General features: G+C 47.5%; 3 protein-coding genes across 3 annotated transcripts; 2 read left to right on the top strand and 1 right to left on the bottom strand.

The window, feature by feature from the left end:
- Positions 1-4286: 4286 nt before the first annotated feature.
- LOC139251228 (zinc finger protein 229-like) lies at positions 4287-76260 on the bottom strand. The gene is made up of 2 exons (XM_070873189.1): positions 75161-76260; positions 4287-4581 (listed from the first exon to the last, which is right to left on the bottom strand). Exons 1-2 carry the CDS (start codon positions 76090-76092, stop codon positions 4287-4289), a joined length of 1227 nt encoding a protein of 408 aa, XP_070729290.1. The 5' UTR covers positions 76093-76260.
- A 56090-nt stretch (positions 76261-132350) lies between these two features.
- LOC139251238 (telomerase protein component 1-like) lies at positions 132351-204282 on the top strand. Its single transcript, XM_070873210.1, has 30 exons — positions 132351-132420; positions 137279-137720; positions 138042-138206; positions 140219-140353; positions 151883-152044; positions 152676-152828; positions 153647-153724; positions 161160-161290; positions 162753-162910; positions 164631-164740; positions 167276-167366; positions 168987-169170; positions 170165-170384; positions 173198-173350; positions 173995-174081; positions 174575-174702; positions 180168-180236; positions 180746-180898; positions 181793-181969; positions 182443-182563; positions 183324-183445; positions 189933-190046; positions 191891-192008; positions 193472-193666; positions 196122-196303; positions 196723-196873; positions 197241-197420; positions 200416-200508; positions 201212-201344; positions 204044-204282. The coding sequence occupies exons 2-30, from the start codon at positions 137310-137312 to the stop codon at positions 204205-204207; spliced, it is 4338 nt and encodes a 1445-aa protein (XP_070729311.1). The 5' UTR covers positions 132351-132420; positions 137279-137309; the 3' UTR covers positions 204208-204282.
- On the top strand, positions 204131-266484 carry LOC139251237 (telomerase protein component 1-like). Its single transcript, XM_070873209.1, has 25 exons — positions 204131-204203; positions 208011-208099; positions 209569-209683; positions 211042-211318; positions 212835-212952; positions 224616-224740; positions 228939-229038; positions 230317-230472; positions 231041-231253; positions 233140-233293; positions 234381-234596; positions 234821-234981; positions 235464-235571; positions 237732-237839; positions 238288-238438; positions 247834-247913; positions 248571-248703; positions 253076-253212; positions 256241-256362; positions 256494-256640; positions 257467-257590; positions 258582-258714; positions 263008-263135; positions 265453-265557; positions 265656-266484. The coding sequence occupies exons 2-25, from the start codon at positions 208028-208030 to the stop codon at positions 265788-265790; spliced, it is 3318 nt and encodes a 1105-aa protein (XP_070729310.1). The 5' UTR covers positions 204131-204203; positions 208011-208027; the 3' UTR covers positions 265791-266484.
- The last annotated feature ends 18647 nt before the right edge of the window (positions 266485-285131 follow it).

Here is a 285131-nt window from a genome sequence, read left to right as displayed (position 1 = left end):
ACGACCGATACAAAATATTTATTCAAATTCTCTGCCATTTCCCTGTTTCCCATTATTAATTCCCCAATCTCATCTTCTAAGGGACCAACTTAGCTACTCTCTTCCTTTTTATATACCTTGCTAGTTTACTCTCAATCTATTCCCTTTTTTTTCCATCGTCCGTTTTCGTTGCTATTTTCTAAAAAGTTCCCAATCTTCTGGCCTTTCATTAATCTTCGCAACATTATATGCCTTTGTTTTCAATTTGATACCATCCTTTACTTCTTAGTTAGCCACGGATGGTTCATCCTTCTTAGAGTCTTTCTTTCTCATTGGAATATATCTTTGCTGAGTTATGAAATATCTCCTTAAATGTCTGCCACTCCTTATCTGTCTTACCCTTCCTTTGTAATTGCCTTTATTTTTCAGGGCACTATTTTGAGACCCAAGTTTCTTACCCTCAAACCGAATTTGGAATTTTACCATGTTATGATCACTCTTCCCAAGAGGATCCTTTACTATGAGATCATGAATTAATCCCAATCTCATTACACATTACCAATTCTAAAATAGTCTGCTCCCTGGTTGGTTCCACAACTGTTGTATCAGGCTAGAATGGGTTGAATGGCCTCCTTTAGTTCTTATGTAACAGGTTTTGTTCTACAGTACAGGTTAGAACAGTATTGTTCTAAGAAAACATCCCGAATACACTCTATGAACTCTTCCTCAAGGCTACCTTTTCCAATTTGATATGTTTAATCAATATAAAGATTAAAGTCATCTATGCTTATTGCAGTACCTTGCTTATAAGCCTCCATTATTTCTTGATTTATATGCTGTCCTTCAGTGTAGCTATTGTTAGTGGGCCCATAGACTACTCCCACCAACTTCTTTCCCTTATTATTTCTTATCTCCACCCAAACTGATTCTACATCTTGATCTTCTGAGAATCAGAACCATCTGACCTCTCAAGTGGGCTTAAAAGATTGCATGACGTTATTTCAAAGAAAATAAATCTCTCCGGTGTCCTGGCTAACATTTATCCCTCAACCAACATCACTAAAACAGAGGCCGTGAAAGGCACATTATAAATACAAAGGAGAAAAGGAACAGGACATCAATTAGTCTCCTCTTGGAGAAATCAAGGAATCGACTCACTGTATGTAGGAAACAAAGCTGATTTATTTGATCGTTGTTTGACAGAGGGTGCAGAAAAGATTTACAAGAATGATTCCAGGGATGAGGGACTTCAGTTACATGGATAGACTGGTGAAGCTGGGGTTGTTCTTCTTAGATCAGAGAAGGTTGAGAGGAGATTTGATAGAGGTGCTATAAAATCATGAGGGGTCTGGACAGAGTAGAGAGAAAATATTCCCATTGGCAGAAGGGTTGAGAACCAGAGGACACAGATTCAAGGTGATTGGCAAAAGAACCAAATGCGACATGGGAAAAAACTTTTTTTTAAAGCAGCGAGTGGTTAAGATCTGGAATGCACTGCGTTAAAGGGTGGTGGAGGCAGATTCAATCGTGACTTTCAAAAAGGGAATTGGATAAGTACCGGAAATAAAACATTTGCAGGGCCACGGGGAAAGGGTGGGGAGTGGGACTTGCAGAGAGCCGGCACGGGCTCGACGGTCCGAAAGGCTTCCTTCTGTGCTGTAACCATTCTATGATTCTATGATATCCAGAAAATAAAACTCCAGCCCAGTTATAGGGATTAATTATGCCAGGGACAACAAACCCCAACTGTCCGAGTGAACATGGTTGAGTCCTGGATGTGATTAACGGCAACAGTAACAGCAGAATCCAACCTCTGCAGTCACTTGTGAACTCGATGTGTCAGCGAAATTGATGGGATTGAAGGCCGATAAATCCCCAGGGCCTGATGGACTGCATCCCAGAGTACTTAAGGAGGTGGCCTTGGAAATAGCGGATGCATTGACAGTCATTTTCCAACATTCCATTGACTCTGGATCAGTTCCTATCGAGTGGAGGGTAGCCAATGTAACCCCACTTTTTAAAAAAGGAGGGAGAGAAAACAGGGAATTATAGACCGGTCAGCCTGACCTCAGTAGTGGGTAAAATGATGGAATCAATTATTAAGGATGTCATAGCAGCGCATTTGGAAAGAGGTGACATGATAGGTCCAAGTCAGCATGGATTTGTGAAAGGGAAATCATGCTTGACAAATCTTCTGGAATTTTTTGAGGATGTTTCCAGTAGAGTGGACAAGGGAGAACCAGTTGATGTGGTATATTTGGACTTTCAGAAGGCTTTCGACAAGGTTCCACACAAGAGATTAATGTGCAAAGTTAAAGCACATGGGATTGGGGGTAGTGTGCTGACATGGGTTGAGAAATGGTTGTCAGACAAGAAGCAAAGAGTAGGAGTAAATGGGTACTTTTCAGAATGGCAGGCGGTGACTAGTGGGGTACCGCAAGGTTCTGTGCTGGGGCCCCAGCTGTTTACACTGTATATTAATGATTTAGACGAGGGGATGAAATGTAGTATCTCCAAATTTGCAGATGATACTAAGTTAGGTGGCACTGTGAGCTGCGAGGAGGATGCTATGAGGCTGCAGAGTGACTTGGATAGGTTAGGTGAGTGGGCAAATGCATGGCAGATGAAGTATAATGTGGATAAATGTGAGGTTGTCCACTTTGGTGGTAAAAACAGAGAGACAGACTATTATCTGAATGGTGACAGATTAGGAAAAAGGGAGGTGCAACGAGACCTGGGTGTCATGGTACATCAGTCATTGAAGGTTGGCATGCAGGTACAGCAGGCGGTTAAGAAAGCAAATGGCATGTTGGCCTTCATAGCGAGGGGATTTGAGTACAGGGGCAGGGAGGTGTTGCTACAGTTGGACAGGGCCTTGGTGAGGCCAAACCTGGAGTATTGTGTACAGTTTTGGTCTCCTAACCTGAGGAAGGACATTCTTGCTATTGAGGGAGTGCAGCGAAGGTTCACCAGACTGATTCCCGGGATGGCGGGACTGACCTATCAAGAAAGACTGGATCAACTGGGCTTGTATTCACTGGAGTTCAGAAGAATGAGAGGGGACCTCATAGAAACGTTTAAAATTCTAATGGGTTTGTGGATATCTGAACGGAATATATGGAATTAAGGACAGTAAAGTAAACGGGATATATGAAAATGTATAAGCCATGGAAGAATAGCTGGGAGAATGTCAGATTGCAAATAGTGCAACATCAGCATAGCTAACAGTCTTTCTCAAGGTTTCAAGTCACTAATCCTGCCAATAACATCTAATTGTAACATGAATAGTCACACCACTAGATTGGAACATTTAGAGGCAATGCTTGAGCTTTCAAGAAAAACATCTCATAGATTGACTAATGAGTGGCTGAGTTAGACTGTCAATCCATTTGTATTTTGTTATCTGATTTCAAAACTGTATAACTGTTAACGCTTTACGATGTAACTTCACCTATCCGTAGGGAGTGTGTACGCTCTATCCAGAGAATATATCTTCTGTCTGATAGGTCTTACTGGCCGGTAATATAGACTGCTTTGTTCAAAGCACAAGAGGTATTCGACTCAGTAATTTTACTGAACCAGATTGAGGTAAAAGAATCCAGGAATTTACAGGTTTAGACAGGTTAGATGCAGGAAGAATGTTCACAATGTTGGGGAAGTCCAGAACCAGGCGTCACAGTCTAAGGATAAGGGGTAAGCCATTTAGGACTGAGATGAGGAGAAACTTCTTCACCCAGAGAGTGGTGAACCTGTGGAATTCTCTACCACAGAAAGTTGTTGAGGCCAATTCACGAAATATATTCAAAAAGGAGTTAGATGTAGTCCTTACTACTAAGGGGATCAAGCGGTATGGCGAGAAAGCAGGAATGGGGTACTGAAGTTACATGTTCAGCCATGAACTCATTGAATGGCGGTGCAGGCGAGAAGGGCCGAATGACCTACTCTTGCACCTATTTTCTCTGTTTCTATGTCAGCAGGGTAGATAAACTAGTGAAGCCCTTCCCACACTCGGAGCAGATGAATGGCCTCTCCCCAGTGTGAATGCGTTGGTGTGTCAGCAGGTTGGATGAAAGAGTGAAGCCCTTCTCACACTCGGAGCAGATGAACGGCCTCTCCCCAGTGTGAGTGCGTTGGTGTTTCATCAGATAATTTCTGCTTTTATAGCTCTTTTCACAGTCAGAACTCTTACTGGTGTGAACAAGTTGGTGTTCAGTGAGGTGGGATGAACGAGTGAATGCCTTCCCACACACAGAACAGGTAAAAGGTCTCTCCCCGGTATGAATACGCTGGTGAGCATGAAGCTCGAATTAATTAGTGAATCCCTCTCCACACGTAGAGCAGATGAATGGCCTCTCTCCTGTGTGAGCTCGCTGGTGACTCAGATGATGAGATGATTTAGCAAACCGTTTCCCACATACGGGACAGATGAATGGTCTCTCCCCAGTGTGAACTCGCTTGTGTTCAATGAGGTGTGAAGATGCAGTGAATTTCTTCCCACACACGGGGCAGGTGAACGGCCTCTCCCCAGTGTGAACTTGGTGGTGTTCAGTGAGGTGGGATGAACGAGTGAATCCCTTCCCACACGCGGGGCAGGTGAACGGCCTCTCCCCGGTGTGACTGCGTCAATGAGTTTCCAGCGCAGACGGGCAATTGAATCCCTCCCACAGTCTCCACATTTCCACGGATTCTCCATGGTGCAGGTGTCCTTGTGTCTGTCCAGGTGTCCTCGTCCACACACAGAACACATGTACGGTTTCTCCCCGCTGTGAATGGTGTGATGTTTTTTCAGGCTGTGTAACTGGTTGAAGCTCTTTCCACAATCAGTGCACTGGAACACTCTCACTCGGGTGTGTGTGTCTCGGTGCTTTTCCAGTCACACTGATGTTTGAAATCTTTTCCCACAGACAGAGCAGACAAACGTTTCTCCTTTCACATTCAAAGGCCGATGATAGTCAAGTGAAGCGAGTGACTTTGTCAGGTCTTGATATAATTGGTTCGAGTTTCCTGTCTGTAAATCCTCCTCTTCTAATATCCTGTCAAAGGTGTTTACGAAAGTCAGCACTGGAAGTGCAGGATAGAAATTGACAATCCTACTTTGTATGGAACATTCTTTCCTCGCTTGTCCCCCAAAGCTGTAAATTCCCATCCCACACACTCTCCCTCCACCCTGTGCTGAAATCCAAACTTATCGCACCACCTCCATCATTTCTTTCTTCCATCTGCAATTTTCTCACTCCCTCTTCTCTGGTTGGCTTCAGTTCTACATCCAGTCTGTGCAGACTGAGCATAAATGAGGAATGATTTTCTCTCCTGGTCACTGGGACCCTAAAGCCCCACCCGCCCTCTGCTCCTGTACCAAGATGGCCGCGCAGGCGCCCTGATCCTGTCGAAGAATTTGGCTAGTTACCCCGAGCAGTCGGGTCTATCACCGCGGGTCAAACATGGGGCCTGCGGGCTCATATTCGGGACCTGGGACCTACACCAGGTGTTTATGAAGCTGCCCAAGCCCACCCAGGGGTCTAATTCCTCCACTGAGCACACAAGTTCCTACCGACTCGTGGAACGTCTCTTCCGCCTCAGACCACCTCCACCACTGGCACTGCGCCTGCTCAGAGCACAGCCCGGTCCCGTGTCTGGGCTCCTGGTGTCATTGATAGAGCACTTTACCCCTGCGCGGGGGATTCTGGCTACAGAAGTAAACGTCGCAACATTTGGTAGTGAAATGGATTGATTCAGGACAGACAGCAGGGATTATTGCAGGAAATAACAGTGCAGTGAGAAAGGAAATGCAGTGGATGTTGTGTCGATGGATTGTCAAAAGGTGTTTGATAAGGTGCCGGACAGGAGGCTTGTTGATCAAATTAAGGCTCACAGTATTAAAGGGAGTGGGGCCGCGCGGAGAGGAAGTTGGGTAAAGGGCAGAAAACAGAGAGTAGTGGTAAATGGATGTTCTTCAGACTGGAGGGATGTAAACAGTGGTGTCCTCCAGGGTCAGTGTTGGGACCATTGCTCTTAATATAGAGAGAGGATCTGGGCTCGGGAATAAGCACAAGAATTAGAAGCAGGAGTAGGCCATTTGGCCCCTCGAGCCTGCTCCGCCATTCAAAAGATCATATTGATTCATCAATTGATCCACCGCTACGAAAAACAATAAGAATAAAACCGGACGGACCACCTGGCATCGACCTCCGCACCGGCTACGGACCTGACAACGGCCCACCCAGCCCAGTCTTTCTCATCAACATCTGGGGACTTGTGCCAACATTGGAAGAGATGTCCCAGACTAGTCAAGCAACAGCCTGACATAGTCATACTCACAGAATCATACCTTTCAGCCAATGTCCCAGACTCCTCCATCACCATCCCTGAGTATGTCCTGTCCCACCGGTGGTGGCACAGTAGGAAACAGTCAGGAGGGTGTGGCCCTGAGAGTCCTCAACATAGATTCCGGACCCCATGAAGTCTCCTGGCTTCAGGTCAAGCATAGGCAAGGAAACCTCCTGCTGATTCCCACCTACCGCCCTCCCTCAGCTAATGATACAGTACTCCTCCATGTTGAACACCACTTGGAAGAAGCACAGAGTAGCAAGGTGCACAGAATGTACTCTGGGTGGGGGACTTCAATGTCCATCAGTACTGGCTCGGTAGCACCACTACTGACCGAGCCAGCCGAGTCCTGAAGGACATAGCTACGAGACTGGGCCTGCAGTAGGTGGTGAGAGAACCAACACGAGGGGAAAAACCTACTTGCCCCCATCCCTTCGGAAAGGGCACGAGTGGGAGCAGTGGCAAGCCTATAATGGGCGTGAGTCAGCCGAGCAGCGGGACTTCGGAAAGGGCGCGAGAGTGGGAGCAGCGGTAAGCCTACAAAGGGCGTGAGTCAGCCGAGCAGACAGCCGAAACAGCACCAAGTGACCTGGGAGGATAAGAAGTAAAAAGATTCAAAATGTGATGTCACAGCAAAGCAGGGAAATGATTGGTTGGTCAGTTTTTCTCTCTTTTCTTGGGCATTGGTTTAAATTAAGAGCTGGGATTAAAAATCTAAACTTTCAAAACGTGAAAACTTAATTAATTAAATACATTAGAGATGGCAGGGCAGGCGATGTGTTACTGCTGCTGCATGTGGGAGCTGGTTGACCCCATTGAGGTCCACGATGACCACATTTGCAGTAAGTGTTGGCTGCTCGAGGAACTTCGGCTCTGCGTTGATGAGCTGGAGTCCGAGTTGCAGACACTGCGACACATCAGGGAGGGGGAGAGTTACCTGGACCCTGTGTTCCAGGAGGCAGTCACACCCCTTAGATTAATTAATTCAAATTTGGTCATGGTTAGGGACAGGAGGGTGTGACTACGAGCGAATGCCTTGGTACAATAGGCCATTCAAGTGGGGGGAGTAAAAAGAAATGCTGCAGTGGTAGGAAACAGTATAGTTTCGGAGATAGATACTGTTTTCTGCAGCTGTGAATGTGTGAAAATGTATAAGCAATAGAGACAGTGAAGTGAACAAAGGAATAATGGAAAATAACTAAAAGAATGTCGGACTGCAAATATTACAACATCAGCAGAATTAACAGACTTGCTCAAGGTCTAAGTTACTAGTCACGCCAGTAAAATTGTAACATTTACAAGCAATGTGTGAGAAAGCTCTTTGTGGAAAAACAGTTGCTGTAACCACTTGCCCGTATTTAATTGGGCAAGAAAGGCCAGGTATCAGCTAATGAGTGGACAAAGGGAAGGAGGGATCACAAAGGATAGGGTGAACTGAATGTCTCTCAATTGTATCACGTACTGAAAGTGTATAACCGTTGCGACCCTACATTGTAACGTGGCTTGTCCGAGGGAAGTGGGCGCACTCTGAGGGAAAGCATCCCTTCGTTCTGATAAGTCCCGGTCGGTGAAACAATTAATAAAGACTGCTTTGTTATAAGCTGCTTTGGTGTTCGCCTCAGTGTATTCGCTGAAACAGATTGAAGGAAAAAGAATCCAGAATCTACATTTGGTGTCAGAAGTGGGATCTCAACAGACGACTGCTAAAAACTTGCAAATTAAGAGCCAGACTAGCCTTGGACGAGACGGGAGGAAAATGGCCACTGGAGTGAGTATACTTTAAATACCACTCCAGTTTCCTTCGATTTCAAAAGTCTGAGGAAAGTTTGGTCACCCGCTGGTTCTCAGGTAGCGTTCTGAACGAGATCCAGGACAATCTGGTGAATACCTTCTAAACTTAGAATAGGGAAGGTTAGGGAAATCGCGCGGCAACGCAGAAGGATAGGGAAATCTGGAACCTAGAACAAATTAAGTAAGGCTTAGGATAGGTAAATCTGGAACCTAGACCAAATTAAGTAAGGCTTATCGCGCAGCGACGCGAACAGGAAAACCGCGCGGCGACGCGGAGGGATAGACAATTGCGTGGCGACGCGGAGGTTAGGGAATTACGTAAAATTTAGCCGTGGGACTGTGTAAATTTAAAATTGTACTTATTCCAGGTACGGCGTCGATCTTGTATATCACTTGGTCCGCCTAGGCTCTGGATAAGATAACCTAAACCACCGCAGGGCGACGCGGGGACAATCGGGACTAATCAGGACCTTGATCCTACGCGGGGCGACGCGAGGATGGGTAATTTAGATAAAACTACGAATTCCCTGAAAGATCATGGATCCAAAAATAGAGCCGGCCAAAACAATTAATAGGAAAGAAGAGAGACTTTTGTGAACGTCTGTTTTAAATGAGAAGTGCTTGTGTAATTTTGATTGCAGAATGAAAGCCTGTTTGGGAAACCGGGGAGTTGTGGTTTGTTTTAGCTCCACCCACTTTTTCAAACAGAGTGAAAGTTTTTTTAACCCTTCGTAGTGTCCTATATGTGGGAAGTTTAAGAGTGTGAACCTTATTGAATTACATTTTAAGTTAGGAATGCAGGTGTGGATATATTCGGATGATAAGTTACGGAGCTAGGAAATGCACAAAGGATAGGTTTGTTGAGTAAAAGATAAAAAAATACATGGTCCCGGTGGTTAAAAAAAAATAATTTATTTGACACGCTCACTTACTTGTCGAAAGAAAACATGCAATGATTGATTACATTGGGTTGAAAGACATAAATTTAGTCTCGGAATTAGATAAAGAATGCCTTTTTTTTTTAAAAAAAGTTTCTAAGCTCAAAAAAAAAGTTTTAAATAAAGATTGAAATTACAAAGTTTGAATTGGGATTTTGAGATAATCAGAGAAGGCACAGCAAAATACTGAGGTGGATTCAAAAAAAAATTTATTATATTAAATCTGATCTCAAAGAAAATAGGAGATATAAAACTAAAAGATTTGGAAACAATCTAGAACTACCTTCAGGGATCAGGTCAAACTCCTGGGCGAGTGGCGAGCTATCTGCGAAGGTGTAAAAGGGACTTTTGAAAAATGCTAAAAACAGCAAGCTTTAGCAGTTTCGAAGAGACATGGTAACGACCTTGAACTGGTACAATTGAGATAACGAAAAGCAGCTCTCTCAGCCTACGTGCCAATCTTCCCTCTAGTTATGGAAAAGACGGAAAAAAAAGACGCAACCTTGAAAGAAAACAAATACAAAACCTAATTTGAAGAAAGGAGATCTTTAAAAAAAAAAGACGTAACTTACTAAATAGATGCTGAAAGGGAAAAAAAGTGTTCCGAGATGGAAAAGGACATAACTTACTAAATACTAGCTGATATTTGCCGTGAAAAAGATATTGGCTTAATTGAAAAATTTTTGGAAGAGGTAAAAGACACTCTCCATTGACAATGATTTTAAATTATGAGAAAGTTCCACTGCAGTTTGAAAAGATGCATCACTTCGGTCAAGTTGGCAGGAAAACGCCACTAAATTAGGATTCTCATTGACAGAAGGAGGACATGTTAAAACCGTAGACGTCTTAAAAAAAATGCGCGCACGAGAAACGTACTAAGAGATCCACTGGGACCTCTGAGAAAGGTATTGATAGACTACGTAGTCAAATGGTTGGCTTTGCATTGACCGAGGCTGATGACGAAATTGAATTAAACAAATGCTATTAAAAATGTGTGGTCTCGTTTTAAATCAATTTAAAAAAAAATCTTTGGCAAGTACTTGAATTAGGAGTTAAAAAAATTGGAGTTTAATCTAAAATACTGCCATTCCTGATGAGAAGACTTTTATTATGACGGCTTTACTAATGATTTCTGCTGTTTAACGGATTCCTAATTTCTAAGCAAGTTTTGAAGGCACAAAGACTTTTTTTTCCAGATGATTACGTGAAGTCACGTAATTACATCAGCTCGTCTTACAAACCCGTAAAGGAATTAACCCTTTCCATTGACAGCCGTTTTATACTGAACATTATTAATTTGGATTTCTTAATAGAATAAAGACTCACCTGACAGATAAAGGAAATGGTGGGATAGTCAGAATAAAGTAGAACTAGCTTATGTAATAATACTTGCCTGATACAATAAAGAAATAGATACTCAAACAAAACAAATTCAAGAGTTAAAAGGCTAAGATAAATAAGCTGAAAGAGATTTAAAAAAACAGGACTAGACAGATACAGATAGTACAGTGCACAGCCATAGCACCATCACCTGTGGCAAAAGAGCCAATGTACCCCACTTAGGGAATCCATAAACCCAACCTAACCCTGACCTCCAATTTCATGGAGTGACCTCGACATGCATGGATAAAAGATGAGTCAGACTAAAACCTTGCAAAGGATAAGTTAGCCTCGGAAAAACCAAAGCTAACCATCCAAGATGTCATTAAAGCACAGGAGGACGCTCCTGAAAAAGATAAACTGTTGTGGAAAGATTATGGATGTACTTATGACAATGTCTCTAAACTCTGGACCACTCCCGCGGAACAGACTTGCATGTCTGACAAGTTGGCCCTAGGGGTTATTGAATGTATGCACTTTGCTACTCATTGTGGAGCAAGGACAACAAGTGACACGCTTTTGGCCATTTGGTGGCACCCTAGACTCCAGGCGCTGGCCCAGAACATTGTAGTCGCTGCCTTGTTTGCCAACAGCATAATCCAGGGAAGGGAGTCCCCTGTGATTGGGGTAAGACGCCCCTACCAGAAAGTCCCTTTGAGACCTTGCAGTTGGACTGCATTGAGTTGCAAAGAGTTCAGTGCTACAAATATGTGTTAGTAATAGTAGATGTGTTTAGCAAATGGATCGAAGCTTACCCTACCCTGGACAATAAAGCTCAAACTGTTGTTAAAGTGTTAATGAGGGAAATTGTTCCTAGATATGGTATCCCAGCTCGACTGAGTTCTGATAATGGCCCTCACTTTATTGGCCAAGTTAACAAAGAATTCTGTTCCCAGAAGCGCATTAACCAGCAGCTGCATTGTGCCTACCGACCCCAAGCTGCGGGATTAGTTGAACGTGCTAATCAAACTCTTAAAACCAAGCTTGCAAAACTGGTAGCATCAACCGGACTCAATTGGCTTAAACTCCTTCCCATAGCCCTATTCCAGATCCGAACTACTCCCACCGGCAAGGCTAGACTGACCCCTGCGGAGGTCATTTATGGTAGGCCCCTTAGGACCCCATGGAATCAGAATGTCCCCTCCACTGTCCAATTCCACCACATGACTGAGGAAATGACCACCTATGTTCTTTCCCTGACTCAGGCTCTGCGAATAGCCCACAACCAGGTTCGAGATGCTCACCTCGACCTCCCAGTCTTACCTGAATCGTTTCTCGTGGCACCAGGGAAGTATGTCCTGATTAAGAAATGGATTCGAAAGGGATTGGAGCCTCGATGGGAGGGGCCTTTTCAGGTGTTGCTTACCACCCCCACCGCCACCAAGGTTAAGGGGAGGAGCACCTGGGTTCACCTGCACCACTGTAAACTTGTCACCCCATAACGAACCTATTTTACTGGTTGTCCTAACCCCTGTTTCTGTTCCAGACTTCCTCTTCTCCATAGCTGAATAAGGTCCTTCCTAGGAGCGTCCCGACTAACCAAGTGGGTCCCGAGGAGAACAGTTTGAACTCCTACCCGTAGTGATAGACAACGAGCTACACCAACGGTGAACTGAGAAGAGAGGCGAGAAAACCGAACTCTTTGAATCAGCAAAATATTCGGACTATTTATCCTTGTCCATAGAGACACTACAAGAAACATTTTGTTCCCGAGTAATTGTTAACCTAGAGCGATAAGATGAAACTGTGTCTGTGTGCCACAGTCTGTATAGTGACGTTGGTGTACGACAGGTGCAGCGCATGGGAGGGGAGACTGAAGCGAGAGCTCCATGTAAACACCTTTTTGTATATGTCTTATTCCTTTACGCCCCGTTCCACTGACCCTAACTGACACTGTCAAGTGGCTTCTGAGCCAGACTAGCATGAGAGGAGGGGGGCCAATGCAACTACGAAAGATGAAAGGCGGGTCAAGAGAGGGATCACGGAGGGCAGGAGGAGCCTCATACCGTTACCGTGTGGACAACCACGGGGACGTCACCAAGTGGGAGAGTGCTGGGTACCCCATTAGTCAAACGTTCCAGGGATAGTACCAACCACCCTATGACCGTAAAAAGGAACCCCCATTCTTAGTCCTGACCAATACCTCGGGGATCGGGAGGCCAACCGGGAACATATATTTAACCCAAAATATCATAGGGTACAGCGATTGCCCACACAGCCTCAACATCACAACAGGTGTACGAGTCACTATCCTCTCTCACCTTCCGAATAAAACAGGTGGAGGTCTGTGGGCCCAGTCTTGGGACCCCAACACAATATATCAGAAGGCAGCGTATAACGGCACGTATTTTGTGTGTGGGCATAGGGCATATCCCTGCTTGCCTAGGCGATGGACAGGGTCCTGCTATCTGGGATATATTGTGCCATTTGTGCGGCAAACACGTACCCTGGCGGAAGTACATGCCTCCAGCCGACACAGGCGAGCCCTCACCCCCGTCGAGAGTTTCTTTGGGATCATGATGTTCCCATTCGGGATAGGACGCACCATGGATGAAGTACAGAACCTAGAGAGGGTATTGGAACAGATAGCTAACTATACTGCTGAAGCTCTGGAGGACATCACGGCCAAAATGGTAGCCATACGGACCGTGGCATTACAAAACCGAATGGCCCTCGATTATCTGTTAGCTGAGAAAGGGGGAACATGTGCCCTGATAGGATCTGAATGTTGCACTTACATCCCCGATAATTCAGAAAACATAACCAATCTCGCTGATCACATAAGAAGGGAGGTAAAGAAGTTATCCACCCCTGCAGGAGGAGTAGGCTGGTTTGATTGGCTGTTAGGTGGATCCTGGGGATCGTATCTAATGCATGGAGCGATTATTCTCATCGTAGTAATAATTACCTGTTGCTTGATTATTGGTTGCTTTAACCTTTGTTGTAAAGTCATAATGGCAAGGTTAGCAAACCCTCTTGTGGCCAGGGGCTCCCGGGTTATGATCCAGCAAACTAAAGACCTACTCGACAAGGAGCATCAGGAAAGAGAGTGCGAACGGCTGAATGCGATACTCCTGGAATAGTCACCAGGGTTATCATGGAATGATAAAAGGGGGGAATGTGAAGGTTTGAAAATGGGAAGCAATAGAGACAGTGAAGTGAACAAAGGAATAATGGAAAATAACTAAAAGAATGTCAGACTGCAAATATTACATCAGCACAATTAACAGACTTGCTCAAGGTCTAAGTTACTAGTCACGCCAGTAAAATTGTAACATTTACAAGCAATGTGTGAGAAAGCTCTTTGTGCAATGTGTGAGAAAGCTCTTTGTAAAAAACAGTTGCTGTAACCACTTGCCTGTATTTAATTGGGCAAAGAAGGCCAGGTATCGGCTAATGAGTGGACAAAGGGAAGGAGGGATCACAAAGGATAGGGTGAACTGAATGTCTCTCAATTGTATCACGTACTGAAAGTGTATAACCGTTGCGACCCTACATTGTAACGTGGCTTGTCCGAGGGAAGTGGGCGCACTCTGAGGGAGAGCGTTCCTTCATTCTGATAAGTCCCGGCCGGTGAAACAATTAATAAAGACTGCTTTGTTATAAACTGCTTTGGTGTTCGCCTCAGTGTATTCGCTGAAACAGATTGAAGGAAAAAGAATCCAGAATCTACACAGCCATGTGCCTGAGTCCCGAAGACTGTGTTGCCTGCCTGGTGCTAGGGTTAAGGACCTGTCCTCTGGGCTGGAGAGGAACTTGGAGTGGGAGGGGGAAGATCCAGTTGCCGTGGTCCATGTAGGTATCAATGACATAGGTAGAACAAAGAAAGAGGTTCTGCTGAGGGATTTTGAGCAGCTAGGGGCTAAATTAAAAAGCTGAACCACTAAGACAATAATCTCTGGATTACTACTTGAGCCACGAGCAAATGTGCATAGGGTAAATAAGATCAGAGGGATGAACACGTGGCTCAAAGACTGGTGTGGGAGAAATGGGTTTTGATTCATGGGGCACTGGCACCAGTACTGGGACAAGAGGGAGCTGTTCCGTTGGGACGGGCTTCACTTGAAGGAGGCTTGTGCTAGTGTCCTGGTGAAGTGAATAACTAGGGCTGTAAAGAGGCCTTTAAACTAAATAATGGGGTGGGGGGGGGGGGGGGGGGGGTGTAGGTTCAGATGAGCGGCAATTTAAAAAGTCAAAGAGCAAGGAGAAGGCAATAGAGCAGGGTAGTGGTGGGGGAAATGATAACCAGAGTGTAACAGGAAGGGACAGAATGTATAAAATTAAGAGTGTAACAGAAAGTAGGGTCAAAGCAGGGAAAAATGGTAAAAAGACAAAATTAAAAGCTCATTATCTGAATGCACGCAGCATTCGTAACAAGATAGATGAGTTGATGGCACAAATAGATACAAATGGGTATGATCTGATAGCCAATACAGAGACGTGGTTGCAAGGTGACCAAGGCTGGGAACTAAATATTCAGGGGTATTTAACAATTCAGAAGGATAGACAGAAAGGAAAAGGTGGGTAGCTCTGTTAACAAACGATGAGATCAGTGCAGTAGTGAGAAATTATATTGGCTCAGAAGCTCAAGATGTAGAATCAGTTTGAGTGAAGATAAGAAATAATAAGGGGAAGAAGTCACTGGTGGGCGTAATCTATAGGCCCCCTAACAGTAGCTACGGAGTATAAATCAAGAAACAATGGAGGCTTGTAAGAAAGGTATGGCAATAATCATGGGCGATTTTAATCTTCATATTGATTGGACAAATCAAATTGGCCAAGGTAGCCTTGAGGAAGAGTTTATAGAGTTTCTAGGATGGTCTCCTTGAACAGTATGTTGCGGAACCAACCAGGGAGCAGGCTATCTTAGATCTGGTGGTGTAATGAGACAGGATTAATAAATGATCTCAAAGTAAAGGATCCTCTCGGAAAAACTGAACATAACATGGTTGAATTTCAAATTCAGTTGGAGGGTGAGAAAGTCAGATCTCAAACCAGTGTCCTGATTCTAAATAAAAACGACTACAAAGATATGAAAACAGAACTAGGGATGTTTGCTGATGACTGAACAGTGTTCAGTTGCATTCAAAACTCCTCCGATAATGGAGCAGTCCATGCCCGCAAACAGCAAGACCTGGACAACATTCAGGCTTGGGCTGATAAGTGGCAAGTAACATTCACACCACAAGTGCCAGGCAATGGCTATCTCCAACAAGCAAGAGTCTAACCACCGTCCCTTAACATTCAATGGCATTACTATAGCCGAATCCCCTACCATCAACATCCTGGGGGTTACCATTGACCAGAAACTTAACTGGACCAGCCACATAAACACTGTGGCAACAAGAGCAGGTCAGAGGCTGTGTATTCTACGGCGAGTGTCTCACCTCCTGACTCCCCAAAGCCTTTCCACCAAGGCACAAGCCAGGAGTGTGATGGAATACTCCCCACTTGCCTGGATGAGTGCAGCTCCAATAACACTCAAGAAGCTCGACACCATCCAGGACAAAGCAGTCCGCTTGATTGCCATCCCATCCACCACCTTCAACATCCACTCCCTCCACCACCAGCACAACGTGGCTGCAGTGTGTACCATCTACAAGATGCACTGCAACAACTGGCCAAGGCTTCTTCAGCAGCACCTCCCAAACCCGCGACCTGTATCATCTAGAAGCACAAGGGCAGCAAGCGCATGGGAACACCATCATCTCCACGTTCCCCTCCAAGTCATACACCATCCTGACTTGAAAGCATATCACCATTCCTTTATTGTCGCTAGCTCAAATTCCTGGAACTCCCTCCCTAACAGCACTGTGGCACTACCATCACCACACGGACTGCAGCAGTTCATGAAGGTGGTTTACCACCATCTTCTGAAGGGCAATTAGGGATGGGCAATAAATGGTGGCCCTGCTAGCGACGCCCACATCCCTTGAACGTATAAAAAAAAGTTGGCTTAAGTCGACTGGGAAAATAGATTCAAGTGCAAGACGGTTGAGAAGCAGTGAAAGACAATAAAGGAGATATTTCATAACTCAACAAAAATATATTTCAGTGAGAAGGAAAAACTTTAAGCGAGAGGAGAACCATCCGTGGCTAACTGAGGAAGTAAAGGATGGTATCAATTTGAAAACAAAGGCATACAAAGTGGCCAAGATTAGTGGGAGGCCACAGCAGTGGCAAATTAAAAAAAAACAGCAAATGATGACTAAAGAAATAATAAAGAGAGGGAAGATAGATTATGAGAGTAAACTAGCAAGCAATAAAAAAAAAGATAGTAAGCTTCTACAGGTATGTAAAAAGGATAGGGTAGCTAAAGTAAACGTTGGTCCTTAGAGGATGAGACTGGGGAATTAATAATGGAGAACAGGGAAATGGCAGAGACTTTGAACAATTATTTTGTATCAGTCCAAGGGGCTATAGCGAGGGAGGAACTTAAAGCAATCACTATGACAAAAAAAAGGGCTGTGTCAAATAATGGGATGAAAGGTGGAAAAGTCCCCTGGACCTGATGGCTTGCAACCTCGGGTCTTAATACACAGTAATGCCCCCTCTTCACTGTCCCATCAAATACTCCCAGGGCCGGCATAGCACAGGTTGGATACAGAGTAAAGCTCCATCTATACTGACCCATCAAACAATGCCACAGCAGGTACAGCACAGGTTAGATACAGAGTAAAAATCCCTCTACACTCCCACTATCAAACACTCCCAGGGGAGGTACATTATCTGTTAGATACAGAGTAAAGCTCCCTCTGCACCGGCCAACAAACACTCCAAGGGCAGGTAAAGCATGGGTTAGGCAGAGGGTAAAGCTCCCTCTATACTCTCCTATCAAACAATGCCAGGGCAGGTACAGCACAGGTCAGATACAGAGTAAAGCTCCCTCTGCACTGCCCCATCAAACACTCCCAGACCAGGTACAGCACGGGTCAGAAACAGAGTAAAGCCCCGTCTATACTATCCCTTCAAGCAATCCCAGAGCAGGTACAACACGGATTAGATACAGAGTAAACCTCCCTCTACACTGTCCCATCAAAAACTCAAAGGGTAGGTATAGAACATAAGAAATAGAGCCATTTGGCCTCTCGAGCCTGCTCCACCATTCAATAAGATTATGCCTGATCTGATCCTGGCCTGAACTTCACTTCCCTACCCGCTTCCCATAACCCTGGACTCCCTTATCATTCAAAAATCTGTCTATCCCCACCTGAAATATATTCAATGACCCAGCCTCCACAGCTCTCTGAGGTAGAGAATTCCAAAGATTCACGACCCTCAGATAAGAAATTCCTCCTCATTTCAGTTTTAAACAGGTGACCTCTTATTCTGAAAATATGCCACCAAGTTCTAGATTCCCCAACGAGGAGAAACATCCTCTCTGCATCTACCCTGTCAAGCCCCCTTAGAATCTTATACATTTCAATAAGATCATCTCGAAGTCTTCTAAACTCCAATGTGTATAAGCCCAACCTACTTCATCTTCCTTCATATGACAACCCCTTCATCTCAGCAATCAACCTCGGGAACCTTCTCTGAACTACCTCTAGTGCAAGTATAGCCATACAGAATGACCCCTCCTTAAATAAGGAGACCAAAACTGTACGCAGTACTCCAGGAGTGGTCTTACCAATGCCCTGTACCGTTGTAGAAGGACTTTCTTACTTTTATACTCCATCCCCCTTGCAATAAAGGACAACATTCCATTTGCCTTCCTAATTACTTGCTGTACCTGCATACTAACTTTTTGTGTTTAATGTACAAGGACCCCCAGATCCCTCTGTACCACCACATTTTGCAATCTCTCCCCATTTAAAATAATAATTTGCTTTTTTATTTTTCTGACCAAAGTGGATAACCTCACATTTTACGCATTATACTCCATCTGCTCATTTTTTGCCCACTCACTTAGCCCATCTATATCCCTTTGTAGATTCTTTGCGTCTTGCTCACAACTTGCTCGGTTAGCACAGGTTAGATACACAGTAAATTTCCATCTACATTATCCCATCAAACGCTCCCAGGGCAGGTACAGCACGGGTTAGATACAGAGTAAAGCTCCCTCTGCACTGTCTGAAAAACAATGCCAGGGCAGGTACAGCAAAATTGGATACAGAATAAAGCTCCCTCTACACTGTCCCATCAAAGGACCGGTATAGCACGGGTCAAATACAGAGTTTAGTTCCCTCTAAACAGCCCCAAACACTCCCAGAACAGGTATAGCACGGATCAGAAACAAGTAAAGGTCCCTCTACACTGTCCCATCCAACTCTCGGTACAGCACAGGTTAGGCAGAGAGTAAAGCTCCCTTTACACTGTCCCATCAAATATTCCAAGAGCAGGTACAGCATGGATTAAATACACTGTAAAGTTCCCTCTACAGTCTCATCAAACACCCCCAGGGCAGGTACTGCATGGGTTAGATACAGAGTAAAGCTCCCTCTAAACTGTCACATCACACACACCCAGGGCAGGTACAGCACGGATTAGATACATTGTAAAGTTCCCTCTATACCGTCCCATCAAATACTTGCAGGACAGGTACAGCACGGGTTAGATGCAGAGTAAAGCACCCTCTAAACTGTCCCATCAAACACTCCCAGGGCAGGTACAGCATGGGTTAGATGCAGAGTAAATCTCCCTTATTGCAACAGTGACTACAATCCAAAAGTATTTCATTGGCTGTAAAGCGCTTTGAGAGGTCCGGTGGTCGTGAAAGGCGACAAATAAATCCAAGTCTTTCTCCCTCTACACTGTCCCATCAGACACTGCCAGCCCATAATGAGCACAGCATCAGGCACTGCAGTGATGTCATAAAGCAGGGCCATTCAGCCCAGCTGGTCCTCTCCTTGTCCCTTTAAAGGTGGAAAGCTGCGACATCCTGTCTCAACACACATCCCTCTGTTCATACTGAGAATCCCCGGGGAAGGGCCAGGGCCCAGAGTGTGGAACACAACCAAGGGGGAAAGAGAAAGAGAGTGGGTGCAGTGTGGGAGATGAGGGAGGAGGCTGCTCATTCCCAGGGGCAGATCAGACAAAGTGCTTTGAGTGGTGGGTCCAGCAATTAAGCTGAAAACAAACCAAAGGGAACAAATAAAGATCCAATCCAAGGGAACAAGCAACGGGTCATTGGGCAGACATCACAACCGGCCCAAAATTATTCAATGGGCGAGCATCGATTGCTTATTGTGGGAAGTTCCACACTTCAATTGGATTGGCTAACTAACAGAAAACAGAGAGTCGAGTTGAATGGTTCATTCTCGGGTTGGCAATCAGTAACTAGTGATCAGTGCTGCGACCCCAACTATTTGCAATCTATATTAACAACTTGGAAGAAGGGATCGAGTGCAACGTAGCCAAGTTTGCTGACGATACAAAGATGGGAGGAAAAGCAATGTGTGAGGACACAAAAAATATGCAAAAGGACATAGACAGGATAAGTGAGTGGGCAAAAATTTGGCAGATAGAGTATAATGTTGGAAAGTGTGAAGTCATGCACTTTGGCAGAAAAAAAATCAAAGAGCAAGTTATTATTCAAATGAAGAAAGATTGCGAAGTGCTGCAGTACAGAGGGACCTGGGGATACTTGTACATGCAACATAAAAGGTTAGTATGCAGGTACAGCAAGTGATCAGGAATCTTGGCCTTTATTGCAAAGGGGATGGAGTATAAAAGCAGGAAAGTCTTGCCGCAGCTATACAAAGTATTGGTGAGGTCACACCTGGAATACTGCATGCAGTTTTGGTTTCCATATTTACGAAAGGATATACTGGTTTGGAGGCAATTCAGAGAAGGTTCACTAGGTTGATTCCGGAAATGAGGGGTTGACTTATGAGGAAAGGTTGAGTAGGTTGGGCCTCTACTCATTAGAATTCAGAAGAATAAGAGGTGATCTTATCGAAACGTATAAGATTATGAGGGGGCTTGACAAGGTGGATGCAGAATGGATGTTTCCACCGATAGGGGAGACTAGAACTAGACGGCATAAACTTAGAATAAGGGGCCGCCCATTTAAAACTGAGATGAGGAGAAATTTCTTCTCTCAGACGGTTGTAAATCTGTGGAATTCGCTGTCTCAGAGTGCTGTGGAAGCTGGGTAATTGAATAGATTTAAGACAGAGTTAGAAAGTTTCTTAACTGATAAGGGAATAAGGGGTTAAGGGGAGTGAACAGGGAAGTGCACCTGAGTTCATGATCAGATCAGCCGTGATCGTATTAAATGGCGGGGCAGGCTCGAGGGGCCGTATGGCCTACTCCTGCTCCTATTTCTTATGTTTTTATGATTTTACTGTTATGCCCCCTCGTCCTAGACACCCACCGCAGCAGAATAAATTTCTCTCAATGTACCCTAGCAATTGATTTCAAAACCACACTAAATTCCCACAGACTAGGTGGAGTATGGGTTAGATACAGAGTAAAGTTCCCTCTACACTGCCGCAGGGCAAATTTCGGTGTTCGTCCCGACCGCACTGAGCAGCTTATCAATTCAAATTCAGCAGCAGTACGATCTGCCACTTCACTGAAAATTTTCCACCCACAGCTCCTGATCAGTTTCAGGATAAAGCTTCCTCCAAACTGTCACATCAAACACTCCCAGGGCACAGACAGTACTGTATCAGAGGAACTGTACCCAGTGAGAGTCAGTGTCAGAGGAAACTATACCCCAGTGAGAATCAGTGCCAGAGGAAACTGTACCCCAGTGAGAGTTATTACAATTCGAAATATCTTCAGTTATCAGCAACAAATTGCATTTATATCGCGCCTTAAACATAGTAAAATGTCCCAAGGCACTTCACATAGAAAATAGGTGCAGGAGTAGGACATTCGGCCCTTCTAGCCAAACCACCATTCAATAAGATCATGGCTGATCATTCCCTCCGTACCCCTTTCCTGCTTTCTCTCCGTACCCCTTGATCTCTTTAGCCGTAAGGGCCACATCTAACTCCCTCTTGAATATATCCAATGAACTGGCATCAACAACTCTCTGCAGTAGGAAATTCCACAGGTTGACAACTCTCTGAGTGAAGAAGTTTCTCCTCATCTCAGTCCTAAATGGCTTACCCCTTATCCTTAGACTGTGTCTCCTGGTTCTGGACTTCCTCAACATCGGGAACATTCTTCCAGCAGCTAACCTGTCCAGTCGCGTCAGAATTTTATGTTTCTATGACATCCCCTCTCATTCTTCTAAACTCCAGTGAATACAGGCTCAGTCGATCCAGCATCTCCTCATATATCAGTCCTGCTATCCCGGGAATCAGTCTAGTGAATGTTCGCTGCACTCCCTCAATAGCAAGAACGTCCTTCCTCAGATTAGGAGACCAAAACTAAACACAATATTCCTCACCAAGGCCCTGTACAACTGCAGTAAGACCCCCCCCGCTCCTATACTCAAATCCCCTAGCTATGAAGGCCAACATACCATTTGCCTTCTTCACTGCCTGCTGTACCTGCATGCCAACTTTCAATGACTGATGTACCATGACACCCAGGTCTCGTTGCACCTCCCCTTTTCCTAATCTGCCGCCATTCTAATAATATTCTGCCTTCATGTTTTTGCCCCCAAAGTGGATAACCTCACATTTATCCACATTATACTGCATCTGCCCACTCACCTAACCTTTCCAAGTCACCCTGCAGCCTCTTAGTGTCCTCCTCACAGCTCACACCGCCACCCAGCTTAGTGTCATCCGCAAACTTGGAGATATTACACTCAATTCCTTCCTCTAAATCCATAATGCATATTGTAAATAGCTGGGGTCCGAGCACTGAGGCACCCCACTAGTCACTGCCTGCCATTCTGAAAAGGACCCGTTTATCCCGACTCTCTGCTTCCTGTCTGCCAACCAGTTCTCTATCCACGTCAGTACATTACCCCCACTACCATGTGCTTTAATTTTGCACACCAATCTTTTGAGTTGGACCTTGTCAAAAGCCTTTTGAAAGTCCAAATGCACATCTGCTTGTTCTCCCTCGTCCACTCTACTAGTTACATCCTCAAAAAATTCTAGAAGATTTGTCAAGCAGGATTTGCCTTTCATAAATCCATGTTGACTTGGACCGATCCTGTCACTGCTTTCCAAATGCGCTGCTATTTCATCTTTAATAATTGATTCCAACATTTTCCCCACTACTGATGTCAGGCTAACCGGTCTATAATTACCTCTCCCTCCTTTTTTAAAAAGTGGGGTTACATTAGCTACCCTCCAGTCCATAGGAACTGATCCAGAGTCGATAGACTGTTGGAAAATGATCACCAATGCATCCACTGTTTCTAGGGCCACTTCCTTAAGTACTCGGGGATGCAGAATATCAGGCCCCAGGGATTTATCGGCCTTCAATCCCATCAATTTCCCTAACACAATTTCATGCCTAATAAGGATTTCCTTCAGTCCCTCCTTCTCACCAGACCCTCGGTCCCCTAGTATTTTCAGAAGGTTATGTGTGTCATCCTTCGTGAAGACAGAACCGAAGTATTTGTTCAACTGATCTGCCATTTCTTGGTTCCCCATTATAAATTCACTTGAATCTGACTGCAAGGGACCTACGTTTGTCTTTACTAATCTTTTTCTCTTCACATATCTATAGCCGCTTTTGCAATCAGTTTTTATGTTCCCTGCAAACTTCCTCTCATACTCTATTTTCCCTCTCCTAATTAAACCCTTTGTCCTCCTCTGCTGAATTCTAAATTTCTCCCAGACCTCAGGTTTGCTGCTTTTTCTGGCCAATTTATATGCCTCTTCCTTGGATCTAACACTATCCTTAATTTCCCTTGTTAGCCACGGTTGAGCCACCTTCCCCGTTTTATTTTTAGTTTTTTAGTCCAGACAGGGCCGTACAATTGTTGAAGTTCATCCATGTGATCTTTAAATGTTTGCCATTGCCTATCCATCGTCAACTTTAAGTATCATTTGCGAATCTATTCTAGCTAATTCACATCTCATACCATCGAAGTTACCTTTCCTTAAGTTCAGTACCCTAGTCTCTGAATTAACTGTGTCTTTCTCCATCTTCATAAAGAATTCTACCATATTATGGTCACTCTTCCCCAAGGGGCCTCGCACAACAAGATTGCTAATTCGTCCTTTCTCATTACACAGGACCGTTATCAAACAAAATTTGACACCCAGTCACGTAAGGAAATACTGGCACAAGTGACTAAAAGCTTGTTCAAAAGGGTAAGTATTGAGAAGCATTTTAAAAGGTGGAGAGGTTTAGAGGGGGAATTCCAGACCTTATTGCCTCGGCAGCTGAAGGTATGGCCACCAATATTGGAGAGATGAAAATTGGGGCTGCTCAAGAGACCAGAATTGGAGGAAAGCAAAGATCTCTGAGGGTTGTAGGGCTGGAGGAGGTTACAGCAATAGGGAGGGGCAAGGTCCTGGGCGTATTTCAAAAAAAGGATGAGAATTCTGAAATCGAGGCATTGATGGACTTGGAGCCAATGTAGTTCAGCGAGCTCAGGGGTGATGGGTGAATGGAAATTGGTACAAGATGGGATGAGACGGCCGAGGAAAGATTGAATAGAATAGGCCTATATACTCTGGAGTTGAGAAGAACTGAAGGTGATATCATTGATACATATAAAATTCTTAGAGGAATTGACAAGGGCTGGATAGTCTAGAACTAGGAGTCCTAGTATTAGAATAAGAGATCAGCCATATAAGACTGAGATGAGAAGATATTTCTTCACTCAGAGTTGTGGATCTTTGAAATTCTCTATCGAATAGAGGTCTTACTGAATGGCGGAGCAGACGGGAGGGGTCCTATGCCCTACTCCTGCTGCTACTTCTTGTGTTCTTGAGTAAGGATACGGGCAGGAGTGTTTTTGATGAGCTTAAGCTGGCGGAGAGTGCGTGGTGTGAGGCCGATGAGGAGAGCATTGCAATAATCCAATGTAGTGGTAACAGAGGCATGGATGAGGGTTTGAGCAGATGAGCTGAGGAAGGGGCAGAGACCGGCGATGTTATGGAGGTGGAAGTAAACGTACTTGGTGACTGAGGGAATATGGGTTCGGAAGCTCATCTCGGGGTTAAGTACGACGCCAATCAATAAATTGCAACTCTCCGTATCTGTGTTTCAGTATATTAGAATACTACATATCTCTAGTGATCAATTAATTGGAAATGCTTCAATATTAGTCATTATCAATATATTTAATTATAATTCTAAATGTTCATGAATGAATACTTGATAGGTCATGCTGGTCTTTCAGATTGGTCTGTGCATCGTGATCAGTGAATTGACGACGTGCTTCCGGTTCAATCTTTCCATTGGCTTTCTCACCAGATGGGAAATATTTGAACATTGAGATCTGATGGTGTCAGTGTGAGTTCAGTCCCACCTAATGTACAGAGATGGGTCCATCTGCTGGGCTCTGCCTCAAACTGGAGTTATCTCTTAGATCAAAGCCCTTTACTCTAAAACACAGACAAGATTCACTGTAACTGTGTTCAGAGACAGAAACTGATCTCACTTCACATCCCATTACTCGGCCCTCATGCTGGATAATTGTGCTTGGTGGGCAGACTCTCCCAGTCTCATTTCCTGTCTTACCTTGTAACCTGTGTGTACTGTCTACAGGACCGGTGTGTATCTGAGTAAATGGCACTTTCTCTTACCTTTCTCCCCAGTCGATCTATTGAAGCACTTTCAATCGGAAGGGGCTCACTGGTTGGTGCTTTCTCAATCCTGTGCTGGTTCACCTGCTGTTGTTCCTCAGTCCACAATCCCTGTTTCCTTCCAGCTGTGGAACTTTCTCAATCACTCCACTATTCGCTGAGAGATCTAATTAGGACAAGGCAGAAAATGAGAAGAATATTAATGTTGTGAAGTGGAATGTAGTGTAAAGTGTTTTGCCAACGATTCAGCAAAGTATATGTCCAGTATTTCTGTTTGATTTTATCCTTTTCCTCAAATCTCTGTCCCGCCCATCTGGACTTACAGAAAATCACCAGAATTCTTCCCACACTGTCTGATCTCACTGGGCCCCCGGGTTACACACTGTCTGATCTCACTGGGCCCCCGGGTTACACACTGTCTGATCTCACTGGGCCCCCGGGTTACACACTGTCTGATCTCACTGGGCCCCCGGGTTACACACTGTCTGAACTCACTGGGCCCCCGGGTTACACACTGTCTGATCTCACTGGGCCCCCGGGTTACACACTGTCTGATCTCACTGGGCCCCCGGGTTACACACTGTCTGATCTCACTGGGCCCCCGGGGTTACACACTGTCTGATCTCACTGGGCCCCCGGGTTACACACTGTCTGATCTCACTGGGTCCCCGGGTTACACACTGTCTGATCTCACTGGGCCCCCGGGTTACACACTGTCTGATCTCACCGGGCCCCCGGGTTACACACTGTCTGATCTCACTGGGTCCCCGGGTTACACACTGTCTGAGCTCACTGGAAGTTTCAGTCTATCTCCCGCATGTCCCCAAACCCTGAGCTCCGGGGCTGTGTATTCAGTTCGGTGTTTTCCCTCACAGACTCACAGACTCACCGCCCGCTGGCCGAGCGCTCTGCGCCAACCCCAGCCACACACCATCAGTCCGGTTCCCTGCGGCCCCGGTTCCCCACATTATCCAACCACTGGTTACAGCAAACTGCGCGGCATCCGAGGACTGGGGGTGGGGAGGGCGGCACCGAGCATGCGCACTGCCACCACAGAGCGCCCCAGCTGCATAAATTAATGACCCTGCGAGAGTCGAGACCGTCTATTGGCTGCACGAAGCAGATTGCCAGCCACTCACACCAATAGAAGCCGGCAGCGCCACGGAGTCCCGCCCACAGTGTTGAAGAGGCGCTGGGCAGCTCGGGGGTCACGTGGCTCCTGATTTTAAAAATTGCGGCCGTTCAACCGTTCACCGGGGACGTTACTGCCCCGCTCACATCGCCTGTTATGTCACAGGTGGCGTCGGTGCTGAGGGGCGGGACTGCTCGCAGTGCGCTTGCGCCAGACTCCCAGCTCATACAATCCCTCAGTCCTGCAGTATTAATAATAACTTTTCTTTATAGAGTGCCTTTAATGTTGTAAAACGTCCCAAGGCGCTTCACAGCAGTGTTACAGGACACAACACATACATTTGTCACCGAGCCACAAAAGAAGAAATTGCGGCAGATGACCAAAAGCTGGGTCAAAGAGGTAGGTTTTAAGGAGGGTCTGAAAGTAGGAAAGAGGCGGAGAGGCTTAGGGAGGGAGTTCCAGAGCTCGGGGCCCAGGCAGCTGAAGGGCCGGACACCAATGGTGGAGCGATTATAATCAGGGATGGTCAAAAGGGCAGAATTTGAGGAGTGCAGACATTTTGTGGGCTGCAACAGATTCCAGAGATCGGGAGGGGCGAGGCCCTGGAGTGATTTGTAAAAAGTGACTTGTGATTATTAACAGCAACAACTTTTAACAGGATTTTAATAGGATTGTGGCCGGAGTCAGAGTTTCGCAGTGCAACATACAGGAACATGTCTTCCAGGTATGTATTTGTATCCTGGGATCACGTGGACCTGGACCATCAATGAACATCTAATATTCTCATTGATAATAATGGGAGCTCCGGTTGTACGAGTTCCCATTGCTATCAACAGCAACAAGTTTTATTAACATCGCGCTTTTAACGTGGTATCATGTCCCAAGGTGCTTCACAGCAATGTTATAAGACAAAAAATAAATTTGGCACCGAACCACATAAGGACAAATTACAGCAGATGACCCAAAGCTTGCTCTAAGAGGGAGGTTTTATGGAGAGTCTTAAAAGAAGAAAGAAATATCCAGAGGCTGAGAGGTTTAGGGAGGGAGTTCCAGAGCTTGGGGCCCAGGCAGCTGAAGGCACGGCCACTGATGGTTGAACAGATCTCATCAGGAATGCTCGAGGGCAGATTTTGAGGAACGCAGACATCATGTGGCATTGTGAGGCTGAAAGAGTTTAGAGATAGGGAGGGGCGAGGCCATGGAGGGATTTTTAAACAAGGATGGGAATTTTGAAATCGAGGCGTTGCTTAACTGGGAGCCAATGTAGGTCAGTGAGCAAAGAGGTGATGAGTGATCAGAGACTTGATGCGAGGTAGAACACGGGCAGTCAAGTTGTGGATTACCTCTAGTTTAGGTAGGGTAGAATGTGGGAGGCCATTCAGGAGTGCGTTGGAGTAGTCAAGGTAAGTAGAGGTAATAAAGGCATGGATGAGGGTTTCAGCAGCAGATGAGCTGAGGCAGGTGCAGGCAATGTTACGGAGGTGGAAATAGACGGATTTAGATATGCCAAGGATATTTGGCCAGAAGCTAATTTCAAGGTCAAACGTGATGCCTATGTTGCTTACAGTCTGGTTTAGCCTCAGATAAATGCTAGGGAAAGGAATGGAGTCAGTGGCTGAGGAACGCAGTTTGTGGCGTGGATCATAGACAATGGCTTCGGTCTTCCCAATATTTAATTGAAGAACGTTTCTGCACATCCAGTACTGGATGTCGGACAAGCAGTCTGACAATTTAGAGACCGTGGAGGGGTCGAGAGAAGTGGTCGAGAGGTAGAGCTGGGTGTCGTCAGCGTACATGTGGAGCCTGACTCCGTGTTTTTGGATGACATCACCAAGGGGCAGCATGTAGATGAGAGATAGGGGGGGACCAAGGATAGATCCTTGGGGAACACCAGAGGTACTGATGTGGGGGCGGGAAGAGAAGCCATTGCAGGAGATTTTCTGCTTATGATTAGATGGATAGGAATGGAACCAGTCGAGTGGAGCCCCACCCAGCTGGACATTGGTGGAGAGGCCAACTGTGTCAAAGGTTGCAGACAGGTCGAGGATGGATAGTGCACCTTTGTCACAGTTACAAAGACTGTCATTTGTGATTTTGATGAGAGCAGTTTCAGTACTGTGGCAAGAGCGGAAATCAGATTGAAGGGATTCAAACGAGGAGTTCTGGGAGAGATGGTCAAGAATTTGGGAGGAGGCAACACAGTCAAGGACTTTGGAGAGGAAAGGGAGTTAGAGATGGGGCGGTAGCTAACAATCACAGTGGAGTCAAGAGTTTTATTTTGAGGAGAGGGGTGATGACAGCAGACTTGTATGAGAGGGGGACAGTTCTTCTTAGGCAGTCCCTCGAAGTCGAGGATGACTTGCTTCCACATTAATAAGTTCTCAGGTGACTGAAGTCCAATGCGGGACGTACAGTCTCTGTTACAGGTGGGGCAGATGTTGGTTGAAGGGACAGGTGGGTGAAATGCTTTGGTTGCTGTGCACTCCTGCTGTTTGCGCTTGTCTTCTGCGTGCTCCGGGTGAAGAGACTCGAGGTGTTTGGTGCCTTCCCGGATGCTTCTCCTCCACTTTGAGCAGCCTTGGGCCAGGGATTCCCAGTTGTCAGTGAGGATATTGCACTTTTTCAAGGAAGTTTTGAGGATGTCCTTGCAGTGTTTCCTCTACCCACTTGGGGCTCGCTTGCCGTGTCGGAGCTCCGAATAGAGCGCTTGTTTTGGAGTGTAATATCGGGCATGTGGACAATGTGGCCCATCCATCAGAGCTGACTGAACGTGCTCAATGCCTCGATGCTGGGGATGATGTCTTGAGTGAGAACAGTGACGTTGGTGCGCCTTTCCTGCCAATGGATTTGCAGGATCTTGCGGAGGCAACGTTGGTGGTACTTCTCCAATGCTTTGAGGTGCCTGCTGTATATGGTCCATGTCTCTGAAGCATGTAGGAATGCGGATGTCACTACTGCTCTGTAGACCATGAAGGAGACAGTACCCGAGGAGAGATAACTGTCAACAATGTCAGCTATCATGGGAGCCAGAAAAGGAACTTGTGTGGTCAGCAGTTTCGTGGGAATAGGGTCAAGGAAGCAGGAAGTGGGTCGCATGGACAAGTGGAGCATGGAGAGGTCAAGAGGGGAGATCAGAGAGAAACTAGAGAAAGATGCGAGTTTAGAACTAGGGCAAGGGTGCACTTCAGAGGAACATTGCCCCCGTGGGCAAGGGGAAGGAAGGGAACTGGAAGAGGCAAATGATCGGATGGTCTCAATCTTTGAGACAAGGAAGTCCATGAGCTCCTCACACTTGTTGTTGGAGGTAAGTGTGATGGAGACAGGGGAGAGGGGTTTAAGGAGATGGTTAGCAGTAGAGAATAGTAGTCGAAGGTTATCTTTGCATTCCAGAATGATCCTGGAACAGTGAGCAGTTTTTGCAGACAGGAGCAGGACCTGAGAATGCTTCATGTGGTCAAGCCAGATCTGGAGGTGAATGACTAACCCACTTGTCCGTTCAAGTCTGTGCCCCTTGGACATGAGGGAGTGAAGATAAGGGCTGTACCAGGGGGAACGGCTAGGGTGAGAGAGAGTAATAATGGGGACTAGGGCATCAAAGGTGGCAGTGAGGGTGTGGGTGAGCAGATCGGTGGCTGCAGAAATGTCATGGTGAAAGGAGGACCAAAGGTTGGACAGTTGGAGTTGATAAGTGCAGTTGTCAGAGAGTTTGAAGAAAGTGTTTTCCAGGGGAGGATGCAGAAGGAAGTAGATTTGGGTGGGGGGACGGGGCATGTGGGTGGAGAGCGATACAAGGAAATGGTCAGAGATGGCCTTATCTGTAATTGGAACGGTAGGAATATCGAGGCCACGAGAGATGGCAAGGTCAAGGGGGAGGCCGTGAGTATGGGTTGAGGAGTTCACATGGAGGGAGAGATTAAGGGAGGACAGGAGGGTAGTGAACTTGGAGGAGAGAGAACTTGATGAATTGAGATGGAGGTTGAAATCACCGAGGATGAGAAGTCACTCGGTGCTGAGGGAGGAGAGCATTGAGAATATTATCAGTGATAACGTTTTAATCATACTTGGGAGGGTGGTAGAGGATGAGAATTTTAAATGAGGTGAGAGGGGTGGAATAAGGTGAGATGTTCAAAGGAGTTGAAAGTGCCAGAGGAGTAATTTGGTGATGAGAGCCACACCGCCACCACAGCGGTCTGGGCGGGGCAAGTGGTGGAAGGTGTAGCCGGGAGGGGAGGCTTCATTTAAAGGTAATGTGCCATCATCCCTCAGCCAGGTTTCAGTTAGGACCATGATGTCGATGCAATCATCCACGATAAGCTCATGGATGGCAAGGGTCTTGTCCGCAAGTGAACGGACAAAGTGCAAGGAGATGCAGAGAGGATCGGTGATGGCTGATCCACTGCCAGCATCCACAGGGTCAGGGATTGGGACTGGTGAGTTGGGTGGGAAGGAGATTGGCAAGGTTAGCATCCCCCCCCCAGCCCCCCAGGCAAGCTGGGTGACAAGGTGGGTGAGAGGAGGATGGGACAGTTGGGTTGCTGGTCGAGAGGAGACAGCGACGAGTGCCACGGTGGGCTCTTTGGCGGATGCCAAGAGAGTCACAGAGGGAAGCTGCAGGCTTGTCTCAAAGGGAGTTGAGCTTGGGACGGTGGCAGGAGAGTGGGGAGATCGGAGAGTAATGAAGGGTTGGGGGAGGGATTTGGGAGGGCAGAGTATCCGAGAGAGGAGAGATGAAAGGCGGCAGGACGACAGGAGAGATGGTCAGGGAGGGATAGAGAGAAAAGAAAATGCGGGAGAAGGATGTGGAAATAGAAGGTAATGGCTCGGGTCCGAAGCGGCAGCAAATAGACACGGGAGAAAAAACTCAGTTTACACAGTGAATACTGCAATACGAATTCTACAAGAGTACAATCAGTATAATCAAGATCAATTATATTGAAACAAAATTGATTAATATATAGATTAATTATATGTAAACTTAAAATCAGAATTTGAGTAATTGAAAAGTTAAATCAGTCTCTGGCTGTCTCATTAAATCATTAAATGAATTCTCGGGTAGATCAAAAGGCACAATGAGAAGTAATAATTCCAAAGACCATTGATCCAACTTCTGTCCTGTGATTGTATGAACTGATGCTCTCCACACTCTGTCCTGTGATTGTATGAACTGATGCTCTCCACTCTCTGTCCTGTGATTGTATGAACTGATGCTCTCCACTCTCTTTCCTGTGATTGTATGAACTGGTGCTCTCCACTCTCTTTCCTGTGATTGTATGAACTGGTGCTCTCCACTCTCTGTCCTGTGATTGTATGAACTGGTGCTCTCCACTCTCTGTCCTGTGATTGTATGAACTGATGCTCTCCACTCTCTGTCCCGTGAAAGTTTCAACTCATAATTTCTATATAGTTTGTTTAAAATACAGAGGGAAGCTTCCTCTAGATTGTCCCATCAAACATGTCCTTTTCTGCTCACTTTATTACGTACACCAACACAAAGTTTGCCGGGTACAGTTTGATCCTGATCACTGCAAATCCCTTCAGCCTTTCCACTCTGCTCTCTCCAGATGTAATTAGTTACAAGACAGCATGAAACAAATAGGAACCTCGGATTTTAGTTTTGAAATGAAGATTTGAGTTGCTTTGGGTGGATTCTCTGCAGCAGGAGAGGTGGTTGCGGGCTGGTGTAGCGGAGCGCGGTAATGGTCCGACACATGGACGGGGAGGCTTCATAAACAATTGGTGTACGCCGCAAACCGGGAATAATAACCTGAACTACCGGCGCTTGCAGCTTCGGGGCTTTACCGCCCTCTCTCCGGCCGCGCTGGACTCCAGCCACCACCTCGCTCGGCTCAACCTCACTCTCACTCTCTCCCTTTAAATCTAATCTCCAAATCACCCCATCAGCAACAGCTGCCTTCTATTCCCCTTTCGTTGCGGTCAGATATATAGATATAAATTAATGGTGATGTAGATCAATAATTCCCTTTTATCGGCAGTAATTCAGTCACGATTGTGGGCCGGGCGTTGAGATGCCAACTTCAGGGGAGGAGAGGGAGGGGAACCAGTGAGTGTAGAACTGAACCCAGAGAGAGTTGGTGGTGAAAACTGGGAGCGGAGGACATTTTATCTTGAGACATGTGATGTGTTTGAATTTTAGGACAGGGAGGATGGAGAGTGTATGGGATGGGAGTTTACAGCTTTGGAGGAACAAGAGAGGAAAGAATGTTCCATAGAATCAAGAATTGTTTGTTCTGAATTTCTGTCCTGTTCTTGAACTAATGATTTTTGTCAACTCCTTTTGCAGGGTATTAGAAGGGGAGGATTTGCAGACGGGAACTGAAACCAAACATCACATCAAGAGCTGTCGGAATTACTCGATTTCTCAGGACCTAAATATCATCAGCCTTTGAATGTGGAAGGAGAAATGTTTGTTTGTTCTGTCTGTGGGAAAAGATTTCCAACATCAGTGTGACTGGAAAAGCACCGAGACACACACACACCCGAGTGAGAGTGTTCCAGTGCACTGACTCTGGAAAGAGCTTGAACCAGCTACACAGCCTGAAAAAACATTGCACCATTCACAGCAGGGAGACACTGTACATGTGTTGTGTGTGTGAACGAGGCTTCAACTAATCATCCAACTTGGAGAGACAGAAGGACACCCGCACCGCAGAGAAACTGTGGGAATGTGGAGACTGTGGGAAGGGATTCAATTACCATCTGAGCTTCAAATTCATTGGCGCATTCACACTGGGGAGAGGCTGTTAACCTGCTCAGCGTGTGGGAAGGGATTCATTAGTTCATCCAGCCTGATAAACCCCACATCCCTCACTGTAACACTGTGATATACCCCACACCCCTCAATTTAATACTCTGCTGTACCCCACACCCCTCTATTTAACACTGATATACCCCACATCCCTCACTGTAACACTGAAAAGGCAGAATTTGAGGAGTGCAGACATCTTGTGGGCTGAAACAGATCCCAGAGATCGGGAGGGGCGAGGCCATGGAGTGGTTTGTAAAAAGTGATTTGTGATTATTAACAACAACAATTTTTAACCGTGAGTCTTGTTTATTTTGTTTATTTGTACTTGGGACGTGCTGACAACGGAAGAATGAGCATAATCTGATAGAATGTTACATTAAGTTTGAAAGTGATTTAGTTAAATCCAAAACTGGGATCTTCAATTTAAACAAACAATCTTTTTTTCGGTACAAGGGACGAGTTGGTTAAGGTAGATTGAGAAACTACATTAAAAGGCATGACGGTAGATAAGCAATGGTGAGCATTAAAGAATTAATACATAATTTACAACAAACATTCATTCCTTTTAAGAAACACAAACCCCACAGGAAAGGTGGTCCAACCGTGGCTAACAAGAGAAGTTAAAGATATTTTTAGATCAAAGGAACAGGTTTATAATGTTGCCAAAAGAGCAGTAAGTCTGGGGATTGGGAGCATTTTAGAATTAAGCAAGGAAGGACCGAGAAGCTGATAAGGGAAAATAGAAAATGAGCGTTAACGAGCCAGAGACATAAAAACAGAACTGTAAAAGCTTCTATACGTATGTTGAAAAGGAAAAGATTAGCAAAAGTAAATGTGGGTCCCCTACAGGCTGAGACTGCAGAAATTATAATGGGGAATAAAGAAATGGCAGAGAAATTAAACACATACTTTGGGGGGGAAATTGCACTTAGAGGCTTCCTTTGGGTGAAAGCCTCCGACCGGAATTATTTTAACAAAATGACCTGGTGGTCCCGGAGGAACATAGGGTTGTGGTCGGAGTCCTAGTTTCGCAGTGCAACATACAGGAACATGTCTTCCAGGTATGTATTTGTATCCTGGGATCACGTGAACCTGGACCACCAATGAACATCTAATATTCTCATTGATAATAATGGGAGCTCTGGTTGTACGAATTCCCATTGCTATCAACAGCAACAACTTTTATCAATATGGTGCTTTTAACGTGGTATAATGTCCCAAGGTGCTTCACAGCAATGTTATAAGACAAAAAATAAATTTGGCACCGAACCACATAAGGACAAATTACAGCAGATGACCAAAAGCTTGGTCAAAGAGGGAGGTTTTATGGAGAGTCTTCAACAAAATAAGAAATATCCAGAGGCTGAGAGGTTTAGGGAGGGAGTTCCAGAGCTTAGGGCCCAGGCAGCTGAAGGCACGGCCACTGATGGTTGAACAGATCTCATCAGGAATGCTCGAGGGCAGATTTTGAGGAACGCAGACATCATGTGGCATTGTGAGGCTGAAAGAATTTAGAGATGGGAGGGGCGAGGTCATGGAGGGATTTTTAAACAAGGATGGGAATTTTGAAATCGAGGCGTTACTTAACTGGGAGCCAATGTAGGTCAGTGAGCTAAGAGGTGATGAGTGATCAGAGACTTGAGGCGAGTTAGGACACGGGCAGTCAAGTTGTGGATTACCTCAAGTTTACATAGGGTAGAATGTGGGAGGCCATTCAGGAGTGCGTTGGAGTAGTCAAGGTAAGTAGAGGTAATAAAGGCATGGATGAGGGTTTCAGCAGCAGATGAGCTGAGGCAGGGGCAGGTGCGGGCAATGTTACGGAGGTGGAAATAGACGGATTTAGATATGCCAAGAATATTTGGCCAGAAGCTAATTTCTAGGTCAAACGTGATGCCTAGGTTGCTTACAGTCTGGTTTAGCCTCAGATAAATGCTAGGGAAAGGAATGGAGTCAGTGGCTGAGGAACACAGTTTGTGGCGTGGATCATAGACAATGGCTTCGGTCTTCCCAATATTTAATTGAAGAACGTTTCTGCTCATCCAGTACTGGATGTCGGACAAGCAGTCTGACAATTTAGAGACCATGGAGGGGTCGAGAGAAGTGGTCGAGAGGTAGAGCTGGGTGTCGTCAGCGTACATGTGGAGCCTGACTCCGTGTTTTTGGATGACGTCAACAAGGGGCAGCATGTAGATGAGAGATAGGAGGGGACCAAGGATAGATCCTTGGGGAACACCAGAGGTACTGATGTGGGGGCGGGAAGAGAAGCCATTGCAGGAGATTTTCTGCTAATGATTAGATGGATAGGAATGGAACCAGTCGAGTGGAGCCCCACCCAGCTGGACATTGGTGGAGAGGCGTTGGAGGAGGATGGAGTGGCCAAATGTGTCAAAGGCTGCAGACAGGTCGAGGAGGGATAGTGCACCTTTGTCACAGTTACAAAGACTGTCATTTGTGACTTTGATGAGAGCAGTTTCAGTACTGTGGCAAGGGTGGAAATCAGATTGAAGGGATTCAAACGAGGAGTTCTGGGAGAGATGGTCATGAATTTGGGAGGAGGCAACACAGTCAAGGACTTTGGAGAGGAAAGGGAGTTAGAGATGGGGCGGTAGCTAACAATCACAGTGGAGTCAAGAGTTTTATTTTGAGGAGAGGGGTGATGACAGCAGACTTGAATGAGAGGGGGACAGTTCTTCTTAGGCAGTCCCTCGAAGTCGAGGATGACTTGCTTCCACATTAATAAGTTCTCAGATGACTGAAGCCCAATGCGGGACCTACAGTCGCTGTTACAGGTGAGGCAGATGTTGGTTGAAGGGACGGGTGGGTGGAGTGCTTGGGTTGCTGTGCACGCCTTCTGCTGTTTGCGCTTGTCTTCTGCGTGCTCCGGATGAAGAGACCTGAGGTGTTTGGTGCCTTCCCGGATACTTCTACACTTTGAGCAGTCTTGGGCCAGGGATTCCCAGTTGTCAGTGGGGATGTTGCACTTTTTCAAGGAAGTTTTGAGGGTGTCCTTGCAGTGTTTCCTCTACCCACTTGGGGCTCGCTTGCTGGGTCGGAGCTCCGAGTAGAGTGCTTGTTTTGGAGTCTAATATCGGGCATGTGGACAATGTGGCCCATCCATCAGAGCTGATTGAGCGTGCTCAATGCCTCGATGTTGGGGATGATGTCCTGAGTGAGAACACTGACGTTGGTGTGCCTTTCCTGCCAATGGATTTACAGGATCTTGCGGCGGCAACGTTGGTGGTACTTCTCCAATGCTTTGAGGTGCCTGCTGTATATGGTCCATGTCTCTGAAGCATATAGGAATGCAGATATCACTACTGCTCTGTAGACCATGAAGGAGATAGTATCCGAGGAGAGAGAACTGTCAACGATGTCAGCTATCATGGGAGCCAGAAAAGGAAGTTGTGTGGTCAGCAGTTTCGTGGGAATAGGGTCAAGGGAGCAGGAAATGGGTCGCATGGACAAGTGGAGCGTGGAGAGGTCAAGAGGGGAGATCAGAGAGAAACTAGAGAAAGATGCAAGTTTAGAACTAGGGCAAGGGTGCACTTCAGAGGAACATTGCCCCCGTGGGCAAGGGGAAGGAAGGGAACTGGAAGAGGCAGATGATCAGATGGTCTCAATCTTTGAGACAAGGAAGTCCATGAGCTCCTCACACTTGTTGTTGGATGTGAGTGTGAAGGAGACAGGGGAGAGGGGTTTAAGGAGATGGTTAGCAGTAGAGAATAGTAGCCAAAGGTTATCTTTGCATTCCAGAATGATCCTGGAACAGTGAGCAGTTTTTGCAGACAGGAGCAGGACCCGAGAATGCTTCATGTGGTCAAGCCAGATCTGGAGGTGAATGACTAACCCACTTGTCCGTTCAAGTCTGTGCCCCTTGGACATGAGGGAGTGAAGATAAGGGCTGTACCAGGGGGAACAGCTAGGGTGATAGAGAGTAATAATGGGGACTAGGGCATCAAAGGTGGTAGTGAGGGTGTGGGTGAGCAGATCGGTGGCTGCAGAAATGTCATGGTGAAAGGAGGACCAAAGGCTGGACAGTTGGAGTTGATAAGTGCAGTTGTCAGAGAGTTTGAAGAAAGTGTTTTCCAGGGGAGGATGCAGAAGGAAGTAGATTTGGGTGGGGGGACGGGGCATGTGGGTGGAGAGCGATACAAGGAAATGGTCAGAGATTGCCTTATCTGTAATTGGAACGGTAGGATGGCAAGGTCAAGGGGGAGGCCGTGAGTATGGGTTGAGGAGTTCACATGGAGGGAGAGATTAAGGTAGGACAGGAGGGTAGTGAACTCGGAGGAGAGAGAGCTTGATAAATTGAGATGGAGGTTGAAATCACCGAGGATGAGAAGTCACTCGGTGCTGAGGGAGGAGAGCAGTGAGGTTATATCAGTGATAACGTTTTAATCATACTTGGGAGGGTGGTAGAGAATGAGAATTTTAAATGAGGTGAGAGGGGTGGAATAAGGTGAGATGTTCAAAGGAGTTGAAAGTGCCAGAGGAGTAATTTGGTGATGAGAGCCACACCGCCACCACAGCAGTCTGGGCGGGGCAAGTGGTGGAAGGTATAGCCGGGAGAGGAGGCTTCATTTAAAGGTAATGTGCCATCATCCCTCAGCCAGGTTTCAGTTAGGACCATGATGTCGATGCAATCATCCACGATAAGCTCATGGGTGGCAAGGGTCTTGTCCGCAAGGGAACAGACAAAGTGCAAGGAGATGCAGAGAGGATCGGTGATGGCTGATCCACTGCCAGCATCCACAGGGTCAGGGATTGGACGGGTGAGTTGGGCGGGAAGGAGATTGGCAAGATTAGCGCCCCCCCCCACCCCCGCCCCCCAGGCAAGCTGGGTGGCAAGGTTGGTGAGAGGAGGATGGGACAGTTGGGGTTGCTGCTCGTGAGGAGACAGCGACGAGTGCCACGTTGGGCTCTTTGGCGAATGCCAAGAGAGGCACAGAGGGAAGCTGCAGGCTTGTCTCAAAGGGAGTCGAGCCTGGGACGGTGGCAGGAGAGTGGGGAGGTCGGAGAGTAATGAAGGGTTGGGGGAGGGATTTGGCAGGGCAGAGTTTCCGAGAGAGGAGAGATGAAAGACGACATGACGACAGGAGAGGCTGGTCAGGGAGGGAGAGAGAAAAAAGAAAATGCGGGAGAAGGAAGTGGAAATAGAAGGAAATGGCTCGGGTCCGAAGTGGCAGCAAATAGACACAGGGGAAAACTCAGTTTACACAGTGAATAGGGAATACTGCAATAGTGATTCTACAAGAGTACAATCAGTATAATCAAGATCAATTATATTGAAACAAAATTGATTAACATATCGATTAATTATAAGTAAACTTAAAATCAGATTTTGAGTAATTGAAAAGTTAAATCAGTCTCTAGCTGTCTCATTAAATCAGTAAATCAATTCTCGGGTAGATCAAAAGGCACAATGAGAAGTAATCATTCCAAAGACCATTCATCCAACTTCTGTCCTGTGATTGTATGAACTGATGCTCTCCACACTCTGTCTTGTGATTGTATGAACTGGTGCTCTCCACTCTCTGTCCTGTGATTGTATGAACTGATGCTCTCCACTCTCTGTCCTGTGATTGTATGAACTGGAGCTCTCCACTCTCTGTCCCGTGATTGTATGAACTGATGCTCTCCACTCTCTGTCCTGTGATTGTATGAACTGGTGTTCTCCACTCTCTGTCCTGTGATTGTATGAACTGGTGCTCTCCACTCTCTGTCCTGTGAAAGTTTCAACTCATAATTTCTAAATAGTTTGTTTAAAATACAGAGGGAAGCTCCCTCTACATTGTCCCATCAAACATGTCCTTTTCTGCTCACTTTATTACTTGCACCGACACAAAGTTTGCCGGGTACAGTTTGATCATGATCACTGCAAATCCCTTCAGCCTTTCCACTCTGCTCTCTCCAGATGTAATTAGTTACAAGACAGCATGAAACAAACAGGAACTTCGGATTTTAGTTTTGAAATGAAGATTTGAGTTGCTGTGGGTGGATTCTCTGTAGCAGTGGAGCAGAGCGCGGTAATGGTCCGACGGGGAGGCTTCATAAACAATTGGTGTACGCCGCAAACCGGGAATAATAACCTGAACTACCGGCGCTTGCAATTTGGGGCTTTACCGCCCTCTCTCCGGCCCGCTGGACTCCAGCCACCACCTCGCTCGGCTCAACCTCACTCTCACTCTCTCCCTTTAAATCTAATCTCCAAATCACCCCGTCAGCAGCGGCTGCCTTCTATTCCCGCTTCGCTGCGGTCGGATATATAGATATAAATTAATGGTGATGTAGATTAATAATTCCCTTTTATCGGCAATAATTCAGTCACGATTGTGGGCGTTGAGATGCCGACTTCAGGGGAGGAGAGGGAGGGGAACCAGTGAGTGCAGAACTGAACCCAGAGAGAGTTGGTGGTGAAAACTGGGAGCGGGGGACATTTTATCTTGAGACGTGTGATGTGTTTGAATTTCAGGACAGGGAGTATGGAGAGTGTATGGGACGGGGATTTACAGCTTTGGAGGAACAAAAGAGGAAAGAATGTTCCATAGAATCAAGAATTGTTTGTTCTGAATTTCTGTCCTGTACTTGAAGTAATGATTTTTGTCAACTGCTTTTGCAGCATATTAGAAGGGGAGGATTTGCAGACTGGAAATTCAAACCAAACATCACATCAAGAGCTGCTGGAGTTACTCGATTCCTCAGGACCTGAATATCATCAGCCTTTGAATGTGGAAGGAGAAATGTTTGTTTGTTCTGCCTGTGGGAAAAGATTTCCAACATCAGTGTGACTGGAAAAGCACCGAGACACACACACACCCGAGTGAGAGTGTTCCAGTGCACTGACTCTGGAAAGAGCTTTAACCAGCTACACAGCCTGAAAAAACATTGCACCACTCACAGCGGGGAGACACTGTACATGTGTTGTGTGTGTGAACGAGGCTTCAACTAATCGTCCAACTTGGAGAGACACAAGGACACCCGCACCGCAGAGAAACTGTGGGAATGTGGAGACTGTGGGAAGGGATTCAATTACCATCTGAGCTTCAAATTCATTGGCGCATTCACACTGGGGAGAGACCATTCATCTGCTCCCTGTGTGTGTGTGGGGGGGATTCACTCCGTCATTCCACCTGCTGATACACCAGCGAGTTTATACTGGGGAGAGACTTTTAACCTGCTCAGCGTGTGGGAAGGGATTCACTAGTTCATCCAGCCTGATAAACCCCACATCCCTCACTGTAACACTGTGATATACCCCACAGCCCTCAATTTAATACTCTGATATACCCCACACCCCTCAATTTAACACTGATACACCCCATGCCCCTCAATTTAACACTCTGATATACCCCACACCCCTCACACTAACACTCTGATATCCTCCGCCATTTCCGCTACCTCCAGCATCATCCCACCACCAATCACATCTTCCCGTCCCCTCTCAGCATTCTGAAGGGGCTGCTCCCTCTGCGACACCCTGGTCCATTCCACAGTCACCTCCAGCACACTCTTCCCGTTCTCACAACACCTTTCCGCAAACACAGGAGATGCAACACCTGCCCTTTTACCTCTCCCTTCCCATTATCCAAAGCCCTAAATACTCCTTCCAGGTGAAACAACGATTTACTTGTATTCTTTCAATTTAGTATACTGTATTCGCTGCTCACAAAATGGGTCTCCTCTATATTGGGGAGACCAAGGGTAGATTAGGTGATCGCTTTGTGGCACACCTCCGTTCAGTTTGCAAGTATGACCCTGAGCTTCCGGTCGCCTGTCACTTTAATTCTCCTCTCCACTCCCATTCTGGCCTATTTGTCCTCGGACTCCTACACTGTTCCAATGAAGCTCAATGCAAGCTCGAGGAACAGTACCTCATCTTTCGTTTGGGCACTTTACAGCCTTCTAGACTCAACATTGAGTTTGATCATTTCAGAGTGTAGCTGCTGCCAATCTTTGGCTCCCCTTACCCCCTCCCCCTCCCCCTTCCACCACCACCACCACCGCACCCCCCCCCCCCCCCACTCCCCTCACCAGAGCCCATTTCTTTCTTTTTTTCTCTTTGTCTCTACTGGCAGCTGGTCATTATCCCGCCATTCACACCCTATCCTGACCAATGTTTTTTTTTTAACTCCTAGCATTACCATTTGCATTTGGGCCATTGTACCTTTTGTCTCTCTAATCTCTCCTGTCTTCCAACCTGTCACAGACCTTCCCTTTTGTTCTTTCTTCTCCTCCCCCTTTCAGTGCTTGTTAAGAATCCTTTCTTTCCGAACAATCTTCAGTTCTGTTGAAGGCTATCGACCCGAAACGCTAGCTCCACTTTCTTTCCACAGATGCTGCCTGACCCGCTGAGATTTTCAGTATTTTCATTATACTCAATACCCATCACTGTAACACTCTCTTAAAACCCACAACCCTCACTGTAACACTCTGATCTACCCAACCCCCTTCACTGTAACACACTGATGTACCCCACACCCATTACTTTAATAATGATAAACCCCACACCTCTCACTTTAACACTCTGATATACCCCACACCCTTCACAGTGGCACACTGATACACCACACACCCCTCTCTCTGTAACACTGATATACCCACACCTCTCACAGTAACACATGGATATGCCCTATAACCCTCAATGTAAAACACTAGTATACCCAACACTGCTCAGTATAAAATGCTGATATACCCAACACCTATCATTGTAATACATTGATATACTCCACACCCCTCAACGTTACACTCTGATATGCTACATACCCCTCACTGTCACATACTGATTAGCTCACACCCCACACTGTAACTCTCTGATATTCCAGACACCACTCTAAAATTTTGGTATACACCACATCCCTCACTATATAACACACTGATGTACACCAATCTCTCACTGTAACACACTGATGTACCCCACACCCATCACTTTAACATTAATATACCCCACGCCCCTCACTGTAACACTCTGATATGCCCTGTACCCCTCACTGTAACAGTGATATAGCCCACACCCCTTAATGTAACACTGATACACCACACACTCCTAACCATAAAAATAATATACCCCACACACATCACTGTAACATTCTGATATAACCAACACCACTCTCTGTAACTCTCTGATATACCCTGAACCCAACACTGCAACATTTTTTTGTACCCCACGCCCTCCACTGTAACACACTGATATACCCCACAGCCATCACTTTCACAATGATATACCCCATATCCCTCACTGGAACACTCTGATATACATGGCACCCCTCACTGTAACACATTGATATAATAATAACTTTTATATAGCACTTTTAATGTAGCAAATCATCCCAAGGCGCTTCACAACAGTTTTACAGACTAACAGATAAATTTGACACCGAGCTACAGAAGAAATTAAGGCTGATGACCAAAAGCTTGTTTAAAGAGGTAGGTTTTAAGGACCTTCTTAAAGGAGGAAAGAAAGGTAGAGAGCCATAAAGGTTTAGGGAGGGAGTTCCAGAGCTTAGGCAGCTGAAGGCCTAGCCACCGATGGTTGAACAGTTATAATGAGGGATGTTCAAGGCCAGAGTTTGAGGAATGCAGACATCTTGTGGGGTTGTGAGGTTGAAAATGATTAGAGATAGGGAGGGGCAAGTCCATGGAGTGATTTTGGAAACAAGAATGTAAATTTTGAAATTGAGGTGTTGTTTAACTGGGAGCCAATGTAGGTCAGAAAGCACAGGAGTGATGGGTGATCTTGACTTAATGCGGGTTAGTACATGGGCTGCTGAGTTTTGGATGACTTCAAGTTCACGTAGTGTGGAATGTGGTAGACTGGCCAGGAGAGAGTTGGAGTAGTCAAGTCTAGAGGTAACAAAGGCATGAATGAGGGTTTCAGCAGCACAAGAGCTGAGGCAGGGGCGGAGGTGGGTAATGTTACGGAGGTGGAAAAAGGCGGTTTTAGTTATGCCACGGATATGTGGTTGGAAACTCATTTCAGGGTCAAATATGATAGCTACGTTGCGAGCAATCTTGTTCTCCCTCAGATTGATGCTAGGGAGAGGGATGGAGTCAGTGGTTAGGGAACTCAGTTTGTGGCGGGGACCAAAGATAATGACTTTGGTCTTCCCAATATTTAATTGGAGAAAATTTTTGCTCATCCAGTACTTGATGTCGGACAAGCAATCTGACAATTTAGATACCAAGCATGGGTCAAGACAAATTGTGGAGAGGTAGAACTGGGTGTCGTCTGTGTACATGTGGAAACTGACTCCGTGTTTTTGGATGATATCACCAAGGGGCAGTATATAGATGAGAAATAAGAGGTGACCAAGGATAGATTCTTGGTGGACATGAGAGGCAACGATGCAGGAGTGGGAAAAGAAGCCATTGCAAGAGATTTTCTGGCTACGATTAGATAGGTAAGAGTGGAACCAGGCGAGTGCAGCCCCACCTAGCTGGACATTGGTGGAGGGGCATTGGATGAGGATGTAGTGGTCAACTGTGTCAAAGGCTGCACACAGGTCCAGAAGGACGAGGAGGGATAGTTTACCTTTGTCACATTCACAAAGGATGTAATATGTGACTTTGATGAGAGCAATTTCGGTAATGTGGCAGGGGCAAAAGCCAGATTGAAGGGATTCAAACATTGAATTCATGGAAAGATGATCATGGATTTGGGAGGCAACACGTTCAATACCTTGGACAGGAAAGGGAGGTTGGAGATCGGGCGACAGCTCAAAAGCAAAGTAGGGTCAAGGATTGTTTTTTTGAGGAGAGGGGTGATGACATCCGATTTGAAAAATAAGGGAACAGTGCCTTAGGACAGAGAACCGTTAACAATGTTGGCTAACATGAGAGCCAAAAAAGGAAGTTGCGTGGTCAGCAGTTTAGTGAGAATAATGGGAACCACAAGATCCTACAAATTCCATCAGTGTCCTCATCCAGGCTAACTGACGACACTCAATCAGCTTCGCTGGGCAGGTTCGCATGCCAGACATGAGACATCCAAAGCAAGTGCTCTATGCGGAGCTCCTTCATGGCAAACGAACCAAAGGTGGGCAGTGGAAACGTTACAAGGACACCCTCAAAGCCTCCCGGATAAAGTGCGACATCACCACTGACACCTGGGAGTCCCTGGCCAAAGACCACTCTAAGTGGAGAAAGTGCAACTGGGAGGACATTGAGCACTTTGAGTCTGAATGCCGAGAGCATGCAGAAATCAAGCGCAGGCAGCAGAAAGAGCATGCGGCAAACCAGTCCCACCCATCCCTTCCCTCAATGACTATCTGTCCCACATGTGGCAGAGTCTGTGGCTCTCGTATTGGACTGTTCAGCCACCAAAGAACTCACTTCAGGAGTGGAAGCAAGTCTTCCTCGATTCCGAGGGACTGCCTATGATGATGGTGATGGGAACAGGGTCAAGAGAGCAGGAAGTGGGTCTCATGGATAAGATGAGTTTGGGGAGATTAAGAGGGGCGATCAAAGAGATACTGGAAAAATACATGAGTTTAGGGCTAGGGCAGGTGGGAGCGTCACATGAAGTTTGGCCCTTTGGGCTAGGTGAAGGAAGGGAACTCGCAGAGGCAGCTGATCGGATGGTCTCAATCTTTGATACAGAGAAGTCCAAGTTGCACTTGTTGGAGGTGAGTGTGGTGGAGACGGGGTTTGGAGGGTTTGGGGAGCTGGATGCCATCTGGACTGGCAGAGTCTGGGATACACGGGGATCGACAATTAGGTGGAGTTTGGCTTTTGGAGAATCTCAGGATCAAGTGGAGCGTTAAGGAGTGATGGGCAAAGTAGGCACTTAACAACAATTAATAAATGAAGCCCTTTCACGTTTAAAGAACTAGGCAATTTTTGGTATAAGTTATTCAGTAAGGTTCTTGAACTTTGAAGTGAAGTGTCATAGGATTATTAAGCATGTAGTATATGTAATAGTACTTAAACATACACTTTAAGGGTACAAGTTACAGCCATACCTGATGATGGTTGTTTGGATATTCTAAAGTGTTACAGTTCTGAGCTCAGTGTTACAGCTTTTGTTTAAATGTCTAATATTCATTACAAACAGTTCGTTTTTATACATTGCTCATTCCCTCTACCTGGAAATTCACATTTCTCTATTACATAATTATTTAATAGTTAAAATTCAACTCAATATAAGGAGAATTCATTGACTTACCCTTTATCAATCATAGTTTTCCTTACTAAACAAGCTTTTCCCCCCATTCAGCTAACAAGTATTATAATCTTAGCTTGTTATCTTATCGATAGTTTCACTCTTGATCAATATAATTGAAATCCTACCAAGTAAAACCTTGAATTATGAGTCTTGTTTTGTTTCTGTATCATTGATGTCAATTAAAATGATAATGTTTTCCTTTTAGAACAAAATCATCCCAAACTTTCTCAAACGATTAAAGTTATCTCAGATTTATGAATCTGTATAAAATGGCATGTCTTTAATTACATATCTTATGTAATCCTGCAGAGTCAGCCCTGACCCATCAGCCCAGTGGTACCTTAGTGATTTATACATCCCTATTTAACAGTCAAAGGCTAAAGATTAACATTACTACATTATAAAATTGGAAGTTGGCATGCAGGTACAACAGGTGGTGAAGAAGGCAAATGGTATGTTGGCCTTCATAGCTAGGGGATTTGAGTATAGGAGCAGGGAGGTCTTACTGCAGTTGTACAGGGCCTTGGTGAGGCCTCACCTGGAATATTGTGTACAGTTTTGGTCTCCTAATCTGAGGAAGGACGTTCTTGCTATTGAGGGAGTGCAGCGAAGGTTCACCAAACTGATTCCAGGAATGGCTGGACTGTCATATGAGGAGAGACTGGATCAACTGGGCCTTTATTCACTGGAGTTTAGAAGGATGAGAGGGGATCTCATAGAAACATATAAGATTCTGACGGGACTGGACAGGTTAGATGCGGGAAGAATGTTCCCGATGTTGAGGAAGTCCAGAACCAGGGGACACAGTCTTAGGATAAGGGGTAGGCCATTTAGGACTGAGATGAGGAGAAACTTCTTCACTCAGAGAGTTGTCAACCTGTGGAATTTCCTACTGCAGAGAGTTGTTGATGCCAGTTCATTGGATATATTCAAGATGGAGTTAGATATGGCCCTTACGGCTAAAGGGATCAAGGGATATGGAGAGAGAGCAGGAAAGGGGTACCGAGGGAATGATCAGCCATGGTCTTATTGAATGGTGGTGCAGGCTCGAAGGGCCGAATGGCCTACTCCTGCACCTATTTTCTATGTTTCTATATAGAGAAACCAATACAGTATAACATTATCAGATGTCAGGACAGTCTGAATGAACCTTTCCTCATAGAACCCCCTCTGTTGCCGTCAGAATATTTAAGGCCATTACTAAACAACATCTCATCATTATCATATCTCTATCTCGACATTTACGCAGATCTCTACCCTTTGGTTTTACACATGTTCTCCCACATAGAGCCACATTAACCATTCAGTGATGTTGTCAGCATGACTGACCAGGTTTTGGACCCATTCCTCAGGGCATAATCTTCATGCATATCGCATGCTGGTTGTTTCATCGACCACCCATCAGTTCTGCTCACACACCGATATCGTAAGATCACCCAGTACACGATATTCGATACAAGACATTCCTGCCCTTTCTGGCGATCTAGCAACGGATCGGGGTCTGGAGGTTTTTGATTAGAATCTCCCCCTGAATGTCCTGATCTTTCGGGTAGCAGCCAAGCTATCAAATAATTTCTTCTCACTGTTCAGTACAAGCAAGGGCACAACCATCTCCAACAGAATGCTATCAAGTAACCATTTTAGCTAAACTTTCCTGACTTTTAATACATTGGGCGTTGATACCAGGCTGATAAAATTTGGCCCGTAGTATGCATGTGATGTACGTTAAGAAGGGACAGTATAGGATATGTACAAAGAGGCTGCTTTCTTTAGTTGAGGAATCTGAAAAGAACGGCTATAGATTAAAGAATAAATGTAAGAAATTTACATCTGATGGTAGGAGAAACAGCTTTACATGGAGAGTTGTGAGGCTGTGGCATTAATGGAGGCAGACATTGTGTCAATATTCAAGTTTAAATTGAAAAGATCGATAAAGAAATGTAGATTGAAGGAATGTTGACACAGAGCCGATAACGTGTTTGAAACTATTTGTTACGCTGGAGGGTAAACGCCGACTATGACTGGTTGGGTCGAATGGAGTTTTCCCCTGTTCTAACATTCCAACATTGTGATGACCAGTTGAGATTTTAAGTCAATATCTATAAACAAAGATGTCTAATGTCACATTGACGAGTCAAGTTCCTATTGTCTCTATCATTAGACACTGACTAGAAGACAGGGCTCCATTCTATTGGTCCAGGAGCCAATGGGGGCGGAGTCTGATGGGGAGACCCGCGCCTGTAACATTCACCGAGAATGCAGAATTACAAATTACCTCGATTGTTTCTACACTAAAGGAAAACGTAACTATTAATTAAACAGGGGCGGCTCATTCCAGTATCTGCGGTGTGAGGCAGTTAACGCAGCCCACTGCTAAAGCTCAGTCATGATTGTTCTTAGTATTTACAGTACAGAAACAGGCTCATTCCGGTGTTTATGCTCCACATGAGCCTCCCCCCAGCTTTCTTCATTTAACCCCATCAACATAGCCTTCTATTCCTTTCTTCGCCATGTGCTTAACTAGCTTCCCCTTCATTGCATCTATACTATTCGCTTCAACTGCTCCCTGTCGTAGCTAGTTCCATATTTTCACCACTCTCTGGGTAAATAAGTTTCTCCTGAATTCCCTATTGGAATTGTTAGTGACTATCTCATATTCAAGGCCCCTAATTCTGGTTTCTCCCGCTAGTGGAAACATCTCTATTTTTCTCCTTCAAACCTTTTCATAATCTGAAAGACCTCTATAAAGTCACCCCACAGCCTTTTCTTTTCTAGAGAAAAGAGCACAAGTCTGGTCAAACTTTCCTGACAGGTATAACCTCTCAATTCTGGTAAATCGTTTTTGCAACTTCTCCAGCGCCTGTATATACTTTTTATAATATGCACAGTACTCCAAGTGTGGTCTACCCACGGTTCGATGCAAGTTTAACATAATTTCTCTGTTTTCCATTCTATCCCTGTAGACAAGAACCCCCAGTGCTTGGTTTGCTTTATATGGCCTTATTAACCCGCACCATTTGTGAATCGTGTTATTGTTGATAACGGAGCTTTTGACGAGTCATAGAAAACGATCTCTTATCAATTAGTTAAAAACAAAAATTTGAATTTGCATGAAATCTCCTTCAATCTTGAGCGGGATGTGCGCTGTTTTAGTTGGAATCGATTTTGTTCACCCGGGGAAAGCAGCAGATATCAAACACACGGTACAGAGTGGAATAAATGTTTCCTGATACCTGTTCATTATCACAACAGCAAACCATTTTCCTCCTAACAGAAAGACGGCCTTCTAAACTGGAACACGGACTGTAATTTAGCTCTAGTTAGGACAGGATACATTGGTTTCATTATTTTTTAACCAGTATCAGAATCAATGTCCAAGGAGATTTCACCACCTTCTTCAGCTCCTCTCTGAATTTAGTTTGTGTAGCTGCATAAATGCAGGTATTTGTACAGGAACTCAAATACATGAGCATAAACCCGGTTTCTGTGGCGATGTATGCAGGAGCTGTATAATCACCTCGGTAATGCGCGGTGTTTGTCAGTTTGGTAGATAAAAAACTAACGATAGATGTCAGCCACAAAACTATAAAACTGCCCGATACACTGAACAATAAAATGATGGATTTCCTACGGTTCTCCATCTCGGGATCGCTCTGATTCTCACTGCTGTGACCCCGGAGTCCCCTGCGAGCTCTACTGGCCACCAAAATACGTCTGACTGTCAAACAATTAAACAGTAATATCAGAGCAAAAGCAAGCCAAGCAATGAAAATGCTTTCCAACCAATAGTACGCGGCACCTGCAGGCGATGTAAAAAATTCTACTTTGGGGCGGCAACCCGAGGGAACATTGTGAATGGTTCGATCAGATTCATAGGCAAAGCAAAACGGGAGGCTCTGTAAACAGATCAGGACAGAGAGCGTTGTTATAACCGCAGCCGCAGTTCTCACTGTGCAATATTTTGTTTTAAACTTCTCACAACATATAGCTACAAATCGGTCACATGTGAAGGAGACGGTAAACCACACAGACACATACAGGGTGATACATTGAAAGTACTTAAAAAACTTACAAACGGGCGTGTAGTACAAGAATGAATGTGAAAAGTTATATGTAAAAATGTGATACACAATTACATTGACGAGCATGACCAGTAGATCTGCTGTTGCCATGGCCACCATGTATACAGAGATACATTTGGAAAGGCCGCAGTTTCCTCTGCAGAGAATCACCATTGTCATTAGGTTGGCTGTAAGAAAGACAGAGAAGAGGTAAGTAACAGGGATACTCGCATAAATCTCACAGCATATTGTGGGGAAATGTTCCTAGTTAGGGTTATTCACACTGATAGTTTTTTTTATATAGGTGGGTGTTGACGATATTTTGTGCAAAATAATGAAATCAATCTACACTCAATATAGAGGGACCGAGAATCTGCCGTTCTCCCACCAGATCTGAGTCAGATTTTGTCGGGGCTGTGGCGGAGGGTCAGTCGAATCAATTGGGGAAATTGTAATGGAGTGCGATCCCCACCACCACCGCTACAAACACTCAGGCAATGATGGCTCAACGGCTGGGGCGCGGTAGGAGGCCCGATTTGAATCTGGACGATATTGTAACGTCAGCGACATGAGATCAGCCGTCCATCATACATTTCCCTCAACTGTCCTTTCAATCGCCGTCACCGCTGGCACTAGACCGAGGCTCCGTTCACTCGAACTGTGCGGTCCAGGCCAAGCCGGAGTACCTTGCAGAGATGGTACAGTTACAGATACAAGACCCTTTAAAGCGAAACCTTGGATGGTTCTGTAACGTGTTCATATTTGGGAGACAATATAGAAGCGGATTCCCTTACATACATCCAAACACATATTTCATTGCAGTGTGGAGCACTTAAATCTTCCCGCTATGAGGCTGGTGTCGTGTGAGGCAACGAGCCAATTTGAAAAGTTACTACAGCAGGGAGCAATAAATGCAATTTTCCATTTAATTCTGTCGGTTTAATTGGCCAGAGGGATCTCGGGAGCGGCATCAGATGACAGCTGTATTAAATATAATTTACAAACAATTACTGGAAATAAATGACTTCAAATAATACAATCAGCTGAAAGACAAACATTAAGTTTAGGTCGAAACTTTTTCTGTTTATAATCGCTCGAGGGAGCTGCTCGCTAACATAAGAATAGAAGAACATAAGAATTAGGAACAGGAGTATGCCATCGAGCCCCTCGAGCCTGCTCCACCATTCAACAAGATCATGGCTGATCTGGCCGTGGACTCAGCTCCACTTACACGCCCGCTCCCGATAACCCTTAATTCCCTTATTGGTTAAAAAAATCTATCTATCCGTGATTTGAATACTTTCAATGAGCTAGCCTCAATTACTTCCTTGGGCAGAGAATTCCACAGATTCACAACCCTCTGGGAGAAGAAATTCCTTCTCAACTCGGTTTTAAATTAGCTCCCTGTATTTTGAGGCTGTGCCCCCTAGTTCTAGTCTCCCCGACCAGTGGAAACAACCTCTCTGCCTCTATCTTGTCTATCCCTTTCATGATTTTAAATGTTTCTATAAGATCACCCCTCATCTTTCTGAACTCCAACGAGTAAAGACCCAGTCTACTCAATCTATCATCATCAGGTAACCCTCTCATCTCCGGAATCAGCCTAGTGAATCATCTCTGTACCCCCTCCAAAGCTAGTATATCCTTCCTTAAGTAAGGTGACAAAACTGCATGCAGTACACCAGGTGCGGCCTCACCAATGCCCTGTACAGTTGCAGCAGGACCTCCCTGCTTTTGTACTCCATCCCTCTCGCAATGAAGGCCAACATTCCATTTGCCTTCCTGATTACCTGCTGCACCTGCAAACTAACTTTTTGGGATTCATGCACAAGGACCCCTAGGTCCCTCTGCACCTCAGCATGTTGTAATTTCTCCCCATTCAAATAATATTCCCTTTTACTGTTTTTTTTCCAAGGTGGATGACCTCACATTTTCCGACATTGCATTCCATCTGCCAAACCTTAGCCCATTCGCTTAATCTATCTAAATCTCTTTGGAGCCTCTCTGTGTCCCCTACCCAACCCGCTTTCCCACTAATCTTTGTGTCATCTGCAAATTTTGTTACAATACTCTCTGTCCCCTCTTCCAGGTCATCTATGTATATTGTAAACAGTCGTGGTCCCAGCACCGATCCCTGTGGCACACCAGTAGTCACCGATTTCCAACCCGAAAAGGATCCATTTATCCAGACTCTCTGCTTTCTGTTCGCCAGCCAATTCTCTATCCATGCTAATACATTTCCTCTGACTCCACGTACCTTTATCTTCTGCAGTAACCTTTTGTGTGGCACTTTATCGAATGTCTTTTGGAAATCTAAATACACCACATCCATCGGTACACCTCTATCCACCATGCTCATTATATCCTCAAAGAATTCTAGTAAATTAGTTAAACATGATTTCCCCTTCATGAATCCATGCTGCGTCTGCTTGATTGCACTATTCCTATCTAGATGTCCCGCTATTTCTTCCTTAATGATAGCTTCAAGCATTTTCCCCACTACAGATGTTAAACTAACCGGCCTATAGTTACCTGCCTTTTGTCTGCCCCCTTTTTTTAAACAGAGGCGTTACATTAGCTGCTTTCCAATCCGCTGCTACCTCCCCAGACTCCAGAGAATTTTGGTAGATTATAACGAATGCATCTGCTATAACTTCCGCCATCTCTTTTAATACCCTGGGATGAATTTCATCCAGACCAGGGGACTTGTCTACCTTGAGTCCCATTAGCCTGTCCAGCACTACCCCCCTAGTGATAGTGATTATCTCAAGGTCCTCCCTTCCCACATTCCCATGACCAGCAATTTTTGGCATGGTTTTTGTGTCTTCCACTGTGAAGACCGAAGCAAAATAATTGTTTAAGGTCTCAGCCATTTCCACATTTCCCATTATTAAATCCCCCTTCTCATCTTCTAAGGGACCAACATTTACTTTAGTCACTCTTTTCCATTTTATATATCGGTAAAAGCTTTTAGTATCTATTTTTATGTTTTGCGCAAGTTTACTTTCATAATCTATCTTTGCTTTCTTTATTGCTTTCTTAGTCATTCTTTGCTGTCGTTTAAAATGTTCCCAATCTTCCAGTTTCCCACTAACCTTGGCCACTGTATACGCATTGGTTTTTAATTTGATACTCTCCTTTATTTCCTTGGTTATCCATGGCTGGTTATCGCTTCTCTTACCGGCCTTCATTTTCACTGGAATATATTTTTGTTGAGCACTATGAAAGAGCTCCTTAAAAGTCCTCCACTGTTCCTCAATTGTGCCACCGTTTAGTCTGCGTTTCCAGTCTACTTTAGCCAACTCTGCCCTCATCCCACTGTAGTCCCCTTTGTTTAAGCATAGTACGCTCGTTTGAGACACTACTTCCTCATCCTCCAACTGTATTACAAATTCAACCATACTGTGATCACTCATTCCGAGAGGATCTTTTACTCGGAGATCGTTTATTATTCCTGTCTCATTACACAAGACCAGATCTAAGATAGTTTGTTCCCTTGTAGGTTCTGTAACATACTGTTCTAAGAAACAATCCCGTATGCATTCTATGAATTCCTCCTCAAGGTTACCCTGTGCGATTTGATTTGACCAATCGATATGTAGGTTAAAATCCCCCATGATTACTGCCATTCCTTTTTCACATGCCTCCATTATTCCCTTGATTATTGCCCGCCCCACCGTGAAGTTATTATTTGGGGGCCTATAAACTACGCCCACCAGTGACTTTTTCCCCTTACTATCTCTAATCTCCACCCACAATGATTCAACATTTTGTTCATTAGAGCCATTAACGTCTCACACAACTGCCCTGATATCATCCTTTATTAACAGAGCTACCCCAAATCCTTTCCCTTCTTGTCTATATTTCCAAATTGTCAGATACCCCTGTATGTTTAATTCACAGTCTTGGCCCCCTTGCAACCATGTTTCTGTAATGGCCACCAAATCATACCCATTTGCAATGATTTGTGCCGTCAACTCATTTACTTTATTTCGAATGCTGCGTGCGTTTAGGTAGAGTGTTTTAATACGAGTTTTTAAACCATGATTTTTAGTTATCACCCATCCTGCAGCCCCTTTATATTCATACATATTGTCCCTTCCTATCACTTTGTGGTTTACACTTACCCCAGTGCTACTCTGCTCTGTTGCCTCCTGCCTTTTGCATTCTTTCTTGGGGTCCTGTTCATCTGAGCTCTCACCCACTCTAACTAGCTCAGAGCCCTCTCCTGGGTTCCTAATACTCCTTGCATTGAGGCACCGAGCTTTCATGCTTGCCTTTTTATTACACTATAACAGAGCGGGAGCTGGTGGAGCCGCGAAAGTTCTTGGCAGCCGAGGGGAGGGGAGCAGCTCCCTGAGCGGCAATTATTGTTCAGAATATCTCTCACAGTCAACTGTTGGTTGGAGCTGGCTGCAGTACAAGGGATTATCAGCCTAATGGAGGCAGAGAACAAAGGCACAAATGAGATGGTTACCATGAACACTAAGTAACACATTCTGTTGTGATCTATGCACTGTTGGAGGGGCCGGGGAAACAGCCTCACCCTCCCTCAGTACAGAGAGGAAAGCTGAGCGCCTGGCACCCAGGATCTAGCGACCAGAAAAGTGACTGGTACGATTCCCGCTGATATTCACCGACTTATCCCGGTGGATATATATCTCTGCAAGGATATTCTCGAAATTGGTTACATAATCATTAATAGAGAGACAATTGACAGCTATTATACAACAAGATACATTGACTTACCGGGAACGCCAAATGCTGCGAGGAAAGGGTAGTAAATGTTCCTTATCTGCAGAATTGTTGGCTGTACCATTTTTGGAAGAAGATCTGTCTGCTGCCCAGCTTTACGATTCCGACTGTAGTTCATGTGAGCCCTTTATAGGACAATCAGTTCCCCTGTGAGAAAATCAGGTTACACAATAATTGGAGTTAGTTACAGTCACTTAACAAACAAGGCTAGAGATTCCGCAGCAGCGCGGCCGGGAGTCAATGGGGAAATTTAATAGCTCTGTCCATGAAACCCCGTCCATCAAAATCACTAAACAGAAAGTAATCCCAGATGGAATTCGCTCTGAAGCGAACATCCCTCCCAGAATCTGAGTTAGGATCTTGGGGCTTCGGATTCATTTGGGTAAATGTTTACATAATTAAAGGTGCTTTGTAATATGATCATGATGTGGCGCTAAATTACTGGTGGTGACCCTACTCTAACATTATTAGTGGTGTTTCTACACTAACATTACTGGTGGTGACCCTACTCTAATATTACTGGTGGTGACACTACTCTACCATTAATGGTGGTAACCCTACTCTAACATTACTGGTGGTGACCCTACTCTAACATCACTAATGGTGACCCTACTCTAACATTACTGGTGGCGACCCTGGTGGTGACCCTACTCTAACATTAATGGTGGTGACCCTAATCTAACATTACTGGTGGTGACCCTATTCTAACATTACTGGAGGTGACTCTACTCAAATACTAATGGTGGTGACCCTACTCAAACATTACTGGTAGTGACCCTACTCAAACATTAATGGTGGTGACCCTAATCTAACATTACTGGTGGTGACTCGACTCTAACATTACTTGTAGTGTTCTACATAAGAACATAAGAACATAATAGGAGCAGGAATAGGTCATAGTCCTCGACCTGCTCCGCCATTTAATATGATCATGGTTGATCCGATCATGAACTCAGGTCCACTTCCCCACCCGCTCCCCATAACCCCTTATTCCCTTATCGTTTAAGAAACTGTCTATTTCTGTCTTAAATGTATTCAATGTCCCAACTTCCACAACTCACTGAGGCAGCAAATTTCACAGATTTACAACGCTTTGAGAGAAGACATTTCTCCTTATCTCAGTTTTAAAAGGGCGGCCCCTTATTATGCCCTCGTGTTCTAGTCTCCCCCATCAGTGAAAACATCCTCTCTGCATCCACCTTGTCAAGCTCCCTCATAATCTTATATATTTCGATAAGATCACCTCTCATTCTTCTGAATTCATAGAAACATAGAAACATAGAAATTAGGTGCAGGAGCAGGCCATTCGGCCCTTCGAGCCCGCACCGCCATTCAATAAGATCATGGCTGATCATTCAACCTCAGTATTCCTTTCCTGCTTTCTCTCCATACCGCTTGATCCCTTTGGCTGTAAAGGCCATATCTAACTCCCTTTTGAATATATCTAACAAACTGGCCTCAGCAACTATCTGAGGTACTGAATTCCACAGGTTAACCACTCTCTGAGTGAAGAAGTTTCTCCTCATCTCGGTCCTAAATGGCTTACCCCTTATTCTTAGACTGTGACCCCTGGTTCTGGAACCCCCCCCCCCCCCCCCCAGCAACGGGAACATGCTTCCTGCCTCTAACCTGTCCAATTCCGTTAGAATTTTATATGTTTCTATGAGATCCCCTCTCATTCTTCTATACTTCAGTGGATACAAGCCCAGTTGATCCAGTTTCTCCTCATAGGTCAGTCCTGCCATCCCGGGAATCGGTCTGGTGAACCTTTGCTGTACTCCCTCAATAGCAAGAACGTCTTTCCTCAGATTAGGAGACCAAAACTGAATACAATTTTCCAGGTGTGGCCTCACCAAGGCTCTGTACAACTGCAGTAAGAATATAAAACATAAGAATTAGGAACAGGAGTAGGCCATCTAGCCCCTCGAGCCTGCTCCGCCATTCAACAAGATCATGGCTGATCTGGCCGTGGACTCAGCTCCACTTACCCGCCCACTCCCCATAACCCTTAATTCCCTTATTGGTTAAAAATGTATCTATCTGTGGTAAGACCTCCCTGCTCCTATACTCAAATCCCCTAGCTATGAAGGCCAACATGCAATTTGCCACCTTCACCGCCTGCTCTACCTGCATGCCAACCTTCAATGACTGATGTACCATGACACCCAGGTCTCGTTGCACCTCCCCTTTTCCTAATCTATCACCATTCAGATAATATTCTGTCTTCCTGTTTTGCCACCAAAGTGGATAACCTCACAGTTCTCCACATTATACTACATCTGCCATGCATTTGCCCACTCACCTAACCTTCCAAGTCACCCTGCAGCCTCTTAGCATTCTCCTCACAGCTCACACCGCCACCCAGCTTAGTATCATCTGCAAACTTGGAGATATTACATTCAATTCCTTTATCTAAATCATTGATGTACATTGCAAATAGCTGGGGTCCCAGCTCTGAATCCTGCAGCACCCCACTGGTCACTGTCTGCCATTCTGAAAAGGACCCGTTTATTCCGACTCTTTGCATCCAGTCTGCTAACCAGTTCTCCATCCACGTCAATATATTACCCCCAATACATGTGCTTTAATTTTGCACTCTTATCTCTTGTGTGGGACCTTGTCAAAAGCCTTTTGAAAGTCCAGATACACCACATCCAATGGTCCCCCCTTGTCCACTCTACTAGTTACATCCTCAAAAATTTCTAGAAGATTTGTCAAGCATGATTTCCCTTTCATAAATCCATGCTGACTTGGACCGATCCTGTCACTGCTTTCCAAATACACTGCAATTTCATTTTTAATAATTGATTCCAACATTTTTCCCACCACCGATGTCAGGCTAACCAGTCTATAATTCCCTGTTTTCTCTCTCCCTCCTTTTAAAAAAAGTGGCGTTACATTAACTACCCTCCAGTCCATAGGAACTGATCCAGAATCAATAGAATGTTGGAAAATGATCACTAATGCATCCACTATTTCTAGGGCCACTTCCTTAAGTACTCTTGGATGCAGCCTATTAGGCCCTGGGGATATATCGGCCCTCAATCCCATCAATTTCCCTAACACAATTTCCTGACTAATAAGGATTTATTCAGTTCTTCCTTTGCGCTAGACCCTCATACCCCTAATATTTCCGGAAGGTTATTTGTGTCTTCCTTAGTGAAGACAGATCCAAAGTATTTGTTCAATTGGTCTGCCATTTCTTTGTTCCCCATTATAAATTCACTTGATTCTGACTGCAAGGGACCTGCATTGGTCTTCACTAATCTTTTTCTCCCTACGATGGTCTTCACTAATCTTTTTCTCCAATGAGTAGAGGCCCAACCTACTCAACCTTTCCTCGTAAGTCAACCCCCTCATCTCTGGTATCAACCTAGTGAACCATCTCTGAACAGCCTCCAAAGCAAGTATATCCTTTCATAAATATGGAAACCAAAACTGCACGCAGTATTCCAGATGTGGCCTCACCAATACCCTGTATAACTGTAGCAAGACTGCCCTGCTTTTATATACCATCCCCTTTGTAATAAAGGCCAAAATACCATTGGCCTTCCTGATCACTTGGTGTACCTGCATACTAACATTTTGTGTTTCATGCACAAGTACCCCCAGGTCCCGCTGTACTGCAGCACTTTGGAATCTTTCTCCATTTAAATAATAACTTGCTCTTTGATTTTTTTTCCTGCCAAACTTTCCTCACGCTTTTCAACATTATACTCCATCTGCCAAATGTTTGTCCACTCAACTAGCCTGTCTATGTCCTTTTGCAGATTACTGGTGGTGACCCTGCTCTAACATCACTGGTGTTGATTCTACTCTAACATTACTGACAGTGACCCTACTCTAGCATTACTGGTAGTGAACCCAATCTAACATTACTGTTGGTAACCCTAATTTAACATTACTGGTGTTGACTCTACTCGAACATTACTGGTGTGACCCTACACTGACATTACTGGTGGTGACTCTACTCTACAATTACTGACTGTGACGCTACTGTAACATTACTGACGCTGACCCTACTCCAACATTACTGGTGATGATCCTGTTGTGTACACGTAAATAACTGACAAACTGAGCCAGGAGTAAAGTTACTTAACTTAACTGTGCATTTATACAACCCAAAATGGAGTCCCAAACCGGCATGAACCAGCATGAGCACAACAACTATGAATAGCTCCCGCAGGGTCCTAATGCCCATCCTGTGAGCTGTAACAAATAAATAGAGTATGAACACAACAGATCCTACTCTAACATTACTAATGGAGACCATACGCTGACATTACAGGTGGTGATCAAAATGGAAATATGTTACAGTAGAGTCACTGCTGGTGACTCTACTGTAACATTACGAGTGTCGAACCTACTCGAACATTAATGGTGGTGTCCCTACACTAACGTTATGGATAGTGACCATAGTCTAACATTACTGGTGGTGAGGCTACTCTAACATTACTGGTGGTGACCCTACTCTAACATTACTGGTGGTGACCCTAATCTAAAATTACTGGTGGTAACTCTATTCTAAAATTACTGGTGGTGACCCTACTCTAACATTTATGGTATTGACCCTACTCTAACATTATCAGTAATGTTAGAGTAGGATCACCACCAGTGATGTTAGCATAGGGTCACCCCCAGTAATGTTAGAGTAGGGTCACCACCAGTGATGTTAGAGTAGGATCACCACCAGTAAAATTGGAGTAGGATAACCAACAATAATAAATAGAGTTATAGAGCAGGAGTCTAAAAAGATCATTAACCATAAAGTGACAGGAAATCCCATTAAAAATAAATTAAACTGTCTATAGAGCAATGTACACATTGTCCACAATAAAACAGGGGAGCTGGAGGCAATGATGCGTCGTGATGAGCTAGACACAGTAGGGATTGGTGAGACATGGCTACAGAATAATCAGGACTGGGAATTAAACATTGCAGGGTATAACATATTTAGAAGAGATCGAGTGGGTAAAAGGGGAAGTGGATTGGCATAACATAATGACAGTAGAAAAAAAGTGACCTAGTTTCAGCAATACAAAAATAGAATCCACATGGATAGAGATAAAAGATATAAAACAATCAATCACACTAATAGTTGTAGTCGACAAGCACCTAATATTGGAAGTGAGGTGGAGGAAGAAATATGCAGACAAATTATAGAAACTAGTAAAAAAACAGAATAATCATCATGGGGATTTCAACTAACCTGATATTAATTGTACAGAAGAGGTCGGTATTGGGGATAAGGGAATGAGTTCCTATAATGCATACAGGACTGCTTTCTAACCCAATATGTAACAAGCCCAACAAAGGAGGATTCGCTATTGGATCTAGTAATGGGGAATGAACCAGAGCAGATAAGAGAAATAAAATCGGGAGAACATCTATGCAATAATGACCATAATATAATATGCTTTAGGAGTATAATTGAGGACATAAGTATGACAAAAACCAGGGTAACAGATTGCAGAAAAGCTGATTTTGCGGGGCTGTGAGTAGAACTTGGGAAGATAAACTGTGCAACAATATTGGCAAACAACGACGTAGAACAGCAATGAAAACATTTAAAATGGTGTTTAACAGTGCAGAAACAATATATTCCACTAAAAGGAAAGAAAAAACTAAACACAAATGAGACTCCATGGATGAATAAAAAAGGCGGCATATATTAAATAAACTAATCAAACTGAGAGGATAAAACACATAGCTTGGATGGATTGCAGCCACACATTTTTAAAGGGAAGAGATAGCAGAGGCCTTTCTACACATATTGTCTCCCCGGATACATCAGTTGTTGCCACGGTCCACATGAAGGAAGTCTCGGTGTCTGCCTCATGTCTCCACGCACTGTACAGAGGGGACATGTTGTGCTGGGATTGGTAATCTCCATCCGTCTTGCTTTATTATCTCATAAAATCAGCGGTAGTTCTTTATATTATTGACCCACATCACGGAAAATATTCCAGACCTTGCAAAAGGGGCAGGAAATACCCCTGAGAGAGACCACAATGGGACTGGTGCAGGGAATGAAACCATGTGGTACTGAGAGCTCTCTCAATCTGTGTCTGTGGCCTATGTGCTGCCTTTGGCGGATACTACAGTGGGGTTGGTGTGGGCAATGAATGCATGTGGTACTGGGAGGCTCTCTGAGTCTGTGTCTGAGGCCCATGTGCTACCTTTGGCTGATATTACAATGCCGTCCCAGCATAGTGTTAGAGATGCTGCGTAGATTCAGATTATTGCAGCTTGACTGCAACCAAGTAAACCCAGAAAGTCCACCAGTGGGTGAAAGCCATTTGTTGCGGGCTCTAAAAGCGAACATTCCTCTGCCAGAATCACTGGCCATGGCGGGGAGTGGCTCGCCTTTGCTCAGAGTGATCAGAGATCAATTAATTCGGGAAGAGGGTCTGTGACCAATTGATCCTGGCGCCGAATTTTCATCAATCGACACCGGACCTCAAGGTCCCATTCATAGAAACAAAGAAACATAGAAAATAGGTGCAGGAGTAGGGCATTCGGCCATTCGAGCCTACACCACCATTCAATATGATCATGGCTGATCCTCTACCTCAATTCCACTTTCCTGCACTATCCCCGTATCTCTTTATTCCTTTAAGATCCAAAAATATATCGATGCCTGCTTTGAATATACTCAACAAATGAACATCCACAGCCCTCTGGAGTAGAGAATTCCAAAGCTTCACAACCCTCTGAGTGAAGAAATTTCTCCTCATCTCAGTCCTAAATTTCTGAGCCCTTGTTCTGAGACTAAGACCCCTGCTTCTAGACTCCCTAGCCTGGGGGAACATCCTCTGCATTTAACCTATCAAGCCCTGTAAGAATTTTGCTGGTTTCAATGAGATCCCGTCTTATTCCTCAAAACACTAGAGAATGTAGGTCTACACTACTCAATCGCTCCTCACAGGACAATCGCTCATCCCAGGAAACAGTCTGGTGAATCTTCGTTGCACTCCCTCTATGGCAAGTACATTCTTCCTTAGGAAAGGAGATCAAAACTGTGCAAAATACTCCAGATGTGGTCTCACCAGGGCCCTATATAATTGCAGTAAGATGTATTACTCATACTTAAATCATCATGTAATGAAGACCAACATATAATTTGCTCTCTTAATTGCGTGTTGTACCTGCATGTTAACTTTCAGTGATTCTTGTATAAGGACACCCAGGTTCCTCTCAACACCAATTTTCTCGCCATTTAAAAAGTACTGTGCTTCTCTATTTTTCTTAGCAAAGTGAATAATTTCACATTTCTGCACATTATATTCCATTTGCCATGTTCCCACTCATTCACTATATACCCCTTGAAGCCTCTTTGCACCCTCCTCACAACTTGCATTCCACCGAGCTTTGTATCATCAGCAAACTTGGATATATAACATTTGGTCCTCTCGCCCAAATCATTGATATATATTGTTATTTGCTGAGGCCCAAGAACAATCCTTGTCGTACTGCACCAGTTACAGCCTGCCAACCTGAAAATTAACTGTTTATTCCTACTCTCTGTTTTCTGTCCATTAACCTATCCTCAATCCATGCTACTATGTTACCCCCAATCCCATGAGCTCTCATTTTGTTTAATAACCTTGTATGGCACCTTATTGAATGCCTTCTGAAAATCCAAATTCAGCACATCTACTAGTTTCCCCTTATCTATTCTGCTAGTTACAACCTCAAAAAACAGATTTGCCAAACATGATTTCCCTTTCATAAAGCCGCGTTGACTTTGCCCAATTTTATTATTCTCTAAGTGCCTGTTACCATGTTGTTAATAATGTAATCGAGCATTTTCCCTACTACTGATGTCAGGCTAACTGGTCTGTAGTTCTCTGTTTTCTCTTTCCTTCCTTTCTTAAATAGCTAGGCTACATTTGCTACCTTCCAATCCATGGGAACCATTCTTGAATCTATGGAATTTTGGAAAATGACAGCCAATGTATCCACTATTTCTATAGCTGCCTTTTTCAAAACCCTAGGATGTAGGCCAACAGGTCCAGCGAATCTTTTGGCTTTCAGTCCCAATAATTTCTCCAGTACCAGTTTTTTTTACCAATGCCAAATTTTTAAAGTCTCTCTTTCTCGCTAGCTATTTCCCCAAGTTTTTTGGGTCAACTTTCATGTTGACAGACACAAAGTATTTGTTTAATTTATCTGCCATTTCCTTATTCTCCATTATAATGTCTCCTGCCTCCTGTCTCAACCATATTTACTTTTGCTAATCTTTCCTTTTTTATATACCTATCGAAGCTTTTGCAGTTTGTTTTTATGTCTCTCGTTAATTTACTCTCATATTCTACTTTCACTTTCACTGATGTGGGAAGCACAGGTTTAATGGGAAGGTTGTTTTAAAGCACTGTAGCGATGTTGGAAGCCATGTATTAGACTGCCACCATAATTACAAGGCATGATGGAAAGCTTGGCCAAAACAGACAGAAGCATCGTGTCAGCAGTTAATAAGTAACAGTTGCTGTAAAAATGTTTCATGAAAGCTTGTTACAGAGGTAATGGGTAAAGATGAAACCTTGTTACAGAGGCAATGGATAAAATTGAAACCTTGTTATGGAAACAATGGGTAAAGATGAAACCTTGTTTCGGAGGAAATGGTTAAGCGTGAAACCATGTTACAGAGGCAATGGGAAAACATAAGACAGTTGAGGTAAAAGCTTTGATGATTAACAATTGAGCAACTATCAGCATCCTTGTCAACGGTCGTGTTTCACTTCTGCTTAATTATGTATAAATACATTGCCACAACCAATGTAAAGTTGAGAGACTTCAGAACTTGACTTTGGGATGTTGAACACTTTCCCTGCATGCTTGTATTAACGAATTTTCATATCGTAGGCTATATGTGACTTTGCGTGATGGTTTCATCATAACAATTGGCACAATTGGCAGGATCCACTGAAAGTCTGGAGATGGAAACCCTGGGAGACCAACAGAAAAGCGAGCAAGTAGAATTAATATACTACCCATAGTTTGGTCTGTCGATCTCCTCAGTGGTTTTGCCAGGCTAACAGGGATTTGCAAACAATATGGAGCCTCGATGACCACGTGCGAGAAGGCAGCCTGCGCTAAAGGGTTATGAGAGTCACAGAAACCTAAGCAAAGGAAGTAACATGACCAGCCTTAAAAATGTCGATGACAAGTCTCGTCATAGACTTGCGAGTAACTGGTTCTGGGGTCAGTTATCAAAATGACTGATGCACCAGGGGACCTTCAGGATCGGATAACAGAGTATCTGTTGAGAAAGTGTGATAAGATTAAGGTAAAGATAGAGAAAGGAGGATGGTATCCAAAGAGAAGTCCAAAGTGCCAGAGGGAATGGTGGAATAAGGTAGATAAAGCAATTGTAATACTCTGTCATGCGCATTCAAGAATGTGTAGAGATGGGGAAGAAAGTCATGAAAGAACGAGAAAAGAAAACGAGGAAAAAGAAATAAGAAGAAAATAATTAGAAAAAGAAAACGAAGAACTAAATGAAAAATTAAATGAAGTAAAAAAGGTAAGTGTCAAAAGTGCCACAGTACTAAAAGGGAGATCAGAACCAAGTGACCCAATAATGAAGAGACTATTTTAGGGATGGATATATTAGAAGAGCTGGGTTCCCTATAGATGCAAGGCAGAGGAAGGCTTTCTGGCCAATACACGGGGAAAATGAAACATAAATCAGGACTGAAAGTAAGCCTCAAAAAGGCACAGATAGGTCAGACTTCCATGCAATACTTGGGACATACCATCCAACTGCGGCATAAGGCTATGTTTGTTGACCAATGGACAGCAATCAAAGAAATGCTCAGACTAATTAATGTAAGGAGAGTCAGACAAGTTTCAGGACATTTTAACTATTGCCAGAATTCTATCCCAAGGTTCACATCCTTAGTGGCCCCCATTCAGGATCTCATAAAAGGAGGGAAGCCCCATTACAATCAGTCACCTGGGGACTGGAACAGGACTTGGTATATATGCAAGTGAAGCAAGCCCTGGCCAGTGCCGCAGCTTTGGGGTTGCCCCTATATGAATAAATCGTTCCACCTTTACTGTGATAATGAATGAGATTTTTACAAATCTATATTGGTACAAAAACATGGAGATAGGAAATGACCAGTAGCCTATTACTCCACCCACCAATCACCAGTAGTGGCCAGATAACCTTGATGTGTCACGGCTTTAGATTGTGCCGCCTGGGCAGTTCGCGTCAGTGAGCCAGACGTGAGGGTCGGACAAACCATATTACACACCCATCATACTTTAGTGGAACTATTGAACACAGAAAAGTTGAGGGCAGCCTGGGAAGCAGTGCTCACTCCCAAAGATAAATGCGTTCAAATTATTCAAGACCTTGGGGTGAACCCTGCAACATGAGTTTTGACTCAAGGGACAGAGCATAAGTGTGAGTCAGTAGTAGAAGAGGAGAGTTGTGAGATGGAGGTTACACCATTGGAAGGATCCATTTCAGGTTCTCATTACTAGTGATACGCGTGTATGCATAGACATGGGAGGAGGGCATCATTGGAAACACTGGTCATAGGTAAAACCGTTTGAAATGGAATCAAAATCTGTTTCAGACAATAGGAGGGCCACCAGTCGATGCCATAATTATTTTGTTGCAGATAAAGGATACGGTGACTGAACATCATCCTGGAAGAACTTGGGATCCTCCTCCTGGTATTCCATGGAAGATGTCCAAAGCAAACACTGGATCCAAAGAATGAGTTTGTTTTAGTCCCGACAGGGAATGTAATGTATGATAACGTACACCGTGATTTGGTACCCGTGGTTCTAGACTTGACAGCATAGGTCTTCCCCGGTAGCACTCTAATAAAACCCAGAAGCTGTCCCAAAAACTAAGCAGACAAGTTCTAGAACAAGAGGTTAAAGGGAACAGCCGTGCCCCGGGCCAAGACTACAAATTGCGAACAGGAGAGCTACGCTTAATGATGTGGTGGCCATATTTAACACTGGAACCTCAATAGTTAATATGATTGATTTAGTAACCCTGTAAAATTAGAGACCTTGGCTCCAGAATTAAATAAATTCCAAGGGAGCAGCATCAGAACCAGGACTCCCAATTGACTGAAGATCAGGTCCTTACTGGTCAGCTTCAGGTCATGGCTACTGCCAAACCATGAATAACATTTTTAAGGAGGACCATACAGCCTCTGACGATGCTGCAAGGAATGATGTTTATAGCACATTTGGAAATTAGGTGATAGAACAGACCAGGAAAAAATTAGCGCAGATAATGGAAGGTGAGGTGCCCTTATGGATTAGCAATGAGCAATTGGCTAATCTATCCCGTCAAAGGGAAACTATCCCAGGATGCCAAATCAGGAGAATGGTGTGGGTATACCCTACCCAAACTGAATGTAAAGTGAACGGTGGCAGTCTGCTGGGACTGGTACTTGCAATACCAGTGATTGTACTGGAACAGAGCCTCGAGAGGTATATCGAGTCCAAAACATCAGAATCATGAAGTGAAATACATACATAACGTACCATGAGACATTGCCCTATGCAGTAACATATAGACATTGTTTAGTGGGAACCAAGTTGCAAGGTTGTGCCATCCAACAATTTGCTCTCAGAAAATGAGTTTTGACCTAATTGCGGCCTGTGGATTTAAAATATTAAAGAATGGGATCAACTGTACTATAGAGGCCATTAGAGCCGGTTTAACAGCAACGCGGATTGCTTATGTCAACAAAGGAGAGTACAGTGTAACTACTAACCAGAAAACTTTTGAGTACAGATGCCAGATCTGTGAGATCCCCAGCCCACTGTTCTGTTTCACCCCAGAAGTACCGGTGAGGATTGGATGAGAAGAACTGATCAATATACACAGATGAGAGTCCACTTCAATCCAGGTGTCTGAAGGCAGCAAGAAAGAACTAGCAAACTACATCAACAAATTTGGGTACGATGCCAGAACACATGGTGGAGCTACAGAAAAAGACTGCCGAGTCCCAGAAGAGGTAGTACACACTCCAGCAACAGAACAAGGTCACCACTTGGTGGGATGACTTATGGTACTTGGGGCTGAACATTCAGATCCATCTGTGGATACACATAACATTGCATGTGTTAGTGGTTATTCAATTGTTGATTGCTGTATATCTCGTTCATGACATCTGTGGATGGGCCCGGTGAAGGAAAGCAAAAATATTGGCGAAAACAATAACCTGAGGAAGGGAAGGAGGGAAAAGCACATCTCTCAAACCAGGCCCATATCAAACTACTTATAGCAATCCAAAAAGGGTGGGGCATTATGCAGCTAGAGATAGGGAATACGTAATGGTAGTTTAAACCCAGACATAGCCAGGTCATTAGGACACTGGGATGCCGCAAGAGGTTCAATAGTCAGGATGCAACACTCGTGGCTGTCCAGAGGATCCCTGGATATGAATCCATAGGTAGAACATCTGGGTGTGGCTGTTGGGCACAGAAAGGATTGGTGACCAGGGACACGGGAGGGATTGATGTGGGAAGCAGATAGTTAATGGGAATGTTGTTTTAAAACACTGTAGCTATGTTGGAAGTCACATATTAGACTGCCCCCATAATTACAAAGCATGATGGGAAGCTTAGACAAATGTCAAAAGCATTAGGTCAGCAGTTAATAAGTAACAGTTGGTATAAAGATATTTCATAATACCTTGTTACAGAAACAATGGGTAAAGATAAAACCTTGTCACAGAGGCAATGGGTAAAGATGAATGCTTGTTACAGAGACAATGGGTAAAATGAAACGTTGTTACACAGACAATGGGTAAAGATGAAACCGTGTTACACAGAGAATGGGTAAAGATGAATCCTTGTTATACAGACAATGGGTAAAGATGATTCTTGTTATATAGACAATGGGTAAAGATAATTCTTGTTATATAGACAATGGGTAAAGATGAATCCTTGTTATACAGACAATGGGTAAAGATGATTCTTGTTATATAGACAATGGGTAAAGATGATTCTTGTTATTTATAGACAATGGGTAAAGATGATTCTTGTTACACAGACAATGGGTAAAGATGATTCTTGTTACACAGACAATGGGTAAAGATGATTCTTGTTATACAGACAATGGGTAAAGATGATTCTTGTTACACAGACAATGGGTAAAGATGATTCTTGTTATATAGACAATGGGTAAAGATGATTCTTGTTATATAGACAATGGGTAAAGATGAATCCTTGTTATACAGACAATGGGTAAAGATGATTCTTGTTATATAGACAATGGGTAAAGATGATTCTTGTTATACAGACAATGGGTAAAGATGAAACCTTGCTGCACAGACAATTGGTAAAGATGAAAGCTTGTTGCACTGACAATGGGTAAAGATGATTCTTGTTATATAGACAATGGGTAAAGATGATTCTTGTTATACAGACAATGGGTAAAGATGATTCTTGTTATATAGACAATGGGTAAGGATGATTCTTGTTGTATAGACAATGGGTAAAGATGAATCTTGTTATACAGACAATGGGTAAAGATGATTCTTGTTATATAGACAATGGGTGAAGATAATTCTTGTTATACAGACAATGGGTAAAGATGATTCTTGTTATACAGACAATGGGTAAAGATGATTCTTGTTATACAGACAATGGGTGAAGATGATTCTTGTTATATAGACAATGGGTAAAGATGATTCTTGTTATACAGACAATGGGTAAAGATGATTCTTGTTATATAGACAATGGGTAAAGATGATTCTTGTTGCACAGACAATGGGTAAAGATGATTCTTGTTATATTGACAATGGGTGAAGATGATTCTTGTTATATAGACAATGGGTAAAGATGCTTCTTGTTATATCGACAATGGGTAAAGATGATTCTTGTTATATAGACAATGGGTAAGGATGATTCTTGTTGTATAGACAATGGGTAAAGATGATTCTTGTTGTATAGACAATGGGTAAAGATGATTCTTGTTATACAGACAATGGGTAAAGATGATTCTTGTTGTATAGACAATGGGTAAAGATGATTCTTGCTGTATAGACAATGGGTAAAGATGAAACCTTGTTCGAGGAACAACGGGCAAAGATGAAATCTTGTTACAGGGACAATGGGTAAAGATGAAACTTTGCTACACAGACAATGGGTAAAGATGATTCTTGTTATATAGACAATGGGTAAAAATGATTCTTGTTATATAGACAATGGGTAAGGATGATTATTGTTGTATAGACAATGGGTAAAGATGATTCTTGTTACACAGACAATGGGTAAAGATGAAACCTTGTTCGAGGAACAACGGGCAAAGATGAAATCTTGTTACAGGGACAATGGGTCAAGATGAAACTTTGCTACACAGACAATGGGTAAAGATGATTCTTGTTACACAGGCAATGGGTAAAGATGATTCTTGTTGCATAGACAATGGGTAAAGATGATTCTTGTTACACAGACAATGGGTAAAGATGAAATCTTGTTGCACTGACAATGGGTAAAGATGAAAACTTGTTGCGGAGACAATGGGTAAAGATGAAAACTTGTTACACAGGCAATGGGTAAAGATGATTCTTGTTGCATAGACAATGGGTAAAGATGATTCTTGTTATACAGACAATGGGTAAAGATGATTCTTGTTATACAGACAATGGGTAAAGATGAAACCTTGCTCGAGGAACAACGGGCAAAGATGAAATCTTGTTACAGGGACAATGGGTAAAGATGAAACCTTGTTACACAGTCAATGGGTAAAGATGAAACCTTGCTACACAGACAATGGGTAAAGATGAAACCTTGTTAGAGGGACAATAGGTAAAGATGATACCTTGCTCCACAGACAATGGGTAAAGATGAAACTTGTTACAGGGACAATGAGTAAAGATGGGGACGAATGTCAAAGAACGAGAAAAGAAAATGAGGAAAAATAAATAAAAGAAAATAATTAGAAAAAGGAAACGAAGTACTTAATGAAAAATTAAATTCAGTAAAATGTGAAAAAGGCACCGCAGTACTAAAAGGAAGATCAGAACCAAGTGCCCCAATAATGAAGAAATTATTTTAGGGATGGATGTATTAGAAGAGCTGGGTTCCATATAGACGCAAGGCAGAGATAGGCTATCTGGCCAATTACCACGGGGAACATGAAACGTAAATCAGGACTGCAAGTAAGCCTCAAAAAGACACAGATAGGTCAGACTTCCATGCAATACTTGGGACATACCATCCAACAGCGGCATAGGGCTATGTCTGTTGACCAACGGACAGCAAAGAAATGTTCATGCCAATTAATGTAAGGGGAGTCAGGCAAGTTTCAGAACTTTTTAACTATTGCCGGATTTCTATCCCAAGGTTCACATCCTTAGTGGCCCCCATTCAGGATCTCATAAAAGGAGGGAAGCCCCATTACAACCAGCCACCTGGGGACCAGAACAGGACTTGGTATATATGCAAGTGAAGCAAGCCCTGACCAGTGCCCCAGCTTTGGGGTTGCGCGATACGAATAAATCGTTCCACCTCTACTGTGATAATGAATGAGATTTTTACAATGCTATACTGGTACAAGAACATGGAAATAGGAAGTGACCAGTAGCCTATTACTCCACCCACCAATCACCGGTAGTGGCTGGACTACCTTGATGTGTAGCGGCCTTAGATTGTGCCACCTGGGCAGTTCGTGTCAGTGAGCCAGTTTTGAAGGTCGGACAGACCATATTACACACCCAGCATACTTTAGTAGAACTATTGAACACAGGAAAGTTGAGGGCAGCCTGGGAAGCAGTGCTTACTCCCAAAGATAAATCCGTTTAAATTATTCAAGACCTTGGGGTGAACCCTACAACTGGAGTTTTGACTTAAGGGACAGGGCTTAAGTGTGAGTCAGTAGTACAAGAAGAGGAGAGTTGTGAGGTGGAGGTTACACCATTGGAAGGATCAATTTCAGGTTCTCATCACTCGTGAAATGTGTGTATGCTTAGACATGAGAGAAGGGCGTTGCTGGATACACTGGTCACAGTTAAAACCATTTGAAATGGAATGAAAATCTGTTTCAGACAAAAGGAGGGCCACCAGCCAATGCCATAATTATTTTGTTGCAGATAAAGGATACGACGACTGAACATCATCCTGGAAGAACTTGGGATCCTCCTCCTGGTATTCCAGGGAAGATGCCTAAAGCAAACTTTGGAACCGAAAAATGGATTGGTTTTGGTCCCAACAGGAAATGTAATGTATGATAACGTACACCATGATTTGGCACCCATGATACTAGACTTGACAAGCATAGGACTTCCCCAGTGGTGCTCAAATAAAACCCAAAAGCAGTCTCAAAAACTAAGCAGACAAGTTCTGGAACAAGGGGTTAAAGGGAACGGCCGTGCCCCAGGCCAACACTACAAACGGCGAACAGGAGAGATATGCTTAATAATGTGGTGGCCATATTTAACACTGGAACCTCAATAGCTAATACGATTGATTTCGCAACCCAGGACAGAAATATTCTGGGCTCCAGAATTAAAGAAATTCTATGGGAGAAGAATCAGAACCAGGACTCCCAATTGACTGAGGATCAGGTCCTTACCGGTCAGCTTCAGGACATGGCTACTGTTCTCGAGGCACATGCCCAAACCATGAATAAAATTATTAAGGAAGACCAGAAGGCCTCTGAGGATACTGCAAGGAATGATGCTTATAGCACATTTGGAAATTGTGTAATGCACAAACCAGGAAAAATTTTGCCCAGATAATGAAAGGTGAGGTGCCCTTATGGATTAGCAATGAGCAATTGGCTAATCTATCCCATCAAAGGGAAACTATCCCAGGATGCCAACTCAAGGGAATGGTGTGGGTATACCCCACCCAAACTGAATGTAAAGTGAACGGTGGCAGTCTGCTGGGACTGGTACTTGCAATACCAATGATTGTACTGGAACAGAGCCTCGAGAGGTATATTGAGTCCAAAACATCGGAATAATTTAGGGAAATACATACATAACGTACCATGAGACATTACCTTATGCAGTAACATATGGACATAGTTTAGTGGGAACCAAGTTGCAAGGTTGTGCCACCCATCAGGGAACAACAACTTGCCCTCAGAAAATGAGTTTTGACCCAATTACAGCCTGTGGATTTAAAATATTAAAGAATGGGATCAACTGTATTATAGAGGCCATTAGAGCCGGTTTAACAGCAACGTGGGTTACTTATGTCAACAAAGGAGAGTACAGTGTAACTACTAACCAGAAAACTTTTGAGTACACAGATCAGATCTGTGAGATCCCCAGCCCGGTGTTCTGTTTCACCCCAGAGGTACCGGTGAGGATTGGATAAGAAGAACTGATCAATATACACAGACGAGAGTCCACTTCATTCCAGGTGTCTGAAGGCATGAAGAAAGAACAACCAAACTACATCAGCAAATTTGGGTACGATGCCAGAACTCATGGTGGAGCTACGGAAAAAGATTGCCGAGTCCCAGAAGAGGTAGTACGCACTCCAGCAACAGAACAAGGTCACCACTTGGTGGGATGACTTATGGGACTGGGGGCTGAACATTCAGATCCATCGTAGATCCACGTAACATTTCATGTGTTAGTGATGATTCAATTGTCGATTGCTGTATATCTCCTTCATGACATCTGTGGATGGGCCCAGTGAAGGAAAGCCAAAATATTGGCTAAAGCAATAAACTGAGTAAGGGAAGGAGGGAAAAGCACACCTCTCAAACCAGGCCTGTATCAAAAGTATTTAGAGCAATCCAAGAAAGGAAAGGCATTATGCAGCTAGAGATAGGGTATACATAATGGTAGTTTAAACCCAAACATAGCCAGGTCAGTAGGACACTGGTGATGCCGCAAGAGGTTCAATAGTCAGGATGCAACACTTGTGGCTGTCCAGAGGATCCCTGGATATGAAACCATAGGTAGAACATCTGGGTGTGGCTGTTGGGCATGGAAAGGATTCCTGAGCAGGGTCACGGAGGGATTGATGTGGGAAGCACATGGTTAATGGGAATGTTGTTTTAAAACACTGTAGCTACATTGGAAGCCATATATTAGACTGCCACCATAATTACAAGGCATGATGGGAAGCTTGGCCAAATGACACAAGCATCAGGTCAGCAGTTAATAAGTAACAGTTGGTATAAAGACGTTTCATGATATCTTGTTACAGAGGCAATGGGTAAAGATGAAACCTTGTTACAGAGGCAATGGGTAAAGATGAAACCTTGTTATAAAGACAATGGGTAAAGATGGAACCTTGTTACAGAGATAATGGGTAAAGATGAAACCTTGTTACAGAGGCAATGGGTAAAGATGAAACCTTGTTACAGAGATAATGGGTAAAGATGGAACCTTGTTACAGAGACAATGGGTAAAGATGGAACCTTGTTATAGAGACAATGGGTAAAGATGGAACCTTGTTATAGAGACAATGGGTAAAGATGAAACCTTGTTACAGAGATAATGGGTAAAGATGAAACCTTGTTATAGAGGCAATGGGTAAAGATGGAACCTTGTTACAGAGACAATGGGTAAAGATTAAACCTTGTTACAGAGGCAATGGGTAAAGATGAAACCTTGTTACAGAGACAATGGGTAAAGATTAAACCTTGTTACAGAGACAATGGTTAAAGATGAAACCTTGTTACACAGACAATGGGTAAAGATGAAACCTTGTTACAGAGACAATGGGTAAAGATTAAACCTTGTTACAGAGACAATGGTTAAAGATGAAACCTTGTTACAGAGACAATGGGTAAAGATGAAACTTTATTCGAGGCAATGGGCAAACCCAAGACAGTTGAGGTAACAGCATACATCTGCTAAAACTTACTTGATTAACAATTGAGCAACTGTCAGCATCCTTTTCAACGACTGAGTTTCACTTCCACTTGATTATGTATAAATACATTGCCACAACCACTGTAAAGTTGAGAGACTTCGGGACGCCGAACGCTCTCCTCTGCATACTTGCATTAAATAACTCTCGTATTGTGGATGATAAGTGACTTGAGTGATGTTTTTCCCACAACACCCTTGTTTATCAATTTCTTGGTCCTCCTTTGCTGAATTCTAAAATCTTCAATCCTCAAGCTTACTTCTCTTTTTGGCAACATTATACCTTTCATCTAACACTAACTTTAACTTCTCTTGTTAGACACGGTTGGATCACTTTTCCTGTGGGGTTTTTGTGCATTAAAGGAATATAATTTGGTTGTAAATTATGTATTAATGCTAGCTATTGCTTTACTACCGCTATAGCTTTTAATGTAGTTCCCCAATCTACCTTAGCCAGATTCCCCTTATACCCACATAGTTTCCTTTGTTTAGATTTAAGACCCTAGTTTTGGATTTAAATAAATCACTTTCAAACTTAATGTAAAATTCTATCATATTATGGTCACTCTTCCCTATGGGTCCCTTTACTACAAGGTTATAAATTAACCGTTTCTTATTGCACAATACTAGATCTAAAATAGCCGGTTCTCTAGTTGGTTCCTCAACATGCTGATCTGGAAAAATTTCTTGTATATCTTCCATGAATTCATCCTCCATGCTATTACTGTAAATTTGGTTTGCCCAGTCTATATGCAGGTTAAAGTCCCCCATGATTATTGTATTACCTTTGTTTTATGCACCACCAATTTCCTGATTTATACAGTGCCACTACAATTTGGTGGTCATCAATGTTTCCTACTCTTTGCTGTTTTGTAGCTCCACCCAAACTGATTCTTCTACTTGATTTTATGAGCCAAGGTCCTTTCCCTCTGTCTTTATCCCATTCTTTATTATAAGGGCTACTCCTCCTCCTTTTCCATTTTGCTCTCTTCTAAAAGTTACGTTTCCTGGAATATTTGGTTCCCAACCATAGTCACTTTGCTACTATGTCTCTGCAATTGCTGTTAGATCAAATCTATTAATTTCTATCTGCGCTATTAATTAATCTATTTTGTTATGAATACTTTGTGTATTCAGATATAATGCCTTTAGCTTTGACTTTTTCTATTTTTCCCTGGTCACCTGAGTCAGTAATAACCTATTACCTTTGTTACTCTGTCTCTTCCTTCAACACTCTGCTTACTTTTACCCAAAACTCTGCTCTATTCTAGAGCCCTGACCTATCTCATTAATTTTACTCATATCTAAACCGTGCTGTATACTTTCATGTATCCTCCTCCTCCGTGCCCTCTTCCCCCCACCCACCTTCATTGTTTTAAAGCCATGTTAACTGCCCTAGTTATTCCATTCGCCACAACACTGGTTTCTGCCCAATTCAAGTGGAGCCCATCCCAGCAGAACAGCTTCCTTGTACCCCATGAAGCAAAACCCCTGCCTCCCACACCACATTTAACATTCCAATCTGCTTATCCCTACACCAATTGGTGTATGGCTCATGTAACAATCCAGAGATTATTATCTTTGAGGTTCAGCTTTATCATTTGGACCCAAACCTCTCAAAACTCTTTCAGCAGAACCTCATTCCTAGCTCTACATATGTCGTTAGTTTCTACATTGTCCACAACTGGATCCTCCCCTTCCCACCCCAAAGTTCTGACTCTGAGCTGCCCCAGAGAGAGGGCAGTGTGTGATGTCACTGTTGGGTGCAGTATATTCAGTGTCTGACCCTGAGCTGCCCCAGGGAGAGGGCAGTGTGTGATGTCCCTGTTGGGTGCAGCATGTTCAGTATCTGACCCTGAGCTGCCCTCATTCCTCCTGCTCTCAGGGGCAGTCACACTCCTCTCAGTCACAAATTGGAGGAACAGTATCATCTACTGGACAGCGGCGGTATTTCAAGGCAATCATGTCCGGCTCCATCCCAGAGAAATCAAAAACCAACCTGCAGATTCAATTAATTTTATCAATGGTTCAACAAAGTTTAGCTCCATTTGTTGCAGCTTTCAGTAAATGAAGCCCTTTAAACAGTGAAGTATGGATGCAAACACAATCAGCATTATTTTTATCTGACCCTTTTTCCATTGACTAATTGGTCCAATATCCAGAATATTAAACAGTCCCTTTATAGGGGTAATCAATATCAGCAGAAAGAAACCTCAGCTGTCAGAACGAATCAGTCTGGGATAACAGCAGAATCCAAACCCTGCAGGCACTTGTGAACTCGCTGATGTCTCTGCAGGTTGGATATCTGAGTGAATCCCTTCCCACACACGGAGCAGGTGAACGGCCTTTGCCCAGTGTGAACTCGCTGCTGTTTCAGCAGGTGGAATGACCGAAGGAATGCCTTCCCAGACTTGGAGCAGATGAACGGCTTCTCCCCAGTGTGAAGTCGCTGGTGCATCAGCAGGATGGATGAGGTAGTGAATCCCTTCCCACACACGGAGCAGGTGAACGGTTTCTCCCCAGTGTGAACTCGCTGGTGTACCAGCAGGCGGGATGACAGAGCGAATCCCTTCCCACACTCAGAGCAGGTGAACGGTTTCTCTCCAGTGTGAACTCGCTGGTGTATCAGCAGGCTGGATGACAGAGTGAATCCCTTCCCACACTCAGAGCAGGTGAACGGCCTCTCCCCAGTGTGAACTCGCTGATGTGTCAGCAGGTGGGATGACTGACTGAATCCCTTCCCACACATGGAACAGGTGAATGGCCTCTCCCCGGTGTGAACTCGTTGGTGTTTCAGCAGGTGGAATGACCGAAGGAATCCCTTCCCACACATGGAGCAGGTGAACGGTCTCTCCCCAGTGTGAAGTCGCTGGTGCATCAGCAGGATGGATGAGGTAGTGAATCCCTTCCCACACACTGAGCAGGTGAATGGTTTCTCCCCAGTGTGAACTCGCTGATGTGTCAGCAGGCGGGATGACACAGCGAATCCCTTCCCACACTCAGAGCAGGTGAACGGCCTCTCCCCAGTGTGAACTTGCTGGTGTATCAGCAGGCTGGATGACCGAGTGAATCCCTTCCCACACTCAGAGCAGGTGAATGGCCTCTTCCCAGTGTGAACTCGCTGATGTGTCAGCAGGTGGGATGACTGACTGAATCCCTTCCCACACGTGGAACAGGTAAATGGCCTCTCCCCAGTGTGAACTCGCTGGTGTGTCAGCAGATTGCATTTCAAAGTGAATCCCCTTCCACACTCAGAGCAGGTGAATGACTTCTCCCCACCGTGACTGCGCCGATGAATTTCCAGATCAGATTGGTAATTAAATCTCTTCCCACAGTCCCCACATTCCCACAGTTTCTCCATGGTGCGGGTGTCGTTGTGTCTCTCCAGGTTGGATGATCAGTTGAAGCCTCGTCCACACACACAACACGTGTACAGTTTCTCCCCGCTGTGAATGGTGCAATGTTTTTTCAGGCTGTGCAACTGGTTAAATCTCTTTCCACAGTCCGTGCACTGGAACACTCTCACTCAGGTATGTGTGTCTCGGTGCTTTTCCAGTCACACTGATGTTTGAAATCTGTTCCCACAGACAGAATAGACAAACATTTCTCCTTCCATATTGAAAGGCCGATGATATTCAAGTCTTGATGAATCGAGTGATTCCGTCAGATCTTGATGTTTGGTTTGAGTTTCTCATCTGCAAACCCTCCCCTTTTAACACCCTGGAAAAGGAGTTTACAAAAATCATTACTGCAAGTACGGGACAGAAATACAGAACAGAATGGAACATTATTTCCTCCCTTGTTCCCCCAAAGCTGTAAATCCCCATCCCATGCACTCTCTGTCCACCCATCTTGAAATTCAAACACATCGCACATCTGAAGACAGGTTGTCCTCTGCTCCCAATTTTGGATCTGGAATAAAAACAGAAAATGCTGGAAAGCTCAGCAGGGCAGGCAGCATTTGTGGAGAGATAGTTTTAATTCTCCACTGCACTCCCACTCTAACCTCTGTCTCTCTGGTCTCCTACACTGTTCCAACGAAGCTGAACGCAAGCTTGAGGAACAGCACCTCATCTTTTGTTTAGGCACTTTACAGCCTCCTGTACTCAACATTGAGTTCAAAAATTTCGGAGCATAACTGCTGCCAATTTTGGATTCCCCCCCCACCCAAGAGCCTGTTTCTTCTTTTTCTCTCTCTTAAAGCAATTAGTCATTATCCCATCATTCACACCCTATCTTGACTAATGTTTTTCTAACTCCTGGAATTACCATTTGAATTTGGGCGATCATCTCTTTTGTCTCTCTAATCTCTCCTGTCTTCCAACCTATCACAGACCTTCCCCTTTCAGTGCTTGTTAAAAATCTGTTATTTTCGAACACTCTCCAGTTCTGACGAATGGTCATCGACCCTGCTTCCTCTCCACAGATGCTGCCTCACCTGCTGTGATTTACTGCATTTTTATTTCGGTTCTACACTCACTAGTTCCCCTCTCCTCCCCTGAAGATGCTGACTCTGGTTGGGTTGAGTTCTACACTCACTGGTTCCCCTCCCTCTCCTCCCCTGAAGGTGCTGACTCTGGCTGGGTTCAGTTCTACACTTACTGGTCCTCCTCCCTCTCCTCCCCTGAAGGTGCTGACTCTGGCTGGGTTCAGTTCTACACTCACTGGTTCCCCTCCCTCTCCTCCCCTGAAGGTGCTGACTCTGGCTGGGTTCACTGGTCCCTGAATGGCCACCACACGTTAAAAAAATCCACGCATAGGCATCTTCCACCCTTCAAGATTTAGTTCGGGACCTGGAATTTTAAGTCCTTCATTGAAACACGCCTGAACTTTTTGACGTGAAAGCAAGCCATCCTCGATTCAAGGGATTGCCTCATCATAGGATGGAGGGACAGCCTATGATGATCATCACTGGACCCTGAAGCCCCGCGCACATTCGCTCTTTTGCAAAGATGGCCACGCATGTGCTCTACTGCTCCATAAATCTCAATGGCGGCGAACAAACCTGCAGCTGTCCTTTACAAAGATGGCCGTCAGCCTGGGCCTTTTACGGAGAAAAAGCCCCGGAGTTGCAAATTCTGGAACTGTAGTTCCTGATTCCGGGTTTGCGACCTATACCCGGTGTTTAGGAAGCCTACCTACCGGGTGCGTTACCGCTTGCGCCCCGATGGTTCGGATTCCGCTGCAAACTGCATTTCCGGCCTGTGCCCGCTCACAGCCCTCGCCCACCTCTGATCAAAGTCACACTGCGCATGCTCCAAATACAGACGGGCCACTGGACTCCCCCCGCGTGACTCGGGTACATTCCGCCCGCGGGACACAGGCCATGAGATGTCCTCCTGACGTCACAGGGAGGCGGCGGTTCTGCGCAAGTTCGCAAGCGCGAGGTTTGAAATGAAAAAACCCAACCTGGCATGTTTATTTTTAATAATATGATGAAGCTGAGAATTGTATAATAAAAAGCAACCGAAAGGTGCAAATCTGTCATGAATTAATCGCGTTTTTTAAAGTTCTGTCCTCAGTTGCCAGGGGAGACGCGTTCGGCCCGCGAGCCGCGGAAAGGAAGTGACGTAAGAAACGCTGCCGGTGGGGGTTGCCAGGAGCGACGGCCAGGCTGTGCCGAACATACAATGTAGGCGCGGAGGCACCAGATGGGGGTGAAGGGGCGGGAGCAAGGCGATTCTGAGGGTCCAGCTGGGAGTGGGCGGGGCTACAGGGGATGGGGCCACAGAGGGTGTGGCTACAGGGGAGGGGAGGGGCGACAGGGGAGGGGAGTGGCTACATTTTGACAATCGCTACTGTGAAGCGTCTCGGGATGTTTTAATATCTTAAAGGCGCTATATAAATGCAAGTCCTTGTTAACGCCACACCCTTCCGTGCACCCCCTATCTCCTGCCCAGTATAGCATAGAGCTGACCGACCTGGGGAGACCTCACAGTTTCGCTCCTGGTCTGTGCTAGGTTAAGAGAGAAAGTTTCAATTAGCAGAGACCAGTTGGGCCGAATGGCCCGTTTCTGTGCTGTGAAATGTTATGGGAGGGCCGTCAAGTGGAGCTGACAGTGCACTCTGATTGCGGGATCTTTCTAGGTTTGCCTTTCAGAACATTACATGCAGGACAGATCGAGGCCATGGGCTAAAGGAGGGACACTTCCCCACCGGCTCCCCATAACCCCTATCGTTTAAGAAACTGTCTATTTTTGTCAAATTTGTTCAATGTCCCAGCTTCCACAACTCTATGAGGCAGTGAATTCCACAGATTTACAACCCTCAGTGAAGAAATTCCTCCTCATCTCAGTTTTAAATGGGGGGCCCCTTATTCTAAGATCATGCCCCCTAGTTCTAGTCTCCCCCATCAGAGGAAACATCCTCTCTGCATCCACCTTGTCAAGCCCCCTCATAATCTTATACATTTCTATAAGATCACCTCTCATTCTTCTGAATTCCAATGATTAGAGGCCCAACCTACTCAATCTTTCCTCATAAGTCAACCCCCTCATCTCTGGAATCAACCTTGTGAACCTTCTCTGAACTGCCTCCAAAGCAAGAATATCCTTTCGTAAATATGGAAACCAAAACTGCACGCAGTATTCAAGGTGTGGCCTCACCAATATCCTGTACAACTGTAGCAAGACTTACCTGCTTTTATACTCCATCCCCTTTGCGATAAAGGCCAAGATTCCATTGGCCTTCCTGATCACTTGCTGTACCTGCATACTTACCTTTTGTGTTTCATGCACAAGTACCCCCAGGTCCCGCTATACTGCAGCACACTGCAATCTTTCTCCATTTAAATAATAACTTGCTCTTTGATTTTTTTTCTGCCAAAGTGCATTACCTCACACTTTCCAATTTTTTTGCCCACTCACTTAGCCTGTCTGAGTCCTCCTCACACACTGCTTTTCCTCCCATCTTTGTATCATCAGCAAGCTTGACTACGTTACACTCGGTCCCTTCTTCCAAGTTGTTAATAGATTGTAAATAGTTGGGGTCTCAGCACTGATCCCTGCGGCAACCCAAGAATGAACCATTTATCCCGATTCTCTGTTTTCTGTTCGTTAGCCAATCCTCTATCCATGCTAATATATTTCCCCCAACCCCGTGAACTTTTATCTTGTGCAGTAACCTTTTATGTGGCACCTTGTCAAATGCCTTCTGGAAATCCAAATACACCACATCCACTGGTTCCCCTTTATCCATCCTGTTCCTTACATCCTCAAAGAATTCCAGCAAATTTGTCAAACATGACTTCCCCTTCATAAATCCATGCTGACTCTGCCTGACAGAATTTTGCTTTTTCAAATGTCCTGCTGCTGCTTCTTTAATAATGGACTCCAACATTTTCCCAAACACAGATGTTAGGCTAACTGGTCTGTAGTTACCTGCTTTTTGCCTGCCTCCTTTTTTTAAATAGGGGCGTTACATTTGCAGTTTTCCAATCTGCTGGGACCTCCCCAGAATCCAGGGAATTTTGGTAAATTACAACCAATGCAGCCACAATCCCTGCCGCTACTTCTTTTAAGACCCGAGGATGCAAGCCATCAGGTCCAGGGGATTTATCTGCCTTCAGTCCCATTATCTTACTGACTACCACCTCCTTAGTGATTGTGATTGTGTTAAGTTCTTCCCTCGCTATAGCCCCTTGATTATCCACTGTTGGAATATTGTTCTACCGTAAAGACTGATAAAAAATATCTGTTCAGAGTTTCTCCCACCTCCATGTTCCCCATTACTAATTCCTCGGTCTCGTCCTTTAAGGGACCAACAGTTACTCTAGTCACTCTATATACCTATAGAAACTCTTGCTATCTGTTTTTATATTTCGTTCTAGTTTACTTCCATAGTCTATCTTCCTTTTCTTAATCATTTTTTTAGTCATTCTTTGTTGGCTTTTAAATACTTCCCAATCTTCTGTCCTCCCACTAGTTTTGGCCACATTGTATGCCCTTGTTTTTAATTGGATACCATCCTTTATTTCTTTAGTTAGCCACGGATGGCTATCTTTTCTCTTACCTTTTCCTCCTCACTGGAATATATTTTTCTTGAGAGTTGTGAAATATCTCCTTAAATGTACAACACTGTTCATCACCTCTGGTACTTTTGCCAAATCTATGTCTTCTGGTTACCGACACTCCTGCCATTCGAAACAGTTTCTTCTTATTTACTCTTATCAAACCCCTCCATGATTTTAAAGACCTATCAAATCTCCTCTTAACATTCTCTGCTCTGAGGAGAACAACCCCAGCTTCTCCAGTCTCTCTATATAACTGAAGTCACTCATCCCTGATACCAATCTGGTCAATCTCCTCTTAACCTTCTTTGATCAAAGGAGAACAATCCCAACTTCTCCAGTCTCCCCACATAACTGAGGCCTATCATCCTTGATGGCATTCTAGTAAATTTCTTCTGCATCCTCTCTGAGGCATTGGCATCCTTCCCAATGTGCCCAGCTGAGGCCTAACCAATGTTTTATAAAAGGTTTAGCAATAATCTCCTTGCCTTTGTACTCTATGATTCTATCAATACAGCCAAGGAACCCACATGCTTTTTATAATAAAAGCAAAATTCTACGGCTGCTGGAATCTGAAATAAGAGCAGAAAATGGTGGAAATCTCAGCGGGTCAGGCCGCATCTGTGGAGAGAAACAGAGTTAACGTTTCAGGTCGATGACCCTTTGTACTCCTCTATTCATGTCCACGATCCCATAAGCATTTTTAACCGCATTCTCAACCTTCCCTGCCACCTTCAATGATTTGTGGACATTTACCCCAAATGTCTCTGTTCATGCACCCTTTTAGGATTGTACCCTGTTACTTGAAATTTTTCTCCTCATTTTTCTGCCTTAATGTATCACTTTGCACTTTTCCGCATTCAATTTAATCTTTTTTTTTTAATTTGTTTATGGGATATGGGCGACGCTGGCAAGGCCAGCATTTATTGACCATCCCTAATTGCTCTCGAGAAGGTGGTGGTGAGCCTCCTTCTTGAATCGCTGCATTCCATGTGGTGAAGGTACTCCCACAGTGTTGTTAGGAGGGGAGTTCCAGGTTTTTGACCCAGTGACGATGAAGGAACGGTGATATACTTCCAAGTCAGTATTGCGTGTAACTTTGAGGGGAACATGGAGGTGGTGGTGTTCCCATGTGCTTGCTGCCCTTGTCCTTCTAAGTGGTAGAGGTTGTGGATTTGGGAGGTGCTGCTGAAGAAGCCTTGGCGAATTGCTGCAGTGCATCTTGTAGATGGTACACACTGCAGCCATGGTAATGGTGGTGGAGGGAGTGATCATCATAGGCAATCCCTCGAAATCGAGGAGGACCTGCTTCCATTCTAATAGTGAGTTCTCAGGTGACTGTACAGTCCAATATGGGAATTAATCTCTGTCACAAGAAGGAAAGGGTAGGTGAGGAGTCTGGTTTGATGCACGTTCCTTCCTCTATCTGCGTTTGGTTTCTGCATGCTCTCGGCGACGAGACTCAAGGTACTCAGCGCCCTCCTGGATGCACTTCCTCAACTTAGGGCGGTCTTGGGCCAGGGACTCTCTGGTGTCAGTGGGGATGTTGCACTTTATCAAGGAGGCTTTGAGGGTGTCTTTGAAACGTTTTCTCTGCCCACCTGGGGCTTGCTTGCCGTGTAGGTGTTCCGAATAGAGCGCTTCTTTGGGAGTCTCGTGTCGAGCAGATGATGTGACCCACCCAATGGACCTGGTAGAATGTGGTCAGTGCTTTGATGCTGGGGATGTTGGCCTGATCAAGAACACTGACGTTGGTGCATCTATCCTCCCAGTGGATTTACAGGATCTTGCGGAGGCAGCACTGGTAGTACTTCTCCAGCACTTTGAGGTGTCTACTGTATATGGTCCATGTCTCTGAGCCATATAGGAGGGCGGGTATCACTACTGCCCTATAGACCATAAGCTTCCACTGAAAGGAGCAGTTTGAAGATCTCCTTAATCGAGACTCTGCCTTTGACACGTGCATCCTTGACTCCATCCCGCAGCATGCTACCTGCCACCATCTCAGCAAAACTCCAGCCCTGCACGAGGTAGAAAAGGCCATCCATTAGCTCAAGAACAACAAGGCATCAAGAGGAGGGAGTAAATATTTAAGGTGGTGGATGGGGTGCCAATCAAGTGGGCTCATTTCCCCTGGATGGTGTCACACTTCTTGAGTGTTGTTGCACCTGCTCTCATCAAGGCAAGTGGAGATTATTCTATCGTATTCCTGACATGTGCCTTGTAGATGGTGGAAAGGCTTTGGAGAGTCAGGAAGTGAGACACTAGCCACAGAATACCCAGCCTATGACCTGCTCTTGTTTCCACAATATTTATGTGCTGGTCCAGTTAAGTTTCTGTTCAATGATGACCCCCCAGAATGTTGATGGTGGGGGATTCCGCGATGGTAATGCCATTGAATGTCAAGGGGCAGTGGTTAGACTCTCGCTTGTTAGAGATAGTCATTGCCTGGCACTTGTATGGCACGAATGTTACTTGCCAAGTGTCTGCACATTTGATCAGCCTGTGTATGTCTTCCGGAAGTCTATCACTATACTCCTCACTGTTCACTATACTTCTAAGATTTGTGTCATCTGCAAATTTTGAAATGCTACCCGTTACACCCACATCCAGGTCGTTAAGTCACATGCACTCCAAACCCATCTTCGTCTGCCTTGCTTTTACCCCGTCTGATCCCTCCTATTTCTGAACTGTTCTCTACTCTGGTGCTATTTCTCACGTTTTTATCTTCTATTTATGATCTCTGGCTTTGGTCTCCCCCACAAGTGTAAGAATTTTCTTTACATCGACCCTATCAAACCCTTTCATAATCTTAATGACTTCCATCAGGCCACCCCACAGTCTTCTCTTTTCTAGAGTAAAGAGCCTCCAACCTGTTCAGCATTTCCTGATCGGTTTATCCTCCCAGTTCTGCTACCATCCTTGTGAATCTCTTTTGCACATACTACTGGTGTCAGGCTAACCAGCCGATGGTTTCTTGTTTTCTCTCCCCCCTCCTTTCTTGAACCGCGGGGTTACATTTGCCACCTTCTGAACATAAAATCATAGAAATTTGCAGCACACAAGGAGACAATTCGGCCCATCCTGTCCACGCCGGGCGACGAGCTATCCAGCCTATTCCTACTTTCCAGCTCTTGATCTGTAGCCTTTTAGGTTATGGCACTTCAAGTACTTTTTAAATGCTCCGAGGGTTTCGGCCTCTTACTGCCAATTATTTTAAATTTATACACCCTGGTTATTAGCCCCTCTGCTAAGGGAATAGGTCCTTCCTATCCACTCTATCTAGGCCCCTCATAATTTTATACACCTCAATTAAATCTCCCCTCAGCCTCCTCTGTTCCATATGATCCTCGGGGACCATTCTAGAATCTAAGGAATTCTGGAAGATCAAAACCAAGACTCGTGTTATCGGTAAACCCCTAGAGTCTAATCTGGGATAAAGTTAATTACAAACTCACAGAACAAGGAGAATCGCTGTCCCTTTAACAAGCACAAACCCCTGTGTGGAGAAGAGGGGGAGATAAGGAATAATATCAGAAAATGCTGGAAATCTCAGCAGGTCAGGCAATATCTGTGGAGAGGAAGCAGAGTTAACGTTTTGGGATTTCGGATACCATTCACCTGCTCTGTGTGTGGGACAGGATTCACTTCTTCATCGCAGCTTACTGAACACCAATTTGTTCACACCAATAAGAGACTGTTTAAATGTTCTGACTGTGAAAAGAGCTTTTAAAGCAGAAATTATCTTTTGAAACACCAACACACTCACATTGGGGAGAGGCAGTTGACCTGCTCCAAGTGTGGGAAGGGATTCACTCATTTATCCAACCTGCTGACACACCAGCGAGTTCACCAAGTGACTGCAGGGGTTGGATTCTACTGTTATGGTTGCTGTTAATCACCCCCCCCCCCTTTTCCCCATAGTACAACAATTTATTTTTCCTTCAGATACTTATCCGATTTCTTTTTGAAAGCCACAATTGATTCTGCCTCCACCAACCTTTCAGGCAGTGCATTCCAGATCCTAACCACTCGCTGCGTAAAAATGTTTTTCCTCATGTCGCCTCTGGTTCTTTTGCCAATTACCTTCAATCTGTGTCCTCTGATTCTTGACCCTCTGCCAATGGGAACAGTTTCTATCTACTCTGTCCAGACCCCTCATGATTTTGAACACCTCTACCAAATCTCTTCTCAACCTACTCTGCTCCAAGGAGAACAACCCCAACTTCTCCAGTCTATCCATGTAACTGATTTCCCTCATCCTTGGAACCATTCTTGTAAATGTTTTCTGCACCCTCTATCAATCAACTGTCAAATAAATCAGCTTTGTTTCTTACATACAGTGAGTCGATTCCTTGATTTCTCCAAGAGGAGTCTAATTGATGTCCTGTTACCAACTGTTTCATTTTTTAGCCTTTTCTCCTTTGTTAAAGGAAGACTTGTATTTATAAAGTGCCTTTTATGACCTCAGGACATCCCAAAGCACTTTACAACCAATGAAGTACCTTTTAAATGCAGTCGCTGCTGTAATATGGGAAATGCGGCAACCAATTTTCACACAGCAGGCTCCCACAAACAGAAATGTGATAATGATCAGATAATCTGTTTGTGATGTTGGTTGATGATGTTGGCTAGGACATCGGGGAGAACTCCCCTTTTCGAAATAACATCATGGATCTTTTATGACAATTTGATGGGGCCTCGGTTGAGCAGCACACGTGAAAGATGGCACCTCTGACAGTGCAGTACTCCCTCTGTACTGCATTGGAATGTCGGCCTAGAATTTATGCTCCAGGCTCTGGAAGTGGACTTGAACCCACAACCTACTGACTCAGAGACAAGAGTGCTAACACTGAGCCACGGCCAACACCTCATTAATCTGGATTATTTCAGTTCTCTTACCATTGGTTACTCTCAGACAAGTCCAAGCTCCCCATACCTTCCAGAGCGGCTCTCCAAATGTTGAGTTCCAGGAAAGGTATTGGTAACACACCCGTGTACCTACCCTGCCAGTGATTGATGGGTCAGTGTAGAGGGAGCTTTTTAACACATGAAAAATGACGGACAGATAATGACCATCTGGTCCATCAAGCCTGTCCCATACAATTGCGATGCCTTGCGTATCACAACATATATACTCCACCTCACCTGAAACCATGTGAGCTCCTGGGAGAGGCAAAAAAACAGATTTAAAAAAACCGAGGCCAATTTGGAAAAATAAATCTGCGAAATTCCTCCCCGACCCAACTAGGCGATCGAAACTAGTGAGGAGATCACTTTGGCCATTAAATTCTCTGCACTATCTACCTTCTGCAAGAGGTAATCTCTGCTGCAGCCAGAAACAAATCCAGCTTTTGCTTGAAGGAATTCAGTGAGTCTGCATCCACCACATGAAACGGCAGATGTCTACTAATCTCTGTGAAAAGAATTACCTCCTGGCATCTAACCTAGATCTTGCCTTATACAATTAAAAGTTGTGCCCCCTGGTCCTGCCTAACCTATTTAATTGAAATAAACGGTCAGCTGTGTCTATTCCCGTCATTATCTTATAAACCTTAATCATATCCCCCCCTAAGGTAAAGTGTCCCAAATCTTTTACATATCTTGATAACTAAGATGCTTTAGGCTAGGAATTAGTCGAGTAACCCTCTTCTGCAGCCTTTCCAGAGCCTCAATATCACCCACCATGTGAGGAGACCAAAACTGGACACAGTATTCCAAGTGCGATCTGACTAAGGTCTTGTACAAGGACAAGACAGTACACCTCGCCTTATACTCAATTGTCCTATGGATACACCCAATACCCTATTTGCTCTAGCTATCGCTGCATGGCATTGAACATAAAGAACATAAGAAATAGGAGTAGGAGAAGGCCATACGGCCCCTCGAGCTTGCTCCACCATTTAATATGATCATGGTTGCTCGTGTACCTTTAAGGATGTATGTACTCGAATGCCTAAATCGCATTCTATCTCCACCATCTTTAATACCTTTCTCTGGATAGTGCATGAATGTTGACCATTTGCCCTGCCCACATATATAACACTGCACTTATCTAAGTTATACATCATTTTCCAGTCTACCAACACTTTAAGATCTGCCTGCATCAGACGAGCCTCTTCTACAGTTCGAGCACTTGCACAGATCTTGGTATCATCAGCAAATTTTCACATTGAGCCACCAATCCCTGACTCCAGATCATTAATAAAAATAGTAAAAAGCTATGGTCCCAACACTGATCCCTGCGGGACACGACTGGTGACAGGTCTCCAAACAGATCCAAATCCATCTATAACTACTCTTTGCCTGCATCCTGCCAGCCAGCTCTGAATCCAGCCCAATATACTTCCACTAATACCAGAGGCTCCGATCTTATAAAGAAGCCTCTGATGCCGTACCCTGTCAAAAGCTTTTTGGGAATCTAAGTAGACAATGTCTACTGGGCTTCCCTCATCCACCAACTTTGTGACTTTTTCAAAAAATACAGTTAGATTTGTGAGACATGACCTCTTTAGTATGATGCCAGGTTGGCTATCCCTAATATGTCCCTTCCTAGACAAGTATTCATATATTGCATCCCTTATGATTCTTTCAAGCATCTTGCCTAATACTGATGAGTCTATAGTTGCCTGGGTCTGCCTTGTCAATTTTTTTTAAAATGGGGAATACATTAGCCTTCTTCCAATTTGTAGCAACCATTTCAGAGTGCAGTGAGCTATTAAAAATACTGGACAGGGGCTCGTACAGCACATATCCCATCTCCCGGAAGACCCTTGGGTGGATATCATCCATCCCTGCTGCTCTATCTGTTTTTAGGTTCTTAATTTGGCAGATGGAGTATGATGTGGGAAAGTGTGAGGTTATCCACTTTGTCAGGAACAATAAAAAAGCAAATTATTATTTAAATGGAGAGAGATTACAAGGTGCTGCTGTATAGAGGAACCTGGGAGTCCTTGTGCATGAAACACAAAACGTTAGTATGCAGGTACAGTAAGTAATTAGGGAGGCAAATAGAATGTTGGCCTTTATTGCAAGGGGGATAATGTATAAAAGCAGGGAAGTTCTGCTACAACTGTACAGGGTATTGGTGAGACCACACCTAAAGTACTGCGTACAGTTTTGGTCTCCTTATTTAAGGAGGGATTTACTTGCACTGCAGGCAGTTCAGAGAAGATTCACTAGGTTGATTCCGGAGATGAAGGGGTTGATTTATGAAGAAAGGTTGAGCAGGTTGGACCTATACTCATTGGAGTTTAGAAGAATGAGAGGTGATCTTATTGAAACGTATAAAATTCTGAGAGGGCTTGACAGGGTAGATGCAGAGAGGATGTTTCCACTTGTGAGGGAATCTAGAACTAGGGGGCATAGTTTAAGAATAAGGGGTCACCCATTTAGAACTAAGTTGAAGAGGAATTTCTTCCCTCAGAGGGTCGTGAATCTTCAGAATTCTCTGCTCCTGAGAGCTCTGGAGGCTGGGTCATTGAATATATTTAAGGTGGAGATAGACACATTTTTGAATGATAAGGGAATGAAGGGTTATGGGGAGCGGGCAGGGAAGTGGAGCTGAGTCCAAGATCAGATGTCATGATCTTATTAAATGGCGGAGCAGGCTCGAGGCGCCAAATACCTGACCCCTGCTCCTATTTCTTATGTTCTTATTAATTCTTCCTAAAACAATATGCTTATCTGTATAATGTTACTGATAAAACCAATATTAATACATTCTAATATACAGGCATCATCTTCAAGGGTGAAGATTCATGCTAAGTACTTATTTAATATTTCCACCATACTTAATGAATCCTTTGCAACCTGTGCTTGAATACACATCAGTTGCCCAATACAGTCTTTGATAGTTCTCTGACTTCACATAACTAAAAACGCTCTTCCCATTACTGCCAGTTATCTACAATCCTTTTCTCCATTAGACTATTTGCTGATCTAATAGCAACCTTCATTTATTTTAGTTTTTCCTTGTATTCAACCCTGATTATTTGAGTATTAAATGTTTTTAATTATTGAAACATTTCTGTTTACATCTTATTTGTCTTTGTACATAGTCTGTCAGCCACCTCTTTTCCTTGCCACATTTCCTTCTTTTGATTTTGGGTACATGTTTGTTTTCCACATTTTTTATATTGTTCGTAAGAACTTTCCATTTATATTTAACATCGGTCTCATCACTACCGAGGAGCGTTAGCCAATTTGCCCGTTCCAAATCATCTGCCATTTTGGAGAAGTTTGCCCTTCTGAAATCCGGTATGAGTTGCAGATTCTCAGTACCTTTTAGTTCTACAGGTTGAACCTCCCTTATCCGGCACCCTCGGGCATCCGGCCTGTCCCAAACGAGGGATTTTGCCGGATGAGGGGAGATCACGTGTTTTGGTGAACTGCGCCTTTAAGTGTTGTTGCTGGGGTAAGTATGTGTGCGCGCCGATTGGTTGGACCAACTATCAGTTAGTCAGTCAGCCAATCAGTGTGCAGGGGGCCCCGATGAATCCGCAGGCCTCAGAAGAGTCGGCCCAACCCCCCCCCCCCCAAAGGGAGCGCTGTGTGGAGGAGCGGCCGGCCCGAGGACTGTGGTTGCAGGAGTTCCAGCAATGTTCGAGGATGAAGCAGCCGATTGAGGAGAAAGATTATGTTGGTGAGTAAGATTTTGACAGTTGTGTTCTGCGCTTGCGCCACCCGGCGGCTGGGAATGGACCCGGGCGAGGGGTAGTATCGGATAAGAGGTTCAACTTGTACTAACCAATTGGAAGCGTATAATGTTGAGATCACTGTTGCCCAGATGTTCCCCCACACGGAGGCCTGATACGAGGTCAGGCTCACTACTAAACACCATATCCAATATATGATTTTACCGAGTTACTTCATTAACATGTTAAGTCAGGAAACAGTCTTGTGTATTTTCAATAAATATTTCAGCTGCACTTCACCCCACAGCAGCAGGTAAACCATGGTGCCACTGAATTCCAGGAAAATTAAAATCGCCCATCAGACAAATGCAGCGTTTTATATTAAAAGCATTAGTGATCAGTTTCCATAATAACTCATCACATTCAAGTGTCTGACCTGGGGGTCTATAACAATTACCAATAATTAATCCCTGCCCGTGAGCTTGGTCCACTTGAACTTACTACTAGGGGATCAAGGGGTATGGCGAGAAAGCAGGAATTGGGTACTGAAGTTGCATGTTCAGCCATGAACTCATTGAATGGCGGTGCAGGCTAGAAGGGCCGAATGGCCGACTCCTGCACCTATTTTCTATGTTTCTATGAACCCAGATAGCTTCAGCTGTACCTGATGAGGCAATACCAAGTCTCTCTCTAGCTGTTCGATTCTCACTGATTGAAATAGCAACCCCACCTCCCCTTTGACCTACACTATCCTTTCTCAAACCATTGTAGCCCTTTAGGTGAATGTCTGTGTCATCATTGTCATCTAGTCATGTCTCAGAAATACACAATATGTCTAAATTCTCCAACACAGCACAGGATTACAATTCTAACACTTTGCTTCTAATACTCCTTGCATTTACATGAAAGCAATTTAAAGGTCCCCCATCTTTTTCTTAAAGTTATTAATTCTTGTTTGCTTCCTGGTTCATCTTCATGCTGAGCATCTATGTAAATTTCACGTGCTGTAAGGCTAACTTTGAACTTATCTACACGATTCCCTTGCTGAAGTCGGGGATAATTCAACACCCTCTGCCAGCTTTTTAGCTCCCAAGAGTTTAAGATGGAGGCCATCCCTCTTAAACAACTTACGTTGTCCAGTAAACACCTCCCAATTATCGATGAAGTGAAGCATCTTCTTTTTGCAGAGGTCCCGACGCCAGATGTTGAATCCCACGATTCGGCTATTCCTCTTCATCGATCTGGACATGATTAGCAATAGCCCGGAGACTACTACCCTTGCACCGCTTTGTTAAAGGACATCTATGAGGCTTTTGTGAGAATCCTGCAAAACAAATGGACTTCTAGCCATGATATCATTAGTTCCAATATGTAAACCTACTACAGAATCCTAACATTCACCTTTCATTAGTTCATCCACACGATCCCGGAGATCAGTTACCTTTCCCTCTGGAAAACAGAAGACTGCTCTTGACAGAGCCTCACCTCTTTATAGGGTGCTGTCTGTGTGCATGATGATAGAGTCCCCAATGAGGATTGCCCCTTGCCTCTTGCTCTTGCTTGGCTGTTCAAACAACATCCTCTTGGACTTTGCAGCCTTCCTCTTATCTTTTCCAAGCTGAGGATTGAGGTTCGGTTTCACTGGTGCTGACATCACTGCCTGTTGTGTTCTCCAAATCATAAAGCGGGGCATTACCTTTTTAAAGTAATAAGAATCCAAAGAAACTGCCCCTTTAAACGGGCACAGAGACTCTCTCCCTTTAAAAACAGGCATGGAGACTGTGAAACTAAGAAAGAAGTATTATTGGCCAACTAAAAGTAAACCGGATGCTGGCGCCTGTAAGTAGCGCTCCACCAGCCGACATTCGACTGAAACCCGACTGCTGAAGCGGTCATTGTCAGTGCCAGGCACAGGACCAGGGGGCGAGGGACAATTTTTGGTCCGGGTCTCTGTGCATGGTGATGACATCAGCATCACGAGGTGCAGCAGAGCAGGGTGCAACGTCTTACCGGCGCTGCAAAATTCCCACCAAATTTAACGGATAGCGCTGTTCTCACCACGCCCAGTGGCAAACTCATTTGCACCCCATTTCACCAGCTGGGGGCATTAACGAGAGATGCAAAGTAGCAAAATTTCACACCCTCTTCCTTTAAACAGGCACAAAGACACTGCAAATTTAAACAAACGTAGATACATTGCCCATTTTAATCAGGTACAGAGACACTGCCCCTTTAAACAGGAAATGATACCCTCAAAGCCTCTTTGTACACGTGCAACATCCCCACCGACATCTGGGAATCCCTGGCCCAAGCCCGCCCTAAGTGGAGGAAAAGTATTCGGGAAGGCAATGAACACCTCGAGTCTCTTTGTGAGCAACGAGCTGAAGCCAAGCATCGACAACAGAAGGAATGCGCGGCAACCCAGGCTCCCCACCTCCCGTTCCTTCAACCACCATCTGCCCCACCTGAAAAGAGACTGTAAGTTCCGCACTGGACTCTTCAGTCACCTGAACTCATTTTTAATGTGGAAGCAAGTCATCCTCGACTCCGAGGGACTACCTCAGAAGAGAAGCCCCTGCCCCTTTAAACAGGCACACTGACCCTGCCCCTTCAAACAAGCACACTGACCCTGCCCCCTCAGGGAGAGCGCGCACTGTATTGTTCACCCATTGATTGATTGGAACAGTAGCCCCGCCCCCCACTGCTGATTGGCGCAGAGCAGCGCCCGCTGGGTGGGCTGATGCCTCCTGCAGCCTCGCCATTGGCTGCGGGCTGAGTGGCGGCGAGCGGGAGGGCGGTTGGCTGACGGGCTCCGCTCGCGGCCCGGATGTTCGGAGAGCAGCAGCGGGTGAGGTAGGGCGGAGTTATGCGCAGGCGCGGGCCAGGCCATTGTAGAGGTTTGTGCCGCCACGTCGTAGGTGGGCGGCGACTGGCCTTGGTTATTGGTGGGAGAGAAAGGGAGAGATGGCGGTTTGTGGGGAAAGAGTGCGGCCACCATCTTTGGGCAACACAGGCCCACCCGCGGGGAGCAGGGAGCGAGAAGGGCGGGGCTTGCTCTGACGTCACAGCGGCCAAAAACAAGTTGTTGTTGGAGGGGTTTGGACTTTGTTATTAATCACATGCAGAACTGATCCATGGCAGAGTGCCGGTGCACTTGGGTTTCTACGTGAATTATTTATTAATTTTATCTCAATCGGATCACAAAAAATCATTCCCCATTCACTAATTGGGGTTTTCAATGGTGGAGTTACTACCCAGCCTGTCCCGCGGGACAGAGAGTGCCGAATGAAGACTGGAGTAGCCAGCGCGCAGGCGCAGGGCCGGGCTCTATCTGGAGCATGCGTAGTGTGGGTTTGATTAGAGCTGTCGGAGGGATGAGAGGGGATGGTGACCGAGTTTTACTTCGATGACGAAACATAGAAAATAGGTGCAGGAGTAGGCCATTCGGCCCTTCTAGCCTGCACCGCCATTCAATGAGTTCATGACTGAACATTCAACTTCAGTACCCCATTCCTGCTTTCTCGCCATACCCCTTGATCCCCCTAGTAGTAAGGACCTCATCTAACTCCTTTTTGAATATATTTAGTGAATTGGCCTCAACAACTTTCTGTGGTAGAGAATTCCACAGGTTCACCACTCTCTGGGTGAAGAAGTTTCTCCTCATCTCGGTCCTAAATGGCTTACCCCTTATCCTTAGAGGGCGCAGTGGAACACTGCAACTGGTGGGTAAGCTTCATAAGTAACTGGTGTAGGTCGTAAACCCGGACTAAGAAACTACAGATCCCGCGTTTGCAGCCCCAGGCTTTCCCCCGGTAATAGGCCCAGATCGACCTTCGCCATCATTGTAAAGGAAAGCTGAGGTTTTGTGCGCTGCCGTCATGATTCATCGAGTGATGAAGCACATGCGTGGCCATCTTTGAAAAGGAACAAAGAGTGGGCTTGGCTTTTGGGTCCCAGTGAATGTGGGAAATGCGGCAGTCAATTTGCGCACAGTAAGCCCCCACAAACAGCAATGTGATAATGACCAGATAATCTGTTTTTCTTATGTTGATTGAGTGATAAATGTTGACCAAGACACCAGGGATAACTCCCCTGCTATTCTTTGAAATAGTGCCATTGGATCTTTTGCGTTCACTTGAGAGAGCAGGTGGGGCCGTAGTTTAACGTCTCATCCGAAAAGCAGCGCAGCACACCCTCAGCACTACACTGGAGTGTCAGTCTAGATTTTTTTTGTACTCAAGTCCCTGAAGTGGGTCTTGAACTCACAACCTTCTGACTCAGGTTGAGAGTACTACCCACTGAGCCACAGCTGACACTGTGAAAGAAACAAAAAATGGGTCTAGAAGAGGTGTAAATGGGAATGGCAGAATCATCAACTGCTGCCATCGAAAAAAAAATAGGGGCAGAGGTTATGGTCTGAAATTATTGAACTCGATGTGGAGTCCAGGAAACTATAGACCAGTTAGTCTAATATCTGTCATTGGGAAAATACTGGAGTCCATTATTAAGGAAGCAGCAGCAGGACTTTTGGAAAAGCATAATTCAATCAAACCGAATCAGCATGGTTTTACGAAAGGGAAATTGTGTTTGACACATTTGCTGGAGTTCTTTGAGGATGTAACGAGCAGGGTGGATAAGGGGGAACCAGTGGATGTGGTGTATTTGGATTTCCAGAAGGCATTTGACAAGGTGCTACATAAAAGGTTACTGCACAAGATAAAAGTTCATGGGGTTTGGGATAATATATTAGCATGGATAGAGGATTGGCTAACTAACAGAAAACAGAGATAAATGGGTTATTTTCCGGTTGGCAAACAGTGACTAGTGGAGTGCCACAGGGATCAGTGCTGGGGCCTCAATTATTTACAATCTATATTAATGACTTTGATGAAGGGACTGAGTGTAATGCTTGCTTATGATATAAAGATGGGTGGTAAAGCAAATTGTGAGGAAGATACAAAAATCTGCAAAGGGATATAGACAGGCTAAATCAGTGGGCAAAAATTTGGCAGATGGAGTATAATGTAGGAAAATGTGAGGTTATCCACTTTGGCACAAAAAATAGAAAAGCAAATTATAATTTAAATGGAGAAAAATTGCAAAGTGCTGCAGCACAGAGGGACCTGGGGGTCCTTGTGCATGAAACACACAGTTAGTATGCAGGTACAGCAAGTAATCAGGAGGCAAATGGAATGTTGGCCTTTAATCAAGGGAGATAGACCTTAAAAGCAGAGAAGTCCTGCTACAAGCGCACAGGGTATTGGTGAGGCCACACCTTGAATACTGTGTACAGTTTTGGTCTCTGTATTTAAGGAACAATATACTTGCATTGGAGGCTGTTCAGAGAAGGTTCACTAAGTTGATTCCGGAGATGAGTGGGTTGACTTATGAAGGTAGGTTGGGCCTGTACACATTGGAGTTCAGAAAAATGAAAGGTGATCTTATCGAAACATATATAAGGTAATGAGAGGGCTTGATAAGGTGGACGCAGAAAGGATATTTCCATTCATAGGAGAACTAAAACTAGGGGGCATAGTCTCAGAATAAGGGTCTGCCCATTTAAAACTGAGATGTGGAGGAATTTTTTTCTCAGAAGGTTATAAATCTATGGAATTCTCTGCCCCAGAGAGCTGTGGAGACTGGGTCATTGAATGTATTTAAGGTGGAGATTGACACATTTTTTGAGCGATAAGGGAATAAAGGATTATGGGGAGCAGGCAGGGAAGTGGAGCTGAGTCCATGATAAGGTCAGCCATGATCCTATTAAATAGCAGAGCAGACTCGAGGGGTCAAAATGGCCGACTCCTGTTCCTATTTCTTATGTAAAGTACCTGATCAAAAGATGAGGTGCTGTTCCTCAAGCTTATGTTGAACTTTGTTAGAACAATGCAAGAGGCCGAGGTCTGAGTCGGAATGGAGTGGAGAATTAAAGTGACAGGCAACTAGAAGCTCGGCATCGCACATGCAGACTGAATGGAGGTATTCCGCAATGCGATCACGCTACCTGCGTTTAGTCTCCCCAATAAAGAGGAGACCGCACCATGAGCAGCGAATACTGTATACTAAATTGCAAGAAGTACAAGTAAATCAGTGTTTCAGTTGGAAGGATTTTTGGAGCCCTGGACCGTGGGAAGGAAGGTGGTAATTGGGCAGATATTGCATCTCCTGTGCTTGCAGGAGAATGTGCCTTGTTGAGGGTGATTTTGAGGAGTGTTGCAGAGGGAGCGGTCCCTTTGGAATGCTGAAGGGGAGGGGAGGGGAGGGGAAGATGTGTTTGGTGGTGAGATCACACTGGAGGTGGAGGAAATGGCGTTGGATGATCCATTGAATGTGGAGGCTTGTGGGGTGAAAGCTGAGGACAAGGGGAAGCCTACTGTGGTTCTGGGAGGGGAAGGGGTGAAAGCAGAAGTGCTGGAACTGGAATGGACATGGTTGAGGGCCATGTTAACCACGGCGGAGGGGAATCCACAGTTGAGGAAAAAGGAAGACATATCAAAGGCACTAGTGTGGAAGGTAGCATTGTCAGAACAGGTGCGACGGAGACGGAGAAACTGGGAGAATGGAATGGAGTCCTTGCAGGAGGTGGGTTCGGAGGAAGTTTAGTCCAAGTAGCTGTGGATGTTTGTCGATAGCCTATCCCCAGAAATGGAGTCAGAGAAGTTGAAGAAAGGAAGAGTTGGAGATGAACAATATGAATGTGAGCATGCGCGGCATCAAGAAAGTTCCATCGAAAGTGGCGCTTGCGCGGTGTCAGTAACAACCGAGTGTGGCGCGGGGTATCAGTGAGAAAGCATTTTGATGGTAGTGTACTTCATTGGCTGTAAAGCGTTTTGAGATGTCCGGTGGTCATGAAAAGCACTATATAAATCTAAGTCTTTATTTCTAGTGATCATAATTGAGTTAGATTTTGCGTAATCATGGAAAAGGACAAAGATAGACCAGGAGTAAAAGTTTTCACTTGGGGAAAGGCCAATTTTAATAAGCTGAGATGCGATTTAACAAAAGTGGACTGGAAACAGCTACTTGATGGTAAATCAGTGTCCGAGCAGTGAAAGGCATTTAAGGAGGAGAAAGTGAGAGTTCAGAGAAAATATGTTCTCACAAAGAAAAAGGGTGGGACTCCCAAATCTAGAGCCCCCTGATGTCAAAGGGGATGTAGGATTTGATAAGTCAAAAAAGGACGCTTATGATGGACACCGAGCACTCAATACTGAAGAAAGCATAGAGGAATATAAAAAGTGCAGAGGTAAAATTAAAAAGGAAATTGGGAAAGCAAAGAGATGGCAGGAAAAAATATTGGCAAGTAAAATCTAGGAAAACCCAAAGATCTTTTTATATAAATATATAAAGAGCAAGAGGATAACTAAAGAAAGAGTAGGGCCTATTGGAGACCAAAAAGGAGGCTTGTGTGTGAAGGCAGAAGACATGGGTATAGTTCTTAATGAATACTCGGCGTCTGTCGTCACAAAAGAGATGATGCAGACATTGTAGTTGAGGAAGAGTGTGAAATATTAGATGTGATCAACATAGTGAGAGGGTTAGGGGTTACTAAGGGGTTTGGCATCTTTGAAAGTCGATTAAATTGCCAGGCCCAGATAAAATGTATCCCAGGCTATTGAGAAGCAAGAGAGGAAATAGCAGAGGTAGTGACCATCATCATTTTTCAATCCTCTCTGGCTATAGATCTGGTGCTGGAGGACTACTAATGTTCCACAGTTTAAAAGGGGTAGACAGAGTAATTACAGGCCAGTCAGCCTAACCTCGGTGATGGGTAAATTATTGGAAAAAGTACTGAAGGACAGGATTAATTGTCATTTAGAAAGTTACGGATTAATCAAGGACAGTCAGCATGGATTTTTTAATGGAAGGTTGTGTCTGACTAATTTGATTGAATGTTTTGAGGAGGTAACAAGGAGGGTCGATGAGGGTAGTGTGTTTGATGTAGTCTACATGGATTTTACCAAGACCTTTGACAAGTTTCCACATGGCAGACTGGTCAGAAAAGTAAAAGCTCATGGGATCCGTGGCAAGTTGGATCCACAATTGGCTCAGAGGCAAGAAGCAAAGGGTAATGGTTGATGGGTGTTTTTGTGCCCAAAGGATGTTTCCAGTGGAGTTCTGCAGGGCTCTGTACTAGGTTCCTTGCTTTTTGTGATTTTATATATCAATGATTTAGACTTCAATATAGGGGGCATGATTAAGAAGTTTGCAGATAATACAAAAAATTGCCATGTGGTTGATAATGAAGAAGAAAGCTGCAGACTGCAGGAAGATATCAATGGACTGGTCAGAACAGTGGCAAATGGAATTCAAGCCGGAGAAATGTGAGGTAATGCATTTGGGGAGGGCTAACAATGTAAGCGAATACACATTAAATGGTAGGACACTGAGAAGTGTAGAGAAACAAAGGGACCTTGGAGTGCATGTCCACAGATCCCTGAAGATAGCAGGCCAGGTAGATAAGGTGGTTAAGAAGGCATATGGAATATTTGCCTCTATTAGCCAAGGCATAGAATACAAGAGCAGGGAAGTTATGTTTGAACTGTATAAAACACTAGGCCACAGCGAGCGTACTGCATGCAGTTCTGGTCACCGCATTACAGGAAAGATGTGATTGCACCAGGGGGGATACAGAGGAGATTTATGAGGATGTTGCCAGGACTGGAGAATTTTAGCTCTGAGGACTGATTGGATAGACTGGGTTTATTTTCATTGGAACAGAGGAGGCTGAGAGGAGATTTAACTGAGGTTTATAAAATTAGAGTGGATAGGACGGACCTATTTCCCTTAGCAGAAGGATCCACGACCAGAGGGCATAGATATAATGTAATTGGTAGAAGGTTTAGAGGGGAGTTGAGGAGAAATGTTTTCACCAGAGGGTGGTGGGTGTCTGGAGCTCACTGCCTGAAAGGGTGGTCGAGGCAGAAACCCTTATTGTATTTAAAAAGTACATGAAGTACCGTAACCTACAGGGCTGAAAGTGGGATTAGGCTGGATAGCTCTTTTTCAGCCTGCGTTGACACAATGAGCAGAATGGCCTCTTTCTGTGCTGTAAAAATCTATGATTCTATAACACCAATTTCCTCTTGTCTGATATAAACCAATCACAGTCACTGACACCAATCTACTCTACCCCACAGGCCCAGAAAGATCAAACTCAGCCTGTTACTTGGTCTGGACTTGTCTCCATTCCAATGCCGAGGGGATTGCTGTACCTGATGGAGGGGCAACATTTGGGGCTCTCTATTCTCCACCAATTCCCATTCCTCTTCTTTCTGGTGGATAATGGAGGTGTCAGTGTGTAATGTGCAAGTCAGTAAGAATTGTCAGCAAGGATTAATCAGCACTTTCTAATTGGAGATGTTAATCAGTCGAACATTTCAGACACTGATTTGTAGATTTTGTACCAAGGATTGAAGTAAAATTAATAATTTTATTGTAAATTAATTTTTGACGAGAGTCCCTGAACTAAGGGGCCAGAAAAAGCAGCAAACCTGAGGACTGGGAAAATTTTATAATACAGCAGAGGAGGACAAAAGGTTTAATTAGGAGGGGGAAAATAGAATATGAGAGGAAGCTTGCAGGGAACATAAAAACTGACTGCAAAAGCTTCTATAGATATCTGAAGAGAAAAAGATTAGTGAAGACAAATGTAGCTCCCTTGCAGTCAGAATCAGGTGAATTTATAATGGGGAACAAAAAAATGGCAGACCAATTGAACAAATACTTTGGTTCTGTCTTCACCTAAGGAAGATACAAATAACCTTCTGGAAGTACTAGGGGACCGAGGGTCTAGTGAGAAGAAGCAACTGAAGGAAATCCTTATTAGTCAGGAAATTGTATTAGGGAAATTGAAGGCTGATAAATCCCCAGGGCCTGATAGTCTGCATCCCAGAGTACTAAAGGAAGTGGCCCTAGAAATAGTGGATGCATTGGTGATCATTTTCCAACAGTCTATCAACTCTGGATCAGTTCATATGGACTGGAGGGTAGCTAATGTAACACCACTTTTTAAAAAAAGGAGGGAGGGAGTGAGAGAGAAAACAGGGAATTATAGACCGGTTAGCCTGACATCGGTAATGGGGAAAATGTTGGAATCAATTATTAAAGATGTAATAGCAGTGCATTTGGAAAGCAGTGACTGGATTGGTCCAAGTCAGCATGGATTTATGAAAGGGAAATCATGTTTGACAAATCTTCTAGAATTTTTTGAGGATGTAACTAGAAGAGTGGACAAGGGAAAACCAGTGTATGTGATGTATTTGCACTTTCAAAAGGCTTTTGACGAGGTCCCACACACTAGATTAGTGTGCAAAATTAAAGCACATGGTATTGGGGGTAATGTATTGACGTGGATAGAGAACTGGTTGGCCGACAGGAAGCAAAAAGTGGGAATAAACGGGTCCTTTTCAGAATGGCAGGCAGTGATTGTGGGATACCACAGGGTTCAGTGCTGGGACCCCAGTTATTTACAATATACATTAATGATTTGTATCGGTCTTCATGGTAGAAAACATTAAAACATCCCAATAGTGGTTAATCAAGGGGCTATATGGAGGGAGGAACTTAATACTATCAGTAATGAAGTAGTACTCGGTAAAATAATGGGACTAAAGGCGGACATGTCCCCTGGACCTGATGGCTTACATCCTAGGGTCTTAAAAGAAGTGGATGCATTGGTTGTAATCTACCAAAATTCCCTGGATTCTGGGGCAGTCCCAGCGGATTGGAAAACCGCAAATATAACACCCCTATTTTTTTTTTTTAAAAAGGAGGCAGACAAAAAGCGGGAAACTATGGACCAGTTAGCCTAACATCTGTTGGGAAAATGCTGGAGTCCATTATTAAGGAAGCAGTAACAGGACATTTGGAAAAGCATGATTCAATCAAGCAGAGTCAGCATGGTTTTATGACAAGGAAATCAATTTGTTGGAGTGCTTTGAGGATGTAATCAGGGTGGATAAGGGGGAACCAGTGGATGTGGTGTATTTGGACTTGCAGAAGGTATTCAATAAGGTACCACATAAAAGGTTACTGCATAAGATAAAAGTACACTGGGTAGGGGTAATATATTAGCATGGATAGAGGATTGGCTAATGAACAGAAAATAGAGAGTCGGGATAAATGGGTCTTTTTCCGGTTGGCAAATAATGACTAATGGGGTTCTACAGGGATCGGTGCTAGGTCCTCAACTATTTGCAATCTATATTAATGATTTAGATGAAGGGACCGAGTGTAATGTAGCCAAGTTTGCTGCTGATACAAAGATGAGTGGGAAAGCAAATTGTGAGGAGGACATGCAAAAGAGCCGACAAAGAGCCGCACGGCCCTTGATCAGCAGCCCTGAAGGTTACATATAAACCTATGAACAATGAACAAAGGCGGAAAGGCAAAGAGCATCCAGCCCAACCAGTCTGCCCCACACAACTGTGACACCCTTTACACTGAAACATTCTACACTCCACCCCAACTGGAGCCATGTGATGATCTGGGAGAGGCAAAAACCAGATTAAAAACCCAGGCCAATTTGGGGGAACAAATCTGGGAAAATTTCTCTCCGACCCATCCAGGCAATCGAAACTAGTCCAGGAGATCACCCTGGCCATATTCGGTTCCCTGCAGTACTTACCATTGTATCTGCACCGTCCAACAAAAGGCCATCCAATCTAATCCCAATTACCAGCTCGAGGTCCGTAACCCTGCAGGTTACTGCACTTTAAGTACCCATCAACCATCTCTTAAAAATGGTGAGGGTTTCTGCATCCACCACTCTTACAGGCTGTGAGTTCCAGATCCCCACAACCCTCAGCATAAAGACGACCTCCTCAAATCCCTTCTAAACCTTACACCAACCACTTTAAAACTATACCCCGTCGTCATGGACCCCTCCACCAATGGAAATAGACCCTTGCTATCCATTATGTCCGGGCCCCTCAATATTTTGTACACCTCAATGAAGTCTCCTCTCAACCTCCTCTGTTCCAATGAGAACAAACCCAGCCTATCCAATCTGTCCTCATAACTAAGATTCTCCATTTCAGGCAGCATCCTAGTAAATCTCTGCACCCACCCTAGTGCAAACATGTCCTTCCTATAATACAGCGATGCAGCACTGCAGGCAGTACTCCAGCTGTGACCTAACCAAAGTATTATAAAATTTAAGCATCACCTCCCTGCTCTTATATTCTATGCCTCAGCCAATAAAGGCAAGCATTCCATATGCCTTCTTAACCACCTTATCCACCTGTCCTGCTACTTTCAGGGATCTGTGGACAAGCACTCCAAGGTCACTTTGTTCATCTACACTATTAAGTGGCCAACCGCTTAATGTGTATACCCTTTCCTTATTAGCCCTCCCAAAGTGCATCACCTCACACTTCTCTGAATTAAATTCCAATTGCCACTGCACTGCCCACCTGACCAGTAGATTGATATCCTCCTGCAGCCCATGACTTTCCTCTTCATTATCAACCACACAGCCAATTTTAGTGCCATCTGCAAACTTCTTAATCATACTCCCTATATTCAAATCTAAATCATTGATACATACCACAAAAAGCAAGGGACCCAGTACTGAGTCCTGTGGAACCCCACTGGAAACATCCTTCTAGTCACAAAAACATCCATCGACCATTACCCTTTGCTTCCTACCTCTAAGCCAATTTTGGATCCAACTTGCCACTTTGCCCTGGATCCCATGAGCTTTAACCTTCGTGACCAGTCTACCAGGTGGGACCTTATCAAAAGCTTTGCTAAAGTCCATATACACTACATCGTACGCACTACCGTCATCGACCCTCTTGGTTACCTCCTCAAAATATTTAATCAGGTTAGTCAAACACGATCTTCCCTTAACAAATCTGTGCTGACTGCCCCTAATTAATCCTTGTCTTTACAAATGTAGATTTATCCTGTCTTTCAGGATTTTTTCCAATAATTTTCCCACCACTGTGGTTAGGCTGACAGGCCTGTAATTACTCTGCCTATCCCTTTCTCCCTTTTTAAACAAGGGTACCAGATTAGCAGTCCTCCAATCCTCCGGCACCATGCCCAGATCCATAGAGGACTTGAAAATGATGATCAAGGCTTCTGCTGTTTCCTCTTTTACTTTGCTCAACAGCCTGGGATGCATTTCATCCGGACCTGGGGACTTATCTACTTTCAAAGCTGCTAAACCCCTGAAAACTTCCTCCCTCTGTTTATTTCATCCAGAATATATCACTCCTCCTCGATAGCAGTATCTGCATTGCTCCTTTCCTTTATGAAACAGATGCAAAGTATTTATTAAGATCCTTACCAACATCTTCTGCCTGCACACAAAGATTACCCTCATGGTCCCTTTCTTTAGTTACCCTCTTAATATATTTATAGAACATCTTGGGGTTTTCCTTAATTTTATTGGCCAAGAATTTTTCATGCTCTCTCTTAGCATTCCTAATATCCTTTTTTAATTTTGCCTCTTAACTTTCTATATTACGCCAAAGATTCTATAGTATTTAGCCGTTGGTATAGGACATAAGCTTCCCTTTTTTTCTTTATCCTTCCCTATAAGTCCCTAGATGTCCAGGGGGCTCTAGAATTATTTTTCCCAGCCTTTTTTTTTAAGGGCACATGTTTGGCCTGAACCTTTCGGATCTCCTCCTTGAATGCCTCCCACTGTTTCGACACTGATTTACCCACAAGTAGCTGTTGCCAGTCCACTGTGGCGAAATCGCTCCTTAGTGATTTGCCTAGGCCCCTTGCAGTCAGAATCAGGTGATTTTATAATGGGGAACAAAGAAATGGCAGACCAATTGAACAAATACTTTGGTTCTGTCTTTACGAAGGAAGACAAAAATAGCGTTCCGGAAATACTAGGAGACCGAAGATCTAGCGAGAATGAGGAACTGAAGGAAATCCTTATTAGTCAGGAAATTGTGTTAGGGAAATTGATGGGATTGAAGGCCGATAAATCACCAGGGCCTGATAATCTGCATCCCAGAGTTCCTAAGGAACTAGAAATAGTGGATGCATTGGTGATAATTTTCCAACAGTCTATCGACTCTGGATCAGTTCCTATGGACTGGAGGGGAGCTAACACCACTTTTTAAAAAGGAGGGAGAGAGAAAACGGGGAATTATAGACTGGTTAACCTGACATCAGTCGTGGGGAAATTTTTGGAATCAATTATTAAAGATTAAATAGCAGCGCATTTGGAAAGCAGTGACAGGATCAGTCTAAATCAGCATGGATTTATGAAAGGGAAATCATGCTTGACAAATCTTCTTGAATTTTTTGAGGATGTAACTAGTAGAATGGACAAGGGAGAACCAGTGGATGTGGTGTATTTAGACTTTCAAAAGTCTTTTGACAAGGTCCCACACAAGAGATTGGTGTGCAAAATTAAAGCACATGGTATTGGGGGTAATGTATTGACATGGATAGAGAACTGGTTGGCAGATGGAAGCAGAGAGTTGGGATAAATGGGTCCTTTTCAGAATGGCAGGCAGTGGCTAATGGGGTGCCACAGGGCTCCGTGCTCGACCCCAGCTATTTACAATATACATTAATGATTTTAGATGAAGGAATTGAGAGTAATATCTCCAAGTTTACAAATGACAATAAGCTGGGTGGCAGTGTGAGCTGTGAGGAGGATTCTAAGAGGCTGCAGAGTGACTTGGACAGATTAGCTGAGTGGGCAAATGCATGGCAGATGCAGTATAATGTGGATAAATGTGAGGTGGTCCACTTTGCTGTAAAAACAGAGAGACAGACTATTATCTGAATGGTGACAGATTAGGAAAAGGGGAGGTGCAACGAGACCTGGGTGTCATGGTACATCAGTCATTGAAGGTTGGCATGCAGGTACAGCAGGCGGTTAAGAAAGCAAATGGCATGTTGGCCTTCATAGCGAGGGGATTTGAGTACAGGGGCAGGGAGGTGTTGCTACAGTTGTACAGTGCCTTGGTGAGGCCACACCTGGAGTATTGTGTACAGTTTTGGTCTCCTAACCTGAGGAAGGACATTCTTGTTATTGAGGGAGTGCAGCGAAGGTTCACCAGATTGATTCCTGGGATGGTGGGACTGACCTATCAAGAAAGATTAAATCAACTGGGCTTGTATTCACTGGAGTTCAGAAGAATGAGAGGGGACCTTATAGAAATGTTTAAAATTCTGACGGGTTTAGACAGGTTAGATGCAGGAAGAATGTTCCCAATGTTGGGGAAGTCCAGAACCAGGGGTCACAGTCTAAGGATAAGGGGTAAGCCATTTAGGACTGAGATGAGGAGAAACTTCTTCACCCAGAGAGTGGTGAACCTGTGGAATTCTCTACCACAGAACGTTGTTGAGGCCAATTCACTAAATATATTCAAAAAGGAGTTAGATGTAGTCCTTACTGCTAGGGGGATCAAGGGGTATGGCAAGAAAGCAGGAATGGGGTACTGCAGTTGCATGTTCAGCCATGAACTCATTGAATGGCCTACTCCTGCACCTATTTTCTATGTTTCTATGTTTTTCCCTCCCCCCTGTGCAGCTGAGCCACCCGTGGTGCTTTGAAATTAGCTCTGGCTGCACTCCCCAGAGGCACCATCGCCCTCACCGGTGCTCAGAAGAAAATATCGGTTTGAAAGCGAGATGGACTCCTGCACTATCTGCCTAGCATTCTTCCTCTGTCTGTTCACCCACTTCCCCTCTGGCTGTATGCTTTTAAGCTCAAGGGTGACCACCTCCTGAAACGTGCGATCCACCGTATTGACTCCAGCCGCCGCTCAAGCTCCAAAACGCAGAGCTCGAGTAGTTGAAGCTGGAGATGACTCCTGCACACATGGTTTTCTAGGCCGCGCAAAGCTTCCAGGACTTCCCACATGGCCGCAGGATGTGCACTCCACGGCACTGAGCAGCCCTGCCATCCCTCTAGTTAGCCTTATCTAGTTTAAAATCTAATTAAAAAGAAAAAGAGCGATACTTACCAACTCACCGACCTCTGTGGCCTCTCTACCTCGCCGATCTCTCGAGCTCCCGGACTCTCGGACCTCCGAACTCCCGACCTCAAACAGTTCACTAGGTTGATTCCAGGGATGAGGGGGTTGACTTATGAAGATAGGTTGGGCCTATACTCATTGGAGTTCAGAAGAATGAGGGGTGATCTTATCAACATACAAGATAATGAGGGGGCTCGACAAGGTGGATGCAGAGAGGATGTTTCCACTCCATCGGGGAAACTAAACCTAGGGGGCATAATCTCAGAATAAGAGGCCACCCATTTAAAACTGAGATGAGGAGGAATTTCTTCTCTCAGAAGGTTGTAAATCTGTGGAATTCTCTGCCCCAGAGAGCTGTGCAGGCTGGATTTTTGAATATATTTTAAGGTGGAGATAGAAAAATCTTTGGGAGTAAAGGGTTATGGGAAGTGGGCAGGGAAGTGGAACTGAGTCCATGATCGGTTCACCATGATAATAAATGGCGGATCGGGCTTGATGGGCCGAATGGCTTAATCCTGCTGCTATTTCTTATGTTCCTATTGCGCAGTGATTGACGGCAGCTCAGGGCCAATAGGAAGAGTGGGGCGGGGCTGGAGGACCAGGTGGTTGGTCCTCCAACCAATCGGTTGTGAGGGGTGGGGCTTGTGGCACACAATGGGCGGGGCTGAGCCAGGATCTCCCTCTTGGCTGAAACTCTGCATCATATTTAAAGCTGATTTCTCTCAAACTCCAGGAGAAAACTGAACCTTTCTGTGTGGCTTTGCCTGGGATGAAACCCTGTGGGGTGGAGCAAATATTGCAGCATTTGGTAGTGAAATGGATTCATTCAGGACAGGCAGCAGGGATTATTTGAGGAAATAAGCATCCACAACAAAATAGATGAATTAATAGCGTGGATAGAAATGAATAGGTTTGCTTGAATAGCCATTACGGAGACGTGGTTGCAAAGTAACCAAGGTTTGGAACTAAATATTCCAGGATACTTTTTGAAGACATAGGAGAAGGAGAAGCCCTGATAATAAAGGATGGGATAAAGACAGCAGAGGGAAAGGATCTTGGCTCGGAAAATCAAGATGTAGAATCAGTTTGGGTGGAGCTAAGAAACAGCAAGGGGCTGAAAACATTGGTGGGAGTTGTTTATAGGCCCCCAAACCGTAGTGGTAATGTAGGGCACAGTATAAATCAGGAAATTAGAGGTGCATGTAACAAAGGTAATACAATAATCATGGGGGACTTTAATCTGCATATAGACTGGGCAAACCAAATTTGCAGTAATAGTGTGGAGGAGGAATTCATGGAAGGTATACACGATGGTTTTCTAGATCAGTATGTTGAGGAACTAACTGGAGAACAGTTTATTTTAGATCTTGTATTGTGCAATAAGAAAGGGTTAATTAATAATCTTGCAATAAAGAGGCCTTTGGGGAAGAGTGACCATAATATGATAGAATTTTACATTAAATTTGAAAGTGATTTTAGTAAGTTCTAAACTAGGGTATTAAATCTAAACAAGGCAAACTATGTATGAATGAGGGTGAGTTGACTAAGTGGGAAACTACTTTAAAAGATATGACTGTAGACAAGCAATGGCTAGCATTTAAAGAATTAATGCATCACTTACAAAAAATATACATTCCTTTTTAAGGCACAAATATGCCACAGGAAAAGTGGTCCTACCGTGGCTAATAAGAGAAGTTAAAGATAGTATTAGATTAAAGGAAGAGGCTTATAATGTTGCCAAAAAGAATAGTAAGCCTGAGGATTTGGAGGATTTTAGTATTCAGTAAAGGAGGAATAAGAAATTGATAAGGAAAGAGAAAAAAGAATGAGGGTAAACTAGCGAGAGACTTAAACATATTGTAAACGTTTCTATAGATGTGTAAGTAGGAAGCAATTTAATGAAAGTCACTGTGGGCTCATTAGAGGCAGATAGGAGAAATTATAATGGTCAATAAAGAAATAACAGCGACATTGAACAAATACTTTGTATCTGTCTTCACAACAGAAGACACGAAAAACATTCCAGAAATAATGGGGAACCAAGCAAGGGTCTAGAGATAATGAGGAACTTAAATAAATCAGTATAAGTAAAGACATAGTAATAGAGAAATGAATGGGACTAAGTGGCGACAAATTCTCTGGACGTGACAACCTGCATCCTAGGAATTTAAGAGTTAGCTGCAGTGATACTGGATGCATTGGTGTTAATCTTCCAGTATTCCCTAGATTCTAGAACAGTGCACAAGGATTGGAAGGTAGTAAACATAACCCTGCTATTTAAGAAAGTAGGAAGAGAAAAAACATGGAACGATCGACAAGTTAGCCTGACATCAGTAGTAGGCAAAATGCCAGAATCTATTATTAGGGACGTGGTAATGCACTTAGAAAATAAAGATAGGACTGGGCAGAGTCGGCATAGTTTTATGAAAGGGAAATCGTGTTTGACAAATCTGTTACGGGTTTTTGATGATGGAACGAGTAGGATGGATAAGGGGGAACCAGTGGATGCAGTGTACTTGGATTTTCAAAAAGCATTCGAAAAGGTGCCACACAAGAGGTTATTACACAAAATTAGGACTCATGGGATTGGGGGTAATATATTAGCGTGGATTGAGGATTGGTTAATGGACAGAAAACAAAGCAGGAATCAGAGAATCATAGAATGGTTGCAGCACGGAAGAAGGCTATTCAGCCCGTTGAGCTCATAAATATATATGAATCACAAAGTTAACATGCAGGTACAACAAGCAATGAAGAATGCAAATGGTATGTTAGCTTTTGTTCCAAAGGGACTACAGTATAAGAGCAAAAGAAGTCTTCCTACAATTATACAGGGCATTGATGAATCCACACCTGGAGTACTGTGTACAGTTCTGCGCTCCCTACACAAGGAAAGACATGCCTTGGAGAGAGTGCAATGAAGGTTCACTAAACTGGTTCCTGAAATGAGGGCATTGCCCTATGAGAAGAGATTGAGTAGACTAGGTCCATATTCCCGAGAGTTTAGAAGAATGAGCGGAGATCTAATTAAAACATTTAACATTTCATAAGGGGCTTGACAGGGTTAATGCAGGGAAAATGTTTCCCCTGACTGGGGAATCAAGAACACGGAGTCACAGTCTCAGAATAAGGGGTTGGCCATTTAGGACGAAGATGAGCAGAAATTTCTTCACTCACTGATGAATCTTTGGAATTCTCTACCCCAGAGGGCTGTGGATGTTTATATTCAAGGCAGAGGTTGATAAATTTTGTGTAATTAAGGGATATGGGGATAGTGCGGGAAGGTGGAGTTGAGGTAGAAAATCAGCCCTGATCTCACTGAATGGTGCTGCAGGCTCGAGGGTCCTACCCCAGCTTCTGTTTCTTATGTTCTTATGTTTTTAAATGCAATGGATGTTGTGTAGATGGATTGTGAAATGGTGTTTGATAAGGTGCCGGACAGGAGGCTTGTTGATGAACGCCAGCATAGACCAATTGAGCTGAATGACCTGTTTCATAGAAACATAGAAAATAGGTGCAGGAGTAGGCCATTCGGCTATTCGAGCCTGTGCCGCCATTCAATGAGTTCATGGCTGAACATGCAACTTCAGTACCCCATTCCTGCTTTCTCGCCATACCCCTTGATCCCCCTAGTAGTAAGGACTACATCTAACTCCTTTTTGAATATATTTAGTGAATTGGCCTCAACAACTTTCTGTGGTAGAGAATTCCACAGGTTCACCACTCTCTGGGTGAAGAAGTTTCTCCTCATCTCGGTCCTAAATAGCTTTCCCCTTATCCATAGACTGTGACCCCTGGTTCTGGACTTCCCCAACATTGGGAACATTCTTCCTGCATCTAACCTGTCTAAAGCCGTCAGAATTTTAAACGTTTCTATGAGGTCCCCTCTCATTCTTCTGAACTCCAGTGAATACAAGCCCAGTTGATCCAGTCTTTCTTGATATGTCAGTCCCGCCATCCCAGGAATCCATCTGGTGAACCTTCGCTGCACTCCCTCAATAGCAAGAATGTCCTTCCTCAGATTAGAAGACCAAAACTGTACACAATACTCCAGGTGTGGCCTCACCAAGGCCCTGTACAACTGTAGTAACACTTCCCTGCCCCTGTGCTCAAATCCCCTCGCTATGAAGGCCAACATGCCATTTGCTTTCTTAACCGCCTGCTGTACCTGCATGCCAACCTTCAATGACTGATGTACCATGACACCCAGGTCTCGTTGCACCTCCCCTTTTCCTAATCTGTCATCATTCAGATAATAGTCTGTCTCTCTGTTTTTACCACCAAAGTGGATAACCTCACATTTATCCACATTATACTTCGTCTGCCATGCATTTGCCCACTCACCTAACCTATCCAAGTCACTCTGCAGCCTCATAGCATCCTCCTCGCAGCTCACACTGCCACCCAACTTAATGTCATTCACAAATTTGGAGATACTACATTTAATCCCCTCATCTAAATCATTAATGTACAATGTAAACAGCTGGGGCCCCAGCACAGAACCTTGCGGTAGTCACTGCCTGCCATTTTGAAAAGTATCCATTTACTCCTACTCTTTGCATCCTGTCTGCCAACCAGTTCTCAATCCACGTCAACACACTACCCCCAATCCCACGTGCTTTAACTTTGCACATTAATCTCTTGTGTGGGACCTTGTCGAAAGCCTTCTGAAAGTCCAAATACACCACATCAACTGGTTCCCCCTCTACTGGAAACATCCTCAAAAAATTCCAGATTATTTGTCAAGCATGATTTCCCTTTCACAAATCCATGCTGACTTGGACCTATCATGTCACCTCTTTCCAAATGCACTGCTATGACATCCTTAATAATTGATTCCATCATTTTACCCACTACCGATGTCAGGCTGACAGGTCTATAATTCCCTGTTTTCTCTCTCCCTCTGTTTTTAAAAAGTGGGGTTACATTGGCTACCCTCCACTCTATAGGAACTGATCCAGAGTCTATGGAATGTTGGAAAATGACTGTCAATGCATCTGCTATTTCCAAGGCCACTTCCTTAATTACTCTGGGATGCAGTCCATTAGGCGCTGGGGATTTATCGGCTTTCAATCCCATCAATTTCCCCAACACAATTTCCCGACTAATAAGGATTTCCCTCAGTTCCTCCTTATTAGACAGTCTGACCCCTTTTATATCCCGAAGGTTGTTTGTGTCCTCCTTAGTGAATACCGAACCAAAGTACTTGTTCAGCTGGTCTACCATTTCTTTGTTCCCAGTTATGACTTCTCCTGATTCTGACTGCAGGGGACCTCCGTTTGTCTTTACTAACCTTTTTCTCTTTACATATCTATAGAAGCTTTTGCAGTCCATCTTAATGTTCCCTGCAAGCTTCCTCTCGTACTCTATTTTCCCTGCCCTAATCAAACCCTTTGTCCTCCTCTGCTGAGTTCTAAATTTCTCCCAGTCCTTGGGTTCGCTGCTATTTCAGGCCAATTTGTATGCCAATTCCTTGGCTTTCATACTATCCCTGCTTTCCCTTGATAGCCACGGTTGAGCCACCTTCCCTTTTATATTTTTACACTGGACAGGCTAGTACAATTGTTGTAGTTCATCCATGTGGTCTCTAAATGTTTGCCGTTGCCCATCCACTGTCAACCCCTTAAGTATCATTCACCAATCTATCCTAGCCAATTCACGCTTCATACCTTCAAAGTTACCCTTCTTTAAGTTCTGGACCATGTTCTCTGAATTAACTGTTTCATTCTCCATCCTAATGTAGAATTCCACCATATTATGGTCACTCTTCCCCAAGGGGCCTTGCACAATGAGATTGCTAATCAATCCTCTCTCATTACGCAACACCCAGTCTAAGATGGCCTCCCCCAGAGTTGGTTCCTCGACATATTGGTCTAGAAAACCATCCCTTATGCACTTCTGGAAATTCTCCTCCACCGTATTGCTTCCAGTTTGGTTAGCCCAATCTATATGCATTTTAAAGTCACCCATGATAACTGCTGCACCTTTATTGCATGCATCCCTAATTTCCTGTTTGATGTCCTCCCCAACATCACTACTACTGTTTGGAGGTCTGTACACCACTCCCACTAGCGTTTTCTGCCCTTTGGTGTTCCATAGCTTCACACATCCCGATTCCACATCATCCAAGCTAATGTCTTTCCTTACAATTGCATTAATTTCCTCTTTAACCAGCAACGCCACCCCGCCTCCTTTTCCTTTCTGTCTATCCTTCCTAAATGTTGAATACCCTTGGATGTTGAGTTCCCAGCCTTGGTCACCCTGGAGCCATGTCTCTGTGATGCCAACCACATCATATCCGTTAACTGCTATCTGCACAGTTAATTCGTCCACCTTATTCCGAATACTCCTCTCATTGAGGCACAGAGCCTTCATGCTTGCCTTTTAACACACTTTGACCCTTTAGAATTTTGCTGCAAAGTGACCCTTTTTGTTTTTTGCCTTGGGTTTCTCTGCCCTCCACTTTTACTCATCTCCTTTCTGTCTGTTGCTTTTGTCTCCATTTTGTTTCCCTCTGACTCCCTACATTGGTTACCATCCCCCTGCCATATTAGTTTAACTCCTCCCCAACAGCACTAGCAAACAATCCTCCGAGGACATTAGTTCCAGTCCTGCCTAAGTGCAGACCATCTGGTTTGTACTGGTCCCACCTCCCCCAGAACCGGTTCCAATGCCCAGAAATTTGAATCCCTCCCTGCTGCACCACTGCTCAAGCCACGTATTCATCTGAGCTATCCTGCGATTCCTACTCTGACTAGCACGTGGCATTGGTAGCAATCCTGAGATTACTATTTTTGAGATGCTACTTTTTAATTTAGCTCCTTAAATTCATCTCGTTGGACCTCATCCTGTTTTTTACCTATATCGTTGATACCAATGTGCACCACGACAACTGGCTGTTCACCTTCCCTTTTCAGAATGTCCTGCACCCGCTCCGAGACATCCTTGACCCTTGCACCAGGGAGGCAACATACCATCCTGGAGTCTTGGTTTCTGCTGCAGAAATGCCTATCTATTCCCCTTACAATTGAATCCTCTATCACTATTGCTCTCCCACTCTTTTTTTTTTTTCCCTGCCCTCCTGTGCAGCAGAGCCAGCCACGGTGCCATGAACTTGGCTGCTGCTGCTCCCCCTCTGATGAGTCATCCCCCTCAACAGTACTCAAAGCGGTGTATCTGTTTTGCAGGGGGATGACCGCAGGGGACCCCTGCACTACCTTCCTTGCACTGCTCTTCCTGTTGGTCTTCCATTTCCTATCTGGCTGTGGAACCTTTACCTGCGTTAAGACCAACTCACTAAACGTGCTATTCACATCATTCTCCGCATCGTGGATGCTCCAGAGTGAGTCCACCTTCAGCTCCAATTCTGTAACGTGGTCCGTCAGGAGTTGGAGGCGGATACACTTCCTGCACACGTAGTTGTCAGGGAAACCGGAGGCGTCCCTGATTTCCCACATGGTACAGGAGGAGCATAACACGTGTCTGAGCTGTCCTGCCATGACTTAACCCTTAGATACACTTAAATTGGCAACAACAATGCTAAAGGTTACTCACTGTTATAGAAGAGTAAAAAGAAAAGCTACTTACCAATCACTTACCCTCTTGGCTGTGACGTGTTCTTTCTACTTTTTTGCCTTCGCCCTGTAGCTGCACAAGCTGGGCCTCTCCACGCACCTCCTCGATGCTGGGCCCCGGACTCTCTGCTGTGCCTTTTATAGGCCTCGCCGAAGTCCCGACTGCCTCTCCACGCACCTTCTGTGCTGTAATCCAATTTTAAAAACAAGGGCATACAAAGTGGCCAAAACTAGTGGGAGGACAGAAGACTGGGAAGATTTTAAAAGCCATCAAAGAATGACTCAAAAAAATGATTAAGAAAGGGAAGATCGACTTAAAATAAACAAAATATAAAAACAGATATCAAGAGTTTCTATAAAAAGGAAAAGAGTGGCTAAAGTAAATGTTGGTCCCTTAGAGAACGAGACCGGGGAATTAGTAATGGGGAACATGGAGATGGCAGAAACTCTGAACAAATATTTTGTATCAGTCTTTACGGTAGAGGACAAAACAATATTCCAACAGTGGATAGTCAAGGGGCTATAGGGGTGGGGGAGGAACTTAACACAATCACAATCACTAAGAAGGTGGTACTCAGTAAGATAATGGGACTAAAGGCAGATAAATCCCCTGGACCTGATGGCTTGCATCCTAGGGTCTTAAAAGAAGTAGCGGCAGGGATTGTGCTATCAAAATTCCCTGGATTCTGGGGCGGTCCCAGCAGATTGGAAAACTGCAAATGTAACGCCCCTATTTAAAAAAGGAGGCTGACAAAAAGCAGGAAACTATAGATCAGTTAGCCTAACGTATGTGGTAGGGAAAATGTTGGAGTCCATTATTAAAGAAGCAGTAGCAGGACATTTGGAAAAGCATAATTCAGTCAGGCAGAGTCAACATGGATTTATGAAGGGGAAGTCATGTTTGACAAATTTGCTGCAATTCTTTGAGGATATAATGAACAGAGTGGATAAAGGGGAACCATTGGATGTGGTGTATTTGGCCTGCCAGAAGGCATTTGATGAGGTGCCACATAAAAGGTTACTGCACAAGAAAGAAGTCACTGGGTTGGGGGTAATATATTTGCATGGATAGAGGATTAGCTAACTAACTGAAAACTGAGAGTCAGGATAAATGGTTCATTCTTGGGTTGGCAATCAGTAACCAGTGAGGTGCCGCAGGGATCAGTGCTGGGACCCCAACTATTTACAATCTATATTAAAGACTTGGAAGAAGGGACCGAATGTAATGGAGCCAAGTTTGCTGATGATACAAAGATGGGAGGAAAATCAACGTGTGAGGAGGACACAACAAATCTGCAAAAGGACATAGGCTAAGTGAGTGGGCAAAAATTTGGCAGATGAAGTATAATGTTGGAAATTGTGAGGTCATGCACTTTGGCAGAAAAAAAATCAAAGAGCAAGTTATTATTTCAATGGAGAAAGATTGCAAAGTGCTCCAGTACAGCAGGACCTGGGGGTACTTGTGCATGGAACACAAAAGGTTAGTATGCAGGTACAGCAAGTGATCAGGAAGGCCAATGGAATCTTGGCCTTTATCGCAAAGGGGATGGAGTATAAAAGCAGGGAAGTCTTGCTACAGTTATACAGGGTATTGGTGAGGCCACACCTGGAATACTGCGTACAGTTTTGGTTTCCATATTTACGCAAGGATAAACTTGCTTTGGAGGCAGTTCAGAGAAGGTTGATTCTGAAAATGAGGGGTTTGATTTATGAGGAAAGGTTGAGTAGGTTGGGCCTCTACTCATTGGAATTCAGAAGAATGAGAGGTGATCTCTTTACAATATATTAACGATTTAGATAAAGGAATTGAGTGTAATATCTCCAAGTTTGCGGATGACACTAAACTGGGTGGCAGTGTGACCTGTGAGGAGGACGCTAAGAGGCTGCAGAGTGACTTGGTTCGGTGAGTAGGCAAATGCATGGCAGATGCAGTATAATGTGGATAAATGTGAGGTTATCCATTTTGGGGGCAAAAATCCAAAGACAGAATATTATCTGAATGGCGGCAGATTAGGAAAAGGGGAGTTGCAACGAGACGTGGGTGTCATGGTTCATCAGTCACTGAAAGTGGGCACGGAGGTACAGCAGGCGGTGAAGAAGACAAATGGTATATTGGCCTTCATAGCTAGGGGATTTGAATATAGGAGCAGGAAGGTCTTACTGCAGTTGTACAGGGCCTTCGTGAGGCCTCACCTGGGATATTGTGTTGAGTTTTGGTCTCCTAGTCTGAGGAAGGACGTTCTTGCTATTGAGGGAGTGCAGCGAAGGTTCACCAGACTGATTCCAGGGATGGCTGGACTGTCATATGAGGAGAGACTGGATCAACTGGGCCTTTATTCACTGGAGTTTAGAAGGATGAGAGGGGATCTCATAGAAACATATAAGATTCTGACTGGACTGGACAGGTTAGATGCGGGAAGAATGTTCCCGATGTTGGAGAAGTCCAGAACCAGGGGACATAGTCTTGGGATAAGGGGTAGGCCATTTAGGACTGAAATGAAGAGCAACTTCTTCACTCAGTTCTTAATCTATGGAATTCCCTGCCGCAGTGAGTTGTTGATGCCAGTTCATTGGATATATTCAAGAGGGAGTTAGATATGGCCCTTACGGCTAAGGGGATCAAGGGGTATGGAGAGCAAGGGGTACTGAGGTGAATGATCAGCCATGATCTTATTGAATGGCGGTGCAGGCTCGAAGGGTTGAATGGCCTACTCCTGCACTTATTTTCTATGTTTCTATCTTATCAAAACATATAAGATTATGAGGGGGTTTGACAAGATGGAAGCAAAATCTTCGAATAAGGGGCTGCCTATTTCTCTGAGGGTTGTAAATCTGTGGAATTTGCTGCCTCGGAGCTGTGGAAGTTGGGACATTGAATAAATTTAAGACAGAGATGGACAGTTTCTTAACTGTTAAGGAAATAAGAGGTTATAGGGAGCGGCAGGGAAGTGGACCTGAGTCCATGATCGGATCAGACATTATCTTATTGAATGGCAGAGCAGGCTCGAGGGGCCGTATGGCCTACTCCTGCTCCTATTTCTTATGTTCTTATGTTCTTAACTAGCCAATTCTGTGGAATGGAATGTTTATCAGTGTTCCCATGGCAACCTGTCTGCAGTGAAGCACCTGTTTGAGTTTCGAGTTCAGACTAAACTTCTCTTTCCTATAATGCACATTATTTCATAGATTCATAGAAATTTACAGCACAGAAGGAGGCCATTTCGGCCCATCGTATCCGTGCCGACCGACCAAGAGCTACCCAGCCTAATCCCACTTTCCAGCTCTCGGTCCATAGCCCTGTCGGTTATGGTACTTTAAGTGCACATCAAAGTATTTTAAAATGTGGTGAGGGTTCCTGCCTCTACCACCCTTCAGACAGTGAGTTCCAGACCCCCACCACCCTCTGGGAGAAGACATTTCCCCTCATCTCACCTTTAAACCTCCCCCCAATTACTTTAAACCTGATTGTTGACTCCTCTGCCAAGGGAAACGGGTCCTTCATATCCACTCTATCCAGGCCCCTCATAATTTTGTACACCTCAATAAGATCTCCTCTTAGCCTCTTGTTCCAAAGAAAACAGACCCAGCATCTCCAATCTATCTTCATAGGCAAAATTCTCCAATACAGGCAATAATCTTGTAAATCTCCTCTGCACCTTTCCAGTGCAATCACATTTTTCCTGTAATTTGGTGACCAGAACTGCACACAGTACTCCAGCTGCAGCCTGACCAATGTTTTACACAGTTCAAACATAACCTCCTTGCTCTTGTATTCCATGCCTCGACTAATAAAGGCAAGTATTCCATATGCCTTTTTAACCACCTTATCTACCTGGCCTGCTACCTTCAGGGATCTGTGGACCTGCACTCTAAGGTCCCTTTGTTCCTCTGCACTTTTCATTGTTGTACCATTTAATGTGTATTCCCTTGCCTTGTTAGGTCACCGCAAATGCATTACCTCACACTTATCTGGTTTGAATTCCATTTGCCACTGTTCTGCCTACCTGACCAGTACATTGATATCTTCCTGCAATCTGCAGCTTTCTTCTTCATTATCAACTACACAGCCTATTTTAGTGACATCTGCAAACTTCTTAATCATAGCCCCAACATTCAAATCCAAGTCATTGATATATACCACAAAAAGCAAGGGACCCAGCACGAAGGCCTGCAGAACCCCACTGGATACAGCCTTCCAGTCACAAACACCCATCAACCATTACCCTTTGCGTCCTGCCTCTGAGCCAATTTAGGATCCAACTTGCCACTTTGCCCTGAATCCCATGGGATTTTACTTTCGTGACCAGTCTGCCACGTGGGACCTTATCAAAGGTCCATTATACCCAAAGATAAGAGAAACACATACATTATATGTTCATGTGCTTTAGCCATGTTATGTTAATATCTCTCAAACCTAATAAGGGGGTCAGATACACAAACCTTTAAAAGTGGGAGGACAAGTTGATAAAGTGGTTAAAAAGCACATGGGATCTGAGGTTTTATAAATAGAGTACAAAAGGGCAGAGATCATGATAGTGTCAGGTTTTGGGGATCTTACACCTGGAAGGATGTCGAGACCATGGAGAGGGTGCCGAGAGATTCACTGAGATGATACCAGGGAAGAGAGGCTTTAGTTATCAGGGGAGATTGGAGAAACTGGGGCTCTTTTCATTAGAACAAAGGAGAATTGGAGATCTGAGGGAGGTGTTCTAAGTTTGATCAGGGAAATGAGGCAAAACTATTTCCACCAGTCGGTGAATCAGTAACTCGAGGGCATCAAATTCAAATCATCACCAAAAGGCTCAGAACCAGGGAGGAACTATCGAGTACACTGTACAACAATGTTCGTAACACTCACTGTCCCTCCGCATCTGTGTCCGGGGAGAAACTGATGGGTTTCCCTTATCTTTGGGTTAAATGTTGTTCTCGAGGTGATGGATGTCAGTGCTGGGGAAATGGGGTATTTGCCTGAAACACGGGTTAGATACAGAGTAAAGCTTCCCCTTTCTCACCCACCTTTCCCCCCCTCTTTCCCCCGACACTACCTGCTCCTTTCCCCCGACTCCCCCGCTGCCCGCGGGTCCTCTTACATAGAAATATAGAAAATAGGTGCAGGAGTAGGCCATTCGGCCCTTTTGAGCCTGCACCACTGTTCAATATGATCATGGCTGATCATGCAACTTCAGTACCCCATTCCTGCTTTCTCTCCATACCCCTTGATCCCTTTCGTCGTAAAGGTCACATCTAATTCCCTTTTGAATATATCTAACGAACTGGCCTCAACAACTTTCTGTGGCAGAGAATTCCACAGGTTCATAATTCTGAGTGAAGAAGTTTCTCCTCATCTCGGTCCTAAATGGCTTACCCCTTATCCTTAGATTGTGACCCCTGGTTCTGTACTTCCCCAACATCAGGAACATTCTTCCTGCATCAAACCTGTCCAATGTCATCAGAATTTTATATGTTTCTATGAGATCCCCTCTCATTCTTCTAAATTCCCGTGAATATAAGCCTAGTCGATCCAGTCTTTCTTCATATGTCAGTCCTGCCATCCTGGGATTCTGTCTGGTGAATCTTTGCTGCACTCCCTCAATAGCAAGAATGTCCTTCCACAGATTAGGAGACCAAAACTGTACACAATATTCGAGGTGTGGCCTCACCAAGGCCCTGTACAACTGCAGTAAGACCTCCCTGCTCCTATACTTAATTCCTCTCGCTATGAAGACCAACTTGCCATTTGCCACCTTTACCGCCTGCTGTACCTGCATGCCAACTTTCAATGACTGGTGTACCATGACACCCAGGTCTCATTGCATGTCCCCTTTTCCTAATCTGTCAAAATTCAGATAATATTCTGCCTTCCTGTTTTTGCCACCAAAGTGGATATCCTCACATTTATCTACATTATACTGCATCTGCCATGTATTTGCCCACTCACCTAACCTGTCCAAGGCCTCTTGGCATCCTCCTCACAACTCACACTGCCACCCAGCTTAGTGTCATCTGCAAACTTGGAGATAGTACTTTCAATTCCTTCGTCTAAATCATTGATGTATATTGTAAATAGCTGGTGTCCCAGCACTGAACCTTGCGGTACCCCACAAGTCACTGCCTGCCATTCTGAAAAGAACCCGTTTATTCCTACTCTTTGCTTCCTGTCTGCCAACCAGTTCTCTATCCATGTCAGTACATTACCCCCAACACCATGTGTTTTAATTTTGCACATTAATCTCTTGTGTGGAACCTTGTCAAAAGCCTTTTGAAAGTCCAAATACACCACATCCACTGGTTCTCCCTTGTCCACTCTACTAGTTACAGCCTCAAAAAATTATAGAAAATTTGTCAAGCATGTTTTCCCTTTCATAAATTCATGCTGACTTGGACCGATCCTGTCACTGCTTTCCCCACTACCGATGTCAGGCTAACCGGTCTATAATTCCATGTTTTCTCTCTCCTTCCTTTTTTAAAAAGTGGGATTACATTAGCTACCCTCCAATCCATAGGAACTGATTCAGAGTCGATAGACTGTTGGAAAATGATCACCAATGCATCCACTATTTCTTGGTCTACGTCCTTAAGTACTCTGGGATGCAGACTATCAGGCCCTGGGGATTTATCAGCCTTCAATCCCATCAATTTTCCGAACACAATTTCCTGACTAATAAGGATTTCCTTCAGTTCCTCCTTCTCACTAGACCCTCGGTCACTTAGTATTTCCGGAAAGTTATTTGTGTCGTCTTTGGTGAAGATAGAACCAAAGTATTTGTTCAATTGGTCTGCCATTTCTTTGCTCTCCATTATAAATTCACCTGATTCTGACTGCAAGGGACCTACGTTTGTCTTCACTAATCTATTTCTCTTCACATATCTGTGGAAGATTTTGCAGTCAATTTTTATAATCCCTGCAAGCTTACTCTCGTACTCTCTTTTCCCCCTCCTAATTAAACCCTTTGTCCTCCTCTGCTGAATTCTAAATTTCGCCCAGTCCTCAAGTTTCTTGGCCAATTCAGGCCAATTTATATGCCTCTTTCTTGGATTTAACACTATCCCTAATTTCCCTTGTAAGCCACGGTTGAGCCACCTTCCCCATTTTATTTTTACGCCAGACAGGGATGTACAATTATTGAAGTTCATCCATGTGATCTTTAATTGTCTGCCATTGCCTATCCACCGTCAACCCTTTAAGTATCATTCGCCAGTCTATCCTAGCCAATTCACGTCTCATACCATCGAAGTTACCTTTCTTTAAGTTCAGGACCCTAGTCTCTGAATTAACTGTGTCACTCGCCATCTTAATGAAGAATTCTACCATATGGTCACTCTTCCCCAAGGGGCCTCACACGACCAGATTGCTAATGAATCCTCTCTCATTACACAACACCCAGTCTAGGATAGCCAGCTCTCTAATTGGTTCCTTGACGTATTAGTCTAGAAAACCATTCATTGTACACCAGGAAATCCTCCTCCAGCGTATTGCTACCAGTTTGGTTAGCCCAATCTTTATGTAGATTAAAGCCACCCATGATAACTGCTGTACCTTTTATTGCATGCATCGCTAATTTCCTGTTTGATGCCATCCCCAACCTCACTATGACTGGTGATCTGTACACAACTCCCACTCACATTTTCTGCCCTTTGGTGTTCCGCAGCTCTACCCTTACAGATTCCACATCATCCAAGCTAATGTCCTTCCTTACTATTGCATTAATCTCCTCTTTAACCAGCAACGCCACCCCTCCTACTTTTCCTTTCTATCTATCCTTCCCTCTTTGGACCAGATGGATAGAAACATAGAAACATAGAAAATAGGTGCAGGAGCAGGCCATTCAGCCCTTCTAGCGTGCACCGCCATTCAATGAGTTCATGGCTGAACATGAAACTTCAGTACCCACTTCCTGCTTTCACGTCATACCCCTTGATCCCCCGAGTAGTAAGGACTTCATCTAACTCCCTTTTGAATATATTTAGTGAATTGGCCTCAACTACTTCCTGTGGTAGAGAATTCCACAGATCGGAGGCTCCGTGCTGCCTGGGTCTCGGAGTTGCAGTGATGGCAATGTGGTGTTGCGAGGCTGCTCGGGTTTTGGCACGGTGGTATATAAATATATATGTACGTGCTTCAATATACATTCTGGGCATCATGTGATATGACTCATTGAAGGGGAGGGACTTTAAGGTTTTTGGATATGTGATATGACTTACATTTAAGGGGGAAGGTACTTTAAGGATGGCTGGGAAGTTTTTAAACTGGTGACAAAGTACAGGTAGCAGCCTTGTTGAAGGGAGAGCTCACTGGACGGTCGGAAGTCCAATCATGTGGAGGCCAAGGTTGGTCGCCTTGGGTCAGCAGGAATCCAGGTTGTTTGAGTCTATTGTATAACCATAATGCTGTAGTTATTGTACTATTGGTGTCTGAGTAATAAATTTGCATTTGGAGAATAAGCCTGAATCACGAGGAATCATTTAATTGAGTTTGAGATTTCCTTACAGGTATCCAATCGGCCGCCCTTTATACGCAGCACCTGAAATTCCCTTCCCTTACAATCGTTGGAGCTGAAAAACAGGTGCTATGTATAATGGGCAACCGATCTGATACTTTGCGCCACCTCCCGAAATGAATCTCTAGACCTCTAATCTAAATGGGATAGAGGAGGAAAGGGATCCTGGAGCAGCAAATCACTAAAAGTAGCGATGCAGGTTAATAAGGCCATTGAAAAGCAAACCTAGAAAGGGTTTCTTTCTAGTCGGATAGAATTGAAAAGTAGGTAAGTCATGCTAAACTTTTATCGACCCTCGGTTGGACCAAACTGAGCACTGCGCGCAGTTCTGGTCGCCATATTATAGAAGGGATATAGAGGCACTGGGGAGGGTGCAAACAAGATTTGGAAGGATGATAAGTTTATACTTATCAGGAAAGGGTGAACAGACTGGGTCTCTTTTTTTTTCTCTTGAAAAGAGAAGGCTGAGGAGTGACCCAATTGAAGTCTTTCAAATTCCGAAAGGTTTTAATAGAGTTTTCGCTTGTAGGGAAGAAGCCATCAATATAAGTTAGTCAGCAAGAAATCAAATAGGGAATTCAGAAGAAACTTCTTTCCCCAAAGAGTGGTGAGAATGTGGAACTTGCTCCCACACGGAGTGTTTGAAGCGAATAGTATCGAAGTATTTAAGGGGAGGCTAAATAAGCATGTGAGGGAGAAGGGAATCGAAGGTTATGCTGATAGTTAAATGAGGATGAATGGGAGGCTCGAGTGGAGCATTATCGCCACTGTCTATTTAGCCAAATGGCATGTTCCTGTGCTTTATATTCTCTATAATTCAATGTACAATGGGAATTTTCTCTCTCTCTCTATCTTTATCTGTGCCTCTTTTATTTCCCTGCAATCATCATCATCATAGGCAGTCCCTCAAATTCGAGGAAGACTTGCTTCCATCCTAAAAGTGAGTTCTTAGTTAACTGAACAGTCCAATATGGGAATTACAGTCTTTGTCACAGGTGGGACAGAGAATGGTTGAAGGAAAGGGTGGGTGGGACTGGTTTGCCGCACGCTCCTTCCGCTGCCTGTGCTTGGTTTCTGCATGCTCTCTGCGATGAGACTCGAGGTGCTCAGCGCCCTCCCAGATGCTCTTCCTCCACTTAGGGCGGTCTTTGGCCGGGGACTCCCAGGTGTTGGTGGGGATGTTGCACTTTATAAGGGAGGCTTTGAGGGTGTCCTTGAAACATTTCCTCTGCCCATCTTTGGCTCGCTTGCCATGTAGGAGTTCCAAGTAGAGTGCTGGGTTTGGGAATCTTGTGTCAGGCATGCGAACAATGTGGCCTGCCCAGCGGAGCTGGTCTAGTAGTGTCAATGCTTCGATGCTGGGGATATTGGCCTGATCGAGGACACTAATGTTGGTGCGTCTGTCCTCCCAGGGAATTTGCAGGATTTTGCGGAGACATCGTTGGTATTTCTCCAGCGATTTGAAGTGTCTACTGTATATGGTCCACGTCGCTAAGCCATACAGGAGGGCGGGTATCACTACTGCCCTGTCGACCATGAGCTTGGTGCCAGATTTCAGGGCCTGATCTTCGAACACTGTCTTCCTCAGGCGGCCGAAGGCTGCGCTGGCGCACTGGAGGTGGTGTTCAACCTCGTCGTTGATGTGTATGGAGAAAGAGTCAGACTGAACACTGTGAGCTCAGTCTTTTATTGCAGGTCTCCAGAGTGTCTCTGCAACCTGTGAAGCCGCCTTAAATACCTATGCTCCCAAGTGTAACTTTACAATGTGAGTCGATCTGGGGCTCTTCTTGCCCTGGTTGATCATCTCGGTGTGAAAGCTGGTGTTGTTGAATCATTTGTTGGGCCCTCGCTGGACTACTGTGCAGCTGGCCTTGCTGGGCTGCCTGGTGTGCTGAGCTGCTGTGGATGATGGGTTCTGCTTCGTGGTCAACCGTGGTGCCGGTTGCCACTGGTGTGTGTGTTGGGGGATCAAAAAAAGTAGGGTCCAAGGTGGGTTGCTCAGGATAGTTCGTGAATCTGTTTGATTCGGTTCAAGTGTTTCCGGTGCACGAGTCCATTTGAAAGTTTGACCTGAAACACCCTGCTCCCCTCTTTGGCCACGACAGTGCCGGGAAGCCACTTGGGACCTTGTCCATAATTTAATACAAATACAGGATTATTGATTTCAATCTCGTGTGACACATTTGCGCTATCATGGTATGCACTTTGTTGAAGCCGCCTGCTCTCTCCCTGTTCATGTAGATCAGGGTGAACTAACGAGAGCCTTGTCTTGAGTGCTCTTTTCATGAGCAGTTCAACAAGTGGGATCCCAGTGAGTGTGGTCTCGTGCGGTAGTTAAGCAGGACTCTGGATAGGCGAGTCTACAGTGAGCCTTCAGTTACCCTCTTCAAGCCTTGCTTGATGGTTTGCACTGCTCTCTCTGCCTGACCATTGGACGCTGGTTTAAACGGGGCAGATGTGACATGTTTGATCCCGTTACGAGTCATGAATTCTTTGAACTCAGCACTGGTAAAACATGGCCTGTTGTCGCTCACCAGGACATCTGGTAGGCCGTGTGTGGCAAACATGGCCTGCAGGCTTTCAGTAGCGGCAGCAGATGTGCTAGCCGACATTATCTCACATTCAATCCACTTGGAGTACGCGTCTACAATCACAAGAAACATTTTACCCAGAACGGGCCTGCATAGTCGACGTGTACCCTAGACCACGGTTTGGAGGGCCAAGACCATAAACTTAGTGGCGCCTCCCTGGGTACATTGCTTAACTGCGAGCACGTATTACATCTGTGAATGCAGGACTCTAAGTCCGCATCAATTCCAGGCCACCACACATGGGATCTGGCTATCGCTTTCATCATTACAATGTCTGGGTGGGTACTGTGGAGGTCATTGATGGAGGTATCTCTGCCCTTCTTGGGGATGACTACTCGATTGCCCCACAGAAGGCAGTCTGCCTGTATAGACATTTCATCTTTGCGCCGCTGGAATGGCTTTATCTCTTCCTGCTTTTCCACTGGGACACTGGACCAGCTCCTGTGAAGCACACAGCTTCTGACTAGTGAGCAGTGAGGCGCTGGCTGTATAGGGCTCTCTTAGCTGAGTTTTTGAGTGCCCCGGCATTGGCTTTTTTGCAACATTGCTTCTGCTGCCGTCGCAGCTTTGGGGCTATGTTCATGCCAATGATGAAATGTATTAGGCGGTGGTCTGTCCAACAGTTGTTAGCTCCTGTCATGGCGCGGGTGATGCACACATCTTTGCGATCCCTGGCTCAAACAATGACCAAGTCGAGCAGGTGCCAGTGCTTGGAGCGAGGGTGTTGTCACGATGCCTTGTACTTGTTCCTCTGGCGGAACAAGGTATTGGGGTGATGACAAGGTCGTGTTCTAGGCATTTTGTCAGAAGCAGGATAGAAACCTAGAAATATAGAAAGATAGAAAATAGGGGCAGGAGTAGGACATTCGGCCCTTCGAGCCTGCACCGCCATTCAATAAGATCATGGCAGATCATTCACCTCAGTACCCCTTTCCTGCTTTCTCTCCATACCCCTTGATCCCTTTAGCCGTAAGAGCCATATCTAACTCCCTCTTGAATATATCCAATGAACTGGCATCAACAACTCTCTGTGGTAGTGAATTCCACAGATTAACAACTCTGAGTGAAGAAATTTCTCCTCATCTCAGTCCTAAATAGCCTACCCCTTATTCTAAGACTGTGTCCCCTGGTTCTGGACTTCCCCAACATCGGGAACATTCTAACCTGTCCAGTCCCGTCAGATTTTTATATGTTTCGATGAGATTCCCTCTCATCCTTCTAAACTCCAGTGAATAAAGGTCCAGTCGATCCAGTCTCTCCTCATATGACAGTCCAGCCATCCCGGAAATCAGTCTGGTGAACCTTCGCTGCACTCCCTCAATAGCAAGAAAGTCCTTTCTCAGATTAGGAGACCAAAACTGAACACAATATTCCAGGTGAGACCTCACCAAGACCCTGTACAACTGCAGTAAGACTTCCCTGCTCCTATACTCAAAACCACTAGCTATGAAAGACAACATGCCATTTGCCGTCTTCACCGCCTGCTGTACCTGCATGCCAACTTTCAATGATTGATGTACCATGACACCCAGGTCTCGTTCCTAATTTTCCGCCATTCAGATGATATTCTGTCTTTGTGTTTTTGCCCCCAAAGTAGATAACCTCACATTTATCCACATTATACTGCATCTGCCATGCATTTGCCCACTCACCTACTCTGTCCAAGTCACCCTGCAGCCTTTTAGCATCCTCCTCACAGCTCTCACCGCCACCCAATTTCGTGTCATCTGCAAACTTGGAGATATTACACTCAATTTTCATTCATCCAAATCATTAATGTATATTGTAAAGAGCTGGGGTCCCAGCATTGAGCCCTGCAGCACCCTACTGGTCACTGCCTTCCATTCTGAAAAGGACCCGTTTATCCCGACTCTCTGCTTCCTGTCTGCCAACCAGTTCTCTATCCACTTCAGTCATTATCCCTGATATCATGTGCTTTAATTTTGCACACCAATCTCTTGTGTGGGACCTTGTCAAAAGCCTTTTGAAAGTCCAAATACACCACATCTACTGGTTCTCCCTTGTCCACTCTACTAGAATTTCTTGATATAACTAGAAGATTTGTTAAGCATGATTTCCCTTTCATAAATCCATGGTGACTTGGACCGATCCTGTCACTGCTTTCCAAATGCGCTGCTATTTCACCTTTAATAATTGCTTCCAACATTTTCCCCATTACTGATGTCAGTCTAACCGGTCTATAATTACCCATTTTCTCTCTCCTTTTTTAAAAAGTGGTATTACATTAGCTACCCTCCAGTCTATAGGAACTGATCCAGAGTCGATAGACTGTTTGCAAATGACCACCAATGCATCCACTATTTCTAGAGCCACTTCCTTAAGTACTCTGGGATGCATCCCATCAGGCCCTGGGGATTTATCTGCCTTCAATCCCATCAATTTCCCTAACACAATTTCCCACCTAATAAGGATATCCTTCAGTTCCTCCTTCACACTAGACCCTCGGTCCCCTAGTACATCCGGAAGGTTATTTGTGTCTTCCTTCGTGAAGACAGAACCAAAGTATTTGTTCAATTGGTCTGCGATTTCTTTGTTCCCCAATATAAATTCACCTGAATCTGACTGCAAGGGACCTACGTTTGTCTTCACTAATCTTTTCCTCTTCACATATATCTATAGAAGCTTTTGCAGTCAGTTTTTATGTTCCCAGCAAGCTTTCTCTCATACTCTATTTTCCCCCCTCCTAATTAAACCCTTTGTCCTCCTCTGCTGAATTCTAAATTTCTCCCAGTCCTTGGGTTTGCTGCTTTTTCTGGCCAATTTCTATGTCTCTTCCTTGGATTTAACACTATCCTTAATTTCCCTTGTTAGCCACTGTTAAGCTACCTTCCCAATTTTATTTTTACTCCAGACAGGGATGTACAATTGTTGAAGTTCATCCATGTGATCTTTAAATGTTTGCCATTGCCTATCCACCATCAACCCTTTAAATACCATTTGCCAGTCTATTGTAGCCAATTCACGTCTCATACCATCGAAGTTACCTGTCCTTAAGTTCAGGACACTAGTCTCTGAATTAACTGTGTCACTCTCCATCTTAATGAAGAATTCTACCATATTATGTTCACTCTTCCCCAAGGGGCCTCGCACTACAAGATTGCCAATTAGTCCTTTCTCATTACACATCACCCGTTTAGGATGGCCAGCCCTCTAGTTGGTTCCTCGACATAGTGGTCCAGAAAACCATCCCTAATACACTCCAGGAAATCCTCCTCCACCGTATTGCTACCAGTTTGGTTAGCCCAATCTATATGTAGATTAAAGTCACCCTTGATGACTGCTGTACCTTTATTGCATGCATCCCTAATTTCTTGTTTGATGCTGTCCCCAACCTCACTACTACTGTTTGGTGGTCTGTACACAACTCCCACTAGCGTTTTCTGTCCTCTGGTATTCTGCAGCTCCACCCATACAGATTCTACATCATCCAAGCTAATGTCCTTCATTTACTATTGCATTAATTTCCTCTATAACCAGCAACGCTACCCCACCTCCTTTTCCTTTCTATCTATCCTTCCTGAATGTTGAATTCCCAGCCTTAGTCACCCTGGAGCCATGTCTCCGTGATGCCAATTATATCATATTCATTAATTGCTGCCTGTGCAGTTAATTCCTCCACCTTATTACGAATACTGCTCGCATTGAGGCACAGAACCTTCAGGCTTGTCTTTTTAACACGCTTTGCAACAAAATTCTAAAAGGGCAATGTGGCCCTTTTTGATTTTTGCCCTTCACTTTTACTCTTCTTTTTATCTTTTGCTTCTGCCCCCATTCTACTTCCCTCTGTCTCCTTGCATAGGTTCCCATCCCCCTGCCATATTCGTTTAACCCCTCCCCAACAGCACTAGCAAACACTCCCCCCCCCCCCCCCCCCCCCCCCAGGACATTTGGTTCCAGTCCTGCCCAGGTGCAGACCGTCTGGTTTGTACTGGTCCCACCTCCCCCAGAACTGGTTCTAATGTCCCAGGAATTTGAATCCCTCCCTTCTGCCCCACTCCTCAAGCCACGTATTCATCTGAGCTATCCTGCGATTCCTACTCTGACTAGCACACAGCACTGGTAGCAATCCTGAGATTTCCACCTTTTTGAGGTCCTATTTTTAAATTTAACTCCTAGCTCCCTAAATTCAGCTTGTTAGACCTCATCCCATTTTTGACCTATATCATTGGTACCTATATGCACCACAACAACTGGCTGTTCGCCCTCCCCCTTCAAAATGTCCTGCAACTGCTCCGAGACATCCTTGACCCTTGCACCCGGGAGGCAACATACCATCTTAGAGTCTCTACTGCGGCCACAGAAACTTGTATCTATTCTCCTTACAATCGAATCCCCTACCACTATAGCTCTCCCACTCTTTTTTTTTTCCTGCCCTCCTGTGCAGCAGAGCCACCCACAGTGCCATGGACTTGGCTGCTGCTGCCCTGCCCTGATGAATCATCCCCCACCCCCACCCCCGAACAATACCCAAAGTGGTGTATCAGTTTTGGAGGGGGATGACCGCAGGGGTCCTCTGCACTACCTTCGTTCCACTGCTCTTCCTGTTGGTCATTCGTTCACTATCTGTCTGTGTAACTTTTACCTGCGGTAAGACCAACTCACTAGGCGTGCTATTCACGACATCCTCAGCATCGCGCATGCTCCAGCATGAATCCACCCGCAGCTCCAGTGCCGCAATGTGGTCTGTCAGGTGCTGCAGTAGGATACACTTCCCGCACATGTAGTCGTCAGGGACACTGGAAGTGTCCGAGTTCCCACATAGCACAGGAGGAGCATGTCCAAGCTCTCCTGCCATGACTTAACCCTTAGATTAACTTAATTTGGCAACAACAATGATGAAGGTTGCCTACTGATGGGGAAAAGAAAAACTACTCGCCAATCACTTACCCCCTTGACTGTGACATCAGCTTTCGATTTCTTTCTACTTCTTTGTTTATCTTCTGCCCCTGCTGCAGCTGCACCGGCTAGCCGCCTCCGACTCCTGTGCCTTTTTATAGGCCTCTCTGACTCTGCCCGAACTCCCGCTGCTCAATCTCCCGCCTCTTCCGACTCCTGGGCCTTTTATAGGCCTTTCCGGGTACCACTGGAGTTGGCTTTCTCTACCGTCCCCCCGTCCCCCCGCCAACCGATTACGCCTCCCCAGAGGTCTGCGTCCTTGCCGACTCTTGCGTTGAAGTCACCGAGGAGGTTCAGTTTGTCGGCCGTGGGGACGCAGGACAGGGATTGTTCGAGGCTGGAGTAAAAACCCTCTCTGACCACATCAGTTGCATCGAGTGTTGGGGCATATGCACTGATGACTGTGACACACTGGTTCCGGAATAGGGTGAGTCGAAGAATCATGAGGCGTTCATTAACCCCGCAGGGGGAGTCTTTGAGGCAGTCGACCAGCTCGTATTTGATGACGAAGCCGACTCCGTAGAGGCGGCGTTCTGCCTCTGGTTTCTCTTTCCAGAAGAAAGTGTAACCTCCACCTTCCTTGAGCTGGCCTTCTCCGGCCTGCCAGGTCTCGCTTAGGGTGGCGATGTCGAAATCAAAGTTTCTAAGTTCCCGGGCAACAATGGTGGTGCGGTGTTACAGCCTGTCTCTATTGGAGTTGTCCAGGTCCCGAAATTCATATTGAAGGATAGAAGATGCGTGTGTGTGAGTTCTTTTAACGTGGGGTGGCCATTGCACACCAGCTACCACACGGGCTTAGCTGAGCAAGGTTTTGGTCCAGTGGCAAGGGGTCCGAGACGACTGGAGACCAGCCACTGCTGTATGAGCCTAATTGCCTATGGTGAGATGCGGGCCTTAAGCTCAGTGCTGGGCAACACCCTTTGGTAAGAAAACCGAGGCCTGGATGAGGGCAGGCATTAGGATGGTCAGCAGTCCATTTTGTGGAAAGAGGTGTCCGAGTGACCACAGCCATTGTGCACACCACGTGCTCGACAGAGACCATGCCGTTGAGTGGGGCCAGCGGCCGAGGGGAGGTCAGGACATCGCCGGAGGGCAGGCTCATGCGAGGTAGGCCCAAACCTGTATTTGAAGCTGGTCGGAGGCTCACCACCATTGAGATCTCCGGGGGTCGGTTGGAGCAGCTGAGTCGGCCGTGAGGAGTGAAAAGCGAGGGTCCAGCTGGAGGGACTTGGCAGCGGAGTGGTCGGCCTAGAAGGGAGGTTGGGGGACGGGCAGTGGGCTCTTGCAGCATGAGATTTTAGGGTTTTAGGGGTAGGTAGAGTACTTCGAGGTTCAGAGTTTGGGCCAGAAGGGGCTTAGACAGTGAGGGCGGTGGGGGTGAGGGAAAAAGAGGTGGAAGATGGCGTCAGATGAAGGTTTGTTCGGGGAGAGCTCCCTTGGGAGCTGCTATCCCATCCGCCATCTTGTGTGCATGTATCCCTGCAGTGCTGTATCACTGACACCAGATGGCGATGCTGGCTGCAACCAGTTGACAAACTGAAGTCAGATACTACCTTCGCCTGTCAATCACTCAGCCAACTGTGAACCACTCCCTCACCTGTCCAACACTCTGACACCTGTCAATCACTCACAATGTGTCGGCCGTGGCTCAGTCGGTAGCACTCTCTGCGAGTCACAATGTTGTGGGTTCAAGTCCCACTTGAGCACATAAATCTAGGCTGGCATTCCAGTGCAGTGCTGAGAGAGTGCTGCACTGCCTGAGGTGTTTTCTTTTGGATGAGATATTAAACCGAGGCCCCGTCTGCTCCCTCAGGTGGTAGTAAAATATCCCCACGGCACTATTTTGAAGAGCAGGTGTGTTATCCCCTGGAGTTATCCTGACCAATATTAATCCCTCTATCAACATCACAAAAACACATTGGCCCTGAATCCCGGTTTCTCCCTCCCACGGGCGTTCGACTGGATTCTAGAAAAATGAAGCGCACTTACCTGAAGCTGCTGTGCCCATGCGAGTTCCCGGTCCTGAGGCCTCCACTGACTGCGCATCGCAGCACGTGCATGTCAGGACATACGGTGGGCTGGAGCTGCAGTCATTGGCTGCCCAGAGCCATATCGGGTAAAGTATGTTCTCATTCCGTAAGTTGGAGCGCCCATTATTATGAATGAGAACCTCCCCCCTCCCCACAAACACACACATTAATTTAAAAAAAAAGAAAAAATACACTACATATTTAACATTAATTTAAATTAAAGTTATGTATGTATTAAAAAATATATTCTGATTTTTTTTTTTAATTCTGCTTTAAAATAAATTAATGTAGTGGGCAGGTTTTCTAAAAATAAAATGTGTTTATTTTAATTTTATTATGTTTTAAGTGTGTTTTAACGCCTGGAAAAGTAGGCTTTGCGCCTGCTTTTATCAGGCACAAGAGTTTTGAGGACATTCTCTGGGCAAGATACGGGTAAATACCGCAATCTTGCCCTTGCGAATGCCCTCACTGTGGAGATGCAGAGGATCTGTCAAGCTCCAGTTTGACAGATCAGAAAAGCGCATGCGCATTGTGCGCTGATAACCGGCTTTTGCGATGCCTTCCCGAATCCGTACGGACCCGGGGAGGACGGGATTTCTGGGCCATTATCTGGTCATTATCACGTTGCTGTCGGTGGGAGCTTGCTGTGCGCATGTTGGCTGTTACATTTCGCACATTACAACAGTGACTACACTCAAAGTACTTCATTAGTTGTAAAGTGCTTTGGGACATCCTGAGGTAGTGTAAGGCGCTATATAAATGCAAGTCTCTTTTTTTTTTAAATCACAGAACTGTCAATTATTCGTCTCCGCCTGTCAGTCGCTCCCTCCGCCTGTCCGTCACCCCCGGTTGCTATGACTCGCGATTGTTACGCAAGCTCCGCCCCGCCCTCCCGCCCACGTGCCCCGGGCCCCGCCCCATAGGTCACCGAGACGTTGCGGAGGGCCGGTGGTGAGTGCGCGCTGTGCTGAGGCCCGCGGCGACAGTGACAGCAGGCGGAACCTCGCCTGTCTCTCGGGCAAGGGCCGGGGGCAGCATCCTGTCCCTTTAAATAGGAGGGGGGGCTTCCAGGTGAGGGGGAGTGTCCCGGGGGGAGGGGGTCTCGAGGGGAAATTTCTCCCCTCCCCGGGGGGAGGAGGTCTCGAGGGGCAATTTTCCCCCCTCCCGAGAGGAGGGGGTCTCAAGAGGCAATTTTTACCCCGGTGGGAGGGGGCTGTGCCCCAGGAGAGGGGAGGCCCCAGGGAATTAGATAAATACGTAAAGGGTTCACCCCTGCTGGGCTGTGGGTAAAAGTCAATGGAATGGAATTAATTGTTTACCTTGTTCAAAGAGTTGCGGTAGGAACGATGTACTGTTTCATTGTATGACTCTATCTGTGCCTTCAGCTATAGATTTCCCTGAAGTGCTGTTTTAGTGTCTGCAGAAGGCGGATCCTGTACCTCGATCTGGCTGCAGTGAGTTGACAAACTAAAGGTAAGAACTGAGTCAGATACTCCCAAACTTGTCAATCGCTCCCAAGGTTGCGGAGGGTGGGGGATGAGGGTAGGATCCCTGTCTGGAGAGAGAGAAGTGGGACATCCCTACCGGGGGAGAGAGAGGGGACTACCCTAAAGGACATTAGTGAACCAGATGGGTTTTTAAAACAATCTGATAGCTTCATAGTCACCATTACTGATACTGGCTTTTTATTCCAGATTTATTTAATTAACTGAATTTAAATTCCACGGCTTCCATGGTGGGATGTGAACTCAGGTCTCTGTATTACTAGCTCAGTAACATAACCACTATGCTACTGTTCCAGACAGTTTGCAACCTTTGTGTCCAATTTGACCCTGAAAGGAGCTTTTGACCATAGTTAAAACCACCTATTTCCAATTCCATAACATCGCTCGTCTGCTCCCTTGCCTCAGCTCATCGGCTGCTAAAGCCCTCATCCATGCCTTTGTTACCTTTTAGACTCGACTATTCTAAAGCACTACTGGCTGGCCTCCCACATTCTACCCTATGTAAACTTGAGGTCATCCAAAACACGGCTGCCTGAGTCCTAACTTGCACCAAGTCCCGCTCACCCATCCATCATCATCATCATCATCATTATCGGCAGTCCCTCAAGAACACCAATACAAGAAATAGGAGCAGGAGTGGGCCATTTGACCCCTCAAGCCTGCTCTGTCATTCAATAAGATCATGGACTCAGGTCCACTTCCCTGCCCGCTTCCCATAGCCCTTTATTCCCTTATCACTCAAAAATCTGTCTACCTCCGTCTTAAATATATTCAACGACCCAGCCTCCACAGCTCTCTGGGGCAGAGAATTCCACAGATTTACAACCCTCAGAGAAGAAATTCCTCCTCATCTCAGTTTTAAATGGGCGGCCCCTTATTCTAAGACTATCTTCCATGGTTTTAGTTTCCACTCTGAGTGGAAATATCCTCTCTGCATCCACCTTGTCCAGCCCTCTCATTATCTTATATGTTTCGATAAGATCACCTCTCATTCTTCTGAACTCCAATAAGTATAGGCCCAACCTACTCAACCTCTCTTCATAAGTCAACGTAGTCAATCTCCGGAATCAACCTAGTGAACCTTCTCTGAACTGCCTCCAATGCAAGTATATCCTTCCTTAAATACGGAGTCCAAAACTGCATGCAGTACTCCAGGTGTGGCCTCACTAATACCCTGTACAGTTGTAGCAGGATCAAAATCGAGGAAGACTTGTTTCCACACTAAAAGTGAGTTCTCAGGTGACCGTACAGTCCAATACAGGAATTACAGTCTCTGTCACAGGTGAGACAGACAGTGGTTGAAGGAAGAGGTGGTTGGGGAGTCTGGTTTGCCGCACGCTCCTTCCGCTGTCTGCGCTTGGTAAACTGCGCGACAACCACAAGAGAAATGCAGGGAACAGCACCAACCCTTCTACATGGCCTTCTTTGACCTCACCAAGGCCTTTGACGCGGTTAACCGTGAGGGAGTATGGAGCGTCCTCCTCCATTTCGGCTGCCCCCATAAGTTTGTCACCATCCTCCACCTGCTCCACGACGACATGCAAGCCTTGATCCTGACTAACGGATCCACCACCGACCCAATCAACGTCCGGACCGGGGTCAAGCAGGGCAGCGTCATCGCGCCAACCCTCTTCTCGATCTTCCTCTCTACTTATCCATCACCCCTGTGCTTGGTGAACTACATTGGCTCCCGGTTAAGCAACGCCTCGATTTCAAAATTCTCATCCTTGTTTTTGTCTCTCTCCGTGACTTCGCCCCTCCCTATCTCTGTAATCTCCTCCAGCTCTGCAACCACCCCCGCCATTCCCCCCCCCCCCCCCGGTGATGTCTGCGCTCCTTTAATTCTGCCATCTTCAGCATCCCTGATTATAATCACTCAACCATTGGTGGCCGTGCCTTCTGTAGCCTGGGCCCCAAGCTCTGGAATTCGCTCCCTAAACCTCTCCACGTCTCTACCTCCCTTTTGGTCACCTGCCCTAATTTCTCCTTGTGCGGCTTGGCGTCAATTTTTAAAATCTCATAATACTTCTGTGAAGCGCCTTGGAACGTTTCACTACATTAAAGGTGTCTATATAAATACAAGTTGTTCCCTGCAATACATGCAGGAAGACCTGATTTCCTTTGTCATAGTGGTTTGTTACATGCTTCATGGTCACCATTACCGACATTAGCTTTTTATTCCAGACTTGATTAATGGACGTGTTTATTTCTGCTGCCAAAATGGCTGCCATGCTCCACGCATTGTTTGATTGGTCCCCTTGGAGGGTAAGCCACACCCTGAAGTTTCACAGGAATGTATCACTAGAACCGCCCATCCCAAGATCTCACTGACTTTGCAAATTGTAACTCGATCCACTTTGACTTCCTGAAGCGACAGAGGACAGAGCACCCCAGAAAATAGCAAGGGCCAGCCAAAGTCCCATGCCCCAGTAAAAGTACATCCTTCCCAACCCCCCCAACCTCACCATAGATGGCGCATTGTGTACGGATTGTTAACGGGTTTATTGGGTATGAAGTGAATAGTGACAGTGGCGTGCCTTCTGGATATCATCCATTCCAACGATGTCCCGTGTAGGGGGCTGGAAGAACGGACGGCTGTATGTCAAAGAAAAGTGCAGTACAAATAGTTATTTTGTCATTTAATTAACTGTATTGAAACTTCCCAGCTACCATGGTAGGATTTGAACTCGTGTCTCTAGATTATCAGACCAGGCCTCTGGATTTGTGGTCTAGTAAAATGACCGCTATGCTACAGCTCCCTGTAATACACACAGGAAGACCTTAGTCCCGCGAATCAGGAGGCTGCCCTCTGCCTGGACTCCAGATCTGCTCCATCAGCCACACCACGGAGAATGAAGACCCGGCCAGATGCAGCAGGCTTCGGCTCCTGCTGTCTGGATTTATGTGCTCAAACCCCTAGAGTGGGACTTGAACCCACAACCTTCTGACTCCAAGGTGAGTGAGCTACCCACTGAGCCATGGCTGACACCAAATTTCAGCTGACACCTGAGTTTACCCAATTGTGCTCGTTCCACCATCCCTCCCCCCACCCCCAACCCCCCCCCCCGATTCCTATTTCAGGGGAGTCCGGGGGATGTGCATCAGTTGTAGCTCCGTGGGTAGTACGCTCGCCTTCGAGTCAGAAGGTTGTCCAGAAACTTGAGCACAAACATCAAGTGATGAGGGAGTGCTGCACTGCCGGTGGTGCAACCTTTCGATGAGATGTTAAACCCCACTGTCTGGTCTCTCGGGTGGACGTAAAAGATTCCACGGTCACTATTGGAAGAAGAGCAGGGTAATTCTCCCCGGTGTGCTGGGGCCAATATTTAGCCCTCAACTCGGGTGTAGGGAGCAGCATTGCAGAGTTTGCAGGTGATATGAAACTTGGCAAGGTAGCAGATCATTTGAGGATAGTTTTCAGCTTCAGGCTGACACAGGATGGTGAAACAGGCAGAAGCGGGGCAAATGGAGTTCAGTGTGGATAAGCGTGAAGTGATGCACTTTGGGACAACTAATATGGAAAGACACTATACAATAAATGGCAACTGTAGGTGAGCAGAAATACACACATCCTTACAAGGTGACAGGACAAGATGATAAAGTGGTTAAAAAAGAACATTGGTTACTTAGGTTTATAAATAGAGGAATACAATAGAAATGCAAAGTCTTTTTACGTAGGCCAGCAGGCGAGAAACAGCTGTGGGATCTACCTCATCCCACTCCCTTCACCCCTTGGTCAAATAACCAAGCACCAGTCATGGGATGGGCTGAAACAAACAAGACATGGCCACAGGGTGAAGTGCCGGAGGGTGGCCGGTGCCTGTGGAATCCTCACCCCAGCATAGGTCAGTGCCTTCCGGAGGGAAGGGGTAATCCCAGCTGTTAGAGTACTGCGTGCATTTAAGGAGGGATATACTTGCATTGGAGGCTGTTCAGAGAAGGTTCCTGAGGTTGATTCCTGAGATGACGGGGTTGTCTTATGAAAAAAGTTTGGACCTGTACTCGTGGAGTTTAGACAAATGAGAGGTGATCTTATTAAACATATAAGATTCTGAGGGGGCTGACAGGGTAGATGCAGAGAGGATGTTTGCCCTCATGGGGGAATCGAGAACTAGAAGGCCTAGTTTCAGAATAAGTGGTCGCCCTTTTAAGACGGCGATGAGGAGGAATTTCTTCTGAGGGTTGTAAATCTGTGGAATTCTCTGCCTCAGAGCTGTGGGGGCTGGGTCATTGAATGTATTTAAGGTGGAGATGTACAGATTTTTGAATGATAAGTGAGTCAAGGGTTTATGGGGAGCGGGAACAAGAAGAACATAAGAAATAGGAGCAGGAGTCGGCCATAAGGCCCCTCGAGCCTGCTCCGCCATTCAACAAGATCGTGGCTGATCTGATCATGGACTCAGCTCCACTTCCCCGCCCGCGCAAGTGGCCAGAACTGGAGAAGCGCAGAGATCTCTGGGAGAGGGGGTGCGGGATTGTGGGGCTGAGAGATTAGAGATAGGGAGGGTCGAGGCCATGGAGTGATTGGAAAACAAAGTTGAGAATTTTAAAATGAAGGCGTTGCTTAACTGGGAATCGATGTAGGTCAGCAAGCACAGGGGTGATTGGTGAGTGGGACTTGGTGCGACTTAGGACACTGAGTTTTGAGTGAGCAAGTTTATCAAGGGTTGGAGACCGGCCAGGTGTGCATTGGAATAGTCGTGTCTGGATGGGTGCCGGTCTCTAAATTTAAAGGGGCCGCTCCCTACCACCCGTCTGCAGAATGGCGGCAGGTCGCTGGCATGTGGTTGGGTTTTTACTCTGTTATTCGTCTCTTGTCTTCTCAGTGCTCCGAGACTGGTGACCGACAGAGGCAGAATGGAGACCGACAATGGCGGACTGACTCGTCCGACGCCCGGGCACCGCTCCAGACTCGCCAACCTCGGCCTCGCCGAGCCGGCGAGACATCGACTCATCTTCCACAGCCCGGCCCTCTCGGCTGGGCAGCTGCTGACCCCGAGCATCAGCTTGGACAACAGGTTCCTGACCACCTCCTCTGGCAGTTGTACCACCTCCCTGGCCGTCTCCTCGACTCTTCCCCTCCACTTCAGCCAGTCCTTGAGCCCCAAGTTGCCCCAGACCCTCTGCCCTTTGACCTCCCTGCAATGGACCATCTGCCCTTTGACATCCTCTTCCCTGAAGAACAAGGTTGTCTCACCATCACCCTCAGCGGAGAGTGATCGCCAATCCCGGGCACCGACCATGGCCCCTTTCAGCACCGGACAATGGGTAAGAGAGTCATAGCATACATCATCAGGCAGGCTAGAGGGATGATTATAGAGAATAACAGATACCCGGGAGTGAGTTACAGGCTGGAATCTAATCGAGGGGTTCGGGGTGGGGGGGGGGAGGGTTTATATATAGAATAACAGATACCTGGGAGTGAGTTACAGGCTGGAATCTAATCGAGGGGTTCGGGGTGGGGGGAGGGGGGGAGGGTTTATATATAGAATAACAGATACCTGGGAGTGAGTTACAGGCTGGAATCAAATCGGGGGGTTTTCAACATAATTTACCAGCTGCAGTTTTTAATGTGTTTCTCTCTTTCAGGCAGCTGAGGACCTAACCGAGGTGACTGTGCTGATGCCCAGTTACAACCTGTCAGCGCAGGAATATGAGGATCTGGAGCAGGCACGAGGGGCACTGGTCGCTGAGGAGCTCCGTGATGTTCCCGAACCTTCACAGAACCAGGATGTCAAACTGCGAGAAAAGAAGGTAAGGGGAATAGTAATCTGGTCATCCGGAAGCCCACCTACCCACCCTCTCCCCGTATCCTCCAATCCCACCTTCTCCCCATATCCCTCAATCCCTCAATCCCACCCTCTCTCCGTATCCCTCAATTCCACCTTCTCACAGTATCCCTTAACCCTTTGTCTCTCTTAACAAACCCATCTACTTGCCCCTTGACCACGTTTATTATTTTGCCCATTTCAACGTCCTTCCCTGGGACTTATCCTGTGGCCGATGACCCTTTTTAGACCATGGGGCATAGTTTAAAAAAGTTAGAGCCAGACCTTTCAGGAGTGAAGTTAGGAGAAACAAAGGGTGGTAGAAGTTTGGAACTTTCTTCTTCAAAATTGATGCTAGATCAGTTATTAATTTTAAATCTCAGATTGACTGATTTTTGTCAACCAAAGGTATGAAGGGTTTGGGGCACAGGTGGAGTTGAGTCACAGATCAGCCATGACCTCATTGAATGGCAGAACAGGCTCGAGGGGCTAAATGGCCTACTCCTGTTCCTTTGTTCCTCCGATGTCCCTCCTCACTCCTAATGTCCTCCTCTGTAACCGGTGTCCCCTGAGCTTTCAACTGTGCACAGTCCATGACTTGTCTGGATTAGCTCAATCCAAATCCCTTTGTAATCTTCAGCACTTTGATTGTCCGTGTCAGCCGTGGCTCAGTGGGTAGCACACTTGCCTCTTAGTCAGAAGGTTGTAGGTTCAATCCCAATCCAGGGACATGAGTACAAAAATCTTGGCTGGCACTCCAGTGCAATGTTGAGGGAGTGCTGCACTGTCAGAGGGGCAGTACTGAGGGAGCGCTGCACTGTCGGAGGGGCAGTACTGAGGGAGCGCTGCACTGTCGGAGGGGCAGTACTGAGGGAGCGCTGCACTGTCGGAGGGGCGGTACTGAGGGAGCGCTGCACTGTCGGAGGGGCGGTACTGAGGGAGCGCTGCACTGTCGGAGGGGCAGTACTGAGGGAGCGCTGCACTGTCGGAGGGGCAGTATTGAGGGAGCGGTGCTGACTTTCGGATGAGACGTTAAACCGAGGCCCTGTCTGCCCCTTCAAGTGGATGTAAAAGATCCCATGGCACTATTTTGAAGAACAGCAGAGGAGTTCTCCCCAGTGTCCTGGCCAATATTTATCCTTCAATCAACAGAACAAAAAAACAGATTATCTGGTCATTATCACAATGCTGTTTATAGGAGCTTGCTTGTGTGCAAATAGGCTGCCACGTTTCCCACATTACAACAGTGACTACACTCCAGAAAGCACTACATTGGCTGTAAAGCACTTGGAGACGTCCGGTGGTCCTGAAAGGTGCTATATAAATCCAAGTCTTTTCTTTTTATTGGGTCACAAAGTTTCTGCTCTTCATAGAATCATACAGCACTGGAGGAGGAGGTCTCTCTGCCCCTGCACTTCTTTAATGTACCATTTAATTTATATTGCCAATCCCTGGATATACTTGCATCAAGGGAGTGCAACAAGGTTCACCAGACTGATTCCTGGGATGGGGGGATTGTCCTGTGGAGAAATTGAGTACACTAGGCCTACATTCTCTGGAGTTTAGAAGAATGAGAGGTGATCTCAATGAAACCTACAAAATGCTTACAGGGCTTGACAGGGTAGATGCAGGGAGGATGTTTCCTCTGGCTGAGGAGTCTAGAACCAGGGGTCACAGTCTCAGAATAAGGGGTCAGCCATTTAGGACTGATTAGGAGAAATGTCTTCATTCAGTGTGGTGAAACTCTGGAATTCTCTACCCCAGAGGGTTGTGGAGGCTCAAACATTGAGTATATTCAAGACAGAGGTCAATAGATTTTTGGATATCAAGGGATATGGGGATGGTGCAGGAAAGTGGGGTTGAGGTAGAAGATCAGCCATGATTTTATTGGATGGTGGAGCAGGCTCGAGGGCCCGAATGGCCTACTCCTGCTCCTATTTCTTATGTTCTTATCCCCCACCCTCTAATGCTGATGGCTCTTTTTTACCTTTGTTCCAGGAGACCCTTTTGAACGGGGTCTGCTGCTCCCTGATCGAAGGGGCCAATTTTACAGACACACAGAATCCCACTTGCCTCCACCTGCTGAGCCTGTGCCAGGAGATCGCGGACCAGGACCCCGAGTTCATCCTGAAGGTACAAGAGGAGTAGAATCTGGGAGAGATGAGCTGGAATGTTTAGGCCTTTGAATGTTGGAGGGAGATTTCCTGTGATGTCAGTCTCTGCCCAACTGTCCCACCTGGTGTGGTTTTCCGCACGGAGCAGCAAGTGGCCAAGGTTCCATCCCCACCCACTGCCGGAACCCAGTTAGATGCTAAAGTGTGAGAGAGGGGCCACCCCAAATACAGGAGCATGACCAAGATTGGAGGAATCTCCCCAGATACAGGAGTGTGAGGGGTTAGAGGGACCTCTGCAGATACAGGAGGGCAACAGAGGGACCTGCACAAATACAGAAGTGAGAGAGAGGGGCTAGATACATAAGAACATAAGAAATAGGAGTAGGCCACCTGGCCCCTCAAGCCTGCTCCACCATTTAATAAGATCATGGCTGATCTGATCATGGACTCAGCTCCACTTCCCTGCCCGCTCCCCATAACCCTTTATTCCCTTATCGCTCAAAAATCTGTCTACCTCCGCCTTAAATATATTCAATGACCCAGCCTTCCCAGCTCTCTGGGGCATAGAATTCCATAGATTTACAACCCTCAGAGAAGAAATTCCTCCTCATAGTTTTAAATGGGTGGCCCCTTATTCTTAGATTATGTCCTCTAGTTTTAGTTTCCCTTATGAGTGGAAATATCCTCTCTGCCTCCACCTTGTCAAGCCCACTCATTATCGTATATGTTTCGATAAGATCACCCCTCATTCTTCTGAACTCCAATGAGTATAGGCCCAACCTATTCAACCTACCCTCATAAGTCAACCCTCTCATCTCCAGAATCAATATAGTGAACCTTCACTGAACAGCCTCCAATGCAAGTATATCCTTCCTTTAAATACGGAGACCAAAACTGATCACAGAAACTTAAAAAATAGGAACAGTAGTCGGCCAGGCGGCCCTTTGAGTCTGCACCGCCATTCAAAATGATCATGGCTGATCCTCTATCTCAACACCATAGTCCTGCTTTTTCCCCCATACCCCTTGATGTCTTTCATTTCTAGAAATCTATCCATCTCCCTCATAAATATATTCAGTGACTTGGCCTCCACAGCCTTCTGTGGTGGAGAATTCCACAAGTTCACCAACCGCTGAGTGAAAAGATCTCTCCTCATCTCGGTCCTAAATTTCCTACCCCATATCGTGAGACTGTGACCCCTTGTTCTAGACTTCCCAGCCAGGGGAAACATCCTCCCCGCATCCAATCTATCCAACCCAGTCAGAATTTTATACGTTTCAATGAGATCCCCTCTCATTCTTCTAAACTGTAGTGAACACAGGCCTCGTCGACCCGATCTATCTTCATACGACAATCCAGCCATCCCAGGAATCAGTCTGGTGAACCTTCGCTGCACTCCCTCAATAGCAAGTATATCCTTTCTTGGGTAAGGAGACCAAAACTGCACACAATACTCCAGGTGCGGCCTCACCAAGGCCCTATATAACTGTAGTAAGACATCCTTGCTCCTGTACTCAAATCCTCTTGCAATGAAGGCCAACATACCATTTGCCTTCCTAACTGCTTGCTGCACCTGCATGTTTGCTTTCAATGACTGGTGCATAAGGACACCCAGGTCCCTCTGTACATCGACACTTCCCAAGCCATCACCATTTAAATATACTTTGTTCTTATATTTTTCCTACCAAGTGGATAACTTCACATTTATCCACGTTATACTGCATCTGCTTTGTGTTTGCCCACTCACTCAACCTATCTAAATCACTTTGCAGTGTCTTTGCATCCTCCTCACAACTCACAATCCCACCTAGTTTTGAGTCGTCAGCAAACTTGGAAATATTACATTTGGTTCCCTCATCCAAATCATTTTTACATGCACACATATATACACACACATACACACATATATACACATATACACACACACACACATACACACACATACACATCATTGTGAATAGCTGTGGCCCAAGCACTGATCCCTGTGGTACTAGTCACTGCCTGCCACCCCGAAAAAGACCCGTTTATTCCTACTCTTTCTTGTCAGTTAACCAATTTCTAATCCATGCCAATACATTACCCCCAATCCTATGTGCTTTAATTTTGCACACTAACCTGTTAAGTGGAATTTTATCAAAGGCCTTCTGAAAATCCAAATACACTACATCCACTGGTTCTCCCTTATCTATTCTATCAGTTACATTCTCAAAAAACTCCAGTAGGTTTGTCAAACATGATTTTCCTTTCATAAATCCATGCTGACTTTGTTTAATCCCGCTGATATTATCTAAGTGTGCAGTTATCACATCCTTTATAATGGACTCCAGCATTTTCCCTACTACTGATGTTAGGCTAACCGGTCTGTAGTTCCCTATTTTCTCTCTCCCTACTTTTTTAAATAGGGTTACATTTGCCACCCTCCAATCTGCAGGAATTGTTCCATAATTTATAGAATTTTGGAAGATGACAACCAATGCATCTACTATTTCCATGGCTACCGCTTTTTTAATACTCTGGGATGCAGATCATCAGGCCCTGGGGATTTATCTGCCTTTAGTCCCAATAGTTTCTCCAGCACTATTTTTTTACTAATAATCATTTCCTTTAATTCCTCTTGCTCACTGGACCCTTGGTTCCCAAGCATTTCTGGATGTTATTTGTGTCCTCTTCCGTGAAGACAGAACCGAAATATGTATTTAATTGTTGTGCCATTTCCTTGTTCCCCATTACAAATTCTCCCATTTCTGTCTGTAAAGGACCTACATTTGTCTTCACTAATCTTTTTTTTCTTTTTACATACTTGTGGAAACTTTTGCAGTCAGTTTTTATGTTCCTTGCAAGTTTACTCTCATACTCTCTCTCTTTTTCCCCTCAATCAATCTCTTGGTTCTTTTTTGCTGAATTCTCAACTGTTCCCAATCCTCAGGCTTGCTACTTTTTCTGGCAACTTTGTATAGCTCCTCTTTGGATCTAATACTATCCTTAATTTCTTTTGTGTAGCCATGGTTGGGCCACTTTTCCTTTGTGTTTTTACGCCAGAAAGGAATGTATAACTGTTGCAATTCATGCATTCGTTCCTTAAATATTAGCCATTGCCTATCCACCGTCATGCCTTTTAATGAATCTTCCCAATCTATCATAGCCAATTCATTCTTCATATATTCGTAGTTTCCTTTGTTTAGATTTAGGACCATAGTTTCAGATTGGACTACTTAATTTTCCATCTTAATAATTCAATCATGTTATGGTCACTCTTCCTAAAGGACCCCGCACAACAAGACTTAATTAACCCTTTCTCCTTACACAATACCCAATCTAGGATAACCTGTTCCCTAGTAGGCTCCTCAACATACTGGTCTTAAAAAACCATCTCGTACACACTCCAGGAATTCATCTGCCACAGTATTATTACTAATTTGGTTTGGCCAGTCTATATGTAGATTAAAGTCACTTATGTTTACTGTAGTATCCTTGCGATATGCATCTTTAATTCCCTGTTTGATGCCATCCCCTACACTACCACTACTGTTTGGAGGCCTATAGACAACTCCCACCAATGTTTTCTGCCCCTTGGTGCTCCTTAGCTCCACCCAGATTGATTCTACATCTTGACTTTCTGAGCCAATATCCTTTCTCACTATTGCTCTGATTTCATCCTCTGATTTCAATGCCACACTACCCCCTCTTCCTTTTTGCCTGTCCTTCCTAAATATCGAATATCCTTGGATATTCAGTTCCCAACCCTGGTCACCCTGCAACTATGTCTCCGTAATTGCAACTATATCATATCCGTTTACATCTATTTGCGCTGTTAATTACAAATGCTTCATGCATTCAGATACAATGCTTTTAAATTTGTCTCTTTAACATTATTAGTTTGTATTCTTACCTGGACCCTATTTGCTAGTGCATTCTTTTGTTTGTATGCTCTGTCCCTTCCTGATATAATCTGGTTATCCTTACTGCAATCACTTTCCTGCATTGCTTACTTTTCTTTTCTCTTTTAGCATTCTAGATTTCCCTCCACTGGGACCCCCCCCCCCCCCCCCCCTATTTAGTTTAAAGCCCTGTCTACTTCCCTAGTTACACCAGTTAGAACTCTGGTCCCCACGGAACAGCTCTCTTTCCTGAGTATTGGTGCCAGTGCCCCACGAATCGAAACCCTCTTCTCCCACACCAACCTCTGAGCCATGCATTCATCTCCCTGGATCTATTGACCTTATGCCAATTTGCTCGTGGCTCAGGTAATAATGCAGGTGGGTCTGCTTTTCAATTTAGTCCCTAGCTGTTCAAACTCTCTCAGCAGAACCTCTTTCTATGTCATTGGTACCTACGTGTACCACGACAATGGGATCCTCCCCCTCCAGCCCAGAGGATATGTCCTTTAACCTGGCACCGTGTAGGCATCACAGCCTTCGGGACACACGCTCTCAGCTGCAGAAAACCTTATCTACCCCTTATCTATACTGTCCCCTACTACAACCACCTGCCTCTTTACTCCCCCCACTTGAATGGCTTTCTGCCTTGGTCAGTCTGCTCATCCACCCCGCAGTCTACAATCACTACCAACCACTTGCCTGCCTTACCTGCGATTTCACACAGCAGAGTTCTCCTCACCCGGAGCTGTGCGATCTCCCTGGGACAGGCAAAAAAAACAGATTTAAAAACCCAGGCCAATTGGGGGAAAAATCTGGGAAAATTCCTCTCTGACCCAACCAGGCAATGGAAACTAGTCCAGGAGATCACACTGGCCATATGCTGTGCTCTGCTGTGGCCTTTATCCCCACTCTCGGGCCTTGGTCTGCTCCCACTCAGGTATGCTGCCAATCTGCGGAAAAAATTAGGAAAAACAAGGCAAAGCAACACCTCCCGCCTCCACTTCACTGAACTCTCCCACTTAGCAAACTCTTGTTATCTCACTCTGAGCTGATGCACTCAGTACTCCAGGTGTGGCCTCACCAATACCCTGTACAGTTATAGCAGGACTTCGCTGCTTTTATACTCTATCCCCCATTAAAGGCCAACATCCCATTTGCCTTCCTGATTACTTGCTGTACCTGCATACCAACTTTTTGTGTTTCAAGCACAAGGACCCCCAGGTCCCTCTGTATTGCAGCACTTTACAATTTTTCTCCATTTAAATTATAATTTGCTTTTCTATTTTTTTTCTGCCATCAGCAAACTTGGCTACATTACACTCTGTCTCTTCATCCAAGTCATTAATATAGACTTGGATGAAGGGACAGAGTGTAATGTAGCCAAGTTTTCTGATCCCTGGGGCACCCCTCTAGTCACTATTTGCCAACCGGAAAATGACCCATTTATCCCGATTCTCTGTTTTCTGTTAGTTAGTCAATCCTCTATCCATGCTAATATATTACCCCCAACCCATGAACTTTTATCTTGTGCAGTAACTTTTTATGTGGCACCTTATTGAATGCCTTCTGGAAATCCAAATATACCATATCCATTGGTCCACCCTGCTCATTACATCCTCAAAGAACTCCAGCAAATTTGTCAAACATGATTTCCCTTTCATGCTGACTCTGCTTGACTGTATTATGCTTTTCCAAATGTCCCGCTATTGCTTCCTTAATAATGGACTCCAACATTTTCCCAACCACAGATGTTAGGCTAACTGTTCTATAGTTTCCTGCTTTCTGTCTGCCTCCTTTTTAAAATAGGGACGTTACATTTGTGGTTTTCCAATCCGCTGGGACCGCCCTAGAATCCAGAGAATTTTGGTAGATTACAACCAATACATCCACTATCTCTGCAGCCACTTCTTTTAAGACCCGAGGATGTAAGCCATCAGGTCCAGGGGACGTGTGGGCCTTTAGTCCCATTATTTTACCGAGTTCTACTTCATTAGTGATCGTGATTGTATTAAGTTCCCCTCTCCCTATAGCCCTTGATTATCCACTGTTGGGATGTTTTTAGTGTCTTTTACCTTGAAGACCGATACAAAATATTTGTTCAACGTCTCTGCCATTTCCCTGTTCTCCATTATTAATTCCCCAGTCTCATCCTCTAGGGGACCAACATTTACTTTAGCCACTCTTTTCCTTTTTATGTACCTGTAGAAACTCTTACTATCTGTTTTAATATTTCGTGCTAATTTACTTTCATAGACTATCTTCCCTCTCGCTCTCATTTTTTTAGTCGTTCTTTGCTGGCTTTTAAAAGTTACCCAATCCTCTGGCCTCCCATTAGTTTTGGCCACCTTTATGCCCTTGTTTTCAATTTGATAACATCCCTTATTTCCTTAGTTAGCCACGAATGGTTATCCCTTCTCTTACAACCTTTCCTTCTCATTGGGATATATTTTTGTTGCAAGTTATGAAATATCCCTTTAAATGTCTGCCGCTGCTCATCAACCGTCCCACTCGTTAATCTATTTTCCCAGTCCACTTTAGCAACTCTGCCTTCATACCTTTGTAGTCTCATTTATTTAAGCTAAGGACACTGGTTTGAGATCCAACTTTCTCACCCTCCAACTGAATTTGAAATTCACCCATGTTATGGTCACTCATTCCTCGAAGATGCTTTACTTCAAGATCTTTTATTAATCCTGTCTCATTACACAGTACCAGATCTAAGATAGCCTGCCCCCTGGTTGGTTCCGCAATGTACTGTTCAAGGAAACTATCCCAGATACACTATATGAACTCTTCCTCAAGGCTACCCTGGCCAATTTACTTTGTCCATTCAATATGAAGGTTAAAATCTCCCAAGATTATTACCGCTCCTTTTTTTTTTTTTACAAGCCTCCATTATTTATTGATTTATACTCCGTCCAACAGTGTAGCTACCATTAGGGGACCTATAGACTATGCCCACCAGCAACTTTTCCCCCTTATTATTCCTTATCTCCACCCAAATTGATTCAACATCTTGATCTTCTGAGCCAATATCGTTCCTCACTAACGCACTGATCCCATCCTTTATTAACAGTGCTACCCCACTTCCTTTTCCTTTCTCTTTGTCCTTCCAAATTGTCAAATACCCCTCTATATTTAATTCCCAGTCCTGGTCACCTTGCAATCACGTCTCTAATGGCTATCAGATCATACCCATTTGTATCTATTTGTGCCGACAGCTCATCTATTTTGTTACGAAAACTACATGCATTCAGATAAAGAACATTTAAATTTATTTTTCCTGCTTTGACCCCACTTTCTGATTCATCTTTATATTTATACATTCTGTCCATTCCTGGCACGCTCTGGTTTTCATTTCCCCCAGTGCTCCCCTGCTCTATTGCCTTCTACTTATTCTTTGACTTTTTAAATTTTCGCTCACCTGAATCCTCTCAGCACCGCCCCCCCTCCCCCGGCCCACTAATTCATTTAAAGCCCTCTCTACAGCTCTAGTTATTTGCTTCACCAAGACCCTAGTCCCAGCACGGTCTAAGTAGAGTCTGTCTGAACGGAACAGCTCCCTTTTGCCCCAGTACTGGTGCCAGTGACCCATGAACCAAAACCCATTTTCCCCACACCAGTCTTTGAGCCACGTGTTTAACTCTCTGATCTTGTTTGCCCCATGCAAATTTGCTCGTGGCTCAGGTAGTAATCCAGAGGTTATTACCTTTTATGGTTCTGCTTTTTAATTTGGTCCTTAGCTGCTCATAATTCCTCAGCAGAACTTCTTTCTTTCTCACAGGAGTGTAAGATGAGTCTATGTGGGTAGAGCTGCGAAATACCAAAGGGCAGAGAATGTACAATAAGGGTTACAGCAGTTATCATGGGTGACTTTAATCTACATATAGATTGGGCTAACCAAACTGGTAGCAGTACTGTGGAGGATTGTTTTCTAGACCAATATGTCGAGGCACCAACTAGAGAGCTGGCCATCCTACACTGGGTGTTGTGTAATGAGAGGGGATTAATTAGCAATCTGGTCATGTGAGGCCCCTTGGGGAAGAGTGACCATATGGTAGAATTCTTCATTAAGATGGAGAGTGACAGTTAATTCAGAGACTAGGGTCCTGAACTTCAAGAAAGGTAACTTCGATGGTATGAGACGTAAATTGGCTAGGATAGACTGGCGAATGATACTTAAAGGGCTGATGGTGGATAGGCAACGGCAGACATTTAAAAATCACATGGATGAACTACAACAATTGTACATCCCTGTCTGGCATAAAAATAAAAAGGGGAAGGTGGCTCAACCATGGCTAACGAGAAATTAGGGATAGTGTTAAATCCAAGGAAGAGACATACAAGTTGGCCAGAAAAAGCAGGAAACCTGAGAACTGGAAGAAATTCAGCAGAAGAGGACTAAGGGTTTAATTAGGAGGGGGGAAATAGAGTACAAGCGGAAGCTTGCAGGGAACATAAGAACTGACTGCAAAAGTTTCTATAGATATGTGAAGAGAAAAAGATTAGTGAAGACTAATGTAGGTTCCTTGCAGTCAGAATCAGGTGAATTCATAATGGGGAACAAGGAAATGGCAGACCAATTGAACAAATACTTTGGTTCTGTCTTCACCAAGGAAGACAAAAATAACCTCCTGAAAATACTAGGGGACCAAGGGTCTAGCGAGAAGGAGGAACTGAAGGGAATCCTTATTAGTCAGGAAATTGTGTTGGGGAAATTGATGGGATTGAAGGCTGATAAATCCCCAGGGCCTGATAGTCTGCATGCCAGAGTACTTAAGGAAGTGGTTCTAGAAATAGTGGATGCATTGATGGTCATTTTCCAACATTCTATAGACTCTGGATCAGTTCCTATGGATTGGAGGATAGCTAATGTAACCCCACTTTTTAAAAAAGGAGGGAGAGAGAAAACAGGGAATTATAGACCGGTTAGCCTGACATCGGTGGTGGGGAAAATGTTGAAATCATTTATTAAAGATGTAATAGTAGCACATTTGGAAAGCAGTGACAGGATCGGTCCAAGTCAGCATGGATTTATGAAGGGGAAATCATGCTTGACAAATCTTCTAGAATTTTTTGAGGATGTAACTAGTAGAGTGGAGAACCAGTGGATGTGGTGTATTTGGATTTTCAAAAGGCTTTTGACAAGGTCCCACAACAAGAGATTAGTGTGCAAAATTAAAGCACATGGTATTGGGGGTAATGTATTGATGTGGATAGAGAACTGGTTGACAGACAGGAAGCAAAGAATAGGAATAAATGGGTCCTTTTCAGACTGGCAGGCAGTGACTAGTGGGGTACCGCAAGGTTCAGTGCTGGAACCCCAGCTATTTACAATATACATTAATGACTTAGAGAAAGGAATTGAATGTAATATCTCCAAGTTTGCAGCTGACACTAAGCTGGATGGCAGTGTGAGCTGTGAGGAGGATGCTAAGAGGCTGCAGGGTGACTTGGACAGGTTAGGTGAGTGGGCAAATGCACGGCAGATGCAGTATAATGTAGATAAATGTGATGTTATCCACTTTGGTGCAAAAACAGGAATGCAGAATATTATCTGTACGGTGACTGATTAGGAAAAGGGGAGGTGCAACGAGACCTGGGTGTCATGGTACATCAGTCATTGAAAGTTGGCATGCAGGTACCGCAGGCGGTGAAGATGGCAAATGGCATGTTGGCCTTCATAGCAAGAGGATTTGAGTATAGGAGCAGGGAGGTCTTACTGCAGTTGTACAGGGCCTTAGTGAGGCCACACCTTGAATATTGCGTACAGTTTTGACCTCCTAATCTGAGGAAGGACATTCTTGCAATTGAGGGAGTGCAGCGAAGGTTCACCAGACTGATTCCAGGATGGCAGGACTGACATATGAAGAAAGACTGGATCGACTAGGCTTATATTCACTGGAATTTAGAAGAATGAGAGGGGATCTCATAGAAACTTAAAATTCTGATGGGATTGGACAGGTTAGATGCAGGAAGAATGTTCCCGATGTTTGGGAAGTCCAGAACCAGGGGTCACCGTCTAAGGATAAGGGGCAAGCCATTTAGGACCGAGCTGAGGAGAAACTTCTTCACTCAGAATTATGAACCTGTAGAATTCTCTTCCGCAAAAAGTTGTTGAGACCAGTTGGTTAGATATATTCAAAAGGGAATTCGATGTGGCTCTTACGGCTGAAGGGATCAAGGGGTAATGAGAGAAAGCAGGAATGGGGTACTGAAGTTGCATGATCAGCCATAATCATATTGAATGGTGGTGCAGGCTCGAAGGGCCAAATGGCCTACTCCTGCACCTATTTTCTATGTTCGAGGGGTCTCCCTAGGTACAGGAGTGTGTGAGAGTAGTTAGAGTGGAGATTCCAGATACAGGAGTGTGAGAGGGATTGGAGGGTCCTCCTCAGATATAGGAATGTGCGAGACGGGTTAGAGGGGCCTCCCTAGATACAGGAGTGTGAAAGAGGTTGGAAGGACCTCCCTAGATACAGGAGTGTGTATGAGAGGGGTTAGAGGGATCTCTCAGGTACAGGAGTGTGAGAGATGGGTCAGAGGAACCTCCCCAAATATGTCTGAAACAAACTGGAATGTTGAACAATGTTGAGGGGTAAAAGGAGATGAATGGTGGTGAGGTAAATGTGGATGTATTGGTGAGGTGAGAAAAGAAATAAAATATCTTGTTTCTTTTGCACCTTTCATGACCTTCAGGTTTTGCAGCCAATGAAGCACTTTTGAAGTATAGTCACTGTGGAACTGTAGGAAACAGCGCCGCCAGTTTCTGTACAGCAAGATCCCACAAACAGCAATGTGATAATGAGCTGTTAATCTCTGTTTTTAGCAATGTTGCTTGGGTCATAAATATTGGGCCCAGGGAGAACTCCCTCCTGCTCTTCTTCCAATAGTGGCTGGGAGACCTTTTACATCCACCTGAGAGGGCAGACTGGGCCTCGGTTTAAAATCTCATCAGAAAGACGGCACCTCCGACAGTGCAGCACTCCTTCAGTACTGGCACCGGGAGTGTCAGCCTAGATTTTTGTGCTCCAACTCCTGGAGTGGGACTTGAACCCACAACCTTTTGACTCGGACGTGAGTGTGCTACCCACTGAGCCGCAGCTACAGTTGTAACTCGGAGTTTAAAGAATGGCCAAGGGCGGCAGAAGACCACGGTGGCTTGTTTGAAGCATTATAATCCTGCTGCGTGACTGCCCCCTCCCTGCCCCGAAACTCCTGCTGCCAGTACTGATCTGTCGGAGGTGGCATCTTTCTGACGTGACCTTCGAACCAAAGCCCTGTCTGCCCTTTCTGGTACGACACAGAAGGAGGGCATTCGGCACATCGTATCCATGCTGGTCAAAAAAGAGCTCCCAGCCTAATCCCACCTTTCAGCACTCGGTTCTGTAGCCCTGTAGGTTACGGCTCTTTAAATGCACATCTGAGTATTTTTAAATGTGTTGGCCCTGGATTCTGAGGCTCGAGTCCCTCGAGTGGGATTCGAACCCACGACCCTCTGACTCCGAGAAAGTGAGACCGACTGGTGCCGAGCTTTGGTTTTAAATGTCGGTGTCTGTGGGAGGGAGGGGCGCAGCCCACCAAGGGGTCATTCTCTCCCACACAATGTTCGTGGCGGGGGCTTCCCCCAGCCTCTGATACCCGGTACTGACATGTTTCTCTTCTCCCAGGTCGCTCTGTACACCCGGCAGGAGCTGAACATCCGCAGCACCGCCAACTTCCTGCTGGCCCTGAGCGCCCGGCTCCCCCCGTGCCGGCCCCACCTGCGGCGCTACTTCTGCCGGGCCGTGCGGCTGCCCTCCGACTGGACTGAGGTGCCGAGGATATACCAGGTACACTGCGGGGGGGGCGGGGGGAATATACCAGGTACACTGGGGGGCGGGAAGGGGGGGATATACCAGGTGCACTGCGGGGGTGGGGGGATATACCAGGTACACTGCGGGGGTGGGGGGATATACCAGGTGCACTGGGGGAGGTGGGGCGGAAGATACCAGGTACACTGGGGGGGGTGGGGGGGAATATACCAGGTACACTGCGGGGGGGTGGGGGGAGAGATACCAGGTATACTGGGGGGCGGTGGGGGGATATACCAGGTACACTGCGGGGGGGGGTGGGGGGAATATACCAGGTACACTGGGGGGCGGGAAGGGGGGGATATACCAGGTGCATTGGGGGAGGTGGGGCGGAAGATACCAGGTACACTGGGGGGGGAAGGGGGGGATATACCAGGTACACTGCGGGGGGAGAGATACCAGGTACACTGGGGGAATATGCAAGGTAAATGTTGGAGAGAATCGAGCTGCGATCTGCGTCCCTTATCTCAAGGGCGCAGTGTTTTTGAGGTGGGAGGGATAATGTGCTGAGACAATGTGTAAATATTTAGCCGATGGCTCCGTCCCACCACCTTTTCCCTGAGCGCTCCTTTTAATCTTTTCTTTTCCTTCCTTTGTCCCTGCCCCCCAGAGTCTGATGGAGAGCAGCAGGAAGGTGGCTCCCTACCCCTCCTGCCTGCGCCAGGCGCTGGCCGACAGCTTCAAGCTCTTCGACGAGTACCAGCTGGCCAAGTACAACACCAGAAAGCAGCGCTGCAAGGCTGGCCTGAGGAGGCAGAGAAGGGTGAGTATGTTCCACAGTCCAGAGAAAAACCTCCCGGTTAAACTCAAAGGCTGTGGGGATCCAGGGAAGGAAAAAGTGGGCGTAAGGTTCAAACATGAGGCTGATTTTCCAGACTAGAAACTGTGGAGGAGCAGCGGGATTTGGGTGTCCAGGTACGCACATCATTTATAGCCAGTAGACAGGTATAAAGGGCAATCACTCGGGCTAATGGAGTTGACAGCCTTATCTCGAGGGGGCTGGAATACAAAGGGGAGGAAGTTATGCTTCAGTTGTACAGAGCTCTGGTTAGACTACATCTGGAGCACTGCAGTCAGTTCAGGAAGGAGATAGTGGCCTTTTGGAGGGGATGCGCACAGATTCACCAGAATGATATCAGGGCTAAAGGGGTTAAATTATGTGGACAGGTTGCGTAGACTAGGCTTGTATTTGTTTGAGCTTAGAAGGTTGAAGGGAGATCTAATTGAGGTGTTAAAAATGTTGAAAGGGATTCAATAGGATAGACAGAGAGAAACTATTTCCTCTGATGGGTGTTCAGGAGTGGAATCGGGAAGCATTTTTTACCCAAAGGGCAGTGGAAATCTGGAACACTCTTTTCCCCCCAAAAGGCTGTGGATGCTGAAGGTCGACTGGAGCTTTCAAGTCTGCAATTGATAGATTTTTGTTGGGCAAGGGTCGAGGGATATGGAGCAAAGGCGGATAAATGGAGTTGGAGTACATATTAGCCATGATCTAATTGAATGAGTAAACAGGCTCAAGGGTCTGAATGGCCTCCTCCTGTTCCTATGGTCCTGTATCACTGTCTGTTCTCTGTCTTTTAGATCCAGAAATTGCCACCTGATTCAGTCATTACCAAGTGGTCTGATTATCTGTCCATCGCAAAGAGTGATACACACCTTGTAAGTACCTCAAAACTGGAATATTAACCCGACTGGAGTAAAGCTTTGCCTGTCCTATAATAAAAACGTTATCACTGATATATCCTCACTGCTTTCCTCTCTCAGCCTCTGCACTGAGTGACTTCTCATCCTCGGTGATTTCAACCTCCATCTCAATTCATCATGCTCTCTCTCCTCTGAGTTCACTATCCTCCTGTCCTCCCTTAATCTCTCCCTCCATGTGAACTCCTCAACCTATACTCACGCCCTCCCCCTTGACCTTGCCATCTCTCGTGGCCTCGATATTCCTACCGTGTCAATTACAGATAAGGCCATCTCTGACCATTTCCTTGTATCGCTCTCCACCCACATGCCCCGTCCCCCACCAAAATCTACTTCCTTCTGCATCCTCCCCTGGAAAAAACTCTCTCCAAACTCTCTCATAGCTGCACTTACCAACTCCAAACTGTCCAGCCTTTGGCCCTCCTTTCACCATGACATTTCTGCAGCCACCGATCTGCTCACCCGCACCCTCACTACCACCTTTGATGCCCTAGTCCCTATTATTACTCTTTCTCACCCTGGCCGTTCCCCTGGTACAGCCCTTATCTGCGCTCCCTCAAGTCCAAGGGGCACAGACTTGAACGGATGTGGCGGACAAGTGGTTTAGTCATTCACCTCCAGATCTGGCTCGACCACATAAAACATTCTCTGGTCCTACTCTTGTCTGCAAAAACTGTTCACTGTTCCAGGGTCATTCTGGAATGCAAAGATAACCCTCAGCTACTATTCTCTACTGCTAACCGTCTCCTTAAACCCCTCTCCCCTGTCTCTATCACACTTGCCTCCAACAACAAGTGTGAGGAGCTCATGGACTTCTTTGTCTCAAAGATTGAGACCATCTGATCGTCTGCCTCTTCCAGTTCCCATCCTTCCCCAACCCCGTGGGGGCAATGTTCCTCTGAGGTTCCCCTTGCCTTAGTTCTAAACTCACATCTTTCTCTAGTTTCTCTCTGATCTCCCCTTGACCTCTCCATGCTTATCATGTCCATGAGACCCACTTCCTGCTCCCTTGACCCTATTCCCACTAAACTGCTGATCACACAACTTCCTGTTTTGGCTCCCATGTTAGCTGACATTGACGGTTCTCTCTCCTCGGGTACTACCCCTTCGCTTTCAAATCTGCTGTCATCACCCCTCTGAAAAAAGCAACTCTTGACCTCACTATGCTTGTTAGCTGCCGCCCCATCTCCAACCTCTCTTTCCTCAAGTCCTTGAATGTGTTGTCGCCTCCCAAATCCGTGACTATCTTTCCCGGAATTCCATGTTTGAATCCCTTCAATCTGGTTTCCACCCTTGCCACAGTACTGAAACTGCTCTCACAAAAGTCACAAATGACATTCTTTGTAACTGTGACAAAGGTAAACTATCCCTCCTTGACCTGTCTGCAATCTTTGACACCGTTGACTACTCCATCCTCCTCCAAAGCCTCTCCACCATCGTCCAGCTGGGTGGGGCTCCACTCGACTGGTTCCACTCCTATCTATCTAATCATAACCAGAAAATCTCCTGCAATGGCTTCTCTTCCCGCACCCGCATCATTACCTCTGGTGTTCCCCAAGGATCTATCCTTGGTCCCCTCCTATTTCTCATCTATTGCCCCTTGGTGATGTCATCCGAAAACACGGAGTCAGGTTCCACATGTACGCTGACGACACCCAGCTCTACCTCTCGACCACTTCTCTCGACCCCTCCATGGTCTCTAAATTGTGAGACTGCTTGTCTGACATCTAGTACTGGATGTCAGTACTAGAAATGTTATCCAATTAAATATTGGAAAGACCGAAGCCATTGTCTTTGGTCCACGCCACAAACTGTTCCTCAGCCACTGACTCCATACTTCTCCCTAGCATCTATCTGAGGCTAAACCAGACTGTTCGCAACATAGGCATCATATTTGACCCTGAAATGAGCTACCAGCCACATATCCATGGCATAACTAAAACTGCCTATTTCTGCCTCCGTAACATTGCCCGCCTCTACCCCGCCTTAGCTCTTCTGCTGCTGAAACCCTCATCCATGCCTTTGTTAACTCTAGAATTGACTAATGCAATGCATGTTTGGCTGGGCTCCCATGTTCTACCCTACGTAAACTTGAGGTCATCCAAAAGTCGTCCCATGTCCTAACTTGCACCAAGTCAGGATCACCCATCACCCATCACCCCTGTGCTTGCTGACCTACATTGGCTCCCTGTTGAGCAACGCCTCGATTTCAAAATCCCAATAACTTGCTCCGGGGACAGTGGTAGGTGGGGAGTTTGACTGGGGCGGTACACCTGACCCACTGTAACGCAGGTGTCCTAAGGCGAGCTCCGGGAGGACTGAAACCTCCCGTGGAGCAGAAGGACTCGGGTACAGCAGAGGAACGGGAAGGTTGGGGCGGAGAAGCGGCGAGAGATCAAGGCAGAAATGCGGCAAATGATCGGGGCGGAGGAGTGGTGAGAGATCGCGGCTGAGATTCGGCGAGTGATCGTGGCAGAGGCAGAGAGAATGTTTGGGGCAGAGGTGCGACAAATGTTTATGATGGAGGAGCGGCGAGATATCGTGGCAGAGGCGTGGCAAATGAGGGTACAGGGCCCAGAAGAGCCAAGGGCCCAGGGGCAGCACTGGCCAGCCCGCACTGCAATGTGTGTGTGCACTAGTTCCGTGCAGCAGAGCAGGTCTCCAGTCGTCCTGGTTAACCCTTGCCACTGGATAAAGACCTAGCTCTATCAAGCCCGTGTGGTGGCTGATGTGCAATAGTCACCACACGTTAAAACAATCCACACACAGGCATCTTCCACCCCTGGAATTCAGGACTGGAATAGAAACATAGAAACATAGAAAATAGGTGCAGGAGCAGGCCATTCAGCCCTTCTAGCCTGCACCGCCATTCAATGAGTTCATGGCTGAACATGAAACTTCAGTACCCCCTTCCTGCTTTCTCGCCATAACCCTTGATCCCCCGAGTAGTAAGGACTTCATCTAACTCCCTTTTGAATATATTTAGTGAATTGGCCTCAACTACTTTCTGTGGTAGAGAATTCCACAGGTTCACCACTCTCTGGGTGAAGAAGTTTCTCCTCATCTCGGTCCTAAATGGCTTACCCCTTATCCTCAGACTGTGACCCCTGGTTCTGGACCTCCCCAACATTGGGAACATTCTTTCTGCATCTAACCTGTCTAAACCCGTCAGAATTTTAAACGTTTCTATGAGGTCCCCTCTCATTCTTCTGAACTCCAGTGAATACAAGCCCAATTGATCCAATCTTTCTTGATAGGTCAGTCCCGCCATCCCGGGAATCAGTCTGGTGAACCTTCGCTGCACTCCCTCAATAGCAAGAATGTCCTTCCTCAAGTTAGGAGACCAAAACTGTACACAATACTCCAGGTGTGGCCTCACCAAGGCCCTGTACAACTGTAGCAACACCTCCCTGCCCCTGTATTCAAATCCCCTCGCTATGAAGGCCAACATGCCATTTGCTTTCTTAACCGCCTGCTGTACCTGCATGCCAACCTTCAATGACTGATGTACCATGACACCCAGGTCTCGTTGCACCTTCCCTTTTCCTAATCTGTCACCATTCAGATAATAGTCTGTCTCTCTGTTTTTACCACCAAAGTGGATAACCTCACATTTATCCACATTATACTTCATCTGCCATGCATTTGCCCACTCACCTAACCTATCCAAGTCACTCTGCAGCCTAATAGCATCCTCCTCGCAGCTCACACTGCCACCCAACTTAGTATCATCCGCAAATTTGGAGATACTGCATTTAATCCCCTCGTCTAAATCATTAATGTACAATGTAAACAGCTGGGGCCCCAGCACAGAACCTTGCGGCACTCCACTAGTCACTGCCTGCCATTCTGAAAAGTACCCGTTTACTCCTACTCTTTGCTTCCTGTCTGACAACCAGTTCTCAATCCACGTCAGCACACTACCCCCAATCCCATGTGCTTTAACTTTGCACATTAATCTCTTGTGTGGGACCTTGTCGAAAGCCTTCTGAAAGTCCAAATATACCACATCAACTGGTTCTCCTTTGTCCACTTTACTGGAAACATCCTCAAAAAATTCCAGAAGATTTGTCAAGCATGATTTCCCTTTCACAAATCCATGCTGACTTCGACCTATCATGTCACCATTTTCCAGATGCACTGCTATGACATCCTTAATAATTGATTCCATCATTTTACCCACTACTGAGGTCAGGCTGACCGGTCTATAATTCCCTGTTTTCTCTCTCCCTCCTTTTTTAAAAAGTGGGGTTACATTGGCTACCCTCCACTCCATAGGAACTGATCCAGAGTCAATGGAATGTTGGAAAATGACTGTCAATGCATCCGCTATTTCCAAGGCCACCTCCTTAAGTACTCTAGGATGCAGGCCATCAGGCCCTGGGGATTTATCGGCCTTCAATCCCATCAATTTCCCCAACACAATTTCCCGACTAATAAAGATTTCCCTCAGTTCCTCTTCCTTACTAGACCCTCTGACCCCTTTTATATCCGGAAGGTTGTTTGTATCCTCCTTAGTGAATACCGAACCAAAGTACTTGTTCAATTGATCCGCCATTTCTTTGTTCCCCGTTATGACTTCCCCTGATTCTGACTGCAGGGGACCTACGTTTGTCTTCACCAACCTTTTTCTCTTTACATACCTATAGAAACTTTTGCAATCCGCCTTAATGTTCCCTGCAAGCTTCTTCTCGTACTCCATTTTCCCTGTCCTAATCAAACCCTTTGTCCTCCTCTGCTGAGTTCTAAATTTCTCCCAGTCCCCAGGTTCGCTGCTATTTCTGGCCAATTTGTATGCCACTTCCTTGGCTTTAATACTATCCCTGATTTCCCTAGATAGCCACGGTTGAGCCACCTTCCCCTTTTTATTTTTACGCCAGACAGGAATGTACAATTGTTGTACTTCATCCATGCGGTCTCTAAATGTCTGCCATTGCCCATCCACAGTCAACCCCCTAAGTATCATTCGCCAATCTATCCTAGCCAATTCACGCCTCATACCTTCAAAGTTACCCTTCTTTAAGTTCTGGACCATGGTCTCTGAAATTACTGTTTCATTCTCCATCCTAATGCAGAATTCCACCATATTATGGTCACTCTTCCCCAAGGGGCCTCGCACAATGAGATTGCTAATTAATCCTCTCTCATTACACAACACCCAGTCTAAGATGGCCTCCCCCCTAGTTGGTTCCTCAACATATTGGTCTAGAAAACCATCCCTTATGCACTCCAGGAAATCCTCCTCCACCGTATTGCTTCCAGTTTGGCTAGCCCAATCTATGTGCATATTAAAGTCACCCATTATAACTGCTACACCTTTATTGCATGCACCCCTAATTTCCTGTTTGATGCCCTCCCCAACATCCCTACTACTGTTTGGAGGTCTGTACACAACTCCTACTAACGTTTTTTGCCCTTTGGTGTTCTGCAGCTCTACCCATATAGATTCCACATCATCCAAGCTAATGTCTTTCCTAACTATTGCATTAATCTCCTCTTTAACCAGCAATGCTACCCCACCTCCTTTTCCTTTTATTCTATCCTTCCTGAATGTTGAATACCCCTGAATGTTGAGTTCCCAGCCCTGATCATCCTGGAGCCACGTCTCCGTAATCCCAATCACATCATATTTGTTAACATCTATTTGCACAATTAATTCATCCACCTTATTGCGGATACTCCTTGCATTAAGACACAAAGCCTTCAGGCTTGTTTTATTAACACCCTTTGTCCTTTTAGAATTTTGCTGTACAGTGGCCCTTTTTGTTCTTTGCCTTGGGTTTCTCTGCCCTACACTTTTCCTCATCTCCTTTCTGTCTTTTGCTTTTGGCTCCTTTTTGTTTCCCTCTGTCTCCCTGCATTGGTTCCCATCCCCCTGCCATATTAGTTTAAATCCTCCCCAACAGCACTAGCAAACACTCCCCCTAGGACATTGGTTCCAGTTCTGCCCAGGTGCAGACCGTCCGGTTTGTACTGGTCCCACCTCCCCCAGAACCGGTCCCAATGCCCCAGGAATTTGAATCCCTCCCTGCTGCACCACTGCTCAAGCCACGTATTCATCTGCGCTATCCTGCGATTCCTACTCTGACTATCACGTGGCACTGGTAGCAATCCCGAGATTACTACTTTTGAGGTCCTACTTTTTAATTTAGCTCCTAGCTCCTTAAATTCGTTTCGTAGGACCTCATCCCTTTTTTTATTGGGTCCTTCATTGAAACATCTGCGAACTCATCCCTTTTGGTGTGAAAGCAAGTCATCCTCGTCCGAGGGACTACCTATGATGATGATGAATCTCTTTCAGCGCCTCAACCCTGCAAGATGTCTGCGCTCCTCTAATTCTGTCTCTTGTGTATCCCTGATTATAATCATTCATCCATCGGTGGCCGGGCCCTAAGCGCTGGAACTCTCTCTCTCTCTCTCTCTCTAAACCTCTCTGCCTCACTATCTCTCTTTCTTCCTTTAAGAGGCTCCTTAAAACCTACCTCTTTAACTAAGCTTTTGGTCACCTGCTGTCATTTCTTTTTTATGGCTCGGTGTCTGATTTGTCTTATAACACTACTGTGAAGCACCTTGGGATGCTTTACTACATTCTAGGTGCTATATAAATAAAAGTTGTTGTCTGTCCTCACTGCTCTGTCCAGTGCACCTCTCTACTCGTGATTCCTCCAAATTCCCCATCCCACTCATTCTCTCCTCCCAGAGTCCTCACTCTTTCTTACACTAATTCATTCTTTCTTAGGAACCTGAAAAAGTGCAAGTGGTTGTGTCCATTGGGATTATGTACAAAGGGAAGGGGGATGTTTCATGGGACTGTGTATTGGGAGCAAAAGGGAAGCGGTTGGGTCCATTGGGATTGTGTACAGTGGGAGTGAATTTGAAGGGATTGGGTTATTGGGATTGTACAGTGGGAGTGAATTGGAAGGGATTGGGTTATTGGGATTGTACAATGGGAGTGAATGGGAAGGGATTGGGTTATTGGGATTGTGTACAGTGGGAGTGAATGGGAAGGGATTGGGTTATTGGGATTGTACAGTGGGAGTGAATGGGAAGGGATTGGGTTATTGGCATTGTGTGCAGTGGGAGTGAATGGGAAGGGATTGGGTTATTGGGATTGTGTACAGTGGGAGTGAATGGGAAGGGATTGGGTTATTGGGATTGTGTACAGTGGGAGTGAATGGGAAGGGGTTGGGTTATTGGAATTGTACAATGGGAGTGAATGGGAAGGGATTGGGTTATTGGGATTGTGTACAGTGGGAGTGAATGGGAAGGGATTGGGATTATGTACAGTGGGAAGGGGTTGGTCCGTGTTAACTTCACATTGGGTTGATTCCTGGCCTCACGTGGAATGTTAGCTGATGCATGACAAAGGTTTGAACTGTTGCTCCTGTCTCAGGTTGCTGAATCTTCTCCGGCTCTGAAGGAGGACAAGGCAAAGGTGATCGACCAATTCTCTCTGAAGAAGCTGATCCGCTGGCTCCATCTGAAGGAGCCGGCCTATCACATCATGTGCCTGTTGGGTCGAAGGTGAGAGTGGATCACAGGCGGGAGAGGGGTGGGTCACACTCCTGACGGCGAAGCCCCTTGGTTGCTAATTGGTTGATGGCTCCACCTTGCGGCAGCCAATCAGTGATGGCGGTTTGAAACCCTTAACCTTTCAGAGACGTGAGTGCAGGTGATGTGTGCCTAGAGTCTACCCTCCGAGAGAGAGGGGAGGTCTTGCGAAGTGAGCTTTGCCAATGGGCATGCCCTGTTTAAGGAGGCTTTCACCATCTGGGCCTGTGCATTGGTTGATCTGATGCTCTTCAAAGATGGAGGATGCCAACGCTGGAAAATTGACGTGCATTTCCCCTTGGCAGGGCAGCCGGAGTCGATGATGGCCAATATGTGGTGATTTGGTTAGGTCAAAATCCGGAGCACTGTGTCCAGTTCTGCCACCCTCACTAAGGAATAAGGCTTATGGTCAGGACGGTTGGAAAAAGCATGACAGCAGTACAAGGAGACAACAACTTGCATTTATACAGAGCATTTAATGTCCTAAAATGTCCCAAGAAGCATCACGTGAGCGATATCAAACAGAAATAGACTCCAAGCCACTTGAGATATTAGGAGAGGTAACTGAAATCTTGGTCAAAGAGGTAGGTGTTAAGGAGGGTCTTAAAGGCGGAGAATCGTTAGGTGGGAATTCCAGAGCTTGGGGTCGAAGCAGCTGCAAATGGTGGAGCAATTAAATTTGGGATTGTGCAAGAGGGAGACCTGGGTATAAGCTGCGAAGAACAATATGTTTAGGTGGGACTGAAGTGAAACATTAGAGAGGGTGATCCGATTCTGAAATAGCTTGTTGGGGAAGATTGGGCTTTGGTCTCTTCAAAGTTAACTTCGTGAAGTATTTTGAACAAAAATAATGAGTCATTGTTGAGCTTTTCTGTTCTTTCCTTCACTACCAACTGTCTCCTTAAACACTAATAAATCTAATGGGGAATTCAGGAGAAACCTCTTTACCCAGAGAGTGGTGAGAATGAGGAGCTCGCTATCACAAAGGAGTAGTTCAGGCGAATAGCATCGATGCATTTAAGAGGAGGCTAGATAAGTACGTGAGGGAGAAAGGAATAGAAGGATATTCTGATGGGGTGAGGTGAAATAAGGTCTTACGAGGCTCCTGTGGAGCAGTAACACCAGCATTGGGCCGAATGGCCTGTTTCTGTGCTTACATTCTATGTAAACCTCACTCATCTGTCCCCTGCACACTCTCCAACAACAACTGCTCCCTCTACACTGTCCCATCAAACACTCCAGGGCAGGTTCAGCACGGGTCAGATACAGAGTAAAGCTCCCTCCCTCTACACTGTCCCATCAAACACTCCCAGGGCAGGTACAGCACAGGTTAGAAACACTGTCCCAGGTATCATCTTAGCCCCCACCTTCAAGTTTTCCCTTCTCATCCCCTTGCATTCTAACTGAATTTTCCTGTACCTCCTGCTTCTCCCAGGTACCCGTCCGATCTCCAGTCGTTCGCCCGCAGCCGGTTGCCGGGGCAGTGGGATTCTTGCAGAGCGGGGAAAAGGATGAAGTTGCAAGTGCCGGAGACTTGGGAGAGGCAGCTCTCCCTGCACGGTAGCACCAGGAAAGGCTGGGAAGAGCTGATAGGTACGTCAGTGTGTCTACCGCTGGTCCACTCACAGGCCTGGAATGTGTGTATTACAGTGAACTCCTGGGATCAGCCAGAACATCTCCCCGCACCACTTGTCCAACTCCGTCAGTCTCGCTCTTAATGAATCAGAAGGTTCCACGATCTGGGCCACGCTCCTGGTGCCTGTACTGAGGGAGAGATGCACTGTCCGAGGATAAGGAACATAGTGATCCTCTCTCTTACTGTCTGCCTTTCATTCTCTGCCTGTCTGTGTCTCTCTCTCTCTCACTCACTCCCCTCTCTCACTCTCTCTCATGCTCTATTTCTCTCCTGTGTGTCTCTCACTCACTCTTTCCCCCCCCCCCCCCCAGACCCCCCACTCTCTCTTGCTCTATTTCTCACCTGTGAGTCTGTCTCGCTCTGTCTCTCATTCTCTCTCTCTCTCTCTCTCTCTCTCTCCCCCTCTCTCCCCCACACGAACTCACACTCATTCTTTCGCTCTTGTTTTCTCTTTCACTTTTTGTCTTTCTCTCGGTTTCTCTTTCTCTGTATCTTTGTCTCTCTCTCTCTCTCTCTCTCTCCTCCTGTCTCTCTGTGACTTGCATCTTTCTGTTCTGCCAGTACTGCTTGAAGCATCATCCTCTTGTCCCTCCGAATCCCCCGTCTCCATCACCCTCCATCCTCATTGTGATCAAATGGAGTCTTATGCAGCATCTCCTGCTCGTTTATTCGTTCTTTCCCGGGAACCTCAACCTTTGGACTTCTCACCTCCCTCAGCCTCACGTTCCCCCTACAACCTTCTAAAACCCAAGTTTGGTGCCAATTATCCACTACTACCCGATCAGTGACCCCCGCCCCCCCCACTCCGCCCGCCCCTTTCCTGAAAATGTTGGACTTTTGCTGGGTGACCCCATTCCACAGGGCCACAACCGATTCTTATTTAAGTGATAAACTTGTATCGCAATTTGGTTAGACCACAATTGGAGTGATGTGAGCAGTTCTGGTCTCCATATTATAAAAAGGATATTGAGGCACTGGAGAGGGTGCTCAAAAGATTTACAAGAATGATACAGAACTGAGAGATTCTAACAATCAGGTAAGGCTGAATGGACTGGGTCTCTTTCGGCTGAGGGGTGACCTGATAGAGGTCTTTAAGATTATAGGAACAGGAGTAGGCCATTCAACGCCTTGAGCCTGTTCCGCCATTCAGTGAGATCATGGTTGATCTGCAACCTAACTCCATATACCCGCCATTGGCCCATATCCCTTAGCTTTTGGTTAACCAAAGGTATTATCAATCTCCGATTTAAATTTAGCAATTGAGCTAGTATCAATTGCCTTTTGCGAGGGTTCGATCGGGTAACTGTGGACAAGAGGTTTTCACTTGTGGGGGAAACCAAAACTAGGGACCATAAATATAAGGTAGTCATTAATAAATCCAATCGGCATTTCAGGGGAAAGCTTTTTATCCGGAGAGTGGTGAGAATGTAGAACTCTCAGGGAGGAGTTGAGGTGAATAGCGTAGAAGCATTTAAGGGGAAACTAGATAACTATTTGAGGGAGAAATGTATCAAAGGATATATTGATGGGGTGAGATGAAGTAGGGTAAGAGAAGGCTCGTGTGGAGCATAATGTAATAGAAGTGTGACAACAAGAAGTAACGTTTAGTGAGACAGGAAGCGAATGCAGAGATATTTTTAATATTTGTTTTTTCTTCTCCCTCTTGGTTCTCCCCAGATCACCAGAAGCTCCCGTTCATGGCAATGTTACGCAATTTGCGGAACATGATCGTGGCCGGGATGGGCCGCCGGCACCATGAGCAGAATTTGAAAAGATTGACGGACAGGGTAGGTTCCAGCAGAAAGAGCCCATCACACTCCCTCCTGACTGGAGTCCCAGAGCAGGAAGAGCCCAGGTTCCATCTCCCCACCCCCTATCTTCCCAGCCAGAATTGAGTCATAGCAGGGCTACAATAACGTAGGAACCTTATAAGAAATAGGAGCAGGAGTTGGCCATTCGGTCCCTTGAGCCTGCTCCACCATTCAATAAGATCATGGCTGATCATCTACCTCAACCCCACTTTCCTGCACTATCCTCATATCCCGTGATTCCCTTAATATCCAAAAATCTATCAATCTTTGCCTTGAATATACTCAACGACTGAGCATCCACAACCCCCTGGGTAGAGAATTCCAAAGATTCACCACCCTCTGAGTGAAGAAACTTCTACTGATCTCAGTCCTAAATGGCCGACCCCTTATTCTGAGACTGTGACCCCTGGTTCTAGATTCCCCAGCCAGGGAAACAACCTCCCTGCATCTACCCTGTCAAGCCCTGTATTTAAAAAAAAAAAATTGAATGTTTGTTTCAATTAGATCATCTCTCATTCTTCTAAACTCTAGAGAATGTAGGCCCAATCTACTCGATCTCTCCTCATAGGACAATCCCCCAGGAATCAGTCTATGAACTTTTGTTGCACTCCCCCTATGTCAAGTATATCCTTCCTCGGGTAATGAGACCAACACTGCACACAATACTGCAGGTACAATTGGTACTGAGCTTCACCGAGCAGGAAGGGCCCGGTCTGCAGTGAGGGAGAAATTAGATCCTGATTGCTATCCTGGGCCCTATGCTCTCTAGCTTTAGAAGAATGAGAGGTGATTTAATTGAAACATGTAAGATTCTGAGAGGGATTGATGGTGGTAGGTGGTGAGAGGCTTTGTCAGCCTTGACTAGGTTGGTAGCACCCTTGCCTCTTAGTCAGAAGGTTATGGGTTCAAATCCCACTCCAGAGACTGGAGCACAAAAATCTAGGCTGACACACCATTGCAGTGCTGAGGGAGCGCTGCACTGTCTTTTGGATGAGACGTTAAACCGAGGCCCTGTCTGCTCTTCGGTGAATGTAAAAGATCCTATGATACTATTTCGAAGAAGAGCAGGGGAGTTATCCCGGTGTCCTGGTCAATATTTATCTCTCAATCAACATAACAAAAAACGATTATCTGGTGATTATCACATTGCTGTTTGTGGGAGGTTGCTCTGTGCCATTTTGGCTGCCATATTTCCTACATTACAGCTACACTTCAGAAAGTACATCATTGGCTGTAAAGCGCTTTGGGATGTCCAGTAATGGTGAAATATGCTATATAAATGCACATCTTTCTTTCTGTTACCCCTGATTGGAGAGTCTAGAACTGGGGAGCATAGTCTCAGGATAAGGGGTTGGCCATTTAGGACTGATGAGAAATTTCTTCACTGCAAGACTATTTGGAATTCTCGACCCCAGAGGGCTGTGGATGCTCAGTCTGTGTATATTGAAGATAGAGATTGATAGATTTTTGGATATTAAGGCCAGCAAAGGATCTGGAGATGGTACAAGAAAGTGGATTTGAGGTTGAAGAGCAGGTATGATATTGAATGGTGGAGCTGGCTTGAGGGGCCGTTTAGCCCACTCCTACTCCTATATTTTAATGTCCTAATCCAGTGGTACTTGTGTGGTGATCGGGAGAGAACTGGATCGGGTCAAGATGTGTAGATTGCAATAATCCTCCAGGTATCTCAGTCCAAGTCTTCATATGTGAGATTTACTGGAATGGTACCAGGGATAAGGATTTCAATCATGTGGACAAACTGAAGAAGCTGGGATTGTTCTCCTTAGAGAAGAGAAGGTTAAGAGGAGATTTACTAGAAGTATTGAAAATTAGGAGGGCTTTTGGTAGAGTAGATAGGGAGAAACTGTTTTCACTGATCAGCAGGGAGAAGAGGAAGAACGTTTTTAATATGTCCTTAATAAATAGTATAAATGCACATGAGGCCCATACTAGAGAGAAGGTCACTCTGTGACCTGTTACCTTTATTAGCAAGCACTGAAGTGATGAAGGTGGGTGGAGCTTCCCCTTTTATACCTGAAAGTCCAGGTTAGGAGTGTCTCCCACAAGTTCACCACCTAGTGGTTAATGTTCTCACTGTGTACAACTTAGGTCAGTTTATACATGAGTTACAATGACAGTTGAATACATGACAGTTTTTACACAACGAGTTATGATCAGCTGGAAGCAGATTCAATAGTGACTTTCAAAGGGGAGTTGGATAAATACCTGAAAAGGAAATATTTGCAGAGCTAAGGGAAAAGTACAGGGGGTGGGACTAATTGGGCAGCTCTTTCAAAGAGCTGGCACAGACACAATGGGCCGAATAGCTTCCTTCTGATGGGTCTGATTGCAGGACTGGGTACAGGATGGACCCTGGTCCTCTGACATGGTGCTGTGTTGGAGAGGGGGTGGGGGGAGCAGTGCGGTGCGATGGAAAGATTCTCTAACGTACAAGGCTGATCCCTGGGTAGGGTCCATGTCTGACCAACCTCTGTCTCCCTCTCTCCATAGAACTCGGTGATCCACAGCCGCCAATTCCCATTCCGATTCCTCTCTGCCTACAAAGTTCTCGCTGAGCTGCAGGAAAGGCTGGAGCAGAAAGGTGGGTGGGGGTTTGTACTATCCCATCTGGCCTAGGGGAGGGCAGGGTTTGTTCATCAGATCACCTGTTCTGGGGGCGGGGTGCTTTGATCTATCAGATTGCGGGGGGGGGGGGAAGAGAATGGGGAGGGGGCGAGGGAATGGGGAAGGGGGCGAGAGAATGGGGTGGGAATGGCGGGGGGGAGGAAATGGGGGCGATGGAATGCAATTGGGGAGGGGCGAGGGAATGCGAATGCGGAGGGGCGAGGGAATGCGGAGGGGCGAGGGAATGCGAATGCGGAGGGGCGAGGGAATGCGGAGGGGCGAGGGAATGCGAATGCGGAGGGGCGAGGGAATGCGAATGGGCAGGGGGGGAAGAAATGGGGGGGAGGGGGAATGGGGGGGAGGGGGAATGGGGAGGAGAGTGGATGGGGAATGGTGGGGGAGTGTGGGTGGGGAATGGGGAGGGAGGGAGTGTGGGTGGGGAATGGGGAGGGAGGGAGTGTGGGTGGGGAATGGGGAGGGAGTGTGGGTGGGGAATGGGGAGGGAGCGAGTGTGGGTGGGGAATGGGGAGGGAGGGAGTGTGGGTGGGGAATGGGGAGGGAGGGAGTATGGGTGGGGAATGGGGAGGGAGGGAGTGTGGGTGGGGAATGGGGAGGGAGGGAGGGAGTGTGGGTGGGGAATGGGGAGGGAGGGAGTGAGTGTGGGTGGGGAATGGTGAGGCAGGGAGGGAGTGTGGGGGCGAAATGGTGAGGGAGGGAGTGTGGGGGCGAAATGGTGAGGGAGGGAGTGTGGGGGCGAAATGGTGAGGGAGGGAGTGTGGGGGCGAAATGGTGAGGGAGGGAGTGTGGGGGCGAAATGGTGAGGGGATGGGGGAGGGAGGGAGAAAGAGAGGGGATGGGGGAGGGAAGCAGAAAGAGAGGGGATGGGGAGGGGGGAGGGAGGGAGAAAGAGAGGGGATGGGGGAGGGAGGGAGAAAGAGAGGGGATGTGGGAGGGGGGTGGAGGGAGGGAAAGGGGGGGCGGGCGAAGAGAATGCGAAGTGACTCCGGGGGTGTGGGGGAAGAAGGGGCTGCCGGTTCAATTAGAACTGAGTAGAGCAGGGGGAGGCACATATAACGGTGAATAAACAGGGAAGAAGCATGGAGGACAGAGACTGGGGGGAGATCTCCCCTGGGGTGGAGGACAGAGACTGGGGGAGATCTCCCCTGGGGTGGAGGACAGAGACTGGGGGAGATCTCCCCTAGTGTGGAGGACAGAGACTGGGGTGAGATCTCCCCTGGGGTGGGGGGCAGGGACTTTGGGCGATCCCCCCCTGGGGTGGGGGCAGGGACTGGGGGCGGTTACCAAAATCCAGGGCCGGCACTCCCAGTGCCAGTACTGAGGGAGTGCTGCAGGAGCTGTCTTTTGGATGAGATGTCTCTCCCTCAACCAACGTCTCTCGAACAGATGATCTGGTCATTGATCATGTTGCTGCTTGTGGGATCTTGCTATGCACAAATCATCGAGTGCATTTTCCAACATTCCCACAATGACCACACCTCAAGTAAAGTCCTTCATTGGCTGTAAGGAGTGTTGGGAAGTCCTGAGGTGGCGGAGGGCGCTGTATAAACACGAGTCTTTCTCTGTGTCCCACGGACAGACAACCCCCTTCCGACGAAGCAGGCCCTGGTCCAACAGGCCCTGGAGTCAATCCGCCTGCCCAAAGGGCGCTCACGGTTCCTGAAGGTCCGGGGCTGGTCGCCAGCCCGCCACAACCGTGTCGAATGCGTCTCCTTCATCTACCGGCTGGTGACCAAGAAGCTGGAGGAGCTGGAGAAACGCAGGTAACCCTGCCGGGTACGGTGCTGGGGTGGTTCTGGGGCAGGGATTTTGGTGGGTGGGTCATCGCCCCCTCATCCCGGGGATGCGGTCGGACGTGCCCTGTGGAGCAGCATTGCCGGGACTACAATTGGTACTGAGCCCCACCCAGAGTTCATCCCACTTAAAGCTCGGGTTGAACAGTTGGACTCTGTGGCCTTGGGAGCAACACATGTCTCTTTCAGCAGCAGAATATTCCGCTCTATATGTAGGGTTTTAAAAAATTCATTCTTGGCATGTGGGCATCACTGGCAAGGCCTGCATTATTGCCCATTTTTAATTGCCCCTAAGAAAATGGCGGGGTGCCACCTTCTTGGACCGCTGCAGTCTGTATGGTGAAGGTGCTCCCACAGTGCTGTTCGGGAGGGAGTTCCAGGATTTTGACCCAGCGTCAATGAAGGAACGGCGATATATTTCCAAGTCAGGATGGTGTGTGACTGGAGGGGAACTTGGAGATGATGCTGCTCCCATGGATCTGCTGCCCTTGTCCTTCTAGTTGGTAGAGGTTGTGGGTTTGGGAGGTGCTGCCGAAGCAGCCTTGGTGAGTTGCTGCAGTGCGTCTTATCGATGGTACACACTGCAGCCGTGGTACGTCGATGGTGGAGGGAGTGGATGTTTAATGGGGTGGCAAACAGCGGGCTGCTTTGTCCTGGATGTTGTTGAGTTTCTTAAGTGTTGTTGGAGCTGCACTCATCCAGGCAAGTGGAGAGTGTTCCCTCACAATCCTGACTTGTGCCTTGTAGATGTCATAGAGGCTTTGTGGAGTCAGGAGGTGGGACACTTCCTGCAGAATACTTGCTGCAGTCCAACACTTGCCTCTATCGGGAGCAGTGCCACGGGGGATCAGCTAATATATATCAGTCAAGGACTGATCCTTAACTTGGGATTTTTCCTTCCTCTGGGACTGACCTTTAATGCTTATCTCTCCCCCTCTCTCCCTCTTCCCCCCACCTTAAACAGGGACGTTCTGTACGACCAGGATCTTCTGGAGATGTACCGAGGAGCCCTGGACATGGCCATCGAGATATCGGCCACGCACAATGTGCCCCGTCTGCCGGGCCGCACGGTCGTCCTTTGCTACGTGGATCAGTCAATGAATGAACCCTGCCTCAGTGCTAAGGGCCTGTATGTTCCCAGGGCCGGGACCCAGGGCGGTCAGGGCGAGACCAAGGGCCCGAAGGTAAGGCTTGGTAGGTGGGGGATAGCTGGTGATGTTGGAGGGTGCGAGTGAGTGGCGATTGACTGCTCCGTTAGCTCAATGGGCATCGGGTCACCTTGTGGTGCTCAGCCCCACCCTTAGCAGCAAGGCCCAGGTTCCCTCCCCTCCCGCCCTCAGCAGCAAGGCCCAGGTTCCCTCCCCTCCCGCCCTCAGCAGCAAGGCCCAGGTTCCCTCCCCTCCCGCCCTCAGCAGCAAGGCCCAGGTTCCGTCCTCCCACCCTGTGCTGAGTTAGCTGGTCCCAGCCAGGGGGAAAGTGGGGGGGGGGGGGGGGGGGGGGGCTGATAATTGGCTCTCGGAGGGGCCAGAGGAAAGCAGTCAGGCTTCCTGCTCCTGATCAGTGCCTAGTTAGTCCTGGTGGGGTGTGGGGTCAGCTGGGAACACGACCGTTGCTTGGTCGTGATACCGTCCATGAGCGAATCTCGTCGTGATCCTAGGGTTCACACATGAAATAGCGGAGGTTCTGACCATTTTCCAAACCTTTCTGGCTACAGCTGTTGTTTAGAAAGGGAGAGACCGAGTAAGGCATAGGCTTGTCAGTGTAACCTCGGTGGTGGCCAAATTATTGGGAACAATTCTGCGGTCATCAGATAGTCTTGTTACAAGTCGAGCACCAGTCGCTACATCAGATGTAGTATAAGTAAGTCCGAGAGACAGTCAGAATTGAAGTCCGAGTCAGGCAGACAAACAGTCTGAAGTTGCAGAGATTCAAAATGTAAATCAAAGCTTATCCTTGGGGGACAACTGTCCTCGGGATCAGCCTAGAGTGAGTCTAAGTTCAACCCCCTGTTTGGAAAGTTCTGTTTGAGAGCGAAGGTATCCTCTTCGAAACAGAAAACAAGAGGTTAAGTTTGATTTATAAATATGGCAAAATAAGTCCATATCTTTTGTTCTGTATAACCATGTAAGTTATGTATGATGATTATTTTGTAACATTTCTCCCTCCTTAATGAAGAAGTAATTGTAATATAGCTCCACCTAGTGGACTACTGCGGTAATGCAACCATTGCTGTAAATACAATAAAATCATCATGTGACTAGGTCGCCTGATAAGTTCCTGTAGAGCCATCTTGTATGTGTGTGCTTTACTGATGTCGTAAAGAATATATCTCAAGAGACAGGAAAAATCTTCATTTAGAAAGACATGGGTTAATCAAGGATTTTTTATGGGAAGGTAGTGTCTGACTAACTTGATTGCATTTTTTTCAGGAGGTAACCAGGAAGGTCGATGAGGGCAGTGTATGATGTAGTCAATATGGATGTTAGCAAGGCTTTTGATAAGGTCCCACGTGGCAGACTGGTCACAAAAGTAAAAGCCCTTGGGATCCAGGGCAAAGTGGCAAGTTGGATCCAAAATTGGCTCAGAGGCAGGACGCAAAGGGTAATGGTTGATGGGTGTTTTTGTGACTAGAAGGCTGTTTCCAGTGGGGTTCCGCAGGGCAGTACTTTTTGTGATGTATATCAATGATTTAGACTTGAATGTAGGGGGTATGATTTAAGAAGTTTGCAGATGATACAAAACTTAGCTGTGTGGTTGTTATTGAGGAAGAAAGCTATAGACTGCAGGGAGATATCAATGGACTAGTCAAGTGGGTGGAAAAGTGGCAAATAGGATTAAATCTGGAGAAGTGTGAGGTAATGCATTTGGGAGGGCTAGCAAGGCAAGGGCATAAAGAATAAATGGTAGGATACTGAGAAGTGTAGAGGAACAGAGAGACTTTATAGCGCATGTCCACACATCCCTGATCAGGTTCCACATGTACCCTAACAGCACCCAGGTCTGTGTCTCTCTCTGTCTGTGTGTCTCTCTCTGTCTGTGTCTCTCTCTGTCTCTCTCTCTGTCTCTGTCTCTGTCTCTGTCTCTGTCTCTGTCTCTGTCTCTGTCTCTGTCTCTGTCTCTCCACTGCCTCTGATTTGTCCTGGATGAGCAGAAATTTCCTCCAACTAAATATTGGGAAGAGTGAAGCCATTGGCCCCGCTACAAACTGCGTTCCCTAGCCACTGACAGATGTCTGAGGCTGCACCAGACTGTTCGCAACCGAGGCATCATATTTGACCCTGAAATGAGCTTCTGACTTCCTATCCGTTCCATCACTAAGACCGCCTACTTCCACCTCTGTAACATCGCCTGACTCTGCCCTTCCTCAGCTCATCCACTGCTGAAAAACCTTATCCATGTCTTTGGTATCTCTAGACATGACTCTTCCAATGTACTCCTGGCTGGCCTCCCATCTTTCACTTGAATTTGTACAAAACTCGGCTGCCCGTGTCCTAACTCGCACCAAGTCCCGTCCACCCATCATCACCCCAGTGCTCGCTGACCTACATTGGCTCCCATTCAGCAAAATATCCATCCTGGTGTTCAAATCGCTCTCTGGTCTCACCCCTCCCTATCTCTGTAGCCACCTCAAGCCCGACAACCTTCTGAGATCTCTGGGCTCCTCCAATTCTGGCCTCTTGTGCATCCCCAGTTTTCGTTGCTCTACCTTTGGTGGCTGTGCCTTCAGCAGCCCAGGCCCAAAGCACTTGAATTCACCCCAACCTCTCCTCCTCTCTGTGCCTCTCTCTTCCTTTTGAGGCGCTCCTTAAAACATACCTCTTTGACCAAGCTTTTAGTGACATGTTGTAATATCATCTTTTGTGACTCGGTGTCAAAACTTTGTTTTATAACGCTCCTGTGAAGTACCCCCTTGGGGCATTTTACTAATTAAAGGCGCAATATATCTGCATCATGTTGTCTCATTTCCCATCTTTGTGTTCCTTCGCTTATGCCTCAGATGCTGGAGGTGGCCGTTCTCCTGGGACTGATGGTGAAACATGTCAGCGAGCACTACCGTCTCGTCCTCTACACCAACACCTCCCACCTCGAGCTTGACGTTGGGTCGGGGTCAATTCTGGGCAACGTGGGTCAGGTGCTGCAAGAGGCTAAGGTATGGAGCAGCGTTGGTAATGGATGGGGGCAGCGTGGAAGGTCAGACACTGACCTTTCACCCTCTGTGACCAGGGCTCAAATCCAGCCCCAGACACGGGGGATGAATGTTCCCTCTCTCATAGGTGGGGGTGGGGGACTTTCTCTTTAAGCTGGGAGGGAACAGGGGGAGATGGTCTCTCTGAGGCTAATTGTTGGAATTCAGACAGTGGATGGAGAGGGGAGGGGGAGCGGAGGGGAAAGAAGAGAGTCTCTCTCTCTCTGTGGGGGGGGGTCTCTGTGGAGAGAGGGTCTCTTGGGGGGGGGGGGGGGAAGAGGGAGTCTCTCTGGGGGGAGGGGGTCTCTGGGGAGTCTCTTTGGGGGGGGGAGCAGAGAGGAGAGGGAGTCTCTCGCTGGGGGGGGAGGTGCAGAATCGAGAAGAGAGAGAGTCTCTCTGGGAGAAGGGGGGGAGCGGAGAGGAGAGGGAGTCTCTTTGAGGAGTGGGCGGTGGTGGGGGGGGAGGCGGGGCGGGGAGAGTGTGTGAGAGAGAGCTCTGGGTGAGGGGTGTCTTCCCCCGGGCTGGAGGTGTGGTGTGGATGGGAGCTGGGATGAGCTGATTTTACCCCAGTCTCACTCTGTAACTCGCTGCCTGCTCTCTTGCTGCAGAAACTCCAAGACGCTGCGAGGAGCAAGGCCCTGGGAGGGTGTGGCATGAGCAGCTTCCTGCTGGACTGTGTGCAGGACAACGTGCAGGTACGGGCTGGACCACCGCCAACACTGTGGTGTCACACCGAGTGTGGAGAGTCGACAGAGGCCGGTGTGTGGGGGGCGAGGGAGCACGGTGTCTGCAGGGGGCGGGGGGAGCGGTGTCTGCGGGGGCCGAGGATGGGAGATGGCCGGGGTGACTCATTTGAAGCTTTTCCATTCTCCTCCCTCCCGCTCCCCTCCCCTCCGCCTCTCTCTCTGTCTGTCTTTCTCTCTGTCTCTTCTCTTTCTGGACCCCCCCCCCCTCACGCTGCTCTCCCCGATCCCCTATCCCCCTGTTACTATTGAATCTTTCCACCACCCTTTCAGACAGAGTGTTAACAACTCTTTCCTTATGTTCTTTTGGTGTGACTGGGAGAGGTTGGGGGATATGTGGTGGTAGGGTACGGGGAGGTGCAATGCAGTAAGGATTATGGGAGAAGGTGGGATATATTTCTATATCTCCACCTCCTGGACTCAGTGCCCACCTTTCTGTTCCTAGATCGACACCATCCTCCTGCTGGGCTACTATTACCTCTACACATTCAGCAACGCTCTCCAACTCTACCGCTACCACGTCAACCTCGAGCTACTGTTCGTTCACGTGGACCTCTCCGCGACCCGCCCGAGGTACGTGAGGGCATTGGGTCTCTGCAGGCCTGCTTTAGAGTGCAGACACCGCGCTCCAGCTCCCGCACCCCCCCCCCCCCCCCCACCCCTACCCCACAGACACCGCTCTCCCTGGCCCCTCCACAGACTTGAGCCTATAATCCAAGGCCGACACTCCCAGTGCCAGTGCTGAGGGAGCGCTGCACTGTCGGAGCAGCCATCTTTCCAGATAGGGTGTTAAAGCGAGGGCCCCCTTGTCCTCTCCAGTGGATGTAAAAGATCCCACAGGAACTAATTGGAAGAAGAGCAGATGGGAGTTCTCCTCGGTGCCCTGGGACCCAATATTTATCCCTCAACCAAAGTCACTGAAAAACAGATCATCTGGTCATTGATCACGTTGCTGTCTGTGGGATCTTGCTGTGTGCAAATTTGTTGCCGTTTTCTACATTACAACAGTGATGATTTAAATTATTTATTCATTCTGGGGATGTGGACATTGCCCTTACCTAACTGCCCTTGAGAAGGTGGTGGTGAGCCGCGGCCTTGAACCGCTGCAGTCCGTGTGGTGAAGGTGCTCCCATAGTGCTGCTCGGGAGGGAGTTCCAGGATTTTGACCCAGCGGCAATGAAAGAACAGCGATTATATTTCCAAATCAGAATGATGTGTGACTTGGAGGGGAACATGGAGGTGGTGGTGTTCCCATGCGCCTGCTGCCTTTGTCATTCTGGCTGGCAGAGGTCGCGGGTTTGGGAGGTGCTGCCGAAGAAGCCTTGGCGAGTTGCTGCAGTGCATCTTGTGGGTGGTACACACTGCAGCCACGGTACGCCACGAGGGAGCATTGACTAAATGTCAATAAACATACTTTGTTGGCTGCGAAGTGCTTTGGGATGCCCCGGCAATCTTGGGAGTAGAGCGAGCTGCTTCTCTAACCAACCCGATCTGCCTGTGACAGCTCAGGGTGCCAGTACCGATGGGCACCAGCTCATGTGTTGCCGAGGGGCAACGTCTCCAAATCCTGTAAGTTAAATCTACACAGCCGGCCCAAACCCTCACCTCTGAGCCCAGACAGCGAGGGTCAGTGGGCTATTCGTCCATGGGCGATGTCTCTGCTCGACCTGCGCCCACTTTCCAGCAGCTGACACTGGATGGTGATCAGGAGCAGGCACCCTGGCTCAGTTATTGCACCTATCCTTCCCTGTGCTCGCTGACCTACACTGGGTCCCAGTCTAGCAACAGCACAATTGGAAAATTCTCATCCATGTTTACAAATCGCTCTGTGGCCCTCGCCCCTCCCGATCTCTAATCTCCTTCAGCCACACAAACGCCCATCCCCCGCGATGTCTGCCCTCCAGACCATCGCTGATTTATAATCGCTCCACCATCAGTGGCCGGGCCTTCAGCTGCCAGGGCCCTGAGCTCTGGAACTCGCTCCCTCAACCTCTCCACCTCTACTTTTAAAACGCTTCTTGAAATCTATTTCTTTGATCGAGCTTTTGTTCACCTGCACCACTTTCTCCTTATGTGGCTCGGTGTCGGATTTTGTTTGATTCGCTTCTGTGATGTGCCTTTGGATGTTTCACTACATAAATACATTGGCCGAGGAATTCATCTCGGGCTGTGACGCAAAGGGGGCGGTATTGGATCGGCCCAATGTTCAGTTCCAGTACATTCGATCAGTGCTGAGTACAACGGGACCGATCCGATACCGCCCGTTATACACAGTGTCCCGTGTTCAGTACATTCGATCAGTGCTGAGTATAATGGGACCGATCCGATACTGCCCGTTATACACAGTGTCCCGTGTTCAGTACATTCGATCAGTGCTGAGTATAATGGGACCGATCCGATACCGCCCGTTATACACAGTGCGGGGTGTTCAGTACATTCGATCAGTGCTGAGTATAACGGGATCGATCCGATACCGCCCGTTATACACAGTGTCCTGTGTTCAGTACATTCGATCAGTGCTGAGTATAACAGGACCGATCCGATACCGCCCATTATACACAGTGTCCCGTGTTCAGTACATTTGATCAGTGCTGAGTATAACAGGACCGATCCGATACCGCCCGTTATACACAGTGCGGGGTGTTCAGTACATTCGATCAGTGCTGAGTATAACGGGATCGATCCGATACCGCCCGTTATACACAGTGTCCTGTGTTCAGTACATTCGATCAGTGCTGAGTATAACAGGACCGATCCGATACCGCCCATTATACACAGTGTCCTGTGTTCAGTACATTCGATCAGTGCTGAGTATAACAGGACCGATCCGATACCGCCCGTTATATACACTGTCCTGTGTTCAGTACATTCGATCAGTGCTGAATATAACAGGACCGATCCAATACTGCCCGTTATACACACTGTCTCGTGTTCAGTACATTCGATCAGTGCTGAGTATAACAGGACCGATCCGATACTGCCCGTTATACACAGTGTCCCGTGTTCAGTACATTCGATCAGTGCTGAGTATAACGGGACCGATCCGATACTGCCCGTTATACACAGTGCGGGGTGTTCAGTACATTCGATCAGTGCTGAGTATAACGGGATCGATCCGATACCGCCCGTTATACACAGTGTCCTGTGTTCAGTACGTTCGATCAGTGCTGAGTATAACAGGACCGATCCGATACCGCCCATTATACACAGTGTCCTGTGTTCAGTACATTCGATCAGTGCTGAGTATAACAGGACCGATCCGATACCGCCCGTTATACAGTGTCCCGTGTTCAGTACATTCGATCAGTGCTGAGTATAACAGGACCGATCCGATACCGCCCGTTATACAGTGTCCCGTGTTCAGTACATTCGATCAGTGCTGAGTATAACAGGACCGATCCGATACCGCCCGTTATACAGTGTCCCGTGTTCAGTACATTCGATCAGTGCTGAGTATAACGGGATCGATCCGATACCGCCCGTTATACACAGTGTCCTGTGTTCAGTACATTCGATCAGTGCTGAGTATAACGGGACCGATCCGATACCGCCCGTTATACACAGTGCGGGGTGTTCAGTACATTCGATCAGTGCTGAGTATAACGGGACCGATCCGATAACGCCCATTATACACAGTGTCCTGTGTTCAGTACATTCGATCAGTGCTGAGTATAACAGGACCGATCCGATACCGCCCGTTATACACAGTGCGGGGTGTTCAGTACATTCGATCAGTGCTGAGTATAACGGGATCGATCCGATACCGCCCGTTATACACACTGTCCTGTGTTCAGTACATTCGATCAGTGCTGAGTATAACAGGACCGATCCGATACCGCCCGTTATACAGTGTCCTGTGTTCAATACATTCGATCAGTGCTGAGTATAACGGGACCGATCCGATACCGCCCGTTATACACACTGTCCTGTGTTCAGTGCTGAGTATAACGGGACCGATCCGATAGCAAGAGAGGTAGATAAGGCATACGGGATACTTGCCTTTATTAGCCGATGCATAGAATGTAAGAGTAGGGAGGTTATACTTGAACTGTATAAAGCACCAGTTAGGCCACAGCTAGAGCACTGCGTGCAGTTCTGGTCACCACATTACAGGAAAGATGTGCTTGCACCAGAGAGGGTACAGAGGAGATTTACGAGGACGTTGTCTGGACTGAATAATTTTAGCTATGAGGAAAGATTGGATAGGCTGGGGTTGTTTTCTTTGGAACAGAGGAGGCTGAGGGGAGACCTAATTGAGGTGTATAAAATTATGAGGGGCCTAGAGAGAGTGGATAGGAATCCCTAATTTCCTTCGCAGAGGGGTCAATAACCAGGGGTCATAGATGTAAAGTAAGTGGTAGGAGGTTTAGAGGGGATTTGAGGAGAAATGTTTTCACCCACGGGGTGGTTGGGGTCTGGAACTCACTGCCTGAAAGGGTGGTAGAGGCAGAAACCCTCCATAGCATTTAAAAAGTATTTGGATAAGCTCGAAGTGTCTTAACCTACAAGGCTATGGCCCAAGAGCTGGAAAATGGGATTAGCCTGGATAGCTCTTTATTAGCCGGCACGGACACGATGGGCCGAATGGCCTCCTTCTGTGCTGTAAATTTCTATGATTCTATGATACCGCCCGTTATACACAGTATCCTGTGTTCAGTACATTCGATCAGTGCTGAGTATAACGGGACCGATCCAATACCGCCCGTTATATACAGTGCGGGGTGTTCAGTACATTCGATCAGTGCTGAGTATAACGGGACCGATCCAATACCGCCCGTTATATACAGTGCGGGGTGTTCAGTACATTCGATCAGTGCTGAGTATAACGGGACCGATCCTATACCGCCCGTTATACACAGTGCGGGGTGTTCAGTACATTCGATCAGTGCTGAGTATAACGGGACCGATCCGATACCGCCCGTTATACACAGTGCGGGGTGTTCAGTACATTCGATCAGTGCTGAGTATAACGGGACCGATCCGATACCGCCCGTTATACACAGTGCGGGGTGTTCAGTACATTGAATCAGTGCTGAATATAACGGGACCGATCCGATACCGCCCGTTATATACAGTGCGGGGTGTTCAGTACATTCGATCAGTGCTAAGTATAACAGGACCGATCCGATACTGCCCGTTATACACACTGTCCCGTGTTCAGTACATTCGATCAGTGCTGAGTATAACAGGACCGATCCGATACCGCCCGTTATACACAGTGTCCCGTGTTCAGTACATTCGATCAGTGCTGAGTATAACGACACCGATCCGATACCGCCCGTTATACACACTGTCCCGTGTTCAGTACATTCGATCAGTGCTGAGTATAACAGGACCGATCCGATACTGCCCGTTATACACAGTGTCCCGTGTTCAGTACATTCAATCATTGCTGAGTATAACGGGATCGATCCGATACCGCCCGTTATACAGTGTCCTGTGTTCAGTACATTCGATCAGTGCTGAGTATAACGGGACCGATCCGACACTGCCCGTTATACACAGTGTCCCGTGTTCAGTACATTCAATCAGTGCTGAGTATAACGACACCGATCCGATACCGCCCGTTATACAGTGTCCCGTGTTCAGTACATTCGATCAGTGCTGAGTATAACGACACCGATCCGATACCGCCCGTTATACAGTGTCCCGTGTTCAGTACATTCGATCAGTGCTGAGTATAACGACACCGATCCGACACTGCCCGTTATACACAGTGTCCCGTGTTCAGTACATTCAATCAGTGCTGAGTATAACGACACCGATCCGATACCGCCCGTTATACAGTGTCCCGTGTTCAGTACATTCGATCAGTGCTGAGTATAACGACACCGATCCGATACTGCCCGTGTTCAGTCCATGGCCTGAGACGACTTGCTCGGACTAGTTCGTGTTATACCAGGGCTCAATTGTACCCCTGTACCACTAGCACCGTCTGGGATCAGCTCACTAGCACAGAGGGGGAGACTTGTCTCTCCTTCAATTGAAGTGTTTTGTCCAACTGTTGCACCCAGTAAATCCCATCTTTCCTCTTTCAGTGCCCGAAGCAGTACCTTTGGATGCAAGAATGATGTCCTCCTGTCCGGATACAGCGACCAGATCTTGCGGTGAGGAGAGGGGTAGAGAGGGAGCTGCTCTTCATCCATCTTTTATATCCACCTGTGAGGGCAGACATGGCCTCAGTTTAATATCTCATCCAAACTGACAGCTCCTCTGACAGTGCAGCACTCTCTCAGTACTGCACTTGGAGAGTGCCTAGATTATGGAGTGGGACTTGATGTCTCAGCTGTTTGACTGTGGGGCATGAGAGGCATTGAACCAAGGCTATCACCTAACGTGCTGTACCTGCCCTGGGATTGATGGACAGTGTAGGGGGAGCTCTACTCTGTATCTAACCCGTGCTGTACCTGCCCTGGGATTGATGGACAGTGTAGGGGGAGCTCTACTCTATCTAACCCGTACTGTACCTGCCCTGGGAGTGTTTGATGGGACAGTATAGAGGGAGCTCTACTCTGTATCTAACTCGTGCTGTACCTGCCCTGGGAGTGTTTGATGGGGGACTCGGTCTGTTTTGTATAAAGCCCATGTACATGAGATGATCTGATGCTCCTTACAGGTTTTTGTGTGAACGAGGGGCCTCTCGACTCCTGGATCACGTGGACAGGATCGACGATGTCTTTCACCTGCCGAGAGCCAGTGAGAGCAGGCGGAGACAGAGGGTGGTGGAGCCCACAGTCCTGAGCCCACTGCTTCAGACTCCGAAACTCAGGTACTGCCTCGCTCTCACTTCACCTGCCTGACCTGAATGGTGCTGAACCCCACCCACCAAGCAGGAAGAGCCCAGGATCCATCGACACCTGCTCACACCCCCCCCTGCAGCGGCTCAGTATGGAGTGAGCTGATCCCAGCCCAGGATAGTCGCTGGGGGGGGGGGCTGCAACTGCCTTGGCTCGCGCGCGCTCTCTCTCTCGCGCCCTCTCTCTCTCTCTCTCTCTCTCTCTCTCTCTCTCTCTCTCTCTCGCGCGCACGCTCTCGCTCGCTCGCTCGCGCTCGCGCTCTCTCTCTCTCTCTCGCGCTCTATGGTGCTCTTTCTGTCTTTCACCCCCACCACTTCTCTGTCTCTCGTTCTCCCCACCCACCCCCCCCCTCCCCAGTCGTGCCCTCGTTTCCTCTCTGTCTCGCTCTGGCACTTGCTGTCTGTCTGTCTCTGTGCTGATCCAAGCCAGTGGCCAAAGGTCTGGTAGGCAGGGCTACAATTGGCCAAAGTGCATCCTTGGGTGAGGGAGGGGCTGGAAGATCAGCCATCATTCCCCTATCTGATCACCATCCAGTGTGTGAGTGGAGGGCTGGTGCGTGGGGACTTGGCTCAGCTTCACTGCCTGTGTTGGTAGAGGAAGGACTGGGCCCATCCCCAGCGACATCGTGATGGTCGGATAGTGCCTGTGGGACCCGTGGCCCAGGGTGTGAGGACGGGAATGCTGGGACTGTGCCATGGAGGGTGGAGCCAAGTACCTGGCCTCACAGTTCACCTTTCGCACCTCCTGTCCTCCCCTGGTCCTCCCCCCACTGTTTCCCCACCCACCCTCCCCTGGTCCCCCTCCCCTGCCCCCCCCTTTCTCCCCCTCTCTCTCCCTCCCTGACGTGTCTCCTCCCACCCCCACAGGTGGCGGACTGTGCGAGTCTTCGTGTCCTCGACGTTCCGGGACATGCAGGCGGAGCGTGACCTCCTGACCCGCTGCGTCTTCCCCGAGCTGCGGGCCCGGGCTGCCCGCCATTTTGTGTGGGTGCAGGAGGTGGACCTGCGATGGGGCATCACCGAGGAGGAGTCCCGCGGGAACAGGTGGGTATCAGTCGCGCTGGGGTATCAGATTTCACAGGGGTTGTCATCATCCATCTGACCCCCTCGTCTATCTGACCCTCGCCCCGTGGGCACAGTGTTCCTCCCCCTGACCCTCTAACCCCTGGGCACAGTGTCCCTCAGACTCCCTGACCCTCGCCCCCTGGGCATGGTGTCCCTCGCCCCTTCCCCCCCCCCCCCACCACAGCCTAAGAGAGCCTCCTCCTAATTCATCACTGCAACACCGCACATCGCACACCCAGTCATACAAGAAACTCGGGATATGAAACACTCTCTCTGTCCCTCCGATGATGGTGCTGCCCCACACCGTCCCTGCCCACTCCTGCACTGATTCTCAGTCTGTCCCTCCAAGTATGGCCCTGCCCCGGTCCCGCTCCTGCCCCTGCACCGGCCCCGCCCCCGCACTGCCCCTGCCCCTGCCCCTGCACTGATTCTCTGCTTGTATCCACTCGCAGGCAGTTGGAGCTTTGCCTGTCCGAGGTTTCCCGCTGCCAGCTCTTTGTGGGCATTCTGGGGGAGAGATATGGCCAGATCCTGCAGGAATACTCGTTACCCAACCTGCCTCAGTTTGAGTGGGTAAGGATGCCAGCTCACATACTCCGGTAGCACTTCTGTTCCCGCGGTTTCCGGAATCAGCTCGGGATGATTTCACCATGTGACCGATGGGATCCGGCACCTTGTTCCAGTTACACTGGTGTCCCAGCTCGTTTTAAAGCAAAGACTTGCATTTAGATAGTGCCTTTCACATCCTCGGGACGTCCCAAAGTGCTTTACATCCAATAAAGTATCTTTGAAGTGCAGTGACTGTTGTAATGTAGGAAATGTGATAGCCAATTTTTGCACAGCAAGCTCCCACAAATAGCAATCTCTTTTAGTGAAGTCGGTCGAGAGGAGAACTAGTGTCTTGGGATCTTTTGTGCCCACCTAAAGAGGGGCCCTCGGTTTAACGTCTCATGCAAATTGATGGCACCTCTGACAGCGCAGCGCTCCATCGGTACTGCACCGGGAGAATTGGTCCTCAATTGTGGGGCTCGAGTCTCTGAAGTTGGGACTTGAATCCACAACCTTCTGACTCCAAAGCGAGAGTATTAGCACTAAGCCAGGGCTGACACCGAACCCATGCTGTACCTGGCCTAGTAGTGTTTGATGGGAGAGTGTAGATGGAGCTTTACTCTGTATCTAACCCGTGCTGTACCTGCCCTGGGAGTGTTTGATGCGAATATGCATGTGTGAAATAGCACTATGAATGGGCTCCTTGTTGCAGATCTTGCAGGGCTCAGCACTGTGGGAGTCTGACTGACTGAAATCTCCAACTTTCTCCCACTGTATCTCGCAGGTTAAGTCCTATCCACGAGGACGTTCCATCACCGAGTTGGAAATTGTGCAGTTTTTGCAACAGAAGAATGACTGCTCAAGTGAAACGTCTTTCTTCTACACCAGAGACCCTGCCATACTGAGGTAGGAGAGAGTGAGGAGGATCAATTAATGTGATTTTATTGAACTACTGGTCAACCTTGCGTATGAGTGGCTGCAGTTATTTGTAGGAGATTGGCGTGTTTGTTTAGCTTTGTTTGTTGTAACAGGCCAGGGGAGGTTACAGCGCCACCTCTGGAGGATGAAAGAACAACAGGAAAAGAATGCTGCCGATGCTGGAATTAGAAATGAAAACAGAGAATGCTGGAAATACTCAGCAGGTCAGGCAGCCTCTGAGAGAAACAGCGTTAACCATGGCCTTTCATCAGAACTGGGAGATGTCCAAGTTGTTCAGCAAGCACAGAGGCAGGGAGAAGGAAGTGGAAGGATACAAAGGGGAAGGTCTGTGATTGGGTGGAGGGCAGGTAGGTGGACCAAACGCTCAAACCTTCCATATGGCAGCACTCGCCCTGGTGTACTCTACAGCGGAGGGAGCACTGCTCCTCCGGCATGGCCATCAGGTCGGTATGTCAAATCCGTTGATGTCCAGCTGAATTCTACGATGAGAATTATCACTGGTACGCTTTTATCAACACCAACACCTTGGCTGCCCATGCTTGCAAACATCGCACCAGCACACATATGCCGTCTCCAGAGCATACAACCACTACACAAACAAAGACATGCCGATTCAGGCTGACTGGAACAACCTACCACCAACCCGTCTCAAATCTCGATGGCCATTTTGGACCATCGCCAAAGCCCTTCAGCGATTCCCCATGGACTCGATGACTGATGGTGAAATGCTTGGAAGAACTGCGACATACGGAATGGATTCCTTCTAGAGGACCCCACAGTACAACCTATAGGATCAAATATTCCTCGCAAACACTGGACAACCATCAACCGCCTCCGAACCAGTCATGGTAGATGCTGCCACCTTCTCCATAGGTGGAAGATTAGAATATCCCCATCATGCGATTGTGGAGCTCCTAATCAGACCCTGGAGCACATCATTGAGCACTGCCCTCAGAGGGAATTCGCAGGCAGCCTATAAGATATCCACGCTGTTACACCTGAAGCTTTGGCCTGGATATCTGACTTGGATATTGACATTTGATTTGCTTTGCTACTACCATACGGATGGAGAAGGGTGGAGGACAGGTTAGATTAAATGACGAAAGGGACGATGTTGCAAGGCAAAAGGGGGTGCTAACGGGACAAGTAAAGAAACACAAGATGGATCTCGAGGTGACGTAAATGGCAACAGCCGAACCATGACCAGCACCTCCTGTCCGAGATAATGGGAGCGGTGGTTATGATGGGGGATCTGGGTGAGGGAAATAGTGGGTCGCACATTAACCTTTGACCCTCTGGGATCTTGGGGTCAAATCCAGACCCAGACATGGGCGACAAAGCTCTCCTCTGTTGGATGGGGTTAAGAATCCAAGATGTTCTTGTCAATTAAGTTTATTTACAAAACTTAGACAGTCCAACTACCTCTACCACTAGTGAGGACTAAGAGGGGAAACAGCAAGAGAACAGCAACACCTCCAGGATCCGCTCCAACGCACACCTCTCTGCCATGTATCGGTGTTTCTTCCCTTCATTGTTGCAGGATCACTATCCCAGAGCTCCTCACCAATACCGTTGTGGGAGCACTGTCGCCCCAAGGACTGTACCGCTTACACTCTCTGATGGACTCAGTGGGGCAGGGGGACAGACACTGACCTTTAAAGGGGTTTGGGTCCATTGGCGTTGTGTACAGTGGGAGTGAATGGGAAGGGGTTGGGTCCATCATCATCATAGGCAGACCCTCGGAATCGAGGAAGACTTGCTTCCACTCTAAAAGAGTCCTTAGGTGGCTGAACAGTCCAATACGAGAGCCACAGTCCCTGTCACAGGTGGGACAGATAGTTGTTGAGGGAAGGGGTGGGTGGGACTGGTTTGCCGCACGCTCTTTCCGCTGCCTGCGCTTGATTTCTGCATGCTCTCGGCGATGAGGCTCGAGGTGCTCAGCGCCCTCCCGGATGCACTTCCTCCACTTAGGGCGGTCTTTGGCCAGGGACTCCCAGGTGTCAGTGGGGATGTTGCACTTTATCAGGGAGGCTTTGAGGGTGTCCTTGTAACGTTTCCTCTGCCCATCTTTGGCTCGTTTGCTGCGAAGGAGTTCCGAGTAGAGCGCTTGCTTTGGGAGTCTCGTGTCTGGCATGCAGACAATGTGGCCTGCCCAGCGGATCTGATCAAGTGTGGTCAGTGCTTCGATGCTGGGGATGTCGGCCTGATTGAGGACGCGAATGTTGGTGGGTCTGTCTTCCCAGGGGATTTGTAGGATCTTGCGGAGACATCGTTGGTGATATTTCTCCAGCAACTTGAGGTGTCTACTGTACATCGTCAATGCCTCTGAGCCATACAGGAGGGTGGGTATTACTACAGTCGTGTAGCTTATGAGCTTGGTTGAAGTTTTGAGGGCCTATCTTCACACACTCTTTTCCTCAGGCGGCTGAAGGCTTCACTGGCGCACTGGAGGCGGTGTTGAATCTCGTCGTCAATGTCTGCTCTTGTTGATAAGAAGCTCCCGAGGTATGGAAAATGGTCCACGTTGTCCAGGGCCACAACGTGGATCTTGATGACTGGGGGGCAGTGCTATGCGGCAAGGATAGGCTGGTGGAAGACCTTTGTCTTACAGATGTTTAGCGTAAGGCCCATACATTCGTACGCCTCAGTAACTACGTCGACTAGGTCCTGGAATTCAGCCTCTGTGCACAGATGCAGGCGTCGTCCGCATATTGTAGCTCAACGACAGAGGTTGGGGTGGTCTTGGACCTGACCTGGAGACGGCTGTCATGTATCCTACATGTTTACTGCTTGTACTATTACAAGGTGTGCCACCAGAGGGCACGGCAGTGGGAGACTTGTAGGTTACCTGTACAAGTGTGCCAGGCCTAGTATAAAAGGCAGGCCACCGTGTGTGATCCTCACTCTGGAGTTGCATTAAATGGAGTAAGGTCACTGCAGTTCAAGTACAACACATTGTCTCATGGAGTCATGATCAGAGCATCTGAAGACATAACAATTGGCGACGAGATTACGGACTTTCATGCGAAAATGGCTAACTTTGGACGTTGCAGCAGTTCGCCGATGGTGATGATTGGGATGCCTTTGTGGAGAGGCTTGACCATTTCTTCATAGCAAGCGACCTGGCAGGCCACAATCCAGCCACACTGGCTGATAAGCGCAGAGCTATCCTGCTAACCAGTTGTGGGCCCACCGTCTATGGCCTCGTCAGGGACTTGCTGGCACCAGCGAAGACAATGACCAAGACGAGCTTGTAACGCTGATTCAAGAACAACTCAAGCCCAAAGAGAGTATCCTCACAGCCAGACACTGGTTTTATACCCACCGACGGCCCGAAGGCCAGGAGATCACAAAATATGCTGCAGACCTCAGGAGACAGGCTGCACCATGTGACTTCGCCAACCACCTCACCGAAGCACTGCGGGATATCTTTTTCATCAGAATCGGCAACGAGGGCCTTCTTCACAGGCTACTGTCTTCTGCGGATACCACGGTCACACTGCAGAAGGCCATCGCCGTGAGCCAGGCATTCATGACTTCGACCTGCGGCTCTAGGCGGATGACTCATCCTCAGGACTCAAACCCGGCAAGTACTGTACACACAATGGCGCCTTTTAGAGGCTGGACTGTAGAATGTGACTCTCCTCAGGGGAGAGTGAACAGGCCCCCAAGTCCCTTAACGCAGTCCGCCGAGGGGGGCTAATCGAGTAGCACCATGCTGGCATTGCGGAGGAAATCACTAGGTTCACCAGTGCCGTTTTAAAGATTGTGTGTAAAGGCTGCAGCACAAAGGGCCACCTCCAGCGAATGTGTAAAAGAAATACGACTCACTGTGTTGAAGAGTCTGCAGATGGCCATGAATCCAGCGTGGATTATGAAGCGATAGAGAGGTAGCTCAGCCCCACGATGAGGTGTATGGCATGTTTACCTGCACTACAGAATGTTCCCTATTGAGAATGGAAGTCGAAATAAATGGCGTTCCAGTCTTCATGGAAGTGGACATGGGGGCGAGATAGTCAGTAATGAATCAAGAAGCCTTTGAGAGGCTATGGGACAATCAGGCTGAACGACTCAAGTTGGTCCTAGTTCAGGCAAAGTTACGCACCTACACCAATGAACTTATCCCAGTCGTTGGTAGTGCGGATGTAAAGGTACTCCATGATGGCGCGGTGCACAAGTTATCCCTGTGGATTGTTGCAGGTGATGCACCAACGCTACTCAGAAGAAGGTGGATGGAAAAGATCCATTGGAGCTGGGAGGATTTCATCCCTCCAGCAATCGACATCCCTCGTGCTCCGAGGCAGGGCAGGCCCTCACCTGAGGTTGGGTCCGGTGTCGGGGAGCAGACCAGCGTGGTGCCCAGGGCACGCACCTCTCGGCGCGACTGCTTGGAAAGGATCCAGCTGAGACGACCCGAACGCACCTTCCAGGCTCCAATGGAAGGACTCCGGAGGAAGAAAATCAGATCCAAAGGCGACTTCCCAGCCTCGGTGGCAGAACCCAGGGAGAAGAGGATCACGGCAGTCGACATCGTGGATGGAAGAAAGATGGCGCCCAAACCACGAGGTGATGCGCTGAAGAAAAAGATGGCGGCGGCCAGACCACGAGGTGCAGCGCTGATGGAGCAAAGAGGATTGGAGTAAAGATAGCAAGGCTCCCTTCAAGGAGGCCAGCAACACACCACACTTAAAGGGACAGTTCCACATTCTCAATCAATGTAATAGCAACTGAGTTAGATGTAAAATGAGTAATTGACGATCAGAGTTGTGTACATGCAATAAGCAAGGAAATGTACGATTGCGATCGGAGCTACAGTTTATTTACAATGAGTAATGAAACGTTGTGTGATGTAGGATTTCAACTACATTTAGTTAATGCAGTAGGCAAACCCCCATCGGGAGCACATGGCTCCAGCGAGCTTACCCAATGCTGTAGCCTGTGTCCCTGGGACCAGAGTAATGCACCATGGAGTGTGGCCACAAGTAGCTAATATAGACCAGCAGAGCAAGTGATCTCAGGAGATCAACAGCACCGGTATAGATACCCTGCCCCTGATCGGCTCTACCTCTCAGGCACCCGATGGCACCAACTGCCACGGGCCTCAGGCGCAGCCCCCAGACCCTATAGCCACCAAGGCCATACCCGGGAACGAAGAGTCACCCGTAACGGTTCTCCCAAATGGGACCGGGACCAGCCAAGATCCCAAACCAAATAACGCCAGGCAAGCGAGTCAGCAGTTCCCTGTGCACTGCTAGACGACTGCTCCTCAGGGAGCAGCAGCGACCCGGGGTGCAAGGAGAGGACAGGGAGGTCACAGGCACCTGTGAACCTGCCCGACGCTAGGAGCAATGGCAAAAGCCCCGAGAGCAAGCAACTTGAGCCAACTCACTGCCAGCACTGGGCAGTGCACAGTCACCAGACTTCCTGGACACCAGCCAGCAGTTCTGGCACTAGTTTGTCCTCGCGCACCGGTGCTGATCCCTTGTACTTATTCCAAGTATATATCAAGTATGTATCTCACCAGTCAGATGTGCTTACCTCACAACTGTACCACAAATGTAATCATGTAAATGCAGTTTTTTTTTCTGGATTTGAATGTATATGAATGTAATGAGCCACTGGCACAACCTGTATGTGGGGGGTGGGTGGGGGGGAAGAGAATGGAGTGGGCATGGACACACAAACACAAACCACCTCTACTGCCAACGAAACACCAACCACTCACCCGAGATAGAAAAACCTGCCAAGGGTCAACCAGATGGAGCTAAGCCCAGAGCACAGTCAATGCAAAGGCAATTTGCACTAAGGTCCTGGGGGAGAGTGATGTATCCTACATGGTTATTGCTTGTGCTATTACAAGGTGTACCACCAGAGGGCACTGCAGTGGGAGACTTGTAGGTTACCTATTCAGGTGTGCCAAGCCTAGTATAAAAGGCAGGCCACCATGTGTGATCCTCACTCTGGAGTTACATGAAATGGACTAAGGTCACTACAGTTCAAGTGCAATACATTGTCTCATGGAGTCTTTATTGGAGCATCTGAAGACATAACAACGACGAAGGTTAAACAGGTTCTGTAGTTTAGTTCCACTCCAGCGGGGAGCTTGTTGGCTTTGAGGTGGAGCATGTCAGCGAGGAAGATTGAGAAGAGAGTTGGGGCGATGACGCAGCCTTGCTCGACCCCGGATTGGGTCTGTAATGGATCCGTTGGTAAGGATCACGGCCTTCCTGTCGTTGTGGAGCAGGCGGAGGATGGTGCCGAACTTTTAGGGGCATCCGAAACGGAGGAGGACAGTTGGGTCCACTGACTCTCGCGGTTGGATCCATTGGGATTGTGCACAGTGACTGGGAAGGGTTTGGTCCATTGGGATTTGATCTGGAGAATGGGTTGTACCTTCAATCCCAGTTTGATACATGGGCCCCATTCCTGACAGACTCCACTTCTCTTTGGTCAGGTCACTGCCAGAGCAATGGATGTCAGACTTCGCAGCAGAGTCAGAGGAAGGGAAAACAAGGATGGCAGATCTGAAGAATCAAGTGAAGGAAGCAGGGTTACTGGCCCTGGAAAAGTAAGCACGAGTGTTTATTGTCCCTCCGAATCCCTGCCTGCTCCCTCTTACTCCTGTATCTGCACTGTAGAAATTGAGACCGATCGAGCTGTCTCCCACACTAACCCATTTTGCCACAGAAACCTCAGCACTGTGGGATACCTCCCCTCCCTCAGTACTTTGGGACTTCTACTCACTCTGTCTCCGCCACCACCGCCCCCCCCCCCCCCCCCCCCAATAGCGCTTGGTTCCCCCCCACCCTCCTATCTCTGTGACAAATTACATCCTTTGTGACTGTGACAAAGGTAAACTATCCCTCCTCTTGGACCTGTCTGCAGCCTTTGACACAGTTGACCACTCCATCCTCCTCCAACGCCTCTCCACCAATGTCCAGCTGGGTGGGACTGCACTCGCCTGGTTCCATTCCTATCTATGTAATCATAAGCAGAAAATCTCCAGCAATGGCTTCTCTTCCCATCCCTGTATCATTACCTCTGGTGTCCCCCAAGGATCTATCCTTGGCCCCCTCCTATTTCTCATGTTGCCCCTTGGCGATGTCATCTGAAAACGCAGGATCAGTTTCCACATGTGTGTTGATGACACCCAGCGCTACCTCACTGCCACTTCTCACAACCCCTCCTCAGTCTCTAAATTGTCAGTCTGCTTGTCCAACATCCAGTTCTGGATGAGCAGAAATTTTCTCCAATTGAATATCGGGAAGACTGAAGCCATTGTCTTTGGTCCACGCCACAAACTCCGTTCCCCAGCCACTGACTCCATCCCTCTCTCCAATTTCTGCCTGAGGCTAAACCAGACTGTTCGTAACCTTGGTGTCATATTTGACCCTGAAATGAGCTTCTGACCATGTGTGACATAACTAAGACCGCCTATTTCCACCTCCATCACATCGCCCGTCTCTGCCCCAGCCTCAGCTCATCTGCTGCTGAAACCCTCATCCATGCCTTTGTTATCTCTAGACTTGACTATTCCAGTGCTCTCCTGGCTGGCCTCCCACATTCCTACATAAACTAGAGGTCATCCAAAACTCGGCAGCCTGTGTCCTAACTTGCACCAAGTCCCGGTCACCCATCACCCCTTTGCTCGCTGACCTATATTGGCTCCCGGTTAAGAGCAACGCCTTTATTTCAAAATGTTCATATTTTCCAATCTCGCCATGGCCTTGCCCCTCCCTATCTCTGTAATCTCCTCCAGCACCCCCCCCCCCCCCCCCCCCGAGTTGTCTGCGCTCCTCTAATTCTGCCCTCCTGACCATCCCTGATTATAATCGCTCCAATCGGTGGCCATGCCTTCTGTTGCCTGGGCCCCAAGCTCTGGAACACCCTCCCTAAACCTCTTCGCCTCTCTATTCTTTTAAGGTGCTCCTTAAAACCTACCTCTTTGACCCAGATTTTGCTCACCTGTCCTAATTTATCCTTATGTGGCTCAGTGTCATTTTGTGTCTTATAACACTCCTGTGAAGCGCCTTGGGATGTTTCACTATATTAAAGGCGCTATATAAATGCAAGTTGTTCTCTGCGCTTCTGCTATTCTGCCCTCTTGCACATCCATGATTTTAATTGCTCCACCATTGGTGGCCGTGCCTTCAACTGCCAAGACCCGAAGCTCTGGAAGTCCCTCCCTAAACCTCTCCACCTCTCTCGCCTCCTTTCTCCTCTGTGTTTCTTGCTCAGCCACCTCCCCGCCTTTGTCTCTCGCGAGGACTCTCTCACTCCGTCTCTCTCTGTTGTTTCCTCTTCCACCACCGGCTGGGTTCAGCTAACACAGCACCAGTGCAAGAGTCCATTTTTTCCATTTTATATATTTCTGAATTTCTTTCAACCAGTTTCTGGTCTGTTTGTTTTCAGCTACGGCAGCGAGTGGGGAGGGGAGGCCCACGGGCGACCGTGCCTGAAGGGATTGGAGGAGTTTGGGACCAGCATCTTCAGCAGTCTCTGGAAGGCCATTGTCAGTCAGCACTGTCAGGTCAGTGCACCCAGCTCAGACCCAGCTCTGCCCAATCTACAAGGGGCAGCCGTTCCTATCGGAGGAGATTTACCCACTGACCCGCCTCTTCGAGGGCGGGAGACTGGGACTACCTGAAGTACTCCTGAAGGTGGCCTGTTACCCGGGCTGCAGTCAGACACGGGGCAGCCTGTTCCCCAGGCTACAGTCAGACACGGTGCGGCCTGTTCCCCGGGCTACAGTCAGACACGGGGCAGCCTGTTCCCCGGGCTACAGTCAGACACGGGGCAGCCTATTGTTTAAATAAGAACATAAACATAAGAAATAGGAGCAAGAGTAGGCCATTTGGCCCGTCGAGCCTACTCCGCCATTCAATAAGAAAATGGCTGACCTGATAATGGACTCAGCTCCATTTCCCTGCCCGCTCCCCATAACCCTTTACTCCCTTATCGCTCAAAAATCTGTCTATCTCCACCTTAAATATATTTAATGACCCAACCTCCACAGCTCTCTGGGTCAGAGAATTCCACAGATTTACAACCATCTGTGAAGAAATTCCTCCTCATCTCAGTTTTAAATGGGCGGCCCTTTATTCTGAGACTATGTCCCCTAGTTTTAGATTTCTCCATGAGGGGAAACATCCTCTCTGTATCTACCCTGTCAATTCCCCTCAGAGTCTTATACGTTTCAATAAGATCACCTCTCATTCTTCTGAACACCAAAGAGTTTAGGCTCAACCTGACCTCATAAGACAACCCTCCCATCTCTGGAATCAACCTAGTGAACCTTCTCCTGAGCTCCCTCCAATGCAAGTTATATCCTTCCTTTAAATGTGGAGACCAAAACTGTGTGCAGGGAATGTCTCGGATTGAAAAGATTGACCAAGTCTCTTGCGATGTAGTCCCACCCTCCATCCAGTATTACACCAGGCTGCCCTGCAGCGAGGCTGAGATTGGATTTTCAGCGGGACATGGAGCTGGGATAACTCCCATCTTCCCAACCCCAGAGTGGGGAGAAGCGGGAACAGGTCAATCGCAAATGTGGCAGCGTTACCGAATGGGCGGGGAGGGGCTCTGAACGGCTCTCGGGGCCCTTTTGCAAACATGGCACCTCAAGAGTGTGCCGCGGCATCAGATCAGACGTTAAACCGAGGGCCCTGTGTGCTCTCGAGTGAACGTAAAAGATCTCACGGCCACTATTTTGAAGAAGAGCTAGGGGGAGTTCTGCCCGGTATCCTGGATGCAATATTTATCCCTCAACCAAACCTAAAAACGGGTGATCTGGTCGTTATCGCACTGCTGTTCTGTGGGATCTTGCTGTGCGCACATTTGCCTGTCACGTTTCCTACATTACAACAGTGACCACACTTCATTAGATGGGAATCCCTTTGGGGCGTGTCGAGGTGATGGAAGGTGGCTGTGTAAATGCAAGGTTCCCGTGCTCTATCTAACGCGCTGGAATTGTTTTCTGTGTCTGACCGACAGGCGGAGTGCGGCCTAGAGGCGAGATTGGCGGCTGATGAAGACGCCCTTCAGGACGGCTTCCTGGAGGCCCAGAGCTGTCGGCAGTACGGCCGTGTCCAGCAGCTGGCCGCGGCCACCTCCGCCATCCGAGAGCGGCGGCAGGGAGGCATCTTTATCGTCCACGGCAGGCCCAGTGAGGGGAAGACCGCCTTCATGGTATGCAACATTCTAGATTATTCCGCTTACTCTCGTCTTTGGATCGAACAACTCCCCTTGACATTCTATGGGCGTCACCATTGTCGAAACCTAACCCACCAGCAGCAACCTGGCCATCACCAATGATCAGAAGCTCCAGCGGACCGGCTGAGTAAATGCCGCAGTTACTGTGTAGACCACGGAGAGTGGTTCACCTCCTGACTCCCCTCAATTCTCGCCGCCCCCTACACGTCCCCATTTACAGTACTGTATTCAGTTCTGGGTACCGAACCGCCAAGGATATACTGGCCTTGGAGGGCGAATGTGCAGCGCAGATTCACCAGAATGGTACTGGGGTTAAAAGGGTTGAATTACAGAGGATTGTATAGGATTACTTTGGATATACTGCACAGAAACAGACCATTCGGCCCAACCAGTCCGTGCCGTTTATGCTCCACTCGAGCCTCCTTCTGTCTTTCCCGATCTAACACTATCAGCATAACCCTCTATTCCCTTCTCCCTCATGTGCTTGTCGAGCCTTCTCTTAAATGTATCTATAGTATTTGCTCCAACCACTCCCTGTGGTAGCAAGTTCCACATTCTCAGCACTCTCTGGGTAAAGGAGTTTCTTCTGAATTCCTCATTGGATTTCCTGGTGACTATCTTATATTGATGGCCTCTAGTTATGCTCTTCCCCACAAGTGGAAACATTCTCTCTGTGTACACTCTATCAAAATCTTTCATAATTTTAAAGACCTCGATTAGTTCACCCCTCAGCCGCCTTTTTTCAAGAGAAAAGAGACCCAGCTTGTTCATCCCTTCCTGATATGTATATCCTCGCATTTCTGGTATCATCCTTGTAAATCTTTGTACCCTCTCCAGTGCCTCTATATCCTTTTTATAATATAGCGACCAGAACTGTACTCTGATCCAAACAAGGTGCATCTGTCTGCGCTCCCTCCCCCCCTCCCGCTCCTGCTGCCCCGTGGTCGGACACTGTGTCAATTCCTCTGCCTCTTCCTCCTCCTTCTCCTCCACATGATGGCCTGATGTGGAGGGTTGATCAGAGGATTGATGCGCCTGTGGCTGGTCATCTGGAAGTAGAAAGCAGCAGAGCAGGGGGCAGGGTGACATGAGGAAGGTCACATGGCACAGACTCATTGGAAGGACCATCACTACTCCATTATATTGAGTCCAGAGACACTGTATTATACTGTCCCGACCCTAGTCCACACCCACTGTATCACATTGCCCCGACCCTGGTCCCCATACACTATCACATTGTCCCAACCCTAGTCCACACCCACTGTATCACATTGCCCCGACCCTGGTCCCCATACACTATCACATTGTCCCAACCCTAGTCCACACACACTGTATCACATTGCCCCAACCCGGCCCAGGCAGTGTGCAGGACTTTCCCTCCATATACAAGCGGGGGTCAGCACCCCCTCGGGCAGTTGCCCGACCTGAGATGTTGATGAGGTCTGCCACTCGCTCCTCCAGGTCGGTAAGTGGCAGGGTCTGAGGCGGACCGCCGCCTGTCCTCACCTGCTCACAGCGACTGTGTGACTTCTTTCCCTGCAAAGATGAAAATGGAAATGGTTACCAGAGGGTCCATGTGCTCTTGTGGCTCACACACACATAGTTACCAAAGCACTTCTATCATACAGTCTGAATGTAACCGATTCCGCTGTTTAATGGCCTTGGAAGTTGCACGTGGTTCATCAGGAGGACATCGAAGTGCGGAAACATCTTATGAGATCTCAAAGCAATAATGTGTAAAGATCATTCGTGGCAAATAGGGTGCCACACTAAGCCAACATGTGTCATGCATTTTAGGAGGCAACCCACAGAGTACTGAGAGACAGCAACAGCATGAGAACAAATAGTGTGTCAGATTTATAATTAAAGTGATAAAGGAGTGCATCAATAAAAATTGTACTCACTCTAACGACCCTCGAAAGATCATAAACTTTTTCCGGCACTGCTTCCCACTCCCGGCCACTGTGTCTGAGGCAGTGACCTCCCCTGTAATCTCCCTCCAGATTCTGTTAAATATGTCTGGCAGGGGTCTGGATCCACCCGTCCTGTGTAGTTCCTGCCATCTCCTCTCCACAATCTCCACAAGGGCTTCGTTAGCCTCTTGTAAAAAATCGTCCCGCACACTGCCTGCTGTCTTCCTCCATCATCAAAATCCAATAATAAAATGGTTGGTTCAACTCTGGTTGTACTGCGCACATGCGTGGCCGCGCCCTGCATTAGCATTTCAGATCGGACAGCAGACCAGAAACGCGCGAAGAGGAAAAAAAAAATTGCATATGCGCAGAATGGGTGATTTTTTTTTTTAGGTTTGGAACCTTCGGCAAACGGGCGAAATCGCAAAAAGCCAAAAATGTAGAATGACGTGGAACTGCACCCCAACGAGTAGCGAGATTTCACTAATACACACACTGCACCTTGTCTCCCTCTGTAGGCCAGCCTGGTGACCAAGCTCGGTATCAGTGACATGGAGAAATGTCCGGGGCCGTCCGATCTCCTCTTTCACTTCACAGCGGCCAGCGAGAGAGCTCAGGATGGCACCAGCATGCTTTACCGGCTCTGTGTGTTGCTCAACAACAGGTTGAAAAGACAGCAGGAGGTCCCGAGGAGTTACAGGTGAGGAGGGCACTGTCCCTAGTACTTCAGCAGGGTAAGGGTCGCTCACTGTAATGGTACAGCATCACCTTATTGAGCAGGGTAAAGGTCGCTCACTGTCACTGAACAGAGTTGGTATTTATTGAGCAGGATAAGGATTACTCACTAACTGTGGAGTCACTGTACAGCAGGGTAAGGATTACTCAGTAACTGTGGAGTCACTGTACAGCAGGGTAAGGATTATTCACTGTGTACAGCAGGGTAAGGATTATTCACTAACTGTAGAGTCACTGTACAGCAGGGTGAGGATTATTCACTGCACAGCAGGGTAAGGATTATTCACTAACTGTAGAGTCACTGTACAGCAGGGTAAGGATTACTCACTAACTGTAGAGTCACTGTACAAGAGCGTATGGCTCAAACCAGTATCTTCTCCACAGAGCCCTTGTGTTGGAGTTTCATTCTCTCTTGGACCATGTGGCCCATTCTCAGCAGCGACGGCACTTGGTGCTGGTCATCGACGGTGCCGATTGTGTTCAGACCGAAAGAGGCCAACGCACATCGGACTGGATCCCTGAGCACGTGCCACGTGTGAGTATCGACGTGATGTACTCTTGTATTCCAACTCCTGCACTGAGGTGTCATCCATGGCCCAGTGGCTCTCTCTCTCTCTCGCCTCCGAGATATGTTCAGGTTTCCAATCTAGCTCCGGACGTTTCAGCCCCACAATCCAGGTCGACACACGGTGCCAGTACCCTCCCTCTCTGTGTGTCTCTGTGTGTCTGTCTGACTGTCTCTGTGTGTCTGTCTGTCTCTGTGTGTCTGTCTGTCTGTCTCTCTCTCGCTCTCTCTCTCCTATTCTATTGTCTGTCTCTCTCTCTCTGTCTCTATAAAACCTGTGACGTTTCTCAGAGTCAAGCAGGTTGATAGTTTGAGCCGCCTGTGTTGTGACCCTCAGGGTGTGACGCTGGTGCTGAGTGTCACGGAGGACTCCTTGCTGCATTGCGCTCTGGCCAAGAGCAAGGGGGCCGTGACCATCCGCCTGGGCCCACTGGAGCCGCTCGACAGGTCAGAGGTCGTGCGCCGGAGCCTGGCCATCTACGGCAAAAAGCTGGAGGAGTCGGCCTTCAACAACCAGGTGAGGGCGGAGCGGGCGGGCGAGCGCTGGAACATAAACAGGAGCAGGAGTCAGCCATTCGGCCCCTTGAGCCTGCTCCGACATCCAATGAGATCATGGCTGATCTTCGACCTCAGTTCCACTTTCCCGCCCATATCCAACTGGATGGGCCACTTAAATTTCTCATTCTCCATCTCCCCGTATTCAGGCCAACGCTCCCCGTTGGTGTCAGCTGTGGCTCGGTGGGTCCTCTGAGTCAGAAGGTCGTGGGTTCAAGTCCCTGCTCCAGAGACTCCAGTCCCATAATCCAGGGCTGACACCCCCGGAGCCAGTACTGAGGGAGCGCTGCACTGTGGGAGGGGCAGTGCTGAGGGAGCGCTGCACTGTGGGAGGGGAAGTGCTGAGGGAGCGCTGCACTGTGGGAGGGGCAGTGCTGAGGGAGCGCTGCACTGTGGGAAGGGCAGTGCTGAGGGAGCGTTGCACTGTGGGAGGGGCAGTGCTGAGGGAGGGACAGTGCTGGGGGAGCGCTGCACTGTGGGAGGGGCAGTGCTGAGGGAGCGTTGCACTGTGGGAGGGGCAGTGCTGAGGGAGGGACAGTGCTGAGGGAGCGCTGCACTGTGGGATGGGCACTGCTGAGGGAGCGCTGCACTGTGGGAGGGGCAGTGCTGAGGGAGCGCTGCACTGTGGGAGGGACAGTGCTGAGGGAGCCTCCGCTGCACTGTGGGAGGGTCAGTGCTGAGGGAGCGCTGCACTGTGGGAGGGACAGTGCTGAGGGAGCCTCCGCTGCACTGTGGGAGGGTCAGTGCTGAGGGAGCGCTGCACTGTGGGAGGGACAGTGCTGAGGGAGCCTCCGCTGCACTGTGGGAGGGGCAGTGCTGAGGGAGGGACAGTGCTGAGGGAGCGCTGCACTGTGGGATGGGCACTGCTGAGGGAGCGCTGCACTGTGGGAGGGGCAGTGCTGAGGGAGCGCTGCACTGTGGGAGGGGCAGTGCTGAGGGAGCGCTGCACTGTGGGAGGGACAGTGCTGAGGGAGCCTCCGCTGCACTGTGGGAGGGTCAGTGCTGAGGGAGCCTCCGCTGCACTGTGGGAGGGTCAGTGCTGAGGATGCACTGCACTATCGGGGGGGCAGTACGGAGGGAGCGCTGCATTGACGGAGCTGCTGTCTTTCGGATGAGATATTAAACCGAGTCTCCGTCTGCCCTCTTGGGTGGATGTAAAGGATCCCACAGCCGCTATTGGAAGAAGAGCAGGGGGGAATTCGCCCCGGTGTCCTGGGGTCAAGATTTATATTGAAACCAACATCACTGCAACAAATCAAATGGTGAGGTCATTTATCACATTGCTGTTTGTGGGAGGTTGCTGCACACACATTGACTGCCGCATTTCCCACATTACAAGAGTGACTACACTTCAAGAAAAAAAAGTACTTTGTTGGCTGTAAAGCGCTTTGGGACGACCTGAGGCTGTGAAAGGTGCTGTATTAATGTGAATACCTTCAGCTGCCTGGGCCCCGAGCTCTGGAACTCCCTCCCTAAACCTCTCCGCCTCTTTACTACTTTCAAACCCTCCTTAAAACCTACCTCTTTGACCCAGCTTTTGGTCATCTGCCGTAATTTCTTCTTCTGTGACTCGGTGTTAAATTTTTTGTTTCATAATACTCCAGTGAAACACCTTGGGATGTTTTACTACATTAAAGGCGCAATGTAAATACAAGTTGTTGTTGTTGTTGTTGTAGCGTTTCTTTCTCCAGATTCCAACATTATGGCTCCATTTTCCCCAAAGCTTTTTTTTGGTGTACTTGAGTTGGGCCCGAGTACGCCAAACAAATGTTCTAAGTTTCCCGTTGGATTTCTTCATTTTGGTGCAGCCTAACCTGTCCTTTAGTTTTGGGGGTGGAGCCTTGATCGGCGCCAAAATGATCACATTGCCACGGTAACCAGGGACACAATGTGAGTTGAGGTTGGAAAGTGAAACATACAGCCAGCTCCCAACACATTAAAACACATTGCAGCAACTTGCCTCCAATTATTAAAGTGCCCCAACCCCCCCCCCCCAACCCCCAATGCCGGTGCTGATCCCCTCCCCATCCCAGGCCGAAGGGCCTCCCGGTTCGCTCCCCCATCTGCCCCTCGCCCCGAGTTCCTTTCCGGCCCGCCCCGAGCCCCAAGTGCCTTGCTGGACTTCTCGCCTTTCCCTGGCCGAGTGGCCTCCTCCCTCCCAGTCCCCGCACCTAACTATACCCAAAAGGCTTCTCCCTCTCTCTCACCCCCCTCTCTCTCACCCCCCCTCTCTCTCACCCCCCCCTCTCTCTCACCCCCCCTCTCTCTCACCCCCTCCTCTCTCTCACCCCCTCCTCTCTCTCTCTCACCCCCTCCTCTCTCTCTCTCACCCCCTCCTCTCTCTCTCTCACCCCCTCCTCTCTCTCTCTCACCCCCTCCTCTCTCTCTCTCACCCCCCCCTCTCTCTCTCTCACCCCCCCCTCTCTCTCTCTCACCCCCCCCTCTCTCTCTCTCACCCCCCCCTCTCTCTCTCACCCCCCCTCTCTCTCTCACCCCCCCTCTCTCTCTCACCCCCCCTCTCTCTCTCACCCCCCCTCTGCTGCACTTGCCGGTGCTGATTTCCTTAACTCTCCAGAAGGTTTTTCTGTAGAGGCCACATACACTGGCCTAAGCAGAACTGGAGTAACTCTCAGCTGGCTAAAGTTGCCTAAGTGTCTAGAATTGGCACAGGTGGCAGGTTACTCCCCCTTTGGCTGAAAAAAAATTACCTACAAAATGGTGACTAACTGAGTTACGCTGGTGCAAATTGATCAGGGAAACTGTGGTTTTTAAACTTAAGCCAAAAAAAACAGCCTGCTCCAAAAAAATGGTGCAGATCACTGGGGAAAATTGAGCTCAACAACAGTGTTTCCCTCATTACACAGTGACTACACTCCAAAAGTACTTTATTGGCTGTAAAGAGTTTTGAGACGTCCATTGGTCGCGGAAGGCGCTATATAAATGCAAGTCTTTTTCAGATGCGGCTGTTGGTCATCAAGAAGGAATCTCACAATCCCCTCTTCCTGAAGCTGGCGAGCGAGGTGCTGCGAGAGTTCGGGGTCTTCGAGAAGGTTGGTGTGTCGGTGACCTTTCAACACCCCCTGTCCCCTCCTTCCCCCATGTATCTTTGTGGCCTTTCACCTCTGCCCCCTCCCCCATGTGTCTGAGACTTCACCTACCACCCCTCCACCCGTGCGTTTGTGACCTTTCACCTCCCCGTCCCTGCTTCACCACCCCCTACCCCGCCAGCACCGCTTCCCAGTAAAGGACTGCACAATGTTTGACTGCTGCCATTCTGTGCTACACAATTAGGTCTGGACTTCACCTCACAAGCCGTGTCATAAAGGACCCAGTCAATCCACAGACTACGGAGATTTGACCCCAGGTCCCAGAGGATGAAAGGTCAGTGTCTGACCCCACCCAGTTCACCACCAAAGAGAGGAGACCTTCATCCCCTCTGCCTGGGGCTTTGACCCCAGGTCCTGGAATCCAGCTGTGGGCTGTGATTGTTGGCGGGACATTGAAGCCGCACTGATTACAGCGGAGTCCCGATCCTTTCCTGGCCCAGGGGAGTCGCTGGATAGTGACTGGGAATCCTGGCTAATCCCCCTCCACCCCCACAACCCGGTGAGGGGAATAGAACCTGGGCTCTTCCTACCCTGAGGCACACAATTCACTACCCAGAATTTCCCGCCCTCGCCCCGTCACTGTTTCTCTTGTGGCATTCTCGTGCCTCGCTCGTTCACCAATCCGCCTCCTCTGTCCTTTTCCCAGATTTCGGAGCAGATCCGTGCCCTGCCGACGACACTGCGCCTGTTGATCCAGCACACGCTGGGCTGCCTGGAGGAGCAGCACGGAACGGGAATGGTGACCTTCGCCCTCAGCGCGCTGAGCGCCAGCGGGAAAGGTAAGGGAGCATGTTCATTGTATCGCAGAGCAATTGGGAACAGGAGAAGGCCATTCAGTCCCTTGAGCCTGTTACACCATTCCATTATATCACCTCTGATCTGTAGCCTAACTCATTTTAACTGCCTTGGTTCTGTAACTCTTAATACACTTGCCTAGCAAAAAGCTACCAATCTCGGTTTTGAAATTTTCAATTGACCTCCAGCCTCAACAGCTTTTTCGGGGAGAGAGTGTCAGATTTCCAGCACCCTTTGTGTGAAGCCGTGGTTCCTGAAAGCACCCTCAACAGCCTGGCTCTCATTTTAAGGTGATGCTCTGTTGTTCTGGACTCTCCCACCAGAGGAAATGGTTTACTCCATCGGCCATATCGAATCATTTAATCCTCTTAAACACTTCAATTAGTTCAGCCTTTATCCTTCTAAACCCAAGAGTCTATGCAGCCTGTCCTCATTGTTTAACCCTTTCCGCTGGGTCCAGTCGACAGGCAAACCCTCCTCATGGATTGTAAGTTGTCATTTACCCACAGCCAGATGTGAGAGATTGTCCGGGCAGTTAGTGGGCTTCTCATTGGCTTTTACAGGAGAAATTATAAAGAGGAATAAGAAAATGGCAGAGAAATTAAACAAATACTTTGTGTCTGTCTTCACGGAAGAAGATGCAAAATATCTCCTGGAAACTGTGGAGAACCAAGGGTCTAGTGAGCATGAGGAACGGAAAGAAATTAGTAAATTTTATTAATAAAAAAATAATATTGGAGAAATTAATGGGACTGAGCCGATAAATCCCCTGGACCTGATGGCCTACATCCTAGGGTTTTGAAAGAGGTGGGTATAGAGATAGTGGATGCATTGGTTGCCATCTTCCAAAATTCCATCGATTCTAGAACGGTTCCCGTGGTTTGGAAGGTAGCAAATGTAACTGGGCTATTTAAGAAAGGAGGGAGAGAGAAAATGAGGAACTACAGACCAGTTAGCCTGACATCAGTCGGAGGGAAAATGCTCGATTCTGTTATTAAGGATGTGGCAACAGGTCACTTAGAAAATAATAAGATTGGGCAGAGTCAATACTGCTTTATGAAAGGGAAATCGTGTTTGACAACTCTGTTAAATTTGTTAAGGTTGTAACTAATAGAATAGATAAAGGGGAGCCAGTGGATGTGATGTATTTAGATTTTCAGAAGGCATTCGATAAGTTGCCACACAAGAGATAATTAAACAAAATTAGGGCTCATGGGATTGGGGGTCAAATACTAACATGGATTGAGGATTGGTTAATGGACAGAAAACAAAGAGTAGAAATAAACGGGTCATTTTCGGGTTGACAGGCTGTAACTAGTGCGGTGCCACAAGGATCGGTGCTTGGGCCCCAGCTATTCACAATCTATATCAATGATTTGGATGAGGGGACCAAATGTTATCTATCCAAGTTTACTGATGATACAAAGCTAGTTGGGAATGTAAGTTGTGAGGAGGATGCAAAGAAACTTAAAGGGGATATAGACAGACTGAGTGACTGGGCAAGAACATGGCAAATGGAATATAATGCAGAGAAATGTGAAATTATCCACTTTTTTAGGAAAAATAGAGTATTTTTTAAACGCTGAGAGATTAGGAAATGTTGGTGTTCAGCGGGACCTGGCTGTCCTTGTACACGAATCACTGAAAGTTAACCTGCAGGTACAGAAGCAATTAAGAAAGCAAATGGTATGTTGGCCTTTATTACAAGAGGATTTTAGAGTAAGAATAAAGATGTCTTACTTTAAAGTTATTTAGGGCCCTGGTGAGACCACACTTGGAGTATTGTGTACAGTTTTGGTCTCCTTACCTAAGGAAGGATATACTCTCCATAGAGGGAGTGCAATGAAGGTTAACCAAACTGTTTCCTGGGATGGTGGGGATTGTCCTATGAGGAGAGATTGAGTAGATCAGACCTATATTCTCTGAAGTTTTGAAGAATGAGATGCGATCTCATTGAAACATACAAAATTCTTACAGGGCTTGACAGGGTAGATGCAGGGAGGATGTTTTCCCCCTGGCTGAGGAGTCTAGAACCAGAGGTCACAGTCTCAGAATAAGGAGTTGGCCATTTAGGACCGAGATAAGACATTTCTTAATTCAGGGTGGTGAATCTTTGGAATTCTCTACCCCAGAGGGCTGTGGATGCCCGGTCGTTGAGTATATTCAAGACAGATGTTTGAATATCAAAGGATTAGGATTGTCCAGGAAAGTGGAGTTGAGGACGAAGATCAGCCATCTCATTGAATGACGGAGCAGGCTTGAGGGGCTGAATGGCCAACTCCTGCTCCTAATTGTTATGTTCTTTTATCTCCTCCATTAATCCTGCTGAGATACAGCATGGGCACAACTCCCTTACACTCCCTTCACAGATGCTGACTGACCTGCTGAGATTTCCAGCAATTTCTGTTTTTATTCCAGGTACAGCACGGGTTAGATACAGAGTAAAGGTCCCTCTACACTGTTCCATCAAACACTCCCAGGGCAGAGAGAGGAGATGTTCATCTGCTCTGTCTGGGGCTGGACGTGACCACTGCGGCCTGAGTGTGAAAGGTCACTGTCTGACCCATTCCCTCAGCCAGTCCGTGTTTGTTTTCCGATACGTAAGCCTGGTTAAGTTATGACCAAGGTGCATTCCAACTGCGGGAATGTTGATCGTGTGTTCTGTCCGACCTTCCATTCTCAGGTCTGCGGGAGAGAGACCTTTATTCCATCCTGTGCACCAGCAGCGGGCTGCGGACAGGAAGCCCCCCACCGCAGTGGGAGGAAGTGATGCAAGAGACCCTGAAGCCGAGCAGGCCCGTTCCCATGGCGACCTTTGCTGGCCTGCTGCGGAGCCTCCGATGGTAAGGAAACTAACTCCCTCCCTAAAGCTCTCTACCTCTTTGCTCCGCTTCACCAAGCTTTTTGGTCACCTGCCTTAATATCTCCTTTAAATAAACGCACTTGGCGGCCATGTTTTCAGCCACCTGGGCCCTACGCTCTGGAATTCCCTCCTTTAGGGGGGTGGGGGGTGGATGAGGACGAGGACTCCGTAACGGTGATAATCGGACAGAGGGGGCTGAAGGTCTCTCTCTGCTGGGGGACTGGGTGGAGGCGACAGGGTGTCAGGCACACTGACCTTTCACCCTCTGGGACCTGGGGTCAAATCCAGCCATAGACAGAGAGGGGGGGAAGGTAGGTGTTTAGGGGGCTACCATTGGTACTGAGCCCCACACAGAGCAGGAAGGGACCAGTTCCACCCTGCCAGGCCTGTGCAGTGTGAGCTGATCCTAGCCTGGGGGTGGGTGGTGTAACGGGATGGTAGAGCTTTGTATTCTGGGAGGACGGAGATCCAATGAACAGAGCAACTTCCCTCACCGCTCTGCTGTGGGATGAATGGCTCATTCTCATTCTTTGTTCTCTTGCCTGTGTCTTTTAACTTTGTTCCTGGGATGTGGGCGTCGCTGGTAAGACCAGCATTTTTTGCCCATCCCGAATTGCCCTCGAGAAGATGGTGGTGCGCCTCCTTCTTGAACCGCTGCAATCCGTGAGGTGAAGGTACTCCCACACTGCTGTAGGGGAGGGAGTTCCAGGATTTTGACCCGTTGATTATGAAGAAACGCGATATATTTCCAAATCAGGATGGTGTGTGACTTGGAGGGGAACGTGGAGGTGGTGGTGTTCCCATGCGGCTGCTGCCCTTGTCCTTTTAGGTGGTAAAGGTCGTGGGTTTGGGAGGTGCTGCTGAAGAAGCCTTGGCGTGTTGCTGCAGTGCATCTTGTAGATGGTACACACTGCAGCCACGTTGTGCTGGTGGTGGAGGGGGTGGATGGGATGCCAATCAAGCGGGCTGCTTTGTCCTGGATGGTGTCGAGCTTCTTGAGTGTTGTTGGAGCTGCACTCATCCAGACAAGTGGAAGGTATTCCATCACACTCCTGACTTGTGCCTTGTAGATGGTGGAAAGGCTTTGGGGAATCAGGAGGTGAGACACTCACCGTAGAATACCCAGCCTCTGACCTGCTCTTGTTGTCACAGTATTTATGTGGCTGGTCCAGTTAAGTTTCTGGTCAATGATGACCCCTGGGATATTGATTCTGTCTGTCTCTGTGTGTGTCTCTCTCTCTCTCTCTCTCTCTCTCTCTCTCCAGTATTCTGGGGGTCTGGGCCCCTGCAGAGACACCCAGCTCTCGGCTCCACCTGTCCAACACCCTGTGGCGGGTGGCTGTGCAGCTGCGGTACCTGAGGGACAATGGTCGAGAGAAGCTGATACATCTCTACCTGTCAGGTGAGCTTGGCCCCTGGTTCGCCGCGGGCTGCGTTCTATTGGAGGGAGTTGTGCTGCGGCTCCCCTGGTGGCTCCGGGCACCACTCAGTGGGTAGCGCACTTGCCTCTGAATCAGAAGGTTGTGGGTTTAAGTCCCACTCCAGGGACTCGAGCACATAAATCTAGGCTGACACTCCAGTGCAGTGCTGAGCGAGCGCTGCACTGTCGGAGGTGACGTCTTTTGGATGAGACGTTAACCGAGGCCCCGAGGTGGACATACAATAAGGACATAAGAATCAGAGAAGCAATAGGCCATTTGCCCTCTCGGCATTCAATAAGATCATGGCTGATCTGATCCTGGCCTCAACTCCATTGAGAAATGTTTAAAAGCCAGCAGAGAACAACTTAAAAAAAAATGATTGAGAGAAGATAGATTATGAAAGTAAACTAGTATGAAATATAAAATCAGAATGTAAGAGTTTCTACAGGTACATAAAAAGAAAAAGAGTGGCTAAAGTAAATATTGGTCCCCTGGAGGATGAGACTAGGGAATTAATAATGGAGAACAGGGAAATGGCAGAGATGTTGAACAAATATTTTATATCGGTCTTCACAGTAGAAGACACTTAACCTATCCCAATAGTGGATAATCAAGGGGCTATAAGTAGGGAGGAACTTAATACAATCACTATCACTAATGAAGTAGTACATGGTAAAATAATGGGACTAAAGGCAGACAAGTCCCTGGACCTGATGCCTTACATCCTCGGGTCTTGAGAGAGGTGTCTGCCTGAGGAAAAGAGTGTTTGAAAACCAGGCCCTCAAATCTGCCATCAAGCTCATGGTCGACAGGGCTGTATTAATACCCACCCTCCTGTATAGCTCAGAGACATGGACCATGTAAAGTAGACACCTCAAGTCGCTGGAGAAATACCATCAACGATGTCTCTGCAAGATCCAACAAATCCCCTGGGAGGACAGAGACACCAACATCAGCTGGAGTTCATTATTAAGGAAGCAGTAGCGAGACATTTGGAAAAGCATAATTCAATCAAGCAGAGTCAGCATGGTTTTATGAAAGAGAAATCCTGTTTGACAAATTTGCTGGAGTTTTTTGAGCAGGGTGGCTAAGGGGGAACCAGTGGATGTGGTGTATTTGGATTTCCAGAAGGCATTCGATAAGGTGCCACATAAGAGGTTACTGCACAAGATAAAAGCTCACGGGGTTGGGGTAATATATTAGCAAGGATAGGGATTGGCTAACGAACAGAAAACAGAGTCGGGATAAATGGGTCATTTTCCGGTTGCCAAACAGTAACTAGTAGGGTGCTGCAGGGATCAGTGCCAGGGCCTCAACTATTTACAATCTATATTAATGACTTGGATGAAGGGACTGAGTGTAATGTAACCAAGTTTGCTGATGACACACAGATGGGTGGTAAAGCAAATTGTGAGGAGTACACAAAAAATCAACAAAGGGATATAGACAGGCTAAGTGTGGGCAAAAATTTGGGGTTTAATATGGAAAAATGTGAGGTTATCTACTAAGGCAGAAAAAATAGAAAAGCAAATTATAATTTAAATGGAGAAAAATTGCAAAGTGCTGCAGTACAGAGGGACCTGGGGGTACTTGTGCATGAAACACAAAAAGTTAGTATACAGGTACAGCAAGTGATCAGGAAGTCAATGGAATGTTGGCCTTTATTACAAGGGGGGGATAGAGTATAAATGCAGAGCAATCCTGCTACAACTGTACAGGGTATTGGTAAGGCCACACCTAGATCCTGCGTGTAGTTTTGGTCTCCGTATTTAAGGAAGGATATACTTGCTTTTGGAGGCAGTTCAGAGAAGGTTCACTAAGTTGATTCCAGAGATGAGGGGGTTGACTTATGAGGAAAGGTTGAGGAGGTTGGGCCTATACTCACTGGAATTCAGAAGAATGAGAGGTGATCTTATCGAAACATATAAGATTATGAGGGGGCTTGACAAGGTGGATGCAGAGAGGATGATTCCACTGATGGCGGAGACTAGAACTCGAGGGCATAATCTTAGAATAAGGGGCTGCCCATTTAAAACAGAGATGAGGAGAAATTTCTTCTCTCTGAGGGTTGTAAATCTGTGGAATTTGCTGACTCAGAGAGCTGTGGAAGCTGGGACATTGAATAAATTTAAGACAGAAATAGACAGTTTCTTAAACGACAAGGGGATAAGGTGTTATCGGGAGTGGGCAGGGAAGTGGAGCTGAGTCCATGATCGAATCAGACATGATCATTTTGAATGGTGGAGCAGGCTCGAGGGGACAAATGGCCGACTCGTTCTCCTATTTCTTATGTTCTTATCGCTCACTCCCACCCTCTCCCCATATCCCTCAATCCCACCGTTATATCTTGTCCTTGTCGCCAACAGCTCACCTGTGGCGACTGATGGACCCTGCGGGGAAGGAGACGTTTACCGACTGTGACCCTGAGGCTCTCGCTGCCCTCCCAGATCATCTGGTACGGAACCTCGCTCAGTCCCAGCTCGTGATGGTGTTAGAGTGTGTGTAATAGTGAGCGAGTATAGGAGTGGGCCCAGTGTGTGTAATAGTGAGCGAGTACAGGAGTGGGCCCAGTGTGTGTAATAGTGAGAGGGTTTAGGAGTGGGCCCAGTGTGTAATAGAGAGGGTATAGGAGTGGGCCCAGTGTGTAATAGTGAGAGGGTATAGGAGTGGGCCCAGTGTGTGTAATAGTGAGAGGGTATAGGAGTGGGCCCAGTGTGTAATAGGGAGGGTATAGGAGTGGGCCCAGTGTGTAATAGTGAGAGGGTATAGGAGTGGGCCCAGTGTGTGTAATAGTGAGAGGGAATAGGAGTGGGCCCAGTGTGTGTAATAGTGAGAGGGTATAGGAGTGGGCCCAGTGTGTGTAATAGTGAGAGGGTATCGGAGTGGGCCCAGTGTGTGTAATAGTGAGAGGGTATAGGAGTGGGCCCAGTGTGTGTAATAGTGAGAGGGTATCGGAGTGGGCCCAGTGTGTGTAATAGTGAGAGGGTATAGGAGTGGGCCCAGTGTGTGTAATAGAGAGGGTATAGGAGTGGGCCCAGTGTGTGTAATAGTGAGAGGGTATCGGAGTGGGCCCAGTGTGTAATAGTGAGAGGGTATAGGAGTGGGCCCAGTGTGTAATAGTGAGAGGGTATAGGAGTGGGCCCAGTGTGTGTAATAGTGAGAGGGTATAGGAGTGGGCCCAGTGTGTAATAGTGAGAGGGTATAGGAGTGGGCCCAGTGTGTAATAGTGAGAGGGTATAGGAGTGGGCCCAGTGTGTAATAGTGAGAGGGTATAGGAGTGGGCCCAGTGTGTAATAGAGAGGGTATAGGAGTGGGCCCAGTGTGTAATAGTGAGAGGGTATAGGAGTGGGCTCAGTGTGTGTAATAGTGAGAGGGTATAGGAGTGGGCCCAGTGTGTAATAGTGAGAGGGTATAGGAGTGGGCCCAGTGTGTGTAATAGTGAGAGGGTATAGGAGTGGGCCCAGTGTGTGTAATAGTGAGAGGGTATAGGAGTGGGCCCAGTGTGTAATAGTGAGAGGGTATAGGAGTGGGCCCAGTGTGTGTAATAGTGAGAGGGTATAGGAGTGGGCCCAGTGTGTGTAATAGAGAGGGTATAGGAGTGGGCCCAGTGTGTAATAGTGAGAGGGTATAGGAGTGGGCCCAGTGTGTGTAATAGTGAGAGGGTATAGGAGTGGGCCCAGTGTGTAATAGTGAGAGGGTATAGGAGTGGGCCCAGTGTGTAATAGTGAGAGTACAGCACGGGTGTGCAGTAATGAGCATGCACTTGAGGCGCTCGTGTTTGTGATCGAGAGCGGGGGCGTGTGGGCGGAGCGAGCGAGTGTACAGGAGAAAACCCCGTGGTGTGTGATTGGGAGAGTACGTGGGGAGCTGCTGGGCAATGTGCGCACTGATGATGTGGTCCACGGCTGCTCTCTCTCTCTCCAGACCCTCTGTGGGGAGCTGACCCGCCTCGCCTCACTCCTCACCAACCTGCGCTTCTCCTCGCTGCACGTCAGACTGGGAATCCTCCCACAGCTGGCATCGACCTTCTCCCTGTACTGTGAGTATGCCCCCTCCCCCCTCACCACATGCTGCCTTCCCCCCCACCCCCCCCACCCCCTCACCACACCCTGTCTCTCTCTCTCTCTCTCTCTCTCTTCCCCCCCCCCCACCCCCTCACCACACCCTGTCTCTCTCTCTCTCTCTCTCTCTCTCTCTCTCTCTCTCTCTCTTTCTCCCACCCCCCCACCCCCTCACCACACCCTGTCTGTCTGTCTCTCTCTCTCTCTCTCTCTCTCTCTCTCTCTCTTTCTCTCCCCCCTCCCCCCTCACCACACCCTGTCTCTCTCTCTCTCTCTCTCTCTCTCTTTCTCTCCCCCCTCCCCCCTCACCACACCCTGTCTCTCTCTCTCTCTCTCTCTCTCTTTCTCTCCCCCCCCCCCTCACCACACCCTGTCTCTTTCCCCCCCCCCCCCCCACCCCCTCACCACACCCTGTCTCTCTCTCTCTCTCTCTCTCTCTCTCTCTCTCTCTCTCTCTCTCTCTCTTTCTCTCCCCCCTCCCCCCTCACCACACCCTGTACCTTCATTCCCCTCTGATTCACAACACTCAGAAGAAATTCCTCCTCATCTCTGTCTTAAGGTTGAGGAGGTTGGGCCTCTACTCAATGGAATTCAGAAGAATGAGAGGTGATCTTATTGAAACGTATAAAATTATGAGGGGGCTTGACGAGGTGGATGCAGAGAGGATGTTTCCACTGATAGGGGAGACTAGAACTAGAGGGCATAATCTTAGAATAAGGGGCCACCCATTTAAAACTGAGATGAGGAGAAATTTCTTCTTTCGGGAGGTGGGGGGGGGGGGTTGTAAATCTGTGGAATTCACTGCCTCAGAGAGCTGTGGAAGCCGGGACATTGAATAAATTTAAGACAGAAATAGACAGTTTCTTAAACGATAAGGGGTAATGGGGATGTGAGCTGAGTCATGATCGGATCAGCCATGATATTGAATGGCGGAGCAGGCTCGAGGGGCCGTATGGCCAACTCCTGCTCCCATTTCTTATGCTGTTAAATGGTCGACCCCTTATTCTGAGACTTTGATCACCAGGTCTAAACTTCTTCACTCAGGGTTTGTAAATCTTTGGAATTTTTTTTATCCCAGACGGCTGTGGATGCCCGGTTGTTGAGTTTATTCAAGACAGTTTATTCAAGACAGTTATCGATAGATTTCTGGATATTAAGGATGGGGATTGTGCAGGGAAGAGGAGTTGAGGTAGAAGATCAGCCATGATCTTATTGGATGGCGAAGCAGGCCTACACCTGCTCCTAATTCTGATGTTGTGAGCTGTGAGCTGTGACGGATCGTTCTAATTCTCTGAACCCTCCGTCAGCCTTGTGTAAAAACCCTTCTGTCCTCCAGATGCTGCAGCCTCAGGAGATGGCGGGAGTCACGGATCCCTCCCAGAGGTCAGCCCTTACAGAGACTTCATCGACGCCAACATTCCTGTTCTTTCCCAGAATCCCTCGCTCTTCTGGCAACAGGCCCTCAACCAGCCCGACTCCTCGCCTGTCTGCCGGCAGGCCCAGGGGCTGCTGGGTAAGGACGGCACGTTCCCCCTCCCGTCAGAGAAGGTGCCGGAAGATTTCCGCCTCGTCGAGTGGACCAACAAGCCGCAGGTTGTCAGCGGGACTGAGGGGTAAATGACCTTCTGTTTCTGTCTCGGTGGGGGGCCTCGGGTGGAGTACTGTGTCCAATTCTGGGCACCACACTTTAGGAAGGATGTCAAGGCCTCGGAGATTGACCAGAATGGTACCAGGTGTGAGGGACTTCAGTGGTGTGGAGAGATAAGCTGGAATTGTTCTTCGAGCAAAGAGCATTAAGGGGAGATTCAATGGAGGTGTTCAAAACCGTGAGGGATTTTGATCGAGTAAATAGGGAGAAGCTGTTTCTACTGACAGAAATACTTGCATTTATATAGCACCTTTCACGACCTTAGGACGTCCCAAAGCGCTTTACAGCCAATTAAGTACTTTTTTTTGGAGTGTTGTAATGTAGGGAAATGCGGCAGCCAATTTGGGCAAAGCAAGATCCCGCAAGCAGCAGTGTGATAACGACCAGATCACCTGTTTTTGGAAATTGAGGGATAAATATTGGCCCCAGGACACTGGGGAGAACTCACCTGCTCTTCTTCCAGTCGTGATCGTGGGATCTTTTGCATCCACCTGAGACTGAGCCTCTGTTTTAACATCGCATCTGAAAGACGACACCTCCAACAGTGCAGCACTCCTTCAGTACGGGCATCGGGAGTGTCGGCCCTGGATTATGGGGCTCGAATCTCTGGAGTGGGGGCTCGAACCCACAACCTTCTGACCCAGAGAGAGGGAGACTGACTGAGCCACGGCTGACGCATGTCAGGGTGGGGAGGGTAATGGTGGCAGTGGGCTGATTACTACTACTACAACAACAACTTGTATTTATATAGCACCTTTTAACGTCGTGAAACATCCCAAGGTGCTTCACAGGATTATTATGTGATAACAATTTGACACCGAGCCATATAAGTTGAAATTAGGGCTGTTGACCAAAAGCTGGGTCAAGGAGAGTCTTGAAGTAGGAACGAGGTGGAGAGGTTTAGGGAGGGAGTTCCAGAGCTCGGGGCCCAGGCAGCTGAAGGGCTGGACACCGATGGTGGAGCAATTATAATCAGGGATGGTCAAAAGTGCAGAATTAGAGGAAAGCAGACATCTCGGGGGTGTGGGGAGGGGGGCGGGGGGGGGGGGGAGGGGGAGGTGGTGGTTGGGGAGCTGGAGGAGATTAGAGATAGGGAGGGCGAGGCAATGGAGGGATTTGAAAACGAGGATGAGAATTTTGAAATCGAGGCGTTCCTTAACCAGGAGCCAGTGTAGGTCAGCGAGCACAGAGGTGATGGGCGAGCGGGACTTGGTGCGAGTTAGGATACAGTCCGCCGAGTTTTGGATGATCTCAAGTTTACGTAGGGTAGAATGTGGGAGGCCAGCCAGGAGTGAGTTAGAATAGTCAAGTCTAGAGGTAACAAAGGCACGGATGAGGGTTTCAGCAGCGGATGAGCTGAGGCAGGGACAGAGACGGACGATGTTACGGAGGTGGAAATAGGCAGTCTTACAGGGGAGAAGAGTCCAAGATCTTGCCTTGTCTTTGCTCGCTGACCTTCCTTGTTCCTTCCTTTTCCTCAGCAAGGTGATGACAACTCCGACGGTGCCGCTGTGTGTGAGTATCTCGCCCGCTGGGCGGACGGCGGTCGTGGGCACCAGCGAGGGCTCCCTGCACATCCTGGACCTGGACAGTGGGCAGGTGGGTCTCCAGAAAACCCCCCTTGACGATGTCGGAGAGACACCCAACTCGTACAGATCCAATCCAATTCACTTCAGAGTGAAAATACCCGACTTAGTGAGGGCTCACTGTCCCAGCCAGCATGGGTTACTGAGCCCCACACACGGGGCAGCAAGAGCCCAGATTTCATTCTCCCACCCCACCCCACCCCATATATGCTGAGTTATCATCGTCATAGGTAGTCCCTCGAAGTCGAAGACTTGCTTCCACTCTAAAAGTGAGTTCTCAGGTGACTGTACAGTCCAATACGAGAATTACAGTCTCTGTCACAAGTGGCACAGGCAGACGTTGAAGGAAAGGGTAGGTGGGAGCCTGGTTTGCCGCACGCTCCTTCCGCTGCCTGTGCTTGATTTCTGCATGCTCTCAGCGATGAGACTCGAGGTGCTCAGCACGCTCCCGGATGCACTTCCTCCACTTAGGGCGGTCTTTGGCCATATCCCAGCTGGCGACGAGGGGGGCCAACAATTGGTACTGAGCCTCACACAGGGCAGGAAGCGCTCAATGCAAATTGCCTTTAATTGGATACATTTCTCTTACTCACTCCATGTGACACTCCATAAAATTCTACATCGGATGTACGGCACAGAAACAGGCCAGTCGGCTCAACCAGTCCATTCCGGTGTTTGTTTCACTCGAGTCTCCTTCCGTCTTTCCTCATCTAACACTATCAGCATAACCCTCTATTCCCTTCTCCCTCATGTTTGTCTAGCCTTCCCTTAAATGTATCTATAGTATTTGTTTCAACCACTCCCTGTGGTATCGAGTTCCACACTCTCAGCACTCTCTGGGTAAAGGAGTTTCTTCTGAATTCTCTATTGGATTTCTTGGTGACTATCTTATATTGATGGCCTCTAGTTATGCTCTTCCCCACAAGTGGAAACATTCTCTCTCTATTCACTCTATCAAAACCTTTCATAATTTTAAAGACTTCTATCAGGTCACCCCTCAGTCGTCTTTTTTTCAAAAAAAAGAGATTTGGCCTGTTCATCCTTTCCGGATATGTATACCCTTGCATTTCTGGTATCATCCTTGTAAATCTCTCTGCACCCTCTCCAGCGCCTCTATATCCTTTTTATAATATGGTGACCAGAACTTGTGTGTGTGGTCTAACCAAGTTTTCGACACAAGTTTAGCATTACATCCCTACTTTTCAATTCTGTCCCTCTAGAAATAAACCCTAGTGCTTGGTTTGTTTTTTATGGCCTTGTTAACCTGTGTCACAACTTTGTGATTTGCGTATTTATACTCTGAGATCCCTTTGTTCCTCTACCCACCTAGACTCTCACCCTCCAAGTAATAAGTGACCTCTCTATTCTTCCTACCAAAATGTAATACCTCACATTTATCTGTGTTGAACTCCATATGTAGTTGCTAACTAACTCCTGCAGCCCCATAACCCACCCCCAAGATATCTGCGCTTCTCCAATTCTGGCCTCTTGTGCATCCATGATTTTAATTGCTCCACCATCGGTGGCTGTGCCTTCAGCTGCCTGGGCCCTAAGTTCTGGAACTCCCTCGCTGCCTCTCGACCTCTCTTTCCTCCTTTGTAGTGTCAGCTGTGGCTCAGTGGGTAGTGCTCTCGCCTCTGACTCAGAGGTTGTGGGCTGAAGTCCAACTTGACCACCTGAATGGGCTGACACTCCAATGCAGCGATGAGGGAGCGCTGCACTGTAGGAGGAGCTGTCTTTCGGATGAGACAGTCAACCAAGGCCACGTCTGCTCTCTATGTAAAAGATCCCATGGCACTATTTCGTAGAAGAGCAGGAAAGTTCTCCCTGGTGTCCTGGCCACTATTTATCCCTCAATCAACATAACAAAAAACAGATTATCTGGTCATTATCATATTGCTGTTTGTGGGATCTTGCTGTGCGTAAATTGGCTGCCGCGTTTCCCACATTACAATGGCGACTACACTCCCAAAAAAAAAGTATTTCATTGGTTGTAAAGCACTTTGAGACGTCCGGTGGTTGTGAAAGCCGCTATATAAATCTTTTTAAAGATGCTCCTTAAAACCTATGATCAAACTTTTGGTCATATATCCTAATATCTCCTTATGTGGCTTGGTGTCCAATTTTGTTTGATTATGCTCCTGTGAAGCATATTGGAATGTTTTACTACGTTAAAGGCGCTATATAAATGCAAGTTATGAGTTAATATACAATACCATATAAGGAGAACGTAATTGGCTTATCCCTTATCAATTACTTTAGTTTTCCTTGATTTAACAAGCTCTTTCTCCGTTGAGCTTACAATATAACTCCTTTACTTTGTTACCTTATCGGTAGTTTCACTCTTGTTGCATGTTCAACCAAGCGAAACCTTTCATTACAAGTTTGTCTCTCTTTCCTGTATCATTCGTACCAATTAAACCAAACCAAAGGATGATGTGTGGCCAGATATTTTCCATTGTGGAACTGACTGTTTCCCCATGCTGCTACCAAATAGAGACTTGCAGCACAGGAGGCCATTCGGCCCATCGTGTCTGTGCTGGTCCTTTGAACGAGTCGTTGTGTTTAGTCCCACTTTCTCGTTTTTTGTCTGTAACTCTGAAAGTTTCTCATCCTCAGGAACCATCCAACTCCCTTCAAATTATTAATGGAATCAGCTTCTACCCCTTTTCAGGTCGAGCGTTCCAGATCCCCACAATTCTGAGTGAAACATTTCTCCACATCTCCCTTCTCGATCTTTTCCCAATGATTTTAAATCTGTGGCCTCTGGTTCTTGACCCACTCAACAGAGGGAATTGCTTTTCTCCTCCTACTCTGAAACCGCTCATCACCTCAAAGCTCGATTAGGTCACTTCTTAACTTTCTTTCAAGGAGAACAGTCCGAACTTGTCCAACCTCTCCTCATAACTGGAGCCCTTCATCCCTGGAAACGTCGTGGTAACCCTCCTCTGTACCTTTTCTAAGGTTTTTACATCTTTCCTGAAGTGTGGTGACCCGAATAGTCCACAATACTCCAGCTGAGGCTTCACCAGCGATTTATAAAGTTTTAGCATGATCTCTTTCCATTTATATTCTATGCCTCTATTTATAAACCCAAGTAGCCCATGTGTTTTTTAAACTAACTTATTAACCAGTCCTGCCACCTTTTAAGGATTTGTGAATATGGACACCAAGGTGTCTCTGCTCATCTACACTTTTTTCAAAATGATTCCACTTATTGTATACTGTCTTTCCGTATTGGTCCTTCCCAAAGTGCATCACTTCACACTTCTCCGCATTGAACTCCATCTGCCCTGCTCCTGACCATTTCACCATCCTGTCTGTCATCCTGATGTCGACAACTATCCCCATCACGATCTACTATGTTCGCAAGTTTTGTATCATCTGCAAACTTTACAATGCTGCTCCCTACACCTGAGTCCAGGTGGATTATAAATGATTCAGAGTGCAGTGACAGATTTTTTAGCACTTGATCCTGAGACTGGCCGTTGCTGCAGGGTCAGCCCTGGTCGAATAGCCCAGTGCTACTTTACAACGACTTGTCCTTCCCTGTTCAACAGGCAATGGCTAAAGGTTAACATTACCACACCATGTGCACGTGTAAATGGCAACTTAATTTCAATATAGATCAGTGAGGTGGTGCATTTTGATAGAAAGAAGTAGGAGGCCACGTATTCCTTGGGAAAGAACTTTAAATGGGCTAGAGGAGCAAAGGCATCTAGAGGTACAGTTTCACAAATCACTACATGTTGCGATGCAGATTAATAAGGCCATAAAAAGCAAACAAAGTACTAGGGTTCATTTCTAGAGCCACAGAATTGAAAAGCAGGGAAGTAATAAGTTTGTATCATCCCTTCGTTACACCACACAAGAACATAAGAAATAGGAGCAGGAGTTGGCCATTTGGCCCCTCGAGCCTGCTCTGTCATTCAATGAGATCATGGCTGATCTGATCATGGACTTAGCTCCACTTCTCTGCCTGTTCCCCATAACCCTTTACTTCCTTATTGCTCAAAAATCTGTCTAGCTACGCCTTAAATATATTCAATGACCCAGCCTCCACAGCTCTCTGGGGCAGAGAATTACAAAGATTTACTACTCTGAGAAGAAATTTCTCCTCATCTCAGTTTTAAATGGGCGGCCCCTTATTCTGAGACTATGTCCCCCAGTTTTAGTTTCCCATGTGTGGAAATATCCTCTTTGCATCCATCTTGTCGAGCAACCTCATCTTGTATGATTCTTCTGAACTCCAATGAGTATAGGCCCAACCTACTCAACCTATCTTCATAAGTCAACCCCCTCATCTCCAGAATCAACCTAGTGAATCTTCTCTGAACAGCCTCCAATGCAAGTATATCCTTAAATACGGAGACCAAAACTGTACGCAGTACTCCAGGTGTGGCCTTACCAATACCCTGTACTGTTGTAGCAGGATTTCTTTGCTTTTATGCTCTATCCTCCTTGCAATAAAGGCCAACATTCTAGTTGCCTTCCTGATCACTTGCTGTACCTGCATACTAACGGTTTGTATTTCATGTACAAAGACCCCCAGGTCCCTCTCTACTGCAGCATTTTGCAATTTTTCTCCATTTAAATTATAATTTGCTTTTCTATTTTTTCTGCCAAAGTGAATACCCTCACATTTTCCCACATTATATCCCATCTGCCAAATTTTTGCTCACTCACTTAGCCTGTCTATATCCTTTTGCAGTTTTTTTTTGTGTCCTCCTCACAATTTGCTTTCCCACCCATCTTTTTGTATCATCAGCAAACTTGGTTACATGACACTCAGTCCCTTCATCCAAGTCGTTAATATAGATTGAGGCCCCAGCACCGATCCCTGCGGCACCCCACTAGTTACTGTTTGCCAACCGGAAAATGACCCATTTATCCCCACTCTCTCTTTTCCGTTAGTTAGCCAATCCTCTATCCAGCTAATATATTACCCCAACCCCGTGAGCTTTTATCTTGTGCAGTAACATTTTATGTGGCACCTTATCAAATGCCTTCTGGAAATCCAAATACACCACATCCACTGGTTCCCCTTATCCACCCTGCTCGTCACATCCTCAAAGAACTCCAGCAAATTTGTAATAGCATGATTTCCCTTTCACAAAACCATGCTGACTTTGCTTGATTGAATCATGCTTTTCTAAATGTCCTGCTACTGTTTCCTTAACAATGGACTTCAGCATTATCCTAAACACAGATGTTAGTCTAACTGGTCTATAGTTTCCTGCTTTTTGTCTGCCTCCTTTTTTTAATAGGGGCATTGCATTTGCAGTTTCCAATCCGCTGGGATCGCCCCAGAATCCAGGGAATTTTGATAGATCACAACCAGTGCATCCAATATCTCTGCAGCCACTTCTCTTAAAAGATCCTCGGATGTAAGCCATCAGGTCCAGGGGACTTGTCCGCCTTTAGTCCCATTATTTTACCGAGTACTACTACTTTAGTGATAGTGATTGTATTAAGTTCCTTTCTCCCTATAGCCCTTGATTATCCACTATTGGGATGCTTTTAGTGTCTTCTACTGTGAAGACCGATACAACATATTTGTTCAACATCTCTGCCATTTCCCTGTTCTCCATTATTAATTTCCCAGTCTCATCCTCCAGGGGACCAACATTTACTTTAGCCACTCTTCCTTTTTATGTACCTGTAGAAACTCTTACTATTTGTTTTTATATTTCGTGTTAGTTTACTTTCATAATCTATCTTCCCTCTCTTAATCATTTTTTTAGTCGTTCTTTGCTGGCTTTTAAAAGTTTCCCAATCCTCTCGCCTCCCATTAGTCTTGGCCACATTGTATGCCCTCCTTCTCAATTTGATACCATCCCTTATTTCCTTAGTTAGCCACGGATTGTTAGCCCTTCTCTTACTGTCTTTCCTTCTCATTGGGATATATTTTTGTTGCGAGTTATGAAATATCTCCTTAAATGTCTGTCACTGCTCATCAACCGTGCCATACTTTAATATAGTACTTGGAGTACTGTGCACAGTTTTGGTCTCCATATTATAAAAAAGGATATAGAGGCACTGGAGAAGGTGCAAAAAAGGTTCACAAGGGTGATAACAGAACTGAGAGGTTACAACTATCAGAACAGACTGAACAGGTTGGGGCTCTTTTCTCTAGAGAAGAGAAAGCTACCAAGTGACCTGATGGAGGTCTTTAAGTTTATGAAAAAGTTCTATAGGATAGACGTAGAGAAGATGTTTCCACTTGTGTGTGGTGTCCAAAACTAGGGGCCATAAATATAAGCTAGCCATTAATAAATCCAGTAGAGAATTCAGGAGAATTCTTTACACAGTGTGGTGAGATTGTGAAACTCTGGAGTAGGTTTTAAAAATTTGTTCAGGGGATGTGGGCCTCGCTGGCAAGACCAGCATTTATTGCCCATCCCTAATTGCCCTTGAGAATCACCACCTTGAACCACTGCAGTCCATGTGTTGATGGTAGTTCCACAGTGCTATTAAGGAGAGAGCTCCAGGATTTTGACCGAGCGACAATGAAGGAACGGTGATATACTTCCAAGTCAGGATGGTGTGTAACTTGGAGGGGAACTTGCAGGTGGTGGTGTTCCCATGCACCTGCTGCCCTTGTCCTTCTAGGTGGTAGAGGTCGTGGGTTTGGGAGGTGCTGCCCAAGAAGCCTTGGCGTGTTGCTGCAGTGCATCTTAAGATGGTAAACACTGCAGCCACGGTGTGCCGGTGGTGGAGGGAGTGGATGTTTAAGGTGGTGGATGGGGTGCCAATCAAGCGGGCTGCTTTGTCCTGGATGGTGTCGAGCTTCTTGAGTGTTGTTGGAGCTGCACTCATCCAGGCAAGTGGAGAGTATTCCATCACACTCCTGCCTTATGCCTTATAGATGGTCGAAAGGATTTGGGGAGTCAGGAGGTGAGACACTCACTGCAGAATACCCAGCCTCTGACCTGCTCTTGTGGCTACAGTATTTATGTGGCTGGTCCAGTTAAGTTTCTGCTCACTGGTGACCCCCAGGATGTTGATGGGGGATTCGACGATGGTAATCCTGTTGAATGTCAAGGGTCGGTGGTTAGACTCCCATGTGTTGGTGTTGTATATGTAAACTTGTATTTACTCTGTACAGCCACCAGAGGGTTCATCCCCTGGAGTCCCAAGGGATCCCATAATCCCTTGGGAGTTCAGGTATTTAAAGAGGCTTCGCAGGTTGGAGAGGCACTCTGGAGATCTGCAATAAAAGACTACGGTCACACGTTACTTTGAGCACAGTGTTCAGTCTAACTCTTTCTCCATACACAACAACTGGCGACGAGATCCAATAGCGAACCCAAAGATGCAGAGAACAGTGAGCATCCTGGAGAAATTCTCGGAGGGAGATGATTGGGAAACTTTTGTGGAGCGACTCGACCAATACTTCGTGGCCAACGAGCTAGATGGGGAAGAGAGCACTGCGAAATGAAGGGAGATCCTCCTCACCGTCTGTGGGGCACCAACGTATGGCCTCATGAAGAATCTGCTCACTCCAGCGAAACCCACGGAGAAATCGTATAACGATTTGTGCACACTGGTCCAAGAGCATTTGAACCCGAAGGAAAGCGTTCTGATGGCGAGGTACCAGTTCTACACCTACAAAAGGTCTGAAGGCCAGGAAGTGGTGAGTTATGTCGCCGAGCTAAGACGCCTTGCAGGACATTGCGAATTTGAAGGACATTTAGAGCACATGCTCAGAGACTTTTTCATACTTGGCATTGGCCACGAAACCATACTTTGCAAACTTTTGACTGTAGAGACCCCAAACTTGAGCAAGGCCTTAGCGATAGCCCAGGCGTTCATTGCCACCAGTGACAATATGAAGCAAATATCTCAGCACACAAGTGCTGCTACAAGTACTGTGAACAAAGTGATGTTTTTGAATTGTAACGTACAGGGCAGGTCACACATACCTGCAGCTGCACGTCCACAGATGTCTGAGTCCACTATCAAGGATGATTAATGCAAGGCCATTGACACCTTGTTGGCGTTGCGGGGGTGATCATCATTTCCATTCATGCCGATTTAAAGAGTACGTTTGCAAGGGCTGTGGAACAATGGGATACCTCCGAAGAGTGTGCAGGCGAGCTGCAAAGGCTATAAACATGCAAACCACCACGTTGCAGAGGGGGACAGATCCACGGAGGATCACGACGAACCAGCGCCTCAGATCGAGAAGTCAGAGGTACATGGGGTGCACACCACGAATTGTCCCCCGATAATGCTGAATGTTGAACTAAATGAACTCCATATGGAGCTGGACACGGGCGCGAGCCAGTCCATCATGGGCAAAAGGTTGTGGTGCAACAAAGCCTCAAGACCAGCCTTAACTCCAGTTCGCATGAAACTAAGAACTTAAACAAAAGAACTGATTCCTGTAATTGGCAGTGCTACCATAAAGGTCTCCTACAATGGAGCGGTTCACAAGCTACCACTCTGGGTGGTACCGGGCGATGGTCCCACGCTGCTCGGCAGGAGCTGGCTGGGAAAGATACGCTGGAACTGGGATGACGTCCAAGCGTTATCCAGCGCCCACTGATGACACTTCGTGTGCCCAGGTCTTAAACAAATTTCCTTCGCTGTTCGACCCAGGCATCGAGAAATTCCAAGGAGCAAAAGTGCAGATCCACTTAATTCCGGGGGCGCGACCCATCCATCACAAGGCAAGAGCAGTACCATACATGATGAGAGAAAGGGTAGAGATCGAGCTAGACTGGCTGCAAAGAGAGGGCATCATTTCCCCGATCGAGTTCAATGAGTGGGCCAGTCCTATTGTCCCCGTCCTCAAGGGAGACGGCGCCGTCAGAATCTGTGGCGATTACAACATAACTATCAATCGTTTCTCCCTGCAGGAGCAATACCACTACCAAAGGCCGATGACCTCTTTGTAACGCTGGTGGGAGGAAAGGCGTTCACGAAGCTGGATCTGACTTCAGCCAACATGACGCAGGAACTGGAGGAATCATCGAAGGCCCTCACCTGCATCAACACACACACACAAAGGTCTTTTTGTTTATAACAGATGCCCGTTTGGAATCCGATCGGCGGCGGCGATATTTCAGAGAAACATGGAAAACCTACTGAAGTCGGTCCCCCACACTGTGGTCTTCCAGGACGACATCTTGGTCACAGGTCGGAACACAGTCGAGCACCTGCAGAATCTGTAGGAGGTTCTTAGTCGACTCAACCGCGTGGGGTTCAGGTTAAAACGTTCGAAGTTAGTTTTCATGGCGCCTGAAGTGGAGTTCCTGGGAAGGAGGATTGCGGCGGATGGCATCAGGCCCACCAGTGCAAAGACTGAGGCAGTTGAGAATGCACTGAGGCCACAGAACGTGATGCAGCTGTGGTTGTCTCTGGGACTCCTGAACTACTTTGGTAACTTCTTACCGGGTCTCAGTACACTGTTAGAACCACTGCATGTCTTGCTACGATAAAGGACAAATGGGTTTGGGGCAAAAGCCAAGAAAATGCCTTTTTGAAAGCGAGAAAATTGTTATGCTCAAACAAATTGCTTGTGTTGTATGATCCATGCAAGCATTTGGTACGAGCATGTAATGCGTCGTCGTATGGGCGTCGGGTGTGTATTGAAACAAGCTAATGATTTCGGAAACTGCAACCGGTTGCTTATGCACCCAGGAGTCTGTCGAAGGCTGAGAGAGCCTTGCAGCATGATTGAGAAAGAAACGTTAGCGTGTGTTTATGGTGTAAAGAAAATGCATCAATATCTGTTTGGGCTAAAATTCGAATTGGAAACTGACCATAAGCCACTTATATCCCTGTTTTCCCAGAGTAAAGGGATAAATACCAATGCATCGGCCCGTATCCAGAGATGGGCGCTCACATTGTCCGCCACAACTACGCCATCCGCCACAGGCCAGGCACAGAAAACTGCGCCGATTCTCTCAGTAGTCTGCCATTACCCACCACGGGGGTGGAAATGGTGCAGCCCGCATATCTAGCCACGGTTATGGAAGCATTTGAGAGTGAAAATTTACCCGTCACTGCCCGGCAGATCAAAACCTGGACAAGCCAGGACCCCTTATTATCTCTAGTCAAAAGCTGTGTTCTTCCCGGGAACTGGTCCAGTGTCCCAGTGGAAATGCAGGAAGAGATAAAGCGTTCTAGCGATTCAAAGATGAAATGTCTATTCAGGCAGACTGCCTTCTGTGGGGCAATCGAGTAATGGTCCCCAAGAAGGCCAGAGACACCTTCATCAATGACCTCCACGGTACCCACCCAGGCACCATAATGATGAAAGCGATAGCCAGATCCCACGTGTGGTGGCCCGGTATCGATGCGGGCTTAGAGTTCTGCATTCACAGATGTAATACATGCTCGCAGTTAAGCAATGTACCCAGGGAGGCGCTGCTAAGTTTATGGTCTTGGCCCTCCAAACCGGGGTCTTGGGTACACGTCGACTATGCAGGCCCGTTCCTGGGTAAAATGTTCCTTGTGGTTGTAGACGCGTACTCCATGTGGATTGAATGTGAGATTATGTCGGCTAGCACGTCCGCTGCCACTACTGAAAGCTTGCGGGCCATGTTTGCCACTCACGGCTTACCCGATGTCCTGGTGAGCGACAACGGGCCATGTTTTACCAGTGCTGAGTTCAAAGAATTCATGACCCATAACAGATCAAACATGTCACATCTGCCCCGTTTAAATTAGCGTCCAATGGTCAAGCAGAGAGAGCAGTGCAAACCATCAAGCAAGGCTTGAAGAGGGTAACTGAAGGCTCACTGCAGACTCACTTATCCCGAGTTCTGCTTAGCTGCCTCACGAGACCACACTCGCTCACTGGGATTCCACCTGCTGAACTGCTCATGAAAAGAGCACTTAAGACAAGGCTCTCGTTAGTTCACCCTGATCTACATGAACAAGTAGAGAGCAGGCAGCTTCAACAAAGTGCATACCATGATAGCGGAAAAGTGTCACGCGAGATTGAAATCAATGATCCTGTATTTGTATTCAATTATGAACAAGGTCCCAAGTGGCTTCCCGGCACTGTCGTGGCCAAAGAGGAGAGCAGGGTGTTTCGGGTCAAACTTTCAAATGGACTCATTCACAGGAAACACTTGGACCAAATCAAACTCAGATTTACGGACTACCCTGAGCTACCCACCTTGGACCCTACCTTTTTTGATCCTCCAACATACACATCAATGGCAACCGGCACCACGGTTGACCACGGAGCAGAACCAATCATCTACAGCAGCCGAGCAGGGCTCAACAAATGATTCAACAACACCAGCTTTCACACCGAGATGATCAACCAGGGCAAGGAGAGCCCCAGATCGACTCACATTGTAAATAGTTACACTATTGAATTTGCGGGGGGGAGGGGGAGGAGAGTGTTGTTATATATGTAGACTTGTAGTTACTCTGTACAGCCACCAGAGGGCTCATCCCCTGGAGTCCCAAAGGATCCCATAATCCCTTGGGAGACAGGTATTTAAGGATGCTTCACAGGTTGGAGAGGCGTTCTGGAGACCTGCAATAAAAGACTATGGTCACACTTTACTTTGAGCTCAGTGTTCAGTCTGACTCTTTCTCCACACACAACAGTTGGAGATAGTCATTGTCTGGCATCAGTTTGTGGAGGAGAGGGAGAGATAGGAACTGACCTGATTTTTCTTCAATGGATGTCTCCCTCTTCCCATACAGGAAGTGAGGTCGCTGGCGAGCGGCTGTGATGGGATCTCGGACTGCGTGTTCCTGGACGAGAGCACGCTCTGCGCCACGTCCTTCAACGGCAAGATTGAGGTGTGGAGCCTCGCTGACGGCTGCAGGTAGGAGGGGGAGGGGAGACCCTCTGGGCAGGGGGTCGGGTGGAGCACAAATGGCAAACAGGACCCGCCCCATTCCCAGTAACTCCAGACGGTTCGGGGGAGGGAGGGAGGGAGGGAGGGGGTGGGTGGTGCGTGGGCAGAATGTTGTCAATGGTCAGACCCCACCTGGAGTAAGTGCATCAGTTGTGGCAGCTTACCTTGGGAAGGATATACTGAGCTTGGCAGCCCAGATTCTCCAGAATGACACAGGGGCTAACAGGGTTAAATTATGAGGACAGGTTGAATGGACCAGGCTTGTATTCGCTTGAGTTTAGAAGATCGAGGGAAGATCTAATTGAGGTGTTTAAGATGGTTAAATAAGTTCACTAGGTAGATAGAGAGGAATTAGTGATCAGAACAAGGGGGCACAAGCTTAAAATTGTAGCTCAGCCATTGAGGGGTGATGTCAGGAACCGTTGCTTCACACAAAGCATAGTGGGGATATGGAACTCTGTCCCCAACAAAGCTGATGAGGCTGGGGGTTGAATGAAATTTTCAAAACTGAGCTCGACAGGTTTTGGTTAGGCAAAGGTATTACGGGTAATGGAATGAAGACAGGTAAATGGAGTTAACCGACAGATCAGGAATGATATAATTGAATGGCGGAACAGGCTCGAGGGGCTGAATGACGACTCATAACAAGAAATAGGAGCAAGAGTTAGTCATTTGGCCCACTGAGCCTGCTCCGTCATTCAATAAGATCATGGCTGATCTGATCATAGACTCAGCTCCACTTCCCTGCCCGCTCCCCATAACCCTTTACTGCCTTACGCTCAAGAATCTGTCTATCTCCGCCTTAAATATATTCAATGACCCAGCCTCCACAGCTCTCTGGGGCAGAGAATTCCATATAGTTACAACCCTCAGAGAAGAAATTACTCCTCATCTCAGTTTTAAATGGGTGGCTCCTTATTCTAAGACGGTGTCCCCTAGTTTTAGTTTCCTCCTATGAGTGGAAATATCCTCTCTGCACCCACCTTGTCGAGCCCCTTCATTATCTTATAAGTTTCAATCAGATCACCTCTCATTCTTCTGAACTATAATATGTATAGGCCCAACCTACTTAACCTATCCTCATAAGTCAACCCCTTCATCTCCGGAATCAACCTAGTGAACCTTCTCTGAACAGCCTCCAATGCAAGTATATCCTTCCTTAAATACGGAGACCCAAACTGTACACAGTACTCTAGGTGTGGCCTCACCAATACCCTGTACAGTTGTAGCAGGATGCTTTTATACTCTATTCCCCCTTGCAATAAAGGCCAATATTCTATTTGCCTTCCTGATTACTTGCTGTACCTGCATGCTAACTTTTTGTGTTTCATGCACAAGGATCCCCAGGTCTCTGTACTGCAGCACTTTGCAATTTTTCTCCATTTAAATTATAATTTGCTTTTCTATTTTTTTCTGCCAAAGTGGATAACCTCACATTTTCCCACATTATACTCCATTTGCCAAATTTTTGCCCACTTACTTAGCCTGTCTATATCCCTTTGCAGATTTTTTGTGTCCTCCTCACAATTTGCTTTCCCACCCATCTTTGTATCATCAGCAAACTTGGTTACATTACACTCGATCCCTTCATCCAAGTCGTTAATATAGATTGTAAATAGTTGAGGACCCAGCACCCCACTAGTCACTATTTGCCAACCGGAAAATGACCCATTTATCCCGACTCTGTTTTCTGTTAGTTAAGCAATCCTCTATCCATGCTAATATATTACCCCCAACACCATGAGCTTTTATCTTGTGCAGTAACCTCTTACGTGGCACCTTATCGAATGCCTTCCAAATACACCACATCCACTGGTTCCCCCTTATCCACCCTGTTCGTTACATCCTCAAAGAACTCCAGCAAATTTGTCAAACATGATTTCCCTTTCATAAAACCATGCTGACTCTGCTTGACCAAATTTTGCTTTTCCAAATGTCCCGCTACTGCTTCCTTAATAATGGACTCCAGCATTTTCCCAACGACAGATGTTCGGCTAACTGGTCTATAGTTTCCTGCTTTTTGTCTGCCTCCTTTTTTTAAATAGGGGTATTACATTTGTGGTTTTACAATCTGCTGGGATCTCCCCAGAATCCAAGGAATTTTGGTAGATTACAGCCAGTGGATCCACTATTTCTGCAGCCACTTCTCTTAAGACCCTAGGATTTAAGCCATCAGGTCCAGGGAACTTGTCCGCCTTTAGCCCCATTATTTTACTGAATACTACTTCTACCTATAGCCTCTTGATTATCCACTATTGGGATGTTTTTAGTGTTTTCTACCGTAAAAACCGATACAAAATATTTGTTCAACATCTCTGCCATTTCCCTGTTCTCCATTATTAATTCCCCAGTCTCGCCCTCTAGGGGACCAACATTTACTTTAGCCACTCTTTTCCTTTTTATGTACCTGTAGAAACTCTTACTATCTGTTTTTATATTTCATGCTAGTTTACTTTCATAATCTATCTTCCCTCTCTTAATCATTTTTTTAGTTGTTCTCCATTGGTTTTTAAAAATGTCCCAATCCTCTGGCCTCCCACTAGTTTTGGCCACATTGTATCCCTTTGTTTGCGATTTGATACCATCCCTTATTTCCTTAGTTAGCCATGGATGGTTATCGCTTCTCTGACAGTCTTTCCTTCTTACTGTAACAAGCTCGAGGGACTGAATGGCCGACTCCTGTACCCATGTCTACATTATGGTGGGGATGGTTACAGGATTATTGCTCGATCTCTGAACTCCTCTGATGGTACAACCACCCCCACCCCCCTTCGCCCAAACTCTCTGTTCCTGACTCTCCATACCCCACCCTCTTCACCCCAAACTCTCTGTTCCTGACTCTCCATACTCCACCCCCTTCGCCCAAACTCTCTGTTCCTGACTCTCCATACCCCACCCTCTTCACCCCAAACTCTCTGTTCCTGACTCTCCATACCCCACCCTCTTCGCCCCAAACTCTCTGTTCCTGACTCTCCATACCCCACCCCCTTTGCCCCAAACTCTCTGTTCCTGACTCTCCATACCCCACCCTCTTCGCCCCAAACTCTCTGTTCCTGACTCTCCATACCCCACCCCCTTCGCCCAAACTCTCTGTTCCTGACTCTCCATACCCCACCCCCTTTTCCCCAAACTCTCTGTTCCTGACTCTCCATACCCCACCCTCTTCGTTCCTGACTCTCCATACCCCACCCTCTTCGCCCCAAACTCTCTGTTCCTGACTCTCCATACCCCACCCCCTTCGCCCCAAACTCTCTGTTCCTGACTCTCCATACCCCACCCTCTTCGCCCCAAACACTCTGTTCCTGACTCTCCATACCCCACCCTCTTCGCCCCAAACTCTCTGTTCCTAACTCTCCATACCCCACCCCTTCACCCCACCATTGGTGGCCGGGCCTTCAGCTGTCTCAACCCCAAGCGCTGGAATTCCCTGCCCGAACCCCTCCGCCTCTCCATGTGTCTCTCCTCCCCCTTTCAGACCATCCTTAAAACCCACCTCTTCGGTCGATCGTTTGATTACCCCGCCCTTTGACTCGGTGTCAATTTCTGTCACACAGCAGTCCTGTGCAGCACCCTGGGCCGTTTTACTAGGTTAATGGGGCTGTAGAAAGTGAGTCATAGTTCTGTACCTCGCTTCAGCTCCCGTTCCGATGCTGTGGTCTTCCCTTTTAACCACTGATGCCCCCTTCCACACTTTAATCATCTCTGACACTCTCCTTGCCCGGTTTCCTCTCCGCATAATCCCAAACTCATCCAAATATCTGCTCCCGCACTGAGTCTCCCTGTTCCCTCCTCGCTCCCTGACCTCCACTTCATTGTCAAAAATCCTCCTCCTTCGTCTAAAACTCCATCCTCACCGGCCATTCCTCCTCCTGATCCCTCCCTCCCACCTACCCCTTCGTCCGTCCGTCTCCCCTCTCCCCTTCCCCCCCCTCTCCCCTCCCCCCCCCACCTTCGCCCTCTCTCACTGTCCATAGCAGTAGGAGGAGGCCATTCAGCCCCATCAAGGGGACTGGAACACTTCACTATTTCATTGGTTAGATACAGAATAAAGCTCCCTCTACACTGTCCCGTCAAACTCTCCCAGGGCAGGTACAGCACAGGTTAGAGAGAGTGAAGCTCCAGGTGTGGTCTCCCTGCCTCTAACACCAGGTCTCTGTCTCCACAGGCTATTGCTGATCGATGGCCATGGTGATCGGATAACTGGATGTGCACTAAGTCCTGATGGAAAACATCTGGCTACCTGTTCCTGGGATCAGACGGTGAAGGTAGGTTCTGTGTGCACGGGCATGCCCGGTGACTGGATACTTCACTCCTGTATTCACCCCGTGTCTCCATTCCCACAGCAGGAACAGGGTTTGGTTCTAACTGAGAGATTCCCAATAATGCCCTGCGGGGCTACTTAAATGACATGGAACTTTCAGCACAGGACAAGCCATTCGGCCCAACAGATGTCTATACTCCACTCGGGAATGTGGAGACTGAGAGAAGGGATTCAATTCCCCGTCTGACCTGGAGATTCATCGATGCCATCACACCGGGGAGAGGCCGTTCACCTGCTCTGAGTGTGGGAAGGGATTCACTCAGTCATCCAACCTGCTGAGACACCAGCGAGGTCACAAGTGACTGCAGGGTTTGGATTCTGCTGTTGTTGCTGCTGCTGTTCACATCCCGACTGAACCATGTTCATTCTGTTATTTGGAATTTGTTTCTGCTGATAACCCTTCAACTCGGCAGGAGTTTAATATTTTGATATTTCAAGTAACTGTTGATATTTGATGTCTTGAAGATAAGAGGAGACTAATTAATGTCCTGTTTCTGACTGCTCCATTTTTGATCGGGGCCCAGGAGAGGAGAGGGTTCGGGGCCCAGAAGAGCCGAGGGCCCAGGGGCAGCACAGGCCAGCCCACACTGCAATCTATGGATAGTAGGAGGATGTGTGTGCACTAGGTCTGTGCAACAGAGTCTTGGTTAACCCTTGCCACTGGATCAAAACCTAGCTCTGTCAAGCCCGTGTGGTGGCTGGTGTGCAACGGCCACCCCACGTTAAAAGTCCATGCACAGGCATCTTCCATCCTTCAGCATGGAGTTTGGGACCTAGAATGTCAGGTCCCTCATTGAAATACCTGTGAACATCCCTTTTCGGCGTGGAAACGCGTCATCCTCGATAGGAGGGACTGCCTAATACTATACGAGCCTCTTCCCACCTCTTTCATCTAACTTCTCACTAAAGTCATTCTTACCGTCTCAGTGACAACCGCCAACAGACAAGAGACCCTTTTGTGATATGGATTCAACAAGAACTTGGTGGAGCCAGAACAGCTTCATCACGTTTCTCAGGATTGCATTTGACCCCGAGCTCCCCAGCGGGTGAAAGGTCAGTGCCTGACCCACTGACCTCCCCCCAACCCAGTCCTCCATCAGAGAGAAACCTTCATCCCCAGTGTCGGGGGCTGCATTTCACCCCAGATCCCAGAGGGTCAAAGGTCAGTGACGGCATCAATCCACAACCGTTATTTACAGCTTCAATCGATTTTCTGTTTTAGGTCTGGGTGGTGGTCACAGGGAAGCTCAACGTCGCACTGACCAATCCCCACCCCCTCAACTGTGTGACCTTTCACCCTGAAGGTCAACTGCTGGCTACAGGCAGCTGGGACCGGACAGTCAAAATCTGGAACTGGGTGAGGGCGAGCATCGTGTCGGTGAGTACCAGCGAACGCTCGGGGGAGGGGCCCATGAGTCAGAGGGGGAGGGGAGCGGCCAGTGGATCCCATTGGTCAATGGGGGGGGGGGGGGGGAGGGCCAGTGGATCCCATGGGTCGGGAGGGAGCAGTGGATCCCATGGATCAGTGGGGGAGGGGCCAGTGGATCCCATGGGTCATTGTCGGGGAGGGAAAGGGTCAGTGGATCCTGTACCCCAGTGGGGGGGGGGGGGCGGTAGAGCCTGTACCCCAGTGTGAGAGGGGGAGGGGCCAGTGGATCCCGTACCCCAGTGTGAGGGGGAGGGGTCAGTGGATCCCGTACCCCAGTGAGGGGGAGGGGCCAATGGATCCCGTACCCCAGTGAGGGGGAGGGGCCAATGGATCCCGTATCCCGGTGTGAGGGGGCGGGCTGGTAGCTGATTTGCTGGGAAATACCAGGATGAATCCTAATGCCTGCTCCTCCTCCGCCCCCCCCCCCCCCCACCGCCTCGGTTGTTCTCTCTCTCTCTCTCTCTCTCTCTCTATCACCTCCTCCTCCATCCCCTCATCTCCTCTATCCCCTCCCTAGGTGCTAAATGGACACCCGGCCTCAGTGCGAGCTGTGACCTTCGCCCCATCTGGAGAGTTCCTCGCCTCGGCCTCACTGCTGGGAGAGGTGCGGCTCTGGTCGACCGCCTCGGGATTAGCGGTGGCCGGTTACCAGGCCCATCGGGGCCCCGTCACCGCGCTGCGATTCCTTGCCGATGGGCGTTACCTGCTCACCACTGGGGAGGACCATCAGGTAGGATGGCAGATCTCCCAGGACTGTGAATCAGCGTAACGGCGGCGGGGGGGGGGGGGGGAAAGAGTGTGTTACGGTCATGATGTCAAGCCCCCAAGAGCGAGCTTTACGCCAATGAAATATATTTGGAGTGTAGTCACTGTTGTAATGTAGGAAACGCGGCAGTCAATTTACACTCAGCAAGCTCCCACAACCAGCAATATGATTATTGATCAGATCATCTGTTTTAGTGATGTTGATTGAGGTATAAATATTGGACCCAGAACACTGGGGGAACATCACTGTGTTCCTCCAATAGTGGCCGTAGGATCTTTTACGTTCTGCTGAGATGGCAAACGGGGCCCTCATTTAACGACACAGCCGAAAGATGTCCCCTCCGACAGTGCGGCGCTCCCTCAACACTGCCCCTCCGACAGTGCGACACTCCCTCAGCACTGCCCCTCCGACAGTGCGGCGCTCCCTTCAGCACTGCACCGGAAGTGTCGGCCCTGGACTATAGGCTCGAGTCTCTGGAGGGGGGGGCTCGAACCCACGACTCTCTGACTCAGAGGCGAGAGTCAGAGCCACTGAGCCACTGTTGACATGCCAGGCATGTAGGCAAGACCAGCACAGAGTAACAATACCAAAATCGGTTGAGAGAGGAAGGGATCCAGGTGTTGTGCACTGATCACTCAAGGTTCACGACCAATGCAGATGAGCCATTGCTAAAGCAGACAGGGGATTAGGTTATATTAATAGAACCATTCTATACAAGTCGAGGAGACCATTCTGTCCGTAAAAGATCCCATGGCGTATTTCGAAGGAGAGACCAACATCCCCAAAACACATGATCTGGTCGTATATCACATTGCTGGTTGTGGGATCTTGCTGTGCGTATATTGGCTGCCGCGTTTCCGACATTACAACGGTGACTATACTTTGAAAGTGCTTCTTTGGCTGTAAAGTGCTTTGAGGTGTCCTGAGGTCATGAAAGGCGCTAGAGAAATGCAAGTTACTTCGATCTTTATCACACTGCAGCTGTTGAGGTTAAATGCCATTTGCTACACTTTGGCCCAGTTCCCCAGCGTGCCTCAGTCTGTCTCCAGAAGGTTGTACTTCCCGACTGCCTTGGATTAGATTCAGCACTGAGCGGTTGTGTGAAACTTTCTGCAAGGGTTAAATAAGATGGGCCGAATAGCCTCCCTCATCTGTAATAGCAACAATAACTTGCAGTTGTACAACACCTTTAACATAGTGAAACGTCCCAAGGTGCTTCACAGGACTGTAATCACATTAAATTTAACACCAAGCCACATTAGATATTAGGACAGGTGACCAAAAGCTGGGTCAAAGAGGTAGGTTTTAAGGAGCGTCTGAAAGTAGGAAAGAGGCGGAGAGGTTTAGGGAGGGAGTTCCAGAGCTCGGGGCCCAGGCAGCTGAAGGGCCGGACACCGATGGTGGAGCGATTATAATCAGGGATGGTCAAAAGGGCAGAATTTAAGGAGTGCAGACATCTCCAGAGGGTTGTCGGGCTGGTGGAGGTTACAGAGATGGGAAGGGGCGAGGAGAGATTTGAACACCAGGATGAGGATTTTAAAATCAAGGCCTGGCCGGACCGAGTGCCAGTGTAGGTCAGTGAGCACACTATGCTGTGATCACTGGGGTCGTGTCAGGATGTGTGGGGGGGGTGTCATGTCAGGATGTAGGGGGCGGGGGGGGAGTAGGGTCAGGATGTGGTGGGGAACAGGGTGGGGAGGTGTAGGGTCAGGATGTGGGGGGGTGTAGGTTCAGGATGGCGGGTAGGGGGGAACAGGATGGGGGGTTGTAGAGACCAGGGGGTGGGGGGGAGAACAGGATGACGAGAGTTTGGGAGAATGAATCAAGCCCCACACTGGTGTGTTCTGCAGGTTCGGATCTGGTCCGGGACTCTGGGCCGGGCCTGTGGACAGTACATTACAGACCAGACCTCCGCTGCCCTATGTGTGTCTGTCAGTAGGAATGGTGTGCTGATGGCTGTCGGTTACCACAGCAACCAGGTGAAAATCTTTCAGCTTGAAACAGGTACGTGTTACAGGAACGCTGTCATACCGTTCAAGGACCTGGGCTACAATCCAGTGACAGACACAGGAGATGAAGAGCTGTTCTCTCTGATGGGGGACTGGGTGGGGCAGTGGGTCAGACACTGACCTTTCACCCTCTGGGCCTGAGCTCAAATCCAGACTCAGACAGGATGTGAAGGCATCCTCTCTCTGGGGTGGTGGGTGGGAGGACGACTATCATAGAGTATCATAGAATGTACAGCACAGAAACTGGTCGTTCAGCCCAAGCGGTCAATATCGGTCTTTATGTTCCACACGGGTCTCCTCCCACCTTACTTCATCTGTCCTCGTGAGCTTATCCTTGTATTCCTCACGGGTTGGATTGAGAGAAATGGGGAGAGGTTGGGTGGGATTAAGGGACCTTTTACGTTCTCTTGAGACGGCAAATGGGGCCCTCCTTTAACATCCCATCCAAAAGATGTCCTCTCCGGCAGCGCAGCGCTCCCTCGGTACTGCCCCTCCGACAGTGCAGCGCTCCCTTGGTACTGCCCCTCCGACAGTGCAGCGCTCCCTCGGTACTGCCCCTCTGACAGAGCAGCACTCCCTTGGTACTGCCCCTGGGAGTGCCAGCCCTGCATTATCGGCTTGATTTTCTGGAGGGGGGGGCTCGAACCCACGACTCTCTGACTCCAGAGGTGAGAGTGAGAGCCACTGAGCCATCGCTGACATGCCAGGCATGTTGCCAAGACCAGCACAGAGTAACAATACCAAAATCGGTCGAGAGAGGAAGGGATCCAGGTGTGGTGGATTGAGGGATCTGGGGAGAGAGTGGGTGGGATTGAGGGGCAAGGAAAGGATGTGTTGGGTGGGTGAGATTGAAATTTTCCAGGGACGGGACGGTCTGTGGGCCGTACGCACAACAAACCCCCACCCCCTACCCCCGCCCCTCCTTACTGCCGGTCTGTGGGCCGTACGCCCCCTCTTTTCCCCCCCCCCCCCTCACTGCCGGTCTGTGGGCCGTACGCCCCCTTCTCACCCTCCTCACTGCCGGTCTGTGGGCCGTACGCCCCCCTCTGCCCCGGTTCTCACTCTGCCCTCTCTCTGACTAGGTGCCCTGACTGTGGAGTGCGAGGTCCCACAGGTGCCCGTGCGATGCCTGCAGTGGTTGGACGGCGAGGAGCTCCTGGTGTCTGGCTCAGATGACAACGTTCTGCGAGTGTGGCGGGTGCAGGGGTTTGGGGCAAGCTGTGAGCATCGCTGCTGGGGCCACACGAGACCCCCAGTATCCTTTTCTCACTCCCAACAATTCCTGGCTTCAGCCTCAGGTAACGGTTAACACTTTTCATATTGCTCTCCCCTCCCCCCCCCCCTCCGTCTTCTCCTAACCCCCCCCCCGGCCACTCCACAGACATTGTATTTCCCTGGGGTGCTGGCACATTTGCCCTTTCCCTGTTGCTCTCTCACCTCCTCCTGTTCCCGTTCCCTGTTCCCCCTCCTATTCCTTTCCCCCTTTCTCTACCTGCCTGATCTCTCCGCTCTCTCTCCCCAGATGATTTCACCGTCCTGCTCTGGACGCTGGCCGAGCTGGTGGACCGGGAAGGCTGCGCGGATGTGACCCCGGCCTGCGTGCTGAGAGGTCACTGCAACTCGGTCACCTGCTGCTCCTTCAGCCCCGATGGGCTGCGGTTGGTGACCAGCAGCAAGGACAAGGTAGGCGAGGGCCTAGTGACAGAGGGAGAAGCGAATCCACCGGCCTACATTCAGATCGTCTACACACACTCTGACCTTTCACCCTCTGCAACCTGGGGTCCAATCCAGAGCCGGGGTGAAGGTCTTCTCATGCTGGGGGTCAGTAGGTCAGACACCTACCTTTCACCCCGTGAGTCCTGGGTTTCTGCTCCTGATCACCAACCAGTGACACCTGCAGGAAAGTGCTGGGGATGGTGGCGGTGGGGGGGGGGGAAGAATCTGACGGAAACCACTTCGGGGCTGGGCTGAGATGGCGCCTCTGTCGTCGAATACCCTGCCGACTCCCAATGTCCAGGCTCCAGCATGCAAGGGAAGGGACATGGGGTGAGGGGTCAGAGGGCGTCCTACTCCGTGGACCAGGGAATGAGTCAGTGCCAGGTGGAATCGGGGGATTGGGCTGCAAACCTTGTCGTGCGAGTCTGACGCCCTGTTTGTTTTGGCAGAGCCTCCTGTTCTGGGACCTCACAACTCTCCCTGTCCACATCTCCCTGTCCCTGCTCTCCTGTCACCAGGACTGGATTACAGGATGTACCTGGGCCCCTCGATACGTGGTGAGTCTGTCATAACCACCTCCAGCCTGACACCCTCCCTATCTCTGTAACCTCCTCCAGCCCCTACACCCTCCCTATCTCTGTAACCTCCTCCTGCCCCTACACCCTCCCTATCTCTGTAACTACCTCCAACCTGACACCCTCCCTATCTCTGTAACCTCCTCCTGCCCCTACACCCCTCCCTATCTCTGTAACCTCCTCCAGCCCCTACACCCCTCCCTATCTCTGTAACCTCCTCCAGTACCTACACCCCTCCCTATCTCTGTAACCTCCTCCAGCCCCTACACCCCTCCCTATCTCTGTAACCTCCTCCTGCCCCTACACCCCTCCCTATCTCTGTAACCTCCTCCAGCCCCTACACCCCTTCCTATTTCTGTAACCTCCTCCAGCCCCTACACCTCCCTATCTCTGTAACCTCCTCCAGCCCTATACCCTCCCTATCTCTGTAACCCCCTCCAGCCCCTACACCCCTCTCTATCTCTATAATCTCCTCCAGCCCCTACACCCCTCCCTATCTCTGTAACCTCCTCCTGCCCCTACACCCCTCCCTATCTCTGTAACCTCCTCCTGCCGCTACACCCCTCCCTATCTCTGTAACCTCCTCCAGCCCCTACACCCCTTCCTATTTCTGTAACCTCCTCCAGCCCCTACACCTCCCTATCTCTGTAACCTCCTCCAGCCCTATACCCTCCCTATCTCTGTAACCCCCTCCAGCCCCTACACCCCTCCCTATCTCTGTAACCTCCTCCAGCCCCTACACCCCTCCCTATCCCTGTAACCTCCTCCTGCCCCTACACCCCTCCCTATCTCTGTAACCTCCTCCAGCCCCTACACCCCTTCCTATTTCTGTAACCTCCTCCAGCCCCTACACCTCCCTATCTCTGTAACCTCCTCCAGCCCTATACCCTCCCTATCTCTGTAACCTCCTCCAGCCCCATACCCTCCCTATCTCTGTAACCCCCTCCAGCCCCTACACCCCTCTCTATCTCTATAATCTCCTCCAGCCCCTACACCCCTCCCTATCTCTGTAACCTCCTCCTGCCCCTACACCCCTCCCTATCTCTGTAACCTCCTCCTGCCCCTACACCCCTCCCTATCTCTGTAACCTCCTCCAGCCCCTACACCCCTTCCTATTTCTGTAACCTCCTCCAGCCCCTACACCTCCCTATCTCTGTAACCTCCTCCAGGCCTACACCCTCCCTATCTCTGTAACCTCCTCCAGGCCTACAACCCACTCTATCTCTGTAACCTCCACCAGCCCTACAACCTCCCAGATGTCTGTAACCTCCTCCACCCCCTACAACCCATTCTATCTCTGCAACCTCCACCAGCCCTACAACCTCCTAGATATCTGTAACCTCCTCCACCCCCTACACCCTTCCCTATCTCTGTAACCTGCTCCAGCGTTACAACCCTTCGAGATCTCTGCGTTCCTTCATCCCTGGCCTCTTGAACATCCCTGATTATAATTGCTCCATCAGTGGCCGGGCCTTCAGCTGCCTGGGCCCCGAGCTTTGGAACTCCCTCCCTAAACTCTCCACACCTCTCCTCCTCTAAGACGCTGCTTAACACCTACCTCTTTGACCCAGCTTTTGGTCATCTGTCCTAAAGTCTCCTTATGTGCTTCGGTGTCAAATTTTGTTTGATAATCGTTCCTGTGAAGCGTCTTGGGACCTTTTACGATGTTAAAGGCATTATATAAATGCAAGTTGTTATAACCACTGGTTCCTGCTCTCCGATATTAACCTTGGATCAATGTTTGACTGATGTGTACTTTTTGCCAATGGGAATTTCCAGGAACGTTGGTTGATTGAAGGAGTCATTGGCTTCCTCTTTGCTAATGGCAGTTACCTGGTGAAGGTCATGACCCCACGTGAGGAACACAAGTAAGGTCGTGAAGGGTAGGAGTGCAGATAAGGGAAATCAGGGATCAGATGATGACGAGCTTGATTTTGAGAAACCTGTAGATTGGGAATGAAGAGGGCGTACTGAACGGGGCGTGGGAGGAATGATCTAACTTGTGCTGTACCTGCCCTGGGAGTGTTTGATGGGACAGTGTAGAGGGAGCTTTACTCTGTATCTAACCCGTGCTGTACCTGCCCGGAAAGGTTCCAATCCGATCGCTCATTCTGATTGGCTGTTCTGTCTCTGTGGCGACAGGCCTCTTGCTCCAATGATGGGACGGTTCGTCTGTGGGATCCGAACAATGGAGAATGCATCCGGGAATTAAAGGGACACACGTCCACCGTCAGTGGGGTCTCCATCATGGTGAGTGTCAGCAACACAGGGCTTGTGGGGGGGGGGGTGTTACTGAGTGACAGTGTGAGGAAGCTGGATTAACATCAGTACAGATACAGTCAGTAACACAGAGCACTGGGGGAGGGGTTACTGAGTGAGTGTGAGGGAGCTGCATTAACATCAGTAGAGATACAGTCAGTAACACACAGTGCTGGGGGAGGGGTTACTGAGTGACAGTGTGAGGGAGTTGGATTAACATCAGTAGAGATACAGTCAGTAACACAGAGCACTGGGGTGGGGTTACTGAGTGACAGTGTGAGGGAGTTGGATTAACATCAGTAGAGATACAGTCAGTAACACAGGGTGCTGGGGGAGGGGTTACTGAGTGACAGTGTGAGGGGAGAGCGGACGGGTGGTGGTGGGGGGGAAAAGACCCTGTTGCTATTCTTACCCCGTGCTCCCATCCTTTATATTCCAGGCGGATCTTGTGCTGTCGGTCAGCGGGACTGGGGACCTGGTGGTGTGGAAGGAATCGGGAGCTGCCGTTACCACCATCCACGCCCACCCTCGCCGCATCAATCACCTGGCGGCCTTCAACAAACCAGGGTCTGCGGTGCAAGCAGAGCGCGGTGAGAGAGGGGCTGTTCACCGCACCCTCCCCCACCCCCCCACTCCCCGAGGGGTATCTCCATACCATCAATCTCATAATAGTCCCATAGCCCTATATCAATCCCATAGCCCTGTATCAATCCCAAACTAATCCCACTGTCCCGCTCTCTACCCATAGCCCTGTATCAATTCCAAACTAATCCCACTGCCCCGTTCTCTTCCCATAGCACTATATCAATTCCAAACTAATCCCACTGTTCCGCTCTCTCGGTACCAACGATATAGGTATAAAACGGGATGAGGTCCTACAAGACGAATTTAGGGAGCTAGAAGATAAATTTAAAAAGTAGGACCTCAAAAGTGGTAATCTCCAGATTGCTACCAGTGCCACATGCTAGTCAGAGTAGGAATCGCAGGATTGCTCAGATGAATACGTGGCTTAAGGAGTGGTGGAGAAGGGAGGGATTCAAATTTCTGGGATATTGGAACCGGTTCTGGGGGAGGTGGGACCAGTACAAATTGGACGGGCTGCACCGGAACCAATGTCCTAGAGGGAGTGTTTGCTAGTGCTGTTGGGGAGGGGTTAAACTAATATGGCAGGGGGATGGGAACCGATGCAGGGAGACAGAGGGAAGTAAAATGGGGGCAGAAGCAAAAGACAGAAAGAAGAAAAGTAAAAGTGGAAGGCAGAGAAACTCAAAGCAAAAAGGGCCACATTTCAGCAAACTTCTAAAGGGGCAAAATGTGTTAAAAAGACAAGCCTGAAGGATCTGTGCCTCAATGCAGGACTATTCGGAATAGAGTGATCATGGCTGGGAACTTAACATCCAGGGGTATTCAACATTTAGAAAGGATAGACAGAAAGGAAAAGGAGGTGGGGTGGCGTTGCTGGTTAAAAAGGAAATTAATGCAAGAGTAAGGAAGGACATTAGCTTGGATGATGTGGAATCGGTATGGGTGGAGCTGCGGAATACCAAAGGGCAGAAAACGCTAGTGGGAGTTGTGCACAGAACACCAAACAGTAGTAGTGAGGTTGGGGACAGCATCAAACAAGAAATTAGGGATGCGTGCAATAAAGATACAGCAGTTATCATGGGCGACTTTAATCTACATATTGATTGGGCGAACCAAACTGGTAGCAATGTGGTGGAGGAGGATTTCCTAGAGTGTATTAGGGATGGTTTAATAGACCAATATGTCGAGGAGCCAACTAGAGGGCTGGCCATCCTAGACTGGGTGACGTGTAATGAGAAAGTACTAATTAGCAATCTTGTGCGAGGCCCCTTGGGGAAGAGTGACCATAATATGGTAGAATTCTTAATTAAGATGGAGAGTGATAGTTAATTCCGAGACTAGGGTCCTGAACTTAAGGAAAGGTAACTTCGATGATATAAGATGTGAATTGGCTAGAATAAACTGGCGAGTGATACTTAAAGGGTTGATGGTGGATAGGCAATGGCAAACGTTTAAAGATCACATGGATGAACTTCAACAATTGTACATCCCTGTCTGGAGTAAAAATCAAACGGGGAAGGTGGCTCAACCGTGGCTAACAAGGAAAATTAAGGATAGTGTTAAATCCAAGGAAGAGGCATATAAATTGGCCAGACAAAGCAGCAAACCTGAGGACTGGGAGAATTTTATAATACAGCAGAGGAGGACAAAGGGTTTTATTAGGAGTGGGAAAATAGAATATGAGAGGAAGCTTGCTGGGAACATAAAAACTGACTTCAAAAGCTTCTATAGATATGTGAAGAGAAAAAGATTAGTGAAGACAAACGTAGGTCCCTTGCAGTCAGATTCAGGTGAATTTATAATAGGGAACAAAGAAATGACGGACCAGTTAAACAAATACTTTGGTTCTGTCTTTACGAAGGAAGACACAAATAACCTTCTGGAAATACTAAGGGACCGAGGGTCTAGTGAGCAGGAGGAACTGAAGGAAATCCTTATTAGGTGGGAAATTGTGTTAGGGAAATTGATGAGATTGAAGGGCGATAAATCCCCGGAGCCTGATGGTCTGCATTCCAGAGTACTGAAGGAAATAGTCCTAGAAATAGTGGATGCATTGGTGATCATTTTCCAACGGTCTATCGACTCTGGATCGGTTCCTATAGACTGGAGGGTACCTAATGTAACACCACTTTTTAAGAAGGGAGGGAGAGAGAAAACGGATAATTATAGACCAGTTAGCCTGACATCAGTAGTGGGGAAAATGTTGGAATCAATTATTAAAGATGAAATAGCAGCACATTTGGAAAGCAGTGACTGGATCAGCCCAAGTCAGCATGGATTTATGAAGGGGAAATCCTGCTTGATAAATCCTCTAGAATTGTTTGAGGATGTAACTGGTAGAGTGGACAAGGGAGAATCGGTGGATGTGGTGTATTTGGACTTTCAAAAGGCTTTTGACAAAGGTCCCACACAAGAGATTGGTGTGCAAAATTAAAGCACATGGTATTGGGGGTAATGTACTGACATGGATAGAGAACTGGTTGGCAGACAGGAAGCAGAGATTCGGGATAAACGGGTCCTTTTCAGAATGGCAGACAGTGACTAGTGGGGTGCTACAGGGCTCAGTGCTGGGATCCCAGCTATTTACATTATACATTAATGATTTGGATGAGGGAATTGAGTGTAATATCTCCAAGTTTGCAGATGACACTAAGCTGTGTGGCGGTGTGAGCTGTGAGGAGGATGCTAAGAGGCTGCAGGGTGACTTAGACAGGTTAGTTGAATGGGCAAACGAGTGGCAGATGCAGTATAATGTGGATAAATGTGAGGTCATCCACTTTCGTAGCAAAACCACGAAGGTAGAATATTATTTGAATGGTGGCAGATTAGGAAAAGGGGAGATGCAACGAGACCTGGGTGTCATGGTACATCAGTCATTGAAAGTTGGCAAACAGGTACAGTAGGCGCTGAAGAAGGCAAATGGTAGCTAGGGGATTTGAGTATAGTAGCAGGGAGATTTTACTGAAGTTGTACAGGGCCTTGGTGAGGCCTCACCTGGAATATTGTGTTCAGTTTTGGTCTCTTAATCTGAGGAAGGACATTCTTGCTATTGAGGGAGTGCAGCGAAGGTTCACCAGACTGATTCCCGGGATGGCAGGACTGACATATGAGGAGAGACTGGATTGACTAGGCCTCTATTCACTGGAGTTTAGAAAGATGAGAGGGGATCTCAGAGAGACATATAAAATTCTGATGGGGCTGGACAGGTTAGATGCAGGAAGAATGTTAGGGAAGTTCAGAACCAAGGGACACAGTCTTAGGATAAGGGGTAAGCCATTTAGGACTGAGCGGAGGAGAACCTTCTTCACTCAGAGTTGTTAACCTGTGGATGCCAGTTCATTGGATGTATTCAAGAGGGAGTTAGATATGGCCCTTACGGCTAAAAGGATCAAGGGTTATGGAGAGAAGCAGGAAAGGGGTACTGAGGTGAATGATTAGCCATGATCTTATTGAATGGCGGTGCAGGCCCGAAGGGCCGAATGACCCATGCAAGGTCTGGAGAAAGAGTCAGACTGAATGCTGTGAGCGCAAAGTAAAGTGTGTCCTTAGTCTTTTATTGCAGGTCTCCAGAGTGCCTCTCCAACCTGTGAAGCCCTCTTAAATACTTATGCTCCCAAGGAATTATGAGATCCCTTGGGACTCTGGGGAATGGGCCCTCTGGTGGCTGTACACAATATATACAAGTCCAGATACATAACAACATTCCACCCTAAAGTCAATAGTGTAACTATTTACAATCTGAGTCGATCTGGGGCCCTTCTTGACCTGGTTGATCGTCTCGGTGTGAAGGCTGGTGTTGTTGAGTCATGTGTTGGTCCCTCGCTGGGTTGCTGTGCAGCTGGCCTTGCTGGGCTGCCTGGTGTGTTGGGCCCTGCAGCGCTGCTGTGGAAGATGGTTTCTGCTTTCTGGTCAACCGTGATGCCGGTTCCCACTGGTGTGTGTGTTGGGGGATCAAAAAAGGTATGGTCCAAGATGGGTTGCTCAGGGTAGTCCATGAATCTGAGTTTGATTTGGTCCTGGTGTTTCTGGTGAATGAGTCCATTTGAAAGTTTGATCCAAAACTCTCTGCTCCCCTCTTTAGCCACGACAGTGCCGGGAAGCCACTTGGGACCTTGTCCATAGTTTAATACCAAATACAAGATCATTGACTTCAATCTCGCATGACACATTTGCGCTATAATGGTATGCACTTTGTTGAAGCTGCCTACTCTCTAGCTGTTCATGTAGATCCGGGTGAACTAGCCAGAGCCTTGTCTTAAGTGCTCTTTTCATGAGCAGTTCAGCAGATGGGATCCCAGAGAATGAGTGGGGTCTCATGCGGTAGCTAAGCAGGACTCAGTATAGGGGAGTCTGCAGTGAGCCTTCAGTTACCCTCTTCAAGCCTTGCTTGATGGTTTGCACTGCTCTCTGCCTGACCATTGGACGCAGGTTTAAACGGGGCAGAGGTGACATGTTTGATCCTGTTACGGGTCATAAATTCTTTGAACTCAGCACTGGTAAAACATGGCCCGTTGTTACTCACCAGGACATCGGGTAAGCCATGTGTGGCAAACGTGGCCCGCAGGCTTTCAGTGGTGGCAGCGGAAGTGCTAGCCGACATTATCTCACATTCAATCCACTTGGAGTATGCGTCTCCAACCACAAGGAACATTTTACCCAAGAACACGCCTGCATAGTCGACGTGTACCCTAGACCACGGTTTGGAAAGCCAAGACCATAAACTTAGTGGCGCCTCCCTGGGTACATTGCTTTTAACTGCGAGCTTGTATTACATCTGTGAATGCAGGACTTTTAAGTCCGCATCGATACTGGGCCACCACACATGGGATCGAGCTATCGCTTTCATCATTACGATGCCTGGGTGGGTACTGTGAAGGTCATTGATGAAGGTGTCTCTGCCCTTCTTGGGGACCACTACTCGATTGCCCCACAGAAGGCAGTCTGCCTGTATAGACATTTCATCTTTGCACTTTATCTCTTCCTGCATTTCCACTGGGACATGGACCAGCTCCCGTGAAGCACACAGCTTTTGACTAGAGATAATAAGTGGTCCCGTCTTGTCCAGGTTTTGATCTGCCGGGCAGGGGATGGGTGATTGCTCACTTTCAAATATTTCCATAACCATGGCTATATCTGCGAGCTGCGCCATTTCCACTCCCGTGCTGGGCAATGGCAGCCGACTGAGAGCATCGGCGCAGTTTTCTGTGCCTGGCCTGTGACGGATGGTGTAGTTGTATGCGAACAACGTGAGCGTCCATCTCTGGATGCGGGCTGATGCGTTGGTATTTATCCCTTTGCTCTCGGAAAACAGGGCTATAAGTGGCTTATGGTCAGTTTCCAATTCGAATTTTAGCCCAAACAGGTATTGATGCATTTTCTTTACCCCATAGACACACGCTAACACTTCTTTTTCAATCATGCTGTCAGCTCTCTTGGCCTTAGACAGACTCCTGGATGCATAAGCAACCAGTTGCAATTTCCCGAAATCATTAGCTTGTTGTAATACACACCCGACGCCATATGATGACGCATCACATGCTCGTACCAAAAGCTTACCTGGATCATACAACACAAGCAATTTCTTTGAGCATAACAATTTTCTCGCTTTTACAAAGGCATTTTCTTGGCTTTTGCCCCAAACCCATTTGCCCCCTTTTCATGGTAAGACATGTCGTGGTTCTAGCAGGGTGCTGAGACCCGGTAAGGTGTTACCAAAGTAATTCAAGAGTCCCAGGAACAACCACAGCTCCGTCACGTTCTGTGGCCTTGGTACGTTCTCGATTGCCTCTGTCTTCGCGTTGGTGGGCCTGATGCTGTCCGCCGCAATCCTCCTTCCCAAGAACTCCACTTCAGGCGCCAGGAAAATGCACTTCGAGCGTTTTAACTTGAGCCCCATGCGGTTGAGCCGACTAAGAACCTCCTCCAGGTTCTGCAGATGCTCGACTGTGTTCCGACCTCTGACCAAGGTGTCGTCCTGGAAGACCACGGTGTGTGGGACCAACTTCAGTAAACTTTCCATGTTTCTCTGGAATATCGCCGCCGCTGATCAGATTCCAAATGGGCATCTGTTATAAACAAAAAGACCTTTCTGCATGTTGATGCAGGTGAGGGCCTTCGATGATTCCTCTAGTTCCTGCGTCATGTAGGCAGTGGTCAGATCCAGCTTCATGACTGTCTTTCCTCCCGCCAGTGTTGCAAAGAGGTCGTCGGTTTTTGGAAGTGGGTATTGTTCCTGCAGGGAGAAATGATTAATAGTTACTATGTAATCACCACAGATTCTGACAGTGCCGTCTCCCTTGAGGACTGGGATAATAGGACTGGCCCACTCGCTGAACTCGATCAATGAGATGATGCCCTCTCTTTGTAGTCGGTCGAGCTCAATTTTTATCTGTTCTCTCAGCATGTATGGTACTGCTCTCACCTTGTGATGGATGGGTCGCGCCCCCAGTATTAAGTGGATCTGCACTTTTGCTCCTTGGAATTTCCTGATGCCTGGTTCGAACAGCAAAGGAAATTTGTTTAAGACCTGGACACACGAAGTGTCATCAGCGGGCGATAGCGCTCAGATGTCATCCCAATTCCAGCGTATCTTTCCCAGCCAGCTCCTGCTGAGCAGCATGGGACCATCGCCCGGTACCACCCAGAGTGATAGCTTGTGCACTGCTCCATCGTAGGAGACCTTTACAGTAGCACTGCCGATTATAGGAATCCATTATTTTGTGTAAGTTCTTAGTTTTGTGCGAATTGGAGTTAAGACTGGCCCTGAGGCCTTGTTGCACCACAACCTTTCGAAAGTCTTTTTGCCCATGATGGACTGGCTCGTGCCCGTGTCCAGCTCCATTGACACTGGGAATCCATTTAGTTCAACCTTCAGCATTATTGGGGGACAATTCGTGGTGAATGTGTGCACCCCATGTACCTCTGCCTCCTCTATCAGAGTTTCGTCGTGATCCTCCGTGGATCTGTCCTCCTCTGCAACGTGGTGGTTTGCAGGTTTAGCAGGCCTAGCAGCTCACCTGCACACTCTTTGGAGGTGTCCCATTGTTCCACAGCCCTTGCAAATGTATCCTTTGAATCGGCGTGAATGGAAACAATGATCACCCCCGCAGCGCCAACAAGGTGTTAATGGCCTTGCATTCATCACCCTTGATGGTGGACTCGGACTCTGCGGACGTGTAGCTGCAGGTATGTGAGACCTGCCCTGTCCGTTATGATTCGAAAACAACATCACTTTGTTCACAGTACTTGTAGCAGCACTTGTGTGCTGAGCGATTTGCTTAGTTTAGTATTGTCACTGGTGGCAATGAAAGCCTGGGCTATCGCTGTGGCCTTACTCAAGGTTGGGGTCTCTACAGTGAAATGTTTGCGAAGTGTGGTTTCGTGGCCAATGCCAAGTATGAAAAAGTCTCTGAGCATGTGCTCCAAATGTCCTTCAAATTCGCAATGTCCTGCAAGGTGTCTTAGCTCGGCGACGTAACTCGGCAACATAACTCGCTACTTCCTGGTCTTCAGATCTTTTGTAGGTGTAGAACCGGTACCTCGCCATCAGAACGCTTTCCTTCAGGTTCAAATGCTGTCAGACCAGTGTGCAGAAATCATCGTACGATTTCTCCGTGGGTTTCACTGGAGTGAGCAGATTCATCATGAGGCCATACGCTGGTGCCCCACAGACGTTGAGGATGATTGCTCTGTTTGGCAGTGCTCTCTTCCCCCATCTAGCTCATTGGCCACAAAGTATTGGTCGAGTCGCTTCACAAAAGATTCACAATCATCTCCCTCCGAGAATTTCTCCAGAATGCCCACTGTTCTCTGCATCTTTGGGTTCGTTATCTGTATCTCGTCGCCAGTTGTAGTGTATGGAGAAAGAGTCAGACTGAACACTGAGCTCAAAGTAAAGTGTGACCTTAGTCTTTTATTGCAGGTCTCCAAAGTGCCTCTCCAACCTGTGGAGCCTTCTTAAATACCTGTGCTCCCTTGGGACTCCGGGGAATGAGCCGTCTGGTGGCTGTACAGAGTAAATACAAGTCCAGATACATAACAGTCTACTCCTGTACCTATTTTCTATGTTTCTCTCCCATAGCCCTGTATCAATCCCAAACTAATCATAAAAACATAGAAACATAGAAAATAGGTGCAGGAGTAGGCCATTCGGCCCTTTGAGCCTGCACCACCATTCAATAAGATCATGGCTGATCATTCACCTCAGTACTCCTTTCCTGCTTTCTCTCCATACCCCTTGATCCTTTTAGCAATAAGGGCCATATCTAACTCCCTCTTGAATATATCCAATGAACTGAACTGGCATCAACAACTCTCTTCGGTAGGGAATTCCACAGGTTAACAACTCTGAGTGAAGAAGTTTCTCCTCATCTCAGTCCTAAATGGCTTACCCCTTATCCTTAGACTGTGTCCCCTGGTTCTGGACTTCCCCAACATCGGAAACATTCTTCCTGCATCTAACCTGTCCAGTCCCATCAGCATTTTATATGTCTCTGAGATCCCCTCTCATCTTTCTAAGCTCCAGTCTCTCCTCATATGTCAGTCCTGCCATCCTGGGAATCAGTCTGGTGAACCTTCGCTGCACTCCCTCAATAGCAAGAACGTCCTTCCTCAGATTAGGAGACCAAAACTGAACACAATATTGCTGGTGAGGCCTCACTAAGGCCCTGTACAACTGCAGTAAGACCTCCCTGCTCCTAGACTCAAATCCCCTAGCTATGAAGGCCAACATACCATTTGCCGCCTTCACCACCTGCTGTACCTGCATGCCAACTTTCAATGATTGATGTACCATAACACACAGGTCTCGTAGTGTCATCTGCAAACTTGGAGATATTGCACTGAATTCCTTCATCTAAATCATTAATGTATATTGTAAATAGCTGGGGTCCCAGCACTGAGCCCTGCGGCACCCCACGAGTCACTGCCTGCCATTCTGAAAAGGATCCCACTGCCCCGCTCTCCTCCATAGCCCTGTATCAATCTCAAACTAATCCCACTGCCCTGGTCTCCCCCCATAGTCCTGTATCAATCTCAAACTAATCCCACTGCCCCGCTCTCTCCCCATAGCCCTGTATCAATCCCAAACTAATCTCACTGCCCCGCTCTCTCCCCATAGCCCTGTATCAATCCCAAACAAATCACACTGCCCCGCTCTCCCCCTTGGGGATCGCGCAGGAAGAATGGGGTTCATCAGTGAGATGCCAGGGGCAATCCTGTGTTTGCCCTGTCCCAGCGGTGGCAGGAGGGGGACAGTGCCCCTGTTGTGGGGGGGGGGGGCATGTCAGTGCCCCTGTTGGGGGGCAGTGCCCCTGTTGTGGGGGTGGTGTGACGGGAACAGGTGAGAGGGAGAGTCTCGGAGTGAGTCGGTGCTGAACCGCTCGGTTCCTTCACTCCACAGAACAAGGAGAGCTGCCCGAGACATTAACCGTGGTGACTGCGAGCGATGATGGCTCGGTCAGGATCTGGCAGCCCCTGCAGGTGAGCATTTCAGCTACACTTTAAACACATTTCTGTATTAGTCAACACTCTCTCTCTCTCTCTCTCTCTGCCACTCTCTTCAACTCTGTCTCTCACTCTGTCTCTCACTCTGTCTCTCACTCTGTCTCTCACTCTGTCTCTCACTCTGTCTCTCACTCTGTCTCTCACTCTGTCTCTCACTCTGTCTCTCACTCTGTCTCTCACTCTGTCTCTCACTCTGTCTCTCACTCTGTCTCTCACTCTGTCTCTCACTCTGTCTCTCACTCTGTCTCTCACTCTGTCTCTCACTCTGTCTCTCACTCTGTCTCTCACTCTGTCTCTCACTCTGTCTCTCACTCTGTCTCTCACTCTGTCTCTCTCGCTGTGTCACTCTCACACTTTCACACACTATCTATCTCTCACACACACACTCATTCTCTCACAATGCAGGCTCATTGGCTCACACTCTCTGACACAACTCCCTCCCTCCCGCTCGCTCGCCCACCCGCTCACTCACTCCCTCCCTCCCGCCCTCTCGCACCACTGTGAAGCCTCAGGCTGGATTCCTTGTGGCGAAGGGCACGTGATGGTTGAACTCATTCACCATGGCCTGCACTGGGACATGTCCTGTGAGTGTGTAAAAACCTTGCACTAACGGCTTGTCTCTGCTCCCTCCAGGCGGACGAGGTGTCGACGCTGACGGGTCACAGTGCTCCCGTCTCCAGTGCTGCTGTCAGGGACCGTGTCCCCTTCTTCCTGACCGTCGGGGCTGACCGAACTGTGCGACAGTGGGACGTCCCTCCCGGGAAAGGTAGGTCAGACCCCCACCCCCTGCCCTAACCCTGCTGGGGCGTGTCACAGCAAGCAGTGTGATACGCAGCACCAACCTAACTCCATTTAAAAGTAGCTTTTAAAATTACACTCCCCTCTCTGGTCTGGGATTTCCCAAGCGCATGGTCATGTGATCTTTGTGTGTCATATGTTACTACACCAATATCGTACCCAGCGCTCTGGGGTGTGGGTGGTGTTTATGTCGAAGACCAGGTATATGCTGCACGGTTATCAATAGGTTGCTCTATCTGGACCCCACAAGTCCCAGCCACGGCGGCTGATTGACTAATTCACCCCTCAATCACACCTGGCGATGCACTCCTGTAAGTGACTGGATTAATTTCATGCAGTCATTTGTGTAGGTTGGGCCTGTACTCATTGGAATTCAGAAGAACGAAAGGTGATCTTATCGAAACGTATAAGATTATGAGGGGCCTTGACAGGGTGGATGCAGAGAGGATGTTTCCACTATAGGGGAGACTAGAACTAGATGGCAAGATCTTGGAATAAGGGGCTGCCCATTTAAAACTGAGATGAGGAGAAATTTATTTTGTGTTGTAAATCTGTGGAATTTGCTGCCTCAGAGAGTTATGTTAGCTGGGACATTGAATAAATTTAAGACAGAAATAGACAGTTTCTTAAACAATAAGGGGTTATGGGGAGTGGGCGGGGAAGTGAAGCTGAGTCCATGATCGGATCAGCCATGATCTTATTGAATGGTGGAGCAGGCTCGAGGGGTGATATGGCCTGCTACTGTTCCTATTTCTTGTGTTACATTAACCATCCTTCACACACGTCGTGTTACTGGAGTAATAATCCTGCCTTTATCGGGAGACTCTGCTGTAGTTTGAAGAGGCCCCCGTTTGGAGACACTGGGGCCTAAATTCATGGCCGCCAAAAAGCTGGCGCACATTCTGTTTGTAAAAGTTTTTATCGTCGGGGTGGAAGTGCGGCGGAGGTGGGGGTGGGGGTGGGCCCCAGTCTCCGCCGCTGTCACTCAGGTGGTGACCGTACGTGTGTGCGGCACCACGTGTCTCCCCTCATTTACAGGGGAGAAAGACAGCGTTTTCTTCAGTTGGCCACTGGCCCAGCGAGGGTTTCGGTTGGGTCAGTGAGCTGGCACCCGAGAGGGGCTGCCAGGCTGCCTGTTGGCGGCCTGCCCGAACCCGGGCCATAAATGTCGGGCCAATTGGGAAGTTGGCCAGCAAAAAAAAAAACCCCACCTGGTGGCGGTGATAGTGCGCCCTCCCTCCTGTTGAAGGGCCACCGTGCTGCTGTGGCTCACACACGAGAAACCAGGTGCACTGACACAATGAGCTGTTGGGGGCACTGCGCAGCGGATCGTGGATTTGTTGAGGTAGATTTTGTGGGAGATGCGATGGAAGTGTGGGAGAGCGGCAATGGGCGCTGTCGGCAGCAGCGGGCCGCAAGTGGGGACCGCCCGCAAAACCCCCGGCTGAGTCTGGATCGTGACGGCCAATGGACAGCAACTCGCCGGCCACTCGATTCTGCCTCATGGCTGCTGCACGACGGCAGTAACGGGCTTTACCCGGACCCTGAATTTAGGCCCCACAATGTTTAAAGAGACTCTCTTTGCCATAACTCCTACCCTGCCTCCAGCGCATTGGCTGTGTCAGTAATGTCAATACTCAGTGCATCAATATTTTAAAATCTTAACAGAATAACAGCTGAAGCATAGATATGTTGGCTCAAAACCTGCTAGAATTCTTTACACAAACCCTTTGTTTAAATTGCTTGAAGCCAACGCCTCCTGCTCACTGAGCTTCCCCTGTGGAATCTTAACGGCCAAATCAAAGCCAGGGGTCAGCCCCGAGGGTGGCACTGTCGCCTCAGAGCATCCCGGGTTTGAGTTTCCCCTTCGGAGACTCGAGCCTCATAATCCAGGCCCGACATTGCCGGTGCCTGTACTGAGGCAGCGCCACGCTGTGGGAGGGTCAGTGCTGAGGCAGCGCCGCGCTGTGGGAGGGTCAGTACTGAGGCAGCGCCGCGCTGTGGGAGGGGCGGTACTGAGGCAGCACCGCGCTGTGGGAGGGTCTGTACTGAGGCAGCACCGCGCTGTGGGAGGGTCAGTACTGAGGCAGCGCCGCGCTGTGGGAGGGGCGGTACTGAGGCAGCACCGCGCTGTGGGAGGGTCAGTACTGAGGCAGCGCCGCGCTGTGGGAGGGTCAGTACTGAGGCAGCGCCGCGCTGTGGGAGGGGCGGTACTGAGGCAGCACCGCGCTGTGGGAGGGTCAGTACTGAGGCAGCACCGTGCTGTGGGAGGGGCGGTACTGAGGCAGCACCGTGCTGTGGGAGGGGTGGTACTGAGGCAGCACCGTGCTGTGGGAGGGTCAGTACTGAGGCAGCACCGTGTTGTGGGAGGGGCGGTACTGAGGCAGCACCGCGCTGTGGGAGGGGCGGTACTGAGGCAGCACCACGCTGTGGGAGGGGCGGTACTGAGGCAGCACCGCACTGAGGGAGGGGGCGGTACTGAGGCAACGCCGCACTGAGGGAGGGGGCGGTACTGAGGCAGCACCGCGCTGTGGGAGGGGGCGGTACTGAGGGAGCACCGCGCTGTGGGAGGGTCTGTACTGAGGCAGCACCGCGCTGTGGGAGGGTCTGTACTGAGGCAGCGCCGCGCTGTGGGAGGGTCTGTACTGAGGCAGCGCGGCGCTGTGGGAGGGTCTGTACTGAGGCAGCACCGCGCTGTGGGAGGGTCTGTACTGAGGCAACACCGCGCTGTGGGAGGGTCTGTACTGAGGCAGCACCGCGCTGTGGGAGGGTCGGTACTGAGGGAGCGCCGCGCTGTGGGAGGGGCGGTACTGAGGGAGCGCCGCGCTGTGGGAGGGTCTGTACTGAGGCAGCACCGCGCTGTGGGAGGGTCGGTACTGAGGGAGCGCCGCGCTGTGGGAGGGTCTGTACTGAGGGAGCGCCGCGCTGTGGGAGGGTCTGTACTGAGGCAGCACCGCGCTGTGGGAGGGGTGGTACTGAGGGAGCGCCGCGCTGTGGGAGGGGGCGGTACTGAGGCAGCACCGCGCTGTGGGAGGTTCGGTACTGAGGCAGCACCGCGCTGTGGGAGGGTCGGTACTGAGGCAGCGCCGTGCTGTGGGAGGGGTGGTACTGAGGGAGCGCCGCACTGAGGGAGGGGCGGTACTGAGGCAGCGCCGCGCTGTGGGAGGGTCTGTACTGAGGGAGCGCCGTGCTGTGGGAGGGGTGGTACTGAGGGAGCGTGCACTGTTGGAATGTCAGCACTAAGGGAGCGCCGCGCTGTGGGAGGGGTGGTACTGAGGGAGCGTGCACTGTTGGAATGTCAGCACTGAGGGAGCGCCGCACTGAGGGAGCGTGCATTGTTGGAATGTCAGCACTGAGGGAGCGCCGCGCTGTGGGAGGGGTGGTACTGAGGGAGCGTGCACTGTTGGAATGTCAGCACTGAGGGAGCGCCGCGCTGTGGGAGGGTCGGTACTGAGGGAGCGTGCACTGTTGGAATGTCAGCACTGAGGGAGTGCCGCGCTGTGGGAGGATTGGTACTGAGGGAGCGTGCACTGTTGGAATGTCAGCATTGAGGGAGCGCCGCGCTGTGGGAGGGTCGGTACTGAGGGAGCGTGCACTGTTGGAATGTCAGCACTGAGGGAGCGCCGCGCTGTGGGAGGGTCGGTACTGAGGGAGCGTGCACTGTTGGAATGTCAGCACTGAGGGAGCGCCGCGCTGTGGGAGGGTCGGTACTGAGGGAGCGTGCATTGTTGGAATGTCAGCACTGAGGGAGTGTAGAACTGTTGGAGATGTTGGCTTTTGGATGGATGTTAAACCGGGCCCCTATCTGCCCTGTCAGTTGGACATATTACATCCCACAGCCAATATTCGAAGAGCAGGGGAGTTTTCCCCGATGTCCTGGGGCCAATATTTATCCCTCAACCAACATCACTGAAACACATTATCTGGTCATTATTTCATGCCTGCGGGATCTTGCTGTGAACAAATTGGTTTCCCTGTTTCCGACACTGCAACAGTGACTGCACTTGAAGAGTGCTTCATTAGCTATGCAGTGCTTTGGGACGTCCTGAAGTTTTGAAAGGTGCAGGGCTGTGGGGAAAATGCAGGGTCGTGGGCCGAGCTGAGGTGTTGTAGAGAGTCGGCTCGGGCTCAACGGGCCGAATGGCCTCCTGTGCTGTCACCGTTCTATGATTGTATCCCTCCATGTGTTTGCCTCTATCACACAGCACATTCTCATCACACAAAGATATTCATGCTCACTTCCTATTAGATTACACACTATCCTACACTGCCCTGTAACTCTCTGCAGCCAGGTGTTCTGCTGCTTGACTCCTCTTCCGTTCCCCAATTTGTCTCTCCAGGTTTGGAAGATCCATCATGTCATCGAGGTGCAGTCACTGCCCTCTGCTGGTCACCTTCTGGGACGTTCCTGGTATCCGGCAGTCAGAGTGGAGAACTCAAGGTGTGGAGTTCTGGGATAGCTTTACACAGCATCCAGGTGGGAATCTGTGGCAAACCTTTAGTTTGACATTTTAGTTCCTGACATCCTCCGCATTTGTCCCTTCCCCTGAATAGGGGGTGAAATCACTCACTTAAATATAAATTAATATTCTGTAATAAGTCTGCTTTTGTGGTTTAGCCTGAAACACGATCTGTTTGTCCGAGCAATTGGGAAGCTACAGACCTATTTAAGTTGTAAGGCAGGTCACAGGAGAGTGGGGAACTGGCTTGTTGCTCTGACCACGAATGGAGAGTGTTGGAAGAATCGCAGGTTGTAACCTGAAGTGGCTGATCACTCTGGTCAGGCCCGATGGTGAGTGCTGGTCACTAGGGCCATGAGCTGAATGCCCAGGCACTGGAAGCTTGACACTGATCTTCAACATTGGGGGACTGAGTTCAAAGGCGGTCCCCGTTCACGCCCGGTCTCCCATCTCCCCCCCCCCCCCCCCCGTTCACGCCCCGGTCCCATTTCCGCCTCCACCCCAACGTCCCCTTCTCCTCCCCATCTCCCCCGGTCCCCCGTTTCCCCCCCCCCGTGGTCCCCCGTTCACGCCCAGGTCCCATTTCCGTCCCCTTCTCCCCCCAGTCCCTGTTTTCTCCCCACTCAGACCCCTTTCTCACACAGCACTCCGTCCCGCACCATCCCATTCTCACACCTTATCCCCATTCTGCCCATCACCCCTTTCTCCAGGCCCTTTTAAATGGTTCTATACTCTCGACAAGCTGATCTTGATTCTCATTCACCACTGTTGCTGGCCGCTCATTCCCTGTCCGAGCAAGTTCCCACGACCCTCTCCCTCATTCTTTTGGTGCTGACCTTAAATTGATGCCCTCCAGCTACCCACTCACCCCCTGGCGGGAATCATTTTCTCCAACTTCCTGAACCAAAACCCCTCAGGGTTTTGAACCGCTCTATCAGAACTCCTCAACCTGCTCTGACCTAATGAAACAGTTTGATTCTCTTAGCCCCTCCTGGGATCATTCCACTGAATCTCTTCCCCACCCTCTCCACGGCCTTGACATCCTTCCTAAAGCAAGGCACCAAACCAGGAGGTGAACAAGAGGGGGTCCTTCCATGAGATGAAGTAGGTTCACAAATGTCAAAATGGCCAAACTTCATCTGACACTCCCCCTGCCCGAGCCCTGAACTCGCATCTTTCTCCAGTTTCTCTGATCTCCCCTCTTCATCTCTCCAAGCTCATCTTATCCATGAGACCCACTTCCTGCTCTCTTGACTCTATTCCAACTAAACTGCTGACCACCCAACTTCTTGTTTTGGCTCCCATGTTAGCCGAAATTGTTAACGGTTCTCTGTCCTCAGGCACTGTTCCCTTCTCCTTCAAATCTGCTGTCGTCACCCCTCTCTTCAAAAAAAACAACCCTTTGCTTGCTAGCTATCGCCTCATCTCCAACCTCCCTTTCCGGTCCAGAGTCCTTGAATGTGTTGTCGCCTCCCAAATCTGTGATCATCTTTCCATGAATTCCATGTTTGAATCTCTTCAATCTGGTTTCCGCCCTTGCCACAGAACTGAAACTGCTCTCATCAAAGTCACAAATGACATTCTTTGTGACTCTGACCTGTCTGCAGCCTCTGACACAGTTGACCACTCCATCCTCCTCCAACGCCTCTCCACCATCGTCCAGCTGGGTGGGACTGCACTCGCCTGGTTCCATTCCTATCTATCTAATCATAACCAGAGAATATCGTGCAATGGCTTCTCTTCCTGCCCCCGCATCGTTATCTCTGGTGTTCCCCAAGGATCTGTCCTTGGCCTCCTTTTTATTTCTCATCTACATGCTGCCCCTTGGAGATATGATCCGAAAACACGGAGTCGGTTTCCACGCAAACGACACCCAGCTCTACCTCTCCATCACTTCTCTCGACCCCTCCATGGTCTCTAAATTGTCAGATTGATTGTCCGACATCCAGTACTGGATGAGCAGAAATTTTCTCCAATTAAATATTGGGAAGACCGAAGCCATTATCTTTGGTCCCTGCCTCGAACTGCGTTCCCGAACCACTGACTCCATCCCTCTCCCTAGCATTTGTCTGAGGGTGAACAAGACAGTTCGCAATCTAGATATTATATTTGACTCAAATGAGTTTCCAGCCACATATCCGCAGCATAACTAAAACCGCTTTTTTCCACCTCCGCCCCTGCCTCGGCTCTGCTGCTGCTAAAGCCCTCATTCAGGCCTTTGTTACCTCTGGACTTGACTGCTCCAACTAACTCCTGGCTGCCCTCCCACATTCTACACAATGTAAACTGGAGGTCATTCAAAACTCAGCAGTCCGTGTCCTAACTCACCAAGATCACCCATCACCCCTTTGCTCACTGACCTACATTGGCTCCCGGTTAAACAACACATCGATTTCAAAATTCTCATCCTTGTTTCCGAATCACTCCATGGCCTCACCCCTCCCTATCTCTGTAATCTTTTTCAGCCTCACAACCCCACAAGATGTCTGCGCTCCTCAAATTCTGCCCTCCTGAACATCCCTGATTGTAACTGATCAACCCTCGGTGGCCGTGTCTTCTGTTGCCGAGGCCCTGAGCTCTGGAACTCCCTCCCTAAACCCCTCTGCCTCTTTACCTCGCTTTGTTCCTTTAAGATGCTCCTTAAAACTAGCCTCTTTGATTGAGCTTTTGGTCACCAGCCCGAATGTCCCCTTGTGTGGCTCGGTGTCAGATTTTGTTTGATAACACTCCGGTGAAATGTCTTCGGATGCTTTATGATGTTTAATGTATTTATGCAGCGACTTTTTGTATTTGGAAGTGATCGTAGCTTTAAATTAAATAACAAAAGCAGGCAAGTCGAGTAGAGTTGGTTGGAAACAGATTGTTAAATGAACCCGATGGGCAATGAGGAGAATTTATTTTATGCAGTGAGCTGTTGTTGTCTGAAAGGGCAGTGGAAACAGATTCAATAGTAACTTTCAAAAGTCTCTCTGTCTCTCTCTCTCTGTCTCTCTGCCTCCCCCTCTCTCTGGCGTCTCTCTCTCTCTCTCTCTCTCTCTCTCACAGGCCCACATGAACTGTATCAGTGCTGTCTCCTTCTTTTCTGAGAACGATTTTGCAGTGGGATCGTACGATAAGAGCGTCTCCATCTGGACCCTCCGTCCCCAGCGACAGATGCACTCTGTACGGTAAGGAGCTGCTCCGCACTGAGAGTTACAGGGAAGGTGTGACCTGGGATGTTGGCTCTTACCCTCTCTTCTCTGCTGTGTTTTGCTCAGCGTTGGTTGGTGCATCTTATCAATGTCTTGCTTCTTCCCAGGATGTGTCTCCAGTCTTCATTCACCCTCGATTGGCCAGTCTACTGTCTGAGCATGCTCAGACTGCAGGAGCACCTCCTGGTGGGGGACCTGCTGGGAAACCTCACCATCTGGGCCCCAGAGGGGCGGCACTGGACGGTGCTGGAGGGGTAAGTGTCCCTAATTAAACCGGTGGAGGCGGGGCCCGCGGGGTGGAGGCTGGCCCGGGGGGTGGGGGGGGAAGCGGGGTGGAGGCTGGCCCGGGGGGTGGGGGGGGAAGCGGGGTGGAGGCTGGCCCGGGGGGTGGGGGGGGAAGCGGGGTGGAGGCTGGCCCGGGGGGTGGGGGGGAAGCGGGGTGGAGGCTGGCCCCGGGGGGTGGGGGGGAGGAAGCGGGGTGGAGGGGGAAGCGGGGTGGAGGCTGGCCCCGGGGGCGGGGGGGGGGAAGCGGGGTGGAGGCTGGCCCCGGTGGGGGGGGGGAAAGCGGGTTGGAGGCTGGCCCGGGGGGTGGGGGGGAGGAAGCGGGGTGGAGGGGGAAGCGGGGTGGAGGCTGGCCCCGGTGGGGGGGGGGGGAAGCGGGTTGGAGGCTGGCCCGGGGGGTGGGGGGGAGGAAGCGGGGTGGAGGGGGAAGCGGGGTGGAGGCTGGCCCCGGGGGCGGGGTGGGGGGGAAGCGGGGTGGAGGCTGGCCCCGGTGGGGGGGGGGGAGGAAGCGGGGGGGGGGGGGGAGGAAGCGAGGTGGAGGCGGGGCCTGGGGCGAGGGGGTAGAGAGGGGTGGAGGCGGGGCCCAGGGGTGGGGAAAGACAAGAGAGGGGTGGAGGTGGGGGAAGGGGCGAAGAGAGGGGTGGAGGTGGGGGAAGGGGCGAAGAGAGAGAGGGGCGGAGGCAGGGCCCGGAGGAGGGGGTGTGGGGCAGGGCCCGGCGGGGGAGAGATGGGTGGAGAGGGTTGGAGGCGGGACTCCCGATCTCCCGATCACCACTCACCACCTCCTCTTCCCTCCAGCGGCTTCTACCATTATCCCTTCTCGCGCGTTATTGAGCGGAGCGACGGCTCTTTACTGACGGTGCTGGGGCCACGAAGGACCACACTGATGGCCCTTAAACAACCAGATAACCCAGCCTTGGAGGTAAGGACCAGGGGAGCTTTACTCAGAGCAGAGCAGCCTGGAACACGGAATGTTGGCGATTTCCCCCCCCCCCCCCCCCAATCCCCAGGGAATGATACTGGGGTCACATCCCCCAGGGAATGATGAAGCTCTCCCCTCTCTCATGGAGTATGCTGGGGCAGTGGGTCTGCACTGACCTTTCACATTTTGGGACTTGGATTCAAACCCAGGCCCAGACAGAAGGGATGGTCTCTCCGCTCTCTGGTGGGCGGTGGGGGGGGAACTATCCTGGGACTCCTGCTGGAAAGGTGTGTGGTGATTAGCTGAGGCCAGGATCAGGGCTTTGGGGTGATGCCTCCTCCCACAGTCAAATATCCTGCTAATGCTTACTTTCTGGTGAAGAATGAGGCCACTCGGGTGCTGGTCCATGTGGAACCGAACCTCTGCACGAGTCAACATTTCGGTGTCAGCTACGGCACGGTGGGACTCGCTCTCGACTCCGAGTCAGAAGAGCGAGGGCTTGAGTTCCACCCCAAACACTTGAGCCCCAAAATCCAGGGCCAACACTCCCTAGTGCCAGTAATGAGGGAGTGCAGCACTGTCGAAGGTGCCTAGTTTTGGATGGGATGTTAAACCAAGAGCCTAGTCTGCCCTATCAGGTGGACATAAAAGATCCCGGCCACTATTGGAAGAAGAGCAGGAGAGTTCTCCCCAGTGTCCTGGGGCCGATATTTATTTTTCATTAACATCAATCGAAAAACAACAGGTTATATCTGATTAATAGATCGATGACTGCGGGATCTTGCCATTAGCAAATTGGCTGCCACATTTCCTACATTATAATAATGACTAACCTTCAAAAGTAATTAACTGTCTGTAAAGCACTTTGGGATGTCCTGAGGTGGTGAAAGATACTGAGAAATGCAAAAGGGGTAAGAGAGGTGGTTGGGTGCAAGAATACGAGATTGGTTTAGAAACTGTCGATAAGGATTAGCTTTGTGCTTTCCCGCAGGAGGAGAAGGAACCAGAGCAGCTGACAGTGTGCTTCAGTGTCAGCATGATCCCCTGGTCGGACAGTGGGGAGAAAGTGAACACGTTGGTGTGGTTAACTGTAGTGAAGGAATCTGTCACATCACCCGGAGGAGGTAAGATGGGAATCCCCTCCACCGAGCAATGGGTTAGTCCGGGTATGCACCGAATCGGCATCAAATCCAGCCCAGATAGTGGTCTCCTCTCTCTCTGGGGGACTGGGTGAGGGTCAGTGGGCCTGGCACTGCCCTTCCACTCTCTTGGTACCTGGTTGTGGCAGAAATAACCAATATCTTTCAGCTCGGTATCAACTGCTTCAATTTGTCATGGTGCTTGCCTGTTGCAGGCAATTTGATTGATGAATCAACCAAACCACTCAATTCAAATACGAAGGTGCAGTATGATCTGTCTGATTGGCAGCAACAAGGCAGGTATTTTGTTTTATACGTTCACGGGATGTGGGCGTTGCTGGTAAGGCCAGCATTTATTGCCCATCCTGAATTGACCTTGAGAAGATTGTGGTAAGCCTCCTTCAACCGCTGCAGTCCGTGAGGTGAAGGTACTCCCACAATGCTGTTAGGGAGGGAGTTCCAGGATTTTGACCCAGCGACGATGAAGGAACGGCGATAAACTTCCAAGTCAGGATGGAGAGTCACTTGCAGGTGGTGGTGTTCCCATGCGCCTGCTGCCCTTGTCCTTCTAGGTGGTAGAGGTCGCTGGTTTGGGAGGTGCTGCTGAAGAAGTCTTGGCGAGTTGCTGCAGTGCATCCTGTAGAACACAATCATATCCTTTGTGCTCGGTATGACTCCAGCCAGTAGAGAGTTTTCCCCCTGATTCCCATTTCCCTGACTTCAGTTTTACTAGGGCTCCTTTATGTCACATTCTGTCAAATGCTGCCTTGATGTCGAGGGCAGTCACTCTCACCTCATCTCTGGAATTCAGCTCTTTTGTCCTTGTTTGGACCAAGGCTGTGATGAGGTCTGGAGCCGAGTGGTCCTGGCGGAACCCAAACTGGGTATCGGTGAGCAGGTTATTGGTGAGTAAGTGCCGCTTGATAGCACTGTTGGCGACACCTTCCATCACTTTGCTGATTGAGAATAGACTGATGGGGCAGTTATTGGCCGGGTTGGATTTGTTCTGCTTTTTGTGGACAGGACATACCTGGGCAGTTTTCCACATTGTTGGATAGATGCCAGTGTTGTAGCTGTACTGGAACAGCTTGGCTAGAGGCTCAGCTTTTTCTGGAGCTCAAGTCTTCAGTCAACGGCCGATATGTTGTCAGGGCCCAGAGCCTTTGCTGTATCCAGTGCGTTCTGCCATTTCTTGATATCATGTGGAGTGAATCGAATTGGCTGAAAATTGACTTCTGTGATAGTGGGGACCTCGGGAAGAGGCCGATATGGATCATCCACTCGGCACTTCTGGCTGAAGATGGTTGTAAACACTTTTGCACTCACGTGCTGGACTCCGCCATTATTGAGGATGGGGATATTCATGGAGCCTCCTCCCCCCGTTAATTGTTTAATTGTGCACCACCATTCACGATCGGAAGTGGCAGGACTGCAGAGTTAAATCTGATCTTTTGATTGTGGGATCACTTTGCTTCCTCTGCTTAGCATGCATGTAGTCCTGTGTTGCAGCTTTCCCAGGTTGGCACCTCATTTTTAGGTATGCCTGGTGCTGCTCCTGGCATGCTCTTCTGCACACTGTATCGAACCAGGGTTGGTCCCCAGGCTTGATGGTAATGCTAGAGTGAGGAATATGATGGGCCTTGAGGTTACAGATTGTAATGGAATACAATTCTACTGCTGATGGCCCACTGCGCCTAATGGATGCCCAGTTTTGAGCTGCTAGATCTGTTCTAAATCTATCTCATTTAGCACGATGGGTGCCACACAACATGATGGATGGTGTCTTCTGTGTGAAGACGGGATTTCATCTCCACAATGTGCGGTGGTTGCTGCTACCAATACTATCATGGATAGATGCATCTGCGACAGGTAGATTGGTGAGGACGAGGTCAAGTAGGTTTTTCCCTCCTGTTGCTTCTTTCACCACCTGCTGCCGAACTGGGCCAGCTCAGTCAGTAGTGGTACTACCGAGCCATTCTTGGTGAGGGTCATTGATGTCTCCCACCCAGAGTTCATTCTATACCCTTGCTACTGTGTGCCTCTTTCAAGTGGTGGTCAATGTGGAGGATTCATCAGCTGAGGGAGGGCGGTCGGTGGTAATCAGCAGGAGCTTGACCTGAAGCTATGAGATGTCATGGAGTCCAGAGTCAATGTTGAGGACTCCCAGGGCCACACCCTCTCGACTGTATACTACTGTGCTGCCACCTCTGAGATGGTGATGGAGGAGTCTGGGGCATTGGCTGAAACCTATGATTCTGTGAGTGTGACCATCAGGCTGTTGCTTGACCAGTCTGTGGGACAGCTCTCCCAATTTTGGCACAAGTCAGGAGGACTTTGTGTAGGGTTGATTGGGCTGGGTTTGCCATTGCCGTGTCCGAAGCCGGTGCCGGGGTCGATGCCAGGTGCTCCATCGGGTTTTATTCGTATTATTTCTTGTGGTTTGTGACAACTGAGTGGCTTACTCGGCCATTCGAGAGGGGAGTCAACCACATTGCTGTGGGTCTGGAGTCACATATAGGCCTGACCGAGCAAGAACTGCAGATTTCCTTCCCGAACGGACATGAGTGAACCAAATGGGTTTTTACAACAATCCGGTAGTTTCATGGTCACCATACTGACACTAGCTTTTTATTCCAGATTTATTTATTTATTTATTTATTTATTTATTTATTTATTTATTTAACCGAATTTAAATTCCCAGCTGCCATGGTGGGATTTGAACTCACGCCTCCGGACTATTAGTCCAGGCCTCTGGATTACTGGTCCAGTTACGTAACCACTATTGTACCGTTGCCGATAATAAGTCTGGATATCCTATCTGACTCTGTGCTCTCCACTTTCCCCTGCGAGAAACCTTTCGGGTTTGATCTGGTGACTCCGAAGCGAGATGGCCTGCGCTGGTAGATTAGAAAAGTGAGTGAAATACGCCAGACCAGTGGGTGAGGAAAGGGTTTAAAAACTATCAGCCCCACACAGAACAGGCAGAGCCCAGGCTCCACCTCCCAGGTCTGCGGTGTGCTACTGATCCCAGTCGGTGGGGGGGGGGGGAGGCGGGGCTACAATTGGTACTGACCCCCCCCCCCCCTCCCCCAGAGAATACAATTGGTACAGATCCCCCTCCCCTCTCCTGGGGACTACAATTGGTACAGACCCCCCCCCCCCCCTCTCCTGGGGACTACAATTGGTACAGACCCCCCCCCTCTCCTGGGGACTACAATTGGTACAGACCCACCCCCACCCCTCTCCTGGGGACTACAATTGGTACAGACCTTCCCCCCCCCCCCCCCCCCACCTCTCCTGGGGACTACAATTGCTACTGACCCCCCCCCCCCCCCCCCCCCCCCCGGAGACTACAATTGGGACTGAGCCCTCCCCGGGGAGGTGGGTGGTGGAGGGGCTACAGTTGGTTCTAAGCCACACCCCCAGAGCAGCAAAGATTCAGCTCGAGTATTGTGTCCAATTCTGGGCACCACATTCAAGGAAGGACGTCAAGGCCTTAGACAGGGAGCAAAAGAGATCTATCCAGGGTTGCGGGACTTTGGTTAGGTGGAGAAGCTGGGGTTATTCTCAGAGCAGAGAAGCTAAGGGGAGATTTGATCGAGATGATCAATATTACAAAGGGTTTAGACAGAGTAGATCAGCAGAAACTGCTTTCACTGGCAGGAGGTCGGCAACAGGAGGACACAGACTTCAGATAATTGGCAAAAGAATCAGTAGAGAGACGAGGAGAATGTTTTTTCCCCGCAGAGAGTTGTTGTAGTCTGGAATGCACTGACTGAAAGGAGGATGGAGGCCGATTCAATAGTAACTTTCAAAAAAGGAAATGGATAAATATTTGTAAAGGAAAGATTTTCTGGGGTGTGAGACGATTTGGATGGGACATTACAAGAGCCGACACAGGCACGATGGGCCGAATGGCCACCATCTGTGCTGTACGTGGATATGTATTTCAAAAGCTTACTGTGGCTATACTATCTGGCGACCTACACTGAGAATGATAGAATCTTACAGTACAGAAGGTGGTCATTCGGCCCATCGCACCTGTCCGGTTCTATGATAGAGCTGTGCAGTTAGCCCCACTCCGCCCTGCTCTTACCCCATTGCCCTGCAAATCATTCCTTTTCAACTCTTTATCCAATTCCCTTTTGACGGTCATTATTGCATCTGCTTCCACCACCCTTCCAGGCAATGAATCCCCACGGCTCCAGGTTAGCCTGAGTGTTGCAAGTCGATGTCTGTGGTGGAATTTGACAGGATTTCTCCCTCCTCCTCCTCCAGCTCGTTCAATGCTCTGTGCCGACTCTCAGGGGACCTTATGGTGCTCTGCCTGGGACCCCACCACCATCCAGACAGAGGGATCGTACATTCAGCAATATGGCGAGCTTTCAAACTGGACCCGCAAACAGGTAACACCTCAGCAGCTCTCAGGGCTTCACCCAAATTGTACCTGCCCTGGGAGTGTTTGATGGGACAGTATAGAGAGAGATTTACTCAGTATCTAATCCATGCTGTACCTGCCCTGCGACAAGTTTAATGGGACAGTGTAGAGAGAGATTTACTCTGTATATAACCCCGTGCTGTACCTGCCCTGGGACAAGTTTGATGGGACAGTGTAGAGAGAGATTTACTCTGTATATAACCCTGTGCTGTACCTGCCCTGGGACAAGTTTGATGGGACAGTGTAGAGGGTGCCATACTCTGTATGAGAAGGAAAGACTGTGGCTAACTAAGGAAATAAGGGAAGGTATCAAATTGAAAACAAGGATGTACAATGTGGCTAAGACTAATAGGAGGCCAGAGGATTGGGAAACTTTTAAAAGCCAGCAAGGAACAATTTAAAAAAAAAAAAAGAGAGAGAAGGAAAATAGATTATGAAAGTAAACTAGCAGGAAATATTAAAACAGAGTAAGAATTTCTACAGGTACATAAAAAGGAAGAGTGGCTAAAGTAAATGTTGGTCCCCTGGAGGATCAGACTGGGGAATTAATAATGGGGAACAGGGAAATGGTAGAGACGTTGAACAAATATTTTGTATCAGTCTTCACGGTAGAAGACACTTAAAAAGATCCCAATAGTGGATAATCAAGGGCTATAGGGAAGGAGGAACTTAATACAATCACTATCACTAATGAAGTAGTACTCTGTAAAATAATGGGACTAAAGGCGGACAAGTCCCCTGGACCTGATGGCTTACATCCCAGGGTCTTAAAAGAAGTGGCTGCAATGATAGTGGATGCATTGGTTGCAATCTACCAAAATTCCCTGGATTCTGGGGCAGTCCCATCAGATTGGAAAACCACAAATGTAACGCCCCTATTTAAAAAAGGAGGCAGACAAAAAGCAGGAAACTATAGACCAGTTAGCCTATCATCTGTTGTTGGGAAAATGCTGGAGTCCATTATTAAGGAAGCAGTAGCAGGAATTTGGAAAAGCATAATTCAATCAAGCAAAGTCAGTATGGTTTTGTGAAGGGGAAATCATGTTTGACAAATTTGCTGGAGTTCTTTGAGGATTTAAGGAGCAGGGTGGATAAGGGGGAACCAGTTGATGTGATATATTTGGATTTCCAGAAGGCATTTGATAAGGTGCCACATAAAAGGTTACTGCACAAGATAAAAGCTCATGGGATTGGGGGTAATAGATTAGCATGGAAGGATGATTGGCTAAATAATAGAAAACAGAGAGTCGGGATAAATGGGTCATTTTCTGGTTGGCAAACAGTGACTAGTGGGGTGCCATAGAGATCGATGCTGGGATCTCAACTATTTACAATCTATATTAATAACTTGGATGAAGGGACCGAGTGTAATGTTACCAAGTTTGCTGATGATACAAAGATGGGTGGGAAAGCAAATTGTGAGGAGGACACAAAAGATCTGCAATGGGATATAGACAGGCTAAGTGAGTGGACAAAAATTTGGCAGATGGAGTATAATGTGGGAAAGTATGAGGTTATCCACTTTGGCAGACAAAATAAAAAAGCAAATTATAATTTAAATGGAGAAAAATTGCAAAGTATTGCAGTACAGAGGGATCTGGGTATTGGTGAGGCCACACCTAGAATACTGTGTACAGTTTTGGTCTCTGTATTTAAGGAAGGATACACTTCAGAGGCGTTCAGAGCTGGCTCACTAGGTTGATTCCGGAGATAAGGGATGGGCTTATACTCATTGGAGTTCAGAAGAATGAGAGGTGATCTTATCGAAACATATAAGATAATGAGGGGGCTTGACAAGGTGGAGGCAGAGAGGATATTTCCACTCATAAGGGAAACTAAAACTAGGGGAGATGGTCTCAGAATAAGGGGCTGCCCATTTAAAACTGAGATGAGGAGAAATTTCTTCTGAGGGTTGTAAATCTATGGAATTCTCTGCCCCAGAGAGCTGTGGAGGCTGTGTCATTGAATATATTTAAGGTGGAGATAGATAGATTTTTGAGCGATAAGGCAATAAAGGGTAATGGGGAGCGGGCAGGGAAGTGGAGCTGAGTCCATGATCAGATCAGCTATGGTCTTATTGAATGGTGGAGCAGGCTCAAGGGGCTAAATGGCCTACTCCTGCTCCTATTTCTTATGTTCTGTATCTAACCCGTGCTGGGAGTATTTGATGGGACAGTGTAGAGGGAGCTTTACTCTGTATCTAACCCATGCTGTACCTGCCCTGGGAGCTTTACTCTATCTACCACGCTCTGTTGAGAATATTCCTGTTCACATTCTGTCCCCAGGTTCACTCTGATAGGGTGACAGCCGTGACTGAAACCAATGAACTCATTGTGACGACGTCGTACGACCAATCTGTGCGCCTGTGGGATCGCGTGTCCCTGAAACAGGTAAACTCTGCACATTCATCCATTTTCTCTCTCTCTCTCTTGGTCACATTCTCCACCTCTCTCTCTCATAATGCATATTCTCTGTCTCTTGCCTACAGGTGGGTCTCTTTACCTGCCAGGCACCCGTGCTATGCCTTGAGGCGAATCCTGTCTCCCCCGGGGTGGGTGTCTGTGGGGACTCCTCAGGTAATGTCTACTTCTTGCGCTGGAATAGCCGCCCTGCCAAAGGTTAAACCAGCCCAGTCCCTGGAGCAGAGGAGCATCGCCAGGAGCAACATGACCGTCCTCCGCGACAATACAGTCCCGCCGGGGGAGGGGAGGGGAGAGGACTGGAGCCAACTGCGATTGGAATCATTAATGCATGTGTCCCGTTTACACACTGGGAGGGGAGTCTCTCCCTCAGGGCCCCCTTTTAACAAGGGTTCAACATTAACGTTTTCTGTTGATTTTCTGAATTCGAGGGCAGATTGCTTCCAAATACGGGAGAACATTTAACGGGTGGAGGGTTTAGGACCTCTGAGTTTACACATCCTTCACAAACTCAGGCCTGAGGGTTAATTGAAATGCTGCCTATTTCTTTTTGAAGGTAAATAACTAAATGTTTCAATTGATACTTTGCTGATCTCACTGAAAGAGGAGCTCCCTCTAATCTCTCACATTGTGAATTTTGCTGATGCCTGAATCTCCTGCCCAGTGCGGTACGGAGCCCCACAGGGAGTAGGAAGAGCCCAGGTTCCATCCCCCCCTCCCTCAGTCTGTGCTGAGTTAGCAGGTCCCTGCCGGGTGGTGGGACAGGGGGCTACAATTGGTGGGGAGCGAGCAAGCTTACTCTGATTGCGAGAAACATGGATCAGACTAACTGCAGTGCAAGCATGATTGAATCTGTGTGCAGGATTAATCATCAAATAAAAGGAATGATAACACCCACGTATTGTCTGTGCTTCCAATCTGCCCCAACACCACACTTCTCACCAGCTTCTTCTCTGCTCGTTCTCAAAACTTCCGTGCAGCTTTCTGTGAGGACTGAGCCCAGTGCATTCAGAAATCCCAATTCCAAATCCAGTCCTAGAATGTAGTCTAGATGGGGCAGTGGGGTCAGACACTGACCTTTCACCCTATGGGACCCGAGGTTAAACAGACTATGTAATGGAACACCCCAATGTCTTCTTGAGCCCATTTGCAGTCTCATTACTCTTTGGCAAACCTCCTACTTGTGTGTCATCACCAAATGTTCAGATTCTTCTCCCGACCCCCAAATCTGAATTGACTATAAAATACTCAGACAAAGGGCCCAGCAATGACCCCCGGGATAACCACTTCTGATCCGACCCTCTGTTTCCTGTCCCTGACCAACTTTCTCCCCACACTTGCATTTCTTTCTAAACTGCCCACCTGAGGATGTTGGACATTCCCCGGGAACCTTCAGACTGTTGCTCACCATTTGCCTCATTTTACTTGAAGTCATCTATAGTCTCACCAAATAGTGTCGGAGCCTCCCGGCCTGAACATCCAGAGGTTTCCGGTCGGCCTCAAGGAATTTCCAGCAGATTTCTTCAAATCCAGTGCTGCTTTTCCTCAAAACTGCTGGAAGTTCTGGCGTGACTTTCCCTGTGGGGAAAAAAATCACATCAGGTTAGGGGATGGAAGAATTAATGGGCCTTTTCCAGAACTAGATTTGAGTCTTAACTCTGTGCTAATACTCTTACCTAGAGGGTTATAAAAGATGTGGGTTCAAATTCCCACTCCAGAAACTTCAACCTATAATCCAGGCTAACACTCCCAGTATTGAGGGAGGGCTGCACTCCCGGAGGTGTGTCTTTTGGATTAGATGTTAAACCGAGGCCGCCTCTGCCCTCTCAGGTGGATGTAAAAATCCAATGGCCGCTATTGGAAAAAGAGTTGGGGAGTTATGCCCGGTGGCCAATACTTGTTGCTCAACTAAAACTGATGATCTAGTCATTTATCACACTGCTGTTTGTGGGATTATGCTGTGCAGAAATTGGCTGCTGAGTGTCCTACAATAAAACAGTGGCCTCATTTATAAAGCCCCCACCCCCCCGGACATTGGCTGTGAGGATAGGGAAGTACTGAGGTGGTGAAAGGCCCTGGAGAAATGCAAGTTCCTCCCCCCACCCTGCCTATGAGGGACCACCAACCCCTCTAATCTCATTCTCTATCTCTCTGTCCTCTTGCTGACCCCCAGGCTCGGAGACTCTCGGAAAATGCAGGGCCATTTTCAGAGGCATCCAGGATCACAGTCAGGGGTCCGGGGTCATGGGCTGCACAACCTGGAGCTGTTTAACGCTGAGCAGAGGCTGCAGACAGCCTATGACCCCCCGACCCTGAATCAATGGCAGAAACATACCGACATGTTGTGACAGGCGGAAAGCACTGTGGCGTCATCTGCTGCAGGGTAAAGCAGCATCAGCCATGGTTTGTGTGACATACAATTAAAAACAGAAAATGCTGGAAATACTCAGCAGGTCATCGACCTGAACCGTTAACTCTGTTTCTCTCTCTAGAGACGCTGTCTGATCATCTGAGTATTCCAGCATTTTGTTTTTATTTCAGATTTCCAGCATCCGTAGTATTTTGATTTTGTATGTGTGCAACATGCAGTCGGCCATGTTGGTGTGACATAACCCGCTGTGAATGTCTGCCATTTCTTTAAATCAAACAGCTCAATTAAAGGAAAGGTAACTTCAGTTTCCATCCAAATAACTGCCTGATCTTAATCGATAAAAGTGACAGTCTGGCGTACAGGATCTCATCCAATATAAAGTGAGACAGGGCCTAGTGCAATAATAATGGTGATAGGATCTTGTGGAATTTAAACAGACATGGTCTGGTGCAGTAATAACTGAGATAGGGCCTCGTGTAATATAAATAGACGGGACGTAGTGTAATTTAAATGACATGGTCTAGTGCTGCAATAATGGATACAGGGCACAATACAATATCAACAAAGACATGGTCTAGTGCAGTAATAACTGAGACAGGGCCTTGTGTAACATAAACTTTGACACTTACACCGAGATGCCAAATCCAGGAACCACTTACTCTGAGACACCAAATCCAGGGACCACTTACACTGAGACAACAAATCCAGGGACCACTTACACTGAGACGCCAAATCCAGGGACCACTTATGTCATGTATTCAACTGTCATTGTAACCCATGTATAAACTGACCTAAGTTCTACACCGTGAGAACATTGACCACTAGGTGGTGAACTTGTGGGAGACACTCCTAACCTGGACTTTCAGGTATAAAAGGGGAAGCTCCACCCACCTTCTGCACTTCAGTGCTGGCTAATAAATGTTACTGGTCACAGAGTGACCACCTCTCAAGTATGGGCCTCGTGTGCATTTATACTGTATAGTAAGGACATATCATTGGCGACGAGAAACTGGGATTTAAACCATGCGAGCATGGCCACTAGCACACAGACGAGAGGTACTGCGTTGGTGATGATTGGAACGATTTTATTGAGAGACTATAGCAAAGTTTTGTCACTAAGGAATGGCTGCGACAGGATTCGGCCGACAAACGCAGGGCTCATCTTCTGACGGTTTGTGGATCCAGGACGTACTCCCTGATGAAGGACCTTCTAACGCCAGAGAAACCGGCGGACAAGACTTTTGAAGAGCTCAGTAAGTTGATCGGGGAACACTTTAAACCAGCGAGCAGCATGCACATGGCGAGACACCGGTTTTACACGCACCGGCGGCGAGAAGGGCAAAGCGTTCCAGACTTCGTGGCAGACCTCCGGTGACTGGCGAGACTATGTAAGTTCCCAGATGCATGCAGAGGGGAGATGCTGCAAGACTTTTTTTATTGAGGGCATCGGGCACACTGGGGTTTTCAGGAAACTGATTGAGACCAAAGACTTGACCCTGGAAATGGTGGGCTTTAATGGCCCAGACAGTTATCTCAGGAGAGGAAGAGACCAGAATGATGTTTGACAAAAATCTTGGCTTAAATGCAGAAAATGGACAGGGAGTCAACACTGTTAATGCAGCACACAGTTCTCAAGGCAGACAGGGGCAATCGGACATGCCCGAGCATGTAGTCGAACCCAAAGGGGGAATTCAACAGAGACAATGGCTAGCTGAATGGCGATTCATGCCATTGCAAGCGACAATGGGGCCATCAACACCAGTCAATGGTGCGCTTAAGGACAGTTACAGAGACAGTCAGACGATCGACTGGTAATGGACCTTTTGTTTCCAACAATGGCTCATATTGGAGGTGTGGAGGTAAACACCCAGCCAGAGCTTGCAGGTATCAGCAATATACCTGCAGAAATTGCTATGTCAGCGGTCACTTGGCACGTATGTGCAGGAAGCCTGCAGCCAGGTTGATGTACGAGGAGGACGTGTCCGATGTAAGCCCTACGAGGCCAAATGAACACTGGGGGAAATTGCTAGAAGCTGAAGTTCAGTGAGTTCATGTGGAGCACAAATACAGTTCATACACCAGGATGCCACCGATAATAATGATAGTGCTCCTCAATGGCATCCCAGTATCAATGGAGCTAGATACGGGGACCAGCCAGTCCCTGATTATCAAACAGTTCGCCAAGTTGTGGGCGTCCAAGGCCAGGAGGCCAAAATTATTGCCGATTGATGCACAGCTACGGACACATATAAAGGAGATCATTCCGGTGCTAGGCAGCGCCACAGTAGTCATGACCCACAAAGATTCAGAGAACAGATTGTCCCGGGGGATGGTCCCGCACTACTGGGGAGGAGTTGGCTTGCTGTCATGAACTGGAAATGGGGCGATGTCAATGCAATTTCTTCTGTGGAGCGAATATCATGCTCACAGGTCCTGGACAAATTTGACTCATTATTTCAACCTGGCATTGGCACTTTCATGGGGACCAAGGTAATGATTCAGATAAACCTGGACGCTAGGCCAGTACACCACAAGGCCAGAGCGGTGCTGTATGTGATGCGGGAAAAGTTAGAAGGCGAATTGGACCGCCTGCTGAGGAAAGGCATCATCTCGCCAGTCGAATTTAGTGACTGGGCGAGCCCGATTGTGCCGATGCTCAAGTCGGATGGGTCGGTCAGGATATGTGGTGATTATAAGGCCACCATCAATCGTGTGTCACTCCAAGACCAGTACCATCTACCGAAAGCGGAGGACCTCTTTGCGACGCTATCCGGTGGCAAACCTTTTTCAAAATTGGACCTGACCTCAGCTTACATGACCAGGAGCTGGCGAATGAGTCGAAGAAGCTGACCACCATTATGACACACAAGTGGTTGTTTGAGTACAACAGCTGTCTGTTCAGGATTCGCTCAGCCGCCACGATCTTTCAATGAAATATGGAAAGCCTCCTCAAGTCGATTCCAAGGACGGTGGTTTTTCAAGAAGACATCCTCATCATGGGTTGCGATACTGAAGAACACCTCCACAACCTGGAGAAGGTGCTACACAGACTGGACCAGGTAGGGCTGTGACTGAAAAAGGCGAAGTGCATCTTCCTAGCTCTAGAGGTTGAATTCCTGGGGATGAGGGTAGCAGCTGACGGGATCAGACCAACTGCATCCAAATCAGAAGCGATCCAGAGAGCACCCAGACCCCGTAACACGACTGAGCTACGTTCTTTCCTGGGGCTCCTGAACTATTTTGGTAACTTCACAAATTGAGCATGCTGTTAGAGCCGCTGCACATGCTCCTACACAAAGGTCGCGAATGGGTATGTGGGGACAGCTAGGAAAAGGCTTTTGATAGAGCACACAATTTGTTATGCTCCAACAATCTGTTAATGCTATACGACCCATGTAAGAAACTTGTTTTAACGTGCGATGTGTTGTCCTATGGGGTCTGGTGTGTGTTGCAGCATGTCAATGCCAAGGGTCAGTTACAGCCAGTAACTTATGCCTCCAGAAGTCTGTCCCAGGCAGAAAGGGGCTATGGGATGCAAGAAAAGGAAGTGCTTGCATATGTATATGCAGTAAAAAAAAATGCACCAGTACCTGTTTGGCAGGAAATTTGAGCTGGAGACAGATCACAAACCCCTAACGTCCCTTTTGGCCGGCAAATGCATCGGCCCGCATACAGAGGTGAACATGAGTAGGCCATCTAGCCCCTCGAGCCTGCTCCGCCATTCAACAAGATCATGGCTGATCTGGCCGTGGACTCAGCTCCACTTACCCACCCGCTCCTCAACCCTTAATTCTCTTATTGGTTAAAAATCTATCTATCTGTGACTTGAATACATTCAATGAGCTAGCCTCAACTGCTTCCTTGGGCAGTGAATTCCACAGATTCACAACCCTCTGGGAGAAATTCCTTCTCAACTCGGTCTTAAATTGGCTCCCCTGTATTTTGAGGCTGTGCCCTCTAGTTCTAGTCTCCCTGACCAGTCGAAACAACCTCTCTGCCTCTATCTTGTTTATCCCTTTCATTATTTTAAATGTTTCTATAAGATCACACCTCATCCTTCTGAACTCCAACGAGTAAAGACCCAGTCTACTCAATCTATCATCATCAGGTAACCCCCTCATCTCCGGAATCAGCCTGGTGAATCATCTCCAAAGCTAATACATCCTTCCTTAAGTAAGGTGATCAAAACTGCACGCAGTACTCCAGGTGCGGCCTCACCAATACCCTAGACAGTTGCAGAAGGACCTCCCTGCTTTTGTACTCCATCCCTCTCACAATGAAGGCCAACATTCCATTCGCCTTTCTGATTACCTGCTGCATCTGCAAACTAACTTTTTGGGATTCATGCACAAGGACTCCCAAAAGAGTTCATGCACAAGGACCCCCCAGGTCCCTCTGCACCGCAGCATGTTGTAATTTCTCCCCATTCAAATAATATTCCCTTTTACTGTTTTTTCCCCAAGGTGGATGACCTCACACTTTCCGACATTGTATTCCATCTGCCAAAACAAAGCCCATTTGCTTAACCTATCTAAATCTCTTTGCAGTCTCTGTGTCCTCTACACAACCCACTTTCCCACTAATCTTTGTGTCATCTGCAAATTTTGTTATACTACACTCTGTCCCCTCTTCCAGGTCATCTATGTATATTGTAAACAGTTGTGATCCCAGCACCGATCCCTATGGCACACCAGTAACCACCGATTTCCAACCCGAAAAGGACCCATTTATCCCGACTCTCTGCTTTCTGTTAGCCAGCCAATTTTCTATCCATGCTAATACATTTCCACTGACTCTGCGTACCTTTATCTTCTGCAGTAACCTTTTGTGTGGCACCTCATCGAATGCCTTTTGAAAATCTAAATACACCACATCCATCGGTACACCTCTATCCACCATGCTCGTTATATCCTCAAAGAATTCCAGTAAATTAGTTAAACATGATTTCCCCTTCATGAATCTATTCTGTGTCTGCTTGATTGCACTATTCCTATCTAGATGTCCCGCTATTTCTTCCTTAATGATAGTTTCAAGCATTTTTCCCACTACAGATGTTAAACTAACCGGCCTATAGTTACCTGCCTTTTGTCTGCCCCCACTCACGTTAGCCGCCTATGACTATACAATTCGCCACAGACCGGGCACTGAAAACTGCACTCAGCAGGTTCCCACTCGCCACCACCGAGGGGGCAACCAAGCATGCTGCTGAGATGGTCATGGCTGTTGAAGCTTTCGAAAGCGAAGGCTCACCCGTGACAGCCCGTCAGATCAAAGTCTGGACAAATAGATTCCCGCTACTGTCTTTAGTCAAGAAATGTGTCCTGAATGGGGACTGGGCAGTCACGTATGGGGCATTCCCTGAGGAATTCAAACCATTTCACAGGTGCAAGGATGAACTCTTGATTCAGGCCGATTGCCTACTGTGGGGAAACTGAATAGTCATGCCCCAGATGGGCAGAGAGATGTTTATCAGAGAACTCCACAATGAGCACTGTCATGATGAAGGCCATTGCCAGGAATAGATGTAGACCTGGAACTTTGTGTTCGCAGGTGCAACACGTGTGCCCAGCTGTGGCATGCGCCCACGGAAGCTCCTGTTAGCCCCTGGTCCTGACCCACCAAGCCATGGTCACACATCCATGTGGACTACACAGGTCCTTTCATGGGAAAAATGTTTTTGGTTGTCGTAGACACCTACTCCAAATGGATCGAGTGTGACATTCTCAATTCAAGCACATCCTCTGCCACGGTAGAACGTCTACGGGCAATATTCACCGCCCATGGTCTACTGGACGTCTTGGTCAGCGACAATGGCCTGTGCTTTACAAGCATTGAATTCCAGGACTTCATGGCAGGAAATGGTATCAACCGTGTCAGAATGGCACCGTTCAAGCCGGTCTCAAACGGCCAGGCAGAACGGGCAGTGCAGATAATCAAACAGGGGATGCTCAGAATCCAAGGGGGTTCCCTACAAAGCCGCTTATCACGCCTCCTGTTGGCCAATAGATCCCGACCACACTCGCACACAGGGGTCCCACCCACAGAGCTGCTAATGAAAAGGATGCTCAAAAGCAGGTTATCCCTTATACACCCCACCATGAAAGAAATTTTTGAGAGCAGGCGCCAGTCACAATGTGACTATCATGACGGGAATGCGAGGGCACGATGTATTGATGTCAATGACCCTATCTTTGTCCTCAACTACGCTGCAGGGCCTAAATGGCTCACAGGCACTGTGATTGCCAAAGAGGGGAATAGGATTCTGGTAGTTAAACTTACCAATGGACAAATCTGCTGCAAGCATGTGGATGAAACAAAAAGGAGGTTCAGCAACCTCATAGAAGAAGCAGAGGAAGAACACTATGTAGAGTTCACTCCTCCACAGGTGACCGAACCCCGGAACCAAGCAGAGGAGAGTCCAGTCACTGTGGGCAGTCCACTCAGGCCTGAGGCACCGCGAACAACAGACACTCAGGCCAGCGCCCAACAACCAGAGCCCCAACTCAGGCGCTCTACAAGGGAGCGTAAACCACCAGAGAGACTTAACCTGTGATCCCAATAAGACTTTTGGGGGGGGGGGGGGGAGGTGATGTCATGTATTCAACTGTCATTGTAACCCATGTATAAACTGACCTAAGTTGTACACTGAGAACATTGACCACTAGGTGGTGAACTTGTGGGAAATATTCCTAACCTGGACTTTCAGGTATAAAAGGGGAAGCTCCACCCACCTTCTTCACTTAAGTGCTGGCTAATAAAGGTTACTGGTCACAGTGACCTTCTTTCAAGTATGGGCTTCATGCGCATTTATACTGTTTAGTAAGGACATATCATCTTACATGGAGATATACATGGAAATCAGAGAGCCTCAGTGTGGGGAATGGCCATGGTGGTGGATCCAGCGCTAGTGAGGTGAAAGGTGGGTAATGGATGAAGATATGGGGCCTGGTGGAAGATTATCATCAGAAGCCCTTTTCAAACAGACTGATGATTGGATGTAACCAGCGCATCTGGATCCGCCTGTTCTTGTCCCAAAATCCCAAATTATCCCTGATGTCTTTTTCTGTGGGAAATGTAGAGAAATGAAAGAAGGGAGAAAATCGACTAGAAAAAAGATTCCTGGAATGACCAATTCATGAGGCTGCTTTTTGAATCATCTGCATGAGTTTACAAAACATGATATGAAAAAGGAAGCATCTAGTTGTAAATCTATGGAATTTCTGCCCCACAGAGCTATGGAGGCTGGGTCATTAAGTATATTTAAGGCAGAGATAGACAGTTTTTGAGCGATAAGGGAGTAAAGGCTTATGGGGAGCGGGCAGGGAGGTGGAGCTGAGTCCATGATCAGATCAGCCATGAAACATAGAAAATAGGTGCAGGAGTAGGCCATTCGGCCCTTCGAGGCTGCATCACCATTCAATAAGATCATGGCTGATCATTCCCTCAGTACTCCTTTCCTGCTTTCTCTCCATATCCCTTGATCTCTTCAGCCGTAAGGGCCATATCCAACTCCCTCTTGAATATATCCAATGAACTGGCATCAACAACTCTCTGCGGCAGGGAATTCCACAGGTTAACAGCTCTCTGAATGAAGAAGTTTCTCCTCAATTCAGTCATAAATGGCCTACCCCTTATACTAAGACTGTGTCCCCTGGTTCTGGACTTTCCCAACATCATGAACATTCCTCCCGCTTCTAATCTGTCCAGTCCTGTCAGAATCTTATACGTTTCTATGAGCTCCCCTCTCATCCTTCTAAACTCCAGTGTATAAAGGCCCAGTTGATCCAGTCTCTCCTCATATGTCAGGCCAATCATCCCTGGAATCAGTCTGGTGAACCTTCGCTGCACTCCCTCAATAGCAAGAACGCCCTTCCTCAGATTAGGAGAGCAAAACTAAACACAATATTTCAGCTGAGGTCTCACCAAGGCCCTGTACAACTGCATAAGACCTCCCTGCTCCTACACTCAAATCCACTAGCTATGAAGGCCAACATACCATTTGCCTTCTTCACCGCCTGCTGTATCTGCATGCCAACTTTCAATGACTGATGAACCATGACACCCAGGTCTCGTTGCACCTCCCCTTTTCCTAATCTGCTGCCATTCAGATAATATTTTGCCTTCGCGTTTTTGCCCCCAAAGTGGATAACCTCACATTTATCCACATTATACTGCATCTGCCTTGCATTTGCCCACTCACCTAACCTGTCCAAGTCACCCTGCAGCCTCTTAGCGTCCTCCTCATGGCTCACACCGCCACCCAGTTTAGTGTCATCTGCAAACTTGGAGATATTACACTCAGTTCCTTCATCTAAATCATTAATGCATATTGTAAAGAGCTGGGGTCCCAGCACTGAGTCCTGTGGCATTCTGAAAAGAACCTGTTTATCCCGACTCTCTGCTTCCTGTCTGCCAATCAGTTCTCTATCCATGTCAGTACATTACCCCCAATACCATGTGCTTTGATTTTGCACACCAATCTCTTGTGTGGGACCTTGTCAAAAGCTTTTTGAAAGTCCAAATACGCCACATCCACTGGTTCTCCCTTGTCCACTCTGCTAGCTACCTCAAAAAATTCCAGAAGATTCGTCAAGAATGATTTCCCTTTCATAAATCCATGCTGACTTGGAGCGATCCTGTCACTGCTTTACAAATGCGCTGCTATTTCGTCCTTAATTATTGATTCCAACATTTTCCCCACTACTGAAGTCAGGCTAACCAGTCTATAATTACCCTTTTTTTTAATCTCGCTCTTGTTTTAAAAAGTGGTGTTACATTAGCTACCCTCCAGTCCATGGGAACTGATCCAGAGTTGATAGACTGTTGGAAAATGATCACCAATGCATCCACTATTTCTAGGGCTGCTTCCTTAAGTACTCTGGGATGCTGACTATCAGGCCCCGGGAATTTATCGGCCTTCAATCCCATAAATTTCCCTAACACAATTTCCCGTCTAATAAGGATATCCTTCAGTTCCTCCTTCTCACTAGACCCTCGGTCCCTAGCACATCCGGAAGGTTATTTGTGTCTTCCTTCGTGAAGACAGAACCAAAGTATTTGTTCAATTGGTCTGCCATTTCTTTGTTCCCCATTATAAATTAACCTGAATCTGACTGCAAGGGACCTACGTTTGTCTTCACTAATCTTTTTCTCTTCACATATCTATAGAAGCTTTTTCAATCAGTTTTTATGTTCCCAGCAAGCTTCCTCTCATACTCTATTTTCCCCCTCTTAATTTAAACCCTTAGTTCTCCTCTGCTGAATTCAAAATTTTTCCCAGTCCTCAGGTTTGCTGCTTTTTCTGGCCAATTTATATGGCTCTTCCTTGGATTTAACACTATTCTTAATTTCCCTTGTTAGACAAGGATGTACAATTGCTGAAGTTCATTGATGTGATCTTTAAATATTTGCCATTGCCTATCCACTGTCAACCCTTTAAGTATCATTTGCCAGTCTATTCTAGCCAATTCATGCCTCATTCCATCGAAGTTACCTTTCCTTAAGTTCAGGACCCTAGTCTCGGAATTAACTGTGTCACTCTCTATCTTAATAAAGAATTCTACCATATTATGGTCACTCTTCCCCAAGGGGCCTCGCACAACAAGATTGCCAATTAGTCCCTTCTCATTACACATCACCCAGTCTAGGATGGCCAGCTCCCTAGTTGGTTCCTCGACAAATTGGTCTCGAAAACCATCCCTAATACACTCCAGGAAATCCTCCTCCACTGCATTGCTACCAGTTTGGTTTGCCCTATCAATATGTAGATTAAAGTCGCCCATGATAACTGCTGTACCTTTATTGCACACATCCCTTATTTCGTGTTTGATGCTGTCCCCAACCTCACTACTACTGTTTGATGGTCTGTACACAGCTCCCACTAGCGTTTTCTGCCCCTTGGTATTCTGAAGCTCCACACATACCGATTCCACATCATCCAAGCTAATGTCCCTCCTTACTATTGCATTAATTTCCTCTTTAGCCAGTAATGCCACCCCACCTCCTTTTCCTTTCTGTCTATCCTTCCTAAATGTTGAATACGCTGGATGTTGAGTTCCCTGCCTTGGTCACCCTGGAGCCAATTACATCATATCCGTTAACTGCTATCGCGCAGTTAATTCGTCCACCTTATTCCGAATACTCCTCGCATTGAGGCACAGGACCTTCAGGCTTGCCTTTTTAACACATTTTGCCCCTTTAGAATTTTGCTGTAATGTGGCCCTTTTTGCTTTTGCCTTGGGTTTCTCTGCCCTCCACTTTTACTATTCTCCTTTCTATCTTTTGCTTCTGCCCCTATTTTATTTCCCTCTGTCTCCCTGCAGAGGTTCCCATCCCCCTGCCATATTAGTTTAACTCCTCCCCAAGAGTACTAGCAAACACTCCCCATAGGACATTGGTTCAGATCCTGCCCAGGTGATGACCATCCGGTTTGTACTGATCCCACCTCCCCCAGAACCGGTTCCAATGTCCCAGGAATTTGAATCCCTCCCTTCTGCACCACCCCTCAAGCCACGTATTCATCTGAGCTATCCTGCAATTCCTTCTCTGACTAGCACGTGGCACTGGTAGCAATCATGAGATTAGTACTTTTGAGGTCCTACTTTTTAATTTAGCTCCTAGCTCGCTAAATTCGTCTCGTTGGACCTCATCCTGTTTTTTACCTATATCGTTGATACCTATATGCACCACGAAAATTGGCTATTCACCGTCCCTTTTCAGAATGTCCTGCACCCGCTCCGAGATGTCCTGCACCCGCTCCGAGACATCCTTGACCCCTGCACCAGGGAGGCAACATACCATCCTGGAGTCTCGGTTGTTGCCACAGAAACACCTATCTATTCCCCTTACAATTGAATCCCCTATCACTATAGCCCTCCCATTCTTTTTGCTGCCTTCCTGTGCAGCAGAGCCACCCACGGTGCCATGAACTTGGCTGCTGCTGCTCTCCCCTGATGAGTTATCCCCCCAACAGTGCACAAAGCGGTGTATCTGTTTTGCAGGGGGATGACCACAGGGGACCGCTGCACTATCTTCCTTGCACTACTCTTCCTGTTGGTCACCCATTCCCTATCTGGCTGTGTACCCTTTACCTGCGGTAAGACCAACTCGCTACACGTGCTATTCACGTCATTCTTAGCATCGTGGATGCTCCAGAGTAAATCCACCCGCAGCTCCAGTGCCGCAATGTGGTCTGTCAGGAGCTGCAGGCAGATACACTTCCCGCACACGTAGTCGTCAGGGACACCGGAAGCGTCCCTGACTTCCTACATAGTACAGGAGGAGCATAACACGTGTCCAAGCTCTCCTGCCATGACTTAACCCTTAGATAAACTTAAATTAGCAACAACAATACTAAAAGGCTATTTAGTGATAAAGAAAAAGAAAAAGAAAAACTTTTTACCAATCACTTACCCCCTTGGCTGTGACGTCACCTTTCGATTTCTTTCTACTTTTTTGCCTCCCTGCTGCAGCTGCACCAGCTGGCCTCCTCTCCGACGTCCCGCTCGAACTCCCGCCGACTGATGGGCCTTTTGTCGGCCTCCCTGGACACCCACTGTGCCTCCTCTCCAATGTCCCGCTCGAACTCCCGCCAACTGATGGGCCTTTTGTTGGCCTCCCTGGACACCCGCTCCGCCTCCTCCCTGACGTCCCGCTCGAACTCCCGCTGACTGATGGGCTTTTTGCAGGCCTCCTTGGACCACCCGCTCTGCCTCCTCCTTGGCGTCCTGCTCCAACTCCCGCCGACTGATGGGCCTTTTGTAGGCCTCGTTGGACACCCGCTCCGCCTCCTCTCCTTATTAAATGATCTGATTAAATGGTGGAGCAGGCTCGAGGGACCAGATGGCCTACTCCTGCTCCTATTTCTTATGTTCTTCGTGTCACTAGCATTGTCAAAAGTGGATTCTTTCCATAACCCCTAATCCTAACCTCAAACCGATAACCCCTAATCCTAACCCCAAACCGATAACTCAAGCAAGTTTGTAAGACACAAACTTGTTTTCAAGAAGCCGTCTTCAGTATCTCTAATTGGCTTCTCCCTTTCCCTTTTCCTTTCCATTTCCTTTTCCTTTTCCTAGTATAGCATGGATCAGATACAGAGTAAAGCTCCCTCTACACTGTCCCATCAAACACTGACACGGCAGGTACAGCGTGGGTTAGATACAGAGTAAAGCTCCCTCTACACTGTCATCAAACACTCCCAGAGCAGGTACAGCACGGGTTAGATACAGAGTAAAGCTCCCTCTACACTGTCCCATCAAACACTCCCAGGGCAGGTACATCACGGGGTTAGATACAGAGTAAGGCTCCCTCTACATGCTCTGCCCCTTCTGCCGCTAAAACCCTCCAGGCTTTTGTCACTTCCTGGCGGGACCGATCTAATGCTGTCCTGTCCCAATTCCCATCTTGCTCCCTCCATAAACTTAAACGCACCCAAACTCTGCTGCATATAACCTAACACGCACCAAGTCCCTTTCACACGTCACCCCTTGCTTGTTAAACTGCATTGGCTCTCTGTCCAGCAACGTCTCGATTTTAAAATTCTCATTTTCTTGTTCAAATCCCTCCATGTGGTCGCCCCTGCCCGATCCATGAAAAGTCCTCGAGTCCTATGATCCTCCCAGAACTAGGTCCGTTGCTTTTTGTGGTATATATCAATTATTTAGATTTGAATGTCGGGGATAAGATTAAGATTTCAGGTGATACAAAAATTGGCCGTGCAGTTATAAAGAAGAAGAAAGCTTCAGACTGCAGGAAGATAGCAAGGGACTGATCTGGTGGGCAGAACAGTGGCAAATGGAATTCAATCCAGAGGGAGGGCTAACAAGGCAAGGGAATACACATGAAATGGTAGGATACTGAGAAGTGTAGAGGAACAAAGGGACCTTTGAGTGCATGTCCACAGATCCCTGCAAATAGCAGACCAGGTGGTTAAAAGGCATATGGGATACTTGACTTTATTAGCCGAGGCATAGAATATAAGAGCTTGAACAGTATGAAACATTACTTAGGCCACAGCTAGAGTACTTCATGCAGTTCTGGTCACCACATTACAAGAAAAATGTGATTGCACCAGAGTGGGTACAGAAGAGATTTACGAGGCTTTTGCTGGGACTGGAGAATCTTAGCGATGAGGAAAGATTGGATAAGTTGGGTCTGTTTTCTTTGGAACAGAGGAAGCTGACGGGAGACCTAATTGATGGAGTATAAAATTTTGAGAGGCCTAGATGGAGTTGATATGATGAACCGATTTCCTTTAGCATATGGGTCAACAACCAGGGGGCATAGATTTAAAGTAATTGGTAGGAGGTTTAGCAGGGATTTGAGGGCAAATTATTTCACTCAGAAGGTGGTAGGGGTCTGGAACTCACTGCATGAAACGGTGGTGGAGGCAGAAACTCTGACCACATTTAAAAAATACTTGGATATGCACTTGAAATGTCATAACCTACAGGCCTATGGACCAAGAGCAGGAAAGTGGGACTAAGTTGGATAGCTCTTTGTCAGCCAGCATGGACATGATGGGTCAAATGGCTTCCTTCCGTGCTGTAAATTTCTATGATTTTATTAATTCTGCATTGCTGATTCTCTGGACTCTTGTGCATCCTCCACCTCATCATTGGCGGTTGTCCCTTTACTTGTCTGGGCCCTAATCTCAGGTATTCCCTTCCTAAACCTCTCCATTTCACTCGTCCTTTAAGACCATCCTTAGAACCTACCTCTGACCACACTTTTGGGAACTTGTACTCATCTCTCCTTTGGCTCAGTATATTGTTTTGGCTAATTATGCTCACGTGAAGCGATTTGGGGTGATTTACTAAGTTAACGGCGCTATATAAATGAACGTGGTGGTAGTTGTTGTAATGAGCAGTCCATCCTGGCCAATCCCCTCTCCACATGTATCTAGATGGTCCGGTACATTTATAAAGATCAGGTGGGTTTAGCTGCAGTGATCCATCTATGTTATTGCTCAGACCCTCCTGGTCAGTCTCCCACATGGATCGAGGCGGTTCGATCCATTTACACTGATCAGGGTTGGGCTGTACTGAATCCATTAGTGGTACTGAACCGCTGATCATCGCAGTCCACTGGTGCAGCACAGGAAAGGAATCAAACCGTGATTCACAACATGTTCATCTGTAAAAGCTCAGTGACTGTTCTGAACTAACGGGCCCTCAACTGCTCCCCACAGAGTTCACCGTGTCAGGCCGGACTCGGTCTGTGCTGGAGAGAAGTCAGGATGTGGTGGCTCCGAAAGGGGTTGTGGTAATGGTAAAATCAAGAGCGAGGGATGTGACGCATCGCTTTAATATCCCACATTGCAGATTATCTGCCTTGCTGGGAGAGAATAAACAACTGATTGACCGCCGGAGCGATGAGAGCCCTGACCACAAACGGGAGCGTGATGGGAAGGATGCAGAGGTGGAGAATATTTTCCCTTTGGATGGTGCCAGCTCCAGCTCGCGGGGTTGTGCTGAATATTCGACTGTCCTGTAAAAAGAGCGCAGGCCCTTCAGCTGCCAGAGCGAAAGAATGAGTTGACACTGAAATCCGGCCTGGGAGTTAAAAAACCGTCAGCTCCAGTTTTATTGGTCAATTACATGTCGTGATGCAACGTGCCCAATTCATTCACGAGAATCTAGTCCAATGTTCAGTGAATCCATAAAACTCAGAACGAACCATTGTGTGCTTTCCGGCAATCCAAACAATAAAATAAAATGGGCATTGAGTCGGCGGCAGTCGGGTTGGGAGGATGTGGTGAGCAGACTAAAGAAAGGCTCTCAACCAGCAATCGTACATTATATAGCGGGCCAGGAGAGGGCGCCAGAGAGCCGTGCCGGCCCGAGGCAGGTACAGAGACCCAGCGGTGGGGAAAGAGCCTGAATGCGGTTGAGTCCCTACCAGCAGATGGCGCCAGAGAGCCTCGCCTGCCACAAGTGCAGTGACCCAGCGGCAGGGAAAGGCCCTGAGGGCGGACCAGCCGTTATAGGGCCTGGGCGGTGCGGAGAGAGAACAATGAATGGAGGGAACATTGGGCGAATTCCGTTGCTCCATTCGGATCCTGCTCAACCTGATTTACTCTGTGTGCTCTGTCTAGGCGCTACTTTACTCCCGAACACGGAAAGACAAACATCTGTCCCGGGGATTGGATTTGATTCCTTGGTTCATAGACATCTAGAGTGACCCCGCCGTGATCCCGGCAGAGTTTTCTCCGGGTTTCCCAAATCTAATATGTGGCGGAAGCACACGGTCGATAGTTACCGCCCGATATTGGGATCCCGCCTTGGGTGGGGGCGGGGCGGGGAATCTGGCGGTGAAATCACTGCAGCAATGACATGGACAATGCGGCATTTCGGTTGTGAAACTTTCTGGACCACAGCACGTGTCTGAGGAAGCTGGTTCCTCTCACACTGAAGCCTCACATTCACACACTCTTCAGCTTGTTCTCATTGTGTGAAATACAACCCAGGACCACCTGAGGATAAAAGGCCGATGGAGAACACAGCCCAGGACCAGTAGGAGGAGGTTGTCCTTGGCAGTGAGTGTCACCCCCAGCTCCACCTGGAGTCCGCTGCAAGTGTTGGTCACTCTCTGGGTGGAGAGGAATTCCTGAGATTGGTCCTGAGTTTATCTTCGCTCAGTGTTACCCCGTGTCCCAGAGTCCTTCTCTCACAATTTAACTTAAAGTGATGTTTCGAAGTCCCGCGTAACCACCTTGTTCCGAGCTCCTTCCAGCTTCTCCTTTTCAGTTTGTGAAGCCCATGTTTCCCCAGTCTCTCACAAACCTCAGTCCTTTGACACCAGCATCAGCCTCTGCCTCTTGTCCACACAGCCTCCAATGGCTGGAGGTCTCACAGCGCCTTGCGGATAATGAGCCATCAGAAATGGCCAGCATCCCGCTAAACCTCCGGATGGAAAACTCGTCGCAAACAGCAACCTGCCGAGTGGTGAGAGAACTCCAGCAGCGGGGGGATAGAGGAATATAAACAGTGACAGTAAATAACAATTGGGGTCCAAGTGTGAGGAGGCAGTGTCACAGAGACTGGATGAGACTGTGGACACACAGTGTCCAAATGTGAGGAGCCAGTGTTTCAGAGACTGGGAGCAGGAGATGTTCCTGGAACTAGTCTGAAGTCCTGCACTGTGAAATTAAATCTGGACCAGGCCTGGCTCGGATCATCTTCCTACTCCATTAGAGCAGAACTGCCAGTAACAAAGATCCGAAATTTTAACAAGGAACATTTTAATCATAATTCCAATTTAACCTTCTCCAATAATACATCATTGAGAGTCAGAAACAATGAACTGTTCCGTGTTTTAGAATCGAACAGAACCTATTGTCTCCCCAGTTACATCAGTTGTCACCACGGTCCACATGAAGGAAATCCCGGTGTCTGCCCCATGTCTCCCCGCACTATATAGAGGGGACATGTTGTGCTGGGATTGGTAAGCTCCATCCCTCTTGTTTTATTATCTCATAAACTCAGCGGCAGTTCTTTATATTATCGACCCACACCACAGAAAATACTCCAGACCCTGCAAAACGGGCAGGAAATCCCCCTGAGAAAGAGCATAATGGGGCTAGTGTGGGGCATGAAACCAAGTTGTATTGGGAGGCTCTCTGGGTCTGTATCTAAGGCCCATGTGCTGCCTTTGGCCGATACTGCAATGCCGTCCCAGCACAGTGTTAAGAGTTTGAAAATTACACCCCGGGAGATGCTGGGTAGATTCAGATTATTGCTGATTGACTGCAACCAGTAAACTCAGAAAGTCCAGCAGTGGGTGAAAGCCCTTTGCTCCGGGCTGTAAAAGCGACATTCCTCTGCCAGAATCACTGGCCATGGCGGGGAGCAGCTCAGCTTTGCTCAGAGTGGCCAGAAATCAGTGAATTCGGCGAAGAGTGTCTGTGACCAATCGATCCTGGCGCTGAATTTCCACCAATCAACACTGGACCTCAAAGTCCCATTCACCTGTGGACAGACTACAAGAGCTGTTCCCATGTGTTCTGAATCTCCGGGACTATCCGTTTGTGTATAATGGTTTATTGGGGATTTTCCTCTCTTTAAACAGCCATGATAGAATCCTTCAGTACCTTGCACTCCCTAAATGGTCTGTGGGGATCTACAGCCGGATTCTCTGCTGGGATCCACTGCAATGTCTCACAGGAGCAGTC

Source organism: Pristiophorus japonicus, unplaced genomic scaffold (genome assembly GCF_044704955.1).
Source record: "Pristiophorus japonicus isolate sPriJap1 unplaced genomic scaffold, sPriJap1.hap1 HAP1_SCAFFOLD_425, whole genome shotgun sequence".
In the NCBI taxonomy this organism is placed as follows: Eukaryota; Metazoa; Chordata; class Chondrichthyes; family Pristiophoridae; genus Pristiophorus; species Pristiophorus japonicus.
Note: the sequence above shows the minus strand (reverse complement) of the source record. Positions and strands in the feature narration are given on the sequence as shown.

Bases quoted from the DNA above. Each gene is read 5' to 3' on its own strand.
- LOC139251228 (XM_070873189.1), bottom strand. From the start codon at position 76,092: ATGGAGAAACTGTGGGAATGTGGGGACTGTGGGAAGAGATTTAATTAC. The intron at 4,582-75,160 runs GCCGTTCATCTG...CACCGGGGAGAG, and splicing joins CGACTTCACACTGGGGAGAA to GCCGTTCACCTGCCCCGCGT.
- LOC139251238 (XM_070873210.1), top strand. From the start codon at position 137,310: ATGGAGACCGACAATGGCGGACTGACTCGTCCGACGCCCGGGCACCGC. The intron at 138,207-140,218 runs GTAAGGGGAATA...CCTTTGTTCCAG, and splicing joins TCAAACTGCGAGAAAAGAAG to GAGACCCTTTTGAACGGGGT. The intron at 152,045-152,675 runs GTACACTGCGGG...CCTGCCCCCCAG, and splicing joins AGGTGCCGAGGATATACCAG to AGTCTGATGGAGAGCAGCAG.
- LOC139251237 (XM_070873209.1), top strand. From the start codon at position 208,028: ATGGACCCTGCGGGGAAGGAGACGTTTACCGACTGTGACCCTGAGGCT. The intron at 211,319-212,834 runs GTAAATGACCTT...CCTTTTCCTCAG, and splicing joins GTTGTCAGCGGGACTGAGGG to CAAGGTGATGACAACTCCGA. The intron at 235,572-237,731 runs GTGAGTCTGTCA...CTGTGGCGACAG, and splicing joins CCTGGGCCCCTCGATACGTG to GCCTCTTGCTCCAATGATGG.